This window comes from Entelurus aequoreus, linkage group LG02, assembly GCF_033978785.1.
Source record: "Entelurus aequoreus isolate RoL-2023_Sb linkage group LG02, RoL_Eaeq_v1.1, whole genome shotgun sequence".
Classification (NCBI taxonomy): domain Eukaryota; kingdom Metazoa; phylum Chordata; class Actinopteri; order Syngnathiformes; family Syngnathidae; genus Entelurus; species Entelurus aequoreus.
In genome coordinates this window covers 88954108-89242465 of record NC_084732.1, presented here as the reverse complement: position 1 = coordinate 89242465, position 288358 = coordinate 88954108, and the positions used below count along the sequence as shown (strand labels likewise).

The window sequence follows — 288358 nt, the reverse complement described above, 5'->3', positions numbered from 1 at the left end:
TACAAAACGGGCTTTGATCGAATCACACCTTAATTCCAATTTCTCTGCCACTGCAAAACTCAAGAAATATTTTGAAGATTATGTTGCCATTCTGAAAAATCCAATTTATATAGCATACACTGTATGTTTATTTATTAAGAATGAACGAGTGTGGGTGAAAAATTCAAGTGCATGAAGTGAACTGGGCCATAATATTTACAATATCCAGTCATGAATTATAAACACTTGTGCAAGCGGGAGGAGTGCATCCTCTGATTCTTGTCTGACTTACAACCAAAAAAGCTCTCAAAATGTCCACAGTAATGTAACTTGTACTATGAAAGGGCGCTTAAAATGAAAACCTGTCTCATACTCTGGAAAAATACAGTACAATGTAATATCTCTAAATAATTACCTAAATGATAATTAAATATATCATTAAATATATAATTAAATCATGAAATGTTTAAAGCAGTAATTAACGAAATTATGAAATAAATGACTCAATAGTTCATTAAATCATAAAATAGTTAAATATTATTTTACAATAAATACATTCAAAATACATCATGTATTTAATTCCAATTATGTTAGAAATTAATGACACATTTAAGTAATTATTTAAAATTAATTAATTGAATCATTAAATATATCATTAAACATAGAATAAATCATTAACTTATGAAATAATTAAATCAAAAACTGATTAACTCATGAAATAATTGAATACAATTTCACATTAAATAAATCAATGACACTCATGCTTTGTTTAGTTTGATATTTCTTTAGTTGGTGATTAGTTCTGGTTCAGCACCCTTGTTTGCTTTCTTTGTTGCCATCGGTGCTTATTTTTGTCACCTGCCTCTGATCAGTGGTCGGGATGCTCACCTGCTCCTGGTCACTAGTCAGAGAGCTACTGTATTTATCCATGCCTCGCGCCACACTCTGCCTGGCAGTCTTATTTGCAACACGCGACAGTTACGTTGGTGTTTAATCAGCGGGTCCTTCCACGACGCCGCCATCTTCGTCTTCAGTGGGTCCTTTCACGACACCGCCAGCCATATTCGTCTTCAGCGGGTCTTTCCACGACGCCGCCATCTTCGTCTTCAGCGGGTCCTCCCACGACGCGGCCATCATTGTCTCCAGCAGGTTCTTCCACGACGCCTCCATCATCAGCTCCAGCATCATCGTCGCTCCCGCGACCTCCAGCTTGCCTGCCGCACAAGCGGGCATCAGGCGCCCACACGCGGCCCCCTCGTTGGCCAAGAATGTGGCCAAGAATGTAGCCATTTCATGGACACTCTCCGCTCTATCAGCAACTAGGCCCAGGACCCAGGCATGAACGGTGGCTGCTGCTGGTGCGCTGTGGCCACTCGTGTCCGCCTCCTTGTAGGCCAGCGGTCTACTTGTCGCCGCAATCTGACTCTTCCCCCCTGGTTACGAGGACATAGTCAGGCGGCCCACCGCCTAGTCCTCCCTCCGCCCTCCCGTGACGTTGGACGTTTTTGTTTTTCTGGGACGTCTGGAATCCGTACCTTGAGGGAGGAGTACTGTCATGATCCATTACCCGGATCATGTTTTGTTTAGTTTGATATTTCTTTAGTTGGTGATTAGTTCTGTTTCAGCACCCTTGTTTGTTTTCTTTGTTGCCATGGGTGCTGATTTTGGTCACCTGCCTCTGATTAGTGGTCGGGACGCTCACCTGCTCCTGGTCACTAATCAGAGAGATTGTTATTCCTGCTTCGCGCCATACTCTGCCTGGCAGTCTTGTTTGCAACACGTGACAGTTACGTTGGTGTTTACTTTTGATCTGAGTTTAGAATGACTAGCTTCGTGCTCCATTTTTGGCTAGTCTTTTTGCTAAGCTTTGCCATAGCTTCTCGTGCCATATGCACGTGTTCCTTTGTTCGTATTCTTGTCCTGCTTATTTTGAATAAATCATCCTTCTTACCTTTACACTGCTTCCGGACGTTTTTCTGCATCTTGGGGAAACGACTACCACAAAATCATGCGACCCCAACGTGACAATTTAATACCACATGAATGTGTAATTAAATGCATCATTAATTTATTTAATGTAAAAAAATGTTTTCAAGAAATACAAAATATATCCAAACATATATTATTTATTTATTAAAGTTAAAAACTAATTCATTTATTTGATGATTAAATATATCATAAAATAGTTATATCAAGAATGAATTAAATCATGATGTAACTAAATGTAATTTTACATTAAATAAATTAATGTCACATTTAATAACACTCATGTATTTCATTGCATTTACAATTAATGACACATTTAAGTAATTATTTAAAATGTAATCATAAATAGATCATGAAATAATTAAATACATATTTGATTAAATCATGAAATAATTAAATACAATTTTACATGAATAGAACATGGATGGAAGAATGGATAAATGAACGACACATTAAATAACACATTCATCTGTTATTAAATGTATTATAAACTCATTTAGTTAATGATAGTTTGTGCATAATGTTAAATATATCCAAACATTTAATAAAGTTAAACACAAATTAACTATCTATCCACTTTTTACCGCTTGTCCTTCTCGGGGTCATTGGAGCCTATCCCGGCTGCATTTGGGCGGAAGGCGGGGTACACCCTGGACAAGTCGCAGGGCCAACACAGATAGACAGACAACATTCACACTCACATTCACACACGAGGGACAATTTAGTGTTGCCAATCAACCTATCCCCAGGTGCATGTCTTTGGAGGTGGGAGGAAGCCGGAGTACCGGGCCGGTGGGTATCCACGCAGTTTCTGGGAGAAAATGCAAACGCCACACAGAAAGATTCCAAGCCAGGGGATTGAACCCAGGACCTTCTTATTGTGAGGCACACGCACTAATCCCTGTACCATTCTGCCCCACAAAATGTATTTTTGGCGAAGTTGGTAGAGTGGCCGTGCCAGCAATCGGAGGGTTGCTGGTTACTGGGGTTCAATCCCCACCTTCTACCATCCTAGTCACGTCCGTTGTGTCCTTGGGCAAGACACTTCACCCTTGCTCCTGATGGGTGCTGGTTAGCGCCTTGCATGGCAGCTCCCGCCATCAGTGTGTGAATGTGTGTGTGAATGGGTGAATGTGGAAATACTGTCAAAGCGCTTTGAGTACCTTGAAGGTAGAAAAGCGCTATACAAGTATAACCCATTTATCATTTATTTATTTATTTATTAATTATTATTAATTTGACATCAAATAAGTTAATGACACATTTATTAACACATTCATGTATTTAATTGAAATTACAAATAATTAATGACACATTTAACTAATTATTTAAAATTAAATCATTAAAGGAATTATTAGATCATGAAATAGATACATCAATAATTGATGAAATCATGAAATATTTAAATACAATTTTACAGTAAATCAGGAAATAATTAAATACAATTTTACATGAAATAAATTAATGACACATTTAATAACCCATTCGTTTGTAATTAAATGTATCATTAGTTTATTTCATGTTAAGGTAGGTTTTCGGCAAATACTAAATATATCCAAACATTTAATAAAGTTAAAGGCCTACTGAAAGCCACTACTACCGACCACGCAGTCTGATAGTTTATATATCAATGATGAAATCTTAACATTATAACACATGCCAATACGGCTGGGTTAACTTATAAAGTGACATTTTAAATTTGCCGCTAAACTTCCGGTTCGAAACGCCTCTGAGGATGACGTATGCGCGTGACGTAGCCCGGCGAACACGGGTATGCCTTCCACATTGAAGCCGATACGAAAAAGCTCTGTTTTCATTTCATAATTCCACAGTATTCTGGACATCTGTGTTCGTGAATCTGTTTCAATCATGTTCATTGCATTATGGAGAAGGAAGCCAAGCAAGCAAAGAAGAAAGTTGTCGGTGCGAAATGGACGTATTTTTCGAACGTAGTCAGTCACAACAGTACACAGCCGGCGCTTCTTTGTTTACATTCCCGAAAGATGCAGTCAAGATGGAAGAACTCGGATAACAGAGACTCTAACCAGGAGGACTTTTGATTTGGATACACAGACGCCTGTAGGGAACTGGGACAACACAGACTCTTACCAGGATTACTTTGATTTGGATGACAAAGACGCAGACGTGCTACTGTGAGTATGCAGCTTTGGCTTTTTTTTGCGTATGTACGTAACTTTTTTAAAATATATAAGCTTTATGAACCTTGGGTTAGGTGAACGGTCTTTTGGGCTGAGTGATTGTGTGTGTTGATCATGTGTTTGAATTGTATTGGCGTGTTCTATGGAGCTAGGAGCTAGCAGAGGAGCTAGGAGCTAGCATAACACGTACCGTACCGTAAGTGCGCGTCACGTACGTAACTTTTTAAAAATATATAAGCTTTATGAACCTTGGGTTAGGTGAACGGTCTTTTGGGCTGAGTGATTGTGTGTGTTGATCAGGTGTTTGAATTGTATTGGCGTGTTCTATGGAGCTATGAGCTAGCAGAGGAGCTAGGAGCTAGCATAACAAACACGCAGGTGTTATTATGCAGGATTAATTTGTGGCATATTAAATATAAGCCTGGTTGTGTTGTGGCTAATAGAGTATATATATGTCTTGTGTTTATTTACTGTTGTAGTCATTCCCAGCTGAATATCAGGTACCGTGAGTATGCAGCGTTGGCTGCTAAACATTCGATAACTTGACCGTATGTGCGCGTCACGTACGTAACTTTTTAAAAATATATAAGCTTTATGAACCTTGGGTTAGGTAAACGGTCTTTTGGGCTGAGTGATTGTGTGTGTTGATCAGGTGTTTGAATTGTATTGGCGTGTTCTATGGAGCTAGGAGCTAGCAGAGGAGCTAGGAGCTAGCATAACAAACACGCAGGTGTTTTTATGCAGGATTAATTTGTGGCATATTAAATATAAGCCTGGTTGTGTTGTGGCTAATAGAGTATATATATGTCTTGTGTTTATTTACTGTTGTAGTCATTCCCAGCTGAATATCAGGTCACCCCCGGCTCTCACAGCATCTTCCCTATCTGAATAGCTTCAACTCCCCACTAGTCCTTCACTTGCACTTTACTCATCCACAAATCTTTCATCCTCGCTCAAATTAATGGGGAAATTGTCGCTTTCTCGGTCCGAATCTCTCTCACTTCATGCGGCCATCATTGTAAACAATAGGGAACTTTGCGTATATGTTCAACTGACTACGTCACGCTACTTCCGGTAGGTGCAAGCCTTTTTTTTATCAGATACCAAAAGTTGCAATCTTTATCGTCGTTGTTCTATACTAAATCCTTTCAGCAAAAATATGGCAATATCGCGAAATGATCAAGTATGACACATAGAATAGATCTGCTATCCCCGTTTAAATAAAAAAAATTCATTTCAGTAGGCCTTTAAATATAAATGTATCCATTTAATAATTAAATAAATCATGAAATAATTATATAAATAATTAATTAAAACATCATTAAATAATTAAATGTAATTTGATATTAGGTAAATAAATGACACATTTAAATTATTGATTAAATAAATCATTAAATCATGGGATAATAAAATAAATAATTGATTATTTCATTAAATAATTCAATGTAATCTTACAATAAATAAACCAATGCCACGTTTTTATCAGTCTACCCCGGGGCAGCTGTGGCTACAAACATAGCTTACCACCCCCAAAGTGTCAATGTGAGTGCTTTGAGCATCTAGTTGATAGAAAAGCGCTATATAAATCTAATTCATTATTATTATTATTATTATTAATGACACATTTTTAACGAATCCATCTATTTAATTGCACTTGCATTTAATTGATGACACGTTAAAGTGATTTTTATGTATTCATTATGGTGTATTTATTTATTTAATTGTGTCCCATTTGACCCTCCATAGTTCAGACATTATGGTGCACAGTAATGTTGTCATTGCCAGCATTTTACAACTTGCCTAGGCACTACATTTGAAAATAAGCTTTGGAGCTAAACCTGGCTCATGTACAGAAGTATTTATTATTGTGTACTGACCGTCCCTGTTTAAATAAGCAAATAAATGAATTATGTATTGTCAGTGTCTGTATACTGACGCTGTGCAAATGTCTTCTGGTTTACACCACAATGTGTCTCCACATTCTACAGGCGTGCTCTAGTATGTTCACACCCTTTTGTTGCATGTGTGAGATGAGTCATTGCAGCAACAGTACGTGCTTCATGTCTGTCCACAATTCATTATTTGCAATGGTTTTACATCAACAGAAAATAACTAATGAATGGACAGCTCGTTCCCCGTTGACATCAACAATTCCAAAGAAAACTGTGACTTTGAGACAAAAGCTCCATAGCTCCTATACTACACTCTGATTTGTCTGTCACCATAATGCTCACACAAATGCCTGAAAAGAAATGACATTAGGCCGCTCCACATACCTGAAATCTCTTGGTCATACTGATCACACTATAAAGCTCTGAAGAGAGTGGGGTAGAGAGAATATTGTATATCACTTTTGCTTATTTACATAGTCCAATTGTGTCATGATGGTCCTCCTTACAGATGATTTCTGATGATTCATTTCATTGTCGATGCACCAATATTATTCCGCCGGTAAAAATGTTTACACGGTTTTGTTCGCTGTTTAAATTTGGTCTGCCAAAATTCTGCACCTCTTGACTGCGATGTGAAGATAGTGAAGATGGGATGCTGCGATATTTCATATTTTAACGACCACTTTATTTTATCTTGTGAAGAAATAATTACATAGTGTAGTAGCTTGTAAGTAAAGACTAACTCTCCTCTGAAAACTATGTTATGCCATCGTTGGGTAAATAACAAAAGCTCACAGTGAACATGTCAAAATTGTCAATATTTAGTGTGAGTGTCATTGTTACCTAGCACTTCCTCAGTCTTTTGGGGCATGGAATAGAACCAGAGCTGCACTGGTTGTTACTAGAATCCTCTTCCATGTCTCAATGATGACATCACACAACAATTCAAAGTTGGGGGGTAAATTAGGGCCCTCCTCACTTACCACTGCGAAAAAAAATCACACTTTTTTATTCATGTAAAGAGATGTTTTTATACATACTGTACAGTACAGGCCAAAAGTTTGGACACACCTTCTCATTTCAATGCGTTTTCTTTAATTTCATGACTATTTACATTGTAGATTATCACTGAAGGCATCAAAACTATGACACCTGTGAAGTGAAAACCATTTCAAGTGACTACCTCTTGAAGCTCATCAAGAGAATGCCAAGAGTGTTCAAAACAGTATTCAGAGCAAAGTGTGGCTATTTTGAAGAATCTAGAATATAAAACATGTTTTCAGTTATTTCACCTTTTATTTGTTAAATACATAACTCCACATGTGTTTTGATGCCTTTTGATCCCTACAATGTAAATAGTCATGAAAATAAAGAAAACGCATTAAATGAGAAGGTGTGTCCAAACTTTTGGCCTGTAGTATATATATATATATATATATATATATATATATATATATATATATATATATATATATATATATATATATATATATATATATATATATATATATATATATATATATATATATATATATATAATTTACTTCTTTTTTTTCTTCTTTCTATCCTGCTCTGGTCCGGCTGCACCAAACACCAAATACATCCAAACATTTAATAAAGTTAGATACAAATAAGGTAACAAGCGAAGTATCCCACACTTCTCTTTTGTAAAGTAAATCTGTGCAGCATCTACATCGACAACAGCACACATTAGACACATGAGATGACACAAAGTTTAGTGGTTAACAAGTGGTAAACAAGTAGTTTATCCATGGCTCAGTATGATGCACTGGAGTTCTATACCAGTGCAAACTACAACCACAGCTGGAACTTGGCATAGACTGTAAACCATTGATTGCACCCAATTGTACACATTTGACCTCGTACATGTTTTTAAGATTCAAGAATAAACTAAGAAAATGTATACAGAATGTTACAAAATTAAATGTGTATTTATGGCCAATGGCTCACACTTTCACAGTTTAACATAGAGTAAAAAACATACAGAGCACTAGCAGAGGTGATAATAAGCATTCTGTTTTCTGATGGCATCAATCAATCAACATTCAATTATATTATCATGTGTGTAAAAGCAGCTCTTATGTTGCTCAACATGAGATTGTTCAGTTTAGTGCGTGATGTTGTGGTGTGAGCCTGACGGTTTAAAGAAACAAAACGACAAGATAACACTCATCAGTGGGTGCAGCTCCACATCTCTCACCAATTAAAAAAGATTGCAGATGTGAAGTCAGGCACATCTGTGTTTTCTGACAACTAAATACCAGAACAATTAGACATAATTATATCACACAGTCATAGAAAGGGGATTCATTGTGGGACTTCATTGTTGCTTCAGAACTCCAACCAGACAAGTCAAAGCAGCACAGAACTTCAGAATGTTTCATACCTGCTGATGCTGTGGGATGGTAGGCCCTGCAGATGCTATGGGATGATAGGCTAACAGCTGTTGTTTTCTTATTGCTGTACTTTTTAAAAGTGATTGTCAGAAACGGTATGCCTCACCTCTTACCTATTTTAATACGACCTGCCAAAACAAGCGTAAATGCACCATTGAATTACTTTTTCCCTCCAGCTATGATCTGCTCACCGTTTATCTGTCTGTTTTATTGTTGTCTTGCCTTTGTTGTGTCATCTGCCCTTAATGCAGCCATCAATAGTGTCATGATACCTCATGAGGCTGTTGGCGAACCCCAGGATGTAGAGACAGGAGGCAATGTGCTGGTAACAGTGTTTGGTTGTCTTCGAAGACGTGATTTCTGTTTTCTACTTGGTTCAAAGTCTTTTCAGTTTTTCATGTTTGCTAAACCAGAAATAAAGGTTAAAAGGTGCAGGAAGAGTTGGAATTTAGTTGAGACTATGTGGAAAGTGTATGACCATAAGGTCATGCACCGCCATAAGGTACAGTAAATGCTATTCCACATAAAAACAATGTACATTCCCTGACCACGTATTCAAACAGCCAACAGGCCAGTGTGTATTGTGTTTGAAAATTCGCAAAAATGTCTTAGGACTGGGCTTCAGAAGTATGATTACATTTAACTTTTTAGTGCTTTGTTTTTTGGGGGTTGCGATGACCTGCAGAGAGGTCCCAATAACTTTAATAAAGTAAATGAATAAACAAATCCTGAGGTTTACAATCTGTTAAGAGTTAAGAGGCGACGGAGAAGAGAGCTTACAAATGGCTTTGAGCACTTAACCTTCAAGGACGGGAATTCCACTTAGCCTCATCAATCTGGAGATGTTTACCTACAAAATGTGGTCGTATGATGCAGTGTGTATGTGTTAATGTCACTACATCTGTGTTCAAAAGACTTTTAGGTACTGCATTTGGTGTAGGACCCCCTTTATTTGTCGGGTCACGTGATATCTCGGGAATATCCGACAGTAGAAACACATGCTCAAGCATCTGATCTGCTCTGAGCCGCTGCCACCAGTAGTGTATTGCGTACAATCAAGCAAACACACAAACACATTTACCAGGCTTTGAAAATTACATCTTAGCATGCAAGCATTGAACAGATGGGTTTCCTAATGACTGTTGTGTACAGTGCAAGGGGAGTGTGCTGCTTTCCCGTTACACGTCCCCCTTGCAACTCGCTAAACCTCAAAGTGCAAGTCTGGCTTTCATTTGCTTTATGTCTGAACGGGCACCAGCATGCACGAAGCAGGTGGTCAGACGATGAAAAAAAGCTGTATAGTGGTGGTCCGCACTTGCTTTTCATGTCATCAGAATCAGAATCAGAATCAGAATAGTGTTATTGCCATTGTTTGAGAACGGGTTCACAAACTAGGAATTTTTCTTGGTGCAAACGTGCGACATAAAACACATATAACACATATTTGGTATAAAAAGAGCTGTGACTGAGCTATCAGATAGACTTAGAAGGGATTCAAGGAATTCAAGGAGCTGCTGTTAGGAGTTCTTGTTCATTTGCCTGATGGCCGAGGGGAAAAAACTGTTCAGGTGGCGGGAGGTGTGGGTCTGGATGGAGCGTAGTCTCCTGCCTGATGGAGAGGGGAGAATAGTGTGTGTCCAGGGTGAGAAGAGTCAGCTGTGATCCGACCCGCACGCCTCCTGGTCCTGGAGGAGAACAAGTCCTGGAGGGATGGGAGCTTGCAGCCAATCACCTTCTCCGCAGCACGTACGATGCGTTGCAGTCTATTCTTATCCTGGACTGTGGCGCCGGGGAACCACACTGTGATGGAGGAGGTCAGGATGGACTCTATGATGGCTGAGTAAAACTGCACCAGCATCTCGGTCGGCACCTTAAGTTTCCTCAGCTGCCGCAGGAAGTACATCCTCTGCTGGGCCTTCTTGATGAGGGAGCTGATGGTCAGCTCCCACTTGAGGTCCTGGGTGATGGTGGTGCCCAAGAAACGGAAGGAGTCCACAATGGGGACGGGGGTGGGAGAGTCAATCAGGGTGAGGGGGGGATGGTGGGGCTGTGACTTTCCTGAAGTCCATGATCATCTCCACTGTTTTCTGGGCGTTCAGCTCCAGGTTATTGAGGCTGCACCAGGACGTCAGCCGGTCTACCTCTCTCCTGTAGGCGGACTCATCGCCATTCGAGATGAGCCCGATAAGGGTGGTGTCATCCGCAAACTTGAGCAGTTTTACGGATTGGTGACTGGAGGTGCAGCAGTTTGTATACAGGGAGAAGAGCCAGGGGGAGAGTACACAGCCCTGAGGAGTACCAGTGTTTGTGGTTCGACTGTCCGAGACAATCTTCCCCAGCCTTACGTGCTGTCTTCGGTCTGTCAGGAAGTCATTAATCCAACTGCAGAGGGAGTCGGGCACGCTGAGCTGGTAGAGCTTGTCTCGTAGCAGTCCAGGGAGGATGGTGTTGAAGGCAGAGCTGAAGTCCACAAACAGGATCCTAGCGTGGGTCCCCGGGGAGTCCAGATGCTCCAGGATGAAGTGGAGGGCCAGGTTCACTGCATCATCCACAGACCTGTTGGCTCTGTAGGCGAACTGCAGTGGGTCCAGGAGGGGGGCGGTGATGTCCTTGAGGTGGGGCAGGACCAAGCGCTCAAAGGACTTCATGACCACAGACGTCAGCGCGACCGGCCTGTAGTCATTTAGTCCTGTGATCCGTGCTTTCTTGGGGACAGGGACAATGGTAGAGGTCTTAAAGCAGGACGGCACGCGGCGTAGCTCCAGAGAGGTGTTAAAAATGTCAGTGAAGACAGGAGCCAGCTGGTCCGCACAGTGTCTGAGAGTGGAGGGGGAGACACCATCCGGCCCAGGGGACTTCCGCGTATTCAGCTTCAAGAACTGCCGGCGTACATCCTCTTCTTTAATGGAGAGGGTCTTTACAGTCTTATGGGCTCATCACTTGTCAAGAGAGATCCAGGGATGGTTATTTCGTCAGTTAACTATCATTATCTGCTTGTTTCCCATGTTTGCATACCTGTTTGTTCTCTCCAGCAGAGCATAACATGATGAAAGTATTTTATTGTCAGTGTTGAACTAATAATAATCTCCTTAGAAGATCTTAGATGACATCAGTGAGATAGCGTGAGAGTTAGAGGTAGACTGCCGAGGATCTGTCATGACTGGTGTCAGGGGATGATTACTTTACAACGATCTCATAAAACATATTGCCTTAGTCTCCTGTCATTACATGGCACTAATATGCCTCCTCCTTTTGTAATAATCTTAACACAGCTAATTCACTGAGACAAGACTAAACTGAACATTACAAGAGAGCGGTAGCATCTTCCCATAGTTATGTTCCTGATTCAGAGGAAGACGTTTCATTCTTTATAAACCGCTTAACAGATCGAACTCAACGCCAAGCCACACTGAGGAGGAAACTCCTTCCTACTAGTTGTATCTACAACCTAGTCTTTTCAATCACTACTCAGAGCTTGTGACTATAAGAATGAGTGCGAATGGACCGGTAAATTGTAGGGATGTAACGGCATTGTAGATACCGCAGTGTTGTGGTTTCAAAATCTTCACAATAATGCTGTGACGCGTGATGGTATCAAAAGAAAACTTGATGAGTGTAGTTTTTTTTGGCACTTTTGCTTTGGCGCGTATATAAATAAACTACATCTCCTAAAATCCTCTGCGCAGGGCGGGACGAGTAACGTGTGTGTGGGTGGACGCCGTAAAGGCTAGAAAAAGGAAGCATTCGTAGTAGATAAGAGGATTTTTTTTTTTTTGATATTTAATGAAAATCGGTTCATAACTATTTTAACCAGTGACGTGCGGTCACTAGAGGCAGGTGAGGCCCCGCCTCACCTGCCATCATGGAAAGAAAAAAAATGTAAAAAGAAAAAAAATTAATTAAATTGTTATATGTATTCAGTGATTATACTATAAAGTTATTTTCCATTTAACTTCACCAGTTTTAGATTATTTTTATTCAAAATCGCTGAATTTTCACATTTGCCGTTCAAATACTGAGAAGAGACGGTGCGCCAGTTGAGGCACGTCACTGCATTGTGCCTCAACATGGATTGCGGACTCGACTAACTGCTCGCCTGCTGTGCAGTGAGACCGTATTGCTATATGAATTATATAATACATTTCCATAGTTTAGTTAGCTGAGGTATATAATGTACAGTGTATTTTGTCAACAACTGTATGTGTGTAAAGTATTTCTTGTGCTGAGCAATCATAAAACTGCTGCGAAGACGCACTGTGAGAGGCTCGCAGTAACCCCGCCTCCTTGTGCCGGTTAAAGCACTCCCGCCGTAGAATGCACCCTTGACGGGAGCGCCACACCAAACAAAGCCCACACCCAAACTCTCCACATACAAGATAGAATCCACCCAAAAAAAGTCACTTAACAAGAAGCCAAAAAGTGCAAAAACATCAGGAGCCGTGAACAGGGACACAACATTAGGTACACCTGCAGACTGCAGCATGGATTTCATATTTCATTCATTCACAACTCCTCCAACACGAACACCACTGTTCCCGCACTTATAAGTAAAGGTAAGACCATAATAACGTTTTTTTTTATTAAATGTGTTTTTTTGTGTGCTACAGTTTGTATGTGTAAAGTCAAAGTTAAGTTAAAGTACCAATGATTGTCACACACACACTAGGTGTGGTGAAATTTGTCCTCAGCATTTGACCCATCCCCTTGATCACCCCCTGGGAGGTGAGGGGAGCGGTGGGCAGCAGCGGCGCCGCACCCGGGAATAAGTTTTGGTGATTTAACCCCCAATTCCAACCCTTGATGCTGAGTGCCAAGCAGGGAAGAATGCTGGTATGAGCTTTTAAACATAACCCGTTAACTGCTGCCAATCAAATGGTGAATAAGATACTCTTTAGGGTTCATATGTTTGTAAATCTGACTGTGATGAAGTCAGTGCCTCACCAGTCATGAACTTCACCGCACGTCACTGATTTGAACTATGTTGCTAACAAACAGACCAATAAACCCTGGCGAAAACATAACCTCTTTGGCCGAGCCACGTTTGTCTCAAGCATTCCAAACCAAAACAGACTCGCTCACGGCGCACCGCAGCGAGGGAAAGCACCTGCACACTGCACACCAAAGCTACTTGAAGTACCATCACCCTGTCAATATATTTGAAGCCAACAAAGCTAAACATCAATTTGTGAGGTATTTACATGATTAAAAGTTAAAATGTGAGTTAACTTTTCTGAGAAACTGCATTTTCCAAACTGATATAAAAATGTCACACTGCTTCTCATAAAGTAAACGTGTACATCTCATCTCATCTCAGAACAAGCTAGTCAGGTTACTTCTAGACCTCCACCCCAGATCCCACCTCACTCCTACCCACTTCTCTAAAGTGGGCTGGCTCAAGGTGGAGGACAGAGTTAAACAACTTGCACTGAGCCTAGTCTATAAAATCCGCTACACCTCCCTGATACCGAAGTACATGTCAAACTACTTCCTTAACGTAAATGACCGCCATAACCACAACACCAGGGGGTGCTCCACTAACCACGTTAAACCCAGATTCCGAACTAACAAAGGTCTTAACTCATTCTCTTTCTATGCCACATCAATGTGGAATGCGCTCCCAACAGGTATAAAAGAAAGGGCATCTCTATCCTCCTTCAAAACCGCTATAAAAGTTCACCTCCAGGCAGCTACAACCCTAAACTAACACCCTCCCCGGATTGCTAATAATCAAATGTAAACAATCAAATGCAGATTATTTTTCTTATGCCTTCTGATCTCTCTCTCTCTCTCTCTCTCTCTCTCTCTCTCTCTCTCTCTCTCTATGTCCACTACTTGATGTCCATATCCCCACCCCACCCCCCCTCCACACTCCTGATTGTAAATAATGTAAATAATTCAATGTGATTATCTTGTGTGATGACTGTATTATGATGATAGTATATATGATAGTATATATCTGTATCATGAATCAATTTAAGTGGACCCCGACTTAAACAAGTTGAAAAACTTATTCGGGTGTTACCATTTAGTGGTCAATTGTACGGAATATGTACTTCACTGTGCAACCTACTAATAAAAGTCTCAATCAATCAATCAATCAACATTATTGTTTTACACTGGATGTTCACTTTGTCACTTTAAAGACACTCAACTGTATTTGTTTAGTATTGGCTAGAAACAGTGGATGTTCCCACACAATTATTTGCATTGCACTTAAAATATGTGTTTGTAGTAATAAATATGATTAGAACATTTTGGCATTATGTTTGTGCTCAATTACTGTTCATACAGTAAGTGTGTTTATCCTACACATTTTTGACACTTAATTTTACACACTACTATGGCATTTTTGGGGAGGCATACACTGCAGTAATATCATACTGTGGCCTTAATACTGTGATAATATTGTACAGTGACATTTTGATACCGTTATATCCTTAGTAAACCATTTTTCATCTTTTTCTCAACTCCGTCTTCACCATGTAAGTAAAGTAAAGCGACTGCATCGGTAAGGAAACTGCACCAATCCATCATTTACCCATTCATTAACAAAAATCAAAATGTTTTAAGTCCTCCACCTGAGGGAGGAGTTCACCCTACCTGAGATTTGATGTGCACATTCTCATCACGGCAGCTGCACTATCAGGATCTAAGATCCTTTGGCTACTACACTGGACACCACCTTATGAAAGGAACCTATGACAGAGGGCAAATTTAGCAGAGCCTAACTTTCACAGTAAACCTATTTCATTCTCTCCCAGCAATGTGAACCATCAAAAGGCAGATATTTTTTACACCGAATATTTAAACACTGAATTTTTTACACTGAATTTTTACACACTGAATTTTAAAACACAATTTTTTTTTCAATTAAATTGTCAGCCTAATTCGATGTAAAAAAAAATTAAGTCCACAAAATGTTTCAGTTACATAAATTCAGTGTCAAAAAAGCTTTTGTAATAGACACAAATTAACCTCCATAACAAACATAATAAAACACTTACTGTACAAGGTCTGCTGCCATTAGGATGCCGACTGATAGAATCTTGTTATATTTCAGTTTATATGAAGAATGATTTAATATCCTTGCAAAGAAAAGGGAGTTGCAACCAAGTCTCTTTTTGACTGTCAAAGTGTACCAACATGTCAGATTACATTCTACTTTCCAGGTGAGAGGCATGATTTATGATCTAGAATAAAGTTTGACGAGCAATAGAAACACCTTACCACTCGATGATGTGGCACACATGCTCGTGATAAATAGTTTGTTTGCGTTAGTGCTTATAATAACAATATCACAAATACTTGGTTAACATTCAAGTTGCAAAATGTAAATGAAGTATTGTTGGCGCTTTTTGGATGGTTTTAATTAGATTTTATGGCTGCTGTAAGCTGACTTTTATTTACGAGTTAGAATGCATTAAAAAAAAATACCCCCGTCGTCATGTCTTTCACAGTGATTGTGAACGATTGGGAACATTCCAAAAACTTACTCAGCGTGAGGGGGCGTGGTGAGAAGTGGTTCATTTGTACCTAACAACTCTGTCGCTCAAAATGAGCTGTTTTGAAAGGGAGAAAAAAAGTGATTTGAAAATTGGTCTGTAAAACAACATCTATTCTGATTTTTCACCAAAGAACCACCATTACATGTTATGTAGACCACAAGGAGAATTTTTTAAATGTAGTAAAAAAAAATCATCATATGACCTCTTTAAGCTGTAGGAACTTCTTAAAGATGATCTGTTGAAGCAGGATGTGCCTGAGCCTACTTTTGAGGTTCATGGCAAATGCTGTGAATACTTTGTACATGTGATTTCTTAGTTTTTTATTTTTAATACATTTGCCAAAATTTCTATAAAAAATATTTTTTACATTTTCATAATGGAGTATTGTGTGTAGAATTTTGAGGACAAAAATTAATGTATTCCATTTTGGAATAAGACTGTAACAACATGTTGAAAAAATGAATACTTTCTGGATGCATTGTATAGCCCATATGGCACAGTTCTGTGTGACTTTGAGAGGTGTATTCTTACTCTGTCATGTGTGTTGTCCATATGTAGTGAACATAGTTACGTTGAAATTTGTGCTATAAGTGCACTTTCACAACCATTTATCGTTCAATTTGAATGTATACTATGCAGAATGTTGCAGCCTATGCATCAGCGTTCAGATATATTCGTGGAGACATGTGGTTGTATTGTACTGCTGTGAAACAATTCTACTAATAAAATAGGCCTAGGAACAGAATGGCTTCAAAAACAATGACTTGGTCACAACGACGCCATCTGACTTGTTTCCAACTTTCAGTCTAACAAGCCCATTATTTAGAGCCGAACCATCACTACAAATTAAATAAACCTCTACCAAGTCAAACTCAGATTTACACATCTATTTTTAGTGCTGGCTTCTTTCGGGAGACATCAGTCAGCAGTTTTCTCAATTGTCTAAGTGTGCGAGACCATTCTTTTAGAAGGTTGGATGGGCGTGTATGAAGGAAACAAAGGCAGGAAGTATGTATACAGGACCTTCTATACCTTAATCCTGTGTTGCATGCAGACAAGCATGAGGGTAACTTCAGATGGATAGACGGCCTCTCTGAAGTACATCACATTGTTGAGAAGTCTTTGTTTCTGTGAAACTAAAGACGTCCATGTGAATGACACATGGGAAGCTGGCTGTAATTGAGATGTCTGCTTGGGAAGGCCTGTTGAACCTCTGTTAGTCTCAATTCTCACCCTCTCGCACGATATCTCTATGTTGACACCTCCCTACCCCTGCACTCCTCTTCAGCATCATCGCTTCGTTGAGTCTTCCTTTGTCAGATTCTTACAATGTGGCTTTAATCTGTGCCAGAGCTGAAAATGGAAATCAAACACAAGTGCACCACCCACTGTTCCTACTTTAGGCTAATTATTGATGTTTTTGCAAGTCATTGTGAGACATTCACACACATCAGTGGCTTCACCAGTGGGGCATCAGTCTGGTTTATCTTTGTAATTGTGTAATATTGTCAATTTGTTGTGACTTCACAATACTCTAAAGCCTTAAAAATACAAACCCCGTTTCCATATGAGTTGGGAAATTGTGTTAGATGTAAATATAAACGGAATACAACGATTTGCAAATCATTTTCAACCCATATTCAGTTGAATATGCTACAAAAACAACATATTTGATCAAACTGATAAACATATTTTTTTTGCAAATAATCATTAACTTTAGAATTTGATGCCAGCAACACGTGACAAAGAAGTTGGGAAAGGTGGCAATAAATACTGATAAAGTTGAGGAATGCTCATCAAACACTTATTTGGAACATCCTACAGGTGAACAGGCAAACTGGGAACGGGTGGGTGCCATGATTGGGTATAAAAGTAGATTTCATGAAATGCTTAGTCATTCACAAACAAGGATGGGGCGAGGGTCACCAATTTGTCAACAAATGCGTGAGCAAATTGTTGAACAGTTTAAGAAAAACCTTTCTCAACCACCTATTGCAAGGAATTTAGGGATTTCACCATCTACAGTCCGTAATATCATCAAAGGGTTCAAAGAATCTGGAGAAATCACTGCACGTAAGCAGCTAAGCCCGTGACCTTCGATCTCTCAGGCTGTACTGCATCAACAAGCGACATCACTGTGTAAAGGATATCACCACATGGGCTCAGGAACACTTCAGAAACCCACTGTCAGTAACTACAGTTGGTCGCTACATCTGTAAGTGCAAGTTAAAACTCTCCTATGCAAGGCGAAAACCGTTTAACAACACCCAGAAACGCCGTCGGCTTCGCTGGGCCTGAGCTCATCTAAGATGGACTGATACAAAGTGGAAAAGTGTTCTGTGGTCTGAGGAGTCCACATTTCAAATTGTTTTTGGAAACTGGATGTCGTGTCCTCCGGATCAAAGAGGAAAAGAACCATCTGGATTGTTATAGGCGCAAAGTTGAAAAGCCAGCATCTGTGATGGTATGGGGGTGTATCAGTGCCCAAGACATGGGTAACTTACACATCTGTGAAGGCGCCATTAATGCTGAAAGGTACATACAGGTTTTGGAGCAACATATGTTGCCATCCAAGCAACGTTACCATGGTCGCCCCTGCTTATTTCAGCAAGACAATGCCAAGCCACGTGTTACATCAACGTGGCTTCATAGTAAAAGAGTGCGGGTACTAGACTGGCCTGCCTGTAGTCCAGACCTGTCTCCCATTGAAAATGTGTGCCGTATTATGAAGCCTAAAATACCACAACGAAGACCCCCGGACTGTTGAACAACTTAAGCTGTACATCAAGCAAGAATGGGAAAGAATTCCACCTGAGAAGCTTAAAAAATGTGTCTCCTCAGTTCCAAAAGGTTTACTGAGTGTTGTTAAAAGGAAAGGCCGTGTAACATGCCCTTTCCCAACTACTTTGGCACGTGTTGCAGCCATGAAATTCTAAGTTAATTATTATTTGCAAAAAAAAAATAAAGTTTATGAGTTTGAACATCAAATATCTTGTCTTTGTAGTGCATTCAATTGAATATGGTTGAAAAGGATTTGCAAATCATTGTATTCCGTTTATATTTACATCTAACACAATTTCCCAACTCATATGGAAACGGGGTTTGTATTATGCGGCTTTAATGTGTAGTTTCTTCTTCCACAGTTAACTTTATTAGACATGTCTTGGATATATTTCTATAAATGCTGTCTGTCTGTGTTGGATGAACAAAATAAATACAGTTTCTCTCTACATCTACAAGTTCTTCATGGATGGTCTTGGTGTCAAAGTAAGGGGAAGTTTGAGTGTTACTGTACGGTGAAAATGTACCTATCTATTTCTATCTATCAAAATTGTCTCAGGGTTAAAAAGGTGACCGTGTCCTATGGTTGGTTGCATGGTTGTTAAAGTTCTGTAGTTTGATTATCGTTGACCATACATCACTGTAAATAGAAAATTAATATATAGAGCCCCTGACTCAAGGTCCTGTGAGGTCTTGGTTGTTTGCTTGCTTACGGTCACCAAACATGCACATGTACAGTATTTCTCTCAATTCTAGTGGAATTTTACTGTGTACAAATGGAATTGCTCCAACTGGACTAGCTAGACCAGGGGTGGGCAATTAATTTTTACCGGGGGCCGCATGAGCAACCCGAGCACTACTGGAGGGCCACATCGACAATATTTCACTTAAATTTTGCTCAATATTATTTTTGATATATACCGTAAGATAAATAATAATACTTTCATTTAACCTAACTTAACTTTATACCAAAAGCACTGCTTTGGAAATCATTTGTACCCCTTCCAGAGATCACATTTAGTTCCCCTTAAACATCCTCATGTTGCACAATGAAATGTAAGCATAAGATGAAGTGTGCATTCCTGTAACTTTCTCTAGTAACAGCATTGAATTGAATTGAATTGAATTATAAATTAACATTAATAATAAATGACAGTAAAATAAGCACACGTATGACTGATGAGTCATAGTGTAACTTTGTGTGGTGTTTGAGTTGTCCGACTTTTTGTGTGGCAATAAACGCACCAGTGGTTTAGTGGTATGCGTGTTGGTGACAGATGACAAGTTGGTTTTTGGCCTGGTTTGTACGGCAGAAAATTACTAGTTTTTCGAGATAGAAGTGTTTTACTCATGTTTTTGGTGTGGTTATGGCCGAATATAAACAGTTTTGCTCAATAAAGTGATCGATATAATTCCTGGCCTCGAAGCATCTCGATAGACGTTACAATAATTGAATGGTGTTCAATTGAACGGTGTTGACGAACACCGTTAGGGCCGCTTGTTGTCACTGTCACTCAAAGTTGCATTGCAAAATTACACAGAATAAATGTGTTTATTTTGTTTAGAATTCAGATGGGATTTGATTTGGTGCTCAGCATACATTTGCTGTGCGCAGAGGACGCTTGAGCAGTGCGCAATTGTGCAGGCGCGCACCTTAGAGGGAACGTTGCTTGGCAGTCCATGTCTTGTTGAAAACACACCATTCGTCATCAACTTTTCTCTTTTTAGCGTCTCGGGTGTTAACCGTGCATCACTTGTCGCTGTGCACCTTCACTCACAGGTTACACACGGACATACGCCCATAAATAACACTTTTCAAATTAAAAGCAGCACAGTTGTATTGCGCGCACGACATAGATATTTTTTCAACTTTATTTTGTAATTTGTGATTGCAGCTGTTCACATTCACTCACAAGCGCATACGTCCACACGGAAGTAATACAAATAACTGTGATGGTACCGGGTAGAAGGAGACGGCACTGAGGCTGGGAGAGCGTTTAGCCTGGGGCGTATTTATTCAAAAGGAAAATTCTATATAGATATATATATATTATTATATATATATAATTTACATAATATATTATATTGTATAATATATTATGATATTATATTACATATTATATATTATATTATATATATCAATATATGTATATATCACATGTGTATGTAACCAAACAGGAAATGGGTGTCAGACTATGTGTAGAATTTAACTGGGAGTTTTACCGTATGTGTTGGAGGTGCGTGTTGAGAGGAGCGGTGCTGTCAGACAAGGGCAAGGCAGGCAGGGTTTGTCCAGGGGCGGAAGCGTGGTCGGGAGGCAGGAGAGAGTCGTCGTAGTCCGGGGGCAAGCGAGGAGTCGAGAACCAGGAAGCACGAGGAAGACAGGGAAGATCCAGGAGCGCACGACACACAGCGTGACTCTGGGACGCACACAGGGAGCTGCGGGGTGAGGGAGGACACGACAATTAGCGCAGGGAAAAAAAACACAGATCAGGTTCAAAAAGGCAACTAGGAAGCTGGAGACGAGCTTACGGTACGATTTACAGATTGCTACGTTCTGGCAAAGGATCTCTGGTGGCGGTTGTTTAAGTAGTCGTCCCTCTCATCAGTGCCGGGTGTGTTGATTGAAGATGGAACGCAGCTGCCTGCAGCAGCTTGAGTGACGCGCGCGCTAGCGCGCTTGGAGGTGCGCTCAGCGCGGCTCCCAAATGATTGCGCACTAGTGTGCGTCTGGGCCGTGACAGTACTCCCCACCTTATGCGAGACTCCAGACGAGCTACGGGGTGCATCCGGGTTGGCATGGTAAAAATCTTCTAGAAGAGAGGGGTCCGCGAGGTAGGAGGCCGGCACCCAGGATCGGTCCTCCGGTCCATAGCCTTCCCAGTCGACCAGGTAGACCAACCCTCTACCCTGCCGACGAACCCTGAGGATCTCCTTAACTGTCCAAACCCGATCACCGCTATTGAGGACCCTGGGAGGAGGGGGGGGGGGGCAGAGGTGGGGGGTGGAAAACTTGGGTGGATCTTCATGGAAGATGGGAGAGAGAGACGAACGGCAGCAGGGTTGACAATGGCGTTGATGGGGAAAGGTCCCACGTAGCGGGGTCCCAATTTAGAGGACTGTACCTTGAGGTGGAAGTCCTTGGCCCGTAACATCACCTGCTGCCCGGGCTGATAGGAGGGTGCCGGGATGCGGTGCGGCGCATCCTGTCCGATGTCTTCACTAAGGCAGCCCGAGCAGTCCTCCAAATGGTCTGGCAGCGTTTAAGGTGGGCCCGGGTGGAAGGTACCGCTGCCTCGACCTCTTGCTGAAAAAACATGGGTGGTTGGTAGCCTAGAGAGCACTCGACAGGGGACATACCTGTGGCGGAACTGGTCATGGAGTTAAAGGCATACTCCACCCAGGGTATGTATTTGCTCCAGTGAGAGGGTTGGCGAGCGGCGACGCAGCGGAGCATTGTCTCTAACCCCTGGTTGGCTCTCTCTGCTTGTCCGTTACTCTGTGGGTGATATCCAGAGGTGAGGCTGACCGTTGCCCCAATTCCCTTGCAGAATGACTGCCACACACGGGAGGTGAACTGGGGGCCACGGTCAGAAAGGATGTCCTGGGGGATGCCGTGGAGTCTGACCACATGTCGGATGAGTAAATCGGCAGTCTCAGCTGCGGAGGGAAGCTTGGGGAGGGGGACAAAATGTGCAGCCTTGGAGAATCTATCAATTATTGTAAGGATAGTGGTATTACCTTGGGAGGCGGGGAATCCGGTCACAAAATCCAGAGCAATGTGAGACCAGGGTCGACCAGGAATAGGTAGGGGGTGTAAGAGTCCCGCCGGAGGGCTGTGGGAAGCCTTGTTGCGGGCACACGTGGAACAAGCGGCGATGAACTCTCTGGTGTCTGTCTCCATAGATGGCCACTAGAATGAGCGCCGGATAAATGATAGCGAGCGGTGGACCCCGGGTGGCAAGCGAAGATACTGGAGTGACCCCAGTCCAGTACCTTGGATCGAAGGTCAGGTGGAACAAACAGTCTTTTGGGGGGTCCACCACCCGGTCCCGGGTTCACGAGGAGTGCCGCTTTTACCAGTGCCTCGATCTCCCAGGTGACCATCCCCACCACCCGGGCAGGGGGAAGAATGGGTTCCGCTGAGTGTGTGTTGATGGTCTCCACCGAGAACTGTCTGGAGAGGGCATCAGCCTTTGTATTGCGGGAGCCTGGTCTGAATGAGAGCGTGTAGTCAAATCTACTAAAAAATTGTGTCCATCGTGCCTGACGGTCATTAAGTCTCTTGGCAGAGCGAATATGGATGAGGTTGCGATGATCGGTGAGTACCAGGAACGGATGTTTTGCCCCCTCCAGCCAGTGTCTCCACTCAGTTAGGGCGTCGTGTACTGCCAGCAGTTCCCGATTTCCTGCGTCGTAGTTGCGCTCCGATGGTGTGAGTCTTCTGGAAAAAAATGCACATGGATGCAAGACATTCTCTCGGGCACGCTGGGAGAGTACTGTCCCGATACCCGAATCTGATGCGTCCACCTCGACGATAAATGGACAATCAGGATCGGGGTGGACGAGCACAGGTGCGGAGGTGAAGCTCCTCTTCAGCCCCTGGAAGGAGACACTGGCTTCCTTGGTCCATTGAAATGGGATGAGGGTGGAAGTGAGATTATGGAGAGGAGCGGCCACCTTACTGAAGTCCTTTATGAAGCGGCGGTAGAATCCTGCGAAGCCCAGAAAGCGTCTCAACTCCATCCGTGTGGAGGGCTGTGGCCACTCCATTACTGCCTCGACCTTCTTGGGGTCCGCCTTGATGTGTCCCTTTTGTATAATGTGACCAAGAAAGTTAACTGAAGAATTGTGGAACTCACATTTCTTGGCCTTGACGAACAGGCGGTTCTCCAGTAGACGGTGCAGGACCAGTCGGACATGGTGTTCCTGTAGGGTTTTAGAAAATATAAGAATGTCATCAAGGTACACCACCACAAACTGGTCCAACATGTCCCGCAGTACGTCGTTGACCAGGGCCTGGAAAACCGCCGGGGCGTTTGTCAGGCCGAAGGGCATTACCCTGTACTCGAAGTGGCCGAGGTGCGTATTGAAGGCTGTCTTCTATTCGTCCCCCTTCCTGATGCGTACCAGGTGGTACGCGTTGCGGAGATCTAATTTACTGAAAACTGTGGAGAGCGAGGTCAATTAAGGCCCGGTAGGACGTTGGTCGGTCCCGAAGAAGTCCGTCCTTCACTGAGTCACTGAGCCCGCGTCGGTACGCGCTCTGGAGTGCCTTGTCCCCCCACCCGCTGTCAGCTGCGAGGGTGCGAAACTCCAGGGTGTAATCAGTAACGGAGCGGGATCCCTGCTGAATGGAGTGGAGGTGGGAGGCGGCATCCCCCCCGTCCACTGGGTGGTCAAAAACAGCCCGGAACTCGGCGCGGAAGGCTGAGTAGTCAGTACCAAGTCCGTTGCTCTGGTCGATTGCCGCTGTGGCCCATCGCAGCGCTCTGCCTGACAGGAGGGAAAACAGGAAGGCAATCTTGGCCCCATCAGACGAGTAGCGAGAGGGCTGGTACTGAAATATGAGCTCGCACTGGACCAAAAATCCCCGGCAGAGTTCAAAATCTCCCTCAAATGTCTTGGGTGTGACAATCTTGGGTTCCCTGGGGAGGGAGGTGTTCCATGTTGTGGCAGCCGCTGAGGCAGCCGCGGAGGCACCCGTATCCAGCGCAGGTGTAGGGGGGGTTCTTGGCTCAATGGTGTCCAGCCTTGACAGCAGGTTGGCAAAGGCAGCTATAAGCTGGGTCTCCAAGTGATCGAAGCGAGACTGTTGCTGCCGGACAATAGTGTACACGGTGGGAAGATCGGGGTTCGTGGGGGATCGGGGAGAGGAAGTGGAGCGAGCTCTTCCTGTGCCGTCTGGTTCCGACATGGCCAGAACGTACTGTGATGGTACCGGTTAGAAGGAGACGGCACTGAGGCTGGGAGAGCGTTTAGCCTGGGGCGTATTTATTCAAAAAGAAAATTCTATATTTCTATATAAATATATATATATTATTATATATATATAATTTACATAATAATATATTATATTGTATAATATATTATGATATTATATTACATATTATATATTATATTATATATATCAATATATGTATATATCACATGTGTATGTAACCAAACAGGAAATGAGTGTCAGACTATATGTAGAATTTAACTGGGGGTTTTACCGTATGTGTTGGAGGTGCGTGTTGAGAGGAGCGGTGCTGTCAGACAAGGGCAAGGCAGGCAGGGTTTGTCCAGGGGCGGAAGCGTGGTCGGGAGGCAGGAGAGAGTCGTCGTAGTCCGGGGGCAAGCGAGGAGTCGAGAACCAGGAAGCACGAGGAAGACAGGGAAGATCCAGGAGCGCACGACACACAGCGTGACTTGGGGACGCACACAGGGAGCTGCGGGGTGAGGGAGGACACGACAATTAGCGCAGGGAAAAAAACACAGAGATCAGGATCAAAAAGGCAACTAGGAAGCTGGAGACGAGCTTACGGTACGATGTACAGATTACTATGTTCTGGCAAAGGATCTCTGGTGGCGGTTGTTTAAGTAGTCGTCCCTCTCATCAGTGCCGGGTGTGTTGATTGAAGATGGAACGCAGCTGCCTGCAGCAGCTTGAGTGACGCGCGCGCTAGCGCGCTTGGAGGTGCGCTCAGCGCGGCTCCCAGATGATTGCGCACTAGTGTGCGTCTGGGCCGTGACAATAACGCTTTTCAAAACAAAAGCAGCACCGTTGTATTGCACACTCGACATAGATACTTTTTCAAATGTATTTTGTAATTTATGATTGGTCTCACGCGGGCCGGACATGGACGCACAAAGGCCTGCGGGCCGCAGAATGCCCAGGTCTGAGCTAGACTATCGCAGTGGTCCGGTACTGTCCTAGCCCTGTACAAACCTTGATGTCTTGGTTCAAGACATCTGGCTGTGCACCAAATTAAAAACGGAGCTACATTTGCTCAAATGGATTGACTTGAGCTCAGACTCAGCATATACGAAAAACCTTACTTGGTATGAATATGATCAGATAAATATATGTTACAGAATGACACTAGAAAACTAACTAACTTTGCTACAAGTTCATTCATTTTCTACCAGTTATCCTGTGATGAGGTGGCAACTTGTTCAGGGTCAGAGGGTGTGCAGGTCTCTGTATCCCAGGTGACTGTCGGTGATTTCATTTAAAAGTCATTTTATGATGTACATTAACATCATCAATGTTAATGTAACATTACCGGATTGATAAACTGATCCGGAAAGCCGGCCAAACTATTGGCACGCAGTTGGAGGCGTTTGTGTCAGTGAGGGATAGGAGGACACTGGACAAACTGCTCGCCATCATGGACAATCCTGCCCACCCACTCCACCTGACAATTAAGGGAATACTCTGACGACTCTGCTGTGGTCGGGTGTATCAGAGAGGGACGGGAATTGGAGTACAGGACACTGATCGCTGACTTTGTGGAGTGGTCTCAGGCGAACCATCTGGTCCTTAATGTGGACAAGACCAAGGAGCTGGTCATCGACTTCAGGAAGAGAGTGACCCCGGTGGAGCCCATCAAGATCCAGGGCCTGGAGGTTGCAGTAGTGGAGCAGTATAAGTACCTGGGAGTCCACTTGAACAGCAGACTGGACTGAAAGGACAACTGCAAAGCTGTTTACAAGAAGGGCATGAGCAGACTCTTTTTCCTGAGGAAGCTTAGGTCCTTTAATGTGTGCAGCAAGCTGTTGGAGATATTTTATCAGTCTGTTGTGGCCAGTGCCCTGTACTTTGCAGTGGTTTGTTGGGGGAGCAGCACCAGCAAAATGGACTCAAACCGGATTGATAAACTGATCCGGAAAGCCGGCCAAACTATTGGCACGCAGTTGGAGGAGTTTGTCAGTGAGGGATAGGAGGACACTGGACAAACTGCTCGCCATCATGGACAATCCTGCCCACCCACTCCACCTTACTATTAAGGGACAGCGGAGCTCATACTCCAACAGGCTCCTTCAACTTCCTTCCCGCACTGTGCGATTCAAGAACTCCTTCATTCTGCACTCCATCCAGCTGTATAATCACTCGCCATACAGCAATAGATGACATCTGCCTATTACTTGACACCTGACATGTTAGCTACTTCTCTTTGTTTTTAATGTCTATTTTCTATTTCCTGCTGGATCTACTCTCTATTTTATGCTGCTGCTGTCACATATACTGTATATACTGTAATATTGTACATGGTCATTGGTATGTATTGTATATATGTTATAAACATAATATAATATATCTGTATATATATTTTGTACACAAATTATGTATATATTCGTATATATGTTAGATTTATACCTGCATTGTCCTTTCCATCCTTACACTTTCCATCATTGTAACTGAGCTACTGTGTTGAACAATTTCCCTTGTGGATCATTAAAGTTTGTCTAAGTCTAATAAAGCTGTGGAAAAATCAATATTACGGTTGTTTAAATGTAATTAAGAATGTCTAAGACCGTATACCCACTATCAAAAATGCAAAACGGTTTGTTCTGGGTTTTTTTGTTTGTTTTTTTAACTTATCCTCCCCCAGCGTCTACCTTTTTCATATCTTTTACGGGGCGCCTTGTGGAAACCCATCAGCGTTCTTGTTCTGTAAACCTGTACACTGTTTGTTCGTCTAATCTTGAACGAGTTTGTGCTGAAAAGAACATTTTGTTGTATTTGTGCAATGACAATAAAGATCCATCTATGATAGCATGGAACACTTTACGTCATATAACGTCATCAAAGCTCACATTTAAGCATTCACACACAGCAACAACATTTGAGGTGATAAACGAAAGGTAAATATATAATAAATATACCTTATTTATTTTTTAAACTGGATCATATTAGTACATTCACTTCTTTGCTTAACCGAGGCTATAATTTATTTCCACAAACTGATAAACTGTAGGTTGTAAGTGTTTGTGTAAGCATACAAATGTTTTAAGTTTAGAAATAGAGGCATCACTAGGTTTTAAAGATAGAGGGAGATTTAAACCCCAGAGATGTAGTAAATTAATAATGACATAACCATAATAACAATTATGTATTATTATGATATTGTATTCTTATCAAGTTAGGATTGGGGGGCCCATTAGAAATCTTGCTGTGTGTGCGTGTGTGTGTGTGTGTGTGTGTGTGTGTGTGTGTGTGTGTGTGTGTGTGTGTGTGTGTGTGTGTGTGTGTGTGTGTGCGTGCGTGCGTGTGCGTGTGTGTGAGCGTGTGTGTGTGTGTGTGTGTGTGTGTGTGTGTGTGTGTGTGTGTGTGTGTGCATGCGTCTCCTTTTAATCTGGTGCAAAACACTTTGTGTTGCCTGTGTGTGAAAAATGCTTTATAAAGTAAAAAGTTTATATTTGATTTGACTGGTAACTAGTCAATTACAGGACACATATAGAAAAACAACCATTCACACTCACATTCACACTGATGAAAAATTTATAGTCACCAAATAACCTAACGTGGATGTTTTGGAGGAAACGGGTGCACAGCACAGGGAAAACATGTAACCTTTACCCAGATATACTGTACATATATTATATTTGATCCCTTTGTATGTGTTCCGTGAGGTTTGGAAACCTAAGGGCAGAAGATAGAAACTGCAGTAACTTTTACACTGTATGACAGTGCTATCCAACAGATTGCTCGGGGGCCAAGTCTGCCCCAGGAATGACACTATACTGGCCCCCGAGTATACCGGCCCCCGAGTTCAGTTCAAAACTTGGGAGACCAACATTTTTGCAGCAAATTCTTAAAAACACGAGAGTCCTCCTGTTGTATAAAGTAACTTGAACCACTGTAAACACATGAGCAGATCCTTGCATAGACATTTTATCCTTGTTAGCAAACATAAAACACTGGGGTCCAAACTTGTTTTTTACATAAGTGAGGCGTACCCCAAGGCACCCCTTTAAGTCTGCTCTTTTTTGGCAGTTACATAATTTTTTCGTAATGTGATTTATGTAAGAAAGGTGTTGCTGTGGCATGTTTACTTCAGTCATTTGTCTTTATCATTTGTTTAACTGTTTAGTTATACTATTTGTGTTCTTAAAGGCCTACTGAAACCCACTACTACTGACCACGCAGTCTGATAGTTTATATATCAATGATGAAATCTTAACATTGCAACACATGCCAATACGGCCGGGTTAACTTATGAAGTGCAATTTTAAATTTCCCGCTAAACTTCCGTTTGAAAACTTGTATGTATGATGACGTATGCGCGTGATGTCAAACGTTGAAACGGAAGTATGCGGACGCATTGAATCCTATACAAAAAGCTCTGTTTTCATCTCAAAATTCTACAGTATTCTGGACATCTGTGTTGGTGAATCTTTTTCAATTTGTGTAATGAACAATGAAGACTGCAAAGAAGAAAGTTGTAGGTGGGATCGGTGTATTAGCGGCGGACTACAGCAACACAACCAGAAGGACTTTGAGATGGATAGCAGACGCGCTAGCCGCCGAACTCACCTTAACTTCCTCCGTCTACGGGCCGCCGACCGCATCTGTGATCGGGTGAAGTCCTTCGTCGCACCGTCGATCGCTGGAACGCAGGTGAGCACGGGTGTTGATGAGCAGATGAGGGCTGGCTGGCATAGGTGGATAGCTAATGTTTTTAGCATAGCTCTGTGAGGTCCGGTTGCTAAGTTAGCTTCAATGGCGTCGTTAGCAACAGCATTGTTAAGCTTTGCCAGGCTGGAAAGCATTAACCGTGTATTTACAGGTCCATGGTTTAATAGTATTGTTGTTTTTCTGTCTATCTTTTCAGTCAGGAGTTTATTTAGTCTGTTTCTATATGCAGTTAAGCACGATGCTATCACGTAAGCTCCGTAGCTAAAGAGCTTCGCCGATGTATTGTAGTAGAGATAAAAGTCACTGTGAATGTCCATTTCGCGTTCTCGACTCTCATTTTCAAGAGGATATAGTATCCGAGGTGGTTTAAAATACAAATCCGTGATCCACAATAGAAAAAGGAGAGAGTGTGGAATCCAATGAGCCAGCTTGTACCTAAGTTACGGTCAGAGCGAAAAAAGATATGTCCTGCACTGCACTCTAGTCCTTCACTAACGTTCCTCATCCACAAATCTTTCATCCTGGCTCAAATTAATGGGGTAATCGTCGCTTTCTCGGTCCGAATCGCTCTCGCTGCATTGAAAACAATGGGGAAATGTGAGGAGCCCTTCAACCTTTGACGTCACGCTACTTCCGGTACAGGCAAGGCTTTTTTTATCAGCGACCAAAAGTTGCAACTTTATCATCGATGTTCTCTACTAAATCCTTTCAGCAAAAATATGGCAATATCGCGAAATGATCAAGTATGACACATAGAATGGATCTGCTATCCCCGTTTAAATAAAAACAAATAATTTCAGTAGGCCTTTAAAGGTTCCATTTCAGGTCCTGTCTTTTTCATTATTTGGGCTATTCAACTGGTGGCCTGCGAAGTCAGTTAAAAAAACCCTTTAGAGATTAACATTTAGAGCAGATTCTTAAAAAACAATAGACTGCTGTCATAGAGATGATTTTTGATTGGCTTTTTTGCAGAAGGTCCTTAAAAACAGCAGAGCGCTCCTGCAGATCTGACAAAATGAATAGACCAAAATCTAAGGTCTACTACAGACGATGCTGGTTCAATACAAAATACTGTAAGACTAGTAATGAAGGAGTCCGGCTCCCTGGTCCTGAGCTTTCTGGAAAATTGCCCCCAAAACAAATGAGTTAAAGATCCTGCTGTACGACTACATTGCTGGTCACTACATGTACAGTATCTGTAGGTCCATTAAGACACACAAGCACAATTCAGTATCAGATGCAACATACCTTGAGGACCTTATAGTGTCCAAAAACAGTATTCCCCATGATTTGACAGGTGTGTCCAATGGTTGAGTTATGGATTGAAGAGAAAGCATAGCCATAATTCTCCTTATCTCACAAAATGTGTTTCAAATATGAATCGACCACAATCCTAAGCATACGAGTACACATTATGCAGAGACATGATTTCATTAGAAAATTAGAAACATTGCCATTCATAATTTTTGTGTAAGACGTTTCTTTTCCTGCTTTGTGAGTGGGCATCACTGTGTGGTATTTAACATTTTTCTACATGAACTCGCTAATCTACCTCAGACAAACAGACTTCTCAAGATTACATTCACTCATAGCTGCGTAGGTGTGAGTTGTGTATCCCAGTGTGTTGTACAGGTGTTTCTGTGGCCCGTAAATCTGCACAAAGGGGTGGTCTCGTAGCCTGATGCTGCCTTGGCACGACTTGTGTGCCTGAATTGGAAGCAGATGTGTTTGATGTTCATTCCCCGAGTTACTACTGTTCAGTTGTGATTTACTAGAGTGTGTGAGATATGAAAAACTCTCACGCAACTCAAGATATGGGTTGAGTAAAAGCACATTGTGAAACAAGACCCTCGACCCATTTTGGTAAGGGCTAATCGAACTTGGGTACCTCCTCCATCATTTGACAAGACTGTTTATTTCATGTTTCGTCCCTTCAGTCTGCCATCAATTCACAAGAATGTCTGTGAGATAATCAGGCTATCTCTAAAATGACATGACTTGGGATATTGTAATAAATTCATACACTTGATCATTTATTTCTTTTGCAAAATAAGCACCGGACTACAGGCCCTATTTTATTATGATTATCAGACTACACTCCTAATGACCTGTTTATCTAATGATCCAAACACCACACGCTAAACAGCGTGTGCAATCCATGGCCCTGTTTACACTGCACACCAAATCAGATTTTTTTGCCCTCAGGGGACACAGATCAGAATTTTTTTTGCCTGTATAAACGCTCCAAAATGCTTCAAAACTGATCTTTTCGCATCAGATTCAGGCCGCATTATGAGGTAGTCCAAATCTAATTGGAATCTGTCTGATTTTTTCAAATGTGGCTCCAGTCTAAATGGCAATGCAAACTAAATGCATCAGCTTTGGGCAAGCTACGTCATTTGTGTGTGCTAGGCGGGGTAAGCAATCCATTTATGTCGAAATAGCTTGGCTCCAAGTTCCATATTTATAGCGTCAAAATCGCTTTCATCCCCTTCTCTCAGCTTCCGTCTGCTCCAACGTCTCACTCTTCCTTCGTGCTCGCTTCTATAAGCATCAGTATATTTAGCGTCAGAAGTAAAGGGTTGTAAATCCTAATTTGTCCGAAAATAGTCGTCTTTGTTGTCCGTTACAAAGTCTGCCATGATTAGAACCGCATTCGTGTTTGATTCCAGAAGTAGGAACAAATATGTTGCCAGAAGTCAGATGTACGCTGACATGGAAACAGAAATCAATGGGCGAAAAAAATCAGTCCAGGAAATTATTAAAATGACCAAAATACGGTAAATATTGTACATATTACATATTGTTATGAACGTGTCTGTTACTACATTATATATATACTTGCAGTGTGTACTGGTATATAAAACATTGCTGGAGGGTTTTGAAGGCACCAACAGTGACTCTCATTAGCCGCATCTTTCAAGTGTTTTTATCATATTTAAAATTGTAAAATAAAAGACCTGTGTTCTTGTCTCTCATAATGATTGTGAACGATAGGCACAATTAAAAAAAAAAGTGCAGTTCCCCTTAAACACATGCACGCGTCTAGCAAATCGGCTCTACATGTGCCATCAAGTTTGCACATGTTTTAGTACATGCAAATCTTTAGTAAATCAGGCCCTGAGAGAATTAATTGTTATGCTCTCCCCCTTTCCGCCTTCAGAAAATAATAAAATATTACATAAAGTGAAGGCCACAGCCAGATGAAAACCAGGAAATTGTGGTTCATGGCCACACATTAGACCCTCATGGTTTTCCTCCTTGGCAGTACATTTAAAAGACTTAAAGGTGCCATGTGCAATAATGTGGCCATAAATGGTACTGCAATCACAGTCAAAACTGTGTAGTCCCCTCCCACTCTCCATGACTGAGGTTGCCAGATACGCAGCCGAATCAGAATCCTACTCTTAGAAACTTCAAATGGCAATCGATGAGTCCTACGCTGTAGGTTCCTCTTGTTTATGCTTCTTGCAAGATGGTTTACTAAGTAATTATGCCACATTTTACTGATGTCGATTAGCCAAATGTATTTGTAAAGTTTTTCGTCGGGAGTCGGGAAAGATTGTTGGCATTGCCCTGCTAAAATGTCTAGTTTGACCACACGTACCACCATTGAAATAATTATATATAATATTATATATCGCCTAGGCCTATTTTGATGGCAAGCCAAGGCCAACAGTAAAATTACCGCCACATTTCGTTCAGCATAACTCCAAGTTGCATCCAACCTGATGCTCTGCATTCTCTTCCATGTACGCACATCACCATCTTTCAGTGCAGAGTGCAATTCTATGAGCCAACCCACGTTACGCAAAAACCACGTTACGCATAAATCATATAGCCTAGCTACCATGTCAATACACAAAGTAGAAAATCATTACATGTAATGCATTATATTGTGCCAAGCAAATACCACCCCATATGTGCCTGATGCACATACTGTACCAGGAACAACAATTAGCCGTGCTAATGTTGGAACGCTTTTCCTCAGCGTATCAGCATATTGAGAACGAAATAGGCACTGACACTACCCATATCCACGTAGGTTTTATTTGTCGAAAATATATTTTGCCCTGTCAGTTGGATGACACATCGACATATAGGCTAACGGGCATATATTTCCCCCGTTAGCCTATATGTCGGTGTGTCATTGACCGGGCTAGCATGCTAAACTACACTAGTGTGATGGTGCTTTGCTGCTAAGCATTCGTTGCACGAACATACTAGTTTTGTTAGACAAGGTCATAGACTGTCTTGGACAATATAGTTTACATACGAAATGTCCATTTCCATTTATTACAAGTAATAAGAAAATGTAAATGCCTTACTTATCTATCAAAGAGAAAATTAACAAGTTTGGCGTCAGATGAAAAAGTCTTCTCCGCCTTCAATCGTCTCCCTCTTTCAAAGGCATCCCGATACAAATCCTCCTTTAATTTCTGGCTTTGTCGTGAATAAATTGAGAATCATAATGACGCCTTTTAGATCTATTAAGGTCTGACATGTTTAGTAACTTTACCAGTGGCAGTAGCTCGACGAAGGTGGTGGTGCGTAACTGACAACCTGGATGTGACACACTCACAGACTTTCTAATTGGTCAAACGGTGGAGGGCGGGGCATCGAAATTAGAACAATAACAAGATTTCGGGGTTGTAAATTAAATAAAAAATGTTGAAATGAGCCTTTCCCGGCTGAACTACTGTTATCAGTTATACAGGTATTCAAAAAGAACATGATTTATTAATGCCTTTTGACAAATCAGGGCCATTTAATGATGACTTGACATGAAATTATTACAAAAGGCTCCTTTAAAGAATGTCTAAAAAACGATCATAATTATCTAAATTTGAAATGAAGCAGATAACATCACGCATGGTGAAAGGGCCTTTTGGTTTGTTTTTAATTTTCCCTTCTGTTAATATTGTCATTGTAACAATATAAATATTTATTAAAACAGTGAAAAGCAAATATATGAAGTATTAGTGGTCATGTCTACTAACATTTTTGCGGTCCAATTTTAAATTTTAATGTAATAACTGGAAATTAAAAATATTTATCATCATACGAATCTGTGTGGAGTTTGCATGTTCTCCCCGTGACTGCGTGGGTTCCCTCCGGGTACTCCGGCTTCCTCCCACCTCCAAATACATGCACCTGGGGATAGGTTGATTGGCAACACTAAAAAAAAAAATTGGCCCTAGTGTGTGAATGTTGTCTGTCTATCTGCGTTGAGGTGGCGACTTGTCCAGGGTGTACCCCGCCTTCCGCCCGAATGCAGCTGAGATAGGCTCCAGCACCCCCCGCTACCCCAAAAGGGACAAGAGGTAGAAAATTGGGTGGATGGATCATACGAAAGACAGAATATAATTGTTATGTGATGTAAATTAAGCTCTCACAGTTTATGTGATGTTCAAATTACTTCCACCACACAGGTCGTATTTCTCTTTTTCTTCTGTTTGGCTCTTTCTTTATGGTACACAAAAAGTATGAAAACTTTTTTGTTGTTGTTTTTTTTACATTGCTTGAGTTGTTATAAAACCACTCTAAAGTGCAAACTATTGTTTTCATTTGTGCCAAAATACAGAAAGGCAGTCAGGTAAATGTTAAAAATGTTATACATGACTATAATAGCCAGCCACAGATGTCACAGTTAAAGTCCTACTGAAATGAAATTTCAGCAGATCCATTCTATGTGTCATACTTGATCATTTCGCGATATTGCCATATTTTTGCTGAAAGGATTTATTAGAGAACATCGACGATAAAGTTCGCAACTTTTGGTCGCTGATAAAAAAAGCCTTGCCTGTACCGGAAGTAGCGTGACGTCACAGGTTGAAAGGCTCCTCACATTTCCCCATTGTTTACACCAGCAGCGAGAGCGATTCAGACCGAGAAAGCGACGATTACCCCATTAATTTGAGCCAGGATGAAAGATTCGTGGATGAGGAACGTGAGAGTGAAGGACTAGAGTGCAGTGCAGGACGCATCTTTTTTCGCTCTGACCGTAACTTAGGTACAAGCTGGCTCATTGGATTCCACACTCTCTCCTTTTTCTATTGTGGATCACGGATTTGTATTTTAAACCACGTCGGATACTATATCCTCTTGAAAATGAGAGTCGAGAACGCGAAATGGACCTTCACAGTGACTTTTATCTCCACGACAATACATCGGTGAAGGTCTTTAGCTACGTAGCTAACGTGATAGCATTGTGCTTAAATGCATATAGAAACAGACGAAATAAACCCCTGACTGGAAGGATAGACAGAAAATCACCAATACTATTAAACCATGGACATGTAACTACATGGTTAATGCTTTCCAGCTTGGCGAAGCTTAACAATGCTGTTGCTAACAACACCATTAAAGCTAACTTAGCAACGGGACCTCACTGAGCTATGATAAAAACATTAGCGCTCCACCTACGCCAGCCAGCCCTCATCTGCTCATCAACACCCGTGCTCACCTACGTTCCAGCGATCGACGGAAGGGCGAAGGACTTCACCCGATCATCCGTGCGGTTGGCGGCAAACGTCGGATAGCGCGTCTGCTATCCAAGTCAAAGTCCTCCTGGTTGTGTTGCTACAGCCAGCCGCTAATACACCGATCCCACCTACAACTTTCTTCTTTGCAGTCTTCATTGTTCATTAAACAAATTGCAAAAGATTCACCAACACAGATGTCCAGAATACTGTGGAATTTTGAGATGAAAACAGAGCTTTTTTGTATTGGATTCAATGGTGTCCGAATACTTCCGTTTAACTATTGACGTCACGCGCATACGTCATCATACATAGACGTTTTCAACCGGAAGTTTAGCGGGAAATGTAAAATTGCACTTTATAAGTTAACCCGGCCGTATTGGCATGTGTTGCAATGTTAAGATTTCATCATTGATATATAAACTATCAGACTGCGTGGTCAGTAGTAGTGGGTTTCAGTAGGCCTTTAAACAGAAACAGATGTCTCCTTCAGTCCTGGTGTCATTAACTGGCCTGAAGCTGTTTATTTTATTTTATTTATTTATTTTTACATCAGAGCAGGTAAAAATAAGATGATTAGTAATCAAAACAAAGGCACGTTGACTAAGACGATAAAACAAATAACTGGCATGTTCGTAAAAGTATAAATATGAGACAAGGAAGATGATAGAAACCAAATCCAATCATATTTATTTTCGTCTTGTCGATGGGTGGGACAAATTTAGAATATATCCAATCAAAGCTCTTAAATGGCGTCATTGAAAGAGGGGTCGGGGTTAGGTGTGAGCGAGAGCCAATCAGAGGCTTTTCCTTGATGTATAAGGAAGTCACCGACAAAATCAATATGTGTGGCTTTAACATGTAATATTTGTACACCAGGGAGATAGCGAACAGGACATTTTTCCTCCTATGATGTCATCATTAGGCGAGTCATCGATTCTGACATTGACACAACTTTAAGTCAAATCTATTTTTTGCTGCTCTCAGTGTTGCGCCAAAAACTGATTACCGCTTTCGGGCTTCTTCCGTCCACAAATTAGTAACTACATGTTGGACAAAAACCTAGAGTTGTGGTTATCGTAAGGACATGTGTTTGAAATTATTTAAGCCTTTATTGTGTCCGTAAAATGACAGAGTTGGCCATTTCTATGGTAATAATGAGATTGTAAAGGACTGTATTGATCTGATGTTAATGTGCTAAAACCTCTTTTTTGTTTAGAAGCTACATGCAATATTAACTGATCTTTGTTTATGCACATAGTAAATATTAACCTAGTGTTTATGTATTCATTCAAGAGAGTTAAATATATGATAATGAAGTAAATACTGTACTGTTTACGTGTTGAAATTTAAAAAGCTAAAATCAACCCCAAACGACATCTTCGTGATTCAAAATAATATTTTGATATTGACACACATCACTAAATTGGCCCTAGTGTGTGAATGTGAGTGTGAATGTTGTCTATCTATCTGTGATGGCCCTGCGATGACGAGATAGGCTCCAGCGCCCCCCGCGACCCCGAAGGGACAAGCGGTAGAAAATGGATGGATGGATCATCTGTACATTTCCTAAGAGTAGTCAAATAATATGTATATATGAACAGATGAGATGTGTCAATATCAAAATGTTACTTTGCATCACTTTTTGGCAACCAAGAAAACATTGATTTAGTGAATACATCCAAACACTTTATTAATATTTATTATGTGCATGAACAAATAACAGTTAACACTTTATGTAGATTGTAAACAAGAAAGAGGTTTTAGCACATTAACATTGGATCTACAACCGTCCTTTACAATTAATACCATACATATGGCCAACTCTTTATTTTTTGGACAGGATAAAGGCCTAAATAATTTTAAACACATATATAACACAAACAATCATTTGTGGACGGACAAAGGCCAGCACTAAAGTTTTAACAAGTGTGTGCGCTACCGAGGGGCCCCCCTCGAAAAAATGTGATGCCCCCCCTTAAACAGCCAGGTCTGGTCTCTTTTTGGTTCAACTATTTATTTTGTTCAAGCAGACAACTGCAGCTCACTCATCCATCCATCCATTTCTACCGCTTGGAGCCTACTCGGGATGGCTCCGGAGGAAGGCGGTGTACAAGTCGCCAACTCATCGCAGACAGCACACTCACTTCAATTTAATTTATTTAGGATAGCCCTTTGAGATGCAGCATCTTATTTTCAAGGTGTCCCTCGTATTGACTAAAAACTGTAAAGGAGCATTAGACACGGTGAAAGCTGAAAAAAAAAAGTTGTAACATTACAGACTAAGGTGTAAAGAAATAAGCTGTAATTTGAAATGGAAGTCGCAAGGTTGCAAATTATAATAAATTGTAATTTGAAATTAATAAAGTTGTATCAATTTAGCAGCAAATTAAATGACCTGTTTTTGATTAAAAGTCCAAAAATAGTTGTCATTTAACCACTGAAAAATATTTTAATGAAACGATTTCTGGTTAGTTAAATGAACAAACTCCCCAAAAGTCTTAGTAATACTTTCTCTGGAACATTATGATGTGCCAAAAGACGAGTCAAATTACAACCTGGATTGATTGCTAGTAAATTTCTGGGAATACATATAGCCAGACCTCCACTTACACAGCATCTTACTACAGTATTGCATCACCTATTGACCCGAATATTAGACAATTCTGAATTTAAAACAACAATTTTTTTTCTGTACCATTATAGACAAAAAATGATTCTGACAAAATCCAAGACAAAATAATTCCAAAATATCCATCCATCCATCCATCTTCTTCCGCTTATCCGAGGTCGGGTCGCAGTGGCCTAAGCAGGGAAGCCCAGACTATCCTCTCCCCAGCCACTTCGTCCAGCTCTTCCCGGGGGATCCCGCGGCGTTCCCAGGCCAGCCGGGAGACATAGTCTTCCCAACGTGTCCTGGGTCTTCCCCGTGGCCTCCTACCGGTTGGACGTGCCCTGGCGTTTGGGTGGCATCCTGACCAGATGCCCGAACCACCTCATCTGGCTCCTTTCGATGTGGAGGAGCAGCGGCTTTACTTTGAGCTCCCCCCGGATGGCAGAGCTTCTCACCTTATCTCTAAGGGAGAGCCCCGCCACCCGGCGGAGGAAACTCATTTCGGACGCTTGTACCCGTGATCTTGTCCTTTCAGTCATAACCCAAAGCTCATGACCATAGGTGAGGATGGGAACGTAGATCGACCGGTAAATTGAGAGCATTGCTTTCCGGCTCAGCTCCTTCTTCATCACAACGGATCGATACAGTGTCCGCATTACTGAAGACGCCGCACCGATCCGCCTGTCTATCTCCCGATCCACTCTTCTCTCACTCGTGAACAAGACTCCGAGGTACTTGAACTCCTCCACTTGGGGCAGGGTCTCCTCCCCAACCCGAATATGGCACTCCACCCTTTTCCGGGCGAGAACCATTCCAAAATAATCTTTTTTTAAATACCATTCTCAATATCAATGAAATATTAACTGTTAGATTGTAAGTACTATGTCTTATTAGCTGCTTAATAGTTGTTTGAAAACGTTGCTTCATTGATCACCGTTATATTTAAATCATAAATCCTCTGCTGTTTGTTAACTTGCTCATCCTTCGAAACACTTCCCTGTGTCGCAGTTGCATCATTCCAGGCAACTCTTCTTTGTGAGTGACAGGAAGAAAAACTCTGACTTGGAAAGAAGTTGTTTGCCGCCACTAGTTGGTTTGTCTTTAGACCACGAACATAAGACAACTTGTATTTTTTTAAACATTTTTCTAGGAAGAAAATAATTACTCTCTTATGTTTGGGTTAATACAGTTTTTTTGTATTTGAAATACATTATTTATTTTCAGAATCATCTATTAACAGTTATCCTTTCCACACAGGCCAACTGGTAAAATCATGGCATTAAAACTTAAAAATAAAGACAAATTCAGATTGTTTTCATTGTCTTACTTTGGCCAAAAATAGAACGAGCACAATCCGAAAATGTACACATGACACATAATCCTGTGGGCAAAACACATTAAGTTAGTTGAAAATTCTAAAGAAAAAATTGGTGCAGTTTCAAAAACACCATGAAGAACACATAAACTTAGACTTTGTCTCAGTGTATTTACAAAGTATTTTAACTTCAAGCACTTCTTGTTTAGCATTCTCATTTTGGCAGTTCACCATTAAAACATTTGGAAAAGCTATAGAGTTTTTCCTCAAGCTGCCACATTGGTGACCTCCACAACTGCCACAACACATTGATTTATCATCATTCAAATATGACAATTATAATATAAACAAAACCATTATCAAAATTACACCGTAGCCGAAATCCAGGTAGCAGAACTACAAACTTAACCAATGTGAACATGCTAGATTGAAGCATAAAATAAAATGGAACAAACAATGTAGAAACACACATTTTTACAATAGATTTCAGGGTGTGCATCGTGCATTCAACCAATTGCGAGCGCTGCATGGAATTCTAACTAAAAAGATGATGGTCATGCTGGCTTAAGTCTTTGCATCTAACTGTTTTGTTATTTTATCCCTTTAACTAACAATGAAAGAAGGTATTGTGCATCCATACAGCATCAGTCTGCCGCCATCTGCTGCCAGCCACAACAGGAGCAGCTGATTGTTTGCACCTGCGCTGATTGGAATAGTGGCAGCCAATCCAGGGGGCGGTCAAAGCCAGCTTACACGTCATCATTAAACGGTGTCATGTGTGACGTGGGTTACACTCAAATTGCTATTGCGACATCCAGTGGACGCATTTAGAACAGCGGTTTCTTTCATAAAAAAATGCAGCTCATTTTTATATTTAGCAAACTGATCTTGCGGGCCGTGGGCCGAATTAAACATGTTCACGTTTAACACCTTTGCTTTACACCCTTTAGGAGGGCTTGGAAATTAAACTAAAAAAATAATTATAACTGATATTTAGAGCTTCTAACCGACGTAAAGCTGCCTCCTGTAGTTATCTTTCGACTAATACACCATCCCCTTAAATCACTACTGGTTGTGTAGTTACACAGAAGCAGCCAGGTGTCGGAAAGCGTGAAGGCTGTCAGAAAACCAGCAGAAGATGAAGAAGTGGTGATGTGACACTGTCCTATATCCACTTTGCTACACAGAAGCATCATGGAGGAAAACTCACTGAGCCAACAGTACGAGAGCAGTTTGTGCCTTCAAAAAAAATTATGTCTCTGTTTTTGGACACACTTTGGCTACAATTAGGATCACGTTGACAAAAAGTACAGTGATACTTTTGAGTGGTATAATCATGCATTAACCAACATCGAGGAGGAAGGTTCATTTAAACTACAGTTTGTAGATTTAAATTTTTGCCATAATCGCATGCACTACTCTTTAATGTACTAAACTAAACCAGGTTACAAAAGTAACCTTCTCTGACCAATGGATCTGTGTACGCCCTAACTAACACATGTACACAATGGACAACAGCCTTTTTCTCCTACTTAACACCTGCTCTCCGCACGAACTCATCCATTTGTTTGTCTCCCTTCCACGTCTGGCTTCTTTGTTGGTGGAGGAGTTCCATAACAACGGCTGGGGAGAGATGAAAGTGGAGAGAGAAAAACATGGTTAAGATTACATGCAAGACAACTCATAGGGATGGTATAGAACGCAACAAGACCCATAAGCCAAACAAAAGAAAAAGCTGTTGATAAGTTCGTAACTGATGGGAGTTCATTGGAAGAATGTCAGTTCTTCCTCTTCGGCCCAGCTAGGCTACTCCCCACCATTAAAAAGCCATCCATCCTTAAAAGACTAAGAAGGAGGCATGACAGTGATTAATGTTATCTATACTCCACACACAGCAATGCCTTACTTCTAAAGATAAAACCAAATAAAAAACATCCCCTGGACACAAACATATGTTTATGCATTCATAAAGTTAAAAAGTTATGCTGGTGTGCCCGTGCATTTGCAGTTGAGTGAATCCAGGAACAGTGCTGGTTAATTAGCTTTTAGAATATGGTAGCTCAACTTATGAGCACATTGCATTCCATGACCGAGCTTGCAACTAAAAACCTCTAAAATCAGCCCCGCTCATTGACATGAATTAAAATACATTTTAACATTGACCATGCCTTTCAACATGAAAAAAAAAAGCTTTTAAATAAGAAATATTATTGAAAAAAACCTTACATAAGCATGTGCTACGAACAACTACAGTAGTTTTATGAAATAATGTACTAATATTGATTAGCATTGTTTTTGGGGAGCAAACTTTTTTAGGTGTCTCCTAAGGGGCTGATTCTGCGTCATGTAACAATAAGAACTAGAAAATCGTAGTTTATGTTGCACACTGACGTATTTGAGTGTCGGACCAGAAAGGCCAGAGTTTTTCGGACTATAGGGCGCACAGGTATATAAGCCGCACGGTTCAAGGCACAAAACTGATGGAAATACTGTGGACGTTCAACCCACAGCGCCTACAGTGAGTAAACTCGTCCAAAAGATGGCGCCATAGCACAAACATATTTTCAGTGTCTCTCTGTGTTTTATGAAAACTATTTGTTGAACACAAAACATTATGGTTGTTAGCGAAGAAAAATAAAGCATAGGAAAAAAGTTACGGCTTTTGGTCGGAAAAAAAACTTATGTCTGTGTACCAAAGGTAAGATCAGGACTAGACCGAACAAACTGAAACACATCAAACACTGCAGCTTCACAATATTTTTATGGATACACTTTAGTGTGTGAGGCTGGCTGCAGCTTGTGTGATGTGGACTGGCAATGTTGCATTGAGGCTGATTCGCAAGGTAGGCTGCTAACAGGTGGTTTTAATGATTTGTTTCTCTGATTTGATCTCTTGAACTTTCTCAATTGGAGGGCAGGATTGTGTCGATCTCTGGATATGTTCACACTGAGGGTCAATTCAGATTTGTTTACCCAAATATAAATGTGTCTGATTTTGTCATGTCATTCATTGTGTACTTAGACTTAGACTTAGACTTCCTTTTATTGTCATTCAAATTTGAACTTTACAGTACAATTAAGAACAACATTGTGTTGCATTAGCTTGTTGTAGTGCAGGATAAAAGAGAAATTGTCACATCGTGGTGAGGGATGTCCTGTTTTGGGGTTGTCTGGCAAACTTCCTGTTTTATTTTGAAAATTCTAATCCTCCTCTCGTTTCAGGCCACTTGCCCTTCCTCCTGTGTCACTGGTCTGATGTCTCTCCTGATTGCCTGATTGTGCCCACCTGTGTCACCCTCCCTCATGTGTATATAGTCCTTGTCTTCCCCTGTCTTGTTGCCAGAGTATATCGTCTCGCTACGTACCTCCAGCCTTGTCCACAGCCTTGTCCACAGCCATGATTGATAAGTATTGTCTCGCTTTATTTATTGATTCCTTTGTTCCCTCTGAGAGAGTGATTTTCTTTTGCTAAAGTTTTTTGGTCAAGTCTTTTTGTATCAATTTTCATAGTGCCTTGTCTTCCTTTTTTTCCTCCTTCTGGAGCGCTTTTAGTTTTCAGGCTTCTCAACACTTTATACATACTTTCTGTTTATAGCGTCTCGATTTCTTAGCATGAGTGAATTACCTTTTTGTAGATTATTATAGATTGTTGTTTTTTTTTGTATTCGACTCATATATAACTTTTTGGCTATTGCCTTTTCCTCCTTATGGAGTGATTTTCTGTTTGCCTTATGTCCTATGCTAATATCCTATAGTTGCTCGAATATATCATAGATTTTGTAGCCACTTTCTTTAATCACTCTGTCCTAGAGATAGCAAGGAATTATCTAAATAAAAGTCTGAGTCAATTGTCACTCTTCTGCATCTGAGTCCTCATTTACGCCTAGACATAACAGTATACTCTGGCCAGTATGGACTCAGCAGAGGCTAAACAACTGACGGAAATCCTGCACACCCAGGAATCACGGCTGGCCCGACAGGAGGAGTTTCAGACTGCGATGGCAGCAAACATGGGTCACCTTTCCTCCCAGCTACAAGGACTACTTGAGCAGCTTGCTCGACCGATTCCGGGGAACCAGCCCCCCACGCCACCCGCTGCTCCCACTGTGTCTTCACCTCCTCCCGGAGCCGGCTGCAAGCTGGCCCCTCCGGCGCCATATGCTGGCGCTCCTGGTTTGTGCAAAACGTTTTTGATAGACTGTGCTATTCATTTTGAACTGATGCCCCATGCATTCCCCACTGAACGTTCCAAGATTGCTTTCATGATTTCTCATCTTACGGATAGAGCTAAGGCGTGGGCTTCTGCCGAATGGGGGCGGAACTCGTCACTCTGCCACTATTTCACAGACTTTCAAGCTGCGCTAACCAGGACTTTTGACCCGGTGACCTTTAACAGAGAAAAGGCACAAGAACTAAGCAGTTTAAAGCAGGGCACCGGGTCCGTGTGACTACGCCATTCGCTTCCGCACGCTGGCAGCAGAAAGCGGGTGGGACGACACGGCTCTTTACGATGTCTTTTTGAAATGGCTCAGTGCTTACATACAGGACCTCCTCGTTCCTCTGGACCTACCCGACAATCTAGATGCCCTCATCGCGCTCGCCATCAGGACGGACAATCGACGGGCCCAGCTCAAACGACAGCGAGGTGGAGGATCGGAAGCTGCAGAAAGAACCACCCATCCTTTAGCACCTAACTGGTCGACGACTCGGCGCTCACCCCTGGAGCTACATCCTCACTTACGCACCAACCAGGAGGAGGAGCCCATGCAGCTGGGGAGAGCCCGACTGACGCCAGAGGAGCGACGCAAGCGGCTGATGGAGGGGAGATGTTTTTACTGTGGAGAGGGTGGCCATCTTGTTGTTTCATGTCCAACCAAGAGATCCCAGGCGGTGAGTCACATTCCGGCTGTTCCTCAGAGGCCACGCACTCATACCAAGATCACGTTAACTAATCACACAGTCACAATGCTAGAGGCGTTAATAGACTCTGGGGCAGATGAGAGTCTGATGGACTGGGGTTTAGCTAGGAGACTAGGACTCAAGTCAGAACCACTAGTTAAACCCATTAGGGCCAGGTATCTGAATGGTAAGGAGCTTTTCACCATCACACACATCTGTGAACCTGTCCAAATGAACATTGACGGCCATCAGGAACAAATTTGTCCATATTTGATTAATTCTCCTTCTCATCCGTTGATCTTGGGGTATCCATGGCTGTACCAGCATAACCCTCGTGTGGACTGGAAGACAGGGAAGATCAGGGAATGGGGAAGGGAATGTACCCAGAACTGTATTTTTTCTACTATCCAGAAAGAAAGTGTCAAAGAAATTAATCTTTTTTCTGCTAAACCTGTCACAGACTCAGAATTTCCGGACCTGAATTCTGTCCCCCCCTGTTATCACCATCTACGACAAGTCTTCAGCAAGACCAAGGCCCTGTCACTGCCACCCCACCGTTCCTACGATTGTGCCATTGATCTACTCCCCGGGGCCACAATTCCCAAGGAGCGTCTGTACTCCGTCTCTGGTCCAGAAAAAGCTGCTATGAACGATTACATCTCGGCATCACTGGAAACCGGCTTGATTCGCCCGTCATCATCGCCAGCAGGAGCAGGGTTCTTCTTTGTGAAGAAGAAAGACGGGTCGTTAAGGCCCTGCATCGATTACAGCCCCCTGAATGACATTACCATCAAGAACAGTTACCCTCTTCCCCTCTTGTCTTCTGTCTTCGACCAACTCCAACAGGCTAAAATATTCACCAAGCTGGACCTACGCAACGCTTACCATCTGGTCCGAATAAGAGAGGGAGACGAGTGGAAGACCGGATTCAACACACCCAATGGTCACTATGAATACAGGGTCATGCCTTTTGGTCTCACCAATGCCCCGGCCGTGTTCCAAGCCATGATCAACGAAGTACTAAGAGACTTTCTGGACCATTTTGTCTATGTTTATCTTGATGATATATTGATTTATTCACCTGACAGTGACACTCACCAAGACCATGTAAATCAGGTTTTAAAGAGACTCCTAGACAATGATCTATATGTTAAAGCTGAAAAGTGTTTTTCTTGCCGACTGTTTCCTTCCTGGGCTTCATTGTAGCCCCTGGAAGAGTGCAGATGGATCCGGCTAAAGTTAGCGCTTTGGCCGACACCTGACAGCCGCAAGAAAGTTCAGCAATTCTTGGGATTTGCTAACTTTTACAGGCGGTTTGTCAAACTTCAGCGCAATAGCTGCTCCTCTCCATGCTCTTACCTCCACCCAGGTGCGGTTCCACTGGTCTCCAGAGGCAGAGAGGGCATTCCAGACGCTCAAGCACCGCTTCACCTCAGCACCCATCCTCACCATTCCGGACCCACAGCGCCAGTTCGTCGTGGAGGTGGACGCTTCTAATGAAGGAGTTGGAGCAGTGCTGTCTCAACGCTCTCAGCAGGACGGGAAGATGCATCCCTGTGCCTTTCTGTCGCGGCGGCTGTCCAAAGCTGAAAGAAACTATGATGTCGGCAATCGGGAGTTGCTGGCGGTGAAGCTCGCCTTGGAGGAATGGAGGCATTGGCTCGAAGGGGCCGAACACCCATTCATCGTCTGGACAGATCACAAGAACCTGGAATACATAAAGAAGGCTAAGAGACTCAACTCTCGCCAGGCCAGGTAGGCGCTTTTTTTTAATCGCTTTTCTTTCTCGCTCTCCTACAGGCCGGGGTCCCGCAACGTCAAGCCAGACGCCTTGTCACGATTATTCGACCCCGAGCTTGAGGCCAAGCAACCTGAGACCATCCTTCCACTGAACTGTGTGGTAGGAGCGGTAACTTGGCCAATAGAAACTGAGGTAAAGCAAGCTAACGGTGTGGCCCCGCCACCTAGGGGATGTCCTGTTAATCGATTGTTTGTCCCCACTGAGTGGGGACAAACCACACCTCGCTGCTTTCGTGTCATCCGGGAGTTAAAAGAACCATGTTTGTGATCTCCCGGCGGTTCTGGTGGCCAGCCATGGAGACGGAGGTCCGGGAGTATTTAGAGGCCTGTTCAGTCTGTGCCAGGAACAAGACGTCTTCCAGGTCTCGCATGGGACTTCTCCAGCCGCTCCCCATCCCCTCCAGACCGTGGTCAGACGTCTCGATGGACTTCGTTACAGGCCTCCCGGTCTCACAAGGTAACACCACCGTCCTCACTGTGGTCGACAGATTCTCCAAAATGGTCAGATTCATCGCTATGCCTAAATTACCATCCGCCAAGGAGACGGCAGAGACTATGATGACTAATGTATTCCGAGTTCATGGATTTCCCAAAGACATTGTTGCATCACGGTTCTGGAGGGAGTTCTGCCGACTCATTGGAGCCAAGGCCAGCCTGACATCAGGATATCATCCGGAAGCCAACGGCCAGCCCGAACGACTTAACCAGCAGCTGGAAACCGGCCTCCGGTGCTTGGTCTGCCAGAACCCCTCCACATGGAGCAAACACCTGGTCTGGGTAGAGTATGCGCACAATTCGCTGCCTACATCAGCCACCGGCCTCTCTCCCTTTCACAGTGCCTTAGGGTACCAGCCCCCTCTTTCCAGAGAATGAGTCAGAAGTGTCGGTCCCCTCCGCCCATGCCATGGTCCGACGTTGTCACCGCATTTGGGCAGCCGCCCGTCAAGTATTGACCAGACAACAAGATCGGATGAAGAGAGCGGCAGATCGCAAGAGACGACCTGCGCCTGCGTACCAACCCGGTCAGAGAGTCTGGCTTTCAGCCAAGGACCTACATCTCAAGGTCACATCAAAGAAACTGGCACCACGCTTTGTAGGTCCATTCCCAATTACCAAGCTCGTCGGACCTGCAGCAGTTCGGCTTCGTCTGCCCCAATCCCTCTGCGTCTATCCCACCTTCCACGTCAGTCAGGTCAAACCAGTCAAAGAAAGCACCATGGTCCCAGCCACCACGTCCCCTCCACCACCCGAAGTAATTGAAGGTGGACCAGTATACAAAGTTAAACGTTTGTTGGCAGTGCGCAACCGGGGCCGGGGCAGACAATTCCTGGTGGATTGGGAAGGATACGGACCTGAAGAGAGACAGTGGGTTCCTTCCCGCCACATTGTCGACCCCACTCTCATCAGGGACTTCTACAGAGACCACCCTAAACAGTCTGGGGAGTCGGCCATAGAGGGGGTGGGGGGGGGGGGGGGGGGGGGTACTGTCACATCGTGGTGAGGGATGTCCTGTTTTGGGGTTGTCTGGCAAATTTCCTGTTTTATTTTGAAAATTCTAATCCTCCTCTCGTTCCAGGCCACTTGCCCTTCCTCCTGTGTCACTGGTCTGATGTCTCTCCTGATTGCCTGATTGTGCCCACCTGTGTCACCCTCCCTCATGTGTATATAGTCCTTGTCTTCCCCTGTCTTGTTGCCAGAGTATATCGTCTCGCTACGTACCTCCAGCCTTGTTTCTCAACACTTTATACATACTTTCTGTTTATAGCGCCTCGACTTCTTAGCATGAGTGAATTACCTTTTTGTAGATTATTATAGATTGTTGTTTTTTTTTTGTATTCGACTCATATAACTTTTTGGCTATTGCCTTTTCCTCCTTATGGAGTGATTTTCTGTTTGCCTTATGTCCTATGCTAATATCCTATAGTTGCTCGAATATATCATAGATAGATTTTGTAGCCACTTTCTTTAATCACTCTGTCCTAGAGATAGCAAGGAATTATCTAAAATAAAAGTCTGAGTCAATTGTCACTCTTCTGCATCTGAGTCCTCATTTACACCTAGACATAACAGAAATAAAGTGCAGATATAAATAGATTCCTGTACAGATGAATATATTGTACATTTGCATATGCATCCACGTTTATGGATATAAGTTATATAGTCTATATATTCCAGCGAGTTAATACGTTTTTGGGGGGTATTGAGGGGACTTCCAGTCTGAGGCACTGCAGGCTCAGGGAGATGGCACTGGAGGTGTTGTCACCCACTCTCAGACTGGGGTCTGTCTGTGAGGAAGTCAAGCAGTACACTACGAATACCATTTTTTCAAATCCAACCCCAGCCTCTTTCTTGTAAAGACATTATTCAGCAGACTGAAAATAGACAGTTGCAAAAAGAAATAGTGGATAAATGAGCAGAAAGCAGGCGAAAAGATGTTTTTGAACTCACGTCAATGTCCCATTACTCCTGGCTCTGACTGCTCGCCAACACATTGCCCTCTTCCCTCTTAACTTTCTAGCCAAATAATTCAGTAAAAAAATGTTGACTCCGGTTGAACAAAATCCCAATTTTGACGGCGGAATGCAATGATTGGTGTTCTTAGCTGTAAATCAGACATCTCAGCTTTGTGTAGCGATTGGGTACTCTCACTCTCAGCTGTTTTTCCCAACTGCTCTGAGGAGGGCGCAAACCCAGGTCGTGTTCTGACTAAAAGCACAGGCAATCTCCTACATCGTCAGCACTATTTTTTAAAAAGTTGACTGACTTCTGTTACACTCGCACAGACGTGCGCAAAGGAGAAGTATTCATGAACAAAATTATTTTTAAAATGGATATTTTTTTAATTGTTGCTGTTCTGTTGAGTAAAATCCTGATAATGTGGTTTAGGGGAGGGGTGGCCCTGGACCCATTCGCACATTCTGTTCACATGAATCATACAAAGAAGTCGCACATTTTTAACGTATTGAGAACAATTACACAAAAAGATCGGATTTAACAAAAAATCTGAAAATGGGCATAAATGCGCACGTCAATTGTCTAATCAAAACATGTTTTTATCTTCTGTAAACGAAGCAAGAATCACGTGGGACAATACACTTACCATTTATTGCTCCAACAGTTTTGTTTCTTGTGTAAATAATGCAGCAACACTAATGTGTGACAATATATTAACTCTTAATTGCTCAAACAGCTGTTAAAAATATTACTTAAACTGGGACAAAAAGGCGTTTAACTCAAATTATGCATTACAAAAAGGCAACTGTTTCAACTTCAATGGCTTTAATTGAAATTACAGAAGAAATTACCAATGCAATAGATAGTAAAAAATGTGCGGCAGCGGTTTTTATGGATCTAACTAAAGCATTTGACACAATTAATCACAATATTTTAATCAAAAAACTAGAACGATATGGCATCAGAGGGTTAGTCTTAAACTGGATAAGAAGTTTTCTAACGAACAGGAAACAATACGTGAAGCTAGGCGAACACACGTCTACAACGCTAAATATATCCTGTGGTGTACCTCAGGGATCAATACTAGGACCTAAATTATTCAATCTCTATATAAATGACATTTGTAAAGTTACAAAAGATTTAAAGTTAGTATTATTTGCGGATGATAGAACAGCGTTTTGTTCAGGAGAGAACACACAGGAGATAATACAAATAACAGAAGAAATTAACAAATTAAAAAGATGGTTTGACAAAAACAGACTATCGTTGAATCTTAGTAAAACTAAAATAATGCTATTTGGTAACAGTAGAAGAGAAAGACAAACACAAATACAAATAGACGGAATAGAAATTGAAAGAGTAAATGAAACCAAATTTCTAGGTATAATGATTGATGATAAATTGAACTGGAAATCTCACGTAAAAAATATACAACATAAAGTAGCAAGAAACACGTCAATCATGAATAAAGCAAAACATGTTCTAGACCAAAAATTCCTTCATATTCTCTACTGCTCACTAGTGTTACCATATCTGAGCTACAAAAGTACACTTCATTCATTAACGGTGTTACAAAAAAGATCAGTTAGAATAATACATAATGTTGGATATAGAGAACATACAAACCCTTTATTTATTGAATCAAAAATACTGAAATTCCACGACATAGTGAATTTGCAAACAGCTAAAATTATGCACAAAGCAAACTATAACCTGCTACCCAAGAATATACAACAATTCTTCTCAAAAAAAGAGGAGAAATATAATCTTAGAGAAAAACGTAATTTAAAACATTTGTTTGCACGTACAACACTAAAGACCTTCAGTATATCAGTATGTGGGATTAAATTATGGAATGGATTAAGCAAAGCAATCAAACAATGTACTAATATGATCCACTTCAAGAAACTCTTCAAACTTAAAGTGTTTACAAAGTACAAAGAAGAAGAACCATGACAAACATTCTCAATTTATTTCATCCATCCATTCATTCATTCTTAAAGTAATCTTACTTATCTCATCATATGAAATATGACTTACTTCAGCAATTATTATTATTAAATTCTTACTATTATTTATTTATTTATTTTTATTGTGATTACTTATGGAGTTTATTGTGAAAAAATTGTGAACAGGAAGTGAACAAAAAGTTTTGCAACTGTTATGTAAAGAAAAGGGGTAGGATTAAATAAGCTCTGCTTCTTCCTACTCCTTTTCGGACATGTTGAAAAGAGAAACTGGAAATTGTGATGTATCATGTTGTATGCTTGCATGTTCGAAATAAACTCAAACTCAAACTCTGCTACCTGTAAGTTTATTGTAGATCATAATTCATGCCTCTCACCTGAAAAATAGATGGCTGACAATATAATCCGATAAATTGGGAAACTTTGATAGTCGTTTTGGACCTAGAACTGGCGAGGACGACACGAAATGAATGTTTTATTGTGTCGTGTAATGTATGGGCAGTGAGCGATGCCCGTGCGCATGCGCGGGATGTGTTTGTCATAAAAAAATACAATCATGTGTGCTAACGGACTGTATCCCTGCAGACTGTATTGATCTATATTGATATATAATGTAGGAACCAGAAATATTAATAACAGAAAGAAACAACCCTTTTGTGCGAATGAGTGTGAATGAGTGTGAATGGGGGAGGGAGGTTTTTTGGGTTGGTGCACTAATTGTAAGTGTGTCTTGTGTATTTTATGTTGATTTAATAAAAAAATAAAAAAAATAAAAAATTATTACCATATTTTTTGGAGTATAAATTGCTCCGGAGTATAAGTCGCACCGGCCGAAAATGCATAATAAAGAAGGAAAAAACCATATACTGTATAAGTCGCACTGGAGTATAAGTCGCATTTTTGGGGGAAATTTATTTGATAAAACCCAACACCAAGAATAGACATTTGAAAGGCAATTTTAAATAAATAAAGAATAGTGAACAACAGGCTGAATAAGTGTATGTTATATGACGCATAAATAACCAACTGAGAACGTGCCTGGTATGTTAACGTAACATATTATGGTAAGAGTCATTCAAATAACTATAACATATAGAACATGCTATACGTTTACCAAGCAATCTGTCACTCCTAATCGCTAAATCCAATGAAATCTTATACGTCTAGTCTCTTACGTGAATGAGCTAAATAATATTATTTGATATTTTATGGTAATGTGTTAATAATTTCACACATAAGTCGCTCCTGAGTATAAGTCCCTAACTATGAAAAAAAACTGTGACTTATAGTCCAAAAAATACGGTATTATTAGTATTATATATATTTTTAAATTCTTGTGCGGCCCGGTACCAATCGATCCACGGACCGGTACCGCAGCCTGGTGGTTGGGGACCACTGTTCTAGGACATAGTGTACTTCGATTAGGCTACATAAAGTACAAGCGTACACAACATGCTGTCAGAATTCGCTGACCTCTTCTCCGGGATGTATACACATACTGAAAACAATTAAATGGAGATTTTCTTGAAGGTTTGAGCAAAGTTTTTGAAGAAACCGACAGTACAGGTCATGTGAAAGAGGTAACAAACAAGGATTCCTTGTTTTCGATAAATCCACCAGACTCAATCTTAAAAGTCCAGAATACCAAGTTAACTCGCTTGTCTATACCATGGGAGATATGGCAGACGATGGGCTGAACACGCTAGCTTTATCAGAGGAGGACAGAAAAACGTACTCTAAGGTAACAGAAGTTTTTGAAGGACATTTAAGCACAACATGATATATGAGCGAGCTAAGTTCAACAAACGCTGTCAGGAGGCAGGAGAAACAGTTGAATCGTTCATTACAGCGGTGCACAAGCTTGCCGAGCAATGTCAGTATGGAGTGCTGAAAAACGAGATGGTACGAGATTGCCCGGTAGTGGGCATTAGGGATCACGGTCTCTCCGAGAAGCTACAGCCAAACTCAGAGCTAACTCTCAGCAAAGAAATGACAGAAATTTGACAAAGCGAGGAAGTAAAAAAACAGCATTCCACCCTATGGCAAACGAGCACTGAAAACTGTGAAGCAAACATGGATGCACTAAATTTCAAAGGAAACACAAATATGTGCCAAACGAGCCTGCAAGAAAGGGGAATGCATCGTTTGGCAGTATGGAAAGCAATGGGTGTTGTAGGTGCGGAAAAACTCACGCGGACACTTCCGGGGCTTGTTCTGCGCGTAACTCTCAGTTTGTAAATCTAAGCTAAGGGTGGAGGAAATTCAACAAAACAAACTTGTTGACAGTGTAGAAACATTGTTCCTGGGCTCAGTAAATTCCTCAAATACAAGCCCATGTTGGCAAAAGTCAATTTCTGTCAATGGGCAACCAATCTAATTTAAGCTTGATACAGGAGCTGCCGTCACTGCTGTCCCAGTCAGCATGTACTCTCAAAAACTACACAGAGAGTTGTCACCTGCTTTCAAAATGCTGTGCGGGCCAAGTAATTTTCCACTAGTGGTAAATGGATTCTTCACAGCAGAGATGACTCACAAGGGGAGAAGTGTGAAACAGCAAGTGTATGTACAGCAGTGCCAGGTCTTGTAACTCCACTGCTGGGTTTACCTGCAATCCAGAACCTCAAGTTGCTTTCCCAAATTGAAGCCATCAACACAGCAGAGACAAACTACACAACACAGTACCCCAAAGCCTTCACAGGGTTGGGCAAGCTAGAGGGGGATTACAAAATTAAGCTAAAAGAACATGGCATGCCCTTCACTTTGGCTGTACCACGTAGGGTGCCAATGCCATTAATGGGTAAAGTGCGAGACAAGTTTAACAGGATGGAACAGATGGGGGTTATCTCATTCCATTCAAGAGGCAACTGAATCGTGCACAGGAATGGTCGTGATACCCAAGCCCAATGAAAAAATTTGGATATGTGTAGATCTGACTATTCTAAATGAAAATGTTTGTAGGGAAATACACATCCTTCCAGCTGACGATGAGACATTCGCAAAATTAACAGGAGCTACAATTTTTACAAAGCTAGATGCCACTGCATGTTTTTTGAAAAATCGCTGGGAAAGAAGATGAGTAAAAAAATACAATCTAGACTGGGCTCCTAAGGGGGCCTAGTCTGAAGTGGGAAAAAACCGCCATGCAATGCACACATAAACACGTTACATTTAATCACGACAACTCGCAACAGAGGGGCGGGGAGTTGGGGCCCTGGAGGGAGACTGCTGCTATGAAGCGCTGCCAGCCGACCATCACCCCGAGGGGAAAAAAGCGGTGGTGAAGGCGTGGGGTGGTCGAAGGGGGGTGTATGTGCCCATTGTCTTGGGTGTGATGATGTAATGTCCATAGACTGAGGCCGATCTGCATGCAAGCAAAAGTTTGACTCCAGGTGTCGTTGAGGAGGGAGGGAGTTCAAAAGCGTCTGTCATTGAGGTGTCCTTGGGGGTGTTTTCAGAACAGCCTGTTCCTGTTGTTCACAGCGCCAAGGCCATTCGAGGGAGTCAAATCGTAGATTAGGATGTTTATTTTCCGCGAGCAGACAATACAATGACTTGTCTGTTCTATTTGTCCATGCTGGCTGCTCTCATATTAAATTTTCCTTTTCAGCAAGCTTCTCTATGATGTGATCCATCTTGCGATTCAGTTCAGAAATCGCCACAGTCTGTGATCCCACAGCCCGGCCCAAACCTTCCATTGCGACGAACAGCCTTTGGGCTCCTTGAGTGGCTGCCATCGTCTTACGAATTTGACGATACACCAGAGCAATGCCCAGCCCAATCAGCAGGTGCACCGCAATCACGGTTCCAAATAGGTAGATGTCTTCCACGATCTCGATGGAAAGGACTGAGAGGCACATGATTCTCCATTCATCCCAGGAAACTCTCACGTACCCCGCAGGAATGGTTCCATCAGGGCAGCCAGGCTCCCCTGAACCTCTTATCCTCGTCGAAAGATTTTGTCAATTGCGTCGAGAGTACAGCTGATTATTTACATGTCTGATGTTTAGATTTGAGGACAGCACAAATAAAGAGGCTTCAAAAAAGTTCAGACAAGACAAAACAAAGAGAGCAAGCTGGGAGAAGAAGGGAGCGGAAAAAAATGAGACCGCCCTCACCAGAGGCAAGACAGAAAGATCAAGTTCCTTGGGCACATAGTCAGCGCAGATGGGATGCAAGTTGACCCTGACAAGATTAGGGCAATCAAAGATATGCCACCCCCCAGTGATGTCACAGGAGTGAAAATATTCATGGGAATGGTGAATGATGTGGGGAATTTCTCTGCAAGAATTGCAGAGCTCACAGGACCAATCCTTAAAGTTGACAATATGTGGACATGGGGTGTAGTACAGCAAAATGCCTTTAAGAGAGCAAGGATAAAACTCAGTTCGTCGACTGTACTAGCCCAGTACTGTCCAGAAAAAGTAACCAGAGTGTCAGCAGATGCGTCTTCTTATGGATTAGGAAGAGGCTTGTCACAACTTCAACCCTCTGGCGACTGGAAGCCAGTTGCCTTAATCTCCCGCAGCATGTCTGATACTGAGCGTAGATATGCTCAAATCGAGAAGGAAGCCTTGGCTGTCACATGGGCATGTGAACGACTTCAGACTTACAGTATCTTCTGGGCCTACACTGACCATAAACCACTGGTCAGCCTCCCGAGCTCAATGGCACTGGTTGATGTTCCACCTCGGGTGTTGCTATTCAGACTGAGGCTCCTACGTTTCTCATACACAATAGTGCACATGCTAGGGAAAAATCTGATTACAGCAGATGCCCTGTCTAGACCACCACTCCAAGAGACAACAACAAACCAGGACAGCACACTCCAGAATGAGGTCAGAGCTCAGGTCAATGAGGTGGTGCAGAACCTCATGTCTGTGCTCCATGTCTGGAGCACACGCTTGCAGTCAGTGCCAGCATCTTCCATGGGCACATCTTCAGCACGCTAAAAAAAATGGGTTCAATTTTAGATCACACTGCAGACTGCTTCTAAAATGCCCATAAAAAGTGGTACATGTCTGCTGCATGTTTCAAAACAGCAAAACGTCACAGGTATGGGGAGCAAGATGACATGAATGTGTAGTAAAAGAGTGTATTGATGGTGAAAGCCGCGTAGAATATGCAAAAACCCCATTTAAATGAGGCAGCCTACACCAGTTAACTGTACAATCAATCAATCAATCAATCAATGTTTATTTATATAGCCCTAAATCACAAGTGTCTCAAAGGGCTGTACAAGCCACAACGACATCCTCGGTACAGAGCCCACATACGGGCAAGGAAAACTCACCCCAGTGGGACGTCAATGTGAATGACTATGAGAAACCTTGGAGAGGACCGCATATGTGGGTATCCCCCCCCCCCCTCTCTAGGGGAGACCGAAAGTAATGGATGTCGAGTGGGTCTGACATAATATTGTGAAAGTCCAACACATCAGCGAAAGTCCAGTCCATAGTGGGGCCAGCAGGAACCATCCCGAGCGGAGACGGGTCAGCAGCGTAGAGATGTCCCCATCCGATGGACAGGCTAGCGGTCCACCCCGGGTTGGGAGCAGAGTAGAAAAGAAAAGAAAAGAAACGGCAGATCAACTGGTCTAAAAAGGGAGTCTATTTAAAGGCTAGAGTATACAAATGAGTTTTAAGATGAGACTTAAATGCTTCTACTGAGGTAGCATCTCTAACTTTTACCGGGAGGGCATTCCATAGTATTGGAGCCCGAATAGAAAACGCTCTATAGCCCGCAGACTTTTTTTGGGCTCTGGGAATCACTAATAAGCCGGAGTTCTTTGAACGCAGATTTCTTGCCGGGACATATGGTACAATACAATCGGCAACATAGGCAGGAGCTTGACCATGTAGTATTTTATACGTAAGTAGTAAAACCTTGAAGTCGCATCTTAGGTGCACAGGAAGCCAGTGCAAGTGAGCCAGTATAGGCGTAATATGATCAAACTTTCTTGTTTTTGTCAAAAGTCTAACAGCCGCATTTTGTACCATCTGTAATCTTTTAATGCTAGACATAGGGAGGCCCGAAAATAAAACGTTACAGTAATCGAGACGAGATGTAACGAACGCATGGATAATGATCTCAGCATCGCTTGTGGACAAAATGGAACAAATTTTAGCGATATTACGGAGATGAAAGAAGGCCGTTTTAGTAACACTCTTAATGTGTGACTCAAACGAGAGAGTTGGGTCGAAGGTAATACCCAGATTCTTTACCGAGTCGCCTTGTTTAATTGTTTGGTTGTCAAATGTTAAGGTGGTATTATTAAATAGATGTCGGTGTTGAGCAGGACCGATAATCAGCATTTCCGTTTTCTTAGCGTTGAGTTGCAAAAAGTTAGCGGACATCCATTGTTTAATTTCATTAAGACACGCCTCCAGCTGACTACAATCCGGCGTGTTGGTCAGCTTTAGGAGCATGTAGAGTTGAGTGTCATCAGCATAACAGTGAAAGCTAACACCGTATTTGCGTATGATGTCACCTAGCGGCAGCATGTAAATACTAAAGAGTGCAGGGCCAAGAACCGAACCCTGGGGAACTTCGCACGTTACCTTAACATAGTCCGAGGTCACATTGTTATGGGAGACACACTGCATCCTGTCAGTAAGATAAGAGTTAAACCAAGACTAGGCTAAGTCTGTCATCCCAATACGCGTTTTGATACGCTCTAATAAAATATTATGATCAACAGTATCGAAAGCGGCGCTAAGATCAAGAAGCAGCAACATAGATGAAGCATCAGAATCCATCGTTAGCAATAGATCATTAGTCATTTTTGCGAGGGCTGTCTCCGTAGAGTGATTTGCCCTGAAACCGGATTGAAAAGGTTCACAGAGATTGTTAGACGCTAAGTGTTCATTTAGCTGCTGTGCGACAATTTTTTCGAGGATTTTCGAGATAAACGGTAGTTTACCAAGAGATCAGGATCGAGGTTAGGTCTTTTGAGTAGAGGATGAATAACCACTTTTTTTGAATGGTAGGGGAACAGTGCCAGAGGAAAGTGATAAGTTTATAATATTTAACACTGATGGACCTAATAATACAAAAAGCTCCTTGATAAGTTTCCCAGGAATTGGGTCAAGTAAACATGTTGTTTGTTTTGTCCCATTTACACATTTTGACAATTCCTCCAATGTTATTTCATTAAAGAGAGAGAAACTATTTTGGAGGGCGGTATCCGTCGTATATACAGTCGTATTTGTGTTAATAGAACCCAGTTGTAGCTGAGATGCATTGTCTTTAATCTCTTTTCTAATGACTTAAATTTTCTTATTAAAGAAATTCATAAAGTCATCTGCTGAGGGGGTGGAGCTACTGGGAGGAGTCCCTTGTTGGGTTAGCGATGCTACTGTACTAAACAAAAATTTAGGATACTTTTTGTTGAGGTGGATGAGATTTGAGTAATATTTAGCTTTAGCTGAGGTAAGCATGCGTTTATCACACCATGCTTGATGGAAAACCTCAAGTTTAGTCGCACGCCATTTGCGTTCCAGCTTTCTACATGATAATTTCTGGGCTTCAGTTTCTTCTGTAAACCATGGTGTACGCCTTTTAGGGGCCCTTTTTAGCTTTAGCGGTGCTACACTATCAATGGTGTCGCGCAGGGCGTTGTTAAAGTTGTTAGTGAGGTTATCAATAGAGCCCACATAATTTGGGAATGGTGCCATTACCGAAGGCAGTAGGTCAGTAAGAGTCGTCGTCGTGGCAGCATTAATGTTGCGGCTGCTATAGTAGTTATTATTATTATTAGTAGTTTGTTGACAATGAGTCAGAACTTCGAATTTTATAAGGTAATGATCTTTACTTTAGTGTACGGGAGTATCGTAACTTTAGAGGTGGTGACACCCCTGACAAGCACTAGATCTATCGTATTACCGTTGCGATGCGTGGGTTCATTTATTATTTGTGTAAGACCACAGCTATCAATTATAGACTGGAGCGCCACGCATGGAGGGTCCGATGGGGTATTCATATGGATATTAAAGTCCCCCATTATGATTATATTGTCGGCGTGCGTCACTAGATCAGCAACAAACTCTGAGAATTCACTGATGAAGTCCGAATAGGGCCCAGGGGGGCGGTAGATAACAGCCAGGTGGAGAGGCAGCGGTGTGAAAAACCTCAAAGTGAGCACCTCAAACGAGTTATATTTATTATTTAGGTTAGGTGTAAAATTATAGTTTTCATTGTACATTAGTGCGACACCCCCTCCCCTTTTAAGAGGTCGGGCAACATGTGCCTTGGTATAGTTAGGAGGAGATACCTCATTTAGCGCAAAAAAATCGTCTGGTTTGAGCCAGGTCTCGGCGAGACCAACGACGTCAAGTTTGTTGACCTCATTAACTAATAACGTTTTGGAAGATAATGATCTTATGTTTAAAAAGCCCTTATTATAGGTAGTGGGCTGTTTTGAGGATTGTTTGTTGAAATTATCCGAAGTAGCAATATTAATAATGTTGCGTTTATTATGCGTAGTGCACTTTAAATAGTTTCGACCATATCTAGGAATTGATACGACGGGAATTGTCCGATTGTTTGCTAGATGTTGCGATAAACTGAACGCATCATAGTTAGCCACCTCAGTAGATTGCATGTCTGCCTCTGACACGGTCACAAAAGAAAAAACATTATGTGAGTTGTGTTTTATTCTAAGAGAATTGCTATGTGTGCAGGGATTATCCAGCCTGGCGCCGGCTAGTTCTAGTTTAAATGGCTTCTTACCCGGAGACTCCACGCTTCTTTGGTTAGCTTTTCCCTTTGTTGTTAGCCCCGCTCGGCATCCCCGCTTCTGCTTCCGCTCACACCGCTTACGTCGTCTCCATTGGCGGTCCCCGCTAGCACTTGACTCCGCTGCTACAAAGGCCACTCGATGTAGCCCGCGAAGTATTCCCATGCTAGCGAGGAGGTCCACCGTACATGCATCTTTCAGTCTATAACGACCCGATCCATCCACATCCAGAATTGTCTGTCGGTCGTATGTGATCACAGAGTGTTCACGCTTTGAGCCAGCCATGAAATTGACAGAAATGACGGGTGTTTTTTGCCAAATCGCTCTACACTCCCAAGAGCGTTTTCAAGCTGCTGCATAGCAATGCGCTGCCATCTTGTACACAGAGTCTTAGTAGATCACACGCAAGACGGCCCGTAATAGTACACATAATTTTATAGTTTGCACAAGTAGTTTAGCACACGGTATTTGGATCTTAGTAGATCAGGCCCTATATGGCCGCCTGTTTTGAAAATCAAGAGTGAGGGGGAGGCAGGCAGCGAGTTGTTTCCAATAAGCTGCATAAGCCAGCTGACTGAGCAGCACACAACATAGTATAGCTGGAAGATGTTCACAAAACAATAACAGAACTGACAGAGAAATACGGTCACTCAATTTGATATAAATACATTCATCTGGAAGCATTTTGTATCAAAGAGAAAAGTGGTGTAGTGGTACACTACATGAAATAGTCATGACAGAAATATCCACTGGCCTAATCTTGTGTATCAATTTCAGATATTCTCTAATTGAAGTCCTCTTTGAATACACAATTTACGTTAATAGAACAATAATGATTTCAAATGACAAAGTGCCCCGAATATAATTGTGCCTCGTCTATGTCTCGCCACAGACATTCAATTGTGGCGACTGGTCTAGGGTGTACGCTGCATTCCGCCCGAGTGCAGCTGGGATAAGCCCCCCCCCCCCATCACAATAATCATGTATTTACGCAGATTAATGACACAATTTTATTTTGACTGACAGCAGGGGTTAGTGCATGTGCCTCACAATTCCAAGGTCCTGGGTTCGATCACCGGGCTCGGGGTCTTTCTGTGTGAAGTTTGCATGTTATCCCCGTGACTGCGTGGGTTCCCTCCTGGCACTCCGGCTTCCCCCCACCTCCAAAGACATGCACCTGGTGATAGGTTGATTGGAAACACTAAAATGGCCCTAGTGTGTGAATATGAGTGTGAATGTTGTCTGTCTATCTGTGTTGGCCCTGCGATGAGGTGGCCACTTGTCCAGGGTGTACCCCGCCTTCCGCCCAAATGGAGCTGGGATGAGCTCCAGCACCCCCCGCCACCCCGAAAGGGACAAGTGGTAGAAAATGGATGGATGGATGCTCCTTTATCTTACCAGCGGATGGTTACCTAAAAGGTGGCGCCAATGCACCACGAAAGGATATGAGGTAAAACTGTCACCAAGTTTTGAGCAAATAAATGACTTAAATTCAAGTAAAACATTGAAAAAATATTCTTTTTTGAAAATTTGACAATACAATTGCATTTGTGTCTAAATGTTGGGGTCTTTTTTTAAGTTAATTGAATTAAGCAAGAAAGTAATAACCCTTGATTAATAATGATCATTTAAATTTCAAACATATGATTAATCTGATTTATGAAAATAATCATTTGACAGCACAGAGCATGACAAACATGGTGATGATCAGCTTCTAGTGTGACCGGTTGCCCACCAGCCAATTTGGCCCTAAAAAACGCAGAGTGTTTATGCCAGGAGCCGGCCCTAAACAGTTCATCAGCAATACAGCCACATGAGAATTTGTTTAAAAAATAAAACATTCTGGATCCTCTTTGTCTGCTGCTATTGTATATGTGCCCAGTTTGTGTGTGTTGAATGTGCATTGGGATTGGGGACGTCATCTCACAGAGCGTTGTACTAAAATCTGATACAACACTTTTGTATAATACTAGTAATAACTGTTAATACTAATATACTAAAAATGCAGAAATACATACAAAATATTATTTTAACAGAAAAAGTAAATTGTTAGTATATGATGTATTTGTCTTATTTTATAAAGTATAATTTAGATGTATTTATATATATATATATATATATATATATATATATATATATACATATATATACATATATATATATATATATATATATATATATATATATATATATATATATATATATATATATATATATATATATAGAGAGAGAGAGAGAGAGAGAGAGAGAGAGAGAGAGAGAGAGAGAGAGAGAGAGAGATGTATATATGTATTATTAAATTACTTACTAAGTAAATTGTTTATATATGATGTATTTCTCTTACTTTATAAAGTATATTTTAGATTTTAGAAATGATTCCTTAAGATAAGCACATGTATATACATACATATATTTGAATGAATGATGGGTTCTCACTTCTCTGTGAAGCGCTTTGAGTGTCTAGAAAAGCGCTATATAAATCTAATCCATTATTATTATTATATATGCAGTATATATATATATATATATATATATATATATATACAGTATATATATATACTGTATATATTAGGGATGTCAAAGTTAATATCGCGTTAACTTTAAATTTCAATAACGCCGCAAATTTTTTAAAGGGCCCTCGGGCCGTGCCGTAGCGGGGGGGGGAACTTGGCTGTAATTCACCTGTTACTGATGAGCCACACGCGAGCAGAAATGGACAAAGGAAAGGCTACCTCATGGAAATATCAGGTTCAAAGGTTGGAGGTTCTCTCGACAAGAAAAAGAAAATTTTTCGCCTTGAGAAGAGAAAACATTTCCACAGCAAATGGTTGCTGCGCGCATCGTTCTAGAGGTGGGTGGTGCTTTACTTCCGTGTTCAGATTACAGTTAAGGTGCAGTGATAACGTAACATTTATATTGTTACTGTGACTGATTTAGTAAGTAAGATGACATAAAAACCTGGTTAAACACAGGATTTTTCTCAGTGCTGAAGAGTGCAGCCAAGTTAGATTTACGGCACCTTTAGAGACTCAGCTGCAGGGGGAGAAATGGCGTTAACATTTGGTGATGATAACAGCGACATCATCATACTGCCTACTGTATAAGAACACGTTAGCTTTGCATTTTAACTTGCAGTAGCTTAACTTGCATAATCAGCTTGGTTCCTCATACTGTACTTTGTAATGTTAATGTAAAGTTTTTGCTTCACTTTAATTTGTAGTTTATTACTTAAACAACATTTTTTATTGCTTTTTATTTTAGTTTTTAACTTAATTGCCTCCATGGACCCCCAGCACATATTTTCAAGATAGAAAAAGAAGGGAGTACCTGGAGCCAGGTTTTATTTCGCGCAATACTAAGAAAATAACACTGCAATGTTGCAGTTAAGGGCTTTTATGTTGAAGAAATTTGCAAAACAATTGCAAACATGTTACTAACAAATAATTTGATATTGTTTTGATATATTTGATGATCAATCGATAAAGATAAATAAATATGTTTCATTATTACACAATTTTTTTTTTTTTACCACATTAACACACATAAAAGTATTGAACATTTGTACCATTGATTCCCAGTTACATAGAACCAGTACCGTATTGATTCAATTGTGAACGGTACCCATCCCTATTAATCAGAAATGTTTTGTAATATTATTCTGTTATATTTGGCACATTAAATCGTATTTGTCCATTTTGTGTTGAGGTGTTTAAAAACGCATAATGTTTAAAACACATTTCATTAAAACAAATTAATTGTATGTTCATGGTGTTAAAACCTGAAAATTATCTGTCTAGGGTACACTTATTAATGATGAAAAATTATATATTATCTGCGATTAATCTATTTTAATCGTTTGACAGTTTCATTTTGTTTGACTAATAAATATATATATATATATATATGTATATATATATATATATATATATATATATATATATATATATATATATATATATATATATATATATATATATTTATATATATATATATATATATATATATATATATATATATACATATATATATATATATATATATTTATTTATATATATATATATTCATATATATTATATGTACTAATTTATATATATATATATATATATATATATATGTATAAATTAGTACATATAATATATATATGTATATATATATATATATATAGAGAGAGAGAGAGAGAGAGAGAGAGAGAGAGAGAGAGAGAGAGAGAGAGAGAGAGAGAGAGAGAGAGAGAGCGAGTACAGGTGAAAAGTTTGGACACACCTTCTCATCCACAACACAACTGACGTTTTAAGTTGTTTCACCTTTTTTTGTTAAGTGCATAACTCCACATGTGTTCATTCATAGTTTTGATGCCTTCAGTGACAATTTATAATCTAGTCATGAAAATAAAGCAAACGCATTGAATAAGGAGAAGGTGTGTCCAAACTTTTGGCCATTGTACTGTATCTATATAAATATATTTATATTATCCATCCCATCCATTTTCTACCGCTTGTCCCTTTTGAGGTCGCGGGGGTTGCTGGAGCCTATCTCAGCTGCACATGGGCGGAAGGCGGGGTACACCCTGGACAAGTCGCCACCTCATCACAGGGCCAACACATGTGTGTATATATATATATATATATATATATATATATACAATTTATGTATATATACATACATATACATACACACACACATACATATATGTATACATTTTTTTTTTCGTCTTAGAATTCAGATATCTAGTCGTTCTTGATTTTACTTTTTACAGTGTATAAATACCTCACAGTAAGCCTGTGCAACACTTTATATTTAAACATACATGCCATACATCTCAAACAGTGTCAAAACAGGCCAGGTTCTACAAAGCAACACAATGTGAGCTATTAGGATGGATTAAAAGCCTCATTTGTTTGTGGTCAGAAAGAGAAATGAGAAAAATGACTTTTCTTTCTCAGTCCATTCTGACAACAATAATAAAACATGAACAACTATGTACTGTTTGACATGTCCTCATTGACCAACGGTTTGCTGGTTGTAACATCATGTTGGTTTACATATAAAATCAAATTGATTCAATGGCTACTATAAATATACAACAAGCATAAACAAGACTTGTAACATGTGTTCAAGGGAACAGATGGTACCTGTTCTCTTTGCACACTTGTTTTGAATTATAAATATGAAGTGGAGTTTTTCTCGTAATCTATCCACCGTTCTGACCCAGAAAGTCAACGTCCTTATTTTTAGAAGGACATGCTGCTTTATAGTTGTTACAAGAAAAGCTGTTCTTCTCCTGCTACATTAACTGATACAGTGAGCAGTTAAGACGGTGATCTTTAACAGCTGTTCCTGCATTAGACTGGATCAGCCTATTCCCCCGATATTGAAGCACAACACTGCTTTGCATTCTTTAACAAGTCCAATTACAAGCACCCTAATGCGCCGCAAACAGCCGACAGCCATTTGACATTCACCTTTGAGCAAATCAATACCTCTTCAAGCGTAGAAACGCACTATGTAGTACAAACCCCGTTTCCATATGAGTTGGGAAATTGTGTTAGATGTAAATATAAACGGAATACAATGATTTGCAAATCATTTTCAACCCATATTCAGTTGAATATGCCACAATTCTTCTCAACTAAAGAGGAGAAATATAACCTTAGAGGAAAAAATAATTTAAAACATTTATATGCACGTACAACACTTAAAACGTTTAGCATATCAGTATGTGGAATCAAATTATGGAATGGATTAAGTAAAGAAGTTAAAAATTGTACTGATATGATCCAGTTGAAGAGGTTGTTCAAAATAATAGTGCTTACAAAGTACAAAGAAGAAGAATTATGAGAAATACTTCTAACCTTATTAAAAATAAGATATTCTTCATCTCAGTATGTTAATAATGACTGAATTAATTAACTACATATTATAAAACTGTTGTGTATACTAATTCATAGATGTTATTTTATTATATAAAAAGGTCAGTGAATGATTCTATATCATTGTAAACGCTTTGAAGTGGGAAAGGGGTAGGATTAAATAAGCTTTGCTTCTTCCTACTCCTTTTCGGGCATGATGTAAAATGAAATGATGAAATTGTGTGACGTATTAAGATGTAAGTGTGTTCATGTTCGAAATAAACTAAAGAAAGAAAGAAAGACAACATATTTGATGTTCAAACTGATAAACATTTTTTTTGTTGCAAATAATCATTAACTTTAGAATTTGATGCCAGCAACACGTGACAAAGAAGTTGGGAAAGGTGGCAATAAATACTGATAAAGTTGAGGAATGCTCATCAAACACTTATTTGGAACATCCCACAGGTGAACAGGCAAATTGGGAACAGGTGGGTGCCATGATTGGGTATAAAAGTAGATTCCATGAAATGCTCAGTCATTCACAAACAAGGATGGGGCGAGGGTCACCACTTTGTCAACAAATGCGTGAGCAAATTGTTGAACAGTTTAAGAAAAACCTTTCTCAACCAGCTATTGCAAGGAATTTAGGGATTTCACCATCAACGGTCCATAATATCATCAAAGGGTTCAGAGAATCTTGAGAAATCACTGCACGTAAGCAGCTAAGCCCGTGACCTTCGATCTCTCAGGCTGTACTGCATCAACAAGCGACATCAGTGTGTAAAGGATATCACCACATGGGCTCAGGAACACTTCAAAAACCCACTGTCAGTAACTACAGTTGGTCGCTACATCTGTAAGTGCAAGTTAAAACTCTCCTATGCAAGGCGAAAACCGTTTATCAACAATACCCAGAAACGCCGTCAGCTTCAATGGGCCTGAACTCATCTAAGATGGACTGATACAAAGTGGAAAAGTGTTCTGTGGTCCGACGAGTCCACATTTCAAATTGTTTTTGGAAACTGTGGACGTCGTGTCCTCCGGACCAAAGAGGAAAAGAACCATCCAGATTGTTACAGGCGCAAAGTTGAAAAGCCAGCATCTGTGATGGTATGGGGGTGTATTAGTGCCCAAGACATGGGTAACTTACACATCTGTGAAGGCGGCATTAATGCTGAAAGGTACATACAGGTTTTGGAGCAACATATGTTGCCATCCAAGCAACGTTACCATGGACGCCCCTGCTTATTTCAGCAAGACAATGCCAAGCCACGTGTTACATCAACGTGGCTTTATAGTAAAAGAGTGTGGGTACTAGACTGGCCTGCCTGTAGTCCAGACCTGTCTCCCATTGAAAATTTGTGGCGCATTATGAAGCCTAAATACCACAATGGAGACCCCCGGACTGTTGAACAACTTAAGCTGTACATCAAGCAAGCAAGAATGGGAAATAATTCCACCTGAGAAGCTTAAAAAATGTGTCTCCTCAGTTCCCAAACGTTTACTGAGTGTTGTTAAAAGGAAAGGCCATGTAACACAGTGGTGAACATGCCCTTCCCCAACTACTTTGGCACGTGTTGCAGCCATGAAATTCTAAGTTAATTATTATTTGCAAAAAAAAAATAAAGTTTATGAGTTTGAACATCAAATATCTTGTCTTTGTAGTGCATTCAATTGAATATGGGTTGAGAAGGATTTGCAAATCATTGTATTCCGTTTATATTTACATCTAACACAATTTCCCAACTCATTTGGAGACGGGGTTTGCATGTACAGTAAATTGGCAACATTTCTGTTATCTCTGTCAGCAACTGTGAAATTAGCAGGGAGTTTCACGACCAATATATCATGTCTAACAGTGTCATTCGCTCATAAAAGAAGGTAAAAGGTAAAGTTCATGCCCCAAGACAAGACAGACTCTGCAGGGTCATGCTGAGGTGTAACCATGTGTTATTTTACAGCGCTCACACTCAGGGAGAGGTGCTATAAAGTGTGGTGCTGCACGTACATGTACTGTGTGAATAGCCTGCTGTTATACGCCAACCTGCATTACTACTTTCTACACTATTAAATGTGTTGAGCACGTCTTCTTTCTGTTCAGCACGACTAAATGATTATATTATCAGACAAATAAAACTGAGATTCTCAGCAATTTCGGTATCATTTTTAGGTGACATGTGTCATTTGATGACCATGAACCACACTGGAACCTCTAAATATGAATCACAATTTAATTAAATTTTTTTCAAGTTGCACAATTCTTTATTCAGGTAGCATTTTTAGAAACAAAAATGCCTTTGTATTGGCAAAAATCTCTTGAAACTTTTGGCTTTTTTAAGGTAGTTTTCTGACACAAAACAGAAGGATACTTGTCAAAACAAGGAACAACAAAAATTTACAAACGGAACAAAACAATACAACTGCCTAGTGTCTTGGCTGTTCAGTACAATATGACTAAGTCCACAATTCCATCCATCCATCCATCCATTTTCTACCACTTGTCCCTTTCGGGTCGCGGGAGGCGCTGGAGCCTATCTCAGCTGCATTTGGTCGGGAGGCAGGGTACACCCTGGACAAGTCGCCACCTCATCACAGGGCCAACACAGATAGACAGACAACATTCACACTCACATTCACACACTAGGGACCATTTAGTGTTGCCAATCAACCTATCTCCAGGTGGGAGGAAGCCGGAATACCCGGAGGGAACCCACGCACTCACAGGGAGAACATGCAAACTCCACACAGGAAGATCCCGAGCCCGGAATTTAACTCAGGACCTTCGTATTGTGAGGCACATGCACTAATCCCTGTTCCACCGTGCTGCCCGTCCACAATTCCGCAAATACAATATAAAAGTGTACACTGTAAAATAAGGTCTTGACTTAAATATAGATGTTATCTTTTTTTTTTCCCTTGAAAAATAATCCGTATTTTTCGGATTATAAATCGCTCCGGAGTATACGCCGCACCGGCCGAAAATGCATAATAAAGAAGGAAAAAAACATATATAAGTCGCACTAGAGTATAAGTCGCATTTTTTGGGGAAATTTATTTGATAAAACCCAACACCAAGAATAGACATTTCAAAGGCAATTTAAAATAAATAAAGAATAGTGAACAACAGGCTGAATAAGTGTAAGTTATATGACGCATAAATAACCAACTGAGAACGTGCCTGGTATGTTAACGTAACATATTATGGTAAGAGTCATTCAAATAACTATAACATATAGAACATGCTATACGTTTACCAAACAATCTGTCACTCCTTATCGCTAAATCCCATGAAATCTTCTTCCTCTGTGTCGCTTCTAAACAACTCTGCCAACTCCAAAGGTAGACAATGCTGCGCTTCCTCTTCTATCGGTACGTCGCTTACGTCAGAGTCATCGTCAGTTGCAGTTCCAATTATTCCAGCCTTTCTGAATCCGGACAGGATGGTTGCGGTTGTGACTGAAGCCCATGCTTTGTCGATCCATCCAATGACATCCAGAAAAGTTGCATGGCGCATTCTCCCGGTTGCCGTGAAGCAATATTATTATTGAAATAATATTATTTGATATTTTACGGTAATGTGTTAATAATTTCACACATAAATTGCTCCAGAGTATAAATCGCACCCCCGGCCAAACTATGAAAAAAACTGCGATTTATAATCCGAAAAATACAGTAATTATAATCGAGGTCGAGAGATGTATACATGCAAATCAGAAGAGGATGCCAAATGGCTTCTCCCTAAGCAAGTCAGCAATTTACTTCCTGTCACTGACACACGCGCACGCACGCACGCACGCACGAACGCACACACACACACACACACGTACAAACACACACACACGCACACACACAAGTTATTGTATTTGTTATCATTGTATTTTGACGTGGGGCTTGGCGTACAGTGCGGCATGCGAGTGCGGTGACCCTGAGCAGACCGCCGACCATTTTATCAACATCTGCCCCTTATATGGACCGCTCTCGGAAGCCAACCTCTTCCACCTAGGACCAGAGATGCGGGTATGGCTACGCGACACCGAGTTGGACATCTGACATTACACGAAAGAAGTAGTATTTGTTACTTTCTGGAGACCACCGAAAAATGCCTACCTCTTTAGAACAGGGGTGCTCACACTTTTTCTGCAGGCGAGCTACTTTTCAATTGATCAAGTCGCGGGGATCTACCTCATTCATATATATAATTTATATTTACTTATTTATGAAATATATGTTTTTGTTAACAAGTTAAAGGTGGTTAATGATAATGCAAGCATGTTTAACACATATAGTTAATATTGTTAATAAATTAAAGGTGTTTAATGATAATATAAGAATGTTTAATACATATAGTTAATATTGTTAACAAGTTAAAGGTGTTAAAAGATAATACAAGCTTGTTTAACACATATAGTTAATATTGTTAATAAATTAAAGGTGTTTAATGATAATACAAAAATGTTTAATACAAATAGTTAATATTGTTAACAAGTTAAAGGTGTTTAAAGATAATGCAAGCATGTTTAACACATATAGTTAATATTGTTAACAAGTTAAAGGTATTTAATGATAATACAAGCATGTTTAACACATACAGTTAATATTGTTAATAAGTTAAAGGTGTTTTAAGATAATACAAGCATGTTTAACACATATAGTTAATATTGTTAACAAGTTAAAGGTATTTAATGATAATACAAGCATGTTTAACACATATAGTTAATATTGTTAATAAGTTAAAGGTGTTTTAAGATAATACAAGCATGTTTAACACATATAGTTAATATTGTTAACAAGTTAAAGGTGTTTAAAGATAATACAAGCATGTTTAACGCATACAGTTAATATTGTTAACAAGTTAAAGGTGTTTAAAGATAATGCAAGCATGTTTAACACATATAGATTCCTTTCTTTCATGAAGACAAGAATATAAGTTGGTGTATTACCTGATTCTGATGACTTGCATTGATAGGAATCAGACAGTGGTGCTGATAACGTCCGCATTTTCAAATGGAGGAGAAAAAAAGTCCTCCTTTCTGTCCAATACCACATGAAAGTGGTTGGTTTTTGGCATCTTATTTGTCCAGCTTCCGTACTCCTTTGTATACATTTTACAAGAAATACATTGGCGGCAAAGTCCGTAGCTTGCTAGCTTGTGCACGCCAGCTTTCTGAGACTCTTATTTTATTAGTGCAGGCAGGATGAAGCAGCGCTTTTATTGTGCAACTGTGCAGTCGGTCTTTGGAGTTTTGACGACAGGTACGGCGCCAGAGTCTGTTGAAATAAAAAGTGTTTCTCGCCTTCCTGTCGGTAAGTTTTTCTTAATAATGAGCTGGCAGCAGCCAGCGTCATCTCAGAAGACCCTCGGGTGCCGTGAATGTCAATCAAGTGACGAAAGTGACGTCATAGTGAAGATTTATGATCGCTCATTTTTAGGAATATTTTTTTAATGCCTGGCTGGCGATCGACTGACACACCCTCCGGGATCGACCGGTAGCTCGCGATTGATGTAATGAGCACCCCTGCTTTAGAACCACCCTTTGTAGATGTATAAAGAGTTGTATCTACAACATTAATAATATATACATACTGTGCAAATATAAAAAAGGTAAGCTTTAAGTTTTTTGTTTGTTTTGAATTGTTTGTTTGCAATTGGTTTTTAATCTTCATTGTTTACTTTAAGTTATTTCAGTATGTCTCTCTATATATATTTATTAAATTTTTTGTATTCATTTTGGCCAAAGGGGGTGCATTTAAATTTCGGACACACACTTATTACATATGTTGGCCAGAGGGGGAGCGCTTCAAATTTTTACACACACTTGTTATCTAATATGTTGACCAGAGGGGGAGCACCTTTAAAACCGACACACAGTCAATTTCAAAAATCCCTCCTTTTGGGACCACCCTAATTTTGATAATTTCACCACCAGTGGTGCAAATGAGACATTCTCTATTAGGTGCAATGGTGTTCCGTATTGGGACCATGATTTATGTCCTAACTTGTTCACCGGTCCTCATATGGAAGGTACTTTTCCTTGTCCGTGTCTCAAGAAGGGTAGGAATACAAGAACACACACCCACACCCACACCCAAACACCCAAACACACAGACACACACACGCACACACACAAACACACACACACACACACACACACACACACACACACACACACACACACACACACACACACACGCACACACACACACAGAGAGAGAGAGATAGAGAGAGAGAGAGAGAGAGACCTGGAGACAATGTAACATCACAGTTAAAATAGAGGTATTGGCTTATAGTCAAGACAATACAGTAGTACTATTATACACAAGAACACTATTTGAATTTTGTATGACAGTTAAGAACATTACAATGTTACTTAATGGGGTCATATTATGATTTTTTTTCTACATTTTAAAACGCTTCCTTGTGGTCTACATAACATGTAATGGTGGTTCTTGGGTCAAAATTTTGCATAGATTATGTTTTCCAGACAATTTTTATCCATTTTCTACCGCTTATTCCCTTCGGGGTCGCGGGGGGCGCTGGAGCCTATTTTAAGCTGCTTTTGTACTTACGTGTCTCTGCTTCAACAGTGTCTTCTCGCCACCAGCCATGATGTTGTTTTTAGTGCTGGAGTCTACTGACAGATGTGAGTTTGAACTATACACTACTTTGTATTAGAAATGGCAACAGCAGAGGATGCATGTACGAGCTTGTTTGTCCCACAATAAAAGGTTAGAGAAAAAAAAGAAACTTATTGACGACAATGGCAGACTACAATGGCGGACTCGCACAAAGATATTCAGGTAAATTTCTACAATATAAGGAGATATCCATTGACATCACACTTGCAAAAAACGTCACAAATTGGGCAAAGTCCAAACCGTTTGTTTGGATTAAATTTATTTTTTTATATATATTTCCGCCATGCCTCCATGGTTTGATTTCAAATTTTTGGCACAATTGCAGATTCCAAATACACAAAAACAGGTAACAATAGGTAAGAAAAGTTGGTTTGCAAAACAGGTTTCCTTTAAAAAAATTATTATAAAGTTAATGAAGGTTTTATGCATGGACAGGCGTGATGTGGTTACTTTCAAGGCTGCAACGATCCATTGATTGAATCAATTAATCCGATAGAAAATAAGTAAGATTTGTATTTCGTTGCTTTAATCATTTTTTTCATGAGTAAAATTTGTGACAATTGTATCCACAACCTTGCTTCAATAGCGCGCACATGAGAGTGGTGCACCTATAGCTGATGCAGCTTGCGCGTATGTTAATACGTCCCTGGACACAGGAAGACTTTAAGTATGACTAATGTATGATCCTGTAACTACTTAGTATTGGATCGATATCCAAATTTGTAGTATCACCCAAAACTTGTGTAAAGTATCCAAACAGAAGAATAAGTGCTTCTTATTACATTTGAACAGAAGTGTAGGTAGAACATGTTAAAACAGAAAGTCACGAGATATTAACAGTAAATAAGTAGATCATCCATCCATTTTCTACCGATTGTTCCACATTTTTTTGACAAAATAATACAAAAGGGGAATGACACAATATGTTACTGCATATGTCAGCAGCCAAACTTGAAGCCTTTGTTTGCTTACTTACTATTGAAAGAGAAGTTGTCTAGTATGTTCACTATGTTATCAAATTGCCAAGTGTTCTTTGATCGCTATATGAAATGTTTAATGTACCATAAGATTTCTTGTTAAAGCCAATAATGGCATCGCTTTTTTAGTGTTTCCCGTTTTTTTTTTGTAAATTATCGATGTATTTTGTTTCCTGTACATATGGATGGGAGACGAAAACAGTTTTTTTCTCAGACCCGTTTCCACTGTATTAATACCTCGGAATCGCTTGCCATTTTTTCCAAACGATTTCCTTAACAATTCTTGCCGGCGGGAATGACGTCATTATGCAACGTGCATAGGTGACGTCAGAGAGCAACGTGGCGGCACCTGGTCAGAAGAAATGCTCCAAAGTTTGCCGGAATTTTACAAGAAAAAAATTCAACACCGCTAATTGTAATAATTGCAAGGTGCTATTTCATCAAAAGGAGGACATACAAGCAATATGCTGAAACATTTGAAAAGACAGCTGTAAAAGGTCTCTTTGCCGTGAGGGTTCTTCTGAGTCCGAAAGATCCTCTGTGAGCCCGGTAGACAGTTTGAATACAATCTTTTATTTAAACACAACAGTCTGGAATTGCTTTTCAGCAGTCTCTTTTAGGCGTGTCGCTCTCGCTCGCTCTCCAGCTCCCAACTCCAACCACGTGTCTCAATCCGGCTGCTGCTAATAAAGGCGACAGGTGATTAGATAATAAGGCCCATATGGGCCATCTACTCACCTGTCGCTGTCTTCGAGGCCGGTTCTGGCACACCCCGTTCCGCGGCAGGCATGCAATAATTATAAATGACACAGTACATGCTCCTTTGGTAGGTGAATGTTCAATTGTAGTTAAGTTGCATGTTTTCTTGCAACCACATTTTTTACAGTCATAATATTATACAGGTGGAACTTGTTATGGTTACTACTAAGGGGAGGTGACGGCAAACAGACACCAGAGGGCAGTAAGGTTCACTAATTTATTATATATATAATAAATATATATATATAATAATAAAAATAATAATAATTACAACAATACAACTAAACTATAGAATGAAGTGTGTGACCAAAATACAAGAGTGTGAAGTAATACTATGTGTGTAATTTAACTGAAGTGTGTGTTACCAAAGTGTTGAATGAGATACGAGGAAGTCCAGGGACAGGCAGGTGATCCGGGCGAGAGAGAAGCGTCAGAGAAGAAAGTCCAAGCGAGAGGTCGAGAATCCAAAAGGCAGTCCGGGGGGGGGGGGGGCAAGGGGAACAACAAGGGATCACAGGGGAACACGGGAAGCGCTGCGGGAAGACAACAAGAACATCAGAACAACGGAAACATGGAAGTCACAGGGAGGAGCGAGTTCGCGGGATGGAAACCAGATACAGGATGCTTACAAGGGTAAAGAAGACTATACTCCGGCGCCGCCTGGCAGGTTGTGAGAGCTTATCAAGGCAGGTCCTTCATTACGTGCAGGTGTGCTGAAAGCCGGTGATCGTTTGCAGCTGGCGTCTGCCGCGGGGCGGAGACGCGCATGGCGCGCTCCTGGATGTACGCGCTCCTGGATGTACGCGCTCCTGGATGTACGCGCTCGTGGGCGTGTCCCGAGGTGCGCTCACTGGAGCGCACAGACAGATGAGAGGCGTTGGCAGGAATCTGAGCCGTAACAGTACCCCCCTCCTTATGGACAGCTTCCAGATGTCCTACTGGCCGTACCACAAACAAAAACACAGGAACAAAAGTCAAGGGTGGGCGGAGGGGTGAACTGGTGGTGGGTCGCCGGCCCAAATGTCCCCGAATCCACCGGGGACGAGTCTGGTGGCGGCGGCGAGTAGAATGCCGCTGAGGCCGGCGAGGCGGGCGACCAAGGTACGGCCACCATCTTGGCCGTCGGAAAGGCGGACGGGAATGGCGCCATGGTGCGTCCCGCCGGAAACGAGGATGAGACGTCATCGGCGGCGTGGAAGCGGCAGACGTCTTCGGCGGCGTGGAAGCGGCAGACGTCTTCGGCGGCGTGGAAGCGTGGAAGCGGCAGGCGGCGTGGAAGCGGCAGACGTCTTCGGCGGCATGGAAGCGGCAGACGTCTTCGGCAGCGTGGAAGCGGCAGACGTCATCGGCGGCGTGGAAGCGGCAGACGTCATCGGCGGCGTAGAAGCGGCAGACGTCATCGGCGGCGTGGAAGCGGCAGACATCATCATAGCCGGAGACGAGGAGGGCAGCTGAGGAGCTGGCCGAGGTGCAGAGGTCGGCGCTGCAGGCCGAGGTGCAGAGGTCGGCGCTGCAGGCCGAGGTGCAGAGGTCGGCGCTGCCGGCCGAGGTGCAGAGGTCAGCGCTGCTAGCCGAAGTGCAGTCGTCGGGGCCAGCCTGGGAGCTGGAGGAGACGTGGGGGTCAGCCTGGGAGCTGGTGGAGATGCGGGGGCAATCCTGGGGACTGGTGCTAGCTCGGAGGCTAGTCGAGGGACTGGTGCTAGCTCGGAGGCTAGTCGAGGGGCTGGTGCTAGCTTGGGGGCTAGCCGAGGGGCTGGTGCTAGCTAGGGGGCTAGCTGAGGGACTGGTGCTAGCTCAGGGGCTAGCCGAGGGACTGGTGCTGTCTCAGGGGCTAGCCGAGGGACTGGTGCTGTCTCAGGGGCTAGCTGAGGGATTGGTGCTGGCTCAGGGGCTAGCCGAGGGACTGGTGCTAGCTCAGGGGCTAGCCGAGGGACTGGTGCTAGCTCAGGGGCTAGCCGAGGGACTGGTGCTGGCTCAGGGGATAGCCGAGGGACTGTTGCTAGCTCAGGGGCTAGCCATGGGTCTGGTGCTAGCTCAGGGGCTAGCCAGGAGGCTTGTGGCTGTGGCTGGGAAAAACAAAAAATAGGTGGAATTAGTCTGGCCGGGGGTAGCCCGTCTGGGTGCGGCTGCGCCACCCCATCAGCACAGCCACCAGTACTATCCCCCCCCCTCCGAAAGCGGATGCCAGACAGTTCTAGCTGGCTGAGGAACAGTCACTAAGGGTGGGAGAAGGGTGGGAGAAGGGTGTCCAGGCGGCGGGTAAATTCTTCCCTGCTGATATCGCTGCTAAACATGCCTTTCCATGACATTTCAGCAGGACACGACAACTCCTCAGGTGTGAAGTGAAAAAAAGAAAAAGCCATGGTGAATGGGGAAAAACGGAGGGGGAAAAAAATAAAAATGTCACTGGGTTAAAGTAACTGGGGGCTAAAGTAACTGGGGGCGGGGCTAATGAACTGTGCCGTCAGGTCCCTAATCAATTGGCCGGAGTATACTGTTATGGTTACTACTAAGGGGAGGTGACGGCAAACAGACACCAGAGGGCAGTAGGGTTCACTAATTTATTATATATATAATAAATATATATATAATAATAATAATAATCATAATAATAATAACAACAATACAACTAAACTATAGAATGAAGTGTGTGACCAAAATACAAGAGTGTGAAGTAATACTATGTGTGTAATTTAACTGAAGTGTGTGTTACCAAAGTGTTGAATGAGATACGAGGAAGTCCAGGGACAGGCAGGTGATCCGGGCGAGAGAGAAGCGTCAGAGAAGAAAGTCCAAGCGAGAGGTCGAGAATCCAAAAGGCAGTCCGGGGTGGGGGCCAGGGGAACAACAAGGGATCACAGGGGAACACGGGAAGCGCTGCGGGAAGACAACAAGAACATCAGAACAACGGAAACATGGAAGTCACAGGGAGGAGCGAGTTCGCGGGATGGAAACCAGATACAGGATGCTTACAAGGGTAAAGAAGACTATACTCCGGCGCCGCCTGGCAGGTTGTGAGAGCTTATCAAGGCAGGTCCTTCATTACGTGCAGGTGTGCTGAAAGCCGGTGATCGTTTGCAGCTGGCGTCTGCCGCGGGGCGGAGACGCGCACGGCGCGCTCCTGGATGTGCGCGCTCGTGGGCGTGTCCCGAGGTGCGCTCACTGGAGCGCACATACAGATGAGAGGCGTTGGCAGGAGTCTGAGCCGTAACAGAACTCATAAAATTAGAATATTGTGTAAAAGACCTTTCCTGTCAGCAATTCAACTTCAAATGTGAAACTGTGATATTAACTCATTACATGCAAAGTAACATATTTCAAGCCTTTATGTTGCGGGTGGGTCGCATGTTTGCGTTAGTCATTTCCCCAAAATGCAGAAGGATGTAGGAAGCAGCATGCAGGTAAGATGCTGATTTATTCTCAACAGGGAAAAGACAAAAATCAAACCAGCGTACTGCTGGGAACATACAAGATGATCGAGGTTCGCTCTAATTTAGCGTAGCAATGAAAAGAGTCTTTAGCAAAAATACAAAAACGCAAAAATACAAAAACTTGGGAGTAGCATAAAGCCAAACACAAATTGTCGCGTGTAGTGAACAAGATTGCCAGGCTGAGTATATCGTGAGGCAGGTATAAATAGCTCTATTTATTAGAGCTATTAGTGTAAGTGTCCTGACCAATAATCAGAGTCAGGTGCAGGAAATCAGCACCCATGGCAACTAAGACAACTCAAGTGGGTGCTGAAACAGAAATAGACAATAAACGAAGGATAATATTACAAAACTAAACATAAAAACATGACCCAGGCAAAGGGCAATGACAGTACCCCCCCTTAAGGGACGGATTCCAGACGTCCCCAAAAAAAAGAAAAAGGTTTAAAGTCACGGGAGGGTGGAGAGAGGAGTTGGTGGTGGGTCGCCAGGCCAAGTCAGGTGGCGGGGGCGGGTGAACCGCTGCTGCAGCTGGCAAGGCGGGTGTTTATGAATAGACCACACTTGTGGCCCACAAGGAGGCAAACGAGGGCTGAAATGGAGTTGCAGCAGCTGCAGAGCTCCATGCCCAGGTTCTGGGCGTTGCTGCTGATGGCGTTCATGAACTGGCCACATTTGTGGCCAATGAGGTGGCGTACATGATCGTGAATAAATCCATAACAAATAAATCCTCAGCATCCATTGTGGTCCACGCCCCAGTCCAGGACATGGCTTCTGATGGCGCGTAGGGCGTCCATGGACTGGCTGTATTCGTGGCTAACAAGGGGTGCGGGTGCCAGACGAGCGCTTCTGTTGTAGGCGAGCTGGCTGCCGAGCTGGAAGCAAAGCTGAAGCTGGCGGCAAGGCCGGAAGCAAGGCCCAGTTGAGACGAGGATGGTGGCATCGAAGCTGGAGTGAGCTGGGCTTGAGCAAATGTCTCAATAGGTAAAAGACAAAAATTAAACCAGCATACCGCTGGGAACATACAAGACGCTCGAGGCCAGCTTTAGCTTAAAATAGCAACGAAAAGTCTTTAGGAAAGTGAAAATACAAAAACTAGGTAGTAGCGTAAAGCCAACCACAAACTGTGTAGCGAACCAGACTGCCAGGCTGAGTGTAGCGTGAGGCATGTATAAATAGCTCTTTGATTAGTAATCAGGAGCACGTGAGCGTCCCGACCACTAATCAGAGGCAGTTGCAGGAAATCAGCACTCATGGCAACTAAGAGGTTGCTGAAACAGAAATAGACAATAAACAAAGGATAGTATAACAAAACTAAACAATAACAACATGACCCGGGCAACGGGCCATGACTTTATTTATTATATTTTTGATGTTCATATCTTACAGTTTTTGAAGACCCCACATTTTCTGAGCTTTTCAATTTATAGTTTTCATAAGCATCCACATTATATTAAAAGCAGGCTTGAATTATCTTGTGTTGCATGTCATATATGCATGATATTATTTTATTTGTTGTTTTTTCACCGATATATTTTCTAGGGAGAGGACAAATATTCTCAAAAGTTTTGAAAAATATATTTTGTTTTGTTAAATTCTACAGAAGAATACTAATTTCTTATATTTGTTTCTTGTTTTTGTATGCTATGCGCCACTTAAGACTAATGGCTTTGTAAGGTCATTTTACTTTTAAACCAGTGGTTCTCAACATTTTTTCACCAGAAAACACTTAGCTCTCAGAGTACCATAAGAATGACCAACATTAAAAATCACTAGCGTAGTAATTTTAGCCACTGTAACATTACACAGTTTCAGTTCAATTCAGTTCAGTTCAGTTTCAGTTTATTTAGAACATGCATACGATACAATGTAATGCATCACTTATTTCCAGTTGTTTCGTTGCAGCACGTCCGAAAAGAAGTGGGAAGAATCAGTGCTTTTTTAAACCTACCCCTATTCATATCATAGCAGTTGTATCCCATTTATTTGTCGTTTGTTTGTAACAGAACAGTGAATAAATACATAATAAATACATAAATAAATATACCACAAGTAAGTAAACAAATATTAAATATATAAATAATCATTGTCTCATTTAAAAAAAAAACAAGGTTCAAGATGTTCATCATAATTGTTCTTCTTTGTACTTTGTGAACACTTGAACAGCCTCTTAAACTGAATCATATTGGTGCTTTTTTTTTTATTTCTTTACTTAATCCATTCCAAAATGTAATTCCACATACTGATATGCTAAAGGTTGTAAGTGTTGTAAGTGCATACAAATGTTTTAAATTAGATTTTCCTCTAAGGTTATATGTCTATTCTTTTGTTAAGAAGAATTGTTGTAAATTCTTGGGTAGCATGTTATAGTTTTCTTTGTTCATCATTTTAGCTATTTGCAAATGCACCAAGTCTTTGAATTTCAATATTTCTGATTTAATAAATAAATATTGTCTTTATCCAACATTAAGTATTATTCTAATTGATCTTTTTTGTAACACTGTTGGTGAATGAAGCTCACATGTGTTGTTGTCTTCCCATATGTATACACAATAACTAACATATGGTAACACTAGTGAGCAGTAGAGTAGAGTTTGAACAGTAACACCGTGTTTGAATATTTAACTAAGTGATTATTTGGCGTACCACTAGATAGAGCCACAGTTTGAGAATCCCTGCTGTAAACTGAACAAAATTGATGCTATTCCACTTTTTTTTTAAATAAAAATCGATAAGAGAATCGATAAAGATCCAAATCGTTAAGCAGAATACTAAGTGGAATCAGAACCGGAAAACATCTTATCAATTCCCATCCCTCCCGGTATGGTATTGTGACAACACTAATGCAAACACATGTGAAGATATGCTAGCATCTACAGTTTGTATGTTAATGCTATCAAGTAGTTTGTCCAAAAATCAAACATCACTCCACCAATTAATATATTTTCAAATGTGTATGAGTTACATTGTTAAAAGTTTTTTTTTTTTTTTACACAGGTTTTTTTAACTTGTTTTTTTTAGTACAAGTAGTATATAGTGATGTTCCCATGGTAAAAGTGCAATTTCAATGTTATGTGCATTTATAAGAAGAAAAACTAAAGGTCATTAGCAAAACATTTATTTATTTCAACAATTTTTTTCTAAAAGACGCATTGAGACTAGAAAGTGTTTACTTGATTGATTCGACAGATTATTCCATTTTTAAAATAATCGATAGCTGCAGCTCTACTTTTATGTCACAAAAGTCCTTTGTTGGAAACTATTGTGCAAACTGTGTCGCTGTGTGAGAATGTGCGTGTGTCTATCAGTAACGGTTATTTTTAGTGGGAGCTAATGTTGTGAGGCTCCATCCCTAGAGATCCCTAATTATCGTGGAATTTAGAAAGCAAAATCTAAACCCAAACATTGTAAAACGGTGCTAAGAATAGATTGACCTAGACATAATTCACTCTCCCAGCATGCATGCAGCCATATCGCTGCAAGACGGAGTGACGAGCACACACACAGTCAAACAAAGCAAAACTTCTCTCTTCAGGAATGCTTTTAGGGTGTTGAGAGGCAACCCTGTTTGGAGGCAGATGTCCATGCAGTAATAGTGGAAACTCATAAATTGCGGAAGGGATTCTTGACGTGGAAGACAAGGGCGATAATTCATGATTCATGAATTATACCTGTCCCACATGGGAAACAATGAGTACAACCTGATCAACATCCAACCTTTAAACACTTCAGAGATTTCCTGACATTTACGGGATGAACTAAGACAAATGTTTAAAGAGCCAAGTTGTACCTGTAGTTCAAACCTTGTCCAGTATAATTTGAACTACCTTTTGAATGTGTATGTGGTGTAATGTGTTGGACAAGCCTCTGAGAATGCAATGGGAGGCCAGTCAGAATTTGGAGTTGGAACACAATAGAATTGAGCTTGCGTGATAGCGTGTTGCACTGAAATAATCTAAACCCTCACAGACAGTACTGGCTTCAGCAACAGCATTCAAAATAACACTCGGCAATGGAAACCTATAAAGAGAATTGCAAGATTTACAGCACTTATGTCCAACAACAGAGCACGCGACTCATAAAGAAAATGAAAGAAAGTAACAGAACGCACTGCAGAGGACTGGGGCACTGAAATCATATTGAGTAAAAAGGATCATCCATCGGGTTACACACTGATCTTCCTACTGTGAACTGTGTGGGTCTTTGATCCCTGCAGCAGGCTGACATGTGCCTGTGTGCATGTACAACCATGTGACAAGTGTTTATGTGTGTATGTATGTAGACACAAGAGTGGTAGAAACTTGTAAAACAGTGCATGCAAGAAGGAGTACTGGCTTGGGACCCCCATCTTAATCAGTTAATGTCAAGCCCAACCACTAATTGAGTGTCTTGTTCTTAGCTCGAAGGCACTGACTAGGCTAATTTCCAGATTTGTGCCTTCAGCGGAGCTTAAACCTAAAATTCTCTGGTCCAAATAGAGGTCCTGAGTAACTGTCACCTTAGATCAGAGACCAAAGGATCTCGCCATTTAAGTTTCCGGTTGGTCACATGCCACATTCTGCACCACATGGGGGAAAGGTACTTAACTTTCTAATCAAGATTAATAACATAAAGCAAGCTGCATTCTTTGATTATAATATTAACATTATGAAATTGATTTTCTGGATCTGGTGGTTGTTACCAAGACTTTGGCTGTGGTCCTCCTTCAGGAACAAAATATCTTTCTCCACTGATGGTAAGAGGTTCATGGTCATCCAGAACAGTTCAGGAAGTAATCTAAGGAACTGCAAGAATTTATTGATTTGATTGCTTCGACTCTTCTCAAGTCCTGGGTTCCTCCAAATGAAAACAACTCAGACATTTTCATTGCATTTGTACAGGGGTCGGCAACCTTTATCACTCAAAGAGCCATTTTGACGAGTTTCACCAATTAAAAGAAAACAATGGGAGCCGCAAAACTCTTTCGAAATTTAAAATGAAATAACACTGTATACAAAGCTTGTATTTGCTTTGTGCTATGTTTAAACCAGGGGTCTCAGACATGCGCCCCGGCCCACTCCTTAACATGACAATTTAATGTTAGTGCAGCCAGCAAGTTTAACATGAATGGTGCATGACAGCGTCATACTTGCCAACCCTCCCAATTTTTCCAGGAGACACCCGAAATTTAGGGCGTGATGGCACTGCCTCTAGCGCCCTCTACAGCCTGCTCAAACAGCGTGACTGCTCAGCCACACGTTGAATGCAGCTTCTGCTTGCCAACGTTAGAGACAGCAAGGCATACTTGTTCAACAGCCACACAGTTTACACTGACGGTGGACGTATAAAACAACTTTAACACTGTTACGATACAAATATGCGCCACACTGTGAACCCACACCAAAAAAGAATGACAAACACATTTCTGGAGAACATCCGCACCGTAACACAACATAAACACAACAGAACGAATACCCAGAATCCCATGCAGCACTAACTCTCCGGGTCTACACTATACACCCCCGCTCCGACGCACGGAGGGGAGTGGGGAGGGGGGTTGATGTGTGGGGGGGGGGTTTGGTGGTAGGGGGGGGGGGGGTGTATAGTGTAGACCGGGAGAGTTAGGGCTGCATGGGATTCTGGGTATTCGTTCTGTTGTGTTTATGTTGTGTTACGGTGCGGATGTTCTCCAGAAATGTGTTTGTCATTCTTTTTTGGTGTGGGTTCACAGTGTGGCGCATATTTGTAAAGTAACAGTGTTAAAGTTGTTTTATATGGCCACCGTCAGTGTAAGCTGTGTGGTTGTTGACCAAGTATGACTTGCTGTCTCCTACGTGAGTAAGTAAAAGCTCCATACAACATGTGGCCAGGCTGTCACGCTGTTTGAATAGGTTATAAGTGTCCTGGGAAAATCGGAAGGGTCGGCAAGTATGCAGCTTAGCCGCATCAGAGTGGTCAAAGAGCCGCATGCGGCTCCGGAGCCGCGGGTTGCCGACCCCTGCATTTGTAGAATGGTCAAAATGTGGCTTTAATTCTGATGAGATCAGAGGTGAACTTCTTCTTTTTGGTCTTAATTGCTAAGATGTTTTCAAAAAATATTTTCTCCCTAACTTAAGGACAAGACCACTAGGTCAAGCACAGTTAATATAGTGGTTCTGTTTCCTTTCTAATCAGGAGACTGAAATTCATCCATAATCTCAAATGTCATTTGAATCATTAGCAAGGTCTGCAGCAATTTTAATTTCCAAAAGCTAGAGGTTTGTTGTTTTCAAACTTGGTACAAAGGATTACAAATGGCAAACATTTTTGTGTAAATGTAAGTGTGTAAGAGTGTATATCATCTCGGGCGAGTATGTAATTTACTGCCTTTCAATAAATGTAAGATGGTAAATAAAATGTTGGTCAAAGGTTACATCAATACATGTTAGTTTTTTAGGCACTCTAATGGTCACAATGGTCTGTGAAACTTTCAGTAGTTATATATCGCTTCATGTTAAAGCATAATACCTGATTTTGTTTGCTTGAGGTAGGGAGATTCAGTCCATACACTTCAATATAGTGTTTCATCTTTCTTCTCGTTCCACTTTATATTTGATTTGTTAACAAGGAAGTGACCACTCGTTGTTGACCAGTTAATGGACAGCGATGTCCGACCTACCCAAGTGAACCGTAATTCTGTGACTGGAACCCAAACAAAAGAGTTCTAAATTGCGGGATAGTACAGGTCTATTATTGGGACTTCAATGAAGAGTATACACCATACTGAAACAAGGATTCACAGGTCTGATCCGACTACTTTAACTCTGTAGGTGAGAAAACCTGTCTGAAAACTTCAAGATGGACAGAACACAGCAACAGGAGGATGTCTATGAATGTTGTCATTCATCCAGGTCATTGTAATCTCAGGGTGTTCAATCAATCGCAACTGGACTGTTCGGTTTGTCTTTGAAGGTGTCTCGCCTCTCAGCCGAGTCGGCTTCATCAGTTCATGCTCATAGACTTAAATTGGTCAGATCTAGTCTTAGACTTAGATTGGTCAGATCTAGTCTAGCGGCTGGTGCCAATAGTCTAGTTTAGACTAGATCTGACCAATCTAATTCTAAGACTAGATCTGACCATCCTAGTCTATGAACATCTTCTAGGACAAACCAAACAGTCCAGTTGCAATTGATTGAATGCCTTGAGACAACAACAGGAGGTTATGTATTCATTGAGGTTTTGTCAGTCTGTCAGTCAGTTAGTTATGGGCAGATTTGGATTAAACTTTCAGGAAATGTCAGAAATGGTATAGGAAGCAAGTGATTACATTTTGGGGGTGATCTGGAAAATGTATTAGTTATGTTCAGTTATGTTTACGTTACAAGGCTCAATTGCTCTGTGTGTGTATGCTAGCAACCAAGCCTTTACCCACAGAGACAAAGAGAGTGGATGACAGACAAAAGCGCTTACTGGTTTATTTCATTCCGTGGGATATAGAGCCTGGCGGAGGTCTGCGCTCTCTGAGTACTTTTGTTATTGTTTATTGGATCATTTTAATGGACCTTATATTTAAAGATAATTAGCAATTCCTCCGGTTATTTATGCTTTGTAGAGTGTCCTCGAGTGCTAAGGTAAGGGTCTATAAATAAAGGGCGTTATTTCTTATTATAAAAATTCTACCACATGAGACCCGTTTTCAAAAGTTTTCATTCCAAAATCCTGTAGTCAATTATACAGTTTTCCCAATATTATATGTTCATGTGTGAATGGCGTCTTAGTCCATGCTTAAACTCTTGACCATCAAAGTGACACTCAATTAGGCCTGAGCAATATTGCATAAAAATTACATCTCAGTTTTTTTTCACCAAAACTTCAATTTACGTTTATTTACGATTTTTTCTCCCTACTTTTTAAAGAAACTAAAGAATACAAATGGCAAAGATAATTCAAAACAAGTTTTCCTTTTATTCGATCAAAAACTAGTAGTTTGAAATGACACTGCATATACTGCATCTTACTCCGAGCAAAATTCAGATATGTATAATGTTATTTTTTGGCCAAATATAACTTTTACTTTTTATGGAATATTTTTCAAAGAACTAAATTTAGAGCTTCCTCTGGGAGGCTTTACTTCTGTCTTGAACAAATCCCTTCTGTTAACAAAAATGCAAATAAATAATCATCTCCAACATTGAGATGAATAAAGTGCAAACTTTAAACTTCTTTTGTGGATGATACCGCAGGCTTTTTCATTGTACGTGCACCACATCTTGGCGATGCGTAAACCGACTGCTTTCGGGATTGTTCTGTAAATTGTGCTCCTTTTTTATCATACATTGTATCTTACTATTCCACCATAGTAAGATGCTTTAGCGGGTGGCATGTTTCTTCTTGCTGTCTTGTTTGCCTCAAAAACAGTTGCATTTCCTGCACTTGACTAGAGGCGTGTTTCAGATTTTGGAATACGTTTGTTGTTCTGCTGCCTTTTTTAAACAAACTTTGCAGCTTGCAGTCATTTGAACCACGCCTGTTTCCGCAAAACCAAACTACTGACACTTCTTTTCTTTGAAACAAATGTCTCGCTCTTGTTAGTGTTAGCGCCAAAAAAATAAGGAGGAGAGTGAAAGCTATGGAATGCTCCTAAGGGTAAAAAGTATGCCAGATCAAGAGGAAAAAACATTTTTTTATTATTTTTTTCAAACCGTGCGCAACAAAAAACTCAAATTTATCAATAAAATCTATATATCGCCCGGCCCTACGCTTAGTCTTACAAATGACCAGAAATTATAGGTAGGTCACATTAAGATCAAGAGACAGGCTGGGTTCAATACAAACAATGAAATGTTATTTCACAAAGATAAGCAATTTTAAAATACTCAGCAAAATAAATGTGGCACAGACAATTTTTGAATATGACTAAATAAATGTTAAGACCACTGCACTCATTTATTAATTCACTCTTTTAACAAAAAGTGCCAACATGTTCAAATCACAGAGGATGAACAGTCTTTGAACCATGTGGCCACTCCCATAAGAGCCTCGAGGAATCCAGCAAGGTGCTATCTTCCCAGGACCCTGCAGTGGTAAATGAAAAAGTTAATGAAAACTTCTCATTAACTAACATAAAAAATGCTGTTGGATACACATCACAGTCTATAAATTTGAACGTCCAAGTGTGCAGACCAGACCATGAAAAGTCCCTGAGGTGATTCTAGGGGCAAACAAACCAACCAGAGGGACACCCAATAGATCTTTACAACCATTAGTTAAGAGATGAGAAGGATACTTGCTGCAGCCAGAAGTCCAACTCTCTCAGGCCAGCAGCCCTGACCTCCCCAGGGGAGCGCGTCATTCAGGGCCCATATAAACTTTTGAAGTACGGAGTCCAAGGAATTGCCAGGTATGTAAGGCAATAAACTGTGACTTTAAATACAAACACGAAAAGTGAAGGCGTACACGACCCTTGACACTGAGATGACTACCTCTGAACAGTTATGTCTGTTTTCTCCACTTGGATGGATACCTGCCAGCCATAACGTATTGCTTTCCACTATTCCACTATCCCACACAATAAGAAAGAAAGCTGGTGCTCGTCTTTGAAGCGCTCTTATGTCAGACGGTAAATCCTTTACAGCGATTTGGTACAACAAAGAACAACGACTAATTGTGGTATCTAAAATTATAAGTAAGACATTCCCTAAGGTTTAATCATACTGAAAGTATTTGAACAATTACAGCATGTAAGGTAGTCCCTGTGGCATTTGTAACACACTGTAAAGCGTTTGAAGGGCGAGAGGTTTCGTGGAAAAAGGCAGACGTTGTTGTAGGTCTGCAACAGTGTGTGCAAACCAAAACACTTGAGTCCAAAAGTTGAGGACGCAGAGGCTGCTATTAAGAGTTTATAGCTCCCTCTCATGTTTTGAGTGTGAGAGACAGCGAGAACCAAACGGAGGGTGTTACTTCACTGCATCTCAGCCAGGGACAGCTGACTGGTTGGGATCTAATTGCTCTCAAGTGAGGTCGGCGGGAGGCATTTATGTAAGCGACAGTGGAGGATGCACAGAGTCTCTGTGCCAGAAGCAGGCAGACATCCTTGGGAACTGAAGCTCTCTTCTCTTTGGACTTATTTTAAGTGTTTTTATTCAAATTGCTGAAAAACGGGAATACATCTCTGGCAAGTACTGCCATCACATGTAAGTCATATTTTGTTTCTTGATTTGAAAGCACATATTTGTGATGACACATGTTGGATTCACAACTGTCGATACTGTAAAGCAGTGATGTAATTTATTACACATGTAAGCACATGCCTGTCAAATTACACCCAAATAGTGTGTATTTATAGCCAAGAATTACTCTAAATCTCACACATAAAGCTTTTCAGCTATTTAGCATGTTGTATACACAATCATTATTATTTTTGATCAGCTGCTTAGAACAGGCTGAAACAAGTGGTTGTGACAAGTTTGCATAACATTTCCTGACATGCTCCATTGTGCCCTTTGACAGACTGTGGTCTTGAGAAGATGGAGCAGACAGTGTGTAGCCTCACTGAAGACTAGGAAGAGCCATCAGACAAAAACACCGGCAAAAGATTGTTATCAAATCTCAACATCAACACGCTACAGAAGTTTTCCCTCCTCAACCAGCCTGACTCAACGTCCTGCAGGGGCTCCCTGCTGCAAGAGCAGTGACCCAGAGGTTAAACTTGAGTGACAGGGTCCAGTTGGATAACCGCATCAATCTCTTCGTCTATTTCAGTATGTTGTTCATTGATCCCAACTGCATTGTATTATAATGCGCAAATGGATACTGACATGGAACCTTCCAAAAGTTTTCTCGGGACTGTACCTACATGCCATCTTCCTGTTCAGCAGTGTGTGTGTGGTCTACAGTGACTGCACTCCGGTGCAACTTGCTGCCATCATGAACTGTTCAAGACATGAGCGTCACACCAGGAATTATGACTACATGGAGGGAGGAGATGTGCGCATCCGACAGCTGTTTAGCCGCACGCAGTGGTTCCTGACAATTGACGACGAAGGACACATCAATGGGACTCAAGACCCGACCAACTGTTACAGTAAGGAGGACTGTTTTGTTTACTAAAATGTATAGCAAAACATAGCACGCAACAGTTGATAAGCAATTAATGTTAGTGTCGTGGAAGGATATATTGCATGCGGTATCAAATAATCATAGTTGCATGTTACTAACACATGCAAAGTCTCTGGTGTATTACAAAGTATTCAGTAACAAATGTGTCCGCATCATTCAATTTACTACATCATGAGCTTAACTTTATGAATTATTGTGACCACTTGGGTGTTGCCAAAAAACAAATTAACACTGAGAACCATAATAAGTCTGTCATAAAAAACCTACCATTGTTCTCTGAGTCATTTTACTTTTTCAATCCTTTCTAACATTTCATACTACAAAAAGTATGTTTGATCCATGCTGATATTGTATTGGATTAAAATCGGCATCCGACATTACTCAAGGCTCCATATCCGTATACTATAGAAAGTGCAAAAGTTTAAACGGGACACTCCTAAAAACTATATGGTTGGTTCCACTGAAAATCATGCAACATATAGCCATGTTTGTCTAAAGTGTTACTTTTTCTCCCTTAGCCTTTTCTAAGCCTTACTGGTTCTGTCTTTGACTTGAGATCATTTAGAGAAAATAATTAATATTGATCACTTCACTTAATAAGAATTAGACTTAAACTTAGACAAACTTTATTGATCCACAAGGGAAATTTTTCCACACAGTAGGTCAGTTACAAATGATGGAAAGGATAATGCAGGTATAAAGTAGACTAAAAATGTACCATAGTAGCACTATAAAATATAACATATATGTAATATTTACATATTATATATACAGTATATAATATATACTGATATATTATATTATTATGTTTATGATATTATATTATATTGTTATATAATATATATACAATACATAACAAATCCCAATTACCATATGTGCAATATTACAGTATATGTAACAGCTGCAGCAAAAAAAAGGGCAGCATAGAATAGAGTAGAGCCAGCAGAAAATATACATTATAAACAAAGAGAGGTAGCTAACATAGAAGCGGTCAGGTAATAGACAGATATCATCTATTGCTGTATGGCGAGTGATTATACAGCTATGTCTATATATCTATACAATCTAATTTGACTGCATTAATGTCATTCCTACACTGCTCACAACCCCGAGTGGGAATATTTGCATGTTATCTTGAGATTGCTTGATATGCTGTGCTGTATTAACCAGCTTTGTAGCCCTCAAATCATTAAAATGTTTGGTCATTTTCCCCATAAAGCATCTCTCAGCATTTGCACTATCATTTCTGTGACAGTTCCAGTGAACCTGGGTCAAGATGAAGGCAAGAGGGAAGTTTAAATTCCTGCAGGCCTACTAGTTATACTGTATGTGCCATTCAAGATTAGTTGTAAAAGTTCTTCAGTCCGTCAAGGTGCTGGCAAAGTGTTGCTGAATAACAGCTTTATTGAGTCGTGTGTCCTTGTTAGTGCAGCCAGAGTGACAGCTTTAAAACAAAGCAGGTAGCTGCGGGGGCCCTTCAAAACCATAACAAGTCTGTAATGAAGTTAACTGAGGGGCTAGTGACAAGCACGTGTGACCTTACACATTTTTTCTGTCTTATTTACTCTCCCTCAAAACATATTGAGAATAAAACAAGGAATGGGCACCAAAACTCAACTATGACAACCTCCTGATTATTTTTACGTAGGGAAAGCGGTCTAAAGTGGAACCACGTCGGAAAAAAAGTCCACATTACAAAAATAATGGCCGTCAACACAAGTTAACTGTGGAATGTTCAACGGTGGTTGTAGAACAGAAACAGTGTCATCCAAAATGGGACTTTGCAAAAACAGTCGCTCACATTTATAAATGTTTGCTTTTAGGTGAAGTTTTATGAAAGTTCATTTTTTAAGACGCCACCGGGAATCTCACGCTAAGAATGTTCTAACTGGAATGTTTGGTATAGTATGACAGCAGAAGGCCTCAAAGCGGGTGGGAAAGATGTTTGTCGATGGTTGGCAACAAAAACAGAAACAATGATTCAGTCTTTTGTGGCTAACAATTGCACGCAAAGAGCACACAGACATTTAGCAAACAAGCCTTTAATTTGACCTACAGTGTGTACATTTCTATATCAGTTGTAAGTATAACAAAGGCATTGTTTTGTACGAAACAAAAAAGAACCACAATGTGAAACTGACACTAGAAATTTTTTTGGCTTCTACATTCCAAACTGGAAGCATGGCTACGGAGTGTATTCTGCTTTTTTGTCATTTCAGAGAGCATACACTGTTATCTCCGATAACAACTTGCTTTTCCGACTGTCCCTTTGAGATTCAAGGAAAATAACAAAACGGTGCTGTAGCGATCATTATAAAAAATAATCATTTAAAAAACATTACATGCACTATTACTGTCAGGTATTGCAACAGTTTCTGGGACAATTTGGTTTTTAGTGAGTAATCCAAAAAACAAACAAAGTGGCAGGACAAATGAGATCGCAGCTGGTTTTACTTTAAACTTATAAACAGTAATTGTCAGCACATGAACATTAAAGTTTAACTCCGTGGGCAGTGCTTAATGTGAGTTTGCAGCAAATAGAATCGTGATTGCAATAAAAAGGAGCAGACAAACTTCTGCCAGGTTAATTAAGAACAAAGTAAACCGCAAGAGGACAAATGAAAAACATGAACTTTGTGTTTTATAGTTTGAGGGGGAAAGAGAGGGATTTCTGCAAAATTAGCTTCACATCACGCACAACATAAAAACGTATTTTAGAAATGACTAATGCAGACCTGCAAATAGTAGTGTGTATTTTGAAGCTAAAATAACTCGACAATGGATAAAGGCTTAATAACTTACCATCATTTACAATTTTAACACACAGGACCGGATGTACCAAAGGTTTGGTTTGCATCTCTTCGGTCAGCAAAATAAGGAACATGTGTCTGTCTTCATGAATATGCAAAATATATGCTGATTATCAGAACACACGCTATTTTAGGAGGAAGAGATGTGAATACATTTATTCATCGTGTGCAATATGAATTATCAAGGCTGAAATTGTTCTGGTGGCTCTATTTTACATATTTATTCAGCACGTCTCAAACAAATGTGCAAAATGACACAGTTACACACACAGCTGTGAGAAAAGAGGGCGACCACGCTGCAGAAACAGCTGGACAGAAAATCCCTCTATATAGACTGCCAGAAATAAAGAAATAATCGATATATCGTCTATTCAGCAATATAATTTTATAGCTGCTGTATAACTTAAGGAGCTGATTAAAACAAATTCAATTGATGCGTTTAGGTATTTGCTGGTGTTTTTTTTTAAATATATCTCCTATTTGGAAAAAACGTCTTGCAAATATGCACTTCCTTGCTTTTGGATCATTCCAGTTGCATGAATGTGCTGCAGTGTTGTGATGGTCAACCGCCTCCATGCACAGCACACCGTCAGTGTGCTAAAAAATGGTGTCTGTTGTCTAAATTGCGATTTTGTTTTGCATAAAGGATTTCACATATTATAACTGTGTGCTGTTTGTTCGACGTCGAAAAACGTTGCAGAGGGAAATGAGTTTTTCCATGGGCACATAACGCTGGTAGTAAATGCAAAAACCTCATTTAATAGGATAGTCTGCACAAAAAATATCAATTGTATACTCAGTCTTAGTAGGTCACACGCAACACGCCCACTTATAGTACACATCATTCTTATTGCACACGGTGTTTAGCTCATTATTTTTGGAACTTATGGCTTAAGCCATATCGTTTCCATATCATTTGCTTAAATTGCACAGAATTAGAGATGTAACGTTCGCGAACGGGTCGAGTCTTTTGAACGGCTTTTTCAAGGAATCCATGAGAACTGATTCGCAGTTGTAATTAGTTTGTTTGAGAGCTGTTTTTCATGCAAATTGTCCATGCTGCTCCCTCAGAATCAGAATCAGAATCAAAAGCTTTATTGGCTTTATTTATTTAAGGAGTAATGTTTAATAATTACTGGTGCCTTTTAGTAACTGTCTTTGGAATTAGAATGAGATTTTAGCAACTGGAAAAGGAAACAAAATTTTAAAAAGTCAACGAAACGTTGCATTTGGATGCACATACGCGCAATCCGTGGGGGTGGCAAAGTGACGTCACTGTCAAAGAATGGGGATATGGCACCATCTTGTGCAATGATTACAATGGAAATATATATATATATATATATATATATATATATATATATATATATATATATATATATATATATATATATATATATATATATATATATATATATATATATATATATACACTACCGTTCGAAAGTTTGGGGTCACATTGAAATGTCCTTATTTTTGAAGGAAAATCACTGTACTTTTCAATGAAGATAACTTTAAACTAGTCTTAACTTTAAAGAAATACACTCTATACATTGCTAATGTGGTAAATGACTATTCTAGCTGCAAATGTCTGGTTTTTGGTGCAATATCTACATAGGTGTATAGAGGCCCATTTCCAGCAACTATCACTCCAGTGTTCTAATGGTACAATGTGTTTGCTCATTGGCTCAGAAGGCTAATTGATGATTAGAAAACCCTTGTGCAATCATGTTCACACATCTGAAAACAGTTTAGCTCGTTACAGAAGCTAAAAAACTGACCTTCCTTTGAGAAGATTGAGTTTCTGGAGCATCACATTTGTGGGGTCAATTAAACGCTCAAAATAGCCAGAAAAAGAGAACTTTCATCTGAAACTCGACAGTCTATTCTTGTTCTTAGAAATGAAGGCTATTCCACAAAATTGTTTGGGTGACCCCAAACTTTTGAACGGTAGTGTATATATATATATATATATATATATATATATATATATATATATATATATATATATATATATATATATATATATATATATATATATATATAAAATCCTTTAATTTTCTCAAAAATCGACAGTGCACCTTATAACCCGATGCGCCTAATGCACATATTAATTCTGGTCGTGCTTCACAACCTCGAAGCAATTCTATTTGGTACATGGTGTAATGATATGTGTGACCAGTAGATGGCAGTTACACATAAGAGATACGTGTGAACTGCAGGATGACACCTGTTTAATAAATGACGCTAGCAAGCAAGACCCAAACTTTGATGTTTCATTGAGAATATAAGACATTACGCACAGCTTTAAAAAATGTGTCAAAATGTTTTAGTACGACTTTGGTAAGCTATGAAGCCGCACCGCTTGATGGAAAGCGGATCATTACTGCTATGGTAGTCAGACGTACTGTGCTTCAATATACAGGTTTTATTATGGTGTGTGTATAAGGACCTAAAACTTGCACCTATTAAAAGGCATATTATCTGACGTTTTGTTTCACAATATTATGCAAAATCAACTTTTCTTACCTATTGGTAACCGCTGATGTGTATTTGGAAGTCCCAAAAATGTGTGCGTTTCCGCCATTGTAGTCAATAAGCTCTTTCTTTTTCTCTCTCCTCTTGTTGTGGGGCATTCATCCTCCGCTGTTGCCATTTCTAATACTAAGTAACGTACAGTTCTAACTTATATCTGTCAGTATATTCGCTGTGGAAGTGCTAAAATCTACAGGTACAAGGAAATATGACGGGGAGAAGACGCTGTTGAAGTGGAGCGACTTAAATAAGACCGCCCACAAATCGGCGCACCCTTCAGAAAGCAAATTGAAGATGGTCTGTAAAACATAATATATGCAACATTTTGATTAAAGAACCACCATTATATGTTCTTTAGACCACAAGAAAATGTTTTAAATGTTGAAATAAAATCATATTACAACCCTTTTAATGTACCTTACACCCGTGCGCCTTTTGTATGGCCCGAATAAACCCGCTCATCGGCAGTGCACCTTATTATCCGGTGCCTCCTATGGTCCAAAAAATACAGTAATTCAGAATGTGGTCCCAAAACAAAAATATACATGGAGGCAGCTACATGCATTATGGACATAATGTTTACAGTATTTGAGTGTAGTAATATGTTCCATCTTTGCACAGTAGCGACTCTGTCCCGATATAATATTATTGGAACTGCATCTTCTATCTATAAGAGCATGACGCTGTGCTTTCTAACACATACATATACTATATGTATCAAAGCTACCATTACTCAAAGCAATCCAACAGGAAAATTTGCACTAATTAATGAACAATATCAGTAAATTAAATGAGTAAAAATGTGCAAACGTGCTACAACTGCTTGTGCTTTGGGATTACCTGAACAATAACAAAGCAGGGATGACTAACTCTGAGCATGCTCTAAAGGGGCGGTTGTAGTCAGTCAAAGAGTGGTGCGCATAAACAACATTCCAAGATTGGGAGACTATCATCTGTTTGTGATCTAGCCAGTGAGATCAACACTGCATGCTCAATGTCAGTCTGAAAAAAATTAATAGAGGTCTTCCCTCTTTCTTCCAGCTGTTGGGTCCAAAAATGTCTGCACTTTATTTTCACCAATGAGTATTTGCTTGCTATAATGTGCACAATCTATCACTTTAATAAATGCCCTTTTTTTTAACAAGGGTTGACTAATCCATGGAGTTATAAGATATTTCATTTGAAATACAAAACCCAAAACCATTGAAGTTGGCACGTTGTGTAAATGGTAAATAAAAACAGAATACAATGATTTGCAAATCCTTTTCAACCTATATTCAATTGAATATACTGCAAAGACAAGATATTTAATGTTCGAACTGAGAAACATCATTTTATTTTGTAAATAATCATTAACATAGAATTTAATGGCAGCAACACATTGCAAAAAAGTTGGCACAGGGGCATTTTTACCACTGTGTTACATGGCCTTTCCTTTTAACAACACTCAGTAAACGTTTGAGAACTGAGGAGACACATTTTGAAGCTTTTCAGGTGGAATTATTTCCCATTCTTGCTTGATGTACAGCTTAAGTTGTTCAACAGTCCGGGGTCTCCGTTGTGGTATTTTACGCTTCATAATGTGCCACACATTTTCAATGGGAGACAGGTCTGGACTACAGGCAGGCCAGTCTAGTACCCGCACTCTTCTACTACAAAGCCACACTGTTGTAACACGTGCAGAATGTGACTTGGCATTGTCTTGCTGAAATAAGCAGGGGCGTCCATGAAAAAGACGTTGCTTGGATGGCAACATATGTTGCTCCAAAACCTTTATGTACCTTTCAGCATTAATGGTGCCTCCACAGATGTGTAAGTTACCCATGTCTTGGGCACTAATACACCCCCATGCCATAACAGATGCTAGCTTTTGAACTTTGCCCCTTTAACAATCCGGATGGTTCTTTTCCTCTTTAGTCCGGAGGACTCGACGTCCACAGTTTCCAAAAACATTTTGTAATGTGGACTCATCAGACCACAGAACACTTTTACACTTTGCATCAGTCCATCTTAGATGAGCTTGGGCCCAGCGAAGCCGGTGGCGTTTCTGGGTGTTGTTGATCGATTGCTTTGACTTTGCATAGTAGAGTTTTAACTTGCACTTACAGATGTAGCGACGAGCTGTAGTTACTGACAGTGGTTTTCTGAAGTGTTCCTGAGCCCATGTGGTGATATCCTTTACACACTGATGTCGCTTTTTGATGCAGTACCGCCTGAGGGATCGAAGGTCACGGACATTCTTTGGCTTTCGGACTTGCCTCATACGTGCAGTGATTTCTCCACATTCTCTGAACCTTTTGATGATATTACGGACCGTAGATGGTGACATCCCTAAATTCCTTGCAATAGCTCGTTGAGAAATGTTGTTCTTAAACTGTTTCGACAATTTGCTCACGCGTTTGTTGACAAAGTGGTGACCCTCGCCCCATCCTTGTTTGTGAATGACTGAGCATTTCATGGAAGCTGCTTTTATACCCAATCATGGCACCCACCTGTTCCCAATCAACCTGTTCACCTGTGGGATGTTCCAAATAAGTGTTTGATGAGCATTCCTCAACTTTCTCAGTCTTTTTTGCCACTTGTGCCAGCTTTTTTTAAACATGTTGCAGGCATCAAATTCCAAATGAGCTTATATTTGCAAAAAATAACAAAGTTTACCAGTTTGAACATTAAGTATCTTGTCTTTTCAGTCTATCCAAATGAATATGGGTTGAAAAGGATTTGCAAATTGTTGTATTCTGTTTTTATTTACGGTTTACACAACGTGCCAACTTCACTGGTTTTGTGTTTTGTACATGTTGCCTCTGCTGCCAACAATGTAACTGTGTGTACTGCATACAAATACACAAAAGTGAACTATTTGTTGCTTGTAATGCATAAATGCGTGTACTCTGACAGTTTTGAAGGGCGGGCCTTGAGTATGGCGTGCATATCTCGTATAACAAGGTTGTTTTCTCAATCCCAGGGGAATTGGCCCTAATCTGTTTCCCATATGTGCAATGGCATATAGCTTGTGGCTTGTGTAAAGGCCAGGCAGGTCAACTAACAAGCTTGAATGAAGCCAGAGAGGCCACTTTCAAATTAACCACAGGAACTCGTGTCTCGTTCTGTTAACGAAGACAAATGAGGGTGGAATCACTGGTTTCTGGAGTGAAGGCTGGATGTCAACTGCATTTTAACTAATCTGTTCTATGTCTCCATTTTCACACTGCTTGATAGGCATCCTAGAGATCAGGACAGTGTCTGAAGGGGGCATTCTGGCCATCAAAGGCGTAAAGAGTCAGCATTACATCGCCATGAACAAGGCTGGGCAGCTGCAGGCCAAGGTACTTCCTCAAAGTGAAAAAGATACAATGCTTATGGCAACATCACAAGCCTGAACTTTAAGTTGCCATTCTTGTGACATTTTACAGAGGATCTACAACGACAACTGCAACTTCAAGGAGGTTTTCCTAGAAAACTTCTTCAACGCTTATTCCTCCACAAAGTGGACTAAAAACGGCAAAGAAATGTTCATAGCGCTGTCTCAGAAGGGGCGGCCATTGCGAGGGAAGAAGACGAGGAGGGAGCACGTGGCATCGCACTTCATCCCTATGAAATGCAAGGAGGAGGAGAGAAGGGCAGACTAAGACAGAGGACTCATATTTGTACAACTTCAGTTACCAAATATTTTAATGGACCTTAAAACTTATCACCGGCCACACTACACACTTCTGAAGATGTACAGTATAAGTTATTATATACACAGTATACAGAAGACAATATTGGGAGTTGGGACACAACTCTTAATTGATCAATTAGGGGTTGGATTGGAAACTGAATCCTCATCCAGACATAATAGACATTTGAAGTGCATCTAGAAAGAATTCACTTTAATTTTTCCGCATTTTGTCATGTTCCAGCCTTATTCCAAAATGGAATGAATTCATATACCCCATAATGATAATGTGACAAGTTAGATTTTTTTTTAATTTTGCAAATTTATTAAAAAAATAAAAAATCACATTTACTTAAGTATTCACAGCCTTTGCTCAATACTTTGTTGATGCACCTTCGGCAGCAATTACAACCTCAAGTCTTTTTGAATATGATGCCACACACTTGGCACACCTATCTTTGGGCAGTTTCTCCACTTTCTCTTTGCAGCACCTCTCAAGCTCCATCAGATTGGATGGGAAGTGTTGGTTTTCATCCATGATGTCTTTGTACATTGGTGGTGACCAAGAACCCGATGGTCACTCTGTCAGAGCTACAGCAGAGGAGAACCTTCCAGAAGGACAACCATTTCTGCAGCAATACACCAACCAGGCCTGTATGATATAATGGCCAGACGGAAGCCGTTTTTGGTAAAAAGTTTGCCAAAATGCACCCGAAAGATTCTCAGACCATGAGAAACAAAACCCTCTGGTCTGATGAGACAAAGATTGAACTCTGGTGTGTGAATGCCAGGCGTCATGTTTGGAGGAAACCAGGCAGCGCTCATCACCCTGACAATAGCATCCCTCCAGTGAAGCATGGCGGTGGCAGCATCATGCTCGGGGAATGTTTTTCAGCGACAGGAACTGGAACTCTAGTCAAGATAGAGGGAAAGATGAGTGCAGCATTGTACAGAGACAACCTAGGTGAAAACCAACGCTTCACATCCAACCTGATGGAGCTTGAGAGTTTCTGCAAAGAGAAATAGGCAAATATGCCAAAAGGTAGGTGTGCCAAGCTTGTGGCATCGTATTTAAAATGACTTCAGGCTGTAATTGCTCCCAAAGGTGCATCAACAAAGTATTAAGCAAAGGCTGTGACTACTTACCGTATATTACCAAATAGTAGCCCGGGCGTTTATTTCACAAAATGGGGTCAGACCCCGGGCGGCTATTAGGACATGTGCGGTTATTTGCACAAGGCTTTTATTTATTTGTGCACCAGCCTGCACCAGGCCATTATTTGGTTACGGTAGAATTGTTACTGTCCAGTATTATTTTTCGTACAAAAAACTTTAAATGTAAAAGCTATTGTAAACATACAAACAAAAAAACAAGAGACCAACATGAGGTAGGCTATCAAAAGACAAGAGATCAACAAGGCCTCAACATGGCAGTAGTGCAACAATTGTCAAATAGAATACCAATACTAAAAATAAATAAACTTTTTAAATAAAGCAGCCTACCAGGAAAAATAAAATTATGGTACCAAGTACTCAAGTATAAAACCCACCATCAAAACAGAACAATAATACTGTCACTTAAATAAAATAAAGGCTACAGTACTCCAAGTTTTAAATAAAGCAGCATACGTGATTATCCACTGACACGAATTAGCATCAAGCTCGTCGCTCACTTTCTTCCTACCTCCACCAGATAAGCGAGCCCGTTTTCCATCGATTGCCGACTGAGATAGTAGTTCTCCCTTTTTTTGTTTCCATTCTCGTACATGTTTTGGGTCAATGTTAAACTGCCTGGCGGCTGCCAAACCAGAATTCTGCTCCGCATACTTCACAACCGCTAGCTTGAACTTTAAGTCAAACTTTCTGTTCTTCTTCCACCTTAAAGTATTCCCGTCCATCAGTTGTGGTGTACCGGTATCCTGTTCATTCAACTCACTGCTACTGTTGCTTGCCATGTTGAAACTTTTCCTCGTGGGTTTGTTGTTGTCGTTGAGTGTGTGTTATGCTATATGCGGTGACCCTTCGCAATATGTTGATTACCCAGAATCCCCACGTAACGTCTGCTGTTACCGTAATTACCAGAATTACTGCACCTTTGCTTTTCCTTTTAGCTTATAAATTGGGCTTAATGAAATCAATATGATTTTAATCTAAATTATGCAAATAACAGCCCATGGACGGCTATTTGGACATGGGCGGTTATTAGGAAGAGGCGGTTAATTCACAAAATGGGGTCAGAGCCCGGGCGGCTATTAGGACATGGGCGGTTATTTGCACAAGGGCGTTTATTTGGTAATATACGGTATGTACATCTGATTTATTTATTTATATTTTTATTTTGGTAAAATTAGCAAAAATAAAAATAACTTGTCACATTGTCATTATATGGTATTGTATGTAGAATTTTGAGGACAAAAATGAATATATTTCATTTTGGAGTAAAGCTGTAGTATAACAAAATGTGGAAAATATTGAAGCCCTATGAATACTTTCGGGATGCACCGTATGTGCTTCCAGCTGTTTGAGACAGGCCCTTTCAGTTCCATAAAGACATGGCTGGATGAGTTCGCTGTAGAAGATAAAGACCTCAAACTAATCAAACATCTTTGGGATTAACCAAAACAGAGACAACATTTCCCCTTGCACACTGTTGTAGAAAGTCTTCCCAGAAAAGTGGGAGCTGTCATAGCTGGAAATGCAAATTCCATATTGCACTTCATGTGGTTGTAATGTCCGGGCGTACCAACAAGTGTCCTTATAGTGTATGCATGAGGGAAAACAACATATTGAAATACTACAACATGTCCTCAGATGACACTTCAGGGCTACAAGTAAGGAAAGTATAGTTTGACTTGCTCCACAAGTTGTTTTTAACCAAAACACTATTCAATGTTATTGTTATTTTAATTAAATATACTATTTCCTTATATTGAATTTTTTTTTTCCTGTATGGGTTTTCTTATTTTATAAAAGCACCTGTATGACACTGCTTGTCGATGAGTAGGTCTGTCTTGGTAACACTGGATTTGTACGCCTCATTGAACACAAAGTAAAGCCAGAATTAATCAAATTAACTTGGCATTTCTACACAAATGTGGAGTATAAACTGTTTGGTCTATCCCAAAACATGTTTCAAATGTTGCAGTTGCTCACGGACCACCTTCTTCTGGGATTTGGAAATACATTTTCTGCTGCTGTTGAAAGTGAACAATACTTTTACCTGGTTTGTATAAAAATCTTACATTTATTCCAACAAGTATACAACAAAGCACTTCTAATCAGACAATTACAGCTAAAGTAGAAATACTCAATAGAAGAAGCAAAGTACATGTGCAAGTGGTTCCCCAGTGATGCATCATGCATGTGGCCTCACCTTCATACAGCATTATCAAGTGAAATATTACATTCTCTTGTATTTAATGGTTGCTACTTGTTATTGGAGATTAATATCTTCCTTACACTGTGCACAGCAACTGTTGAACTTAAAAGCAGTTCTGCAAAATGACCATTAGTTTTCAACCACTAGAGGGCAGAAAAATACTCAATTCTATATTTTACTAACTATCCATCCATCCATCCATCCATTTTCTACTACCGCTTATTCCCTTCGGGGTCGCAGTGGGCGCTGGAGCCTATCTCAGCTACAATCGGGCGGAAGGCGGGGTACACCCTGGACAAGTCGCCATCTCATCGCAGGGCCAACACAGATAGACGGACAACATTCACACACTAGGGCCAATAACTAGACATATATAAATATTTGGTCTAAAAAATTGTCACTCATTTTTGTTTAAATAAATCTGGTGTTCACACAAGTAAAATAATAACCGTTATTCATACTATTGTACTTGGTGGTATTAGTCCATTGTGTACATTTGTTCTTAATATTGTTTTATCTATGTTTATAACATAAACAATAAATGTAAACCAAGCATAACTTCATGAACTAAATTTTGATGTTTTACTATTTTAATGCATCATTTTTTGCAGTACATGGTAATAATAAAATGGATTCGTCATCGCTTGGAAAAAATATTTAAAATTGATCCAAAGCCTTTTTGTGATTAGATTACATTGTATTAAGACACAAGTACATCTAAAGTCCTCTGGAGATATTAAAGAATAAACTGCTCGGATTAAGTGACATACTGTACAAGATAATTAGATCTCTTGATGTCGCCTTTAATATAATACAATTTATTACACTAGCTAAAAAAAAGCATTTGGGAAAACTTTTTGGCCCTAGACTCATGCAGACAGATGACATGTTTCCTCACAGTCTGATAAGGCAGATTGAAATATTAGAGGATAAACAAATAATTGTAGGATGCAAATCTGTGAGATACTCTTCTGTTATTTTCATTCCTGCAGAGTTTAGATGACATTGCATATTGTCAGGGCAGCAAAATAACACAGACATGCTGGCAGAGTTCCCACACTATCCAACGTCATGCATAACATAGTTTTACTTCTATCGCCTGGGTTCACATCTGGCTCAGAGGACCCCTGTCAGATAAAGACAGTCAAATTGAGAGACCAAACCCCTGAAATACATTTGACCCAAACAACATCTGAGCAAGGTGAAGCCGTCTGCCAAGTCACGCAAAGTTAGTCTTAGTAGATAATTAGTAACATACTTAAAATGTAAACACATTTCACATTCAAGGCTGTGTATTCTCAGAGGGCCAAGGAGCGGCTTGAGCCAGCACCGGGGAAAGAGAACTGTCAGGAAAAACAATGCAATATGGCATCATTTACACCTAAACTACATACACAGTGTACCAACACCTGTAATTACCAGACCTGGGATCGCAATGCACTTTTTTAGCACAAATAATAGATCTTAATCATTGTACAATAAACAAATCTAAATCACATTTTCTTTACCAGAGCAATCTTAAGGCCATAGTACAACAGAAAATAGTAGGAAAGACATAACAACAATTGATACAAATCCTTGTTAAGGAATAGCACATGGGTGAGGATCTGGATAAACGTCTGAATACAGGATTTTATTTTCTGCACCATTTGAATCAGTGTGACATAACACAAACTGTCCGTCAATTTGTCAACAATATGGCCTCGACACAGGTCTGCAGGAATGCACGGCAAAAATGAACCAACACTCTTGTGAAAGAAATGAAGGCACCACATCATCAATATAAGCTTGTATTGTACATTAGATTCTTGAAAATAATAAGCAGCAATAAAACAGTAACGAGAGTATCAAAAGATGAACTTTTCCTTTGGCTTTTTGTGACAATATTGCGTCATTTAGTCAAAAAGTTCCAGCTTCAACCCAGGGTGTTGATGAAAAAAGAAAGTATATCAACAGAGGAAAAGAGGTGAAAGTCTCTCTCCATGCAGATGACCTACTTCCATATGTCTCGGACGAATCTGTCTCCGTCCCGACTGCCTTTGGTAATCTCCAAGCTTTTGGTCATGTGTCTGGTTACAAATTGAACTTGGGTGAAAGTTTAAAGATTAAGATTAAAGATTAAAGTACCAATGATTGTCACACACACACTAGATGTGGTGAAATTCGTCCTCTACATTTGACCCATCCCCTTGGGGAGCAGTGGGCAGCAGCGGCCGCGCCCGTAAAAGATTTCTTATCATTTCTGCTGCTAAGAAACATCTTCTACGCTATTTTCCCTTTAAAATTGCCTCGCAATGTTTCACATACTTGGTTGTCCAGGTAGCAAATATGCTTGCAGAAATTTATAAAGCCAACTTTGTTCCACTGTTGTCCAGAATCCAGGGAGATTTTGATCGATGGTCTTTACTTAATTTATCTACAGTGGCTCGTGTCAACTCTGTTAAAATCAATGTACCTTTTGTTCGAGTGTATACCACTTTTTTTTCCTCAGTCTTTTTTCAGTAAGTTAGATAGTCAGATTTTAGACTTCTTTTAGAGCGACCTAAATCGTCGGGAGAATTAGCTCTACCCAACTTTAGGTTTTACTACTGGGCCACCAACATTACAATTCTTAAATATTGGCTGTAGTATGAAGCATTTGATTCTCCTCTGTTATCAGAATCAGAATCAGAATCAGAATAGCTTTTATTGCCATTGTTTGAGAACGGGTTCACAAACTAGGAATTTTTCTTGGTGCAATCGTGCAACATAAAACACATATAACACAGATTTGATAATAAAAAGAGCTGTAACTGAGCTATCAGATCTTGTTATTGTTCATGTGCCTGATGGCCGAGGGGAAAAAACTGTTCAGATGGCGGGAGCTGTGGGTCTGGATGGACCGTAGTCTCCTGCCTGAGGGGAGAGGGGAGAATAGTTTGGGTCCAGGGTGAGAAGAGTCAGCTGTGATCCGACCCACATACCTCCTAGTCCTGGAGGAGAACAGGTCCTGGAGGGATGGGAGCTTGCAGCCAATCACATCCTCTGCAGCACGTACGATGCGCTGCAGTCGATGCTTATCCTGGACTGTGGTGCCAGGATGGAGGAGGTGAGGATGGACTCGATGATGGCTGAGTAAAACTACACTAGCATCTCGGTCGGCACCTTAAGTTTCCTCAGCTGCCGCAGGAAGTACATCCTCTGCTGGGGCTTCTTGATGAGGAAGCTGATGGTCGGCTCCCACTTGAGGTCCTGGGTGATGGTGGTGCCCAAGAAACGGAAGGAGACCACATTGGAGACGGGGGTGGGAGAGTCAATCAGGGTGAGGGGGGATGGTGGGGCTCGGACTTTCCTGAAGTCCATGATCATCTCCACTGTTTTCTGGGCGTTCAGCTCCAGGTTGTTGAGGCTGCACCAGGACGCCAGCCGGTCCACCTCTCTCCTGTAGGCGGTCTCATCGCCATCCGAGATGAGCCCGATGAGGGTCGAGTCATCCGCAAACTTGAGCAGCTTTACGGACTGGTGACTGGAGGTGCAGCAGTTTGTATACAGGGAGAAGAGCCAGGGGGAAGTGCACAGCCCTGAGGAGTACCAGTGTTCGTTTTTCGACTGTCCGAGACAATCTTCCCCAGCCGCACGTGCTGTCTTCGGTCTGTCAGGAAGTCATTGATCCAACTGCAGAGGGAGTCGGGCACGCTGAGCTGGTAGATGTTGTCTCGTAGTAGTCCAGGGAGGATGGTGTTGAAGGCAGAGCTGAAGTCCACAAACAGGATCCTAGCGTAGGTTCCTGGGGAGTCCAGATGCTCCAGGATGAAGTGAAGGGTCAGGTTCACTGCATCATGCACAGACCTGTTGGCTCTGTAGGCGAACTGCAGTGGGTCCAGGAGGGGGGCGGTGATGTCCTTGTGGTGGGGCAGGACCAAGCGCTCAAAGGACTTCATGACCACAGACGTCAGCGCAACCGGCCTGTAGTCATTAAGTCCTGTGATCCGTGCTTTCTTGGGGAAAGGGACAATGGTGGAGGTCTTAAAGCAGGACAGCACGCGGCATAGCTCCAGAGAGGTGTTAAGAATGTCAGTGAAGACAGGAGCCAGCTGATCCGCGCAGTGTCTGAGAGTGGAGGGGGAGACACCATCCGGCCACCATTCAGTTTCAAGAATTTCCGGCGTACATCCTCCTCCCGGATGGAGAGGGCCTTTAAAGTCCTGCGATGTTCTTGGAGTCCTTTGATGTCCATGGAGTCCTTTAAATCCTTTAATGAAGTGCTGCCATTGGTGGGGAGGGTGATGGTGGGGGGAGCAGAGCTTTGATGAGCTGAAGGCCGTTTTTGGTACTTCGCTTCTCTGTAGGTACTTCGGTCCCCGCTTCTCCACGCAGCCTCCTTCTTCTTCCGCAGCTGTCGGAGCTTGGGTGTGAACCAGGGCTTGTCGTTGTTATAACAAGCCCTGGTGCGCGTTGCAATGATGCGCGCCTCATTGAACTGAATGTATTAAGTCACAGTGTCCGTATACTCGTCCAGATTGTCCGTGGCCGCTCCAATTGCCTCCCAGTCTGTCGTCTCCAAACATGCGCGCAGCTCCTCCACAGCCTCAGCGGTGAAACACTTAAATGGTCCTCATAACAGGTTTAGCCAGTTTCAGTCTCTGTCTGTATGAAGGGATTAAGTGCACCATCACGTGATCTGATAGTCCGAGAGCAGCGCGCGGGACTGCATGGTATGCCTTGCTTATTGTAGTGTAACAGTGATCCAAAGTGTTCTCCTCTCTGGTCGGGCATTTAATAAACTGCCTATATTTGGGTAATTCCTGGCTCAAAATTCCTTTGTTAAAGTCACCAAGTACGATAACAAGAGAATCCGGAAAAGACCGTTCCACATGTAAGATCTGGCCTGCAAGCGTGCGCTGAGCGTCATGCACGTCCGCGCTTGGCGGTATGTAGACAGCCACCAGTATGAATGAAACAATCTCATGCGCTGAGTAAAAGGGCTTACAGTGAATGAAAGGATATTCCAGAGCAGGAGAGCAGTGTTGGGATATCACCTTCACGTCTGTACACCAGCTGTTGTTGATGAAGAAGCAGACTCCTCCGCCTCTTGTTTTTCCGGAGAGCCCCGCGTCTCGGTCCGCGCGGAGAAGATGAAAGCCCTCCAGTTGAACCGCGCCGTCCGGGACACTCGCGCTCAGCCACGTCTCCGTGAAGCACAAAACACAAGATGAGGAAAAGTCCTTGTTTCTTCTCATCAGCAACGCTAGCTCGTCCATCTTGTTGGCAAGTGAGCGGACGTTGGAGAGAAAGATGGCAGGTAAGGGCGTGCATAATCCCCGTCTGCGGAGACGGACAAGGGCGCCCGCTCGCTTTCCTCTTCGGTGCGGTTTCCCTCTTTTGATCAAAGAATGGACCAAATCCACAGCTGACGCTAAGATGACTGGTAATAAGTCCGTAGGGGTGATGGATCTGATGTTCAGTAGCTCTTTGCGGGTGTAAGAGCATGCGGACACACAATTTACGCTCAAAAACAAACAAAACAGAGCGCACGAGAGCACCGAGGCAGCCGTGATCGGCGCCATGATGATCAAAGATCTGTATGATCTCATGGCTGGTTATGAAGGTAAACTCAACCAAACCAGTTTCTCTTAGGGCTCTGGCTCACTCTCAAAATTTGCTTTTACAAAAGTCCTATTGAAAAAACCTCATTTAGGTTCAGTGGTCAGTTTAAGCGCTATTTTGGCTTGCAGACCATTGCTAGTCTTGCACCCATCACTGCTAACCAGGCTTTCCCTCCCTCTCTAGTCGATAGTGCCTTTTTAAGATGGTGAAGTCTAGGGATTAACAGCATTAAAGATGTATACATTGACAACACTTTCGCCTCTTTCCAGCAACCATGTGATACATTTTTACTCCCTAATCAACAATTTTTTTAGATGTCTGCAGATCTGGAGTTTTGTTCGTAATTGTTTCCCTAGATTTAGAGATTTGCCGAATGAAACAGTTTTAGATGTGTTTCTGACACCGCTTCCAACTTTAAAAGGATCAATTACACATATTTATAACCAAATGTTCTTTTACGCCCGGAGTCTCTAAATCCAATTTAGTCACTTTGGGAGGGTGACTTAGGAGTGACACTTCTCAGGAGAGCTGGTCAGAGATTTTAAGTAGAGTTCATAAGTCTTCTATCTGTGCAAGACACATCCTCATCCAATGCAAGCTAATACATCCTACTTATTATATCAAAGTTCGAATAGCTAAAATGTATGACGGAATGTCTGAATTGTGTGATCTGTGCCAAAAGTCACCAGCTAATTTAATACATATGTTTTGGCTTTGCCCATCCCTGTGCAGTTATTGGACTGAAATGTTTAATACTTTGTCTTTGGTAATTGGCAAAAGGATTGAACTGAATACTCTAAGTGGACTATTCTGGGTAGCCTGTCATCTTCGCTTAGCAAAATCAAAAATAATCTGGTGGCATTGACTACTTTGTTAGCTAGAAGACTTATTGTGCTTAAATGGACGGCTGCAATGTCTCCCTACCACACCCACTGGATCAGAAATATTCTTTATTCCCTTAAAACGGAGAAAATTAGGCTGATATTGAATGGTTGTTCTGTAAAATTTCAAGAAGTACGGGGTGCTTGCTTAAAATATGTAAAGGAGACCGATCTCCAGTTTGGCCCCAATTGAGATGTGGTTAAATTGTGGATGATTGATGAGCCGTTTGTTTGCTTTTGTGTATTGCTGCACCATGTTGGGGCCATTCAGAAGTGTAATTGTCTATGGTCTTATGTCAGTATTTGCCTGTACTTATTTGACTAATTTATATATATGTACATAATATATCATTATATATATATATTTATTTATTTATTTATTTTTTAGGTCAGGGAAAAAAAGAACATTTGATTTAACATTTATGATATAGACCAGAAATATTATTAATGTGTCATCACTAGTTATCAAAGCTGAGGTAGAGAGTTCTGTTGTTTTTACTTCAAACAGTGGTTAACTTTTTTTTACACTTGCGCCATCTAACAAGCTTACAAATGTCATGTGCAATACATGAAGTGCATTTGTGACGCAAATGACTGTTCTTTGCATTTCACCTATCACCATTTTTTAATTAAAAGTTAATACTGTTGTATTGTTATTCATTTGTTTTTGAAAAATGATAATTGATTGTACAGTATAGGTCTGTAACGATTAATCTATTAGAAAAAAGCTTTGGTTTATATTCCGTTGCCTCGATTAACTATTAAATGAGTGTAACTATAAAAATTGAGAAAATTCGGAATGCATGGAGCTTACATAGTTTTCGCACCACCGTTACAATAGAGTGCATATGAGAGCCGAGGTGTGTGGGTGTTCTGATGTGTGTGGCAGTGAACTGTTGAGATTTTTTTATTATTTTTTATTAATGAACAAATGTTAAAAGTGCAATTTCAATATTGATGAGTGATGTGTTCATTAGAAAAAAATAAACGTTATGCGAAGCAAAAAATCTTTGTTTATTTTAAATATTTTCCTTAAAATATGTATTGAGGGTTTGAAGCATTTTCTATCCGATTACTGATTAATTGAACAAAATAATCGATAGATTAAATAGCTCAATTTAAAAAGAAATACAAAAAATATATTTTTCACAGTACAACAAAGTAGAGGAAACATCTTAAGGGGGGGCTGGCTATGAATTTATACACAACATTTGATGAAATGATTAGTGGGTTTTTAATTATGAGTAAATGTGAAATAAATTAATATGTATTATACTGTCAAGTATCAGGTGATTATGTACTGCATTGATGATTAAGAATTGGATTATCTAAGTGATGTGGCAGGTCAATTTATGCTTTTGCTTCTTTTCGGCCATACATCATTTTTCTTCCTTTCTTTTTTACTTTTTTTTAATATTGTACTGTGTCTGTATTTTTGCAGATGAATATTATATTGTCTTGGAGATGCTTGATTGCTTGAATTATGTACAGCAGATCTGTCAAACATTCAGCCCGTGGGCAGTATTAGGCCTGCGGACGGGTTTAATCCGGCCCGCAAGATGAGTTTGAAGTTCCTTGGAGTAGTATTTGGATTCGGCTGCGTATTTGGCAACCTCAGTCATGGAGAGTGGGAGGGGACGACATAATTTTGACCGTGATTGCAGTACCATTTCTGGCCACATTATTAAGTCAACTTGACCATTATCTTTGTAGTTAGAGTTCCGAGCAGCACTCACAATTGGTTCACGGCACGATGTGCACACTGAACTCCATTGTGTTTCTACATTTGTTGTTTGTTCCATTTTATTTTATGCTTAAATCTACCATGTTCACATTGGTTAAGTTTTGTAGTTATGTTACCTTTAAATTGGCTATTATTGTGTCATTATTTGACAATTGTTTTGATTATATTCTAATTGTAATATTTTAATAATGATCCATGACTGTGTTGTGGCAGTTGTGGATTTCACCAATGTGGCGGTTTGAGGAAACACCCTATGGCTTTTCCAAACACGTCTTTAATGGTGAACTGCCAATATGACAATGCTGAACAGGAAGTGCTTAAAGTTTAGTGGCTTTGTAAAAACATTGAGCGAAAGTTTAGTTGAAGTTAGAAGTTTATTGTTTCATGGTGTTTTTGAAACCGCACCAATTCTTTCCTCAGAATGTTTAACTAATTTAAAGTGTTTTGCCAAGAGGATTATTTGTAATATGTACATTTTAAGAATGTGCTTGCTCTATTTTTGGCAAAAGTAAAACTTTTTTTTTTTTAAGTTGTCTTATTATGTCATGATTTAATCAGTCCGGCCCCTAAGCTAAAAGGAGTTAAACAGCCCTGTTGTAGAGGGATTGTTGTGTTCGAAATAAATTGGTGAATTGAATTTAATTACTTAAGTCGATTACTAAAATATTCGACAGCTGCCGCCCTACTGTACAGTTAAGGTTTTACGTTGCAACAAATAATATATATAATAAATACAAATTTATCAGAGGTTGACCAGGTTCTATTAGTTTAAACGTCCGTCAGTAACTCTGCGACCAAACTTGTGTGTTAATTGCAACAAATCAGCTTGAGAGTTTGTTTGTTGTTTAAAGTACAGTACCTTTGTGATAATAATGCTACCACGGTGACTCAATAAAGATTTCAAATGGTTCACAGTATGATATTTTGTGTGGCGGCATGAAGGCAGAGAGCCACATGTGGTACCTATTACCAACTTCCCCTGTGCAGACAAGGGCAGGTCTGACAGTGTGAGGGGCACCTTGGGAAGGGATTCAGGGGGTGCGGGGGGATACAAACATTGAGGCTGGGGGTTGTGGAAGTGCTGGCAAGTGCAAATCAATTTGCAGGGAGGCCACAAAGTCTTGTGCAATGTGAAAAGGTGTTTTTGGAGTAGCAGGGAAATAAACCGCTAAACCAAAGGCCTTCCTTAATAGGTCCTTAATTTCTAAAAATAATCTATTGTTATAAAACATGGGGAATTCTGTATTACATAAAGAGTTGGGAAAGAGGCAGCAACACAACCCCAAAAATCACACTTTGTCCAACAGTGAAAAAAATATATATTTTTTTTACTTTTTTTACAAGGCTATGAGCCTATTATTGGCAAACGCAAAAGTATACTTGAAATACCTGAACTGTGATCAAAACGCTGTAAAGGATAGCTGCTACATTTCATTACCCACTGAAACTGTTTACATGCAACAGCATTTTAGGGCTTGAGAAAATAAACAATTGAGTTTCAAATTTGTATTTTTTTTTAAACGAACACATATCTGGGCAGCATGTCATTTTCTGCCTGTGCTTGAGAATTTTTTTCCCGGGTACTCGGGCTTCCTACCACATCCCAAAAACCTTGAATACTAGGGCTGGAAAATCTCCTCTCTGAGCTGCCACCTTATTGTGGTAGAGGAGTTTGCGTGTCCCAATGATCCTAGGAGCTATGTTGTCCGGGGGCTTTTATGCCACCCTACCAGGGTCTCCCAAGACAAACAGGTCCTAGATGAGGGATCAGACAAAGAGCAGTTCGAAGACCTCGATGAAAAAGAACAACAAAGGACCCAGATTTAACTCGCCCGGACGTGGGTCACCGGGGCCCCCCTCTGGAGCCTGGCCCAGAGGTAGGGCACGATGGCGGGCGCCTGGTGGCCAATCCTGTCCCCATGGGGCCCGGACGGGCACAGCCCGAAGAGGCAATGTGGGTCCCCCCTCAAATGGGCTCACCACTCATGGAAGGGGCCATAAAGGTCGGGTGCATTGTGAGCTGGGCGGAAGCCGAAAGCAGGGCACTTGGCGGTCTGATCCTCGGCTACATAAGCTAGCTCTTTGGACGTGAAACGTCACCTCGCAGGGGGGAGAAGAAGCCTGAGCTAGTGCGCGATGTGGAGAAGTTACGGCTAGATATAGTCGGACTCACTTCGACGCACAGCAAGGGCTCTGGAACCAGTTTTCTCGAGAGGGGCTGGACTCTCTTCCACTCTGGTGTTGCACGCAGTGATAGGCGACGGGCTGGGATGGAAATTATTGTTTTTCCCCCCGGCTCAAAGCCTGCACGTTGGAGTTCAACCCAGTGGACGAGAGGGTAGCTTCCATCCGCCTTCGGGCGGGGGGCCGGGTCCTGACTGTTGTTTGTGCTTACGTACCAAACAGCAGCTCAGAGTACCCACCCTTTTTTAATTCACTCGAGGGAGTACTGGAGAGTGCTGGCCCAGGTAATTCCCTTGTTCTACTGGGTGACTTCAATGCTATATTGGCAACGACAGAGAAACCTGGAGAGGCGTGATTGGGAAGAACGTCCGCCCAGATCTAAAGCCCGAGTGGTGTTTTGTTATTGGACTTTTGTGCTCGTCACAGATTGTCCATAAAAAAAACAATGTTCAAACATAAGGGTGTCCATATGTGCACTTGGCACCAGGACACCCTATGCCGCAGTTCCATGATCGACTTTGTAGTTGTGTCATCGGATTTGCGGTCTCATGTTTTGGACACTCGGGTGAAGAGAGGGCTTTCTACCGATCACCACCTGGTGGTGAGTTGGCTGCGATGGTGGGGGAGGATGCCGGACAGACCTGGCAGGCCCGAAGACCTCCTCAATCCCACCAACATGTCTTCCTATGAGGAAGCAGTGCCTGGGGAATCTGTGGTGGGCTCTCCTATTTCCGGGGCTGAGGTTGCCGAGGTAGTTAAAAAGCTGTGTGGATGAGATGAGACTTCCTTAAGGCTCTGGATGCTGTGGGGCTGTCTTGGTTGACAAGACTCTGCAACATCACATGGACATCGGGGGCGGTACCTCTGGATTGGCAGACCAATCTGTGTTGGTTCGTCTCTTTAAGAAGGGGAACCGGAGGGTGTGTTCCAACTATCGAGGGATCACACTCCTTAGCCTTCCTGGTAAGGTCTATTCAGTTGTACTGGAGAGGAGGCTACGCCGGATAGTCGAACCTCGGATTCAGGAGGAACAGTGTGGTTTTCGTTCTGGTCGTGGAACTGTGGACCAGCTCTATACTCTCGGCAGGGTCCTTGAGGGTGCATGGGAGTTTGCCCAACCAGTCTACATGTGCTTTGTGGACTTGGAGAAGGCATTTGACCGTGCCCCCCGGGAAGTCCTGTGGGGAGTGCTCAGAGGGTATGGGGTATCGGACTGTCTAATTGTGGCGGTCCGCTCCCTGTATGATTAGTGTCAGAGCTTGGTCCGCATTGCCGGCAGTAAGTCGGACCTGTTTCCAGTGAGGGTTGGACTCCGCCAAGGCTGCCCTTCGTCACTGATGCAGTTATGGACAGAATTTCTAGGCGCAGTCAGGGCGTTGACGGGATCTGGTTTGGTGGCTACAGGATTAGGTCTCTGCCTTTTGCAGATGATGTGGTCCTGATGACTTCATCTGGCCAGGATCTTCAGCTCTCACTGGATCGGTTCTCAGCCGAGTGTGAAGCGACTGGGATGGGAATCAGCATCTCCAAGTCCGAGTCCATGGTTCTCACCCGGAAAAGGGTGGAGTGCCATCTCCGGGTCGGGGAGGAGATCTTGCCCCAAGTGGAGGAGTTCAAGTACCTCGGAGTCTTGTTCACGAGTGAGGGAAGAATGTATCGTGAGATCGACAGGCGGATTGGTGCGGCATCTTCAGTAATGCGGACTCTGTATCGATCCGTTGTGGTGAAGTTGAGTCAGAGCAAAGCTGTCAATTTACCGGTCGATCTACAATCCCATCCTCACCTATGGTCATGAGCTTTGGGTTATGACCGAAAGGACAAGATCATGGGTACAAGCGTCCGAAATTAGTTTCCTCCGTCGGATGGCGGGGCTCTCCCTTAGAGATTGGTTGAGAAGCTCTGTCATCCGGGAGGACCTCAAAGTAAAGCCGTTGATCCTCTACATCGAGAGGAGCCAGATGAGGTGGTTCGGGTATCTGGTCAGGATGCCACCCGGATGCCTCCCTAGGGAGGTGTTTAGGGCACGTCCGACCGGTAGGAGGACACAAGAAGACCCAGGGCACGTTGGGAAGACTATGTCTTCTGGCTGGCCTGGCAACGCCTTGGGATCCTCCGGGAAGAGCTGGACGAAGTGGCTGGGGAGAGGGAAGTCTGGGCTTCCCTGCTTAGGCTGCTGCCCCCGCGACCCGACCTTGGATAAGCGAAAGAAGATGGATGGATGGATGGATGGATGGGTTGGAAAATGTATCAAATTTTGATTTCGATTATGGCCTCTCATGATCGTGAAAATATAATATTTGAAGAAAAAAAAAACGATTAAAGGGCCGGGCAACGTGTATGCAAATTCTGAAACTTGTGACGGTGAAACAGATGAGGAGCGAATAGTGAAAACTTAGCACATCCATTAGAGGTTTGGGATCTCACCATAATTGCTACTTTTTATTTGACACAGCGCTAACATGCCTAATCAATAATCACCAAACTCAACAAAATTGATTGATTTCCGCATTACGTAACCGCGGATGGAGTCACATAGTTGGCCAATAAAACGAAATCCGCTGTTGAATGCAGAATATCAGGGAAATTGACATACCGGTAAATCTAAGCGAAATGTTGTCATTGTTTATTGGAAAAATAATGTGTCTGGGACCGCTCATTTATCCCCGACACACTCAACCACTCCATCCTGAACGAGACAATGTGGAGACCGCCCTTTCAAAAAGGGACTAAACTACAACGCTAAAGCTAGCAAGAACACCCTCAACTCATTTCATCTGCTTGTGTTGTTGTGAACGACATCATCAATGGAAGATCAATGTACAAACTTGTGATGTGCGGATCAATACTGAAATATTGATACTACCGATACCAGATATTTATGCTGTAGTATCGATTCTCACATCGAAATATCGATATTTTTGATACTTCAGTTATTTGAGATAATGTATATCATGAACAGGAACACAGTGTAAAAAGTAACTAAACTTGTGAATGAGGCAATGTGTCAATTTTGGATGCTTTTGTTCAGTGTTATTTACATGTTAAGTGTTTTCACGTTAACATGTTCATGTAACTGAATTGTGAATATTTATTTTATGCAAGTTCTTAACAATAGATGTATTTGAATGTTTTTATTATTTTAAACATTTCCCTTTTTTATGGTTTGAAACACCATTTTTGTGAACTACAAAGCTCCTGGTTTTTCAGCAATTGAACATGCAAAAATTTGTCAAAAAAAGCACCATTTAAAGATGTTTTAGTGTTTAAAGAATTGAAAAATGATCAACAGAATTCACATAATTACATACCCCATTCATCCAAATGAATCACTATGTCTGTTTCAGTCACTGTCATTTAGTCACTATAGTAATTACAACTAGTGTTCACATCCACAGAACCACATGGGTTAGCCTACTCTATACATTATTTACAACCTTACTAGTGTTCCCTTCACAGCCACAGATGGTTCATCTAGTTATTTACATTATTTACACATTACTTTGGTTCATTCACATATTACTTTGGTATTTTTGCTTTGATGGCTCTGACATGAGCCTTCCTGGCAAATTTCTGAGCAGCTTGCATTTTCCTTTTTGTTTCTGCTTTAGTAGATTCTGCCTTGGATTTTATAGCCAATTTCTGTCTCTTCGGCTCCCTCTCCACTTTTAACTGCTCCAAATGCAAAAATCATAAAGAGTACAAACAACGTTTATTCTATTAGCTAACTTCCTTTATCTGAATAGCTATTTGTGATTTATAGCATTAAATAACAAATAGCTTGCAGTCATGTTGTTTATGTTTCAAAATGATTCAACTATTCAATGTCAAAATATAAACAGTAGAAATAATGAACAAAATGTCAGCTAATGTCTTGTTCTAAAACACCAATGAAAATGAAATGTAGCATTTAGACAGGCTGTACTGTAGCAAAAGTCCTCCCATGTCTGCAACAAGCATGTGTGTTCTTAAATGTGTATTCCACGTCAATTTTGGGCTTACATGGTAAACAACTAAAATTAATGTGTTGGGCGTTGTTTTATCCAGACGCATACATTTGTCCAAATGTGGCCCAGTAGACGCATTGTGGGTTTCCTGGACGTCGTCTACATCGCTAAAAGAAAAATCCAAGGAAGAGAATAGCCTGTAAAATGTTATGCCCAAGTTTTTATTAATTAATAATGTAATTGATATTTTCTAAACTAACCTTCACAATTAGTCTGTTGTAGGGTTTGAGCAGAATTGTGATTGAATAATCGAATACTGTATTAAAAAAAAAGCATCTTTTTGAGGCAGGAATTGAATCCAAACTAGTTTGTAGCATACACTTGCACAAATAATATATGGACTGATAAGCAGAGATGGGTAGTAACACGCTACATTTATTCTATTACATTTACTTGAATAACTTTTTGGATAAATTGTACTTGTCAACATACTTTTTACTTTTACTCGTGTACTTAAGTGAAGAAACACTACTTTTACTCAGTTACATTAATTTCATTCAGATTGCTACATTTTGTTTTTAATCTATTGAGTATTGCTTGCAAACACATATATTATTTTGGCTTGTCGGAGAGACTTCTTTAAGCGGATGCTGTCAAATAATTTCAATGTGAATACCAATTCAACCTAAGCATTAGTTATGTATGACTCAATTTCACCAATCAAACGGAGCTTGGCATGACATGTCCACAATCAGAACTGTCGGCGGGCACACTGTAAAAAGTGACGTATTTTCATATATATATATATTAATAATCTTGCAGTAATGAAGAAAAACAGCGATTAAAGGCAGACAGCACACCTTTTCAATCAATGTTTGCCATACAAATAGGGGTATAACAATTAATCGATACATCAATGTATCGATTTATATTCCTTAGATTCAACTACATCAATCTGTGCTAGGCAAGTTTGCTTTCCGGAAGATATAGGTATCCATACAACACCATTTTAAAAGGCAATCGATCAAATATATCGATACTAGTAAAAGGAAAACTATGGATTTAATAACAGCAGACTTTATATGAAGTTTAGCACTTTTTTAATGATAAGATAGATGTGAACATTATTGAAGTATGTCTGCCCATCTGTGGCGTCATCGCTTCAGTGGCCTAGAAAGGTCACAACAAATACCAATACAACAACGCATTAAGAGAGGGGTTCTGATTTTTCCCAAAAGTGCATGCTGAAATCCATTTTGAAGGGCGAGTGTCATTGTTAATGATAGCGCTAAACGTAATTTTTCCGAACTATTCAGTGGAAATAACATTGCACCGGCTGTGATACGAGTGACAAAACACTGTGAGTCATTAGATAAGAAGTCCCTTCGTTGTTATAAGTAGGAAACAGCCGTAATTGGATGCAAGATCCATACAAGATCGTCAAGTCTGAGTGGAGCAGAGGACCACGACATCTTCCCTGATGTCTCATACCCTACTTTGTGAACTACTTACTTGTTCAACCTAGCTCATTTTACACTTTGAAAGACTTTCAAAATTATAACGGTCTAGAAAGCTATGACGCCTTTGTTTGTGGATAGGTTCGTGACATTTGGGTTTATTTGTATAAACCCAGTGGACATTGTGTCGCCAAGCCAGTCTGGAATAATGGACTCTTAGACATGATCCAACAAAAGTTTGACACCCTGGATAATCCCGGACAACCAATACAATGTCATGTCAGCACACTATGACTGAGGTAGGAATGGGAGAATTATGTTGTCATGTCGCTTCACTTTTGTTTTATGTGGAGGTTACAGTCCGGATAAGAGATGTGAGTATTATTTTGTAAATACAACTACTATTAAGCAAGCACTTAAAGTTAATGCAAAGAGGGGCTGTATTTTAGATTCTTTTTTACTTACAAAATGTTTTACTTGAAATGATCCAAACAAACACGACATCGTCAGCACGTCACATCTCAGTTGATCGTAGCAATCCATGCTCGCCTTCGCCATTAACTCTTATTTTCAGCTGCTTCGGTTTGTCCAGAAATACACTAAGAAATGCAATACAAGCTAGGAATATCCCTCCCACCTCGAATGTGGCAGTTGACAATGGCACACGTCGTCAGCATTATGAATATTACTGGATAAATGATCGATGACAACTAGCATTTCACTAACTTCTGCCCTTCAATATGGATATCGGCATTGCATTGTGGGAAATGTGGAAAAAAAACTGAACCCCTCTATATAAAGCTGCCATGCACTTTTTTTTTTAATTTTGCCTTTTGTTCACAATTATTAAGAGAGACAAGAACAGACATGTCTTTTTTTTGGAGGGGGAGGGATTTTAAAGATGATTAAAAAACGCTGGGAAGGTGAGGCTAATGGGAGTCACTGTTGTAGCCTTCAAAACCCTATAAAACAACTTCAAAACCCTTCAACGTTTTTTATACACACTGCAAGTCTATGTATATAATGTAGTAAAAGACATTCATAACAATATATAATATGTACAATATTTACCATATTTTGGTAATTTTAAACATTGCCGGAAATAATTTCCTCAGCGCATTTATTTCCGTTACGATAGCAGCGCACTTCCTACTTCCGGAAACAAACGCAAGTGTGTTCTAATCATGGCAGACTTGGTAACAGACAAAGAAGACGACTATTTTTGGACAAATGAGGATTCACAACCTTATCTTTGTGAAGCTGCCATGAATTGATTAACGTGGACACCGACTTAAACAACGTGAAACACTTATTCGGGTGTTACCATTTAGTGGTCAATTGTACGGAATACGTACTGTACTGTGCAATCTACTAATAAAAGTAGCAATCAATCAATCAATTAAGCTGAAAATGCAGACAATGAATTGCTGCTTATAGAAGCGAGCACGAAGTAAGGCTGAAACGTTGGAGCTGACAAAAGCCGAGAGAGTGAGGTCGGCGTGACATTGACGCTGTAAATGTGGAGCTTGGAGCAAAGCTATGCTGATATAAATGGAGTGCATTCCCAAAATAAACTGGAAACATCCCCGGCCAGCTGAAACCAAATGCACAACTGTCCATAGAGTGAGTCACTGTATATTGATACTTCAGTACATTGCTGTCAAGCTAGCTGTGTACAAACAAAAAACTAAATGTGGGCTAATACTTTACAGATACTCTAATATGATTGTTCATGTTTTTCAGTCAGTACAGATTGGTGTCCTATCACATTGTGTTGTGCATTACAAACTCAAACACGATTCGGGTGCTGACGTAGAAGCTAGCTTATCTCTCGCCGTCGCTAGCTCACGGTTAATAGCAAAACACGCCGATGTGTTAGTACGCTAGAAAAATAGTTCCTCAGTATTCACTCTTACAATAACAGTGTCGCTACAGTTTGGTTACTATACAGGTTAATCAAGTATTGTTGGCAGGTTTTTAATGCATTTGTCAAGTGATTTAGAGGTATAATGGATTGCTCCCATTAGCTGCATTATTAACCACCTAGAACAAGCCGATATTTAAGTTAAGTTAAGTTAAGTTAAGTTAAAGTAAAGTTAAAGTACCAATGGTTATCACACACACACTAGGTGTGGTGAAATTTGTCCTCTGCATTTGATCACCCCCCTGGGAGGTGAAGGGAGCAGTGGGCAGCAGCGGTGCCGCGCCCGGGAATCATTTTTGGTGATTTAGCCCCCAATTCCAACCCTTGATGTTGAGTGCCAAGCAGGGAGGTAATGGCTCCCATTTTTATAGTCGTTGGTATGACTTGGCCGGGGTTTGAACTCACAACTTGCCGATCTCAGGGCGGACACTCTAACCCAGGGGTGGGCAATTCATTTTTACCAGGGGCCACATGAGCAACCCGAGCACTGCTAGAGGGCCACATCGACAATATTTCAATTAAATTTTGCTCAATATTATTTTTGATGTATGCCGTAAGATAAATAATAATAATAATAATAATAATTAATAATAATAATAATACTTTCATTTAACCTAACTTAACTTTATACCAAAAGCACTGCTTTGGAAATCATTTGAACCCCTTTCAGAGATCACATTTAGTTCCCCTTAAACATCCTCATGTTGCACAATGAAATGTAAGCATAGGATGAAGTGTGCATTCCTGTAACTTTCTCTAGTAACAGCATTCCATGATGAATATAAATAAATTAACATTAATAATAAATGACAGTAAAATAAGCACACGCATGACTGAGGAGTCATAGTGTAACTTTGTGTGGTGTTTGAGTTGTCCGACTTTTTGTGTGGCCATAAACACACCAGTGGTTTAGTGGTATGCGTGTTGGTGACAGATGACAAGTTGGTTTTAGCCTGGTTTGTACGGCAGAAAATGACTAGTTTTTCGAGATAGAAGTGTTTTACTCATGTTTTTGGTGTGGTTATGGCCGAATATAAACAGTTTTGCTCAATAAAGTGATCGATATAATTCCTGGCCTCGAAGCATCTCGATAGACATTACAATAATTGAACGGTGTTCAATTGAACGATGTTGACGAACACCGTTAGAGCCGCTTGTTGTCACTGTCACTCAAAGTTGCATTGCAAAATTACACAGAATAAATGTGTTTATTTTGTTTAGAATTCAGATGGGATTTGATTCGCGGCATACATTTGCTGTGCGCAGAGAACACTTGAGCAGTGCGCAATTGCGCAGGCGCGCACCTTAGAGGGAACGTTGCTTGGCAGTCCATGTCTTGTTGAAAACACGTCATTCGTCATCAACTTTTCTCTTTTTAGCGTCTCATCACTTGTCGCTGTGCACCTTCACTCACACGTTACACACGGACATACGCCCATAAATAACACTTTTCAAAATAAAAGCAGCACAGTTGTATTGCGCGCACGACATAGATGTTTTTTCAACTTTATTTTGTAATTTGTGATTGCAGCTGTTCACATTCACTCACAATCACGCACGCGCATACGTCCACACGGAAGTAATACAAATAACGCTTTTCAAAACAAAAGCAGCACCGTTGTATTGCACACTCGACATAGATACTTTTTTAAATGTATTTTGTAATTTATGATTGGCCTCACGCAGGCCGGACAGGGACGCACAAAGGGCCGGATGTGGCCCGCGGGCCGCAGAATGCCCAGGTCTGCTCTAACCACTCGGCCACTGAGTAGGTGCAAAAATGCAAAAAATGAGAATGTAATTAGAATCATCATCATCATCATCAGCCATTGTCAGTCCACTGCTGGACGAAAGCCTCAGCATGTTTCTGCCATAGTGAACGATCTCTAGCTGTTCCCTGCCACTGCACTGTTCCCCAATATTTGTCTATCTCATCTCGCCATCTCACTCTTGGTCTCCCTCTATTTCTGCTCCCATCCATGGGTCTCCATGATGTCATTAGGGAAGTCCATCTATTATCTGTTCTACTGATATGTCCAGCCCACTTCCACTTACTGAATTTGATAGTTCTCATAATGTCTTGGATTTGTAATTAGAATGCAAAATTAAAATGAAAAAAATAAGAAATAAATTAAAATTTAATTTAAAATTAGAATGCAAAAAAAAACTAAAAACTTTTGTCTTATGCAATTTTTTATTCTTATAGCCAGACCTGTGTATTTATTTCCGTACCTGACGGTTTCGGCTACAACTGTTGCCTTCCTCAGAGGTTGTCACGTGATCAACCTCCGTCAGGTTTGGAAATTAACACACAGGTCTGGCTAAAAGAATAACAAATTGCATAATTATTTGAAGACCTATTGAGTCTATTTGGATTAACCTTTTGTTTTTCATAAGGATTGTGAACATTTTTTGCTAAATTCCAAGAACAGTGCAGTTCCCATTTAAGCCACAAAGGATGCGGCGGACACAACGGAAGTGACAGTGAAGCAAGTTTCGCCGACGGACCAACTTCCTTCATTGTTGAAAACAGGTTAATGAACATAGTATATTACAATTAAATTAAAAAGTAATTAATGACTGAAAAAGTGGTCACAATTAACTTAATTTTCCAACTTCGTTCATTACACGGTTTTCAACTTTCCGTCCCAGGAACTTGGGGAATCGCTGAAAATTGTCCCACTGTCACTTTCGTTCCGTCATTATATTGTCATGTTTTGGCTTAAAGTTGTTGTGTTGTGGTTTTATGTTGTTGTGTTGTGGTGTGTGTTTGTTGTGACTTCCTCTGCTATCGTAGAGAGTAGTAGCAGGTCTTTTAACCTTGACAAAATTTGGTGGCACTTAATTTTTAATGTTCATTTATTTTGTATTTGTATTATTTGTTTGTCAAAAAACAACAGTCAAAAGCATTTTTGGTATTAATACTGTATTATTTTTTGTTAAAAACACCAGCAAAAGTAGCAGGTAAATCTACTGGTAAAATGTTGGTTAATTTACTTTCATTGCCAACTATTGGAATGTTGAAAATGACAGCAGAAAAGGTTTCCTCTTGTCAATTAAACCTAAAGTGTTGGTTCTACTTTATTCAAACAAGATGGGAATTAATTGGCCATTAATTGTGGTTCACATGCTTGTTTGTATCCATAATTCATCTATGCGTAAATCCCTTCCAAAAAAAACAGGAATACACACAAATTTCACCTGCAGTGTCCAGTATCCAGAATTTATTTCACAGTCACACTGGGTGATAAATAGTTTTTTGCTAAAAAGTTACTGAATAGTTTCAAATCACTAAATCGTTTAGGATCGTATTGTTCTAAAAAACGATATTCCTGAATCATACCACCAACCACAAATCTGCATTTTATCAATATTAAAACAAATTGTTACACCCTCACTTACAAACTACAAAAGTAGAAATATTCACATTTCAGCCAACAATAATTCCACTACCAACTAGAGAAAAAACTTTACGGTAAGTAGTAAATCGAGTTTATGTTTTAGCGAGGCATATCCTAACATTACCTCTGTTATAACGTCATGAGTGACTAAAATGTGCATATTTTGTGGTATTTACTGTAGTAATGTCTCTCTCCCACACACACACACACACATACACACCAACTACAGTTGGAGATGGTCTAAAAATAGCTACGAAATAAATCAGAAAAGTTACTCTTCAGTTATACTGTCATCAAATACTGACTACTGTTTCACTTACTTACTCAAGTAATGTTTGGATGATTAATTTCAGTGGCGGGCCGTGCGTTTCCCACCCAGGCCTTCAGTGATGTCTGACTTCAATGATTACCTCTCAAAATACCATCATTGATGTCACCACATGACCATTGCTGGATAAATACTCCTGGGCATTGAATCACCACCAATAGTCTACATAACGGGTTATTTTCTGGCGCATTTAAATATCAATAAACCCCCATCAGCAATTAAAACATATCTTATGTGGTACTGTCAAAATTAAAATAGCAAAAAACATATTAAAAGTGAAAAAATAATTAAATGAAATATCTGAACTCACAATCTGTAGAACCCATTTGAACTTCCGGGGTTGGCTGACATCGTTTCACAAGATGTAGTTTCTGTTATGATCTGTTTGCATTTTCGATTCACTTGTGTTTTCAGCACCTTTGAGTTTGTGTGTTTCAGTTGCCATGACGGCAGATTACTCTCACCTGCCTCTGGTTAGTGTTCGGGACGCTCACCTGTTTCCTGGGTACTAATCAGAGAGCTATTTAGTCTATGCCCTGGCCTCACTCGGTCTGGTGGTGGTGGCCAGGCCGGAGGTTGCTGCCTGCACTGCAAAAACGGAAATCTGAGTAAGATTAAATATCTCAAATAAGGGTGATATTTGCTTATTTTGGAAATTCTTCTCACTAAGCAGATTTTATGTTAGATTGTTTTACTTGTTTTAAGGGTTTTGGTCCTAAATTATCTCAGTAAAATATTACAGCTTGTTGCTGAGATTTTATGACCTATATTGAGACTAGAATATCAACTGTTGCAAAGCTGTGTCATCAACACTCACAAGTATAAAACTACTTTTTTAAAGTAATAATTTCTTATTTCAAGCATGAAAAAAAAATCATGACTTTGACACAATTGTGTCTCATATTAAAACAGATGACAGCCAAATGGACTTTGCTGTTTTATTTTCAATGAAACAATAGAAAATATGTACTCATAGTAGTACAGTTGTTATTAGTGAGAATATACTTATTTTAAGGTCTTTTGGGGTTCATTGAGGTTAGCTAATTTTACTTGTTTTGGAAAGTCTTGACAAGCCAAATTGTCTTGTTATATTGGCAGATAATTTTGCTTAGTTCAAATAAAATACCCCTAAATTTTGTATTTTGTTTTCTTGTTTTTGAACACTAACTTTTTGCAGTGTGGCTGGGCACAGCTGGTTTATAAAATTAAAAAAATAAAGAAATAAAAAATAAAGAAATAAAATAAAGTAGTAGGCCTATGTATCAATCGAAACATGCATTTATTACTGAATACAGACCACAGCAAAACATGAAACATAAACATTATTCATTGTGTGAATGTGGTGTCAATACAAACTATTTACCGTGGGCTTTATTTGCCTAAGGCAGTGTTTTTCAACCTTTTTCGAGCCAAGGCACATTTTCTGCGTTGGAAAAATCTGGAGGCACACCACCGGCAGAAATCACTAAAAACAAAACTCAGTTGACAGTAAAAAGTCGTTGTCGCAATTGTTGGATATGACTTTAAACCATAACCAAGCATGCATCACTATAGCTCTTGTCTCAAAGTAGGTGTACTGTCACGACCTGTCTCATCACGCCGTGACTTATTTGGAGTTTTTTGCTGTTTTCCTGTGTGTAGTGTTTTAGTTCTTGTCTATTTTGGTGGCTTTTCCTATTTTGTTGGTATTTTCCTGTAGCAGTTACATGTCTTCCTTTGAGCGATATTTCCCGCATCTACTTTGTTTTAGCAATCAAGAATATTTCAGTTGTTTTTATCCTTCTTTGTGGGGACATTGTTGATTGTCATGTCATGTTCGGATGTACATTGTGGACGCCGTCTTTGCTCCGCAGTAAGTCTTTGCTGTCGTCCAGCATTCTGTTTTTGTTTACTTTGTAGCCAGTTCAGTTTTAGTTTCGTTCTGCATAGCCATCCCTAAGCTTCAATTCCTTTTCTTAGGGGCACTCACTTTTTGTTTATTTTTGGTTTAAGCATTAGACTCCTTTTTACCTGCACGCTGCCCCCCTCCGCTGTTTCTGACATCTACAAAGCAATTAGCTACCGGCTGCCACCTACTGATATGGAAGAGTATTACACGGTTACTCTGCCGAGCTCTAGACAGCACCGGCACTCAACAACAACACATCATTTGCAGACTATAATTACTGGTTTGCAAAAATATATTTGTACCCCAAATAGGTCAATTTAGATAATCTCTCACGGCACAGTGGCTGGAAAAACACTGACCTAAGCAATCATATTTTATCTGGCTTTTACAGCTTTTATAAAAACGTACGCGTATATTTATGTTTTAGCACTTCTCGGGCACCGTAGTTTACCCTGCAGAGGCGCTACTTGCAACCCGAAAGTGCAATGATTTATTTGAAGAAGCCGGACTGTGGAATTCGCCGTTAAACCTTCTTCAGTCTCTTCTTGGTGACGTCTCGTCGCTTCGTGATTTGTTGCGGTACATGTAAGTGGAACACACTTGTGACTCGCGTCAGTGACTGCGTGGTTGTCAACACCAACGCTTCTTGTCCATGCTATCAGCTAACATGCTATCCCATGTGACGTGTGGCTACTTCTGTGATAGGTGAACGTGGAGTAGCGATCGAGGTGTTGCTGAACGTTTATTCTTCAACATAATACAAACATACTCTGCTTATTCACGACTAGCCAGTGCATTTTGTGTTTGCATAAAATCAATCATTCTAATTAGTTAAGCATCCATCCATTTCCTGCCACTTGTCCCTTTCGGGGTCGCTGAAGCCTAGAGCTGCATTCCAAGCATGTTCTTCCTAATTGTTACATTGACGTATGTTTAATATTGGATTGACTATGGGTCATTTGCTATGAAGTATGCATTGGTCATATGGGCGCAGCCACCGCTGCTGCCCACATCTCCCCTCACCTGCCAGGGGGTGATCAAGGGGATGGGTCAAATGCAGAGGACAAAATGTCACTACTACTAGTGTGTGTGACAATTATTGGTACTTTAACTTTAACTTAAGGTTTGAAGGTGCGTTTTATCAGTTTTGCTAAATACCTGCTCCAGTGTATGATAAATCATTAGTCAAGCACCTAAGAAAAGGGTTTTAACTAGGGATGATTGGTATCGGTTTCAAAAAGTAAAATTCATGACTTTTTAAAACGCTGCCGTGTTCACGGACGTAGGGAGAAGTACAGAGTGCCAATAAACCTTGAAGGCACTGCCTTTGCATGCCGGCCCAGTCGCATAATATCTACGGCTTTTGACACACTCACAAGTGAATGCAAGGCATACTTGGTCAACAGCCATACAGGTCACACTGAGGGTAGCCGTATAAACAACTTTAACACTGTTACAAATATGTGCCACACTGTGAACCCACACCAAACATGAATGACAAACACATTTCGGGAGAACATCCGCACCGTAACACAACATAAACACAACAGAACAAATGCCCAGAACACCTTGCAGCACTAACTCTTCCGGGACGCTACAATATACACACCACCACCTCAACCCCGCCCACCTCAACCTCCTAATGCTTTCTCAGGGAGAACATGTCCCAAATTCCAAGCTGCTGTTTTGACGCATGTTAAAAAAAATAATGCACTTTGTGAGTAAATAATAAATATGGTAGTGCCATGTTGGCACTTTTTTCCATAACTTGAGTTGAAGTTCTCTTATTTTGGAAAACCTTGTTACATTGTTTAATGCATCCAGCGGGACATCACAACAAAATTAGGCATAATAATGTGTTAATTCCACAACTGTATATATCGGTATCGGTAATTAAGAGATGGACAATATCTGATATCGGCAAAAAAGTCATTATCGGACATATCTAGTTTACATATTTATTGGTATTGTATACAGGTATGTCTCCCAACTGAAAGCTAAATGTGTCCCTCTTGCACAGCTATACATATTTGGTCCACATTAAAAGAGCAAGCATGAGCAGCCATCCTGCAGACACTCATGAGCTCTCCAAGCAGCCTCTTCAAGGACTGAAATTGGCATCGCATGCAGTGCTGGAGAAAGTGCAGCAGAGGGGCAGGTCAAAGTGTGCTAAATGTGGAGGATCAAGGATGTTCTTCTGCTACACATGCTGCTTATTAGTGGACGTCAATCTGCAAGAAATCCCCACCGTCAAGGTCGGTATAAAAAGTTTTCGTTGTTTGTTCTTTGCAGCCTTTAGCAAAAGTCCTCTTGATGGTTTTAATGTAGTGGAAATGTTATGACTTTTTGCGTGAGTTTTATTAAACGCTGCACTCAGTGAGTTTGAATGACATGAGTTGTCTTTTAGCTTCCAGTGAAGATAGACATCATCAAGCACCCTAACGAGACAGATGGCAAGAGCACTGCTGTTCATGCCAAGATTCTTGCACCGAGCGATGTCACCATATACACCTACCCCTGCATTCCGGAGTTTGATCAAGACAAGGTTGGTTTACACTTGTATAGTAGTACCTCAATTAGTGAGCTTAATTGGTTGTGTGAAAAAGCTATTATTTCAAACCAACGCTGCCTTTACGCCCACTTTTTTCCTTTCCATGATTAAAAATCAAAGTTATGTCGAACTTTACCTATAAGCTAATGACAGCGAGTAAAACCAACTGTTTTGGGCAGATCTTGGGGTTAACTGTGGCATTTGCTACGCCAACTAATGGCATAGATGCTTGTAACTGGAAGTTCTGCTTGCAACTTAAATCATAACAATTTTCAGAGAGACAGCTCTTATCTCGAAACACTTTTAGTTGAGGTACCACCGTATTAGAATTAAGCTGATACCCATTTTTTTGGTACACTGGTCTGTGGTGGATGTTGCAAGCACACCCCTGTTTGTTTTTTTGTTTGAAACCAAAAAAAACATTCTTGTTGACTTGAGGAGGGAGAAGTCTAAATCGATTCAAATGAAATTATTCAAGGAAATTATTTTAGGTGCTGCAAAATACTACAAAATGTTTTTTTAAACAACCATGTTTTCATACGGTATGACATTTCAAGAATATTATACAACATATAAAAATGATATATTTGTCTTTATAGAAGAAAAAAGCGTACTTTTTTTTATGCAGAATATAAGGACGCCAAATATGTCCAGAATTTAAAAAAAAAACTTGCTTGGTTAATTTTTTACAAATTACATTTGTCCTTATTAAATTCTGAACACATTTCTGGATGTTATGGTAGTGTTGAGTCGTGGTAGCTTTAGGCTTTGCTGCGATCCTACTTCTTTATCCAGCAAATAAGTTGAGACTAACTCAACTGTGCCCTTAACTGGTTTCTGCCGGGTAGTCTACCCCATTTCTGCTTTAACCGACTGCCGACTGTACAGTACTCCAGATTACCTGAATTGGCAGACAAAATAACACACATATACCGATTAATCAATTCTATAACCATTCATAATTCCTGTCTTTATGTTATCATAAACCGGGTTTCCGTGGGTCATTAAAAAACATAAAAAGTCATTTAAATAGATTTTGCCAAAATTAAGATCATAAATAGCATTACAAGTAGGGATGATACTCGAAACCGGTTTTCCCGGTTGTTTGATAAGAAAAGAACCGAGTCCTCGGACTCGAATCCCTTTTTAAGAACCGGTACCCGTTATCGAGACCACTATAGTAAAGGAAATGAGTTGACTCTTTATTCGAATCCCGTCCCGACCAGAAATGCTCCGTGGGACATCACAATAAATGACGTCACGTAGCTCAGTCATTAGGCGCAGATAGCGAAAGCAGGAAAACAATGGACGGGAAAAAGCGCTCCAAGGTGTAATAAAGTTCAAAACAAAAACTATAATCCATCGAATAACTTTACTGAGAGATTTTAGCAGGGTAAAACACATGACGAACACTTTTACGACCAACCGGAAACATAGCAACGCACCTCCTTTACGGCAGCTGTCGCAACGTTCTTAAAACAACCGCAGCACATACATATATATACAACATATTAACTTTTGTTTTTCTTTCCTTGTAAACAAAACAAAATCACACTGTAGATGTGTTGTCTGTCTAATTATAAATAATGCAGACGAGGCGTGTTGGCTGAGTTCTTGATGTTTACTTTCACAGCGTGGCAACATGCAACTCTTTTCGGGGCTACCGCGCATACTCGTAACTCCCGTTGCATGCTGGGTATTGTAGTTGTTATATTCTCTAGCTCATAACATTTTTCCCCCATAAAGAAATAATGTTAACTCAAAGTGTATTTCTTTTTTTAGCTTTAACTTTTCATTTATTAGCATTGTAACCACATTTGCAAATAACTTTTCTCTTCATAGAATGTTCTTTCAATAAAGAAATAAAGTGCAAAAATGTCAAAGCATCATAACAAACAGTTATGTCAAATAGCAGCAGAAGTGCACTTTTTGGAGAGCTGTATTATTTTCAGTTTTGTGCCCAAGGGACTGATTTTATTTAACACTATATTATTATTTATACACCTATAGTGATCACAGAGACAGGTTGTTTTTGTGTTACTGTATATATTTGTTTCTCTGAAAAATCCCACTTAATATACTTTGGGTAACAACAGTCAATATTTATTTATTCTATTTTATTTTTTTAGGTGGGTAACAGTCAATATTTATTTATTTATTAGATTTTATTTTTTTATTATATAATAAAAGTGAGCTTTTGTTAAACCAAATATTGTGTGTTTTTTTCCATATACAACAACCTATCTGGACTCGATAAGAGAATCGATAAGGAATCGGTTCGATAAGAGGATTCGATAATAGACTCGAACTCGATAATTCTTTATCAAACATCATCCCTAATTACAAGCATTAAATACGATATCCAGAGGCATTAAAAAATTAATGCAATTGGCAACAAAAAAAGACAAGAAAACAAACCAGCCGACTCAGTTTTTCCAATATGGGAAGAAAAAACTTTTTTTCTAACAAATATTGATTCCATTTTATTTAGATGTTTGTTTTACCTATTTAGGATAATTAAGTTAATGTTAACTTTTCAACTATTTCACATTTTTATTGTTAAATGCTTATAATTTTGTCCAAGCAGACAATTGCATGCTTTTGACTATATAAAATAACAATGTGCAGTAGGATATGGGCATTACATTTGTTTCAAGTTGCATTAAAAAACATTAAATGCCTGCAGAAATCCTGATGAAGTATTTAGTTAATGTGGTTTCTGCACAATTCTGCACTAAGTGGTAATTGAGCCAGAGTCTGTGAGCCACCACACATTTCAACGACAATGGATATCAGCAGAAAACGTTTTTAATTTTAATACATTCTGGGCCTGATTTACTAATGTCCAAATACCACATGCTAAACAGCGTGTGCAATGGTAATGTGGTGCAGACCGCCTTATTTAAATGAGGACTGTGTGTGCATACAGGGCTTTTACCACAAAGATGATCATTTTCTGTATGTTCGTGTTATCATGCTCCTATTTGTGTGCGATGTGTAAAACCAGCAGCACACGTCAATAATCTTGTCGCAATCTAGACAAAAAAAAAACATGCACACTGACACTTAATTCTGTGCGTGAGGCTGTGGAGCGCATCACAGCGCATTCATGCATCTGGAATGACTCACGCAAGAAAAGGCACAATAAAAAACGTCTTCATGTTGGAGATATATTAGATTTCCTAAATTAAATAAAAAAAAGTCAGCAGACACCAAAACACACCAATTTAATTAATTATAATCAGCCCCATTAGTCATCCAGCAGCTATAAAATTATAAAAAGAAATTGCTGACTAGACATGTCTAATATTTTTTTTATTTCTGACAGTCCAAAATGTTGCCATACACACGTGGGATGGAGGATTCTCGTTTGTACAATGTCTGTCTTTGCAGCGCGAGCACAGATTCCGCAGCCGTGTGCATAACTGTCACTTTGAACATCCTGCTGACATGTGCTAAATAAAACGCGAAATAGTGCTCGCAAAACGGTGATGAGTGTCGCTAAATCACATTGCGCGTGATAAATATTTATATTTGCATTTTCTCCTCCCAGTATTGTGTGCGTTTTGATCATCAGCATATATTTTGCATATTAATGAAGACAGAGACGCAAAATGAATTGCACGCCTTATTCTGCTCACTTAACAGATGCAATCCACTTTGTACACATTTAGTAGATTAGCTTTGTGTGTGCTATTAGGTTTGCACATGTTCTAGTACACGCGAACCTTTAGTAAATAAGGCCCTCTGTATTCTGCATTCTCTCTTTAGGTTGTGTTGGTGTTCCCTGGTCCAGGCGCTGTCACAGTACAGGACATGATGCAATGTTTGCACGAGAGGACATTTGACCCCTCTGGTGAACCTTGGTTAAAGAGGCGGAAAATAGACAACGCAGCAGCTGCCACACACACTGCAGAGGACCCAGAGTCAGGGACCACAGATGAAACAAAAGGCTCGGAATCAAGGGCACTTCCCCTTCAAAGGGTGGTCTTCATCGACAGCACATGGAACCAGACCAACAAAATCAGCACAGATGAGAGGCTACAAGGTACTTAAAGATTACTTTTGTGTGACAGGTAAGTTCATGCGACAGTCTGACGTCAGAGTACTGTTTTTACCTTTCAGACCTGCTACAAGTGGAGCTGAAAACGAGGAAAACATGTTTCTGGCGCTCTCAAAAGGGCAAACCAGACACTTACCTGGCGACCATTGAAGCGATCTACTATTTCCTCAAAGACTTCCATGAGCAATGCCTTGTTCAAGACTACAATGGAGAGTACGACAACCTTCTCTTTTTCTACTCCTACCTGCACTCTGTGGTCAACAAGTCTATGGCTGGAAAGAGGGAAGCTGACAAAAGAAAAGAAAAACTGTAAGAGACTAAGCTTGGACATCCTTTTTTCAAATTTAATGTTTTGTCTGGGACAGTATTTTGAGTTAAATGGACAGTGACACATTTTGATAGTGTTCAATTAAAATGGTTTACAATGACACATAAGCCTGGTTGCTATGTGAAAACAATTATTGACTGTGGAACAAACTTGGATCTAAAACTAGCATGTGCTATTTTGTTATTCTTATTGATGCATTTCCATAAACCAAAGAAGATCCTGGCTATTAAACTGCAAGCTACAGGAGTTTTCGAAGAAAAGCAAGGCTTGAATTAATTTTAAAAAACAAATACACTTTTTCAAGACTATTTTTTTTACAATATTGCAAATTTAAACTATACCTAAAAGAAACAAAATCACTTCAAGATTATACATATGTCAAATATTTGTTGTACTGTACTGACCTTCTTGTTTTACATTTGTATGTACAGTAGACATTTATAGATACAAACCAACAGTTGCACCAAAGGACTTCTCTTCAAGCAAGTCCAAAAAAAAAAAAAGTGTTACACACACACACCAGAAACCCACTGGGGTGGGGGGAACATCCCAAATGTTTGGCAATTTAGCAAATCCAGGAAGAATAACTATTTTAAGATTATTATCAATCAAGTATTAAAGTCAAACGACTGTCGAGCAGCCAAGTATCTTTTTTTTATTGCCGTCTACTAGTTTTTTTTAAAGTAATTTATAATGTCGTAAAAAATGAAAACAAGGGGCTGTACCGGCATGTTGAGGTCAATACCATAATCTGAATTTAATAAGCACAACAGGAGTCATACATTTAAATATATTTTATTTACAAACCAGTACACATGACATAATGCTCTACATCCATTCTTTCTTTTGTTAAAGAGGCTGTTTGCAACTTGCTCAAAGTTCCATTTTTCAAACCTAAAAACATAACACTACCAGCTAGCTTATGTTGTCATGATGGTTTAAAGGGGAACTTCACTTTTTGGGGAATTTTGCCTATCATTCACAATCCTTATGTCAGACAAGCACACAAGTTTTTCTTTTTTTCCAATGCATTTTAAGTCGTTAATAAATGCAAACAAAAGTCTGCTTACAATGGTGCCCATGGAAGTCGCTCTATTCTGCCTATAAAGCCCTTAGAATACATCCTAACACCTCCATTAAGGTTTTATATACATGATGTAAGTATATGTGGAATGTAGTAACAGGCACATTCACAATTACGTAATATTTTACGTATTTTGCTTAATTTAAGCATACGGCGGCGCAATTACTTTAAAAATACAACGTCAGTTTTTTTTCTTCGACATCTCTTGATTTTTACTCACTGCAGACTTCATGAGAGCCAACAAACATAATAAAACATCACTTACTGTACAAGGTCTGCTCTCACTGGGATGCCGCTTGCTAGGATGTTCATATATTCCCGTTAAGATGAAGAATGACTCAGGGGTGGAACCAAGCATCTTTTCTTGTTTTTCTCACCATTTCCGAGTCTAAATTGGATGCCAAAGTTGACCAACTTTTCAGATTACCGTATTTCCTTGAATTGGCGCCGGGAATATAGTATTCGCCTGCCTAGAATTACAGCCGGGTCAAACTCGTTTCGCAAAATAATTAGCGCATGCTTGGCACTTCCGCCGGGTCAAATATGAGTCATTAAATGACTCCCGCCTCCAGGTGGTAGAGGGCGCTAGTGATCCTTCTTGCGACTACCAGTACTGCAGGAGACAGGTACTGCAGAAGAAGACAACAAGCAGCAAGCATGCAGCAATTGTTTGCTTGCACTTTTAACATGGAGGATTACATATCTAAAATAAAACCGTTTTCTAAACTGGACTTTCAATCGAAGCAGGAGGTAATAATTAAAGGAATATCTCCAGAGACTTTTAAAATTGAAGAAAGATGAGAAAGACTGCCTTTGATCAGAAGCAGCTGCACATGGACCCATCTACAAGTAAAGGTAAGATCATAATAACGTTTTTTTTATTAAATGTGTTTTTAATGATAAGGTATGCGCCGGAGTGAGAAGAGGTTTTAAAATAATTAGAGCATGCTTGCTCATTCCGCATGGTTTTGGTAACCGCAGGAGTGAGAAGAGGTTTTAAATTAATTAGCGCCCCTGCGGCTATTCAAGGAAATACGGTATGTCCTCTTCCTTCGATCTCTGTGAGAGACATTATATTATCTCTGGTTTAAAATAAACTTTCACGAGTTCTGAGGTGACAAAAGCAGCTCACTATCCGATGTCAATACAGCAGCACAAGCTAGTTACCTCTCTGTGATCCCGTCGCAGCTATAAAGAGTTTGTCTGCATTAGCGCTTCTAATAACAAAATCACTAATACTTGGTTAATATTCAGGTCACAAAAATGTAAATGGAGTATTGCTGGGTAGTTATTTAGAGGGCTTTATGGGCGAACTAGAGGACCTCCCATTGATTCCGTTGTAAGTAGACTATTATTTACGAGTTAAAATAAAAAAATACGTCTGTATTCTTGTCTCTCATAATGATTGTGAACAATTGGCAAAAAAAAAAAATGCAGTTCCCCTTTAACAGTAAATATCGATTTAAAAAAAAAAAGTGTCCATACATTTTACAATTACTAATTATACTGAAGGAAATTTCTCATCTGTCTGAATGTGGTTGCACATGTACATGCAGGCAGCATATACACAAAATTAGTACCAGAGAAGCAACTAACAATTTGTACTCATGTTGTTACAGTAGACTATACATTTAATGATAGCTAAAATTGGCTATCCAAATTGCTATCCTTAGACAACAACACACAAAGCTAATCTGCGTGGACGTGTTACGCACATGTCATTACATGCTAAAAGCTGTAAGAGGGCAAGTATAATGCTTAAAACATTGGAAAGTTAGCGCCCTCTATGTATCTGTAAATATTGGAAACAGCCCCTTTAACTGGAATCTACTTTTGTAGAGCTTAACATTATCCATTGCAATTCATAGACTGATACTTAGGTGCCAAAACTGGGGTTGGAAACAACCATTTAAACTAAGGAGCAACATGTAGTCAGCTGGTGAGGGCACCTAGTAGTAGACCTCTCTAATCTTTGCTTGGAGGCTGTCACATGTCTTCTTAGCATCACCCAGCAACATTGAAGTGTTAGGCTTGTAGAAAATGGGGTTATCTACTGCAGCGTACCCCACACCCAAGGTCCGCTTCATCACAACCACCTGGTGTAACAGGGTGAAAAAAGTGTTGGTTAGGATGTCAAACACAATGCGAAAGTCAAATCATCACATACAATATTTTGTTTGAAACTGGACCAACCTGTTTGGACTTCCACACCTCCAGGACGGGCATACCAGCAATGATCGAGTTTGGATCCTCTTGAGCAGCAGAGTTAACAGTGTCGTTGGCACCGATGACCATTGTCAGGTCCGTCTCTGTGGGCCACATGCATTTACCGTAATTTCCGGACTATAAGCTGCTACTTTTTCCCCTCGTTCTGGTCCCTGCGGCTTATACAAGGGTGCGGCTTATTTACGGCCTGTTCTTCTCCGACACCGACGAAGAGGATTTCGGTGGTTTTAGTACGCAGGAGGAAGACGATGACACAATGATTAAAGACTGACTTTTCATATACCGGTAGGCTGGATATTTTGATAACGTACAGGCGAGCACTTTGTATTACTTTGCACCGTTGTATTATTTGTACTCTGCACGAATGCTGTTCGCCATGTCAAAGATGTGAAAGTTTGATTGAATGATTGAAAGATTTATTGTTAATAAATGGGACGCTTTGCGTTCCCAAACAGTCATCTCTGTCCCGACAATCCCCTCCGTGGTAGCAGGAACCCCTATATACTACGGTAATTACACATCAAAACCCTGCGGCTTATAGTCGGGTGCGGCTTATATATGGAGCAATCTGTATTTTCCCCTAAATTTAGCTGGTGTGGCTTATAGTCAGGTGCGGCTTATAGTCCGGAAATTACGGTACATGACATCACACAAACCCCCACACTCTTAGGAAATTCCCGAGAGCCACTTAGCTCTCTAATAAATACAACCGTGTGTGTCAGAGTGTGCCTGCATGGAAATCCTGATTACTGTCACAACACAACAAGAGGCTGATCCAAGTAAAAATGGAAAAAATGTGGTGGACCTCTACAAAGTGGATGTAATTTTAGTCAACACCTTGCAGCTGAAGAGCATGCTCCTTGTGGAATACTGTACAGTACTGTGGAAAAAAGCTTACCTCGAAAGTCTTCATTGATCTCATCCATCTCTAAAACCACATCATACGGAACACCTGCCTCAGCCAAGAGGACGTTCAGCTGGCCTGGCATACGGCCCGCCACTGGATGGATACCAAACCTAAGTAAAACAGATGCACACAATCATCATTGCAAATGTATTCGTTTATTGCAAACCAATGAAGGAACTCGTCAGAATATATTTTGTCACCTGACAGTCTTGCCTTGTTCCCTTAACATCTTCACCATGTCTGCAATCGGGTACTGAGCTTTTGCTGCACACAACCCCCAACCTAAATACAGAAAAACAATCAAACCTAAAACAGTGCCACAAATTATCGTGAGTATTTGTAACCTTGAAACAAGTGTAGAGTTTGAGCAGGAAATACTATATTGCTGTTCCGTTCTTGGGTGTTCCAGCCATTCAAATAGAGAGATAAGAACGTGTTTTCATAGAGTCCCAAAAGAAGGGGTTCATGAGGTTAAAGATGGGGTGAAAACAAAATTGCGTCAAAGAAAATGGCTCTTAAAAATATTACTTTCATCATCTTGTGGAATACATTAGGGCCATGCTTGTTCCTGCACCGATCCCTTTGTAAAATGTTTGTTTGAACATTTGATTTGTTTGAGAAACTTTTGGTGATGCAATCAAGTTTATTCTCTACTATATTGGTAGTGTTTGAGAGCAGAATTAAACGTAAGAAAAGGACAAGAGATCGCATTAGTTCGTTTTTTTGTGGTTGCTATGCCTAAATACAACACTTGCTCGTACAAATAAACTGTCATGTTAAGTCCTAGAAATAAATATTGTGATTGTTTGGCCCTCGTGTGTGTATGTGAGTGTGAATGTTGTCTGTCTATATGTGTTGGCCCTGTGATGAGGTGGCGACTTGTCCAGGGTGTAGCCCGCCTTCCGCCCGTGTGCAACTGTGATAGGCTCCAGCAACGCCGTAAGGGACAAGCGGTAGAAAATGGATGGATGTATAGTCCAATATACCGTATTGGACTATCGGGTCGCGCAGGCAGCAGCCTAAGCAAAGAAGCCCAGACTTCCCTCTTCCTGTGGTCGGACGTGCCCTAAACACCTCCCCAGGGAGGCGTCTGGGTGGCATCTTGACCAGATGCTTGAACCATCTCACCTGGCCCCTCTCAATGTGGAGGAGCAGCAGCTTTACTGAGCTCCTCCCGAATGACGAAAGCTTCTTCTCCTATCTCTAAGTGAGAGCCACGCCACCCGGCAGAGGAAACTTATTTCGGCCGCTAGTAACCGTGATCTTGTCCTTTCGGTCATAACTCAAAGCTCATGACCATAGGTGAGGATAGGGACGTAGATCCACCTGTAAAATGAAAGCTTTGCCTTCCAGCTCAGCTCCTTCTTCACCACAATGGATTGATACACTGTCCGCATTACTGCAGATGCCGCACCAATCCGCCTGTTGATCTCACGATACACTCTTCCCTCTCTCATGAACAAGACTCCGAGGTACTTGAAATCCTCCACTTGGGGCAAGATCTCCTCCCTAACCCAGTAATGGCACTCCATTCTTTTCAGGGTAAGAACCATAGACTCTGACTTGGAGGTGCTGATTCTCAGCCCAGTCGCTTCACACTCAGCTGCGAACTGATCCAGTGAGAGCTGAAGATACTGGCCAGATGAAGCCATCAGGACCACATCTGTAAAAAGCAGAGACCTAATCCTGCAGCTACCAAAGTGGATGTACTCAATGCCCTGACTGCGCCTAGAAATTCTGTTCATGAAAGTTATTAACAGAATTGTTGACAGGGGGCAGCCCTGGCCGAGTCCAACCCTCACTGAAAACGTGTCCGACTTACTGCCGGCAATGTGGACCAAGCTCTGGCACTGATCATACAGGGAGCGTACCGCCTCAATCAGTCAGTCCGAAACCCAATACTTTGTGAGCACTCCCCACAGGACTTCCCGAGGGACACAAAGGGTACAGAGTTGGTCCACAATTCCACAACCAGGATGAAAACCACACTGCTCCCCCTGAATCCGAGGTTCGACTATCCGACGTAGCCTCCTTTCCAGTACACCTGAATAGACCTTACTGGGAAGGCTGAGGAGTGTGATCCCAAGATTGTTGGAACACACCCTCCGGTTCCCTTTTTTAAAGAGAGGAACCACCACCTCGATCTGCCAATCCAATATTAGTAAATACTAAAAACAAAACTATGGATGAAAGTACCCAGATAAGACATGTAACAGGTAAAACACATCTGTTAAAGATAAAACACAAATTGTAGGAATTTGTGACAAATTCAGTCATTTCACTTGCAATAGTTAACACTAATTGGGCGGTTTGAACGCCGCTAACATTTGGCATCAATCCAAGCAGCTGTGCGCGCGTCTACGTATCTACATGTGCACAACAGGGGATCTGGTTAACGTACGAGAGCAGCGTATAGTATGTCTGTTTGCGAGAATGTCAACGTGTTGACTGAGTGGGCGAGTAAAGAGAGAGAGAGGTAGCGCTTGCACTGCGCAGTAGAGTGATGAACGGGTCTGGTTGTGTCCTGCAAAACTAATATTAATGCAATTGTCACGACTCGGGGGATTCGTCAGTCTGACCAGAACGTAAAGAAGTGTGTTACTCATCGCCACATTTGGCGAGGCATGTTTGAAAGCAGAACTTGCAGCGCGGCGCCTCCCTGTTTAACGCGTCACCTTTACCGTTAGTTTTGAAGCCCAAATATCTCCATATTACGCTTCACGCACTCCCTTTATGAACCAGTAGAATCGCAGTTTTTTTTGCCATTTTGCCATGCTATTGCTTGTTTGCACTTTGTGTGTGCATTTTGACACACTCAAAGTCACGCGCCTCGGCACAGCAGCATAAATGGTACCAGTATTTTTTAAAGGTGGTGTAGTACTGTTTTCAATTGATTAGTACCGGTATACCGTACAACCCTATGACAGACTGATTATAGCAGGTAATCAACTGCAAACAAATGTATAATTTTTCTCATTAGTGTCACGATCACAGCAGCACGGCACTCGTTATGTGACTCAAATGCCTTACTTAGCAATGCACGAATAAATCCAACAAGATTAATGCTTAATTTGTGGACCCCTCAGATGTAAAGACATGCTGTGCCTCCAATCTTTACTTCCCTAACTACCGTAAGTGTCAAATGAAGTGAGGTTTAGCGAGCTGTAACGTCTTGGTGATGATAAATGGTTTAAATCATTAAAACAAATTATTTTCTTAAGAGTGTATAAATCCACTCCATCCCATTTAAAATATTTTTCATGATCGCTTATATATTTGCCTCTAAACCTTTCAAAATACACCCAAATGTGCATTGATTCAGGTAAATAAACAGTAGCCTAATGGGGCTCTAGATCATCGCCTGAAACCCACAAGTGCCTGGATGTGCCTCTCGGTCAAGTGATTTCAATCCAGCTATTGACTTGGTCTTATTATTGGAATCTAATATTGTTGTTGGCTGAACAGCAGCCGGTGGGATGCTTTGTGCTCTTCTACAACTATGCATCTCTAGGTCTTATCAGACAAGATTGCCAAATCTTAAGCTTTCTGGTTCCTCACTGCATTCTCTGCCAATACAGACTTTGCACAAGTTTGACATTTCACTGTTTTTTTCCCCCTTAAATCTATCCCTTATGTTGGACGCCACATCTGTACATGTTATGGTTTAAAAACCACAAGAGAACAGTTGTATGTAGCCAAGTTATTCTTTGCGGTTGACTAAGTTTGTGTGCTGGAGGCAAGAAAAATAGACATCTGAGTGACATTGACAAAACCAAATTGCAGGGTTAGTAGACTTGACGGTGGTATCTCCTTGGCTGAGCAGAGGCAATTGAAGGCAATTGGTCAAAATTGTCCACAGGAGAACACACAATAATGTAACAGTCTTGCTGTATTGACAAATACATGTTTTGCCTCAAGTATTTGTCCTGTGTTTTATCCTGATTATAATTATGATCACCAAATTAAAGGAATGGCTAAATCAGGCTAGAATTATGGTTTTAGAATGTCCTTCCTAAAATCCTGACTTAAATGTGTGGACAATGCTGAAGAAACAAGTCCATGTCAGAAAACCAACACATTTAGCTGAATTGCACCAATTTTGTCAAGAGGAATGGTCAAAAATTTAACCAGAAGCTTGCCAGAAGATTGTGGATGGCTACCAAAAGTGCCTTACTGCAGCGAAACTTGCCATGGGACATGTAACCAAATATTAACATTGCTGTATGTATACTTTTGACCCAGCAGATTTGGTCACATTTTCAGTAGACCCATAATAAATTCATAAAAGAACCAAACTTCATGATTGTTCTTTGTGACCCAACATGTATGTGCTCCAATCACTCTATCACAAAAAAATAAGAGTTGTAGAAATGATTGGAAACTCAAGACAGCCATGACATTATGTTCTTTACAAGTGTATGTAAACTTTTGATCACGACTGTTTATAGATACCGAAAATATTAGGAAAAATAAATGCATCATCCATGCCCCTCCCCCTTGCTGTGTGACCAACACACCTGCGACATTCACATATCTTAAGTCTTGAATACGCTTGTATTGTATGCTTTGCTGCTCTTTAAGTTTGCATTTTTTAATTTTTGACTTGAGTCTGTGAAAACTGGATAATACCCCTCTGTCGAGGTATCGTTGTACGCTACACAGGCTCGCCATGCACACTTGCTGCGTGATGTGCACCTCCAGCAAACTTTTCGAGCTGACGGCGACAAGGATCGTTTATGCTGACAGTAGTGTTAGGGGAATATTTTCCACCTTAAAGGGGAACCGCACTTTTTGGGGAATTGTTTTTATCATTCACAATCCTTAATTTACGACAAGCACACATATGTTTTTCTTTTTCTAAATATTAAATAATTGCGATCAAAAGTTCGCTTACAATGGAGTCTTTGAGAGTTGCTCTCTTCTGCCTATAAAAACCCTTAAAAAACATCAAAACACATCTCTTAAGGTTTTATATACATGTTGTAAATTTATGTAAGGGCACATTAATAATTAAGTTTTTTTTTAATCATTTTAAGCATACCCACTGCAGACTTTATGAAAGCCAACAAAAATAAAACTTCACTTACTGTACAATGTCTTCTGTCACTAGGATGCCGAGTGATAGAATCTTATATTCCCATTTTAGATTAAAAATTACTTATAATCCTCACGAAGAAAAAAGGGGTGCAACCAAGCGTTTTTTCGTGTTGTTCTCACCTTTCCCGGGTTTAAATTGGCTGTCAAAGTGTACCAACCTGTCAGATCACATCCTCATGTCTCTATCAGACAGGTGAGAGGCATAATTTATGACAGAATAAATAGAAGTTTGATGAGCAAAGCAAGCGAGGAAACAGGTTACCACTCGAAACATAGGGACACACGGTAATGATCACGGCACCGCTGTAAATAGTTTGTCTGCATTAGCACGTATAATAAAAATATCACTATTACTTGGTAATATTCAAATCACAAAATGTAAATAAGATTATTGGTGGCGCTTTTTGGATGTTTTTTATTGGGTTTTATGGCAGAATATAGGATCTCCCATTGGCTCTGCTGTAAGCGGACTTTTATTTACGTTTACTTAAGAGTTAAAATACATCCGTCGTCATGTCTTTCATAATGATTGCGAACAATAAGCAACATTTAAAAAAAAAAAGGGCCGTTCCCCCTTAAAGCAGAGTGAAATGCAAAGGGAGTCTCACTCTCTATTCACTTAGCTCTGTTCAAGGACAAAACACAATAGGTACACCCTATGTTTTTGTCTTTGCAAATACACACATAATACTTATTTGTATAGCTTATATGGTTTTGATGGTGTAAAGAGGTGAATTTGTGTTAATATTGTCTGTGTTGACCCTGTGATGAGGTGGCGACTTGTCCAGGTTGTACACTGCCTACCGCCCGAAAGCAGCCGAGATAGGCTCCAGCGACACTGAACGGGACAAGTGGTAGAAAATGGATGCATGGTGTGAAGAGGTGCCAGAAACATGACGATGCGAGAGTGAATGTGTGTGTGTGTGTGTGTGTGTGTGTGTGTGTGTGTGTGTGTGTGTGTGTGTGTGTGTGTGTGTGTGTGTGTGTGTAAATCAGATACCGTATTTTTCGGAGTATAAGTCGCACCGGCCAAAAACGCATAATAAAGAAGGAAAAAAACATATAAGTCGCACTGGAGTATAAGTCGCATTTTTTGGGGAAATGTATTTGATAAAACCCAACACCAAGAATAGACATTTGAAAGGCAATTTAAAATAAATAAAGAATAGTGAACAACAGGCTGAATAAGTATACGTTATATGACGCATAAATAAACAACTGAGAACGTGCCTGGTATGTTAACGTAACATATTATGGTAAGAGTCATTCAAATAACTATAACATATAGAACATGCTATACGTTTACCAAACAATCTGTCACTCCTAATCGCTAAATCCCATGAAATCTTATACGTCTAGTCTCTTACGTGAATGAGCTAAATAATAATATTTGATATTTTACGGTAATGTGTTAATAATTTCACACATAAGTCGCTCCTGTGTATAAGTCGCACCCCTGGCCAAACTATGAAAAAAACTGCGACTTATAGTCCGAAAGATACGGTACTTAAGTTAACTTTTGGTTCCATTGGACAACGTCCAAGTAACTCCGCCAGGGAGGGGCAGCAAGGTGGACAAAAACATGTGAGCAGAGGGACTATCAAGAGAGAACGCCCCAGACTTTGCAGAGCTTGGTCTTCTTCCCAGCGCTGGTAGTGCTACTGTTTGTACTGACTATTTGTAGAATAAATTGCTAATCTTCAATTCTAGTCACCTCGCCTTGTGCTGTCTTGTAGTTGATGCGTTTTTCTTTGTTTCTTGCATTGAACAAAGAGCACAGTCTACTGAGCCAAATTGTGTGTTAAACATACTTGGCCAATAAATCTGCTTCTGATTCCTATTCAGACAAACCATTAGAACAAAAGAACCTGAGAGGACGATAGCAACAATACAATAGCAACACATTGATCAGTTCCCGCTGCAATAACACTCCTTTTTAATTACCATCTTTCACCTGTGACGGGAAGCAAACAAGCTGAATAGTTTGAGTTGTGATTGCTCACAGCCTAGGGTGTCCAAAGTGTGGCACAAGGGCCATTTGCGTTTTCTGTTTTTATAGCCTATATTGTAGGAATAAAAAAAACTAAATAGAAAAATAAAGCAGAAGGCATATAGGGAGAAAGCTAAAATGTTGATATAAATCGCTAATAGCACAAAGCTTTCTCTTTACATTAGTGCTGTAAAATTATTAAAACATTTTGGATTAATCACATGTTATTACTTACTTGGATAAATGAAATTAACTTAAATGAACACAATATTTGGACATAAATGCAATTTTATTGTCAGAATGTCATTGACGATCATTTATGTTTTACTTGAATGCATGTCATTTACATGCACATCACTTATCTAAGTCCAGTCTGGGTGTATTTTGTAGTGAAATTGCTAGTGTGCACACCAGTCAGTCTCCTCATCTTTACTCTGACATAAGCATTGACCTGGTCACTCCACATATAACAACTATATATAACAACATTTTAGGGCATGTACTGTACGGTCATAAACAATGTTGTGATAAATTTACGTATATACATGATTGATGCAATCCATCTATCCATTTTCTACCGCTTGTCCCTTTTGGGGTCACGGGGGGTGCTGGAGCCTATCTCAGCTGCATTCGGGCGGTAGGCGGGGTACACCCTGGACAAGTCGCCACCTCATCCCAGGACCAACACAGATAGACAGACAACATTCACCATCACATTCACACACTAGGGCCAATTTAGTGTTGCCATGCAATATTCTTTGTAATTAATCACATGAGTTAACTTATTTTTGACAGCCCAAATTTAAATACCCGGTAGGTATTATTTTTTTAAACCTTTCTTCCAAGTTCATAATAACATACAAAAATGGGATGTTTGGGGGGTCTACAATAGATATCAAACCTGTGTCTGCCTGGCTACAGTAGAATATAAAATTCCAATGAAACATCCATCCATCCACCCATTTTCTATCGCTTGTCCCTTACGGGGTCGCGGGCGGTGCTGGAGCCTATCCCAGCTGCACACGGTCGGAAGGCGGAGTACACCCTGGACAAGTCGCCACCTCATCACAGGGCCAACACAGATAGACAGACAACATTCACACTCACATTCACACACTAGGGCCAAATTAGTGTTGCCAATCAGCCTATACCCAGGTGCATGTCTTTGGAGGTGGGAGGAAGCCGGAGTACCTGGATGGAACTCACGCAGTCAAGGGGAGAACATGCAAACTCCACACAGAAAGATTCCGAGGACCTTCGTATTGTGAGGCACACTTACTAACCCCTGTCCCACCGTGATGCCCTCCAATGAGGCAATAAATAATACAAATGCATGTAGACAACCACAATGTAGCCCAGCAAGAATCTTCTAATTCCTAATGACACATGTACCATCAAAGTTATTTCACTCAACAATAAGGGCAGCTGTCACCTGGCGTGATGATGATGTTATTGGCTTCCTTGATTATGTCAATGGTCTGGTCTACATTGACCTCTGTGTGAGTGCCAACAATCTCCATGGGTTTGCCACCTGCTGTGGAGGTGGTGCCAAAACCACCCAGGATCACATTGGGCAGTGAGCGGTTCATTGCCTTGGAAGAGAGGAGGAACGTTGTAATTATGATCTATAGAGAAGCGTGATGGTGGTACTGAGTAAACTAGTGCCATGGGCGTGTACTCACCACACACATGATGTAGGAGAGGATAGCACCAGAGGAACCGATCAAAGCCCCAACGATGGTCATTAGGTTGTTTTCCAACAGGAAACCTTCAGCGCATAGTGCCCAGCCAGAGTAGCTGTTTAAAACAGTGATGACCACTGGCATGTCTGCACCTCCAATGGCTGCTGTCAGGGTTACACCCTACATGGACATGGAATCATATTCAAGCTTCTTATTCTATCTTTGCATGCTTACAAATAGAAATTGTGGTGTTAATAGTCACAGTTTTTAATAAAATGTATAGGTGATAAATGAAAATATTGTGCAAACCTTTTCAACCTAACTTCCGGTTCCGGTAGCTGAACTGGCGCTCGCGAATTTTACTCCAAACATTTAAGTTTAATAATGTAAAGAGGAAGATTGCAATTAATCCAACAAGTGAATGTCTGGAGTAACTAGCCGGTGCGCTGTTACAAAGACAAGATGACGCCCAAGGCTGATTATAGCGAACTTAAAAAGTCAATCGACACTCTGATCGAAGAAGTTGTTACGATCAAGGAGCAGCAGAAAACCACCAAGAATTCGGCGGGGGAGGGTCATTGCAGAAGTGCATTGTGGGTCATGGGATGCTAACTGCTATATGCTACTGCCGTAGGTATTAAAATGGATCACATCAACATTGGCGGTAACTTATAAAAACTGAGAAGGGCTGAACTAAAATAGCACCAAAAAGGAAATCATATACTGCAGATTACAAGCTGGACGTAGTGAAATATACAGCAGAGAACGGCGATCGAGCAGCAGAAAGAAAGGACATACCAGAGGCGACACCGGGGAGGAAGATTTCATCGGATTTAGCGATCGGGAGTGACAGATTGTTTGGTAAACGTATAGCATGTTCTATATGTTATAGTTATTTGAATGACTCTTACCATAATAATATGTTACGTTAACATACCAGGCACGTTCTCAGTTGTTTATTTGTGCGTCATATAACGTACACTTATTCAGCCTGTTGTTCACTATCCTTTATTTATTTTAAATTGCCTTTCAAATGTCTATTCTTGGTGTTGGATTTTATCAAATATATTTCCCCAAAAAATGCAACTTATGCAGTGCGACGTATATATGTTTTTTTCCTTCTTTATTGTGCATTTTCGGCCGGTGCGACTTATAGTCCGAAAAATAAGGTTTGTATTTGACCAAAAAAATCCCTCCATATTCTCTACTGCTTGCTCGTGTTACCATATCTGAGATATTGTGTGGAAATATGGGGAAATAACTATAAAAGTACTCTTCAGTCACTAACCGTGTTACAAAAGCGGTCAGTTAGAATAATACTTAATGTTGGATATAGAGAACGTTCAAAGCCTTTATTTATTAAATTAAACATATTTAAATTGAACTTTTTAGTGAATTTGCAAACAGCCAAAATTATGCACAAAGCAAATTTTTCTCAACCTCAGAGGAAAATGTAACCAAAAACATTTGTATGCACGTACAACACTTAAAATCTTTAGAATATCAGTACCGTATTTTTCGGAGTATAAGTCGCACCGGAGTATAAGTCGCACCGACCAAAAATGCATAATATAGAAGGAAAGAATCATATATAAGTCGCACTGGAGTATAAGTCGCATTTTTTGGGGAAATTTATTTGATAAAACCCAACACAAAGAATAGACATTTGAAAGGCAATTTAAAATAAATAAAGAATAGTGAACAACAGGCTGAATAAGTGTACGTTATATGACACATAAATAACCAACTGAGAACGTTCCTGGTATGTTAACGTAACATATTATGGTAAGAGTCATTCAAATAACTTTAACATATAGAACATGCTATACGTTTACCAAACAATCGCTAAATCCGATGAAATCTTATACGTCTAGTCTCTTAAGTGAATGAGCTAAATAATATTATTTGATATTTTACGGTAATGTGTTAATTTCACACTTAAGTCGCTCCTGAGTATAAGTCGCACCCCCGGCCAAACTATGAAAAAAACTGTGATTTATAGTCCGAAAAATACGGTATGTGGAATTCAGTGGCGTGCAGTCACTAGAGGCAGGGGAGGCGGGGCATGGAGGATTACATATGTAAAATAAAACAGTTTTCTAAACTGGACTTTCAATCGAAGCAGGAGGTAATAATAAAAGGTAGACCAACGCCGGAGCTAAAATGTTTGCTTTTGACTTCGGGACAGAAGACCCGTTCTTTTCAAACGGCGTGGTACACATGCAGAGGCTGGCTGTGTGGATGTCCAGCAAGAAAGGTAAGACCATAATAATGTTTTTTTAATTAAATGTGCTTTTTTGTGTGCTACAGTTGTGTAAAGAATGCTGGAATGAGCTTTTAAACATAACCCGTTAACTGCTGCCAATCACATGGTGAATAAGATACTATTTATGGTTCATATGTTTGTAAATCTGACTGTGATGATGCAGTGCCTCACCAGACATTAACCTCACCGCACGCCACTGGTGGAATTAATATATGAAATGGACTAAGTAAAGAAATCAAACCGTGTACTAATATGATCTAGCTTGAGAAACTGTTCAAACTCAAAGTGTTTACATAGTACAAATAAGAAGAATCATTATAAACATTTTGAATTTATTGATAATCTTATTAATCTCACTAATGATTCCCGGGCGCGGCGCCGCTGCTGCCCACTGCTCCCCAAGGGGATGGGACAAATGCAGAGGACAAATTTCACCACATCTAGTGTGTGTGTGACAATCATTGGTACTTTAATATTTAATTAATCTTAATATATGAAATATAACTTATTTAACTATTTATTTTTTTCAGACATGTATTATTTATTAAGTAAATTGAGAACAGAACGTTAAAGTGTTAGCAATTGTTAGGATATGGAAAAGGAGTAGGATTAAAAAAGCTCTGCTTCTTCCTACTGCTTTTCCAACATGTTGAAAAGAGAAACTGGAAAATGTGATGTATCATGTAATTGTATGAGTGTTCAAAAAAAACTTAAACCTTAAACCATAAGCTTGTATCTCAGAATACTCATATCTCAAAGCAGTTAATATACTGTAAAGCATTTACCTTGGGAAGCGGACTAATACACATGTCCCTCACTGATTCTCCGTCCAGCGTTGCCAACTTTGCGTATTACCCCCTTATTATAAGCTACTTGTTTTCATAGAGCTACTGCGTGTTTTTCTCATCGCATCTGGCAACACTGTCTCTCACGTCTTCCAGAGACGGGCCGAAGAAGTCAATTCTTGGATGAAAACACAAGCGATTAGTTTATCTGTGTACCAAGGCAGTTCGACCACCCAGTTTGTTGAGTCAAGATTTGACACAACAAATTGAAACACAGCTTCTGGAGCTTCTCAATATTTTAATGGATAAATGTTGATGACGCACACTGAATATGCAGTGGGGCTTGATTTGCCGGGTAGACTGCTAACATGTTGGACATATTTTTAATGGTTTCTCTCGGATTTGGTCGTTCGCGTCTCCTCCTTCACACTAACCTTAGTTCTGGTGGTTGGAGAGCATATAATAAGAGACATACTCTCTGATGTTTTGTTTTGCCCTATTATGCAAAACCAACTACCGGTATTAGTCCCTGTTGTTGTGTAGTTTGGATCTGCATTGTAGTCCGCAACGCAGTCAATAAGCTCCTTCTAATTCTCTATCCTTTTTTTGTGGGGCATTCATACTGTGCTGTTGCCATTTCTAATATAAAAGTATCTTATAGTCTGAACTTAATCTGTCAGTATAACTCGCTATGGAAATGCTAAAACTACAACAAAAGATGACGGTGTCGAAGTGGAGCCATGCGAATAAGACCGCCCACAAAAATGGCGCATTCTGAGACAATCAGAAAGCGGCTTGAAAACAGTCTGTAAAACATATTCTATGCAACATTTTGAAGAAAAAACACGAATAACTGTTAGACCATAAGGAAGTGTTTTAAATGTAGAAAAAAATCATAATATGACCCCTTTGATGCGCTTTATAATCCGGTACGCTCTATGTTTGAAACTAGACCCGTTCATCGACAAGGCGCCTTATGGTCCACAATACGATACATGCTTTTTTTTCTCCCATTTTTTTTATACAAATGTTTTCTTGCAGTGTTGCATGTTAGTGGATACTCACCATGACAGTTGACAGGCCAGACACTCCCAATAGACATCCCAGTCCAGTGTTGTAGCTCGAGCTGAGCATGAAGGGCACCATGCCGCCAATCGAAGCCGCCATCAGACCGGCATTCAACATGTGACGTCCCGGCAATAGTAAAGGAGCAGAGTTCAGGAGCCCTACAGCACAAAGGTGTATGTATAATTTTTATCAAGAAGGCTACGAACTGATGTTTTTTTTTTCTTTTCTACTGCATATCTAAAAGGAAGAATTGATTGATTGATTGAAACTTTTATTAGTAGATTGCACAGTACAGTACATATTCCATACAATTGACTACTAAATGGTAACACCCGAATAAGTTTTTCAACTTGTTTAAGTCGGGGTCCACGTAAATCAATTCATGGTAGAACATGTTAAGATGCATAATATCTCACTCTTTATTCAGCGTCTCTAAACACGGAGATGTTCCAATCAACTATGCCCACAAATCAGACACAACCTTGCCATGTGTTCCTTTTAAAATCAGTTACACAATAACAAAAAGCTGTGACAGTACAGAGCAGACTCGCAATCCAGCCTGGATTTCCTCAAACATTTTTGGGGGCTTTGGAATGATCAAAGCAGCAATCAAGACCAGACAACGCTGCGACGAGGATTCTGATTGTGTGTCAAAAATCAAAAAGAGTCATCTGACATGTAAAGTAAGCAAAGTTCCTAAAACATGTGATTATATTATCCAAATACCACACACACACACACAAAGAGTTGCATACCTTGTAGCTTGCCGTAGGCCACCAGCGATCCGCTGAAGGTGACGCCCCCGATGTAAGTGCCCAAATACGCCACAGTCTTAAGCACACCAGCAGCCGGGTGAGCGTCGAGGTGGGGGAACTCAATCATGTACTCAGCGACGCAGGTGAGAACCGCCGCCAGCCCCACAAGGCTGTGAAACGCTGCCACCAGCTGTGGCAAGTCTGCGATTTCAATGCGCTTGGCGATGGTTAGACCTGCATGCCGGCACAGTTGAGACTTTTCAGTAAAACTCCAGGAGGTTAACACTCACCTTTGCATTGGCTAATTTGGGGAACATTGAGAAAGTAACATTTAGAAAATATAAAAAATGAAAACAAGGAAAAAGGCCAGTCACCTGTTTAATGTCCCTTTATGTTTAGTAAATAGGGACTGATCTTCTAAAGGCAATGTAAAAGAAAGCATTTTACAGACCAAAAAAAAGTGCGCCTGCCTGTTGTGTTAAACATGGTTTATCATCCACATGTGTTTAATTACCGGTACTCACACGCTCATCTCATTGTGCAGGAACTTGACTGATGTTCTCCTTGGATTTAAATTGTTCTCTTATAGACTGGACCAGAAAAATACAGGACCACACAAAACTTAAACTATAAATACAAAAAAAGATAAAAGAAAATAAAAATCCTGACCGTGATGCATAAACAAGCCTGCTTATTAGGGATGGACAATAAAGTAAATGAACATTTGACTAAAATTTATCAGGAAGGGGGAAATATTTTTTGTTTTTAATGAATGCAAGTATGTTCTGAACGTCTGCTTCAATGCCAGTGGAATAATTTTGACTTTATTGTGTTAACATTAGTCAATAATCAATAGGTTACAACCTAACTAGGGATGATCTGATCAGGGTTTTATGCTGCCAATTTTGATCATCCATGAGTGAAATCGGCCGATACCAATACAGTGTATTAACTGTATATTTTTCAATTTATTTATGGTGAGCGCTATTGACAGTTTAACACATAGACACAATAGTTAACTAGTTTTTTATTCTATTTTTCATTACAGTAGAAGCATTTAAGTCCCATCTTAAAACTAATTTGTATACTCTAGCCTTTAAATATACTCATTTTTAGACCAGTTGATCTGATGTCTCTCTTTTCTGCTCTGCCCCCCTCTCCTGTGTGGAGGGGTTATCAGGTGATCACGGATCAGCTTCCACGGAGGGAACTGCACTTTTTGGAATTTTACTGAACGGTAACAATCATGAGGGACAAGAACACACGTCTTATTTGGGGGGGAACTCAAAGATGATAAAAAATTCTTGCAAGATGCGGTTAATGGGAATCACCATTGTAGTGCATTTATTTCCGTTTCCATAGCAGCACACTTCTGACTTCTGGCAACAACTGTGTGTCCTACGTCCGGAAACAAAGGCATGCGTGTCTTCTACTCATGGCAGACTCTGTAACAAACAACAAAGACGACTATTTTTGGACAAATGAGGATTCACAACCTTATCTTTTTGAAGTTCAATATACTGAGAATGAACTACTGCTTCTAGAAGCCAGCATGAAGGAAGAGTGAGACGCTGGAGCAGACAGAAACCAAGAAAGTGAGGTGAAAGGGACTCTGAGCTGCAAAATGTGGAATTTGAAGCAATGCTATTTCGACATCAATGGAGTGCTTACCCAAATAAACCGCAAAAACGTCCCTGGCCAGCTGGACCAAACAGACATTTGTTCATCGAGTGAGTCACACTTTATATTGATCATGATACATGCAGCACATCACCGTACAACTACAGTGCATACGCTGTCTGGCCATCTGTGTATAAACAAATTGAAATGTGGGAATTACTTTACAGATACTGTAGTATGTTTGTTCATGTTTTTCAGTCAGTACAGATTGGTGTCCTATCGCAGTGTTGTGCATTGCAAACTGTTTCATGCTGATGTGGAAGCTAGCTTATCTCTTTCCGTAGCTAGCTTTTAGGGCTAATACCGTAGCACGCCGATGTGTTACTACTCTAGAAAAAAAGTTCCTCAGTGTTCGCTCTTACAATAACAATGTCGCTACAGCTTGGTTATTATCCAGGTTACGGAACATAAATTAATTATTGTTGACGGTTTTTGAATGCATTTTTAAAGTCATAGAATGGATTGCTCCCATTAGCTGCATTGCTAGCCACCAAGAACGAGACGATTTTTACATGTTAGAATGCAAAAAAAATTGTCTTCTTGTCACTCATAATGATTGTGAACGATAGGCAAAATTCCAAAATAAGTGCAGTTCCCCTTTAAGATGTGGATAATGGGTTTCACTATGTCAATTGCTTTGAGTCTCTCAAGAAAAGCGCTAAATAAATATAATTCACAATTTACTTTACTAATGACTGAATTATAAATAATAATTACAGCTGTCGTTTTGCACCACAATCGAACAAAACCATTCTCAGAGTCGTGTATAGAGAGAGTGTGGCCAACTGCACAACAGGCGCCATGACTGCTACCAAGGACGTGTGCGGCTGTGCCCAGATGTATGCAATTGTTGTCATTTTAACATTAGTTTTTCGGACGAAATAAAACATAATAATATGTCTATATATAATTCTAAACATACTCCAGCTCATAAACTTACAATAAAACATGCTTTTATTTTGTCAGAATATAATTTTGCTTATGATTTTCTAACTGATCGATTTGTGTATAGAATCGATTTGTGTAAGTGTACTTTTGTAGTTATTTACCAATATTTCTGCACAATAACTCAGATATTGTAACACTGGCGAGCAGTGGAGAATATGGAGTGATTTTTGGTCTAGTACATCCATCCACTACCGCTTATTTTTCTTTATTCATTATTGATGTGTTTCTTGCCACTTTATGTTGTATATTTTCATATGAGATTTCCAGTTCATTTTCTAATTGGTTATTATACCCACAATGTGGTTTCTATGACTCATTCAATGTCCGTCTATGTGTATTTGTGTTTAACTTCCTCTTCTGCTGCTACCGAATTGCATTATTTTAGTTTTACTGAGATTCAAAGATAGTCTGTTTTTGTCTAACCATCGCTTTAATTTATAAATTTCTTCTGTTATTATTTGTATTAGCTTCTGTATGTTCGCTCCTGAACAAAACACGTACATTGTGTTTATCTCGCACAAGACGCTGTAATGGGTGGCTCTCCACTGTTGTTCGCAAACCTTCACTTCCCATACTTGTCTTCTTTCCGGGTTGTGGGAAAAGCAATGTAAAAGCTTTCCACAATTCTCACAGGTGGAGCAACCCCCTGCTGCACAACAGGGCATTTACTATATAGACCTCGAACAAAGAAGAAGCGCCACAAACGCATAGCATCAGGTCAAAGTTAGTAGCAGTCATGGCGCCCTGTAGTCACATGAGTGTCATTGAGGAAATCGCCTGAAAACAGAGTTGGCCATACTCTCTTTATACACAACTCTCACCATTCTTGTCAGGGCATTTCTCTCTGTTGAGGATTAATCCTTTGGATCCTACACCAGGTGCTCAGACCAAGATGCTGTCTTCTTATCATCTACCATGTCAGATGGATGTGCAAATATGTTCAATTTATCTAACTCTGCATTTAAAAGTATTTTTTAACAAGCCTGACTGTTACTTACTGCAACAAAAGTTACTTTCCTTGGGTAGACGCGCTGCTCAAACCACACATTTATTCATGACACTATAACACAAAATATTTGTGTTTGGCTGCACTCTTCTTTTTTTGCAAAAAGAGCGAACAACAATTGGGATGGAAACTGGGTAAACAAAAATACTTCTAATTTGTTTTTCAAAGGAGTGGGCATTAGATTGATGCATGTGTGAATTATTACACAATCGACGGAATCGTGCATAAGCTCAGCTTTATAAGGGTTTGTGCATATTTGTCTTTTTAGTAGACATTACTTTAGGCTTAAAACATCTGGTGCCTTTTATATTAAATAAACAACTGGCCATGCTTTTATGAATAATATTATAAAGGGTCATCTGGTGACTGTTTTAAAGAGTTCTTCAGTTAGATAATAAGAAGTAAGAAGTCACTTACCCAGAGTTCCTCCAGTGGCCATGGCTAATGACATCTGTGACAACAGTTCCGGCGAAGGCTTGAGGGCACCTAAGGTGGCGGCGATGCCCCCTGCTACTCCCATCATGCCCAATGAGTTACCCAGGCGACTAGTGCCCTGAGCCGAAAGGCCTGCCAGCGCACCGACACAGCACAGGCCTGAGCCCAAGTACATCATCTGAGGATGACAAATACAAGTTACACTTCTTAAGTCCAAACAAATGAAAGGATTTTAGTTTGCTTTCTACTTAAAAATTATTCATTTCATCACAATAGAATCAATCACTTGTTCGACCTTAGAAAGAAATTATGAAGTGGGTGAATGTTCGGTTGATAAAGCCTCAGAAACCCTACAAAAGGATTTCAGGCAATTCAATTAAACACAAACAAAAAGTGTCACCTGTTCAATGTTGTATCCAGCTGCTAGAGAAGCACCATATCCCCCAACAAACGCAGCCCCGGGCAGCAAGTACAGGTAGTTGTACTCAGGGGGGTCAGTGGGACGCTTGAACATGTCCAACATCCGCTGGGTGATCAGAAAACCACCTGAGAATGTACAAATATAGTACGGTATATCAAATGTGGAGATTTGGTTGTATGGGTTAAAAAAACAGATGATTAGTTTCAGTTAAAAATATATTTCAAAATGTCAGACCGGCAATGTTGATGGAGGAAATAAAGGCAGCAGCCAAGGCGAGACTCTCAGGCAAGCTGGAAGGTGTAAGACCTCCTCCCATCAGAACCAGACCTCCTACTGCTGTCAGACCTGTTATGAAGCACAAGAGTAAGACCTAAAGTACACATATGAACACCATTTATTAATATTAGGTGATAAAGCTTAAAGGGAAACTACACGTTTTTGGAATTTTCCCTATCATCCACAATACTTATGTGAGACAGGGACACGTCTTTCTCTTTTCTGTGCCGTCTAAATATTTAAAAACTGTGAACACACAAGGCGGCTAACAATGCAGGTCGTGGAATTCATCAATTCAGTCTATAGAGCCATCTGAAAAAACATCTAAAACCACCAACGGTCCAATTACATGCCGTGACTTGCAAGTAACCAAGCTATAGCGACATTGTTATTGTAAGCGCTAAGAGCAGAGCAGCTTTATTTGTCCATTCTTAACATGTACAAGACACATAAGAACTGAAATTACATTTTGGGCACAATCCCGCTAAGAGCAGACATACGTTACAGGGAGACAAGACGGGACCGCCAACGGATCAGCCACTTAGGGCGCTCCTTAAAAAGGTGGGAAAAAGCACAACACAAAACACAAACACAAAGGAACTACTTTTCTGGCGTCATCATGACACATCGCCTTGCTCACACTGCTCCTTTTGACTACCGGTACAAGTGAGTCGGGTACTACTTACTAGCTAGCGTTAGCTGCTAATAAAGTTGGTTGTGACCCACCGTAATATAAAGAAGAAGAAGGATATTGAGCTGCTTCTGCTGTATTGCCTTTGAGTTTAGAAACGTTAATGCTAGGTATAAACTATCATCTCACCTGTATAGTAGAAGGTTGTGGCAACAAGCTGAAAAGTTGGTCAACTTCACAAATCCACACACTACCAACTTGATACTATATGGCTCTCAGCAAATGGAATGCCGCAAAAGACTATTGCAACATCGCTGGGGAGCATTTTTTATGTGAGGAGTGAGGATTATTTTGAATTTAGCATCTCGTCAGTCCGCATCCCAGTGAGAGTGGACATTGTAAGCCAATGTTTCATGTTCTTATTTGAAAGGTTTAACGAATCCTACCGCTCAGACATTTCACAGAGCTGTCTGTGAAATCAATGTGCCCAGGAAATAAGTTTCGGTAATGCTTACAATGAGCAAAATATTGTAAATATTACTCCATGTTTAATGAATGTGCAAGTTACTACATTATATACATACTCACAACATGTATATAAAAAGGTGTTGGATGTTTTTAGAGGCAGAATAGATTGTATTCCCATTACCAGCATTGTTAGGCACCTCTTGCTAGCAGTTTTTTCTTATTTATAACACACAGAAAAGAAAAAGACATCGGTGTTCTTGTCTCACATAAGGATTGTGGATGATGGAGGAAATTCAAAAAAACATGTGCAGTTTATTTTAAAGCTTAAATGGTGACCTGAGATGGCGTTGGTGACGGACATCAAAGGCGAGTGCAAGGCGGGGGTCACGCCCCACACAGTGTGATATCCCACAATCCCAGCCAGGCCAAAGGTTGTCACCATTTGTGTAAAGGCTGCGTTGGGGGAAATGAGCCCAAGAGCCAGACATGTGGATAGACCTGCAAGGGGTAGGAAAGCAGCGTTGAAGCAAAGTTCTTTTTAATCTCTCACACACACACACACTCATTCACACACCCGCGCACACACACAGTAACAAGCAAGTAGCAAGCCGTATCATAACATCAAGTAGAAGTGTAACTTAGGGATGGGCACAATACATTTAATAAGTATGTTTAAAATAAGTCAACTGTGTCTTAAAGGCCTACTGAAACCCACTACTACCAACCACGCAGTCTGATAGTTTATATATCAATGATGAAATCTTAACATTGCAACACATGCCAATACGGCAGGGTTAACTTATAAAGTGCAATTTTAAAATTCCCGCCACACTTCCGGTTGAAAAACTCATTTGGATATGATTTAGGCGCGTGACGTCACAAAAGCAACGGAAGTGGTTGGACCCCGTCGGACCCGATAGAAAAGCCTCTTGTTTTCTTCGACAAAATTCCACAGTATTCTGGACATCTGTGTTGGTGAATCTTTTGCAATTTGTTTAATGGACAATGGAGACTGCAAATAAGAAAGTTGTAGGTGCGATCGGTGGAGCGGCGGACTACAGCAACACCAACACCAGGAGGTTGTGTTGTGTTTTGAGCAGGATAACAGACGCACTACGGTGAGTCTAGCTTTGGCTTCCAAACATTTGATCGCTTGCCCGTACGTGCGTGTCGATATGTGCATGTGACGTACGTAACTTTGGGGGAATATATGTTTCTTGCCGACTCTGATGGCGGCCGGGGTGTCGTCAAAAGCGTACAACGCCCGCCGCCGCATCTAAGTTAGCTTTTGTTTTTTTAGCTCCGCCAAGCGGAATATTATTAATCGTGTATTTACATGTTCATGGTTTAATAGTATTATTGATCTTCTGTCTATCCATCCAGTCAGGGTTTTTTTTAATTTAGTTTCTATCTGCATTTGAGACTGACGCTATCACGTTGGCTACGCAGCTACGTTAGCTTCTGTTTTTTTAGCTTCGCCAAGCGGAATATTATTAATCGTGTATTTACATGTTCATGGTTTAATAGTATTATTGATCTTCTGTCTATCCATCCAGTCAGGGTTTTTTTTAAATTTAGTTTCTATCTGCATTTGAGACTGACGCTATCACGTTGGCTACGCAGCTAGGTTAGCTTCTGTATTTTTAGCTTCGCCAAGCGGAATATTATTAATCGTGTATTTACATGTTCATGGTTTAATAGTATTATTGATCTTCTGTCTATCCATCCAGTCAGGGTTTTTTTTAATTTAGTTTCTATCTGCATTTGAGACTGATGCTATCACGTTGGCTACGTAGCTAGGTTAGCTTCTGTTTTTTTAGCTTCGCCAAGCGGAATATTATTAATCGTGTATTTACATGTTCATGGTTTAATAGTATTATTGATCTTCTGTCTATCCATCCAGTCAGGTTTTTTTTTTTAATTTAGTTTCTATCTGCATTTGAGACTGATGCTATCACGTTGGCTACGTAGCTAGGTTAGCTTCTATTTTTTTTAGCTTCGCAAAGCTGAATTATTAATCGTGTATTTACATGTTCAGTCACTGTGAATGTCCATTTCGCGTTCTCGACTCTCATTTTCAAGAGGATATAGTATCTGAGATGGTTTAAAATACAAATCTGTGATACACAATAGAAAAAGGAGAGAGTGTGGAATCCAATGAGCCAGCTTGTACCTAAGTTACGGTCAGAGCGAAAAAAGATACGTCCATCACTGCCTCTCAAGTCTTTCACTGTAACGTTCCTCATCTACGAATCTTTCATCCTCGCTCAAATTAATGGGGTAATCGTCACTTTCTCGGTCCGAATCTCTCTCGCTCCATTGTAAACAACGGGGAATTGTGAGCAGCACTACCGCTTGTGACGTCACGCTACTTCCGGTACAGGCAAGGCTTTTTTTAATCAGCGAGCAAAAGTTGCGAACTTTATCGTCGATTTTCTCTACTAAATCCTTTCAGCAAAAATATGGCAATATCACGAAATGATCAAGTATGACACATAGAATGGATCTGCTATTCCCGTTTAAATAAAACAATTTCATTTCAGTAGGCCTTTAAAGCACCCAGTGAAGGGGCTGTTCGCTCAATTTCAACTGCCTTGCATTCTTTAAAAAATTGACAAAAAGACTAAATGACGAATGAAAATTACGAATTAGCAATGACAAATCGAGCAATAATATTCACTGTAACCTCTGCCATGGCACATTTCCTCCAAGCAGCATGCTCAACACTGGCATAGAAATGGGAATTTAAAACTTTCAGATCGAGATTATCCTAGTTAATCAAAAGTAAGAAATAAAATAACTCAAATGCCCACCCCAGGTTTAATCATAATAATTCCCAGTAAATGCAAATATCAATATATAACTTAAACCAGAGGTCTTCAACAGCATCTGTGACCCCCACGGGATCCGCAAAGGTACTGCAGGGGGGCCAAAAAAATGTTGGCAGACTTTTTTTTTTTTTTTAATATTAACCCCCGCAATTGTTCCACAAATGTAAATGTCTTTAAATACACATGAACATTAAGCCAACACACTGTCATGCCGTTAAATGTGAATAAATAATAACATGAATAAATAATCATATTATTAAATTCATGTCAGCATTTCAGTAGGCCAGCGATTAGTGAACTAGTTGTCAGCTAAGGATTGGCACGTTAGTTGCCAGGCAGCAATTAGCGCACACGTTGTCCTAGCAATTAACGCACTAGTGAGTGATTATTAGGGCGTTAGTTGCCAGCTGGCAATTAGCACACTAGTTGTCACTCGTAATCAACGTGGCAGCAGCTTCCTAGTAATTAATTAGGGCGTTAGTTGTCAGCTAGTGATTAGCACACTAGTTGCCAGCTAGCAATTAGCAAGCTAATTACCAGCTAGCAATTAGCATACCAATTGGCGATTACAGGGTTAGGTGCCAACTACCTATTAGCGGCACAATACTGTTATTTGAATATCTTTACATTGCACAGTAACAAGGTACCTTTAGGACCAATTTAATGTAAATACAATCATAATTTCATATAAGCTACATAAGTAGCGGGTCCTCGCTCCTTGTCTCCATCAGTTTGGGGGTCCTTGGTCTGAAAAACGTTGAAGACCCCTGACTTAAAGGCCTACTGAAACCCACAACTACCGACCACGCAGTCTGATAGTTTATATATCAATGATGAAACCTTAACATTGCAACACATGCCAATACGGCCGGGTTAACTTAGAAAGTGCAATTTTAAATTTCCTGCTAAACTTCCGGTTGAAAACGTCTTTGGATGATGCCGTATGCGCGTGACGTAACCAGTGAAACAGAAGTATCGGTACCCCATTGAATCCAATACAAAATAGCTCTGTTTTCATCTCATAATTCCACAGTATTCTGGACATCTGTGTTGGTGAATATTTTGCAATTTGTTTAATGAACAATGAAGACTGCAAAGAAGAAAGTTGTAGTTGGGATCGGTGTATTAGCGGCTGACTACAGCAACACTACCAGAAAGACTTTGACTCAGATAGCAGACGCGCTAGCTGACGCTAGCCACCGACCGCACGGATGATCGTGGTGAAGTCCTTCGTCCTTCCGTCGATTGCTGGAACGCAGGTGAGCACGGGTGTTGATGAGCAGATGAGGGCTGGCTGGCGTAGGTGGAGCGCTAATGTTTTTATCATAGCTCTGTGAGGTCCCGCTACTAAGTTAGCTTCAATGGCGTCGTTAGCAACAGCATTTTTAAGCTTCGCCAAGCTGGAAAGCATTAACCGTGTATTTACATGTTCATGGTTTAATAGTATTGTTGATTTTCTGTCTATCCTTCCAGTCAGGGGTTTATGTATTTTGTTTCTATCTGCATTTGAGCCTGATGCTATCACGTTAGCTCCGTAGCTAAGTTAGCTCCAATGGCGTCGTTAGCAACAGCATTGTTAACCTTCGCCAGGCTGGAAAGCATTAACTGTGTATTTACATGTCCATGGTTTATTAGTATTGTTGATCTTCGGTCTATCCTTCCAGTCAGGGATTTATTTATTTTGTTTCTATATGCAGATAAGCACGATGCTATCACGTTAGCTCCGTAGCTAAAGTGTTTCGTCGATGTATTGTTGTGGTGATAAAAGTCACTGTGAATGTCCATTTCACGTTCTCGACCTTCATTTTCAAGAGGATATAGTATCCGAGGTGGTTTAAAATACAAATCCGTGATCCACAATAGAAAAAGGAGAGAGTGTGGAATCCAATGAGCCAGCTTGTACCTAAGTTACGGTCAGAGCGAAAAAAGATGTCTTGCACTGCATTGTAGTCCATCACTCTAACGTTCCTCATCCACAAATCTTTCATCCTCTCTCAAATTAATGGGGTAATCGTCGCTTTCTCGGTCCGAATCGCTCTAGCTGCATTGAAAACAATAGGAAAATATGAGGAGGTGATCAACTGACTACGTTACGCTACTTCCGGTAAGGGCAAGGCTTTTTTTTATCAGAGATCAAAAGTTGCAAACTTTATCGTCGTTGTTCTATACTAAATCCTTTCAGCAAAAATATGGCAATATCGCGAAATGATCAAGTATGACACATAGAATGGATCTGCTATCCCCGTTTAAATAAAAAAAATCATTTCAGTAGGCCTTTAAATTATCACATGTATAACTTTATTTTGAAATCAGTCAGACTTCAATGCTCATTAAGTGAAATTCACAACCATCATACGGTATCAGGCAGCCTGCATTTTTAAAATCCATCCATTTTTCTACCGCTCGTCCTTCTTGGGGTCGCGGAGGTGCTGGAGCCTATCCCAGCTGCATTTGGGCGGAAGGCGGGGTACACCCTGGACAAGTCACCACCTCATCACAGGGCCAACACAGACAGACAGACAACATTCACACTCATGGGAATATTTAGTGTTGCCAATCAACCTGTCCCCAGGTGCATGTTTTTGGAGGTGGGAAAAAGCCAGAGTAGAGGAGTGAATCCATGCAGTCACAGGGAGAACATATATATATATACATATATATACACACACACACACACACACACACACACACACACACACATACACACAATATATATACATACATACATACAATATATATACATATATATATACATACATACATACAATATATATACATACATACAATATATATATACATATACATACATACATACAATATATACATACATACATACAATATATATATATATATATATATATATATATATATATATATATATATATATATATATATATATATATATATATATATATATATATATATATATATATATATATATATATATATATGGGCAGCACGGTGGCAGAGGGGTTAGTGCGTCTGCCTCACAATACGAAGGTCCTGAGTAGTCGTGAGTTCAATCCCGGTCTCGGGATCTTTCTGTGTGGAGTTTGCATGTTCTCCCCGTGACTGCGTGGGTTCCCTCCGGGTACTCCGGCTTCCTCCCACTTCCAAAGACATGCACCTGGGGATAGGTTGATTGGCAACACTAAATTGGCCCTAGTGTGTGGATGTGAGTGTGAATGTTGTCTGTCTATCTGCGTTGGCCCTGCGATGAGGTGGCGACTTGTCCAGGGTGTACCCCGCCTTCCGCCCGATTGTAGCTGAGATAGGCTCCAGCGCCCCCCGCGACCCCGAAGGGAATAAGCGGTAGAAAATGGATAGATAGATAGATAGATAGATATTTATTATAAATATATATATATACCAGCATGAAGAGTACGCCAAGAGAGATCGTTCACTATGGCAGAAACATGCTGAGGCTTTCGTCCAGCAGTGGACTGACAACGGCTGCTGATGATATATATACCGTATTTTTCAGATTATAAGTCGCAGTTTTTTTCAAAGTTTGGCCGTGGGTGCGACATATACTCCGGAGCGACTTATGTGTGAAATTATTAACGCATTACCGTAAAATATCAAATAATATTATTTATCTCATTCGCGTAAGAGACGAAGCAAATGGCAGCAATCGTCACACACACGTCAGCAATTGTCACTCACACGTCAACCAATAAGAATTTGGCGGAGGAGGGTCATGGCAGAAGTGCATTGTGGGTCATGGGATGCTAACTGCTATATGCTACTGCCGTAGCTATTAAAATGGATCACATCAACATTGGCGGTAACTTATAAAAATTGAGAAGGGCTGAACTAAAATGGCACCGAAAAGGAAATCATATACTGCAGATTACAAGCTGGACGTAGTGAAATATGCAGCAGAGAACGGCAATCGAGCAGCAGAAAGAAAGGACATACCAGAGGCGACACTGGGGAGGAAGATTTCATCGGATTTAGCGATCGGGAGTGAAAGATTGTTTGGTAAACGTATAGCATGTTCTATATGTTTTAGTTATTTGAATGACTCTTGCCATGATGTGTTGCGTTAACATACCAGGCATATTCTCAGTTGGTTATTTATGCGTCATATGGCGTACACTTTAAATTGCCTTTCAAATGTCTATTCTTGGTGTTGGATTTTATCAAATACATTTCCCCCAAAAATGTGATTTATACTCCAGTGTGTTCAAAAGTTTGGGGTCACCCAAACAATTTTGTGGAATAGCCTTCATTTCTAAGAACAAGAATAGACTGTCAAGTTTCAGATGAAAGTTCTCTTTTTCTGGCCATTTTGAGCGTTTAATTGACCCCACAAATGTGATGCTCCAGAAACTCAATCTGCTCAAAGGAAGGTCAGTTTTGTAGCTTCTGTAACGACCTAAACTGTTTTCAGATGTGTGAACATGATTGCACAAGGGTTTTCTAATCATCAATTAGCCTTCTGAGCCAATGAGCAAACACATTGTACCATTAGAACACTGGAGTGATAGTTGTTGGAAATGGGCCTCTATACACCTATGTAGCTATTGCACCAAAAACCAGACATTTGCAGCTAGAATAGTCATTTACCACATTAGCAATGTATAGAGTGTATTTCTTTAAAGTTAAAACTAGTTTAAAGTTATCTTCATTGAAAAGTACAGTGCTTTTCCTTCAAAAATAAGGACATTTCAATGTGACCCCAAACTTTTGAACGGTAGTGTATGTTTTTTTCCTTCTTTATTGTGCATTTTTGGCCGGTGCGACGTAAACTCCGGGCTGGGCGATATGGCCTTTTTTTAATATTGCAATATTTTAAGGCAATATCGCGATACACGATATATATCTCGATATTTTGCCTTAGCCTTGAATGAACACTTGATGCATATAATCACAGCAGTATGATGAATCTATGTGTCTACATTAAAACATTTTTCTTCATACTGCATTAATATATGCTACTTTAAAACTTTCATGCAGAGAAGGAAATCACAACTAAAAAACATCACTATTTTTTTCATACGGTGTTGATTTGGAAATGTTTGCCTCGGCATTTTGATGGTGTGGCACCGAACGGAGATGTTGACATGCAGAGTAAGCACTCTTCATTCTCTAGCAGGAGACTTTTCAAATGATGCTACATATTAGCAGTAAAGCTACTTTTTATAGCAACGCTTTCGCCCCACACTTAACAAATTACGGTTGTCTGTTCGACATATTCCCACTTGAAGCCAAACCCCCGCCAGACTATGGACCCCCTGCTGTTTTTTGGGGGAATTAATTATTCCTTCATTTGTTACCAGATTCGCACCTTCTTTCTCTCGTATTACCGCTAGCTTCACAGCTAACGTTAGCCATGCAGCTACCTCTTCGCTCCGCGAGGGCGTATACGTATGTCGTGACAGTATGTGACGTGTGTAGAAGCTGCGCTTGCTGTCTGTGAGAAGGAGAGACAGGAAAAAGCGAGGAGAGCCTGTAGTGTAATGCCAGCAGCTAAAAGCAACTGGGTGAGAACGCATACTCAAATATCACGGCAGGTGAGGCAGGGCCTCACCTGCCTCCCCTGACTGCACGTCACTGATACATACATATTAGGGCTGTGAATCTTTGGGTGTCCCACGATTCGATTCAATATCGATTCTTGGGGTCACGATTCGATTCAAAATCGATTTTTTTTCAATTCCAACATGATTCTCGATTCAAAAACGATTCTCTATTCATTCAATACATAGAATTTCAGCAGAATCTACCCTAGTCTGCTGACATGCAAGCAGAGTAGTAGATTTTTGTAAAAAGCTTTTATAATTGTAAAGGACAATGTTTTATCAACTGATTGCAATAATGTAAATTTGTTTTAACTATTAAATTAACCAAAAATATGACTTATTTTATCTTTGTGAAAATATTGGACAGTGTGTTGTCAAGCTTATGAGATGCGATGCAAGTGTAAGCCACTGTGACACTATTGTTCTTTTTTTTATAAATGTCTAATGATAATGTCAATGAGGGATTTTTAATCACTGCTATGTTGAAATTGTAACTAATATTGATACTGTTGTTGATAATATTCATTTTTGTTTCACTACTTTTGGTTTGTTCTGTGTCGTGTTTGTGTCTCCTTTCAATTGCTCTGTTTATTGCAGTTATGAGTGTTGCTGGGTCGGGTTTGGTTTTGGAATTGGATTGCATTGTTATGGTATTGCTGTGTATTGTTTTGTTGGATTGATTAATTTTAGTTTTTGAGGAGCCCTGATCTAGTGTATGCCACAGCTTAATGTTGCTTTGAGAGCTCCTGCTAGAACTTTTACTTTTCTACCTGGTACCTAATTAAACAACCTTCTGCCTACACGTCACTTGCTTTCTCTGGGTCCCAAAGGCTGCTGTGAGGATTGGTAAATTGATGAAGCCCTGACAAAATCAAATGAATAAATAAATATTTTGAAAATTACTTAAATGTATTAAATCATAAAGTAATGGAATCGATAATTAATTTATTTATTTAATTAATGCATGTAATTTTACATTAAATACATTAATTACACATTTAATAACACATGTATGTATTTAATAACAATTATACATAATTAATGACACATTTAATTAATTACTTAAAAATGTATCTATTTATTACATTTTGTCCCATTTGGCCATTCATTAACTGCATGAACATTGTTATTTGGCAAAAGGTTGAATTTGTGAAAAATTTCTTTGGACCACTAATACTGTGGCCAATTGATGAGTGAACTTAAGGTTGGAGATTGATATTTAGTAAAGAAAACTAGTGATTTACTCAAATATATTCACAGTATCAAAATGACTGCTTAGAAATGCACGTCCTGTCCTAACCTGTAGTGTAAATGCCAGCAGAAGTCAAGGTGCGTTGGAAAGGAGAAATTGCAGCCCCTTTCTCAGCTTTCAATTGGGCAACCGATTTCTGTTTCAGTGGTGGTGGAACAGTCTTGGGGAGGGGAGCCGGGAACATATTCTGGCCATCCTGTGTGTGCACCAGAAAAATGTAATAGTGTGAGAATGGATGACAAAATTAGCACAGCAGTTTTTCGTGAGAGAGAAACATCAATATCAATTTGCATTGTGTACAGTGCTGTAGGTAGATACTGCCTGGAGGGTGAGGATACTTTAAATACTAACATAACAAACAAATGGCAATCAAGAAACACTTAGCAGTGGTTTTGAAAGACAACGTTGAGGTTGCATGCTTTGACTGCCATAAACAATGTGTCAAAGGCATTGTACTTGGAAAAAGTCAGTTATACAGCATACATAACATTCTTGCTGGTGAAATAATGGCAGTGGGATATTGGCAGAGTATATTAGCATGAGAGCATCTCATGCCAGGAGCCGAGAACGAGCGCCAGCAGAAATGAAGACGATTACAAACTAAACCCACCTTCATCACGAGCGTCCCGCGGATGACGTGATCCATTGTTCCATAGTCAAAATCTTCTTTGGGCTCGTAGTGGAAGTATTCTTTGTCAGGGCTAATGGCTTTCAGCAGCTTCAGTACATTGTTGGAGTAGAGGGTGCTGGCTTGGGTGGCCATGCGGCTGGGCAGGTCCGTGTAGCCGATATGGGTGACGTTCTTATCCAGAAAGGCAATACCAATGCATTGTTAAATACTGATCAAATTAACTCGTCAAGGAGAGAACCTATCACCTTGTGAACGTAAAGCTCTCCAGGATGTGTGGTCTCAATGTTTCCCCCAGCCTCTGCAGCCAGATCCACTACCACAGAACCGTCCTTCATGGACTCCACAAATTCCTTCTTAATCAGAATGGGAGCCCTCTTTCCTAAACACAGGACATAAGAAACTTGGTCAAACAGGAAGTCAGGAAAGGCCTGAACAGATGTTGGTGTCAGTCCTGTCCAGGCTGGTGCCTGTTTTTATTCCCCCTGGCATAAACACATTTGTTTAATGACTACAGGGGGCCACATGATTATGGTGACCGGTCACTTGTCATGTCATGTCATGCTCTGCAGGTGTTTGCTTGTTCTACTTTGATGGACTGAATTGCCTCACAGATAAAATTAAAATTTGTTTGTGCTAAAATTCTATTCACCTTCATCATAGTTGTAGTTTGGTTTAACAGCATCACATTCTCGTCCATTCATAAAAGCCTGTTAGGGTAATGGCTAACATAGCATCGCTTCCAACGCCGTCATCATGACCAATTTAAGGTCATATTTCTAAAATGACCATACTATTTAAGTTTATATCATAGCCAAACCTTTTCCCCAAAGATACAATGTCTAAAAAACATTTTTCATCGTTTTTGCCCAATATTGTCTTTTGTCAATTAATGTCAAAGCGGCACAACAGTTTTGAATTGGCTTCACTGTAGTAGGAGGTATCGAACACTTTTCTTCCCCCTTGGACATAACTTGTTTTTTTATCCATTATCCATTTTTATATAAACTTTGGACATTAGCTGGAATTTAAACACTTGACTATTGATCATATTGGATTGAACTGAATTGTAAATATAAATGTAGTCTTTTTGTTTATAGTTTATACGTGATTATTTTAAAGTAGATACAAATGTTTACAAAACTTGTAAAATATTAATAATACATTATTTATTCTAATTATAAACATACTTGAACTGTATTTGTGTTTGTTGTGTCTTTTATGCATACACTCAGGCTCCCATAGCCAAATCTACTTCTGGTCGTAAAGAGTAATACAGTAAACCCTGGTTAATTTTTCTATTTTCCTCAAAGTAGGAATTATTAATTAACATTTTAACATTAACAAAGCCCTCTAGACATTATTAATACCCACATAGTTAGCTTTACAAGCCACAAACTTCGAAGTGGGATGTGGGAAAAAAAAGGGATGACTGTATATTACAACACTCACTGGGCTGCAGTCAGCGCTATAGTTCCTAGCTTGTTGTATGAGTAATATTAAAGACCAAAATGGGGCCACAAACAAAATCTTGTTTAGGGCCACAAAAATACTAGGACGAACCCTGGCTGTAGAACACTTCTTACCCCGAGTCAGCTGGAATGAATCTAAAACAAAATACTGCCGAAATCCGAAAGACTAACCTGGAATTAGGGCAGTGCTGATGAGAATGTCGACGTCTTTGCACTGCTTGGCGAATAGCGCCATCTCCGCCTCAATAAACTCTTTGGACATTTCTTTGGCGTAGCCTCCGACTCCCTCGCCAGACTCTTCGATTTGCACTTCTAAAGGCTCTGCCCCGAAGGACTTGAATTGTTCCAGAGCTGCTGGTCTGAAAGTCATGAAACAGTCAGTTATTTATTTACAAGTACAAACGGTGAGCCAGGCTTAAAAGCTTCTACCGAGTGTCAAATCCTCGCACTATTGCTCCCATGGATTTGGCTGCTCCTGCTGCTGCTAAACCAGCCACACCTCCTCCAATGACAAGGACCTGAAGACAGCAAAAATCCATGTGGACCACATACTTTTAAAATGTTTCACAGTTGAAATGAGACAACAATTGAAAGTCTTGTTTACCTTAGCTGGTGGTACTTTTCCTGCAGCAGTGATCTGACCAGTAAAGAACCGACCAAAGTGGTTGGCAGCCAGAACCACAGCTTTGTACCTACAAACCAAAAGCTCAAATAATCAACAGAACTGATGAACAAACGCGTCTGAATTAAGGTCACAACATTATGGACACCTACATAATCTAATGAAAGCTGTATAAATAAAATCCTTATTTTGCAATGACTACGAAGGTACAAGTGAAAACCATATCCTGTAAGCAGCAGTGGATTGTTGTTCACAATAATAGATTTAGAATAGTCTGGTCTTTTCAAATGCGCAAAACCCTTCCATTGATCTCATCAGAGTGTGTACCTAATGAAGTGCCAACAAAGTATCTTTTCTCTTCCCCTCACCCAGCGATGTTGGCCATGGAGCTGAGAGCGTCGTAGCCTTGAGCGATGGTGACTCTGGGCACTTGATCCATGGCTAACACTGTGCTTTTCCTCTCCGACAGCTTCTTCAGCAGCTCTGGATTCTGAGCCGGATAGACGAAGCTCACCAGAGTGGACATTGTCTTTAGGAGGTCGACCTCTGTCAAACTGGGGGCCCGGACCTAGAGGAAAAGAGATCTCAGTACTTTAATGTGTACACATACAGAGAGGTGTCCAAACTTATTTATTTTTTGTCTGTATTTCTATTACAACAAACATGAAAACAAAGAGAAAGAAAAGAAAAAAAAGAAAGAAAGGAACCTTCGACACGAAGGAACTTTTGTGGGGCATATTTGTGCCAAATAAAGCTGATCAGTGAAACTATCTTGCAATGTTTTTACTCAGCCGTAGTTAATAAACTATATTTTTTTATTATGTTTTTAGAACTTCGTTTTGATACACAAAGCTACAAGAAGTGGACATCCATCCATCCATCCATCTTCCTCCGCTTATCCGAGGTCGGGTCGCGGGGGCAGCAGCCTAAGCAGGGAAGCCCAGACTTTCCTCTCCCCAGCCACTCCGTCCAGCTCTTCCCGGGGGGTCCCGAGGCGTTACCATGCCAGCCGGGAGACATAGTCTTCCCAACGTGTCCTGGGTCTTCCCCATGGCCTCCTACCGGTCGGACGTACCCTAAACACCTCCCTAGGGAGGCGTTTGGGTGGCATCCTGACCAGATGCTCGAACCACCTCATCTGGCTCCTCTCGATGTGGAGGAGCAGCGGCGTTACTTTGAGCTCCCCCCGGTTGGCAGAGCTTCTCACCCTATCTCTAAGGGAGAGCCCTGCCACCCGGCGGAGGAAACTCATTTCGGCCGCTTGTACCCATGATCCTGTCCTTTCGGTCATAACCCAAAGCTCATGACCATAGGTGAGGATGGGAACATAGATCAACCGGTAAATTGAGAGCTTTGCCTTCCGGCTCAGCTCCTTCTTCACCACAACGGATCGATACAGCGTCCGCATTACTGAAGACGCCGCACTGATCCGCCTGTCGATCTCACGATCCACTCTTCCCTCACTCGTGAACAAGACTCCCGAGGTACTTGAACTCCTCCACTTGGGGCAGGGTCTCCTCCGCAACCCGGAGATGGCACTCCACCCTTTTCTGGGCGAGAACCATGGACTCGGACTTGGAGGTGCTGATTCTCATTCCAGTCGCTTCACACTCAGCTGCGAACCGATTCAGTGAGAGCTGAAGATCCTGGCCAGATGAAGCCATCAGGACCACATCATCTGCAAAAAGCAGAGACCTAATCCTGCAGCCACCAAACCGGATCCCCTGTCCATAAAAGTTATGAACAGAATCGGTGACAAAGGGCAGCCTTGGCGGAGTCCAACCCTCACTGGAAACGTTTCCGACTTACTGCTGGCAATGCGGACCAAGCTCTGACACTGATCATACAGGTAGCAGACCGCCACAATCAGACAGTCCGATACCCCATACTCTCTAAGCACTCCCCACAGGACTTCCCGAGGGACACGGTCGAATGCCTTCTCCAAGTCCACAAAGCACATGTAGACTGGTTGGGCAAACTCCCATGCACCCTTAAGGACCCTGCCGAGAGTATAGAGCTGGTCCACAGTTCCACGACCAGGACGAAAACCACACTGTTCCTCCTGAATCCGAGGTTCGACTATCCGGCGTAGCCTCCTCTCCAGTACACCTGAATAGACCTTACCGGGAAGGCTGAGAAGTGTGATCCCACGATAGTTAGAACACACCCTCCGGTTCCCCTTCTTAAAAGAGAGGAACCACCACTCCGGTCTGCCAATCCAGAGGTACCGCCCCCGATGTCCATGCGATGCTGCAGAGTCTTGTCAACCAAGACAGCCCCACAGCATCCAGAGCCTTAAGGAACTCCGGGCGGATCTCATCTACCCCTGGGGCCTTGCCACCGAGGAGCTTTTTAACTACCTCAGCAACCTTAGCCCCAGAAATAGGAGAGCCCACCACAGACTCCCCAGGCACTGCTTCCTCATAGAAAGACGTGTTGGTGGGATTGAGGAGGTCTTCGAAGTATTCCCTCCACCGATCCACAACATACGCAGTCGAGGTCAGCAGAACACCATCCTCACCATACACGGTGTTGATAGTCCACTGCTTCCCCTTCCTGAGGCGGCGGATGGTGGTCCAGAATCGCTTCAAAGCCGTCCGGAAGTCGTTTTCCATGGCTTCCCCGAACTCCTCCCATGTCCGAGTTTTTGCCTCCGCGACCGCTGAAGCCGCACACCGCTTGGCCTGTTGGTACCTGTCCGCTGCCTCACGAGTCCTATGAGCCAAAAGAACCCGATTGGACTCCTTCTTCAGCTTGACGGCCTCCCTCACCGCCGGTGTCCACCAACGGGTTCTAGGATTACCGCCACGACAGGCACCAACTACCTTGCGGCCACAGCTCCAATCAGCCGCCTCGACAATAGAGGCGCGGAACATGGTCCACTCGGACTCAATGTCCAGCACCTCCCTCGTGACATGTTCAAAGTTCTTCCGGAGGTGGGAATTGAAACTCTCTCTGACAGGAGACTCTGCCAGACGTTCCCAGCAAACTCTCACAATACGTTTGGGCCTGCCAGGTCTGTCCGGCATCCTCCCCCACCATCGCAGCCAACTCACCACCAGGTGGTGATCGGTAGAAAGCTCCGCCCCTCTCTTCACCCGAGTGTCCAAAACATGAGGCCGCAAATCCGATGACACAACTAAAAAGTCGATCATGGAACTGCGGCCTAGGGTGTCCTGGTGCCAAGTGCACATATGGACACCCTTATGTTTGAACATGGTGTCCATTATGGACAATCCGTGATGGGCACAAAAGTCCAATAACAAAACACCACTCAGGGTTCAGATCCGGGCGGCCATTCTTCCCAATCACGCCTCTCCAGGTTTCACGGTCGTTGCCAATATGAGCGTTGAAGTCCCCCAGTAGAACGAGAGAATCACCCGGGGGAGCACTCTCAAGTACTTCCTCGAGTGTATCCAAAAAGGGTGGGTACTCTGAGCTGCCGTTTGGCACGCAAGCGCAAACCACAGTCAGGACCCGTCCCCCCCCACCCGAAGGCGGAGGGAAAGTACCCTCTCGTCCACTTAGTTGAACTCCAACGTGCAGGCTCTGAGCCGGGGGGGCAACAAGAATTGCCACCCCAGCCCGTCGCCTCTCACTGCTGGCAACGCCAGAGTGGAAGAGAGTCCAGCCCCTCTCGAGAGAAATGGTTCCGGAGCCCTTGCTGTGCGTCCGACTATATCTAGCCGGAACTTCTCCACCTCGCGCACTAGCTCAGGCTCCTTCCCCCCCAGCGAGGTGACGTTCCACGTCCCAAGAGCTAGCTTCTGTAGCCGAGGATCGGACCGCCAAGTGCCCTGCCTTCAGCTTCCGCCCAGCTCACATTGCACCCGACCTCTATGGCCCCTGCTATGGGTGGTGAGCCCATTGGAGGGGGTACCCACGTTGCCTCTTTGGGCTGTGCCCGGCCGGGCCCCATGAAGACCGTCCCGGCCACCAGGCGCTCGCCATCGTGCCCCACCTCCGGGCCTGGCTCCATAGGGGGGCCCCGGTGACCCGCGTCCGGGCGAGGGAAATCTGGGTCCTTTGTTTTTATTCTTCATGGAGGTCTTCGAGCTGCTCTTTGTCTGATCCCTCACCTAGGACCGGTTTGTCTTGGGAGACCCTACCAGGGGGCATAAAGCCCCCGGACAACATAGCTCCTAGGATCATTGGGACACGCAAACTCCTCTACCACGGTAAGGTGGCAGCTCAGAGACAGACAGATTCTTTTAAACGTTCTTTTTTTTTTTTTTTACTTTGTTGGACAAATGTGAAATACAGGCGGCAGTACACTAGTGTAATGAATGTAAATGACATCAAACATTAACTATTTACTTTATTACATGTTGTAAAAGTAGTCAGTGACACTCCATTTTAAGGCTGCAGCTAACGGTTATTTTTCTATCGATTAATCTATAGATTATTTTTTTTCGATTAATCGGTTAATCTATAGATTTTTTTCGATTAATCTATAGATTATTTTTCCTTTTACCGATTATTTTTTATTCAAAATGAAGATGAAAAAATAAATGTAGGCCCGTTTTTTCAAAAGGCATGGCTTTTATTTACAAAACAAAAGAAGTATGGCCACTCAGTCAACATTGACAACAACATGACTAAATATTCTGTAACAATGTAAACATTTAAAACTTTTAACATTTAACAAAATTAAAAGTAGCTTATTTGCTTTTTAATGTGCAAATATAAAAGTCAACATCCAGTGCAAAACTTAATATTCTGCAATAGTATAAGCATTTCAAAAGTAAAAGTATTGCTTATTTTGCTTTAAAATGTGCAAAAATAAAGATAAACATCCAATACAAAAAAGTGCAAAACGAAATATTCTGTAACAACAGTGTAAACATTTCAACAAAAGTGAAAGTATTGCTTATTTGCTAAAATGTGCAAAAATAAAGATAAACATCCAATACAAAAAAGTGCCAATCTAAATATTCTGGAGCACTGTTAACATTAACTATTGCTTTTAAAATGTGCAAAATAAACATCCAGTCCAACACAGTACACAATAACCAATTCTACTCATTCCAGTGAGTGACTAACAGTTGTAATGAAGAAAGGTTAGCATGTCTACATGCTCTGCTTCTTTTCTTGTTTACAATATTCCCAGCAGCTGAAAATAGGTGCTCAGAAGGGGTCGATGTGGCTGGAACTGAGAGGTAATTAGCCTTCACCTCAAACCAGGACTGCGAGTGAGCTGAGCTGCAGTTTAAGTTTCTAGAAGGTCAACGGACTCATAGTGATGTTACTAGTAGTTGACTGGGAGGTGTTTATTATCATTTGGGGAGAGTCCGCTGCCTGATGCTCACCTGCTAAACATCTATCTGTAGGGATGTGCGTATCGATCCTGTGGTATCGATATATCGATACTCACACGCTACTCATTTGGCATCACTTTTCTGAAAAAAGTATCGATATATAAACCAAAAAACGGCGTGTGGGGGGTGCAAGCATCACTTTCAGATTTTTTTGATGACTTACTTAACTTACTATGTGCTGGGACACCCCTGTACCTGGCAGAGTATAGAGCTGGCCCAGTCACGTGACAGGAGACAGCGAATGAGCGTCACACACAGCCAGCCGACAGCGATGCAGCCAGGCATATCCAGTGTTGTCCAATTGTTGACTTAAAACAGGCATTGTTTTTTTTTTTTTAGTAATGTTTACTGAATATTTTTGTTTAAATGATTATCCTAAATTCAAATAATTTCCACACAGGGGAATTTACTGTCAGTTGAAAATTGCTTGAGTATTTAAAACAAGATAAGAAAGAGATACAATTTGGAGATTGTTCATCTTTGCATTACAGTTTTATTTTTTTCCAAGAAAATCTTGAATATATGATTGAATGTGATTTTGGTTTTAATCTGTAACATGATTTCTTACATTTCGAAAACATTAGCCTATTTAATATTTCATTAATTGCTAATTATATCACAAACTTTAAAAAAATAACTGCAGCTTCTTGCAATTCGGATTTGACTGTTAATTGGAAAGCCCTAATATTTAATTATTATTATATATAATATATAGTTATTATTATATATAATATTTAATTTATTTTTCATATTTATGTTATTTATTTTAATTTTACTTTTATTATATATTGACCATAATAAATGTGGTATAAATGGTCTGTATTTGTCTTGTGATTTGTCTTAAATAATAACAATAGTAATAATATTTTTGACTGACAAAAAATTGCCAATAAGAAATTATTGGTATCGGTATCGATGAAAATGCAAGAAAAAGTATCGGTATCGTATCGAATCCTAAAAGTGTGGTATCGCCCATCCCTACATATCTGCTCCACGCTGAAGCGCTGACTACATGCGCTCTGAATACACACTGCTGATTGGCTGATAATGCTTCGTGTGTACCAATCAGATGGTTGTGTGGGTGGGACAATGCTGCGTGCTGAGACAGAGGCAGAGGAGCGAAGCAGCTTGTTAAGACTTTAGCAGCTAAAGTTAGCTTTAGCTTAGAAACTCGTTCGGTACACCCCCGTGCCGAACCGAAAGCCCCGTACCGAAACGGTTCAATACAAAACACGTACCGTTACACCCCTAGCAAGATACAAATGACACATTCATGTTTTTGTGTAATGATGACAACGTATGCTCGCGCGGACGATTGACTAGTTGATGGTTTTCTTTTCAAATGTTCGTTCATAGCCGTTGTGCTGCTATGATAGGCCATTTCCGCTCGACACAGTGTGCATACAACAACATTATTAGGCCGTTTATTGAAATACTACCACACTTTTGACCACTTTTGGCATGCTTTTCCCCCCTCGCTCGCACCGCTCGCATCGTCTGCTTTGATCGTCTGCTTTGCGGTCCGCCATGACGGTAGTGTGACGTAAATATGCGACGCGTCGACGCACAAAAACGGCGTCGACGTATTTACGTAACCGATGACGTCGACTATGTCGACGCGTCATTTCAGCCTTACTCCATTTGTGTAGTTATAAGTCTCAACCCGAGTGAACAGAATGCTAATGCTAACAAGCTAACGCTAAACTGACGAGTTTGTGTTGTCTGCGTGGGATAAACACTGACATTTATTATTTATATATTGTTATTTACAGCTGAAATGGACCAAAAGGAACCGCCTGACCCTCATTATTTCATAATTTACCGAGAGGACGACTTTCTGACAGTTGGACATTGCGGACAAAAGCCAGACTTTTTATGAACAATTCGGTACACTTTATTTTTTAAAGCATATTATTTCGTATATTGTTGCTTTATATTTAATTTACTTACTTTTAAGTAAAATTACTGATCTAATATTGTCTGTTTATTTACATGGTATGAGTGTAGATGTATATTAAACCACTCCTCCATACGACATCAGCCTGATTTGTATTAATTACCTTGAACTGTGAAATGCGGTGGAAACACAAGCCACACACTTCTACAAACCTATAGTTCCGGGAACTAAAAGTTCATGAACTTTTGGTGAAAAGGGGCCTTTTGTTTACTTCCCGAGACAACCTTTTATACCACAAAGTTCATTGAGCAGGTTCTGTTTGTGACCGTGTGTGTTGACTTTCTGTGTTGGTTGCAGTATATTTGCTCTGTGAGTGGGAAAGGTTGTTTGGATTGGGTCATATAAAATAATGCTATGTTTTCACCATTTCAAACTTAATTTCATGGGCATTGACCTGATATACCAACATTTTCCACAGGAAGGTGGTTAAAATGCAGCAATTAAACTGTGAAATATTTTAAACTAAACTGGACACACCCCGCGGGCTGCATTCTTTTTTTAAACTTGTGATGTCTCGTGCGGCCCGCCGGCGTCTTCAGTCTAGCCCGCGGCCCGTAGTATGGACACCACTGATATAGAGCTATATTTTGTTAGAATGAAAACTACATGGTGCAGGTCTACGAACCTTGAGGACCAAGTCTGATCCAAGGGCTCCTTTGACATCAGTGATGCTGGCGCCTGCTTCTTTGTACTGCTGGTCAGAGAACTTTGATTCCTCGCCAGCTCCACTCTCAACTTGTACTCTGAAGCCTTGTTTGACCAGCGCTTGGACGCCAGCAGGCGATAACGCTACACGGCGCTCATTCTGAAACGTCTCCTTGGGTACGCCAACCACTAATTCCTTGTAGAGCACACCTTGAACACAGATTTAGAACATTATTAAAGCTTTCTGCGAGACCACCACAACGTATACCACACGGCATCCTTTAGAGGTGCTGTTGGCAACTTCCTCACAGTAACATTTTTCAAAGCAAATATTACAAACAAAAACACCACTGGCTTTAATGGTTTAACAGAAAACATTTGTTTGACAAATGACTATATTTTTCACAATTAGGAAGTTTATGTACCGGTAATAAAAATTTGTATCGGCCCAAATAAAATGATTGGTGTCTAGAGCTGACACTCACCCTGTTTCGTCAACACGTACACCGCAGGGACCGAGTGCAGACATACAAAAGCAGTAACGAACAATTTGCATTCATGTTGATATCATGATAGAATACACATTCAGTGACCGCAAACGCTAGCTATCCAAATTGCTATTATTAGGTAAAAACACCCAAAGCTAATGCGCATGCTTGTGTTACGTATGTACATAATTACGTCATTACACACGAGAAGCCGTAAGACGGCGGGATATACTGTGTAAAATACATTTGAAAGTTGGCGCCCTTTAGTGTGTAAATTAAGCAATTAGCCCCTTTAATAGTTTACCATGCTGTGTATGTAAATGTTCCATGTTTACCAAAACAAGAACTTCCCTAGTACTCTTATGTAAAATACAAACCCAAAAACTGTGTTCATTATGCAAAAAATATCAACCACAGGTTATGAATCCAATGGATGCCACAGATAGCATATAGTGCAGAGTGGGTTACGTTAAGTCCAAGGAGAAAAACACTTTTTTGGAATTTTGCCTATCATTTACAATCCTTATGTAAGACAAGAACACAAGTGATTCTTTTTTTAATGCATTCTAAATATTAAATAAATGCGATCAAAGGTCTGCTTACAATGGAGCCAATAGGAGTCGCATTAGTCTGCCTATAAACCTCCTAAAAAATATCCAAACACCTACATTAAGGTTTCATAAATGCTGTAAGTATATACAGTATGTAATGCAGTAACTGGCACATATATAATAACATTTAATATTTACGTATTTTACTAATTTTAAGCCGGTCGTCAACTTGGTCCTTTTGAGGAGCATCATTTGGAAGGTGGACGGAATGAAACAAACATCTCTCGACAATCTTAAAGGAGCCATATGTAATAACTTCATGTCAAGTCATCATTAAATGGCCCTGATATGTCAAAAGCCATTAATAAATCATGTTCTTTTTGAATACCTCTATAACTGATAACAGTAGTTCAGCCGGGATATGCTCATTTCAAAATTAGAATTACAGCCCAGAAATCTTGTTATTGTTTTCATTTCGATGTCCCGCTCTCCACTGTTTGACCAAGTAGAAAGTCCATGAGTGTGTCACATCCTGGTTGCCAGTTACGCACCGCCACCTTCGTCTGGCTACTGCCACTGTTAAAGTTACTAAACATGTCGGACCTTAGTAAATCTAAAACGCGTCGTTACGATTCTAAACTTATTCATCACAAAGCCAGGAACAAAACGAGGATTTGTTGATGCCTTTGAAAGATGGAGATGATTGAAGGCGGAGAATATTTTTTCATCTGACGCCAAACTTGCTAATTTCCTTCTTGATAGGCAATTCAGGCATTTACGTTTTCCTATTACTTGTAATAAATGGAAATGGACATTTCGTATGTAAACTATATTGTCCAATACAGTCTATGATCTTGTCTAACAAAGCTAGTATATTCGTGCAACGAATGCTTAGTGTGATGGTGCTTAGCTCTTAGTGTAATGCTTAGCATGCTAGCCCGGTCAATGACACATCGACATATAGGCTAACGGGGGAAATATATGCCTGTTAGCCTGTATGTCGATGTGTATTCAAACTGACAGGGCAAATATATAATTTCGACAAATAAAACCTATGTGGATATGGGTAGTGTCAGTGCCTATTTCGTTCTCAATATGCTGATATTCTGAGGAAATGGGTTCCAACATTAGCACTGCTGTCATCATGGCAAAGTGAAAATGGAGACAGCAACTCACATGATAAAATAATTCCTCATTCGTGTAGCCTATAGGCATACATTGGTAAAATGTCTCCTCTTTAGTTTTGAGCGTACATTAGGCTGCTAAGTATGCTCTACTTATTTTCACCAGGATGACCATTGCTAGCGTTGGTTGTAGTTTGTTTTAGTCTTTGTTTTCTGATAGTACTGACAATAACCATATGATTGCCATTTGTTGTGATATTGTACGCAGGCATGACGTACTTTTTCCTGAAAATAGCCTAATTTCTGTGTAAAATGTTTTGGTTAGAGACTTGTTATTGACAAAACGCTTGTCTATTCAGCTATTATGGTCCCAGCACCTCAACCCCTAGTAAGAGGCTGTGGAAGTTTGAAGTTCCTTGGAGCCGCCCAGTCGATTGAGCTGGATTCGGCTGAGTATCTGGCAACCTCAGTCAGGGAGAGGGGAGTGGACTACAGAATTATGACTGTGATTGCAGTACCATTTTTGGCCACGTTATTACATATGGCTCCTTTAAATCCATTGTCAGAAGAGAGATAGCGGCTTTTATGGAACCATTCGAAAGCATTCTGTCGTCCCATAGCTAGGCCATTGCTAGCCTGGAGCTCGCTGCTAATGCTTGCGCTAACAAGCTAACAGACCTCCGTGCTAACGTCAACAAACTGCCACCGTGTCTCCTCTCTAAAAAAAATTTATGGAATAATAACTGAGTGGTGGGCCTCCCTGAGAGCTCTGAGGGCCCCCGTCTGACTGAGTTTACTGCTCAGTTCTTGCAGGATGTGCTGAAGCTCGACAACAAGCCCATGTTGGGTTGTGCTCACCGGACCCTGCCCGCTAGGCCTAAAATGGCGAACCTTCATCAGCCGCTCTTTGTATGAGTCAATATTTTTCAAGTCCAGAACCAGATTCTACGACGGGCAGGTGAGGCTTCTCCGTTATCCTATACGGGCAAGAGGATTTCAATTTTTCCCGACTTCACTCCGGCCATAGTTTGGAAATGAGCCGCCTTTTTTTCGGTGAAGAAAAAGCTACATTCATGTCCCAATGTGAAGTTTGGACTTCCTGGCGACGTTGCAGATCCAACGCCCAGACTCACAGATTCAAGGACCCAGTAAAATTTTTTGGCAAAAAATATCAAAATGGGAGTTGTACCGGACTCCGTCTAAGAGGCACACTAACATGCTTGCTGATTGCTGCTATCAAGACCTTAAAGACTGCAAATCCCAAGAGCATAATATACCTTATCTGGATACTTGTTGGACTTGTTGTTCCTCACTCAGATAGTGTTCTTACTGGGTTTGCGCTGGACTTGTTTTTGTTAACATGACTACTATTTGACTTTGTGAAAGTCTTGCCTTGCTTATTGATTTTGTTGTGCTTAACTCAGACAGTGTTGTTTCTATGGTTACTCTTTGTTCGTTTTGTCAAAATGACAACGATTCAAGTGAGTACTGTATATAACAGCTCTTTGTTGATAGTAAGCTGTAACTATATGGCATTTTTTCTTTCTTTTTTTAGTTTGAACATTTACAGTGCACTTCACTTGTTACAACATGTCACATTTCCAACGCCCACGGTGCAGTTTGTTTTTTCACCGCTGCTTAGTGTAATGGAGGCGTAATGGAGAGAGGCTACGGGCACCCTGTTCGGAGGGATACTTCGGCATGTGGTTTGGGGTTGGGGTGGGAGTTGTTTGTGTGTTTTCCTTTTGTTTACATCAGTCAAATTTACCTTTTTATTTTCTTATGTTATTATTATTTTATTTTATTTTGCACAGGGTTTACTGCTGGTGCCTCACAATAAGAAGGTATTGGGTTCACTTCCAAGCTTGGAGTCTTTCTGTGTGGCGTTTGCATGTTCTCCCCGTGACTACATAGGATCCCTTCAGGTACTCCGGCTTCCTCCCACCTCCAAAGACGTGCACCTGGGGATAGGCTGATTGGCAACACTAAATTGACCCTAGTGTGTGAATATGAGTGTGAATGTTGTCTGTCTATCTGTGTTGTCTCTGCGACGAGGTGGCGACTTGTTCAGGGTGTACCCCGCCTTATGCGTTAGAAAATAGATGGATGGATGCTATTATTTTCGAGTTCTACCACAGATTTGCAATCTTGTGTTCTGTGTATTTGATGCTGGCATTTCGCTGTGACATTACCTAACCTAACAACGACATACTGTTGATGTGGCATTAGGTTCACTAGTTTTAACTGTAAGGAATATAATAACCCTATAAAGCCAGGTAAGGTGCAACACCATCTTCGCCATATGGGTGCTAATGTCATCTTTCTGCAGGAAACTTATCTTAAACCTGCTGACCACTTGAAGTTGAGACAGGGTAGGACAGATCTTTCATTCTTCATTTTTGGGTAAATCGAAGGGTGCTACTATTCTGCTGCATAAATATGTTCTTTTTGTACTATCAAACAATATTTCTGACCCCAATGTTGTCATCATTCGTCAAATTTCAAACATTGCAGTAGCCCTCGTAAATGTTTATGCGACAATTATGATGATAACTTTTTCAAACGCCTTTCTCTGAAGCTCCCTGATTTGTCAATATACTATTTAATATTAGGAGGAGACTTTAACTGTTGGCTTGATCCCCAGCTTGATCACTCGTCACCCAAAACTTGTCGACCACCAAGATCGGCTAAGGTAATCCAGTCTTTTCTGTCTCAGATGTCTGGCGCTTTATAAATCCTATTAAAAAGCAATATTCATTATTTTCTCACATCCATCAGACCTTCACCCATGCTGATTACTTTTTAATTGATAAAGTACTTTCATCTATACCGACATGCAATTATGATTCAATTGTTATCTCAGATCAGGCTCCAATTTTAATGGATATACGCTTTAAAAACCTAACAATGCCGTGAAAATTTTACACGATTACTCTTATATGAGGACTTTATGCATTTTGTTTCGCGTCAAATAAATTTCTTTATACTCTTGAACAAGACCCCCGGAGTGTCGGCCTCTGTGTTTTGGAAGATGCTGAAGGCGTACATTAAGGGGGTGATAATTTTTTATACGAATGAGAAAAGACTCTGGAAGAATAAATTGACTAAGCTGACTCAACGAATATCCTCGCTAGACAACTCTTACGCTGTCTCTCAAAACCCAGATGTTTACGAGGAAAGGCTCTTTCTAAGGGCAGAACTGATTGTTCTTACATCAGATCGCGCCACAGAACAAATATTCTGCTTAAGACCCCAGTTCTTTGAACATGATGATGAATCATAAGGCCAGCAAATTATGTGTGCATCAATTATGCCAGATATCGGCACCCCATCATATTACGCTGATTCAAACTGATTCAAACTGATTCAGGCGTAACCACTGACCTTGAGATAAATAACATATTTAAGGATTTTTTTACATCCCTATACTCGTCTGCTCAATGTTTTACCCCTGAGCTGGATTATTTTTTTATTAATATGGACATCCCCTCAGTTCATCTGTCCACTGTGATGGAATTGGAGGGACCAGTCACTGTTGCAGAACTGAATGTTTCAGCATTATCACTACAAAACGGTAAATCTTCAGGACCAAGTTTGCTCCTTTATTATTGGATATGTACAATGAATCATTTAAATATGGCCACCTCCCACAATTGTTTAACCAAGGGTCAATTTCTCTCCTTATGAAAAAAGACAAAGATCCATCTTTTTGCACTTCATATCGTCCTATTAACCTGTTGAATGTGGATTTTAAATTATTGTTTTAACTGCTAGCTTTACATCTTGACACTATTCTTCCTTCTATTATTAATACAGATCAAACTTGGTTCATTTGAAATAGGCACTCTTTTTCTGATCTTTGACGTATTCTCAATATATTGTACAATGTGCCTGCTTCCAACACACAAGAGGCAGTGATATTACTGGATGCGGAAAAGGCTTTTGACAGGGAGGAGTGGAATTATCTATTTTATGTCCTTGGGTGATTTGGCTTTGGTAATAGTTTTATTTCTGGATTAAGCTTCTCTATTCATGCCCAGTGGTCTCGGTCAGCACATATATTATTCAATCCCAATACTTTCGCCTCTATTGTTCACGTGGCAGGGCTGTCCTATATGCCAATTGTTTTTTGCTCTTGCCATTGAGCCTCAATAGTGTCAATTTTCAAATGTCAATAGCGCTTCGCGCCAATCCGCTTACTTACAGGTGTATGTAGCCACATCTCTACGCAGATGACTTTTTCTTATATGTCGCCAACCTCTTTGTATCAGTCTCGGCTGCCCTAAGTACTCTTCAAGCATTTGGTCATGTGTCTGGTTACAAATTAAACTTGGGTGAAAGTGAAATATTTCCTATAAACTCTGCTGCTAAGAAATATCCTATGCACAATTGTTCCTTTAAAATTGCCTCGCAAAGTTTCAAATACTTGGGTGTCCAGGTTACGTGAACGCTTGCAGAGTTTTATAAAGCTAACATTGCTCCAATGTTGTCCAAAATCCAGGGAGACTTTGAACTCTGGTCTTTACCTAATTTATCTACAGTGGCCCGTGTCAACTCTGTTAAGATGAATGTACGATTTTCCTTTCTGTTCCAATGCATACCACCTGTTTTCCCACTGCCCTTCTTCCTAAATTAGATAGCTAAATTCTAGCTAAATTCTAGTTTTCATTTGGAATAAGAATAATTACAGGTTACGTAAATAGAATTTGCAAAGATCTGGCTCACCCTGCCATTCACTCAAATACTTTTTCTTTCCCAAAAAATATAATCGTAAAAGCCTCATTAAGGATCTGGTTTCAGTTTAAGCGCTATTTTGGTTTACCGACTACTTCAATCAATCAATCAATCAATGTTTATTTATATAGCCCTAAATCACAAGTGTCTCAAAGGGCTGTACAAGCCACAACGACATCCTCGGTACAGAGCCCACATACGGGCAAGGAAAAACTCACCCCAGTGGGACGTCGGTGAATGACTATGAGAAACCTTGGAGAGGACCGCATATGTGGGTAACCCCCCCCCCCTCTAGGGGAGACAGAAAGCAATGGATGTCGAGTGGATCTGACATAACATTGTGAAAGTCCAGTCCACAGTGGATCCAACACATCAGCGGGAGTCCAGTCCACAGCGGGGCCAACAGGAAACCATCCCGAGCGGAGACGGGTCAGCAGCGCAGAGATGTCCCCAACCGATGCACAGGCTAGTGGTCCACCCGGGGTCCCGACTCTGGACAGCCAGCACTTCATCCATGGCCACCGGACCTATGCAACTCCCCCTCGCAAGGGACAGGGGAGAAGAGGAGAGAAGAAAAGAAACGGCAGATCAACTGGTCTAAAAAAGGGGGGTCTATTTAAAGGCTAGAGTATACAAATGAGTTTTAAGATGGGACTTAAATGCTTCTACTGAGGTAGCATCTCTAACTGTTACCGGGAGGGCATTCCAGAGTACTGGAGCCCGAATAGAAAATGCTCTATAGCCCGCAGACTTTTTTTTGGCTCTGGGAATCACTAATAAGCCGGAGTTCTTTGAACGCAGATTTCTTGTCGGGACATATAGTACAATACAATTGGCGAGATAGGCTGGAGCTAAACCGTGTAGTATTTTATACGTAAGTAGTAAAACCTTAAAGTCGCATCTTAAGTGCACAGGAAGCCAGTGCAGGTGAGCCAGTATAGGCGTAATATGATCAAACTTTCTTGTTTTTGTCAAAAGCCTTGCAGCCGCATTTTGTACCAACTGTAATCTTTTAATGCTAGACATAGGGAGACCCGAAAATAATACGTTACAGTAATCGAGACGAGACGTAACGAACGCATGAATAATGATCTCAGCGTCGCTAGTGGACAAGATGGAACGAATTTTAGCGATATTACGGAGATGAAAGAAGGCCGTTTTAGTAACACTCTTAATGTGTGACTCAAACGAGAGAGTTGGGTCGAAGATAATACCCAGATTCTTTACTGAGTCGCCTTGTGTAATTGGTTGTCAAATGTTAAGGTGGTATTATTAAATAGATGTTGGTGTCTAGCAGGACCGATAATCAGCATTTCCGTTTTCTTAGCGTTGAGTTGCAAAAAGTTAGCGGACATCCATTGTTTAATTTCATTAAGACACGCCTCCAGCTGACTACAATCCGGCGTGTTGGTCAGCTTTAGGGGCATGTAGAGTTGAGTGTCATCAGCATAACAGTGAAAGCTAACACCGTACTTGCGTATGATGTCACCCAGCGGCAGCATGTAAATACTAAAGAGTGCAGGGCCAATAACCTAACCCTGGGGAACTCCGCACGTTACCTTGACATAGTCCGAGGTCACATTGTTATGGGAGACGCACTGCATCCTGTCAGTAAGATAAGAGTTAAACCAAGACAAGGCTAAGTCTGACATACCAATACGTGTTTTGATACGCTCTAATAAAATATTATGATCGACGGTATCGAAAGCGGCGCTAAGATCAAGAAGCAGCAACATAGATGACGCATCAGAATCCATCGTTAGCAATAGATCATTAGTCATTTTTGCGAGGGCTGTCTCCGTAGAGTGATTTGCCCTGAAACCGGATTGAAAAGGTTCACAGAGATTGTTAGTCACTAAGTGTTCATTTAGCTGCTGTGCAACAATTTTTTCGAGAATTTTGGAAATAAACGGAAGGTGGGAGACCGGTCGGTAGTTTACCATGAGGTCAGGATCGAGGTTAGGTCTTTTGAGCAGAGGATGAATAACCGCTTTTTTGAATGCTAGGGGAACAGTGCCGGAGGAAAGTGATAAGTTTATAATATTTAACACTGATGGACCTAATAATACAAACAGTTCCTTGATAAGTTTCCCACGAAGTGGGTCAAGTAAACATGTTGTTTGTTTTATCCCACTTACACGCTGTAATAATTCCTCTAATGTTATTTCATCAAAAATAGAGAGACTATTTTGGAGGGCAGTGTCCGTCGTATATACAGTCGTATTTGTGTTAATAGAACCCAGTTGTAGCTGGGATGCGTTGTCTTTAATCTCCTTTCTAATGAGTTCAATTTTCTTATTAAAGAAATTCATAAAATCATCTGCCGAGTGGGTGGAGCTACTGGGAGGAGTCCCTTGTTGGGTTAGCGATGCTACTGTACTAAACAGAAATTTAGGATCGTTTTTGTTGAGGCGGATGAGATTTGAGTAGTATTTAGCTTTAGCTAAGGTAAGCATGCGTTTATAAGTTATTAAACTATCACTCCATGCTTGATGGAAAACCTCAAGTTTAGTCGCGCGCCATTTGCGTCCCAGTTTTCTACATGATAATTTATGAGCTCTAATTTCTTCTGTAAACCATGGGGTGCGCCTTTTAGGGGCCCTTTTTTGCTTTAGCGGTGCTATACTATCAATAATTTCGCGCAAGGCATCGTCAAAGGTGTTAGTGAGGTTATCAATAGAGCCGACATAATTTGGGAATGGTGCCATTACCGAAGGCAGTAGGTCAGCAAGAGTCATCGTTGTGACAGCATTAATGTTGCGGCCGCTATAGCAGTTATTATTATTATTAGCTTGTTGACAATGAGTCAAAACTTCAAATTTTATAAGGTAATGATCGGACATTACTTTAGTATATGGAAGTATCATAACTTTGGAGGTGGTGATACCCCTGACAAGCACTAGATCTATTGTATTACCGTTGCGATGCGTGGGTTCATGTATTATTTGTGTAAGACCACAGCTATCAATTATGGTTTGGAGCGCCACGCACTGAGGGTCCGATGGGGTATTCATATGGATATTAAAGTCCCCCATTATGATTATATTGTCGGCCTGCGTCACTAGATCAGCAACGAACTCTGAGAATTCACTGATAAAGTCCGAATAGGGCCCAGGGGGGCGATAGACTACTTCTAGTCTTGCAACCATCAATGCTAATAATGCTTTCCCTCCCTCTCTTATAGATAGTGCCTTTTTAAGGTGGTCAAGTCTGGGAATGTATACATTGACAACACTTTTGCCTCTTTTCATCAATTTTGTTATACATTTTCAGTCCCTAAGCAACATTTCTATAGGTAGTTACAGATCCACAGTTTAGTTCGCAGTACTTTCCCGAGGTTCCCGGATTTACCGACTGACAGTGTTAGATTAGTTTTTGACACCACTTCCGACTTTAAAAGGCTCAATTACACGTATCTATAACCAATTTTTTATTTTACGGCCTGAGTCTTTGACTTCAATTAAGTCACTCTGGGAGAGGGGATTTAGGTATAAATAATCCTCTAAGTGAGGGGTGTCCAAACTATGGGGCGTCTTTAATTTTCCCCGCAAGACGTCATGAGTTCAATAAGGAAACTGACCCGCTGGGTAATTTTCAGATTTAGTTCAAATATTTAGTGAACTCATTGCTGCAACTTTGCCACCATGAATTGGACAACATGAGTAATTCAAGTCAATGAGCAGGAATTGTGCTCTGAGGAGTGCAGGGCACAGGGCCCAATCCAAACAACCTTCCCTTGTCATGGCACAGGAAAAATCCACACACCTGGTCACTGAACTTGGTAGGTAGGTAAGTAGGTAGATAGATAGATACTTTAGATTCAGTCGGCTTTCGGCCCTCGACCAATTTTTTTTAGCCCAATGTGGCTCCGAAGTCAAAAATTTTGGACACCCCTGCTCTAAGTGGACTATTTGGGGTAGCACCTCAGCCATCTAACCTCAACAAATCCCCCCCAATATCTTGTAACATTCACCACTTTGTTGACTAAAACACTCATTGTGTTCATTTAGAAGGCAACAGCACCTCCTTGCCACACCTTCTGGAATAAAGATGCTCTTTATTTTCTCAAACTGGAAAAGATTAGGCCGACAAAGTTTCAAGTTCTGAGATATGTAGGAGAAATTGATCTCCAAATTAACCCTGTTTGAATCACAATTAAAATGTCGGTCGTGGATGAGCCTTTTGTGTGCTTTTGGGTTGCTATATCTCTCTAAGACCATTCAGGACTGCAGCTGTATGTGGTTTTATGTTGACATCTGTCTGTGGTTTCTTACTTTATTCATTATTACCATTATTATTATTATTGTTTTCACTTGTTGGGGGAATAACAGCATTTGATGTATGTTAGACAACTAATGTCAATTATATGTCTGAAAATCAATGAACAAGAATGCATTAAGAAAATACAGCTGTCGTCTCGTCATGTCTTTCATAATGATTGTTAACAATAGGCAAAATTCCAAAAAAAAGTGCTATTTCCCTTTAAGCCCAGCCTATTTGCAGCCTGCAGCTTTCATTTTGTATTGGCCAACACCACAGTCTACATATACTGACAAGAAAACTTTAAGAAAAGAAGTAAAATGGCATAAAAAAAAACGAGAAAAACAACACTAAATAGAAAAGCACTTGGAGACTGCAGACCTATGCCAGGCCTTACCTACTAATAGGAAATAAAACACCTGAATCAAGACAGGGATCCAGATCACCCCAAAAATCAAATCACTTGTTTCTGATCCTATTTCAGACATTTCCAGAGAATGTACCCATAAGTTTTTGAGCTCTGTTTCTGAAATAAACAGAGTGAACTCATCCACTCTGTTTATATATGTGGGGAGACACAGGCACAATCGCCTACACATATTTTTGACAGTTAAACTGTTATGTTGAGTAATTAAGTACTGCCATTTCCTATGTGTTGTTAATCTCATTACAGGTTCTGTGTTACCTTTTGATTGCTCAAAGAGCTTTGTACTCAAGCAGAGTTGAAGTACCTCCAACCAATTTTACCACAAGATAGAATGTGGATGTGGCCTGTTTACAAAATTCTAAATATCAAAATGGCCCGCAAAAACATTTTGATACTCCTGCTGTAATGTATACATACTGTATAGGGCTGCAAAAATGTATCAATTAAATTGATTACAAAAGAGCTTAAATTTATTTTCTGTTGTTTCGATTAATCGTTTAATGAGTGTAATTAATAAAATTGGGAAAATACGAATCAAGTGGAGTGTCTGGAACTTTAAATATGCACATGAGAGCGGCGGTGTGTGTGTGCCATGATCTGTGTGGTGGTTAGATTTTATTCATTTATTGATTAGGGTTAATGCCCATATGTTAAAAGTGCAATTTCAATGTTGATGATGTGCATTTATTAGTAAAAAGAATAAAGTTCATGGCAAGCAGAAAAAGTGTTGTTTATTTCAATTATTTTGCCTAAAATACATATTGAGTCTTTAAAGTGTGTTTCATCCGATTACTTGAACAAAATAATTGGTAGATTACTTGATTCCTAAAAAATCAATAGCTGTAGCCCTGATAATGTGTGTGTCCTGTGATTGACTGGCAACCAGTCCAGGGTGTAGTCTGTCTTCGCATAAATAGAAAGCAGTAGAAGATCAATGATGGATGGATTGATGACTATTATAGTGATTATGGTCATCAGGGGTCCCCAGTATTGTACATTGACTGCAGCCCTGCAAATTGGCCAATTTCTGATTATAACGTATATCAATGTTTTTATATGTTTTGGCCATCAGGTTTGGACAATTATATTAATCGGTCTATCACCCCCTCCCCCCACGTAGACATTTAGGTTGTGCATTAATCAACCATACATGTTGATGACATACACAGCACAACCTATAAACAATACACTGTAGTTCTTTGTGTTTCCTTAAGAGCACAGCAATGTCTTTAGTGGCTGAGACCAGTGTCAGGTTAACATTTCTCTCCATAAATGTCACAGTGACCCCCCTGCCATGGCGACACTATTAGCAGGTGGCTGGCTGGGAGCCAGCGTGGCTCAGGCCTACAACATTTTGACACAGACAGCTGAACAACTTTTCAAAAAGTTACTTCGGAAAAACTTGTGTAACTCCCCTGGAAATGTTCTGTGTAGTCTACAGATCACACAAAAAACTAAATCGGGATGAAAATAGAACAGATTGCAAAGTTTTGACAGGTCACCTTTAACTGACCTCTCATGTTAGCAGAGCACGAACAGTCTCTTTCACAATAACAACTCTTGTTTCAAAAACACTCATTATACATGCGGTTTTCCACGCTTTTGGCTTCGGTGTGTGACTTTGTACTTGGGTGAACTATCACTTCTTAAGTCTGATGCAGGAAAAAATCCAAACCTACAAGCAGGCCTCTGTTATGCCATATGTTTGCAGTCCCTACCTTTAGAGATGTTTTGGTCCCATAGCACAGGGAAAGTCCGGAAATTCCTCCTTGCTGGTAACGTCTGACGGACACCTTGTTGGAGCAAAGTGAGAGAAGAGCAAGAGATGCAGTGCAGGAGGGTCGACATGGCCACGCAGCGTCCGCCCTGAGACTCCTTTGATAGATACAAGTAGTGTTAGTACTGATTTGGCCTGTAAATTAACACATTTGAATTAAAATTCTTCATAGCCCGAACACACTATGGCTGTGCGTGTGTGTCCCCCAAGGTCCACAGACAGCAGAGTAACACTTCAGCTGTGCCGGACACCACACACACACTGTGGGCAGGAAGTTAGACAGGCAAATCAAATGGCCTGGCAATCAACACACACACACACACACACACACACACACACACACACACACACACACACACACACACACACACAATTCCCAACAAAGACAAACGTTGCAATCTATGCCGATAATGTATTTCACACTAACAGAACATGAGAAAGAATACATATTAAGTTCAAATATGAGTTGTCTGGGCATAATGTGTCATCACATGTCATACTAAGTTTGCATTGAGTTGTTGTACTTCACCCACACTATTCTACATGGAATATTGATTATTATTAGACTTGCCTTTTAGGGTTTCCACGAAGGAGGACCAGGGTTAAAAGTTCAACTTTCTCTCACTTTCTCTCAAGAGCAGGGTCAGCCGTGCAACTTGCTGCCACACCATTCAGGCACCTGCTTGCACGTACAGCACACGCACACGCACACGTAACGACCTTCCGCTGTCTGAGTCTATGTATAAATAGCAAACCACGTGACATGTGCCATGACCACCCTCCGACGCACACACACACACACCCACACACACACACACACCCTGCTTAATACTGCCAGACTACAATCCCTGTTAAAGGTTTACCGTCAGTCTGAATCAGATGAATTAACCGTCCTAATTTAGGTTTCACTGGACATATATGTAAGGATAGTGTTTGACCACATGGTGGTAGTAATAGTCTACAAATGACTAGGAACCAATTATAGTATGTGTCGAGTAGGACTCTTTAGAGGTAAACACACTTTGTACGCACGAGTGTTGAAGAAGCGCTTGTAATTTGTTATCGTTATTAAAAGACAGTTTTTACAAGGCATCCAACGATGTGTTATTTAAAACAATAACATAACAATATAGAGACTTGACATGCTACTCCAGTTGTATACAATGGTGTTTTAAATGTTTGTAATTCAATTCATGGTGACTCGTTGCGGTTCCACTTAAAGCACGCTTGGAGCCGCCAAAGTGACAGCCGTGAAGGAAAAGCGTTGGCCAACCACAACCCAACCATAGATTGAAGTTGAACTCATCCATCAATCCATTTTCTAGTGATTTTTTTTAACAAAACATAGAACTAAAATGTTATTAACTTTACACATAAAATCGGCGAAATATTTTTGAATAAGAATTTTTACAAATCTAGAAATTGGAAATAAGAAAACTAACGGTGTAAAAGCGTATATATTTTTTTTATAATCAGACATAATCAATATTTTTATAAAAAATAATTTTATTTCAATATGTGTTTAATTAAATGTGTAGTCCTGTGTCATCATTGGGTGTTAAATATGCGAACCGGAAGCAAAAGGACCAATTACTCGAACTCAGGAAATGTTTTGGTCGGCCACCGAGTTGTAGCGCCACATGGACGTTGTAAACATGAGCTGGCGGGTTGCTAACATACTACCTTGTAGTATAAATACATCGTCTATCTTGCATTAAAATAATGCATTATTCATTCGTATGAAGCAAAACAGTAGCTTTTAATATAGACAGTCTGTTGACTGTAACTCACTGACGGCATTTCAGTCGTAGCTATAGACATTTCCTTGTAGCATAGTGAAGCCTATAGTTGACCACCTCAGTAACTGTTTACATCCCTGGATGGTAGCGACGTTTACATGCTTCTCTCGAACGTTAGAAGCGAAATATGTTTCTGAAATTGTTGGCAGTAGATGCATCGGATCGAGGCTCGCAGAGATGCAGACTCGGTCCAGGCTTGTTATCAGCCCTGGGCTTGAGTCTGGGCTCCCCGCTGCTGGTGTCTTTTCCTGGGGGAAACTGTCTGTGTGCCGCCTGGCCTCGGCCTGACCTTGCCGAGGGCTTCCTGCAGGTGGACATGAAGTGCTGTTCTCCAGGTCTGATCCGTCATCCACCTTCACGGCTAACCCTGGACCCCCAGCAGCAGCTCACACATGTACCCTGTCCCAAACTGAAAGGCATGAAATTAAGCGTGGTCGTGCAGTCTGTTGAGTTTAGAAGAAATGCACCTCCCCGACTTGTTCATGAGCTTGTAAAAGACATGCTGAAGGGAGCCTTGGTGCATAGGAATCACGTTGTAAACCTTGAGGATTTTGACACAGACATTAAATATGTTGTCATTGAAAGCATCTATCCGGATACTAACACAGCTGGACTTGTTACCTCCAAAACTGGTATGGAAATCGCTGACATCCAGACTGTCCGGCACTTCACAACGCGTCTTCAGGACCAGGACACAGTGTCTCTGGGGGGACTGGAGGAGGTTTGTGTCTACACACTGGAAGTATATGCTTATTGAATGCACTGATTCTAAAGCTAATGTATGCCTGATATATTACCATCTTGATGAACAGATGCATGATAAAGTCACATGTGTTATGTACAGTACAAGCAAAGTTACAGTGAGGGATTAATTTTAATGACAAGCTACACAGACAGTCCCATTGCAATGTGTTTATGAGTGCGGGAAAACACACCGAATCTTAAAAACGGGGAAAAAAAACATCCCACTTAATTTGCTGAACACAGGTGTACTTAAGATCTCAACAGGGACCAATCAATACATGTTTTTTTGTAAACTAGAAAATGTATGTTGTGTTATAATGGAAAACAAAAATCCAGACGTGATTTGGCGGGATACATTGTGGTCATCTACAACAATGCCTCTCTAATTACCTGATGTTTTCCACCGTATTGCACATACAGTGAGTTTTTAATTTTGCTTAGGTGAGTGCGTTGCTGATGGAGATGCTGCAGCTGCCATTGCTCTATCCAGGCACTCTTGGTTCTATGGGTGTGTCTTGTCCAAGAGGCTTGCTGCTGGTTGGGCCTCCAGGTGTTGGGAAGACCCAGCTGGTGCGCAAAGTGGTGGGAGAAGTGGGAGCAAGCCTGGTCGTGGTAAGAGGGCCAGAGGTGAGGTAAAACAATATTAATGACTGTCAATAATTTAATTGCTTTTCTTTTTGTATGAACTTTCAAAAATTATGATTGTCTGCTCCAGGTGGTGGGGTCCCGACCAGGTGAGAGCGAGGAGAGGTTGCGAGCCATGTTTGTGCAGGCTCGCGCCGCAGCAGAGGAGGGTCCATGCGTGCTGTTCTTAGACGAGTTGGACTCTCTGTGTCCGAGAAGGACTGGGTCGTCAGCACCAGAGAACCGCCTGGTGGCTCAGCTCCTCACACTAATGGACGGGGTGGACCAGTCAGATCGATTCCTGGTTGTCGGTGCCACCAACCGACCGGACAGCTTAGACCCAGCACTGCGCAGGCCTGGAAGATTTGACAGAGAGGTATACAAATGCCAAAACAGTGATTAACGTTGTGCATTTTTGAAATTGTGCCTTTTCTGTAGGTTGTCATCGGGGTTCCCACCTTGCAGCAGAGAGCTGCTATCTTGTCTGTTCTTTGTGAAAAGATGCCAGTTTGTCCCAGTGTGGAGATAGCAGAACTGGCAAAGAGGACCACAGGTTATGTCGGTTCGGACCTCAGCGCCCTCTGCAGAGAGGCCGCCATGCACGCTATACTGGAAAATGCAAAGGTATACCAACGCAGTAATGAAACAAGATGATGCATCATAAGGGGAACATTGTTTTATATCTGTATTCAATGTCATCAACCTGAAGTTGGTTTATTGTAAGTAGGGTTCGGGAGAGCAGGTAGTGGGTATGAAGCATTTCCTGGAGGCTCTGAAGTTGGTGCAGCCCTCCTGCCTGCGTAGCAGCCTGGGGAGGACAGACATCTCTCCAGTAACTTGGGACCAAATCGGAGGCCTTGAGGAGATCAAACTGAAACTAAGACAGGTAAATTATGTAAAAAAATATTTGACAAAAGTAAGATGGTGTGACCTGTGATGAGATGGCGACTTGTCCAGGGTGTATCCCGCCTTCCGCCCGAATGCAGCTGAGATAGGCTCCAGCAACCCCGAAAGGGACAAGCAGTAGAAAATGGATGAATTGAGGATGGTGTGACTGTGATGTAGTGACTATTGCTGTCAAACTATTATTTTTTAAATCAGACTATTTCAGGTAATCACTGTAATTGCTTGATTGCATAATTTAAATTAACTTAAAAACAAAAGACTCCAATATTTTGACACCAAGCAATTTTATTGTCAAAAATTCATACAGGAACATTTTTTAAATGTTTTACTTGAGTGCACGTAATTTTTTTTTTCTCAAAACTTGGTAACAGTTTTATCTAAAGTCCTGTCAGGGTCTATTTTGAAATGAAATTTGTCACAGAGCACACCAGTCAGTCTGCTCACTCATCTTTAAATTGACCTGATCACTGACAGTTAAAAAAAAACTCCCCTTTAAAGGGTAACTGCACTTTTTTGGAATTTAGGCTGTCATTCACAATCCATATGTAAGACAAGAACACATATCTTTCTTTTTTATGCATTCTAATTTGTAAAATATGCCAAATATGAGGTGGCTAACAATGGAGCTAATGGGAGTCCTCTATTTAACTTCCAAAAACCACCAACAATACTCCATTTACATGTTGGGACCTGCCAAGTATTATAGATATTGTTATTATAAGCGCTAACAGGAGAAATATAATCTTAGAGAAAAATGTAATTTAAAACATTTGTACGCACGTACAACACTTAAGACCTTCAGTATATCAATATGTGGAATTAAATTATGGAATGGATTAAGCAAAGCAATCAAACAATGTACTAATATGATCCACTTCAAGAAACTCTTCAAACTTAAAGTGTTTACAAAGTACAAAGAAGAAGAACCATGACAAACATTTTCAATTTATTTCATCCATCCATTCATTCATTCTTAAAGTAATCTTACTTATCTCATCATATGAAATATGACTTTCTTCACCAATTATTATTATTAAATTCTTACTATTATTTATTTATTTATTTTTATTGTGATTACCTATGGAGTTTATTGTGAATAAATTGAGAACAGGAAGTGAATAAAAAAGTTTCAGCAACTGTTATGTAAAGAAAAGGGGTAGGATTAAATAAGCTCTGCTTCTTCCTACTCCTTTTCGAACATGTTGAAAAGAGAAACTGGAAATTGTGATGTATCATGTTGTATGCTTGCATGTTCGAAATAAACTCAAACTCTAACTCTTAACACAGAGGAACTACTTTTAGCAGTGCCGTGATCACAGAGAGGTAACTAGCTTTTGCACCTATTGACATACTGAGCTGGTGGGCTGCTGCATTGCTTCTGAGTTGGTAAAAGTTAATTCTAGATTTTGAATCATGCCTCTAATATAGTAGAAGGTTGTGGTCATAAATCAAGAAGTTGGTCAACTTTGGCATTTAGACCCGAAGATCGCAAGAAAGACTTGGAAAGACGCTTGTTTGTGCCCTCTTTTCTTTTTTTTGTTTCACCAGCATGAGCATTATGACTAATTCCTAATCTAGAAGGAAAGCTTTAAACAACCCATCAGTCGGCATCCCAATGAGAGCAGATATTGTAAGTGATTGTTTTATTATGTCCATAATTTATATTTCTTGTTTAGCATTAAGCAATAGTGCTATTTGACCCCGAAAGGGACAAGCGGTAGAAAAATGGATGGAGGAAATAGTGCTACTTGCTGGATCTGCTCATCACTCAGCTTCTAAAACTTTGTAGCTCGTCCTCCTTATATTCAAACTCAAAAATATAAGGTTCTTGATCATATTTTGTCCAAAAGTAGTTGTTGTCTCTCATGAAATCTGCCATGATTAGTAGTAGTAGTTGTTGTTGGTGAAGGAAATAAAGAATGTTGTGATGCGTTCTGTAAAATCAATGTGCCGCCATGATGCTTAAAATGACCCAAATATGTAAATGTTGTGCCTGTTGCTATATTACATATATACTTACAGCGTTTATGTAAATTGTTGATGAAGGTTTTGGGTGATTTTTAAGCGCTTTGTAGGTGGAATAGATTAAATCCCAATACCTCCATTGTTAGCCGACTCTTGCTTGCGATTATTTTTTTGAGTTAAACTTACAATGCATTAAAAGAGAAACACATATGTGTTCTTGTCTCACATAAGGATTGTAAATGATAGACAAAATTCCCAAAAAGTGAATTTCTCCTTTTAGGTAACCATGCATGGTAAAAGTAAAGTAACATGTGCGCTCAAAATACATTTTGTGAATAATCTTTGCTTATATACACGATAAATGTGATAATTGTTTGTTATGAATTGCATGAGTTAATGCATTAATTTTGACAGCCCTATAACAATATCAGTAACAATATTTATTATTGTGTTTGTAGTGGTGTAGAATTGCCATTGTCATATTAAGAGCCGTTTCTAGTAGTTTGGTTAATTACTCTTGTAATGGATGTCAGTCCGCCCGATTGTAGCTGAGATAGGCTCCAGCGCCCCCCGCGACCCCGAAAGGAATAAGCAGTAGAAAATGGATGGATGGATGGATGTCAGGTGTAGTTGCGGGTGTTGCTTATATTTTTGCCAGTGAGTTTATGTAGCCCAGGGCAGGGCTGTTCAACTAAATCTAAGGACTGGTGTAGGGCTACAGCTATCCATTCTTTTAGTAATCAAGTAATCTATCAATTAATTAGGTAATCAAATGAAACCAACTTTATATCCTCAATGCCTATTTTGGGAAAATAGTTGAAATAAATTTTAAAAAATTCTGCTTGCCATAAGCTTTATTCTTTTTTTCGAAGAAAGGCACAACATCAACATTGAACTTGCACTTCTAATACAAGTGCATTATTAAAAAAAACAAAAAAACTCTCCAATGACAACGACACACCATCGCTCTCATGTGCGCTCTATTGCAGCAGCACTTCTCCCGACTTAAGTCAACAGGAGGCTACTAGATACATCTGGACATCTAATAGCTCAGTGGTCCCCAACCTTTCTTAACCCAAGGACAGTCTCGTGGTCCTGCAGACCTTTGGCAGCTCGAGGTATGGGGGTTAAGTCTTAACAGTTTATGCGTGTCACAACAATTACTACAGTTGTATTATCACACCAAAATAAATTCACCTTAATGCAGAATCAGTAGGACCGTTCACTAATTGTCCTGTTAATGCTGTTTGATGTCCTCTCTAATGTGCTCCTCCTCTGTGTGTGGTCATTGCAGAGTATTGAGTGGCCGATGATGTACCCCGAGGCTTTTACCCGTCTAGGTCTGTGTAGCCCTCGTGGTGTTCTTCTATATGGCCCTCCAGGATGTTCTAAGACGTCGCTGGTCCGAGCAACAGCCTCCGGCTCCCACTGCACCTTCTTGTCTGTCAGTGGTGCTGACCTCTACTCTCCCTATGTGGGAGACTCAGAGAAGGCTTTGTCACAGGTGCTCGACTGATATTGGTTGCTCTATTTCTGTGTTGTCTGCAAACTTACGTGTACATATGTGCAACATGTGCAGTTGTTTCGCCAGGCACGGGCCTGCGCTCCTTGCATCTTGTTCCTCGACGAGATTGACTCTCTGATTGGCTCGCGGTCCTGCAGTCAGGCACCTAATGGCGTTCAGACTCGACTCTTATCTGTGCTTCTCAATGAGATGGACGGTGTCGGTCTGAAGACGCTGGAAAGGAGAGGAGAGCAGAAGATCCTCCAAGTAGACGGAGAAATGGGAAACCACACTAAGAAGCAGGTTGGTCATTCTGCAAATGTGTGTTTTTATGGATGTCTGATCATTTGACACAATTAAATATGTCTGCTCTTTGACAGTTGGTCTGCCAGGAGGTGTGTAACAAAGATGTGATGGTTGTAGCAGCCACAAACAGACCAGACTGTTTGGACAGTGCTCTACTGAGGCCTGGCAGACTGGACCAAATTATCTACGTACCACCACCAGACCAGCAGGTTAGCTATTTGGCTTCATTAAAAATGTAGCTTGACAAAATCAGTACAATAAAGTGTGTAGGGTAAATAGAAGGAGATAAGATTTTACATAAATCTGCAAAATTTTCTTTTTCTGCCCATATTTATCACTTCTCACGGTATTTAGCACACTTATTGGAAAGGAAATAACTTTATTGTCTTTGCACAAGTACAATGAAATTTCATTTTCAGCCCAAACCCGTTCAAGAGAATACATTCATTGTACAGCGAGACAGAACATGGACGCTGATGGGTCGCCACTTACGGCGCCCCGTAATAGGTGGGGAAAAGGAGAATGCTGGGCGTGGGGTGATGAGTAAAAAAAAAATGCTTCTAGACTGGGCTTCTATGCGAGTTCAGGCTGGGCGCGGGGGAAAAAAACTTGAGAGCCACGATAAGCACACATACATATGTTATGACACAGGAACCATGAGACTTGTGACAGTAAGAGCAGGGGAGGTACTTCCGGAGGCAGAGCTGCTGCCCTTTTGGCGCTGCTCCAGGCGTCCATCGCACCTTAAGGAGTTAAGCTGTGGCAAAGGCGTGGGGTGTGTGTGGGGGTATGTGTGCATATGCTTCCATTATCCATATGTGTGTTATGTCTGTAGGCCTGAAATTCCTCTGCAGGAACAGAGTTCATCTCTCCGGGTGTTGTTGACAGGGAAGAAGGTTGTTGCGTCTATGCTGCACTCACCTCAAGGAGAATCTTGAAAGAACGAACTTGCTACATCTCAGCCAGGGAAAACGATCAAGATTAGAATGCTTGTGTGTGAGCGAACAAAACAAATTTAAACTTTTTACTCTAATTGTCTATTTCTGTGTCCTCAAATTCATCCTGCAGGGCAAACTGCGTCTCCAATGTTATCCATTTTGCGATTTATCCAAAATCACAAAAGTTTTGAGTGTCCAGCGTTCTGCTTGCATCCTCCAATCATTTGTGACAGCTTTGACCTTGAACGGCTGCCAGCATCTTCCAATTTGTCGATACACCAGAGCAACGTTTACCCTAATCAACAGATGTCTGTCAAATGATTCTGAATAGGTAGATATCGTCAACATCCTCAACTGAAAGGTTCGCCAGGCATGCGACCCCCTCCTTTTCTGTCAAGAGTCTGTTGTGTGTCCAGCAACAACTGTTCCGACAAGACAGGCAGGTTCCCCCGAACCGCAGATTTTGTCAATTCTGTTGAGAGGAAAGTTGATCAATTCCATTGGGTAGATTTTGGAGAGCTGTGCAAAAAGAGGCAACAAGAAAGTCAAACAAGACAGGACGAGACAAAGAGGCAAGCAGAGCAGACACGGAAAGGGCAGAGAGTGCGACGGCTTTTGCCTAGAGCCAAGAGAAAAAGGGCCACTACCAGTGATAGCTCACCACCCCTTTCTAAATATCTAGCCACAAAGTTCGGGGATTTTAGATGCAAGCCGATATCATCCAATACCTGTTTTTTTGCTGATATCGGAACCATGTCAATATCAGATTGGGACATCTAATATAAGATACCAACGTTTACTTAAAATGGCTGTATAAAAAAATCTACTCGTTCACGAACGTCACATCTTAAAGCCACGAATGAATGTGTTGCCACAATGGCAAGTGAGTGTGATCTATCTTGTTACCTGGCATTTTCAACATCTAAGTACAGACCGTACCTCATCGTCCTTGATGTAAAGACAGGACAATTAATTGGAAGTTTAATTTTATATTATTATGTTACAATCCCTGCGATGAGGTGGCGACTTGTCCAGGGTGTACCCCGCCTTCCGCCCGATTGTAGCTGAGATAGGCACCAGCGTCCCCCGCGACCCCGAAGGGAATAAGCGGTAGAAAATGGATGGATGGGCAATCCCTACACACATCAAAACCTGTCTGTGTGTTTGTCTGCATGAGGGTGGACTGGGGATTCTCCCTTTAATACTTTGTATATCTGTTAATCATGTTTGTTAAACTTTCCCTTTAAATTTTGTTTGAAATTCATAAGCAGACTGTAATCATAGTGTGTGCAAGTGGGCAACAACAGTGAAGCTCAAATTCAACCCGTTCAAACCAAAGGATCACAACCTTTGACTGGAATAACGTTTATATAGAATTATTACCTATTTATTTATCAATACTCATGTGAAATTTGATTAACATCAGTCAGTGCGAAATAAATAATGTTTACCCAGAATTATTGGGACATGTTCTGCCATGTGCTATAACCCATGATGCATATGAGTGCACTATATTTCAAGTCCAATAATATAAAATAAAAAAAAAGTTGTAACGCTTTCCTTATGCTAAAATCTACAAGTGTTGAAAATGTCATTGATTTGGAATAAATACAAGAAAAATGCAGAGTTTTGCAGCTTTGGTCTTAAGAGTTCAAAGGCCTCCATGTGTAACACGGTCAGGAGGGATAAGTTATACATTTTTTTGCTATTTAAAAAAAAAAAAGATCTTCTTTTCTTCAAGCGTCTGATAAGATTTGCTCTCTGTCTTTATTTTGCTAAAGTGCATGATAACTGGGGATTGCTATAATATACAATCCTTCATCCATTTTATTTTGGTGTGTTTTGATGCTAATATCTTCCTGCAATACACATGTTTATACATTGGTCTGTTGTTGTGTGATTAGGCCCGTCTCGCCATCCTGAAAGTGTGCACAAAGTCCATGCCTGTGGGTCCTGACGTATGTTTGGAGGAGCTGGCTGCTAAGACTGATCTTTACTCTGGAGCTGACCTGGAAAGTCTTTGTAAAGAGGTAACATAAAGCACATCTTCAACAACGCTTCTGTCACCAAGTTTTACTGTACATATTAACTACATGTTTTAACATCCACTGTCATCCTGCATCTTACTGTGGGTACAGTAGGTGAATACTTTACAATTACAAAATACTGTAATAGGCAAGGCAAGGCAACTTTATTTGTATAGCGCTTTTCATACACAAGGCAGACTCAAAGTGCTTCACAGACAACAAAGTGAAATGAAAGAAAATAAAAGCAAAATTAAAATGCAGACAATAAAAATAAAAACAGTGCAGACGTTAAAAGTTAAAAGATTATAAGATTTAGCTGAAAGCTAAGGTGAACATAAAAGTCTTCAGTCTAGTTTTAAAAGTAGTCAGAGTTGGGGAAAGTCTGACATCTTCAGGAAGTTTATTCCAGCTATTTGTTGCATAGTGACTGAATGATGCTCTCCCTTGATTTGAGATTACTCTGGGAACCGCTAACAGATTGGTCTCAGAAGATCTTAGTGATCTAGAGGGCTTATATAGTGGGAGCATATCAGTGATATACTTGGGCCCTAGACCATGTAGTGATTTATATGTGAGCAGGAGGATTTTGAAATTAATTCTCTGATGTACAGGGAGCCAATGTAAGGATTTAAGAATTGGTGTAATGTGCTCACATTTTTTGGTCTTTGTTAGAACTCTAGCAGCAGCGTTCTGAACAAGCTGTAGCTGCCTGACAGTTTTTTTGGGAAGACCTGCAAGGAGACCATTACAATAGTCTAGCCTACTGGTAATAAAGGCATGTACAAGTTTTTCAAAGTCTTGAGCTGACATGAGCCCTCTAAGTCTTTTTACATTTAATATCTAATAGTATGACTTAGTAAATTTAAAAGATTCAAATGGCAGGATATGAAGGATTACAAAAATACAATTGTTCACAAAATTTTGTAGATGGGAGGACGAATACATGAAATATTTGCACTCCACGTTGTCAAGACAGCAGTGAGTACCAGCCTGAACACCAGACAAATTCTTCGGGCAGACAATATAATTCGTAAATGTGGAAAAATATAGACACTTTAAAAAATATTTACGGTATATTCCGTTAAATCCCTAATAGTAACAAAAGATAGCCGGTGGTGTTCATGTTATATTTTGTGGTTTAAAAAATGTACCACGATTATGTATTCATTTGTATTTGAATGAGGGAAATAAGTATTTGATCCCCAAACAAACAAAATAAACACTTGTGACAAGCAGAGGTCAGACATTTCTTACAGTTTCACACATTCCAGCAAAGAAAGAAGTCTAAAGTAGAACGAAGAGAGAAAGTTTATTTTCCTCCATTGTTAAATAAGTTTGCTCAGGCATTCTTTTCCAGAAAAGACAGTTTTCATCACAATTAAAACTTGATGTCGTTACTTACTGTGCTTGGGTCATGCCTGTGAGCGCCATTGTACTCCTCTCAAATAGTCTTTGTTTTTAACTCCACAGCGATTCGCTTCTTCTTTCTACGCTGGTCTGTTGAGTTTTTTAAACCCTTATTGAGTTAGCAAAATGCACGAAACTTGTCAAAAGGCAAAACAACAAATAAAAGGCAAACATGCCGAAGTGTTGAGACGTGACTCTTCCTGTGCAGCAAATGAAGTGGAAGGCCCCTCCTTCCCAACAATGTTTCGCCCTGCATTTGTACACAGAGACATAGTTCGCACACAGGGGCGCTTATTTGGTGCAATTTTAAGGTTCGTAAACCGAAAAAAAATCTCTTTAAATCAAGAATCGTGTTGAATAGACAATTGTTTCTGAACTGAATCGTCACCCCTAATATTTTATAGCCTTTATATGTGTGTGTGTGTGTATGAGCGTGTGCGTGCTTGTATATATGTGTGTGTGTGTAATATATATATATATATCTATATATATATATATAGATATATATATATATGTGTGTAACTGTGTATATATGTATATGTAGGTGTGTATATTAATGTGTATACATTTGTGTGTATATATGTACTGTATGTATACTGTGTATATGTATATGTGTGTACATATTTATATGTGTATATAAGTATGCTTGTCTATATATTTATATTTGTGTGTGTATATATGTATATTTATGTGTATAAATGTATATATGGATATGTTTATAAATGTATATATGGATGTATATGCGTATACATTTATGTTTGTGTGTATGTATATATATATATATATATATATATATATATATGTGTGTGTGTGTGTGTGTGTGTGTGTGTGTGTGTGTGTGTGTGTATATGTATGTATATTTGGGCCGGCGTGGCGTAGTGGGTAGAGCAACCGTGCCAGAAACCTGAGGTTTGCAGGTTCGCTCCCCGCCTCTTACCATCCAAAAAAAAAAAAAATCGCTGCCGTTGTGTCCTTGGGCAGGACACTTCACCCTTTGCCCCCGGTGCCGCTCACACCGGTGAAATGAATGATTAATGAATGGTAGGTGGTGGTCGGAGGGGCCGTAGGCGCAAACTGGCAGCCTCGCTTCCGTCAGTCTACCCCAGGGCAGCTGTGGCTACAAATGTAGCTTACCACCACCAGGTGTGAATGAATGATGGGTTCCCACTTCTCTGTGAGCGCTTTGAGTATCTAACAATAGAAAAGCGCGATATAAATCTAATCCATTATTATTATTATTATTATATATATACATACACTACTGTTCAAAAGTTTGGGGTCATATTGAAATGTCCTTATTTTTGAAGGAAAGGCACTGTACTTTTCAATGAAGATAACTTTAAACTAGTCTTAACTTTAAAGAAATACACTCTATACATTGCTAATGTGGTAAATGACTATTCTAGCTGCAAATGTCTGGTTTTTGGTGCAATATCTACATAGGTGTATAGAGGCCCATTTCCAGAAACTATCACTCCAGTGTTCTAATGGTACAATGTGTTTGCTCATTGGCTCAGAAGGCTAATTGATGATTAGAAAACCCTTGTGCAATCTTGTTCACACATCTGAAAACAGTTTAGCTCGTTACAGAAGCTACAAAACTGACCTTCCTTTGAGCAGATTGAGTTTCTGGAGCATCACATTTGTGGGGTCAATTAAACGCTCACAATGGCCAGAAAAAGAGAACTTTCATCTGAAACTCGACAGTCTATTCTTGTTCTTAGAAATGAAGGCTATTCCACAAAATTGTTTGGGTGACCCCAAACTTTTGAACGGTAGTGTATATATATTGTTTTTTTTCCCAGTTACAGTAAGATACCACAAAAAGTCTATTTTTTTAGTTAGGGGGTCATCTTACAAAATATCAAATCAAATAGTAATTGTTTCCACTGTGTATGTGGATATCATAAAAATGCTAAATTAACCAATATAATGGTGGCCGTTGCCTAAGTTACGTAACCCATTTAGAACTTTCAATGGCTGACCTGTTTATGAGTGTCATTTAGCATTGTTAAAATTACTATTGTCTTTTTTCAACAACAAACCCATGCATATACAAATGCCATCAGGTGTAGGTCTCAAGGGTTAATTACTTTTTTGCTTGTCGGACGTTGGAAATTTGCGACTTCCCCGTTTCATTGAACACAATATAATAGATTTATAAAAAACATTGTGTTTTCCAGTCTGCACTGCTGGCGTTGTTCGAAGAAAACATGGAAGCTTCGTCCATCAAGCACACACACTTCCTGCAGTCCCTCAAGAAAATGACACCTTCTCTCACGGCCCAGCAAATCCAAACATACCAAACAGCTGCCAGATAACATTATTAAAAAATGTACACTTACACCAACATTTATTTTTATTAAAAAATATACAACCTGCACTTTAGTGGCTTGTATTTTCTCTTTCACTTCCATCTATGGGCTGCAGGGGGGTGCTGTGCACCCATGAAGCTATTCAGCAGCAGCATTACTCGATCAGTTTGACAAATCCTCTAGTGGTGAATATCCGTACAGGAAGCGTAGTGTGTGTACGTGCCTTTCACCTCGTTCTCGCTCTCCTCCAACCTACATGAGCCCAGAGCAGGCGGAAGAGATGCTCCACTAACAGACCAGACAAGACCTACTCTGTGACAAAAGGTGAGCGCTGCCACACACAGGTGACATTTTCTTTACTCCACATAATGTGCAATTATAGCATGTTTCTCTTCAGGTACCTAAGGAGTTTAAAGATATGAGGGGATTTTTTCAAATGTTAAGAAAGAAAAAAGAGGTGTGTCTGATTTTTATGATGATTTTGTGTTCAACTTAATCTAAAATTCTATTCTATTTGATGCACTTGAATTCAGCTGATCCCACTGATCGGTTTCATGACTTTAGCTGCAACAGGAGCCACTACGGCTTCTATCTATTTTCTTCTCACCAAATCTGACGTCATGTAAGTGCCACTTGTTATTTTGTTGAACCATATCTTTGACTTTGAATGTTTTCAGTGATGCAGCATTTTTATTGTTTTCAGTTTAAATAAGACCTCCAATCCAGAACCATGGGAGAGAGTGGATCCAACCACGCCCCAAAAGGTGAAACCATCACAATGTTGTTCAAATAATGCTGAGACAAGGGCAGAATTTTCCAGACAGCTGCTGAGTCACTGTAGAAGAAACATACCAAATGGATATTGATGTGTGTGGCGCTGCACACCAATGAGCTGCTACTTCTGTGCTTCTTAGTACACATAAGTGCCTAAATGTATTTTTATTTTTGAACCCTTTGCAGCTTTTCACCATCAATCAGCAGTGGAAGCCAGTGGAGGAACTGGAGTTGGTGAAGCGTCTCACCAAATAAAAAGGTGCCTGCCAACTTTCCACTCATCAGTCCAACAGAATCCTTTCTGCACAAACTAGGATGCTTTGACACTTAGTGTGCGGAAACGCTTCTGCTGCACTGTTGGGTTTTTTGTCTGCTTAGTAGTTGGTAGTTGCACACCACGAGAGCATCAATCCACCTGCAGAAATGTCTGCACACAGTAAATATGAATGTTCGATAATATCCAAATAATATCCATATAATGTATTAATGAATTATTTATCATCAATGAAATGTTGACTGTCTTTGTTCTTCCTCATCAAAATCCAGTGATCAAACACATTGCACTGACCACAAGGATATGCATACAGGACTGTAATCCAAAAAAATTTATATGGCAGGGGTCCCCAAACTTTTTGACGATGTCACGTTATCGATGGGAAAATGCATTTTTAGACAATATGATTTGCCTGAGCGGCTCTGAGACACCGAGAGTAACAAGCGGTAGAAAATGGATTAGAAAGGACAGATTTAAAAAAATAGTGATTAAAAAGTTTTTGTTTTGTTTTGTTGTTTTTTTAACTTGGGACTTCCCGCGTGCCGGATTTTGGACGCTGGCGGGCCGGATCCGGCACGCGGGCCGTAGTTTGGGGACCGCTGATATAGGTAAAAAAATATAGTTATTTAAAAAATGCAACTTAAAAAACTCTAATAGAGGTTAGAAAAATTGTGTTTGGATTTAACATGTACTATTACTGAGGTAATTCGTTTGCTAATATTTTTTTCTAATAGAACAAAAATTGTTATTTAGATTCTGGTTTCTTTGTATCCTGATTTTCTATGTGACTAATGTGCTCCACCTGTGTAAAAACGCATCATTGTGCTGATGCCTTGTTAGCAGTGAGTAGGGATTGTTACCAAATTCAGTACTTTTATAGGTACTAACCGAATTCCGCTGGTACTATCAAGTACGGATTCACGTAAAATCAAACGGTACCATATTTCGATACCTTTGTTGCCCAGGCACCGGCTCAAGCATTTGGCAGGGAAACAAACAATTAAATACTGAGAGCGGACACAGCTGGACTGTCTTTCAGTAATTTTCCATCCAACAAAGCTATGCTCGAAATTAAATTAAGACTCTACTTTTTAAATATGCACTAACTTGATGCTAATTTACATTGGATATGCCATATACATGCTATCGATTAGCATTAGCGATTTCAATACCTTCAAATTTGGTAATCGCAACTACAACTAAGACACATTACAATCAAAAAGCTGCTGTGTAATAGTTGCAATACTTACAGTATAAACACTTTGTAGGACTCGACAAAAAAACAGACTGGCACATTCAATCTAATAGCACAGACTACTTCCTGACTAAGGCAGCCCAAAGTAGCCTATACACTACCGCCATCTAATGTCTTGGAATTGTAACTGCGTGCAAAGTTTACTAAATAATATTTGCAAATGAAACTCTGCAATGTAAGAAAGCAAGATATAACATCACAGTTATCATAATAAACTCTCTGTTAAATGTAAATTTTAAAAATTGAGATTTTTTTTTTTTTTATGTAAATGTATGAACACACACAAAAGTACTGAAAATTGGTACCGTACAGTATGAATTCAAATATTAAAAGGTACCATCCCTAGCAGTGAGTTATCATTAGTTTGTGTGGCTTCATCGCCACTAAAATACACTTATTGTTTCATTCTAAGAGCACTGTTCTGTAAGTTGTAGCTCATAACTTCTGTGAAATAATCAGAAAAAAATGTGTTAAAGTTTTGTAATAGCATCAAAAGTCATGCAATGCGCAATCGCTCAAAATGTTTCTTTGGCCTGCCATTTGGCTTCTTATGTCCGATAACCTTCAGGACCTTTTAAGAAACTGTGTCTTACTGCGTTCGACCATTGCAGCAATGACGTGTTGCAAGAGGCCTCGGTTGTGCAGTTGGACGGTTGGATTACAATCATCCATCAGGAGATCGCGACAGCGTGAACGCCTGGCAAACAAAGACAGATTTTAGCAAATATTTAGACCAGTGATTCTCAAACTGCGGTACTGGTACGCCAAAGAAGTCTGTAAATAGGTACTGTAGATGGAGTGTCATTGTAGATGTTTGTGCATTGTGGGTAAAGTTACAGTGTCCAAAATATTAAATAAGTTGTTAAATAAAACCTCTGCCTTGTTTTTAATACATTCTTAGGCCTACTACGCTACTGTATTATAATGTTGGTCATTATGGTGGTACTTGGCTAGCCAGGTTTTTACTGAGGTGGTACTTGGTGAAAAAAGTTTTAGGGCTTTGGTCTTAAATGTCTGATGAACAATCTGAATTCGAATTCACTTTTCTATCAAATGTTCTATTTTTTTAATCTTATTTATGTATTTATGTAGTTTTCCCATTACGTTAAGTCAATTTAGATGTGTACTGATTATGTTTTTATAGCTAGTGACATTTTGAGGTTTGGAGGGTTCAATTTGATTAGCAACTCAGAAAATGAAACCCTTATGTGTCACAAAAGCCTGCTGGCAATCCACCAGTGCAAAATTCATTTGAAGGTTTTTTTCAGGAGTGCGCCACTTTATTAAGTGTCAGGATGTGTAGCAGGAACCCAGGTTGAAAGACAGGAAATATTTGTGTTCAAAGAACAATGTCTTTATCAGGTCAAGGCACAGCAGGGAAAATATAATAGTCCAACCAACCCTCAATGCTTAATTGGAAAAAGAAAAAAAAACATGAACTGAAGGCAAAGCAAGATGCTGGAAAATAAGGAGCAAAACAAAAAGCCAGTTAAAATGTTCACATCAATGAAAACCAAAAACTCAGGTTACTCTTGTATTTATATCACAGGTGTTTGTTCTATAGCGGAATTAAATAAACTGAGTGAATCTATTTGTCAGTCTTCCACTCTCTTTGTCTCTGTGGGTGAAAGGGAGTGCGGGGGGCTACTATACACACACAAAGAAGTTGTGCCCTGTAAACAAGGTAACGCCGTAGAAATTATCCATATTACACCCAGAATTGAATCACTTGTTTCTTATCCCATTGTTGACATTTCCTGGAAGTTTCATCTAAATAAGCCCATAACTTTTACAGACAGACAAACAAATTCTTCCCTCAAAATAACCCAAAAAATTAAAATGTTTAATTTTTTTACGTGAACCACTTAAAAGGCAATAACATAGCATTTAGATAAAAAGGATGAATAATTATAGAATTCATTGATCACCTGTGTGATCCATTATACTACAAAGGCAACATCAGTATGAATTCAATGAGTCAACTACATGAACCACTACAATACCCACGGTTAGAAATAGTAGTTTTTATGTTTTAGTTTTGTGAACCACTACTATACCAAACGTTAGATAATATATTTAGTCTTTATGCGTTAGCTTTGTGAACCATTACAATACCAATGTTTAGATAATATACAGTATATTGTCAAAAGTATTTGGCCACCTGCCTTGACTCACATATGAAGGGGCCCGCTCCAAACTGTTCCCACAAGGTTTGGACCATGGAATTGTCCAGAATGTTTTGGTATCCTGGATCATTCAAAGTTCCTTTCACTGGAACTAAGGGGCAAAAGCCCAACTGCTGAAAAACAACCCCACACCATAATTCCTCCTCCACCAAATTTCACACTCGGCACAATGCTGTCCAAAATGTAGCGTTCTCCTGGCAACCTCCAAACCCAGACTCGTCCATCAGACTGCCAGATGGAAAAGCGTGATTCATCAGTCCAGAGAACGCGTCTCCACTGCTCTAGAGTCCAGTGGTAACATGCTTTACACCACTGCATCCGACGCTTTGCATTGGACTTGGTGATGTATGGCTTAGATGCAGCTACTCGGCCATGGAAACCCATTCCATGAAGCTCTCTGCGTACTGTACGTGGGCTACCGGTAATTGGAAGGTCACATGAAATTTGGAGCTCTGTAGCAACTGACTGTGCAGAAAGTCGGCGGCCTCTTTGCACTATGCGCTTCAGCATCCACTGGCCCTCTTTCTGTCAGTTTACGTGGCCTACCACTCCGTGGCTGAGTTGCTGTTGTTCCCAAACTCTTCCAATTTCTTATAATAAAGCCAACAGTTGACTTCGGAATATTTAGGAGCGAGGAAATTTCACGACTGGATTTGTTGCACAGGTGGCATCCTATGACAGTTCCACGCTGGAAATCACTGAGCTCCTGAGAGCGGCCCATTGTTTCACAAATGTTTGTAGAAACAGTCTCCATGCCTAAGTGCTTGATTTTATACACCTGTGGCCGGGCCAAGTGATTAGGACACCTGATTCTGATCATTTGGATGGGTGGCCAAATACTTTTGGCAATATAGTGTATATGCAGTGTTCTGAAAATTACTTTTAAGAAGTAATTCATTATAGTTGCTCGTTACTTTACCAAAAAAGTAACTGAATTACTCTTTAATTAATTACTAGGGAAAGTAATTTATACGTTACCTTAAAAAAACTTCAAATATCTGGCATTTGCATTTGAGAGACTTCTGAGTACACCAAACAACACCACAACCACAATGACAACCGCAGCCATCATCCACACAACAACTCCATCCAGCCATTCCACTCACCGCCCCGGCTGCACCTACCTGAGGGTCCCCCACTCCCTTCCCAACAGAGATAGAACCCACCCCACTGCCCCAGCTGTGATCTCAACCAGGCGCAAGACTCCACCCACAGACAGAGCACACCTCACCTTCACACCCTCAGCGAGGTCCCTGCACGGGAATGGCAGGCCACCAGACCCAGACCGGTCGAGGAGGCAATGAGACCCTATCCCCCCCCCCCCCCCCCCCCCCCCCCGTGCATCTGTGATGTGGGAGTGTATTCAGCTCCCAGAGTGTCTACTGTGCAGTTGAAATTAGGAGGTCAGCCATCACAGCCGACCTCCAGTCCCTATTGATGTGTGTGTTGTAGTGTGAGGGAGATATGTATGCAGGTAGGGATTAATGATGCCATTAAAATTGGGGGACAAGTTTTATTATTTTTATTTTCCAACGTTCCTCAGATGAGCCATCTGCCTCAGGGGTTATCGGCCATGCTTGTGGGGGCGCTTTTGTGTCAGAATCCTGGTGGCCATGGTCTGATGACCTCCTGGTGCAGATGGCTCCGGTGATAGTGTTTACTCAAATGTCTCCTCTGTATTCAGCCATGCAATCATTTGTCCATATAGATGCGTGTGTGTGTCTGTGTGTACGTATGTGATAATGGGGGTTAGGGGTCACCGGGGTATTGTTTTTAACTTTGTAAAGCACTTTGTGTTGCATTTCTTTTATGTATGAAAAGCGCTTTATAAATAAAGTTTGATTTGATTGATCAGGGTCCTGGTGGGTTCATGTCACCTATTTCTATTTGTATGTGTCTCTCATCATTTTGCTGCGCTCTTACTTCATGATTGTGTCACATATGAACATTACATTGCTGTAAACAACGCAATCACTGTCATATAAGTTTGCTGCAGCAGCCAGCTGACTGCACTGCTGTGAGGAGCAGGAAGATGGAAAATAAGCATATTCAAAGGTGCATATTGGCATGCACCTGATCCGAACTTCTGACCAAATGACTTCACACTCACTACGATCATGTTTCTATCATTTAGCTCACAATTAAGACATATTCTTTAGAACCGATCCAAAGCGATTCTGTCAGCGAACTTATATGACAGTGATCACGTTGTTTACAGCAAAGTAATGTTCATATGTGACACAATCATAAAGTAAGAGCACAGCGAAATGATGAAAGACTCACATGAAAAGAAATAGGTGTATTCATGCACACTGCATGCCTCGGCATAACAATGAATTCCAATCATTGTCAAACACAGAAGTGCAGCATCGACGTGTTTAAGAGTGTCTATTTGTTTTGATGCAACGCAACATGTACACTCACACCTTTGGAGCTAACATTTAAAAATAATATGCAACTTTATTGGCACTGTTGGCATTTATCATACAGTACGTCATGTTTCCTTCTTCTGCAGTAATAAAGGTGTAGGAGTGTCTGCACTGAGAGGCAGAGATGTGGGCGCGGCTTTGCGGCTGAGAAGCGTCGGATTGGTGGAATACTGACATTGTATAAATATTTATCTTTACACTTGGCGAGAGATTTAGGGTTTACATTTAGATTTAGGATTGAGATTTCAATTTAAAATTTAGGTTTAGATTTAACATTTAGAGCTCACATTTAGATTTGAGATTTATATTTAACATTTAGGTTTAGATTTAACATTTAGCACTTACATATAGATTTATATTTAACATTTAGCGCTCCCATTTAGATTTAAGATTTAGGTTTAGATTTAAGATTTAGAATTAGATTCAACATCAATCCATTTTCTACTGCTTGTCCCTGTCGGGGTCGCGGCGTGTGCTGTAGCCTATCTCAGCTGCATTTGGGGGGAAGGCGGGGTACACCCTGGACAAGTCGCCAACACAGATAGACAGACAACATTCATATGGATTCATATTCAAGATTTAGGTTTAGATTTAACATTTACATTTAGATTTAGATTTAACATTTAGCGCTCACATTTACATTTAGCGCTCCCGTTTAAAATTTAACTCTCACATTTAGATTTAAGATTTAGGTTTAGATTTAACATTTAAGTTAAGATTGAACATTTAGGTTTTGATTTAACATGGGTTTGGATTTAGATTTAACATATGGATTTATATTTAAAGATTTAGGTTTAGATTTCTCATTTAGATGTAATATTTAGAGTCAACATTTCATTGAAACTTAAATGTGATGAAAATTTTAGGAAATTGAGTAAAATCTGAGAAAAATATCTACTGGAAAAGTGTGACTGAACTTTTACATTCGGCACTCCATAAAAACCTGCAACCTTTGCAAAAAGTGGGATAATGCCGATATTGATCATTTTAATGTTTTAAATATAATTTCCTGCAAAGTTATTTCTACCATCCAAACTAGGACTCTCCAGTGCATGCATGTTGTCAGGTGCACAAGTAGCTCGGCTCTCTAACTGGTGTCTCATAAATGAGTCCCCAAGTATTTTTATTCTTGCACAACCATCAAGCTATATGCTGGTATTTAAAACAACAATGGAGGAAGGATACGGTGTGTTGATCTTTGTGTACGTGACTAAGTCAAGAGTGTCAACACCCACAGACGCATGAGCGGTTAAGACGTGTCAGGCTGTCTGTGTAAACACACACATTATGGTTTTATGATCGCAAGATTGTTGCCTGGAAACCGAGACAATCCCTGTTCAAACCCTGTCAGGTACAAAGAGTGTTCATTAACACAAAACCGGTTATGTGTACTGAGACAAAATGTATTTATCATTTAAAATGTTATGTTGAAGAGGTTCATTTAGCCTACTAATGTGTATTTATAAATGGTTGATTTATAAACTAGCCTATATAAATCAACCATTTATAAATACATTTAAAATGTTGTTTACATAAATACAATCCAAATGTTCATCATGTCTGCTCCATCCACGTACTGTAATTGTATGACATTGGAGGGGATGATCAGAGAAGTGAAGGCCAAACTCTAATTATCAAATGCATTCTATCTAATCATAGTGATCCTGAAGCTACATGAAAGTGCACCATCTAGTGGTGAGAAGGAACACTACCACGACACAACACCCAGTAATATTGGAAGCCTGATGTACAAATCTAAACACACCTTTTAGCTCATATATCTTGATTTAGCTCACCTTCACACATGTAGATAACTTTTCTCATCTTTACCACATTTGTGTCAAATTTGAGATAGAAATTAAATGGTAATCGAAACATTAAATCTAAGTTTAAATTTAAATGTTGAATCTAAATGCAAAATTTAAAATCTGATATCTAATGTCTCGCCACGTGTAAAGTTAATTTAGAAAATATATGATATGAATTAAACATATGGATTTAACTTTTAGATTGAGCATTTAGATGTATATTTATCATTTAGTTCAAACATTTAAATGCAGCATTTAGATTAAACATGTATATTTATATTTAGCAATTAAACATTTAAATGTGACATTTAGAATAAATGTGTAGATTTAGATTAAGCATTTAGATGTATTACATTAAACAATTAGATTTTAATTTGGATTTATATTTGAGGCGGCGGCATGGCGTAGTGGGTAGAGCAACCGTGCCGGAAACCTGAGGGTTGCAGGTTCGCTCCCCGCCTCTTACCATCCAAAAGTCGTTGCCGTTGTGTCTTTGGGCGGGACACTTCACCCTTTGCCCCCGGTGCCACTCACACCGGTGAATTGAATGATAGTTGGTGGTCGGAGGGGCCGTTGGCGCAAATTGCAGCCACGCTTCCGTCAGTCTACCCCAGGGCAGCTGTGGCTATGAAAGTAGCTTACCACCACCAGGTGTGAATGAATGATGGGTTCTACATGTAAAGCGACTTTGGGTACTTAGAAAAGCGCTATATAAATCCCAGGTATTATTATTATTATTATTATATTTGGCATCTAGATTTACCATTTAAATGTGGTATTTAGATTCAACATTTAGATTTATATTCAGCATTTAGTTTTAATTTGATAACATTAGATTAAATGTTTAAAAGTATATTTAGCATCTAGATTTAACATATAAATGTGGCATTTATATTGATATTCACTATTTAGGTTTAACGATTAAATGGGGCGGAAGCACGGTGAAACAGGGGTTAGTATGTGTGCCTCACAATACGAAAGTCCTGGGTTCGATGCTGGGCTCGGTTCTCCCCATGACTGCATGGGTTCCCTCCGGGTACTCCGGCTTCCTCCCACCTCCAAAGACATGCACCTGGGGATAGGTTGATTGGCAACACTAAATGGTCTCTAGTGTGTGAATGTTGTCTCTCTATCTGTGTTGGCCCTGTGATGAGATGGCGACTTGTCCAGGGTGTACCCCGCCTTCCGCCCAAATGCAGCTAGGATAGGCTCCAGCAATCTGGAGAAATCACTGCACGTAAGCAGCTAATAAGCCAGTGACCTTGGATCCCTCAGGCTGTACTGCATCAACAAGCGACATCAGTGTGTAAAGGATATCACCACATGGGCTCAGGAACACTTCAGAAACCCACTGTCAGTAACTACAGTTGGTCGCTACATCTGTAAGTGCAAGTTAAAACTCTCCTATGCAAGGCGAAAACCGTTTATCAACAACACCCAGAAACGCCGTCGGCTTCGCTGGGCCTGAGCTCATCTAAGATGGACTGATACAAAGTGGAAAAGTGTTCTGTGGTCTGACGAGTCCACATTTCAAATTGTTTTTGGAAACTGTGGATGTCGTGTCCTCCGGACCAAAGAGGAAAAGAACCATCCGGATTGTTATAGGCGCAAAGTTGAAAAGCCAGCATCTGTGATGGTATGGGGGTGTATTAGTGCCCAAGACATGCGTAACTTACACATCTGTGAAGGCGCCATTTATGCTGAAAGGTACATACAGGTTTTGGAGCAACATATGTTGCCATCCAAGCAACGTTACCATGGACGCCCCTGCTTATTTCAGCAAGACAATGCCAAGCCACGTGTTGCATCAACGTGGCTTCATAGTAAAAGAGTGCGGGTACTAGACTGGCCTGCCTGTAGTCCAGACCTGTCTCCCATTGAAATTGTGTGGCGCATTATGAAGCCTAAAATACCACAACGAAGACCCCCGGACTGTTGAACAACTTAAGCTGTACATCAAGCAAGAATGGGAAAGAATTCCACCTGAGAAGCTTAAGTTCCCGAACGTTTACTGAGTGTTGTTAAAAGGAAAGGCCATGTAACACAGTGGTGAACATTCCCTTTCCCAACTACTTTGGCACGTGTTGCAGCCATGGAATTCTAAGTTAATTACTTGCCAAAAAAAAATTAAAGTTTATGAGTTTGAACATCAAGTATCTTGTCTTTGTAGTGCATTCAATTGAATATGGGTTGAAAAGGATTTGCAAATCATTGTATTCCGTTTATATTTACATCTAACACAATTTCCCAACTTATATGGAAACGGGGAGTGTGAAGTGAATTATATTTATATAGCGCTTTATTTTCTCTCGAGACTCAAAGCACTTTACAAAGTGACAACCAATTATCTACATTTCAACCAGTGTGGGTGGCACTGGGAGCAGGTGGGCAAAGTGTCTTGCCCAAGGACACAACGGCAGTGACTAGGATGGCGGAAGCAGGAATCGAACATGGAATCCTCAAGTTTTTGGCACGGCCCCTCTACCCCAATCAAAGTGTGCCAATCAAAACCGAGCTCTTGCATTTAATCAGATTGTATTGTGCATGTGTGCCTAATGAAGTGACTAGTGAGTGCATGTCCTGTGCAGGGTCACACAGGGTGATCATAATAGCAATACATCATTAACACACCTACAGCACTGGACATGAAACAACAAATTAAATACTTTATTACAAAAAAATTCAGTAATTTAGATTTATATAATCAATACAACTCTCATCAAAAGTGTCATACCAGCATAATTTGCAAATATGGAAATACTGTAGGAGAGTCCAGCCAGGACTACAATACTGTCAGTCATCACTGAGGTGCAGCAGCCATGTATCCTGTCATCACTCTGGCATTGCTGTGGGAGGCGTTTTGATACGCTCTTAAAGGCCTACTGAAATGAATTTTTTTTATTTAAACGGGGATAGCAGATCTATTCTATGTGTCATACTTGATCATTTCGCGATATTGCCATATTTTTGCTGAAAGGATTTAGTATAGAACAACGACGATAAAGATTGCAACTTTTGGTATCTGATAAAAAAAAGGCTTGCACCTACCGGAAGTAGCGTGACGTAGTCAGTTGAACATATACGCAAAGTTCCCTATTGTTTACAATGATGGCCGCATGAAGTGAGAGAGATTCGGACCGAGAAAGCGACAATTTCCCCATTAATTTGAGCGAGGATGAAAGATTTGTGGATGAGTAAAGTGCAAGTGAAGGACTAGTGGGGAGTTGAAGCTATTCAGATAGGGAAGATGCTGTGAGAGCCGGGGGTGACCTGATATTCAGCTGGGAATGACTACAACAGTAAATAAACACAAGACATATATATACTCTATTAGCCACAACACAACCAGGCTTATATTTAATATGCCACAAATTAATCCTGCATAAAAACACCTGCGTGTTTGTTATGCTAGCTCCTAGCTCCTCTGCTAGCTCCTAGCTCCATAGAACACGCCAATACAATTCAAACACCTGATCAACACACACAATCACTCAGCCCAAAAGACCGTTTACCTAACCCAAGGTTCATAAAGCTTATATATTTTTAAAAAGTTACGTACGTGACGCGCACATACGGTCAAGTTATCGAATGTTTAGCAGCCAAGGCTGCATACTCACGGTACCTGATATTCAGCTGGGAATGACTACAACAGTAAATAAACACAAGACATATATATACTCTATTAGCCACAACACAACCAGGCTTATATTTAATATGCCACAAATTAATCCTGCATAATAACACCTGCGTGTTTGTTATGCTAGCTCCTAGCTCCTCTGCTAGCTCCTAGCTCCATAGAACACGCCAATACAATTCAAACACCCGATCAACACACACAATCACTCAGCCCAAAAGACCGTTCACCTAACCCAAGGTTCATAAAGCTTATATATTTTTAAAAAGTTACGTACGTGACGCGCACTTACGGTACGGTACGTGTTATGCTAGCTCCTAGCTCCTCTGCTAGCTCCTAGCTCCATAGAACACGCCAATACAATTCAAACACATGATCAACACACACAATCACTCAGCCCAAAAGACCGTTCACCTAACCCAAGGTTCATAAAGCTTATATATTTTAAAAAAGTTACGTACATACGCAAAAAAAAGCCAAAGCTGCATACTCACAGTAGCACGTCTGCGTCTTTGTCATCCAAATCAAAGTAATCCTGGTAAGAGTCTGTGTTGTCCCAGTTCTCTACAGGCGTCTGTGTATCCAAATCAAAAGTCCTCCTGGTTAGAGTCTCTGTTATCCGAGTTCTTCCATCTTGACTGCATCTTTCGGGAATGTAAACAAAGAAGCGCCGGCTGTGTACTGTTGTGGCTGACTACGTTCGAAAAATACGTCCATTTCGCACCGACAACTTTCTTCTTTGCTTGCTTGGCTTCCTTCTCCATAATGCAATGAACATGATTGAAACAGATTCACGAACACAGATGTCCAGAATACTGTGGAATTATGAAATGAAAACAGAGCTTTTTCGTACCGGCTTCAATGTGGAAGGCATACCCGTGTTCGTCGGGCTACGTCACGCGCATACGTCATCCTCAGAGGCGTTTCGAACCGGAAGTTTAGCGGCAAATTTAAAATGTCACTTTATAAGTTAACCCGGCCGTATTGGCATGTGTTATAATGTTAAGATTTCATCATTGATATATAAACTATCAGACTGCGTGGTCGGTAGTAGTGGGTTTCAGTAGGCCTTTAAACATCTGTCCATATGTAGATGATCGAGATGCACCAACAAAAACATGACTATTTTCTTATTTAAAACCTGAACTGATAATGTGAGGCTGCTGAAAAACAAAAGGTCACTTGGGTGCCATGCAGAATGGTACCAGTCTCAACTCTTGAGTCAGTATCAAACGTTTTAAGCATAAATTATTTAAAATTATCGTGTGGGTTAGTCTCATCAAATCTACTTTTACAGATTGACTGATAGAAAAGTGACTTTGGTTAGAGGCTAAAAACAGAAGTACATTAGAGTGATTCAGTGAGTGTTACATTCCTGGTAAAAACTACTAAAAGCAACAAACACAAAAAATAAAAGTTGCATATAATGAGGCCGAGCCGATCATCATAAAAAAAGTGTAAAATACAAATAGAATAGGCCTTAATGGTGAATTAAGAGAATGTTTTCACATTCCTTAGAAGATTGCAGTGTAGCCGTGAATTTAGTCTGCAAAGGTTACAGTAATCCTTAGATTAAGTTACTGCTATTAATTGGCTCTTGAGGTTACTTTTAGCACCCTGCCAGTGAACTGAGAGAGGTGCAACAGCCCCCTTTTGACTCCCAAACGCCATGTAGCTCTATGGCAATGTATAAAGAGGAAGTGAATGTACAGAAGGAGAGTGTCTTTAAGCGCTAGACTGCTGACATTGTGAGCAGGTGCGCACTGGGGTCTGTCTGTGTGTCTGGACCTGCACTGTGCATCTGGTCACGCCGTACGTGTGAAGCAGTAGGTGGCGTGCCTTTGCTTGGACGTCTTCCCAGTTGCTGGCACTTGAGGGCACTAAGAAAAAGAAAAAAATGTCACGTGACATTGGGGCAATGAAGGATCCCCTTACTTTTCCATATGGGTCTAGTTTGTAAACATTCACATTTGAAAATAAGCGAGAAATATTATCCATCATGGGGGTGGACACACCCGACTGCTTTTTGTTGGGGGGTCTACCAGAAAGAAGGGTAAAATACGTCATGTATTAAAATCCATTGGAATTGTTTTTAAATTTGATTTAATTATTACAAGCATTTAGTTGCAGAGTCCAAAGGTCAAAGTCCAAAACCAGCTTCAGTGTGATAAAAATCTCAGTTTACCATTCTGACATGACATTGACACTTTGTGTGGTTATGCTAAAAGAGAAAGAACATGTTTGGTGCAGATAAAAAAAGAACAACCGTTCAAACTCAAAGTGTTTAGAAAGTACAAAGAAGAAGAATCTTGAAAAACATTTATTGATAATCTTATTTATCAACTTACTTCCCTAATTATCTTTTTTTTTGTTTTATGTTATTACTTATGGAGTATATTGTGAATAAATTGAGAACAGGATTAAATAAACTGTGCTTCTTCCTATTCCTTTTGAAACATGTTGAAAAGAGAAACCGAAAATTGTGATGTATCATGTAATGTTTCCATGTTCGAAATAAACTCAAACTCAACTCAACCAACATCAGTGTCACATTTCACTCACTAACCATGTTGCACAGTATCACATTTTAATTAAAGGGTGTCTAGATCAGATATTTATATCGGATATCGGTCCAAAAAAACAAGTACCAGATGATACCGACTTGCAAGTGTCCCTAATTAAACATGTCCATGAATGTTCTCATTCATCCAGGTCATTGTAATCTCAGGGCATTCAATCGATCACAACGGGACTGTTCGGTTTGTCTTAGAAGACGTTCTGCCTCTCTTGCGAGCAGGCTTCATCAGTTCATGCTCATAGACTTAGATTGGTCAGATCTAGTCCAGCCTACTGAGGTATTGGCATCAGCCGTGTTAAGTGTTATACTGTTGTACGCCCTTACCCATTGTGTCCATTAGAGGGCAGTGTTTACCTCTGTGTTACCTGACACCTATACTTCCTGTTCCGGGTTCATATGTCATGAGTCATTCTGGTTGTTAGAGCGGCAGCAAGTTACGTTACTGCCGCTGCAATAAATATACCTACAAGGCCAAAGGTAAACTGTGTCTAATGAGAGTTTGATTACATCTCCACCGCAACCGCACGAAGCTCATCAGGTTATGGCATACTTGCCAACCTTGAGACCTCCGATTCCGGGAGGTGGGGGATAGGGGGTGGGGTGGGGCGTGGTTAAGAGGGGAGGAGTATATTTACAGCTAGAATTCACCAACTCGAGTATTTCATATATTATATATATATATATATATATATATATATATATATATATATATATATATATATATATATATATATATATATATATATATATATATGAAATACTTGACTTTCAGTGAATTCTAGCTATATATATATATATATATATATATATATGAAATAAATACTTGAATTTCAGTGTACCGGAGGCTATCCAGTAGATGGCAGTATTAGCCTGTTTAAGAGTGTCACAACATTGCTGTTTACGGCAGACGAACTGCTTTACGGTAGACGAAAACGTGACTGCTGTTGTTGTGTGTTGTTACCGCGCTAGGAGGACGTTAATGAAACTGCCTAACAATAAACCTACATAAGAAACCAAGAACTCGCCCTCGATCCTTCTACAGTTATAACGTGATTGGGCAGGCACGCTGTTTATATCGTGGGAAAGCGGACGTGAAAACAGACTGTCGCCGCTGTCCCCACTCAGGTCTGCATTGAGCTGGAGGGGGCGTGGCCTCCAGCTCCGGCTGAATTCCGGGAGTTTATCGGGAGAAAATTTCTTCCGGGAGGTTATCGGGAGAGGCGCGGAATTCCATGAGTCTCCCGGTAAAACCGGGAGGGTTGGCAAGTATGGGTTATGGGCACAGTCACGCAAGTCTAGAGCAACAACAAGGTAACAGAAGTAAGAAGAACTTTTAGCCAAGAGAAGCTACTGGACGAGCTAGAATAAAGAAGGCGCAGAGAGAACCCCACAAAAATTGAGGACTCTACAAGCCACAGCCTGAGCAACGTCTTGGAGATTGCAAACTATAAAAAACAATAAAAGCGAAAATGGCCGGAGCAGGAACCTACAACAGCAGATTGTCTTCGATGGAACAGAAGATAAGTTTGATCTATGGGAAATGCGATTCCTTAGCTGTTTACACATTCTGAAGCTAAAAGACACAATTTTGAGAGAGTCTGTTGGCGAGGCTGCCATAGCTGCAGATCCATTGAAGAATGCAGATTGTTATGCTCAACTAGTAAATGCACTAGATGATAAAAGCCTATCATTGATAAGACATGACACCGCCGATGATGGAAGGAAAGCCTTAAAATTATTAAGAGAACATTATTCTGGAAAGAGCAAGCCCAGGATTCTAAACCTGTACACTTCATTGACCACCATAAAAATGGAAGGGAATGAGACTGTGACTGATTATATGATAAGGGCTGAGAATATAGTTTCAGCTCTTCGTGATGCAGGAGAGAACATGAGTGACGAGCTGCTTGTGGCCACCATTTTGAATGGACTGCCAGACTCATTCAGATCACTGGCTGTCCACGTTACACAAAATGAGGACAACGTGACATTTAAGGACTTCAAGAGAAGACTGAGGGTTTATGAAGAATCTGAGAAGATGAGGACAACCGGACCTGCAGACAGTGTGATGAAGACCATGATGAAGACTAGCACAAAGCAAAGCAAACAAGGCACCAAGACACACTGGAAGGAAGGGGAAGCCACTCCGACATGTTACAAATGTGGAGAAAAAGGACGTATCAGAACCAGGTTTACCAAGAAGGTGTGGTGCAGTCACTGCAAGAGTAACACACACACACAGAGTCTCTATGCAGGAAAAAGGGAAAAGACGGAGCCAGAAAAGTTGCAGAAGAAGAGGAGGACATCGACGACGAGGATCAATGTTTCATGGCCAAGCATGCAACAGACGAAAGGCCATCTGTCAACATGAAGAAGAAAGGGATAATGATGGACGCCGGAGCGACATCTCATATTGTGAACGACATCGCCAAGTTCAAGAGCTTTGACAACACATTCTAGCCCGACACCCATTCTATCTAGCTGGCGGATGGGACCAAGTGCAGTGGGACGGCGCAACGCAGAAGGACGGTGCTGATCTATCTGCTAGACAACGAGGGACAACAACAAAGAGCACAGCTACAGGAGGCGTTGTATATACCAACCTATCCACATGACATCTTCTCAGTGGCAAGGGCAACAAACGGTGGAGCGACAGTGACATTCAAGAAGAGAGACGGCCACATGATCACCAAGAAAGGGGACAGGTTTGACTTCCATGAGAGTGGTAATCTGTTTTACTTACCAACTGTTCAGAAAAATGTTGATAAATGCAATATGTGCCACGACATGCAAACCTGGCATGAAATATTGGGTCACTGCAATTATGAGGATGTACAAAAATTAATGGGTGTGGTAAAGGTATGAAAATCAGAGGCAGTGCAACCAGACCAGTACAGCTGTGTGAAATATGTGCAAGGGGTAAATTCACACAGACAAGAAATAGGGAGCCAGACAGAAAGGCTACAGAGCCCTTACAACTGGTCCATACTGATTTAGCCGGTCCTATGAGAACCCCAAGCTTAGAAGGTCACAAATATGCAGTCCTTTACGGACGACTATTCAGGTGCTATGACTGTATATTTTCTCAAATACAAAAGTGATGCTGTACACGCCACAGAGAGGTTCTTAGCAGACTCCGCCCCTTTTGGGGAAGTTAAATGTCTAAGCTCTGATAATTCTACTGAATTTACGAGCAAGGAATTCAAAGCACTGTTAAACCAAAAATAAGATTAAGCACGAGACATCTGCACCCTATTCGCCTCACCAAAATGGCACGGCAGAGAGAAGTTGGAGAACCCTCTATGAGATGGGCAGGTGTATGATTTTTGACAGTAAAATACCAGACAAAATGTGGAATTATGCTGTACAGACAGCTGCCTATGTGCGAAACAGATGTTACAGTAAACGCACAAGGAAAACACCTCATGAGATGCTCACAGGCAAGAAGCCAGACATGTCCAAACTTCAGAAATTCGGATCTGTGTGCTTTGCATACATACAAGAGAAAGGGAAGTTAGATCCTAGATGTGAGCACGGTCGTTTTATCGGGTACGACAAGAACAGCCCAGCTTATCTTGTGTTTTATCAAGACACAGAAATGGTCCAAAAACACAGGCTGGTGAAATTCACAAGCAAGACAGTCAACAAAAAAGAAACACAAACACATGGACCACACACTGAGTATCAGGACAGAGAGGTACACCCTAGGGTCCTTGACAATGAGGAAAATTATGATGAAAAAATGGGAAATGCATCAGGTCAAAGTGTTAAAGATGATGTTTCTGTTTCTGAGATTGAAGGTGAACAGTCTAGCGCTGGGGGTCAGGGAAGAAAAAACCCACCTAGAGTTAGGAGAAGGCCTGTGCGCCTACAGGAATATGACATGGAAGACACAGCAGACAGGCTGGTAACTAGTGTAGACTCATGTTATAGAGCAGTTTGCGACATACCACAAAATTACCAGGGTGCCATACGATCAACCAGGTCACGGCAGTGGATAAGTGCAATGAATGACGAAATGCAGTCACTAAAAGAGAATGATACATTCAAAATCACCCAGTTACCACCAGGCAAAAAGGCAGTGTGGGGTAGGTGGGTGTATACACTCAAGAGTAATACAGATGGGTCAGATAAGTGTAAAGCAAGATTTGTTGCAAAAGGTTATAGCCAAAAACAAGGCATCGATTATGAGGAAACATTCTCACCTACTGCTGACATGACAACTGTCAGAGTAAATCATGCAAAAAGCAGTGCAGGAAGATCTGGTTTTACATCAAATGGATGTGAAAACCGCATACCTACACGCACCAATTGACTGTGAGATCTATCTCAAACAACCTGAAGGTTATGAGAAAAAGTCAAAAACAGGAGAGAAGCTAGTATGCAAATTAGAGAAGTCCTTATATGGTCTCAAGCAGTCAGGTCGAAACTGGAATTCTCTGTTGCATGTATATCTCACTGAAAACGGTTTTGATCAAAATCTTGCTGATAACTGCCAATACACAAGGGAAAAAGAAAATGAAAAAGTGATTTTGATTGTGTGGGTTGATGATCTGATAATTGCTGCTAACAATGAGAAGGTTGTGAAAAATTTCAAAGTGATGCTCACTGAGAGATTTAAAATGAAAGACCTGGGGAAATTAAACAGTTTTCTAGGGATAGATTTTAAACAGTCAGAGGACCAAGTCACAATGTCACAAAACAGGTACGTGAACAAAATCCTCTCCAGATTTGGGATGCAGGATTGTAAGGCCAGAGAGACCCCATGCGAGTCAAAACTCGAATACACAGAAAATTCTGTAAAAATGGAAGAACCAAGGATCTATCGAGAAGCAGTGGGAAGTTTAATCTATTTGGCTACTTGCACTAGACCAGATTTAAGTTATGTGGTCAGTAAACTTTCCCAGCATTTTGCTGAGCCAAATGAGGAGCATTGGAACACTGTAAAGCACGTTTTCAGGTATCTTAAAAGGTACAACAGACCGTGGGTTATGTTTTAAAAAGGATGACACAGGTGAACTTGGTCTAATAGTCTACAGTGATGCTGACTGGGCATCTGAGGTCACAGACAGACGTAGCACTACAGGGTACTGTGCCAGTTTAAGTGAGAGAAGTACACTCATTTCATGGAAGAGTCGAAAGCAACCAACAGTTGCACTGTCTACCTGCGAGGCAGAATACATGGCCTTAGCGTCAGCCATACAGGAGTGTATGTATTTGTGTATTTGCAACAGTTACTCAAAGGTATTGATAAGTGTCAGTATGCACAAACCAAGGTTTACGATGACAACAAGGGAGCTATTGCACTAGCTAGAAATCCAGTAAACCGACGAAGGTGCAAACATATTGATACTAAATATCATTTCATACGTGAAACTGTGAATAGTGGGAGAATATGTTTGGATTATTGTCCTACTGACAAGATGATTGCTGACTTGATGACAAAACCAGCCACTAAGCTACAACTGAAGAAGTTTGCTCAGTATTTGTTTGGCACTTAGAGTGCAAGAAAAGCATTACGTGTGCCAAAATGTGTTTTTGTTGTTTTATTTTCTATGAAAATGATGTACCACAATAAGCTAAGAGCGAGTGGGGGTGTTAAAGGCCTACTGAAACCCACTACTACCGACCACGCAGTCTGATAGTTTATATATCAATGATGAAATCTTAACATTGCAACACATGCCAATACAGCCGGGTTAACTTATAAAGTGCAATTTTAAATTTCCCGCTAAACTTCCGGTTGGAAACGTTTATGTATGATGACGTATGCGCGTGACGTCACGACGGCAACGGAAGTATTCGTACCCAATGTGTCACCAATACAAACTGCTCTGTTTTCATCGAACAATTCCACAGTATTTGGACATCTGTGTTGGTGAATCTTTTGCAATTTGTTTAATGGACAACAACACAATCAGGAGGTTGTGTTGTAATTGAGCTGGATAGCAGACGCACTACCGTGAGTACAGCTTTGGCTTCCAAACATTTGATCGCTTGCCCGTACGTGCGTGTCGCTATGTGCATGTCACGTACGTAACTTTGGGGAAATATATGTTTCTTGCCGACTCTGATGGCGGCCGGGGTGTCGTCGACAGCTACAACGCCCGCCGCCGCCGCCGCTCCGTAGTTAGCTTCAATTGTTAAGCTTCGCCAAGCTGGTAATTATTAACCGTGTATTTACATGTTCATGGTTTAATAGTATTGTTGATCTTCTGTTTATCCTTCCAGTCAGGGTTTTTTAAAATTTTGTTTCTATCTGCATTTGAGCCCGATGCTGTCACGTTAGCTCCGTAGCTAAAGTGCGTCAACGACGTATTGCCGTGGAGATAAAAGTCACTGTGAATGTCCATTTCGCGTTCTCGACTCTCATTTTCAAGAGGATATAGTATCCGAGGTGGTTTAAAATACAAATCCGTGATCCACAATAGAAAAAGGAGAGTGTGTGGAATCCAATGAGACCTTGTACCTAAGTTACGGTCAGAGCGAAAAAAGATACACCCTGCACTGCCTCTGTAGTCCTTCACTCTAACGTTCCTCATCCACGAATCTTTCATCCTCGCTCAAATTAATGGGGTAACCGTCGCTTTCTCGGTCCGAATCTCTCTCGGTCCGAATCTCTCTCGCTCCATTGTAAACAACGGGGAATTGTGAGGAATCCTTCCTCCTGTGACGTCACGTTACTTCCGGTATAGGCAAGGCTTTTTTTTATCAGCGACCAAAAGTTGCGAACTTTATCGTCGTTGTTCTATACTAAATCCTTTCAGCAAAAATATGGCAATATCGCGAAATGATCAAGTATGACACATAGAATGGATCTGCTATCCCCGTTTAAATTTAAAAAATTCATTTCAGTAGGCCTTTAAGTGTTATACTGTTGTACGCCCTTACCCATTGTGTCCATTAGAGGGCAGTGTTTACCTCTGTGTTACCTGACACCTATACTTCCTGTTCCGGGTTCATATGTCATGAGTCGTTCTGATTGTTAGAGCGGCAGCAAGTTACGTTACTGCCGCTACAATAAATATACCTACAAGGCCAAAGGTAAAATGTGTCTAATGAGAGTTTGATTACATCTCCACCGCAACGCACGAAGCTCATCAAGCCGCTAGACTAGATCTGACCAATTTAAGTCTATGAGCATGAACTGATAACGCCTACTCGGATAGAGGCGAAATGTCTTCTCAGACAAACCAAACAGTCTAGTTGTGATCAATTGAATACCCTGAGATCCTTAATTTAACAAAATTGCAGTTTAAAGGCTGCAATATACTTTCGCGTCGCGTAGCTTGCGTCTCCCGGCGGCGTCTTGTTTGATTTATAGTTCTTCTGTGGGGGTTAGTGCCAGACTTGTAATTCTCTTCCAAAACACTAAGGGGCAGTGTCTCCAGAAGGAACAACTGCAGCTGGTGTTGATTAGATACTGTATTTTCTTCCTATGAAGTGATGACATCAACATCTGTGTCTACACTGGAATTAATCATTTACAATCATCAGATTTCTTTTAATGGACGTTTTACCTATACACCACAGGGAAAATACATTCGTAAAGATGGACCGTGCAACTTCTGAACAAGTCGCGGCAGAGACATTGAACGCTATTCGCCTTTCGGGACATGGGACTCGAGAGCTATCGTGTAAATACAACTGTTAAAAACTATTTTTAGTAAACGATATGCTGGTGTTAATCTGTATGGTCATGTTCAGAGTTCACAAATGTTTGTAAATATACCGAGCCTGAAAGATTATTGACGGAGAATGAGAAGTGTGTGTAAGAGAAAAAGATGTGTGGTCATGAGAGATAATATGTGTTGGAATTGAACCTGTTGTTAGCACAAGATTGACTACATCACAGCTCTCTCTTTTCCCTTCTCCCTAACGGCGAATAGCGTTGCGAATAATGATAGCGTCCTCTGCCGCGAATTGTTCAGAAATTGCACGGTCTATATTTACAAATGTATTTTCCTCTGGTTTATAGATAAAACGTCCATTTAAAGTAAACTGATGATTGTGAACGATTAGTTCCAGTGTACACGATGTTGTCACTTTACAGGAAAGAAAATACAGTATCTCGTTAACAACAGCTGCAGTTATTTCTGGAGACACTACCTTTTAGTGTTTTGGAAGAGAATTACAAGTCTGGCGCCACCCCGCACAGAAGAATTATAAATCAAACAAGACTCTGTCAGGGGGATGCTAGCTATGCAACACGAGAGATTTGTCAATATAAAGAATGATGAAATAATTATAGTTGCAGACCACTAACAAATGCAAAGTCTCCAGGGCAGGAACTTATTAGAAAGTATCCAGTAGAAAATATGCCTGGCTAATTTATTTTTTTATTTAATTAATTATTGTGACCACTAAGTGTCACCAAAACAAACAAATGACTACGGTAGTCCACTTCAAACCCCTACATCTGCCATAAGGTGTGTGTGTTTTTCATACCTAACATTATTCTTTGAGTAATTTCACTTGACAAAGCCTTTTCTAACATTCTGCACTACAAAATAAGTATGTACTATGACTTGTGCGGATATCGCATCACACTCAAGGCTCCAATATCAGTATTCATTGGAAGTGTATTGTGACACCCCTATTAGGCCAAATCCAAATAAACCCTTGGTTTTGCGCGTTCACGTCAATCAATCGGTGTATAAATTTCTCCGTCAGGTAAGGAGGGAAGGCCATATGTTAGGGCCGCACAGCCCTCAAAACAAAATGAGCTTGAATACCTCTATAGATATCAAGTGCAATACAGCAAACAAATGAATCACTAGAGTGCAAAATAGTGGATTTCATAAAACTGAGCCAAAATTGACGTATAATGATTTCCCTCAATGAAACATTTTACATACCATAAGCTGATGCATCAGCATTTGCCTATAAAGATTGTCTTTTCAACTGTCTTCTTAGTTTAGTTTAGTTTAGTCTTTATTTGAAGGGACAATGTACAGAAACATTAAGCTCAAAGACAGATATGTTCTGTACCAGATTATAGCTAAATAGCTATTTCCATCTGCAGTCCCTGGCCACCTAAATTAAAGGGATACAAAAATCATGCAATAAAATTATGACAATAAAATCATACACAAGTATTAAGAAAAAAGTCATAAAATGCCCTTTCATGGACACATACTTAATATACAATACAACCACACCTCATTTACATCATCACACAAAGACAATACATGCTTTTGTTCACATCTGTCATCATTTGTAAAAACAACCATGATTTTAACAGACACACCTCACAATTTACAATAAAAATGCTCTCTTGGATATAATACACATTAGGTTGATGTGTCAAACATATATTTTGATTGCTCCAAAGCCACTTTTTAACTTCAATTGTGAATGAAGAGTAATCTGTTAGACTTTTCAAGTTTGTTGTGAGGACGTTCCATTCCTTTATGGCTTTATATGAAAAGGCTGATTGTGCAAAAGAGGTTTTACATCTGGGTACGCTACACTGCCCCCTGGTGGAGGCTCGTGTGTTTCTAGTTGTCACAGCAGATGTAAACTGGACAAAGTGCTTAAGTGGCGCTGGTGCAGTGTTATTTAAGATTCGATGGGCCATTCGTATTGATGCTAATCTTTGAATGTTAGCTAAATTTAACAAACTATATTTTTGGAGAACTAAACAATGATGGTGGTGTTGTGGTTTTCGGTCAAGGATTTTGAGGGATTGTTTGTGCAAATTTTCCAATGGCCCCAGTGTCATTTTGCTTGCCTGCGACCAACATGTTATACAATAATAAAAACGAGACATAATCATTGCATTAAAATAAGTTTGAGCTGCCTCCAGTGTTAATGAATTCCTGATACTTTTGAACGTTTTCATGTTGTATTTAAGACTCTGGCACATCTGTTTGATATGTTTTTTAAAGCCAAGTGTTGGCTCTAAAATGACACCCAGGTAACGATATTCACTAACATTTTGTATTATTTCCTTATTAACCGTTATATTTGGAAAGGATGACATTTTATATTTGTTTACAAAATACATTGTTGCAGTTTTCTTAATGTTTAATGTAAGACAAGAGTCATGTAGCCATCTTGCCACCTTCTCCATGGCTGCTGTAAGTTTTCTGGCAACCGTTTCAGCGTCCTTTCCCCAAGTATAAATAACCGTGTCATCTGCATACATCTGGATATTTACATCCTCACATACAGATGGCAGGTCGTTTATATACATGGAGAAAAGAAGAGGGCCGATATTAGAGCCTTGTGGCAGGCCAATATCAGTAGCAGTGAGACTGGATGTTGTGTTATCAATACGGACACATTGGGTCCGACCAGATAGATATGACATAATCCAGGCCAAAGTATCTGTCGACAGTTTAAAATATGTTAATTTTGTAAGTAACGTGGGGTGACTGACTGTATCGAATGCCTTGCGGAGGTCTAAGAATATTGCTCCAACTACACCTCCATTATCAAGGTTTTGTTTGATTGTTTCTAGTAGAAGGCAACATGCAGTTTCGGTCGAGTGATTTGCCCGAAACCCAAACTGCATGGGATGTAGGAGGTCTTCATAGTCCAAATGTTCTGTGAGTTGCTCAACGATCACTTTTTCTATTGCTTTGGATATAACGGGGAGAAGGCTAATTGGTCTGTAATTGTTGATGTCTTGTTTATTTCCTGCTTTATGGATTGGGATGATATTGGCAGTTTTCAACGTGGTAGGGAAAGTGTTTTCTGTTATTTATTTATTTATCAATGTTGTTATAGGAGCAGTAAGACTATCTTTAAGTTTTTAGAAAGAAAGTGTCCAGACCGTATATATCTCTAGATCGTAAGTTTGATAATGCAGAGAGGATTTTGTTTACCTTTGTTTCATTTGTTAATTCTAAACTTAGTCCATCCTGAATAAATGGCAATTCTTTGCACTGATTTTGAGGGAATTTTTTATTCAGGGTTTGTACAGACTGGATGAAATGTTCATTAAAATGATTGCTTATGTCCAGACTGTCTGTGATAGTAGTGCCATTGATATTTAATGTTATAGTGTTGTTTCTTGTTTGCTCTCTTCCAGTGAGTTTGTCAATGGTTTTCCATAACTGTCTAATGTTCCCTTTTGCAGCTTTGATTAATTCTAAGTGAAAGTCAGCCCTAGACTTCCGCATAAGCATTGTAACTTTGTTCCTCAAACTTTTAAAAATCATACGATCCGTATTTAGACCTGTTTTAATTGCTCTTTTGAGAGCTGAGTCCCGATTTTTCATAAGAATCCAAATTGTTTCATTAATCCAAGGTATTTTTATTTTAGCACTTTTCTTTCTGGGTTTTGTTTTAGTGTATTTACTGTATTTTCTTCTTGATGTAGACAGGCGAAATACATTAAAAAGAGCCCCATGATGCAAAGCTGAACATTGCATCCGACGGCATCTTGAAAGTAAACAAACATTTGTCCCATCTGCGTTACGTCACTGCCAGCAGACAGTGAGGGTTAATGACATAGCGAGACTTGAGCAACATCCGAATTCTTAGGGCCGTATTTTCAACAGTTCGCCATGGCACTAGATTCTTAGGGCCAAGGGGGAGGTTTAAAACGAAAGGGGAAAGAGGGAGAATTCGGATTGAGCCTTAATGTAGATGTTCAGAGAACCTTAATAAACACACAGTAAAGTATGTTATGTAGAAGACTTAACTGCTGCACATGTAACAAGATATATAATCAGATCGTGATATTACAATATAAATACATGCATATAGTGTTTAAGCGACTCACATAGTTGAAGATGAACAAGTGCTGAAGTATTATCAGTAGTCAGCGCCCAAACATTCAACTCATCCACAGACTGGACGTCCTCCAGCTTCAGAAGATCCTCTTTAATCTGCACAGTATCTAGATGTCTGGGGACGCCTACATCCCAACAGAAGTGAAAAAAAATATGTCAATCCTTTTGCAAGAACACAGGGTCGTTCATTTTGCTTGGAAAAAAGGGTACTTGCCCTCCAGCACTATGATTGTTGTGTCGCGTAAGATGCGCACTGTGGTGAGGAGAACCAGCACAGAGAAGATATATGTACAGATGGGGTCTGCCAGCTTGTACTCAGGCTGTGAAGAAAGTACACTTCATAGTGAGCACAACTATAGATAACTGAGCTTTGGTTTGAGCAGTAAATCTACTTTGGAAATGAAACTTTAGAGAAGTCCATGTACAGTTTGAGTAGCAATATTGGTTTACTATCCACTGAAAATATTTCCACCCACAGCCATTATTGTTGAAACAGCTGTCAACACAATGGGTAGCAAGATAATTGTGTCTTGTACATTCAAGCATTGCAATAATATCAATAACAGCCATTAGTGCTGCAAACCCTGGGTGTGCTTCGGTTCAGTGAGAGAAACCTGAATTTCAACACGAATGTGACTGTGTGTGTGACATGTACTCACACGTGTGCCCATCTATTTACACAATACACAATGTTGACTTATTTTTCAGAAGTACAGTCAATATTTACTGCTGTACAAGTTGCAGTATAACCCCATGAGAAGATGTAATGTAGTAGCTGAATTGTGATCACTTATGTGTGATACTGTACATGAGACAGAAGTGTGCGAGACATAAGCTGTAGTTCCTAGACAAAGCACCTTGAAGCGGACAACATAGGCCGCTATGAGAACACCAACACTCTGGAAGAGGTCGCCCAAAGCGTGGATGAAGGCGGCTCGGACAGCCAGGCTACCGTGTGGCCTTTGGTTCTGTCCGGACCCTGCGGACCGCGACACAACTGCTTGGCCATGGGAGTGACCGTGGCCGTGAGCGTGAAGGTGACCACCTTGGTTTAATAAGAAGCCCATTCTAAATAGAAAAGACATGTTAAAACATCTCACAGCTGCAGTAAGAAATGAACACGCAAAGAGAATCAATTTAGTTGATTTCATGGTGAACCCACACAGCACTTTGGACATTTAAACTCACATGAGGTTGACAGCCACACCCACAGCCGCCGTGATGAGCATAACGTCGCCGTCAATATTGAAGTCTTGGTGTACCGTTCTCTCGACCGCCTCAAAGAGCAATACGGCCGTCAGGATGTAGATGAGTGCCACACTGAGGACTGCTGATACCACCTCTGCACAACAAAAAGACAGTAAGCACTTATTTAGAAGCACTCGGACTGCCTAAATCACAGATGTAATTGAAGAAAACCTCTAGTTGGAACCAAAATGCAAGCGCTTCTAATTTGGATCGCCATTAAATTGTAAATTTTCATAGATAGATACACACGTGATGCTGTTTGCCATTATGAGTTGAATAATATCCTACTGATTCGAAAATAACACGATCCATCTTTTTCAAAGCATGTTTTTGGGAAGTACTTTCATGACTAAATTAAAGACAAGAAATTGAGCTTTTTTTATCATGTTAAAAGCAGTGAAATACATGGTAGATTTTCATAGCTACTTGAAAATTGTTTGATGACTGCTTCACTTATCACAATTAACTTGAAATTAGCGTCGTAACTAGAGCTTTGAGGGGAACTGCACTTTTTGGGGAATTTTGCCTATCGTTCACAATCATTATGAAAGACATGACGATGGATGGAGTTGTTTTTTAATGGATTCTAAATATTAAATAAAAGTAAATACAAGTCTGTTTACAGCGGAACCAATGGGAGTTCCTCTATTTTGCCCGTAAAATCCAATAAATAACCATTCAAAAACCACCAACAATACATGAATCAATTTAAGTGGACCCCGACTTAAACAAGTTGAAAAACTTATTCGGGTGTTACCATTTAGTGGTCAATTGTACGGAATATGTACTTCACTGTGCAACCTACTAATAAAAGTCTCAATCAATCAATCACTCCATTTACATTTTGTGACTTGAATATTAACCAAGTATTAGTGATATTGTTATTATAAGCACTAACGCAGACAAACAATTTATAGCGGTACCGTGATCACTACCGTCTGTCCCTATTTTAACATTGAGTTGTTTGCTGCTTTCTCACTACCTTGCTCCCTGTAAGTTTATTCTTGATCATGAATCATGCATCTCACAGGACAAAAGTCTGAGTTGGTAATCCGACTAGTTGGAACACTTTGACAGCCAATTTAGGACCCGGAAGTGGCTGTTATGAGGCATTATTCAACTAAATGAGAATATATGAACATCCCAGCAGTCCGCATCCTAATGACAGCAGACCTTGCACAGTAAGTGAGGTTTTATTATGCTTGATGACTCTCATGAAGTCTGCAGTGAGTAATCAATGATGAAGAAAAAAAAAGCCAACGTTGTGATGCATTTTTTTAAATTAATGTGCCACGTATGCTTAAAATGATCAAAATATGTAAATATTATCTGTTACTATAAATGTGCCCCTTGTTTTTTTAAGGGCTGTATAGGCGGAATTGCGCGGCTCCCATACGTGCCATTGTAAGCAAATTTTGATCGCATTTATTTAATATTTAGAATGCAAAAAAATAAAATCCATTGTCATGTCGCTCATAATGATTATGAACGATAGGCAAAAAACATAAATAAAGTGTAGTTCCCCTTTAAATTGATTATTCGCTTAGAAAACAAATCATATTCTGTTGCTTTGATTAATCATTAAATAAGTGTAACTAATAATTTATATATCAGGACTACATGGAGCATCAAGAACATTTAATATGCGGACATAGTTTCCGCATCGGCACTGCAATAGAGCGCACATTAGAGCAGTAGTATGTGGGAGCTGTGAACTGTTTGGCAGCAAATAATGAAGGTTTGCATTTTTATGATTAAAAAAAATTATGAATGCACACATGTTAAAAGTGCAATCAATTAAATTTTTAAAGATGTGCATTTATTAGAAAGAAAAAAATTATGGTTATGGCAAGCAGAATTTTTTTAATTTATTTTCATTATTTTTGCTAGCTCTGACTTGCTTGAGAAGTCCTTTGATGGGGACAGCGTGGCGCAGTTGGGAGAGTGGCCGTGCCAGCAACCTGAGAGTTCCTGGTTCACCTTATACCAGGGGTCGGCAACCCGCGGCTCTTTGATCACTCTGATGCGGCTCAGCTGTTGAAAATAATTAATGAGTATTTAATTAAAATATTTGATTTTAGTTAATTCATTTTCAAAATGTAATTCTATTAAGATTATTATGGCGATCTTATAAAATGTGTTAACATATTTTTAAATCACCGTCAGTTTCGTTCGTTACTGGACGAGCTGGAAAGCACATATTCTGATCTCCTGTTGCACAACAAAGTCCGGTGGCAGTCCATAGGCGAGGTGCTGAAACGCTTTGCCGTGTGTCTGGAAGAGGTGAAAACCTTTCTGGGCAGCTAAGGGCTCACATATCCTGTGTTGGAACAGCCAGAGTGGCTGGAAAAGCTACACTCCATGGTAGACATGACAGCGCACCTGAACACGCTAAACACAGCTCCTCAGGGGAAAGGACACACAGCCCTGCACGTTGGAGGAGATTTTGGCATTCGAGCGCAAGTTGACAGTGCTTGCCAGAGATTTACAGAAAGGTACACTGTCACACTTCCCCAGTTTGAGTGAGTTCAAAAAAGCTCACTGATAATTCAATGACGACAACCTTCTTCTTTGTATACGTATACTTTACTGAGTTTAAATTCAGGGAACACAATAACAAACCGGCCACTGCCGTTCACATAACCGACTAGCAACCGGAGCCCGCGCATAGAGCAATGTATGCTCGGAGTTACCGTAAATACACTAAAAGAGTGTACCATAATAATGCGCAATGCAAAAACAGAACATTTACAATCTCCCACTTTTTCTTTTTGTTTTTTTTTAACACAAAAAATCACAGTCTATTATTAATGTCCATAAGTATGAAAATGTAAGAACATGGTGACCAACAAAAAAACTGTCCACAAAAGAATAGTCTCTATTCCAGTTTCCACTCTCCAACACTGAGTGCCTTTAGGAGCTGAAGTGCGGATGCACCTTGTTTTGTCAAACAGTCAGCTAGCTGGATTCTTTTTCTGAAGAAGTTCTTTGATGCCACTTATTTCAAGGTGGAGCCTTTTCTCTGTCACTGACTTAGTAGACTTAATGGCGTCTGCAAGGGAGTGGTTATCAGTGACACACACTATTGGTAAGACATGTTGTGATACATTCCCTGTGGTAAGTTCTGCATGAAGGTCAGATAAAGAAATGGCACTGTCAACAGCATCTGCAAGGGCAAGAGTTTCTCCAGCAAGAGTGCTACGTATGACTCTCCTGATCTTTTTTGACTGCCAATACACAGGTGAGAATCTTCCTTCCTCACCCATCAGCAGAATGAGATGTCCCCCTTGAGTGCCTCCATCTGTAAGGTTTCCCAGCGAGGCGTCGCAGAACACTACTAGCTTTAGAGTTTTTATTGAATTGATTGAAACTTTTATTAGTAGGTTGCACAGTGAAGTACATATTCCGTACAATTGACCACTAAATGGTAACACCCGAATAAGTTTGAGAACTGTCTTTTCCCAGGTTCTGAAACTTCAGTGTCACTTGTTCTGATTTCAATTTTCTCACCACCTTGTTTGTGTCATGTAAAGTCTGCACAGTAGCATGTTTTATGTTAGCTGCAAGGACACATGTATCAAACATAATATCTGGTCTACTTTGTCTGGCAACCCACAGAAGTTGACCTATTTTTGATCTCAGGTCATCAATTTCACTTTCAGTCAAAAGAGCATTCTGTCTCATGGCTCTGGAGATGTCTATGTGAATTGGCTGGAGATTATGTATGTAATTGTCTTGATGCATACATGTTACTCCATTTGCAGTGACGTACTCCATGCCTACATAGCGAAAGATGTCATGTTCTTCTCTGCCCACTTGAAAGGCAGATTGCAGGTGAGGGATTACGGTTGTTGTGAAAATCTGTGAACCACCCCAGATGAAATCATCAACATGACAAGCAAGCACCCCAGACACATTACAATCTTTATCCAACCAATAAAATATAGCAGGGTCAATTTGTGACATCTTTCCTCCAGTTTGCAACATTGTTTCTTTAACCCTATTGTACCAGTACAGTGATACATAATTTAGTCCATAAACAGATTTGTTTAGCTTCCATAGAGTTCCCTCACTCTTAGCTTCAGGTGGTGGACGAACATAGATGTCTTGGGATAACTCATTTCCTTTAAGGAATGCTGACTTAATGTCCATAGAGTGGGGTGTCCATCGGCTTTGACATATCTCAGACATGAGTAGTCTAAGAGACTCTGAGGCACATGTTGGCGAGTCTTTTGGGAGATCTTTTGTGTTTAGCTCTTCAAATCCTCTCGCCACTAGCCTTGCTTTTGGAACTATGCCGTCTGGTGTGTCTTTGAGTGTACACACCCATCTTGTGGAAATGCATTTTTGTGTGTCTCCCAGTTACTGATTTCAGTAAGTTTAGCTGATTCAAATGACACATCCTTTGTAACAAGTACATCCTCGTGATCAGATGGCTGTTCCACCCTGTCCGATGACTGAATCTGCAGTGTGTCAACCTGTGAAAGGTCAGCTGACCTTGTTGTGCCAGTGAGGTTAACTGGCTCAGTGTACTCCAGATTGTACCAGTCTGTGTTTTCCAGTTGCCTTTCCCGCTCGACCTAGCACTTTTGCTGTGTGTGAAATTCCAGTGTCTCTTTCCACATACTTAATGAATTGTCCTGCCTTTAGATTCATACTACGGTCTGTTTTTATGATAGGAGGTTGTCTGTCGGATGGATCATTATCATGCTCATTGCTGTCTCTGTCATTATTGGAGCTCCCTGGCGCATTCTCTGTGTCAGGCACACTGTCTACATCACTAGATACAGTAACGGGTAGATCTTCAACATGTTCAATGCCACATTCTGCTGCATTAAGTTCTGTCTGGCTTTCTTGGCTGTCACGAGACGTGTCAGTGTAGTGATCTGTGGCCTTGCGCAGTCTACAGCGATGCACCCGGACATAGGAGCCTCCATGTCTAACAAATATTACCACCCCGTCTCATCCAATTACCACCCCAGGGCCTTTCCATTCATTGCAGTCCATTCTTTTGTAGTACACTTTATCTCCAGTTTCGTAGTATTAATCTGTGCTGCGAAGCTGTGTGCGCAGAGCTCTCCTGATTCTCTCAGAGCACTCTGCCTCAGTAAACGCTGTCCTTGCTTCATGTAATGCTGAAATGTGCTGTCCTACCCATTTACTCATGGTAGTGCCCTCCAGGGCAGGCGGTTTATCAACCAGCACAGAAGGTAGGTTCGGGTTTTGTCCAAACACCAGCTGGTATGGACTAAATCCATGCACATTGTGCATTGTATTCTTTGCCATCAAGGCCCAATCTAGGGCTGTTTTCCAGTCACAAACACTGCTTTTCTTCACTTTTAACAGGATCTCTGTAAGGGTCTGGTTATGTCTTTCCATCAATCCATTACTCCATCAGCAGCAGTAGTTTTCACTTCAATATTAAAGTTCTCAGCCACGTCTCTCATTTCCTCATTATTGAATTCACCTCCATTGTCACAAAAAATCTTAGATGGGGCTCCATGAACACTCACCCAGGAATGAATAAAGTGCCTCACAATTTCACTGGATTTTTTGTGGTAACAATGCTACCAGCACTGAACCTGGTGAAGTGATCAATCATGTGGAAGTACCACACATTTGGTTCTAGCTCGTGTAGATCTAATGCCACAGTTTCATTGTACGTTGAAGCCATTGGTAGACCAACTGATGGCTTTGGTTTGGGCTTGTTGTACTTGAGACATGTTTCACAGCTGCTTACGATGTCCTTCAGAATAGTAACACTCTCATCATCATTACTTCCAGCACTAATTAGTAATTTTTTGAGTTTATCAACTGAGGCATGTCCAAACTGCTCGTGAAGTTTCACCAATACTTTGTGTTTTTCATCTTTACTCATGCCATCTCTTATGGCCAGAACCTCATCAGTTTGGGGTTCATTCTCACAGGTGGCTGTGCAATCTCTGTCCACTATGTTTACACAGTAGTGTCCTGAGGATGTAATCTCAAGAGGCACTGGTTTCTGAAACATTGTGGCTTTATCATTCTCAATGTCAAGCACTGCTTTTGCCCTCTTAAGTGACTTTTTACTTAGTAATAAAGGAATGTTCACTGAGACCACCTCAGTCTCTATGTGGCACCTGGTTTGTCCTATTTTAGTTGGGACTTTTACTTTTTTTACGGAATGAACAACTTGTCCATCACCAAACTTAAAAGCTCTTCTACTCTGTGTATTTTCCATTTTAAGCTTGTCACTTTCCTTCAGTGTATGAATGTAATTCTCCAGCCATTTTTCACCACAGACTGTTCTGGTGCATGCAGTGTCAATTACAGCTGAACCTAAGGCTTCTACCATGAATATTTCAGCATCAGAAACTGACTCTTTAGAAAGCAATGTTACATTGCACTCTTCAATTGCTTCTGTCTCTGCATTTTCCTCTGTCATTTTTACATGTTCAGCCTTATTTGGGCAGTCCTTAGCCCAGTGAAATGTACTCTGGCAAATAGCACACTTAGACCTCCTGCCGAACCTATCTAGTGGGTTTGAGTCTTGTCAACGGCGCCCTCTTTTGGTCGGATTGGGAACGAAATTTCCTTCCGTCTCTTTTTCTTTGATCCAAATAAAAGGCAACATCTTCACGCACGTGAATTCCCCCGCTGCCTGTGGGAGGCTGCATATTGTCTCCAAAAATCCTTTTTAAAGCTGACTTCATGCTTGCAAATGTAAGTGTTGAACAAGCTGTAAGCGCAAGCAGTTTATTTTTAACATCGAGACTGGCTGTATCTAACAACTTGAATGCCAAAACAGCGTCAGGAAGAACCATGTCAAATTTGCGCATTTTGTCGTACCTCTGCTCGAACTGAACGATGTAATCCGCCATGGAAACCTCGTTTTCTCTTCGAATCTTGTATGCATCATAAGCTCTGTCCTTTTCTTCTTTTAAGAATACTTTATCTAATGCAGGGTCACCAACCTTTTTGAAACCAAGGGCTACTTCTTGGGTACTGATTAATGCGAAGGGCTACCAGTTAGATACACACTTAAATAAATTGCCAGAAGTAGCCAATTTGCTCAATTTACCTTTAACTCTGTTATTATTAATAATTAATGATATTTATCTTTGTGGAAACACTGATCATCTTAATGATTTCTCACAATAAATATATATAGAAACAGATAAATATCAATATGCAACACTTTATTTTTATATTTTCTCTAAGTGCACATTTTTCAAATTGAACATTTTCAAATGATCACTTCTAAGACAGTCTTGTGAAATCACAATATCCCATTTTAACTAGCTAGCCACTAACATTTTTTAACAAATCATGAATTACTTTGCACCATGTTTGTACAAATAATAACTCATGTAAAATACATAAGTAAACTCTCAAATTTTTAAATCATGTCACACTTTGAACTTGACACCAAATCTGTTATCTGTTTCTTTGTCAGTTAGTGGGAAGCCTGGCATTGCATGCTGTTAACTAGTGTGTTGTACTCTGGTGTGTAACTTGACACTGCAACTCTGAGTGAGTCTTGCAGATGTGTATCAGTGAGGCGTGTTCTGTGTTTGTTCTTGATGAAGTTCATGTCAGAAAAGGCTGATTCACAAAGATAAGATTTTTCCTCATTGTTTGCGGAACCTTCTTAATCTTTTGGACATATTTTCACAGCAATCTGGCCTTAAGCTTAATTATGATAAATGTAAAATGTTAAGGATCGGAAATCTAAAGGGAACGTCCTTTCGAATGGAATGCAAAGTGCCTGTTTTGTGGACAGATGGACCAGTTAACATACTTGGTGTTGTTGTCCCAGAAAATCTGGAAGATCTAGGCTCAGTAAATTATGATAATCGACTAAGAAAGCTGGACAAAATCATGCAATTATGGAAAGGGAAATCCCTAACCTTGTATGGTAAAATGTCTATTGCCAACTCGTTTATTATTCCTCAATTTATTTATTTGTTTTTGTCATTACCAGCTCCATCACAAAACTTTTTTAAGATTTATGAGCGGAGGGTCTTCGATTTTGTCTGGAACGGCAAACCAGAAAAGATTAAAAGAAAGGTTTTGTACAAAGAGTATGAATATGGGGGCCTGAAACTTCTCAACCTTGAAGCTATGTGTCTGTCTTAAAAGCATCAATTGTTCCAAAGATGTATTTAAACATTGAGTGGTACACAAATGTCCTGTTGGACAAAAAACATGTACTGTATCAAAAGAAATTGTATCCTTTTTTTATAAGTGATCCCCTCCCAGAGAGTCTGCTGGGAAACATGGCGGGGTTCATAAAGGAAACAATCCACTCATAGTGGTGTTTTCAATTTTATGTGCCAGAAAAAAGAGACGATATTTTGCAGCAGTTAATATGGATGAACTCTAATATTGTAGTAGATGGAAAGCCTTTCTTTTGGAAAAATATGTTTGAAAGAGGAATCATTTTTGTCAATGATATTATCAATGAGAATGGTAACATTATGAAGTATGATGAATTTAGAGCTATGTATGGTGATGCTTGCTCAAGCTTTTCATTTTATCAACTAACTGGAGTAATTGGGAAAAGATGGAAACAAATAATTAATTATGGAACTACTAAATTATTAGTTTGTAAACCTCTAATAAGAAATTCTAGTTGGCAAAAAAGAACTAAAATAAATAGAAAAATATATAATTTTTATTTAATAAAGAAATCTTTGAAGGCTGCCTCATACAACACAAATGGAAAATGGGAGGACTTTTTTGACTGCCCGTTGCCATGGGATGCCATATTCAAACTAATCTATAAAACCACTATCGATGTGCAAAATCGTTATTTTCAAATTAAAATTATGTATAACTTCTTACCCACAGGGAAAATGTTAAAATTATGGAATATGACAGAGTCAGATGATTGCCGATTTTGTTGTCAGGAGCCTGAATCCCCCCTGCATTTGTTTTGGTATTGTCATATTGTGTCTTTGTTTTGGGTGGAAGTTGAAAAAATGTGTTTAAGGATTGGTTTGTTTATGAAGCTTAATGTGGTTTCTGTTATTTTAGGAGAGTTCATTGACAATCATGATTTAGTCAATTTAATTATAGTACTCGGTAAAATGTTTATTTTTAAGGCCAAAAACAGATATTCACTTAGTATTACTTTCTTTAAAACATTTATTCAGTATTTTCTAACTTTAGAAAGTTACATGGTTGAAAACGATAATGATGCCAAAAAACATTAAAAAAAAGATGAGAAGTCCTCAAAGGCTTATTTTGAAAGTATAATTATGTTTATAGATTATATGATATCTGTTGTTGTGTTCCCTAATTTGAGTGACCTGGACATAATCTGGACTGTACATAAATGCTTATTTTGAAAATGTAATTTTGTTTATAAATTGTATGCAATCTGTTGTGTTCCCTAATTTTTTTCTGTGTACATGAATGAAGGTGTGTGTTGCTGAGTCCGACTTGGACATTATCTGGACTGGGCCTGGTTTAAAAAACCCTTTAAACAAATCTAATTTCATTGACAACCTGGTAAGGCCCTTTTTAAAAAAATAAAATAAAATAAGATAAATAAATAAAAACATTTTCTTGGATAAAAAAGAAAGTAAAACAATATAAAAATAATTACATAAAAAATAGTAATTAAGGAAAATGTTAGTGGACCAGCAGCCTATACAATCATGTGTGCTTCAGGGACTGTGTCCCTTGCAGATGGGTTGTCTATGTTGTGGGAACCAGAATATTGGTAGCAGAAAGAAATAACCCCTTTTGTGTGAGTGGGTGTGGATGAGTGTGCATGGGGGAGGTTGTTTGGGTTGATGCACTGATTGAAAGTGTATCTTGTGTTTTTTCTGTGTAGATTTTTTTTTTTTTTTTAAATTAAAAAAAAAAAAATTAAATTTTTTTTAAATTTTTTTTTTAGAACAGGCCCGCAGGCATAGGTGGATTAATGACCGGGCCTACCGGGCCCAGGCCCAGGGGGCCAGAGGCCCCAAGGGGCCAGGCCAACTTGGCCCCGCGGCCGCGACCCAAGCAAAACTACTTTTGCAAAAATAATAATCTTAAGCCCCAAGGGGCCAGGCCAACTTGGCCCCGCGGCCATGATCCATAGAGGGTAAGAGGCCCCAAGGGGCCAGGTCAACTTGGCCCCGCGGCCGCGACCCACAGAGGGCCAGAGGCCCCAAGGGGCCAGGCCAACATGGCCCCGCGGCCATGATCCATAGACGGTCAGAGGCCCCAAGGGGCCAGGCCAACTTGGCCCCGCGGCCACGATCCATAGAGGGTCAGAGGCCCCAGGGGGCCAGGTCAACTTGGCCCCGCGGCCACGATCCATAGACGGTCAGAGGCCCCAAGGGGCCAGGCCAACTTGGCCCCGCGGCCACGACCCACAGAAGGCCAGAGGCCCCAAAGGGCCAGGCCAACTTGGCCCCGCGGCCGCGAGCCACAGAAGGCCAGAGGCCCCAAGGGGCCAGGTCAACTTGGCCCCGCGGCCACGATCCATAGAGGGTAAGAGGCCCCAAGGGGCCAGGTCAACTTGGCCCCGCGGCCGCGACCCACAGAGGGCCTGAGGTCCTAAGGGGTCAGGCCAACTTGGCCCCGCGGCCATGATCCATAGAGGGCCAGAGGCCCCGAGGGGTCAGGCCAACTTGGCCCCGATCCATAGAGGGTCAGAGGCCCCAAGGGGCCAGGCCAACTTGGCCCCGCGGCCACGACCCACAGAGGCCCCAAGGGGCCAGGCAAAATTGGCCCCGCGGCCATGATCCACAGAGGGCCAGAGGCTCTCAATCATTATTATCAAAGCTAATTCTCAAATTGGATGGATCACACAACCTCACTCACATATTCTTTATCAATTATTAAAGGTTGTTTCTGAATTTTGATCACAGAACTTAATGCAAATATTCTTGATTGATTGACAAAGCTCATTCTCAAATTTTGATTACACAACCTTACTCTGACAAATTATCATTATCAAAAAGCTCTATCTCGAATTTGGATCACAGAATCTCACTCAAGTATTCTTAGCTGTGCCCCTCCCCCATCAAGTCTTTCATAAACCGGTCTGTTCTTTTAGAATCTCCTCATTTGGTATTTTGAACTCGTGAGAGACTGCTCAAAATTTGGTTTCCTTTCCCTCAGTTCAGACTCAGAGATAATTTGAAATCATTCAACAAGAAGTTTAACGCGCGCACACACACACACACACACACTTGAGTTGAGCATTACTTGGAAATTCTTATATTTTCCATTTTGCTGTTATTATCAGCATCTTCCCATTTTGTCCTTTTCTTTCGAGAAAGTTTACAGTCTGACATTTGTCACTGCTGTCAGTTAATAACTTTTTGGTCTTTGACCCATTTTGTCATTTTCTCGATTCGATCGTCACTGACCACTCTCTCCTGTCTGGCAGACATCGTTGCTGCCATCATAGCTAGCAAGCTGCCTGCAGCGGGTCATCCCTATGTTCCCCGTCCCTATGTTACCCGGGTCCTATGTTCCCCTCTACCGGGGAACTAAGGACCCTTTTTAAAAAAAAGGGTTCTATGTTCCCCGCTGCGGGGAACGTACAACACTTTTTCCAGAAAAGGGTTCTATGTTCCCCGCTGCTTCCAATGCGCGACTAAGTAAGACGCACGCAGACACGCATGACAGAGACGCGTTTAAGTTGTCGAAGGAAGGAAGTTCGCGTTTGAGTTGCTCTATCTGCTGCCGCACGCCCTGTGACAGGTTAGGTTTAGGGATGGTTTTGGTCAGGGCACAATTTCGCCAAAAAAGTGCTCCACAACGCCCTGTGACAGGTTAGGTTTAGGGATAGTTTTGGTCAGGGCACAATTTCGCCAAAAAAAAGTGCTCCACAACGCCCTGTGACAGGTTAGGTTTAGGGATGGTTTTGGTCAGGGCACAATTTCGCAATTTCGCCAGATACAATGCAGGGAACATAGGACCCTTTTTTAGAAAAAGGGTCCTAAGTTCCCCGGTCGCATACAAAGACCCAGGAACAACCGGGGAACATAGGACCCGGGGAACATAGGACCCGGGGAACATAGGCACGCTCCCGCCTGCAGATAGCAACATTTTGGTGTCCTTTGGGAAAATATTTAGAAAGAAGACAAAAGTACACACAGTTGTACAACTATTATCTTTATGATCTTTTTTTTGTTAGTTTCTCTGTTACTGTGTGTGGCCAATTAAGCGACTTTTGGCCATACCTGGCTGGTGACATTTAGCGACTTTCTGGTTGATGTTAAGATTAATAATAGCAACAGTTCTCTTCATCTTAATGCAATTTATTGTGTCTGTCTCTCCACATTTTGCCATTAGGTACTTTGAGCTCTTGTTGGTCAGTCACTCTAAGGTACATTGTTGCTGCCATCATAGCTAGCAAGCTGCCTGCAGATAGCGACATTTTGGTGTCCTTTGAGAAATATTAAGAAAGAAGACAAAAGTACAAGACATTGTACGATTACTATCTTTTTAAAATTATTTGTTTCACTGTGTGATTGACCGACTTTGCCGCTAGATTTCGCGTCTTTTGGCCATACCTGGCTAGCGACTAAAAACATCATTTAGCGACTTTTTGGTTGTGAAGATAAGTGGTAAAAGCAGATCTTCCTGTTGGTCTTCCCACATTTTGCCATTTGGTACTTTGCACTCTTCTTGGTCACTCCAAGGCATTTGTCCCTGCCTTCAGCTAGTCACTTGGCTCTTTTGGAATATATTTCACTGTAATTGGCTCTCTCTCTCTCTTTCTCCTCAGTACAAATCAGCCTGTTCCCTTGCCATTCATCACTGACCACTCTGCTCTCCTGTCTGTCAGACATTATTGCTGCTTGCAGATAGCTTGGGGTCCTTAGAGAAAATATCAGAAGAGAAAAGTACACAATTATCTTAATTATCTTTTTTATTCAGTCAGTCCTTCAGTGAGTCCCAGTGTGTTGGCGATTAAGCAACGTTGGCATTCAATTAGCGACTTTTGGCCATACATGGCTGGCGACTCAAAAAACTAGAAAAAAAGTACAAAAAGTTGTACAATTAATATCTTTATTATCCTTAATTCCCCTGAATCCTAGAGTGTGTTGCAATTAAGCAACTTTGCTGCTAGGTTTAGCGACTCTTGTTTTGGGCATACCTGGCTAGCGACTACAAACATTATTCAGCAACTTTTTGGCTGTTAAGATTAACGTTAATAAATTAAATCCTAATACAATTTATTGTGTTGGTCTCGCCATCTTGCTATTAGGTACTTTGAATTCTTGTTGGTCTCTGCTAAGGTATCTGGCTGTTGTCTTTGCCTTCAGTTAGTCACTTGGCTCTGGAATATATTTAACTGTACTTGGCTCTCTCTTTCTCCTCAGTACAAATCAGTCTGTTCCCTTGCCATTTAGACATTTTCTTGATTGGATCATCACTGACCACTCTGCTCTCCTGCTGTCTATCAGACATTGTTGCTCCCATCATAGCTAGCAAGCTGCCTTGGTGTCCTTTGTGAAAATATTTAGATAGAAGACTAAAGTGCACAAAGGTGTACAATTATTATCTTTTCAAAATATTTGTTTCACTGTCAGTGTGATTGACCGACTTTGCCGCTAGATTTCGCGTCTTTTGGCCATACCTGGCTAGCGACTGAAAACATCATTTAGCAACTTTTTGGTTGTGAAGATAAGAGGTAAAAGCAGATCTGCCTGTTGGTCTTTCCACATTTTGCCATTTGGTACTTTGCACTCTTGTTGGTCACTCCAAGGCATTTGTCCCTGCCTTCAGCTAGTCACTTGGCTCTTTTGGAATATATTTCACTGTAATTGGCTCTCTCTCTCTTTCTCCTCAGTACAAATCAGTCTGTTCCCTTGCCATTTAGACATTTTCTTGATTCGATCATCACTGACCACTCTGCTCTCCTGCTGTCTATCAGACGAATCAGTTGATTCTCTGCTCTCAATTGTCTATGCTAGTAAGCTGTTATTCTCTGCTTTGGAGTGTTGATGCTGGGTTGCTAGTTTTCTAAATCACCTCACACACTTGAAGGAAGCAGCACCGATCATAAACACACAAACAAACTCACACACACACACACACACACACACACACACACATAGTTGGTTTATCTGTTGTGATAGGCAAAGAGCCAATGTGCAAAGAAAGAAGGGAAATATGGATCATAAACGTTTAAGTGGAGGAGCTAGAAAAAAAATTCAGCAAGAAAAGAAAAAAAAGGAATCAGTTTTACTTGAGAGTGTTCCAAATATCTCCAGCTTCTTCAGTACAAAGACATCTGCTGAAAGCAATTCTATAAATGCTACTGCAAATTCAGCTAAGGTTAGCAATGCACCTGAGCTAGCATGTAGCTCCCAAGATCCTGAGACCACTACAAGTGTAGACACTGAACCAAATGCTTCTGATGCTTATGATTCAACCAATTCAGCAGTAGCCAGTTGCTCGGATGAATGTGAGGTCACTGCACCTCTGGACAGCATAGAAAATGAGCTGAATCTTTCTTCAACACCATCTACAGTGACAACTCTACCTAGTGATCCCGCTAAATGGGCTGAGACCCTCACTGAGTCAATGAAGGAAGTTCTTATTCAAAGAGGTGCAAAATCATTTCACAACCGTCACAGCCATTATCCAGCTTCTGTGAGGAACAGTGGGCTAGGAGGCAAAACCCGATGCCTAAACAATGAACATTTTACTTCACACTTGCCCAATGGACAACGAGTACAAAGAGAGTGGCTGATGTACTCTCCCTCTACTGGTAATGTTTACTGCTTTGCATGCAAACTGTTTTCCCCAAAAACGCATTCTTTTGTGACAGGCTATTGTGATTGGAAACACTCAGAAAGATTTGGTGAACATGAGCGAAGTGCTGAGCACATAACCTGCATGCAAGCAGTCTTGAACCGCGCCAAAGGTGCCACAGTTGATGCAGACCTGTTCAAACAGTTTCAGGCAGAGAGCAGCTATTGGAGGCAGGTGTTACAAAGAGTTGTTGCAGTCATTAAATTCCTTGCAGAAAGGGGCCTTGCATTTAGGGGTAAAAATGAATCGTTAGGGTCTCCTCTCAATGGGAACTACCTTGGTATTCTGGAGGTCCTGGCTGAATTTGATCCCTTTCTAAAGGATCACATCAGAAAGTTTGGGCAGATGGGTCGAGGTAATACCTCATATCTGTCCTCCACCATTTGTGAGGAATTCATTGAATTGATGGGTGCAAAAACCAAACAGGCTATAGCAGATGAACTGCAAGCAAGCAAATACTACTCTATCATTGTGGATTCAACCCCAGATTTATCTCATGTGGACCAATTGACATTCATATTCCGTTTTGTTAGCAAAGAGGGCAGTGTTGTTGAACGCTTTGTGGGTTTTGAGCCCATTACTAGCCATACAGGTGAAAGTTTGGCTAACTGTGTCATGTCTGTGTTGGAAAATCTAGGGTTAGAGCTGTCAAATTGCAGGGGGCAGGCTTATGATAATGCCAGCAACATGTCAGGGAGGTATAATGGGTTGCAGGCTCACTTAAAGAAAAGCAACCCATTAATACACTATATTCCATGTGCAGCTCACTCTTTGAATTTGGTGGGAGTCAACAGCATTGACAGATGTGGAAATGAAGTCTCTAAGTATTTTGACTTGATTCAGTCTATTTACAACTTCACAACTGCATCCACACACCGATGGGACAGGGTATTTGGCAATTCCAACATAGATCTCACACTTAAAGCTTTATCCAACACGCGTTGGAGTTGCCGTGCAGAATCTACCAAAGCACTGTGGCAGAACTACAGTAAAATAAAAGCAGCACTACAGGTTATTTCCACTGATGACACAGAGAAACGAGACACACGAACTGAAGCTGACAGTCTAGTGCGGAAGCTGGATTCACTTGAGATGGCCTTCATGGCAGGCTTTTGGGACACTGTTCTGTCCAGATTTCAGGCCACAAGTCTGCAACTTCAAAAAGCAGACATGGACCTTGGTACAGCAGTTAGATTGCTGGAATCTCTGCGCACCTTTGTTCTCTCCCAAAGAGATCTATTTGATCATTTTGAGCAGAAAGCCTTAAACATGTTGGGTGGCACCCCATCTTACAGGGCTGAACGGACGAGGAAACGTAAAAAGTTTGCTGATGAATCAGCATCCCCAGATGTTGTGCTTGAGGGAAGGCAACTGTTTCAAATAGAGACATTTATTGCCTCTATTGATCAACTGAGTTCAAGCCTTAATCACCGTCTGGAGGCCTACAAACATCTGAACAATTTGTTCAGTGTCCTTTTCTCTTTGGATACAGAGTCCAATGCTTCAGTCCTTCACAAGGCCAAGATTCTCACTGAATCATACCCATCTGACCTCAATGAAAGTCTTGGACAGGAGCTTATACAGTTCAAATCTTTTATACAGCTCAACAACACTGATGAGGAGAGGACCCCTTCAGGACTGCTCAAAACAATAATACATTTTGGACTACAGCCTACGTTTCCTAATACATACATTGCGCTACAGATTTTTCTCACTCTACCGGTCAGTAACTGTGAGGGAGAACGCTCATTCTCTCTTTTGTCAAGAGTAAAAAATGAGCTGCGCACAAGAATGACTCAGAAAAGATTAAATGCGTTATCTCTAATGGCAATTGAGAGTGAGCTGACAAGAGAGTTGGACTTCAATGATGTGGTGGATGATTTTGCAAAATTGAAAGCACGAAAGAAACCCCTTGCTTAAAGGTGCACTGTGTAAGATTTTTAGGTTATTTCCAGAATTCACCCATTCACTAATGTTAGGCTACCTGTTTTCATGAATACTTACCACCACCATAAAATTCTAAGTATCCGTTATGACTTGGAGAATTGCACTTTTGCCATTTCTGGGAAGTGTCACCTGGATTGTGAAGATAGGATTGACTTTAGGCAGAAGCTTGGTGCTTTCTCTGGCAAACTGAACCTCAAGCTTCATTCTCTGCAGCTTTGCATTCTTGTGCAGACTTTCATCCACAAGGAACTTTTCAACTTCCCCACTATCGTGAAGGGGCCATCAAAAGATTTCAGTGTGTCCAGCATGTCTAGTCTCTTACTCTCCTTTCTTTGAGCCATCTCTTGTTTCTCATCTGCCCTACTCTCGAATTTTGCCTTCATGAATTTACTCCAGTTGAGTTCAACCTCCCTTTTTGCTTGTGCTGCTGCCTTGAAACCTCTGAAGCTCCTGGCTCTTCTGTAAAATTATTGACCTATTGACTGCGTTCAGTGTGCCCAACTTCTTCAGTTTGTAGTCCACCTTGCCACATTGTCTCTCCATCCCAATGTTGTGCACAGGGGTGCCATCAATGTTACTAGCCTGTTCACTGACAGGGTCCATTGGGAAGGTCTCCTCATCCATCCTCTGCCTGGCCAGGACAGTCTTCAGATGGGGCAGCATGAGATCTGTCAGCTGCTTCACTTCATCCAAGTATTCGGCAGCCACGTCTGACACTGAGTTCAGGACATGTCCAGTGCCTGTCCAGCCACTATAGCATTCTTGGAAATGGGCTATCTTGACCTGCATGCAGCCCTTGTACCATGAACTGGCCTACACCTTTCTTTGTGGTGCTCTCCGATGCATGTTATGATTTTACCTTTCTCCTTCTCCTCAAGCTTAACCACAAATAGATACAGACTTTGAGCCTCAATTTGCTGCACAGCTGCCGTTATGCCAATGTGTTTTCCTAAGATATTATTTTATTTTTAATGATAGAAGGGAGGAAAAGGGGGCAAAAATCATGTCCGATTTAGTTTTTTGGGTGGGTTGGGGGGTTTATTTCATGATAGCTACCAACTTCCAATACATAATATCTCTCAAATGACCCAATGCACCATCACTGAAGTGGGCGTAATCATTTTCAAAAATGTTTATTTTTAGGCCATTTATCCCCTCCCCCTGTGTCTGTGTGAAACCTGTGCTTGTCAGTGTCTGTGTGGTATACCTAATAGTGTGTGTGCAGTATGTGCACTCTTCTGTACAGTACAGTGTGCATGTCTGTTCACAGTATACAGTATTTCTTGCATAGTGCGTGCGTGTGTGTGCGCCCACACGCGCGGGGGGTTGAGGGGCCAAGACCATGTCAGGCCCAGGGGGCCAAAATTTCTTAATCCGCCCCTGCCCGCAGGCGACTCATCTGGTCCTTACGGGCGACCTGGTGCCCGCGGGCACCGCGTTGGTGACCCCTGATCTAATGCCTTTACAAGGGTCTTCATCCCATCATCTTTGTTCAAATCATCCGCAAGTATTTCCAAAGCTGTATCTCTAGCTCTCCCCCTCAGTGATAGAGCAAAAGCTAATGCTTGTTTCTCCTTATCCAGATCGGTAACACGTATCCACATTTCAACCTCATTTTTCCAGCTCTCATATGACTTCTTTTCTTCAAACGCAGGAGGGACTCTGTAGTTAGCGTTGTTAGACATCCTCTGCTACCATTGATAATTCAGTGACGACAACCTTCTTCTTTGTATACGTATACTTTACTGAGTTTAAGTTCAGGGAACACAATAACAAACCGGCCACTGCCGTTCACATAACCGACTAGCAACCGGAGCCCGCGCATAGAGCAATGCATGCTGGGAGTTACCATAAATACACAAAGAGTGTACCATAATAATGCGCAATGCAAAAACAGAACATTTACACTCACATTGTGAATTTAGAGTATTTACATTCTGCAGTCATTGCAATGCCAACATCGTTTGGGAAACGATTCAGTGAGTTCAGAGAGGAAAAAAACACATTATCCTTCCCCGTCACTCCCCTCAGCCTCAATCCATCCCTGTTGAATATGACAGCATTTCCAGGTGTGAGTCCACCTGATCTTGAGATGGAACTGGCTGACATAGCCGACAAAGACATGTGGGTGTCCAAGTTAAAGCGCATGACAGCGGACCTTGAAGATGTTTCACGCCAGAAGGCCGTTCTTGCTCAGAATCCCAAATGGGGTGATATTGAAAACCTCCCCAAAACTTGACAAACTTGTGTTCGAAACATGGAACGCTATCCCCGACTTTTATGTGAACATGAAAAGGTATGCACTTGGAGTCCTGTCGATCTTTGGATCCGCATATGTATGTGAGCAGGTGTTCTCCAACATGAACTTTATTAAAAACAAACATAGCACATGCCTCACAGATGAGCGTTTACAATCATGTGTGAAGATAAAGGTGACGTCATACAGCCCTGATGTGGAGACGCTGTGCGTTGCGGATCAGGAGCAGAAATCACATTGACCAAGTATGATAAATATTTTAATTTCCTATAATTTTGCATATATTCACATTTTTCAATTGTTCAGTGAAATATACATTTTATTATTCAGGTTGGCAGCTGACTGCACGGCGCCAGTAAAAGGATGACGGCACAGAGAGAGGGGACGGCATTTTTGGTTCTCTGCCAGTGGATAATTTAAGTTCGGCGTTTTGTTTTTTCATTACTAGAAGGAGGACTTAAATAGACATTAAAGGCCTACTGAAATGAATTTTTTTTATTTAAACGGGGATAGCAGATCTATTCTATGTGTCATACTTGATCATTTCGCGATATTGCCATATTTTTGCTGAAAGGATTTAGTATAGAACAACGACGATAAAGATTGCAACTTTTGGTATCTGATAAAAAAAAAGGCTTGCCCCTACCGGAAGTAGCGTGACGTAGTCAGTTGAACATATACGCAAAGTTCCCTATTGTTTACAATGATGGTCGCATGAAGTGAGAGAGATTCGGACCGATAAAGCGACAATTTCCCCATTAATTTGAGCGAGGATGAAAGATTTGTGGATGAGTAAAGTGCAAGTGAAGGACTAGTGGGGAGTTGAAGCTATTCAGATAGGGAAGATGCTGTGAGAGCCGGGGGTGACCTGATATTCAGCTGGGAATGACTACAACAGTAAATAAACACTAGACATATATTTACTCTATTAGCCACAACACAACCAGGCTTATGTTTAATATGCCACAAATTAATCCTGCATAAAAACACCTGCGTGTTTGTTACGCTAGCTCCTAGCTCCTATGCTAGCTCCTAGCTCCATAGAACACGCCAATACAATTCAAACACCTGATCAACACACACAATCACTCAGCCCAAAAGACCGTTCACCTAACCCAAGGTTCATAAAGCTTATATATTTTAAAAAAGTTACGTACATACGCAAAAAAAAGTTGCGCACATACGGTCAAGCGATCAAATGTTTAGAAGCCAAAGCTGCATACTCACAGTAGCACGTCTGCGTCTTTGTCATCCAAATCAATGTAATCCTGGTAAGAGTCTGTGTTGTCCCAGTTCTCTACAGGCGTCTGTGTATCGAAGTCAAAAGTCCTCCTGGTTAGAGTCTCTGTTATCCGAGTTCTTCCATCTTGACTGCATCTTTCGGGAATGTAAACAAAGAAGCGCCGGCTGTGTACTGTTGTTGCTGACTACGTTCGAAAAATACGTCCATTTCGCACCGACAACTTTCTTCTTTGCTTGCTCAGCTTCCTTCTCCATAATGCAATGAACATGATTGCAACAGATTCACGAACACAGATGTCCAGAATACTGTGGAATTATGAAATGAAAACAGAGCTTTTTCGTATTGGCTTCAATGTGGAAGGCATACCCGTGTTCCCCGGTCTACGTCACGCGCATACGTCATCCGCAGAGGCGTTTCGAACCGGAAGTTTAGCGGCAAATTTAAAATGTCACTTTATAAGTTAACCTGGCCGTATTGGCATGTGTTATAATGTTAAGATTTCATCATTGATATATAAACTATCAGACTGCGTGGTCGGTAGTAGTGGGTTTCAGTAGGCCTTTAAGTATTTTACTTAACCTTCAACCCGACGTCTTTTTCGGAGTTAAAAACGTTTTGTTGCATGCAGAAATTGTATTTCATTTTCTCTGCAGTCGTTCATTGATTTCATAAATGTAACCTATAATAGTTTGTTTATACATAGCACAAAGCAAAAAAAACTTTATATGCAGTGTTATTTCATTTTAAATTTCAAAAGAGTTTTGTGGCTCCCATTGTTTTCTTTAATTTGTGAAACGGGTCAAAATGGCTCTTTGAGTGGTAAAGGTTGCCAACCCCTGCCTTATACCAACCGAGTCACGTCTGTTGTGTCCTTGAGCAAGACACATCACCCTGATGGGTCGTGGTTAGCGCCTTGCATGGCAGCCCCCGCCATCAGTGTGTGAATGTGTGTGTGTGAATGGGTGAATGTGGAAATAGTGTCAAAACGCTTTGAGTACCTTGAAGGTAGAAAAGCGCTATACAAGTATAACCCATTTACTATTTGGCGCCTCCTGCTGGTTTGCATGTTTAATAAACCTCAAAACTCAGAATATAAGACAACCCCATTTTTTTTCTATGGAAAAAAATACTTATATTTGGCTCGATACGATATTCTCTGATAAACTAAAGAAATGTCAAATGTCAGAAATTACCTTTTTTCTTTAAACAAAAGCCAGTACCTGAACGGATTTTATAGAAATGTTGGCAAATCTACCAATGTGAAGAAGAAATATATTTTTTGATTCCTTAATATGAATTTCTACATGTAATCCTTATGAAGAAGGAGCAAGGTGAAAACAGAACATCCTAGGTGGAGGAAATACATCACACACTATAATTTATTTCCCATAACAATCATTTCAGTTCCCCTTTCTCCGAGTTGTACTGTAAAATGAATGGAAATATGTGTTGAGTTAAATCATCCTTGCAGATACAAAACATGTCCTATGTGTATGCTCCTTTCATGGAAACATACCGTATTTTTCGGAGTATAAGTCGCACCGGAGTATAAGTCGCACCTGCCGAAAATGCATAATAAAGAAGGAAAAAAACATATTTAAGTCGCACTGGAGTATAAGTCGCATTTTTGGGGGAAATGTATTTGATAAAACCCAACACCAAGAATAGACATTTGAAAGGCAATTTAAAATAAATAAAGAATAGTGAACAACAGGCTGAATAAGTGTACGTTATATGACGCATAAATAACCAACTGAGAACGTGCCTGGTATGTTAACGTAACATAATATGGTAAGAGTCATTCAAATAACTTTAACATATAGAACATGCTATACGTCTACCAAACAATCTGTCACTCCTAATCGCTAAATCCGATGAAATCGTATACGTCTAATCTCTTACGTGAATGAGCTAAATAATATAATTGATATTTTACGGTAATGTGTTAATAATTTCACACATAAGTCGCTCCTGAGTATAAGTTGCACCCCCGGCCAAACTATGAAAAAAACTGCAACTTATAGTCCGAAAAATACGGTACTTCTCTTGGTTGATAACTGTTGCAGTGATGGTGCCACTTTACTTACCAGTACAGGTCTTGTGCAAATGTTATGCATTTTTGTGATGGCCTGCTGACTATGTAATATGGTAATAATGATAACCGCGACAAAACTAGTATTACCCTTTTAAATGAACATGATCAGAGATTGATATTTGCACTTTGATAAACTCACAGACCGAGTGGCACCAGCTTGCGATCTTAAATGCGAACATGAAAAAAGGAGACATTAAAGTCTTTCCCAATTAAGAAATAACATACCCCAATCTGTGTTTAAATAAACCCATAGCTGTCTGAACAACTAAGATATTAAATTATGTACATTGAACGTACAAGCTGTGCTTGCTTAGAACAGAGTGATTATTCTATACATCAACACCCGTCAGAATGAATAAATGTTAGGTTCTATTTGTTAGAAACTTTTAAGTTAAATAAATGTTGAAGTTCTACAGTAAAAAACAATATTTAAAACAATAAAAGCTTAGCCATTAAAACAGATAAAATACTGACACTAGAACACTATTAGTGAAGCACAAGAAACACAAAACATGCAAAATAGTGAGTTGTTTTTTTACAGTGTGTTTATTTTATTATTACTTTTTAAATAACATTGTCAAAAGATTTCAGTGTGTTTGTTAATACGTTTTGAGCACATTTAACAATACCGGGATAATAATGATAATCATGATATTTTTGGTCACAATACCCGTGGTAGGAAATTTTCATATTGCAACATCCCTATAATGTAGTCCTAAAGGTGAGTTTCAGCAATCACTCTGCTAATAAATAAGCATACATTCATATCTACACCAGACATCAGACTTTTTCTTAAAATGATTGTCTAAGACTTTTCCAGGATATTTTGAGCCACTAGATCAGGGGTGGGCAATTAATTTTCACCGGGGGCCGCATAAGCAACCCGAGCACTGCTGGAGGGCCACACGACAATATTTCAATTAGATTTTGCTCAATATTATTTTTGATACACCGTAAGATAAATAATAATGATGATAATAATAATAATAATTTAATTTAACCTAACTTAACTTTATACAAAAGCAGATTGCTTTTGATGGTCACTTTATCCTGCATTATCCAACATTTTTCCCTATCAGATTTGGACAACCATCTGTTGTTAAAAATAGTTTTTAATCATATTTATTTTATATTGTTTTTTATATTGGTTTTATATGTAATTGTTTTTTCTTTTTATTCAGTCATTGGTGGAGCTAAGGATAATATTTGAATATTGTTTTTAATATTGTTGTGCAGCACTTTGGAAACATTTTGTTGTTTAAATGTGCTATATAAATAAAGTGGATTGGATTGTCCCACCTGCCAGCTTGTCCCAACACGCATTTACCTCTGTGAGCAAGTCATTACCTGTGGTTGTCTCTTTAATTGACTGCATCAGAGCTCTTATCCAAAGTTAGCGAAAAACAGTCCATGTCTCCGGGCATTATCAGCGCAACAAAGTCCAATAAGCACTCCTTAATAAACTCTCCGTCAGAAAACGCCTTACTTTTTCTGGCGCTTTTGTGAGAAATGACGAAACTTGTCCTGACGGCTGCATCTCTGGGGGTGTGAAATATGGCACAAAGTCCTTGTTGGGTTTGCAGTTTTACCATCAACGCATCAGCCTCCCTTGCGCGCGCTTCATCAGACACATTCCGGTATTTTCCCTCGTGTTTCTTCGTGTAGTGGCGATTAAAATGATATTTAAACACAGCAACCTGTGTACCACACATATAAGCACACGGCTTTACCATTAATTTATGTAAAGAAATACTTGGCAGTCCATGTCTTGTTGGAAACACGCCATTCCTCATCAACTTTTCTTTTTTTTAGCGTCTCATCACTTGTCTCTATGCACCTTCACTCACAGGTTCCCCCCGGACATACGGCATAAATAACACATTTCAAAATAAAAGCAGCACAGTTGTATTGCGCGCACGACATAGATGTTTTTTAAACTTTATTTTGTAATTTGTAATTGCGCCGTTCAATTCACTCACAATCGCACACGCGCATACGTCCACACGGAAGTTATACAAATAACGCTTTTCAAAACAAAAGCAGCACCGTTGTATTGCACACTCGACATAGATACTTTTTGAAATTTATTTTGTAATTTATGATTGCCCTCACGCGGGCCGGACAGGGATGCGCAAAGGGCCGGATGCGGCCCGCGGGCCGTACAATGCCCAGGTCTGCACTAGATACTAGTTAACACATCATACACTAATACATTCTCCTGTCCCCCTCATTCTTAGGAAGTGTTCTTTTCTACAGTTTACCAAGATTGTGTCAATCATTATTACTCTGTGACATTATATGGAGTCTTTGGCAATAATTTATCTATGAAAAACAATTATGACATCTGTCTGTATAATACAATATTGCAAACCCTACCGCAGGATAGCACTTCATTACCAGTCCAATCTAGAGTTGCAACGCACAACTGGGCAATTCGAGATCAACTTTGTCTTTTTCCAGAATGACTTTAGACAAAATACATTCAACTTTTTTTTTTCCATTTTCCATCCTTTTCAGTGCACGTGAACCCTGATGTGGTAAATGATGAATCGATTTTACTTCAATAGCGCTTTTCTACCTTCTAAGGTACTTAAAACGCTTTGACACTACGACCACATTTACCTACTGATGACGCAGCATCAGGAGCAACTAACTGGGGGTTCAGTATCTTGCTCAAGGATACTTTGACATGGTTACAGGAGGACTGAGGATCAAACCCACAACCTTCAGGTTGGGAGACAACCACTCGACCACATGAGCCATGCTGTCCCATATTCACTTTCATATTCAAATAATTAATCAAATTAATGGTAGTATACATGTATGTGTTATGAGTCCACATTGATTCTGAATCTTTTCTTTATACTAAATCAGTTTGCTTTGTGCAAAGGGTTCTAAAATGACAGCCTTACCAAGGCGATGCAGTCCAAAGGTGAATCGCTTGGTGGGCGGTTTGGTTGAGAGCCACAAAGCCAGCAGAGAGAACAGGATGCCCACCACATCTGCTAGCATGTGCACAGCATCAGTCATAATGGCTAAGCTGTTTGACACATAGCCACCTGTAAATGAAAGCATACACACTTATTGATTACACATGCCAGTCATCTCATGTGATCCAATACAAAAATATATATCAAAAGAATGAGCCAGTTTAAACCGCTTTAACATGTTCTGTCAAGTGGACTTGGAAGATATTGCACAACCCTGCAAACAGACAAGAAATAGCTGCAGCTTAAGGAGTTAACCTGCATGAGAAGGGCAATTATATTGAGGCTTTTTCCCCCCAAATAAAATGCTGTGCTTGCAAAGGAGGGGGAGTCCTATTGCTGATTGTACACTGGCCACAAAATACAAAAGTTGCCTTTGTTACACAGAGTTTTAACAATAAGTTTATCAATGATTTATTTTATGTGGTGGTGGAAACCTAACTAAGAGGCCTAACATTTTGGGTACCTTAATTAGCAACATGAATGGAACAAAATACCTTTAAAAAGTCATGAAATCAAATTTTATCTGAAGCCACGCAAAATGTTTAGCTCAAACTAAAATAATGCATGACTTCACACAAGCCTACATTCTACGAATAGACTCTGGTCATGCTCTTCGCTTTTTCTTTTTTCTTGTCATTCATTGTTATTAAAGGTGATGGTAAGTGTCTGATTGTTTTTACCTCTTACAGTGGTTAAATTGTAGTCTTAATATAAGCAGCAAATAACTGACTTTTACACACATACGTAAGACAGTTTAAAATGTTACTGAAAACATTGTCGAGTCAGCTAATATGATGACAAGTTTGACACTGGTATAAATTATTTACATTTTCGTTATTTGCAAAGGAAAGTATTGGTTCCGAATTTGAACAAATCCAATTGACCCACAAACCAGAAACTGTCTGAATTTATTAGAATAACTTCTCAATAATGCAGGGACTTTTGTACACTGCTACAAAAGTAGCAACATATTAATAAACACTCCCCTCCTGAGAGTGAGACAATTATCTTTGTAAAAATGTAGCAAGAATTCTTGTATTGTGCAGTGTTTATATAATGTTGTGGCCAGTTTAGGCTCGTCTGAGGACGACCTAGAGAGAGTGAGTACAAACAGTGTCACTCTTATCTTGTCATTACCTCGAGTTGGGAGGTTATGCTTTAACAAGCAGTTGTTGCATAAGACTAGGGCTGCAACTAACAACTAATTTGATAATCGATTAATCTGTCAATTATTACTTCGAATAATAATCGGATAAAAGAGACAAACTACATTTCTATTCTTTCCAGTATTTTATTGAGAAAAAAACCCAGCATACTGGCACCACACTTAGTTTGATTATCGTTTCTCAACTGTTTGTAAATGTTGCAGTTTATAAATAAAGGTTTATAAAAAATATAAAATAAAAAAACTAAAAAAAAAGTAGCCTCTGCGCATAGCATAGATCCAACGAATCGATGACTAAATTAATCGCCAACTATTTTTATAAACGATTTTAATCGATTAGTTGTTGCATCCCTACATAAGACTGTCAAACAACTACCAAGATGACTACAAAACAGGGCAGCAGGGTGCAGGAAGACCTTCTTTTGACATTACGATCATTATTAACATTTATCCATCCATTTTCTATACCGCATGCCCTCATTAGGGTGAGCTGGACCTCTTCCAGTTGAACTTGGGCAACAGGCAGGGTAGACTTATAAAATAATATTCACACTCACATTGGACACATGTACAAATGTATACTTGGCTTTATGTATGCAGGGTCGGCCCTAACCATTATCACTGTATGCGGTTGTTTAAGGCCACAATCACTAGAGAGATCACATGATTATTGTGACCATTCACTTGAGTACCGTATTTTCCGGACCATAGGGCGCACCGGATTATAAGGCGCACTGCCGATGAGCAGGTCTATTTTCATAAAAAGGCGCACCAGATTATAGGGTGCATTAAAGGGGTCATATTATTTATTTTTTTCTAAACTGAAAAAACTTCCTTGTGGTCTACATAACAAGTAATTGTGGTTCTTTGGTCAAAATGTTGCATAGATTATGTTTTACAGATCATCTTCAGGCCGCGTCATGACACTCGCTTCAGGATGCGCCGTTTTGTGGGCGGTCTTATTTACGTGGCTCACCTTCGGCAGCGTCTTTTCTCCGTCATCTTTGTTGTAGCGGTGTAGCGTGCAAGGATGGGAGTGGAAGAAGAGTCAAAAGATGGCACTAACGGTTTTAATGACATTCAGACTTTACTTAAATCAATAACGGAGCAGCATCTCCTCATCCGTGGCTCACTAGTGCAATAACAACGCCGGAAATGTGTCCCGTGAAAAAACATCCGACCGGAACTCTCTACTAACTAAAGTTCCTTGGGTGAATAATGTAAACTCACTACACCGGTATGTTTTAGCGGTTTCATGGCGAGTTTACTGACCGATATAAGTAAGAACTTTACACTACTTTAAATTAGAAATTACAACAGCGGAGGATGAATGTCCCATAACAAGAAGATATAGAAAAAGAAGAAGCTTATCGACTACGGCGTCATCACGGGCTACAAAGGCGGACGCGCGCAAATTTTCAGGACTTATGCAGATCCCAAATACAGATCAGCAGGTACCAGAAAGTAAGAAAAGTTGCTTTTGCATAATATTGGGAAACAAAACGCCAGATAATATGTCTTATCTTATACACACACACACCATGATAATACTCGTATGTTGAAGAACAGTACAATCCTTCAAGCGGTGCGGCTTCATAGCTTACCAAAGTCATTTTGATAGATTTTTGAGCGCTGTGTGTAATGTTCTATATTTTCAATGGATCATATACAATTTTGGTGTTGTTTACTTGAGTCATATTGCAGTCTACACTATGTCTTATGTGTGACTGCCATCCTATTGCAGTCTACATGTATCTCTCATGTGTCACTGCCATCTACTGGTCACACTTATCATTTCACCATTTACCAAATAAAATAGCTTCAAGGTCGGTAAGCACAACCAAAATTATTCCGTACATTAGGCTCACCGGGTTATAAGGCGCACTGTCGAGTTTTGAGAAAATGAAAGGATTTTAAGTGCGCTTTATAGTCCAAAAAATACGGTAGCTGATCACAGTGGTTGTCGTGCCCAGCGGATTTGTTTGTTGTAATTTGATGGAATAAATTGCTTCATAGATACAATTATACTTTGTTTCTGCTAAACTTCTATTTAGCTGTGAGTCAACCTGTCCTTTGTAATAGTTTATGCAGCATCGAGGCCGCCTCTATTCAAAAGCCCATGGAGATAATCGCTAAATTAGCATCGCTTTGACTGTCGTCATCATGAGGTCGTATTTCTAAAACAACCGTACTATCGAAGTTTGTACTGTAGCCAAACATTTACCCTTAAAATACAGTGTCTAAAAAAAATGTTTTCATATTTTTTGGGCCATTTATTGTGTTTTGTTCAGTTTTTCAAATAATGCCCAAGCGGCAATAGCAGTTTTGAATTGGCTTCACTGCAGTAGGACATATCCAACACTTTTCTTTTGCATTGGACATAACAACTTATATTTTTATCCCTTGTTTATATAAACTTTAGAGATTATCTGGAATTTATACATGACTATGGAACATATGTAATTAAACTGAATTGTAGTTGTCAATGTAATTTTTTTACATTATTATTTAAAGTAAACACAAATCTTATAATTTGTAAAATATCAACAGCACATTATTTCCGATAATCTAATTATAAACATACTTGAACTGCAATTTTGTTGGTTGTGTTTTTTATGCGCACACCATTGAAATCTACTTCTGGTCACCAAGAGTTATACAGTAAACTCTTTTTCTATCACTGTTTTTTTGGTTCTGGAATCAACCAAAGTATAATTGGCCATGGTAGGAATTAGGAATTATAAATTGAATATTTTCATAGCTCGAGCATAAAAAAAAACCTGTTTTCGACTTTTAAAATAACATTAAGAAAGCCTACTAGACATTAGGACTGCAACAACTAATCAATTAAATTGATTAAAATGCATTATTGAAATAGTTGCCGATTAATTTAGTCATCGATTCGTTGGATCTATGCTATGCGCAGAGGTTTTTTTAATTTTTTTTATATATATTTTTTTTTTTTAAATAAACCTTTATTAATAAACGGCAACATTTACAAACAGCTGAGGAACAATAATCAAAATAAGTATGGTGCCAGTATGCTGTCTTTTTTCAATAAAATACTGGATAGGATAAAAATGTAGTTTGTCTCTTTTATCCGATTATTAATCGATTAATCGAAGTAATAATCGACAGATTAATTTATTATCAAATTAATCGTTAGTTACAGCCCTACTAGACATGTGTGATGTGGCGAGAGATGACTATATTACAATACTGACTATGATACAGTATGATCTACTCCATAGCGTTTTACACAAGTAATATTAAAGACTGAAATGGGGCCACAAAACACCCTCCATCCATCCATTTTCTAACGCTCGTCCCGTACAGGGTCGCGGGGGTGCTGGAGCCTATCTCAGCTGCACACGGGCGGAAAGCGGGGTACACCCTTGACAAGTCGCCACCTCATCGCAGGGCCAACACAGATAGACAGACAACATTCACACACTAGGGCCAATTTAGTGTTGCCAATCAACCTATCCCCAGGTGTATGTCTTTGGAGGTTAGAGGAAGCCGGAGTACCCGGAGGGAACCCACACAGTCACAGGGAGAACATGCAAACTCCACACAGAAAGATCCCGAGCCCGGGATTGAACCAAAAAACACCTAGGGCAGTAGTTCTCAAAGTGTGGTACACGGCCTCCATCTAGTGGTACGTCAAAGCCATCTGTAAATATGTACTGTATTACGGAGTGTCATAGTTGATGACGTTTGTGCATTGTGGGTAATGTTACAGTGGCCAACAATAATAATTGTACCTTTTAAAATAAACCTCTGACTTGTTTAAATGAATACTTGGGCCTACTGTGCTACTGTATTTTAATCTTGGTCATTATGGTGGTACTTGGAGAGCCAAATGTTTTGGTGAAAAAAGTTTGAAAATCACTGGCCTAAAGTGTGTGTGTATGTAATCTCTGGTTACCTATTATTTCAGCCACCATGAAGAGAAAATAGAGCACAGCCGCAATGGCCAGCCTCTTCATCACTCTTCTCTGTTTGATATTCTCCCTCTTCTTAGTGCAGCTGTCACATGAGTCCATGTTCAAACCGGGGCTGCCCAAGCTGGAGGAAGAGTCCAACAGGGAGTCGTCATCATCGTCATGCCGATGTCCGGCCGCCACCACCACGGTGCTCACCGCCACCCCGCCGGACGCGGGCCCTGCAGCGTAATCAGACATCTCACCGGAGACCACCACCTTCAGCTTATTGAATTTGGGCGTTTCATCCTCCACTAACTCGTCGGAGAAGTCGAAGGGAGCAGTGTCACTCATGTCGCCTCGCTCTCTCCTGAAGGCAGAGCGCACCTTGCTCAGCAGTTTCCCTCCTGACATCTTTAAAAGAAATCCAGGTGTGTCCAGGTGAGAGCTGCACTGTCCTCTGGGCTAATCATTCACATTTCCTTGGCGTGCATTTTTACTCCGTTGGCAGCTGAAAGTGACGACAAAAACACAGAATAGTTCAATCACTATGTATTTGTATTACTATAAGAGTATATTACGAATTAGAAGTGTTTTTTTTTTAAAGATACATAACAATTTAAAAGAAGCCATAGCTAAACAGTATCAGGCTAGCTCGTAAAGATGAGCAACTACCCTAAGTCTTGTCAGCAGCTGCCAGAAATGTTAATCAGGAAGCGTATTATGTCGACAAAATTCAATCTCACCTCTCGATATTGTTGTTTTGGAACATTTTATGCCAATATCGTCGTTTCGCCTGGGACACTGTCTGGCGCAGTCCCACCAGCATGATCTCCGGGAGGAGGAAGTCAACTAGCAAGTTTAGTGTAGCCATCCGCGATCACGTGACCAACGAGTCACGTGATGTTTGTCCTCCTCAGCAGTCACAATAATGTCAACCCCGCCGGTATTCCGTTTGCTTCTGCCCAACTAAACCCCGATTTACGTACGACTGGAGTCATTATTGAGGAGACATTTAATCAGGTAATGCTTTGAACTGAAATACTAGCTTGTTGGACGTGTGGTCGGCAACAAGGCGTGTTGGCCACACGACGAAGAAGCTAACTTGTTAGCTGGCTAGCTGGCGACACACTTTGCCTCTAAACGCTCTACTTTGCGGCAACATGTGACCCACGTGACGCGTCACGCGGTTGTGTCAAAGTCTGTCAACTGATGTCAAAAAAAGTGATTTTACTGCGTCTTTTACAGATTGTTGAGGCTGGCTGAGTATGGAAGGAATGGAGGATGAAAGACCGTCGTCTCATGAGGAACTTCCACACATAGACGGTGGGTGTTATACTTTAATAACAAATATACATCAACACCAGAAAATGAGACTGTCCATAGGTATTTATCACCAGAAGCCATTTTAAGAAGTAGCGGTATGACCACCATTATTTGGCGAAAGAGTCATACACTCACATGACAAATGTTTAAAAAAAAAATCACATCTATTTACATGATTAAAAAATATATACACATAAAATCCATCCATCCAGTTTCTACCGCTTATCCCTTTTGGGGTGGCGGGGGGGGGGGGTGGGGGGTGCTGGAGCCTATCTCAGCTGCATTCGGGTGGAAGGCTGAGTACACCTCATCGCAGGGCCAACACAGATAGACAGACAACATTCACACTCACATTCACACACTAGGGCCAATTTAGTGTTGCCAATCAACCTATCCCCAGGTGCATGTCTTTGGAGGTGGGAGGAAGCCGGAGTACCCGGAGGGAACCCACGCAGTCCCGGGGAGAACATGCAAACTCCACACAGAAAGATCCAGAGCGCAGGATCGAACCCAAGACTACTCAAGACCTTCATGTCAGAATCAGAATAGTTTTATTGCCATTGTTTGAGAACGGGTTCACAAACTAGGAATTTTTCTTGGTGCAAACGAGCGACATAAAACACATATAACACATATTTGGTAATAAAAAGAGCTGTGACTGAGCTATCAGATAGACTTAGAAGGGATTCAAGGAATTCAAGGAGCTGCTGTTAGGAGTTATTGTTCATTTGCCTGATGGCCGAGGGGAAAAAACTGTTCAGGTGGCGGGAGGTGTGGGTCTGGATGGAGCGTAGTCTCCTGCCTGAGGGGAGAGGGGAGAATAGTGTGTCCAGGGTGAGAAGAGTCAGCTGTGATTCGACCCACACGCCTCCTGGTCCTGGAGGAGAACAAGTCCTGGAGGGATGGGAGCTTGGAGCCAATCACCTTCTCAGCAGCACGTACGATGCGCTGCAGTCTATTCTTATCCTGGACTGTGGCGCCGGGGAACCACACTGTGATGGAGGAGGTCACGATGGACTCTTATGATGACTGAGTAAAACTGCACCAGCATCTCGGTCGGCACCTTAAGTTTCCTCAGCTGCCGCAGGAAGTACATCCTCTGCTGGGCCTTCTTGATGAGTGAGGCACATGCACTAACCCCTGTGTCACCGTGCTGCCCACACATAAAATATGTGAAATAAAAAAATAACCTTTCTTTTGATATGGCCGATTGGCTACTTGCTGCAAATTACTCTGTTTGCTAGCAGCATCCCTGCTTAAGTTATCACACAAGACACTATTATAGGCAGTGGGTCATAGTTAATTGCCATTTGGAAGGATTTCCCCTTAAAGTGAATTATACTTAAACTTAAATTAACTTAAAAATAAGGGATTTTTCGTGAAAACAAATTACAGTAATATAACTCAGTGTAGCCTCCAAACAAAGTCATATGCTATTTTTAACTTTTGTTGCCAATAGTATGTTAACCACCGGCCCAATTCCAACAGTATTTCTTTCCGTGCACACAAGTAGGCCTGGGCCGCTAACAAATTTTGCTGGATGATATATTGACCTACAAATTATTGTCGATTATTGCCATAATTTTTTGGGGAACAAGTTAACCACTGATAATGATAATGCATGTATTTATCCTTTTGAAATGCAATAAACTTGTATTTCTTGTATATTTTAACATTGTAATTGGAATGTAAACTTTTAAATCTCTGTAAAAAAACAAACAAATAACAATAAATTATACTTCGTCTGATTGCAAAATTTTGCACTTGAATAAAAATCACAACCAAATGCCATAAAATAGGTTAGACAATGGTTAGGGGCCCTCAAAAATACACATCCCAAACAGTAAATAAAATGGCTAAATAAAGTATTGACAAACAAAGTTCCACTTCAATATTGGCAGAGGTAGATTTGTACATTACTTACATACTTAAAATCAAGTTACAATATTTTTAAACAAAAGGAAATAGTAAAAATATACACACTACAATATAAGGAGATGTATTAACAGGTCATATGCAAATAAAACCTAAGTCTGGCAGATTCTGAGTGCAGAAACACCTACATGACATAAGATGACAAATGTCTGTCAAACCTATGCAGCGTTTTTAGAAAAGCGAGTTTTTCAACAGTTTTAAAAGGCAGCATGTATTTGGTGATGTAGTGATTTGACCCACACTATTTTGCACTGTTTAATTTCCACTGAACTGGTTCACCAAACGCAAAGTGAGTGTGGACTGTTGGTTGGTTGTTTTTGAAGTGGGCGTGTAGGTTTGTCGTAGTCACACACATTCTGCAAACTGTCTCCTTGGTGTTGATAGGCTCATCTTGTTCCAAAGATTTTATCTGAAATATACGCACACTGGTGCGGTGGAATTTGGTTTGATCTTGTGATCATTTTGTCCATGTTCGCTACTACATGTGTTGGTCACGGGCTAAATTGTTGCACTGTGTGATGTGAGCGGGCCAGCGAACTCGCCTCACTGCACAACAAGTCAAAGACTCCTAATGGACGACAGAAGGATTAATCTCCTTCTTTTCATTTCCCTATGGCACAAACGTGCACGGCTGCTGAAACCGATGAAAAGCGTGAAGGCTCTTGAAACCCATAAATACGCTGGAAAACTTACCGACCTAATTTAAATTTATCGTTTGGTTAATTGAGTTATTAAATATCGGTCCAGGTCTACACACACATCGGTCTCCCTGCTTCCACAGACACATAACAACACTTCCTTATTCTCTGCCATGTGTATCAGTGCTTCCCCAAACACACAACACTTCCTCATTCTCTGCCAAACCCCTCTCAGGCACGGACGGTGAGTTTGCGATCATGGGAACAATGAACATAAAACCAAAACCACAAAAACATTAAACCTTACGACCAGCAGGTTTTACAGTATGAATGAATATATATAGCCTATTATTTGTGCACTATTGACTAGTGATGCACTGAAAATTTGGCCCCCGAAAAAAGACTGAGCACCTGAAGAGCGCTGCCGAAAGAGGATGTTGTGATGATGTAAGCAATACGCACGGAATTTCATGCAGTGGATGTCTGCGATGTGGACATATTTCATTATATCCGCAGAGAGCAATTTACAAAACCAGTGAAGTTGGCATGTGTAAATCGTAAATAAAAACAGAATACAATGATTTGCAAATCCTTTTCAACTTACACTACCGTTCAAACATTTGGGGTCACATTGAAAGGTCCTTATTTTTGAAGGAAAAGCACTGTACTTTTCAATGAAGATAACTTTAAACTAGTCTTAACTTTAAAGAAGTACACTCTATACATTGCTAATGTGGTAAATGACTATTCTAGCTGCAAATGTCTGGTTTTTGGTGCAATATCTACAAAGGTGTATAGAGGCCCGTTTCCAGCAACTATCACTCCAGTGTTCTAATGGTACAATGTGTTTGCTCATTGGCTCAGAAGGCTAATTGATGATTAGAAAACCCTTGTGCAATCATGTTCACACATCTGAAAACAGTTTAGCTCGTTACAGAAGCTACAAAACGGACCTTCCTTTGAGCAGATTGAGTTTCTGGACCATCACATTTGTGGGGTCAATTAAACGCTCAAAATGGCCAGAAAAAGAGAACTTTCATCTGAAACTCGACAGTCTATTCTTGTTCTTAGAAATAAAGGCTATTCCACAAAATTGTTTGGGCGCCCCCAAACTTTTGAACGGTAGTGTATATTCAATTGAATAGACTGACTCCAAAGACAAGATACTTAATGTTCGAACTGGAAAACTTAATTTTTTGCAAATATTAGCTCATTTAAAATTTGATGCCTGCAACATGTTTAAAAAAAGTTGGCACAAGTAGCAAAAAAGACTGAGAAAGTTGAAGAATGCTCATCAAACACTTATTTGGAACATCCCACAGGTGGACAGGCTAATTGTGAACAGGTGGGTGCCATGATTGGGTCTGAATGCAGCTTTCATGAAATGGTCAGTCATTCACAAACAAGGATTGGGCGAGAGTCACCACTTTGTGAACAAATGCGTGAGCAAATTGTCGAACAGTTTAAGAACAACATTTCTCAACCAGCTATTGCAAGGAATTTAGGGATTTCACCATCTACGGTCCGAATATCATCAAACGGTTCAGAGAATCTGGAGAAATCACTGCACGTAAGCAATGATATTACGGACCTTCATTCCCTCAGGCAGTACTGCATCAAAAAGCGACATCAGCGTGTAAAGGAGATCACCACATGGGCTCAGGAACACTTCAAAAAACCACTGCCAGTAACTACAGTTGGTTGCTACATCTGTAAATGTAAGTTTATACAAAGCGAATGCCATTTATCAACAACACCCAGAAACGCCGCCAGCTTTGCACTGATCACTTCACGTAAGCGGCATAGCCGGAAACCAACAGTGAATGACCGTGACCTTCCATCCCTCAGACAGCACTGTATCAAAAACCGACATCAATCTCTAAAGGATATCACCACATAGGCTCAGGAACAGTTCAGAAAACCACTGTCACTAAATACAGTTGGTCGCTACATCTGTAAGTGCAAGTTAAAGCTCTACTATGCAAAGCGAAAGCCATTTATCAACAACATCCAGAAATGCCGCCGGCTTCTCTGGGCCCGAGATCATCTAAGATGGACTCATGCAAAGTAGAAAAGTGTTCTGTGGTCTGACGAGTCCACATTTCAAATTGTTTTTGGAAACTATGGACGTCGTGTCCTCTGGACCAAAGAGGAAAAGAACCACCCGGATTGTTATAGGCGCAAACTTCAAAAGCCAGCATCTGTGATGGTATGGGGGTGTATTAGTGCCCAACGCATGGGTAACTTACACATCTGTGAAGGCACCATTACTGCTGAAAGGTACATACAGGTTTTAGAGCAACATATGTTGCTATCCAAACAAAGTTATCATGGACGCCCCTGCTTATTTCAGCAAGACAATGCCAAGCCACGTGTTACAACAGCAAGGCGCTGCTACTCACTGCTCATGGGGATGGGTCAAATCAGAGGACAAATTTCACCACACCGTTGGGACTTTAAAAAGTGGCGAAGCTACTGCCATCTACTGGGACATGTAGTTAAGCTGCGTAGCTGGTGGTGGCACTGCGGGTGGCACAATCAGGCTCCATATTTGCTTGTGAGTTGTTGTTGTGGTTCAGTGCAGTGGGGGGGAGACGACAAGCACCGCTTGGAAGGGGAAAGGGGAGGTGTTTAATAGCCCACAGAGTATTGCGGGGGAGAACAAGGAACACAACAAATAAGTGGCATTTGGTCATTTTAACGTAAAAAAAACTACAAACCCCGGTTCCATATGATTTGGGAAATTGTGTTAGATGTAAATATAAACGGAATACAATGATTTGCAAATCATTTTCAACCCATTTTCAGTTGAATATGCTACAAAGACAACATATTTGATGTTCAAACTGATAAACATTTTTTTTTTGCAAATAATTAATTAACTTTAGAATTTGATGCCATCAACACGTGACAAAGAAGTTGGGAAAGGTGGCAATAAATACTGATAAAGTTGAGGAATGCTCATCAAACACTTATTTGGAACATCCCACAGGTGTGCAGGCTAATTGGGAACAGGTGGGTGCCATGATTGGGTATAAAAACAGCTTCCCAAAAAATGCTCAGTCTTTCACAAGAAAGGATGGGGCTAGGTACACCCCTTTGTCCACAACTGCGTGAGCAAATAGTCAAACAGTTTAAGAACAATGTTTCTCAAAGTGCAATTGCAAGAAATTTAGAGATTTCAACATCTACGGTCCATAATATCATCAAAAGGTTCAGAGAATCTGGAGAAATCACTTCACGTAAGCGGCATAGCCGGAAACCAACAGTGAATGACCGTGACCTTCGATCCCTCAGACAGCACTGTATCAAAAACCGACATCAATCTCTAAAGGATATCACCACATAGGCTCAGGAACAGTTCAGAAAACCACTGTCACTAAATACAGTTGGTCGCTACATCTGTAAGTGCAAGTTAAAGCTCTACTATGCAAAGCGAAAGCCATTTATCAACAACATCCAGAAACGCCGCCGGCTTCTCTGGGCCCGAGATCATCTAAGATGGACTCATGAAAAGTAGAAAAGTGTTCTGTGGTCTGACGAGTCCACATTTCAAATTGTTTTTGGAAATATTCGACATAGTGTCATCTGGACCAAAGGGGGAGCGAACCATCCAGACTGTTATTGACGCAAAGTTCAAAAGCCAGCATCTGTGATGGTATGGGGGTGCATTAGTGCCCAAGACATGGGTAACTTACACATCTGTGAAGGCACCATTAATGCTGAAAGGTACATACAGGTTTTGGAACAACATATGCTGCCATCTAAGCGCCGTCTTTTTCATGGACGCCCCTGCTTATTTCAGCAAGACAATGCCAAGCCACATTCAGCACGTTACAACAGCGTGGCTTCGTAAAAAAAGAGTGCGGGTACTTTCCTGGCCCGTCTGCAGTCCAGACATGTCTCCCAACGAAAATGTGTGGCGCATTATGAAGCGTAAAATACGACAGCGGAGACCCCGGACTGTTGGACAACTGAAGCTCTACATAAAACAAAAATGGGAAAAAATTCCACTTTCAAAGCTTCAACAATTAGTTTCCTCAGTTCCCAATTGTTTATTGAGTGTTGTTAAAAGAAAAGGTGATGTAACGCAGTGGTGAACATGCCCTTTCCCAACTACTTTGGCACGTGTTGCAGCCCTGAAATTCTAAGTTAATTATTATTTGCAAAAAAAAATAAAGTTTATGAGTTTGAACATCAAATATCTTGTCTTTGTAGTGCATTCAACTGAATATGGGTTGAAAAGGATTTGCAAATCATTGTATTCCGTTTATATTTACATCTAACACAATTTCCCAACTAATATGGAAACGGGGTTTGTATATTGATATTACGATATTTTCTTAATTCATATCGTGTTTAAAAATATATCGATATACAGTATCTTACAAACTCGATATATCGCCCAGCCCTAGTATGTATATATTTATATATGTATGTATATGTATACATAAATAGAATTGTGTGTGTGTATATATATAAAATAATATTAATTAAATTTAGAATATAAAATAACATATGATATATTAACAATATACAATATAATGATATACAATATTATAATTATAGTTGTATCAATAATCGATTTATAATTGAATTGTAGCCTCTGAATTGTGGTTGCAATCGAATTGTGAGGTGCCCAAAGATTCCCACCTCTAAGTTCCAACTTCCGAGTTGTATCAATTTAGATTTTACTTTTTGCTCTGTGATTGAGTTAGTATCAATAAAAACTGAGCATTTTTGTTTGCGTGAATGCTGATTTTAAAAGGTAAAGCACACGTCAACTTGAAGAGAGGACTATTTCTGGCCAGCTTTTTTTTATTTATTTATTTTATTTCTCAATTGAATGCCTTATTTGCTTCCTCATGTTGTGCACTGTCTAAAGTATCTTCTGCATTTTGTTCAGATTAAACAAAGATGAATGTGTCTTTTAAGAGAGATAAATGTGTTGGACTAGAAATGTAAATTAAAAAAAACATTTTACTTCACCCCTCAGATGAGCAGCTGTCAGTGCAGGAGCAAGCATGTATGAAGAGCTGCGCCCCTCTAGGAGATGTGTGTATAGATAAGAATGCTGTGTACAAACTCACAGACGGCTTACTCTCCCACTACCTGCCTAGTCTGCAGAACTCTAAACGTACGCTCCAAGAACTCACGTGAGTACTTCATGTTATGCATGCTTTAAACACCACTATTGTCATGTGATCAGAGCTATTTACTGGTGATGTTACAGTCCACTTGAAGATCTTATTTGATTTTGGTTTAAGTGTTTAGTTCAGTAACACCATTTGCTGTGGTTATGGTGTCTAAATACAAAGTTACACTGCCATTGTATACACTGCTGAATATGATTTTGGAAGATTATGAGAGGGACAAGCGGTAAAAATGGATGGATGGATTTTGATTACATGCACTGTCTTTACTTAGTATTGTTTGAACAGTTTTAAAATGTTCAGCAAATCAGTCTGTATTTAAATACCAAAATCTTAATGGAGAACTGCACCTTTTTGGGAATTTTGCCTATCGTTCACAATCATTATGATGGCGACGAATGTATTTTTCTTTTTAATGAAATATTTTTACCAATGCAATAGATAGTAAACGGTGTGCAGCGGCAATATTTATGGGTCTAAGTAAAGCATTTGCACAATTAATCATATTATCTTAATCAACAAATTAGAACAGTTTGGAATCAGAGGGTTGGTGTTGAACTGGATTAGAAGCTACTTAACCAACAGAAAGCAATACGTTAAGCTTGGCGAAAATACGTCATCAGAGTTAGAAATATCTTGCAGCGTACCCCAGGGAACTAGGACCAAAATTGTTTAACCTCTATACAAACATTTGTAATTTTACAAAAAACGTACAATTAGTACTATTTGCGGATGACACGACTGCGTTTTGTTCAGGAGAGAACACACAAAAGCAAATTCAAATAATAACAGAATAAATGAACAAATTAAAGAGCTGGTTTGACAGAAACAGACTTTCCTTGAATCTCAGTAAAACTAAAATAATGGTATTCGGTAACAGTAGAAGAGAAAGTCAAACACAAATACACATAGGCGTAGTGGATATTGACAGAATAAAATAAATCAAATTTGTAGGTGTTTGGTGAGAAAATTAACTTAATATAAGATGGCAATAAATATTTCTACAATGAATAAAGCAAAATATGTACTTGACCAAAAATCACTTCATAATCTCTACTGCTCTGAGTTATTGTGTAGAAATATGGTAAAATAACTACAAAAGTACAATTCATTCACTAATCATTTAGAATTATACATAATGTTGGATATTGCTGGGTTATATCCGTTTTTCTTCTTTCTTCGCGGCTTAATTCACATGATGGTCAAGCAGCTAGAGCGTATAGCAAGTGAGAGTGATTATACAGTTTGAGCAGAAAATGCTATATTGCTGTTCTGTTCTATGGTGTTCCAGTCGTTCAAATAGATAGGAAAGAGCTTTCATATAGTCCCAAAATAAGTGGTTCATAAAGGTAATACATTCAGGGAAAAAACTAAAGTTGTAAACATGTTGTAAAGAAAAATGTAAATATGTCAACTGTATAATGTATCACTTGTAATTGCATACATGTTGGAAATAAATTTAAACCAAACCAATTCGTAATTAAATACAAGTCCGCTTACAATGGAGCCAATAGGAGGTCCTCTATTCCTCCATTAGACCCAATAAATAAACATCCAGAAAGCGACAACAATTGCTTGTATTTCGACAAGTGATTTCTTCCCGGAAGTGAAAACCAGTGGTAGTCAACCAAGCTAAGATGGCTGTTGTACAGCACGCACACTATCTGAGTACACAAGGGGCATATAAATTCCTGCAAGAAGCAGATATGAGCAAAAAATCCAACTATGCAATGGAATAGGTCCCTATATTTTATCAAAAAAATAAGAATTTGTCGAGTGATAAAGGATTATTCTTCAGTGGCGTTCCCAGACATATCGAACTATCGTGTGCTCCAGATGCAATTCTGCCCGACAAAACAGATGAAAACTTGGAAAAGCATGGAGGTCTACAACTTCTTTGTGTGTGACTGGGTCAAGGACATTGGGATCAAGACTCTCCCAGATAAATATGCATCGTTTTTGCTCGGGTAAGGTTGCATTTCATGATTTAACTTTGTGTCTACTGCCATGTTTTTTGCCTGCCTTTGCCATTGCACGCGCCGTTTACTAGTGTGCGTGTTTTTCCCTGTGTTTATCAAAATATAACTATAGATGTCAACATTGTGTATGTGCTGAACGCTTCATTTAGGATTGTTGCCTTTGGTAAAAGCTTAACTCTTATAGGTTTTGCTCACATTTGATTTCTTTGATTTAGACTCGCCAAGTTGGTGCTTTACGGCACTGGTCGCCAACCACTGGGCCGCAGCCCAGTACCGGTTCGTGGATCGGTTGGTACCGGGCCGCACAAGAATTTTAAAAAAATAGCAACTTTTAAATTTTTTTTTATTAAATCAACATAAAAAACACAAGATACACTTACAATTAGTGCACCAACCAAAAAAACCTCCCTCCCCCATTCACACTCATTCGCACAAAAGGGTTGTTTCTTTCTGTTATTAATATTTCTGGTTCCTACATTATATATCAAGATAGATCAATACAGTCTGCAGGGATACAGTCGTCGTCGTCGTGTCCCCCCTCGTAGCAAAAATGTGTCTTAAGAAATACAAATAGTATCAAGATAATATTATAGCATAATTTATAGCAGCCCCGTGATCCCTAACGTGTGTGGCTATGTTTAGACCATCGAGTGGTAACCTGCTTCCTCACCTCCTCATGAAAGTTTATTCTAAATCATAAATCATGCCTCTCACCCTGATAGGACTATAATTTAAGTTGGTGATGCATTTTTTTAAATTAATGTGCCAAGTATGTTTTGAAATGAGCAAAATATGTAAATATGACATGTCATTATAAATGTGCCCGTTACTACATTATATATATACGTATATTTACATCATGTATATAAAACCTTAACAGAGGGGTTTGGATGTTTTTTTAAGGGCTTTATAGGCAACATATAAAGACTTCCATAGGCTCTATTGTAAGCAGACATTTGATGTCATTTATTGATCAGGGCGGTATAGCTCGGTTGGTAGAGCGGCCGTGCCAGCAACCTGAGGGTTTCAGGTTCGATCCCCGCTTCCGCCATCCTAGTCACTGCCGTTGTGTCCTTGGGCAAGACACTTTACCCACCTGCTCTCAGTGCCACCCACACTGGCTTAAATGTAACTTAGACATTGGGTTTCACTATGTAAAGCGCTTTGAGTCACTAGAGAAAAGCGCTATATAAAATATAATTGATTGATTGATTGACTGATTGATTTAATATTTAGAATGCATAAAAAAAGAAAAATGTGTGCTTGTCTTACATAATGATTGTGAATAATAGGAACAATTCCCAAAAAAAGTGCAGTTCCTCTAATTTGCAGAGGATATCAAAAGTCACAGATGTTTTCTCACTACGCATTGTGGTGGTAAATCTCTGGTTGCTTGTATTTCTTCAAACTGTTCAATCTGCAAGCTTTAAATAGTCTAAAGTAGCAGTCTGCAACCTGCGGCGTTTCAGCCATTTTGTTGTGACCCTCTTTGCTTATTTTCAAAACTGGTGTGCTGGAAATGTGCATCTTTTCATAATATTTGATGGCTGCAAGGATGTGAAAGCTCAGTTTTGATGACGTAGGGATTGGATGAGCACAAGGAAGGGAAGCAAAAGTGAGGGGAAGTAGGTGTCTTGCGGTGACTGAGACATGAGAGATAGTTGGCTTCTTGGACCCTCGCAGTTATTGAACTATGAATGAATGAAATCCCCAAAATAAAACATCTCAGTAGAAAATAGATTTGAATTATGCATTGACAGATTGTTTTGCCTTCACTGCCAATGACAAAAAACATAACGTAAAATAAATTTTCAAAACAAGTACTTAGCATTTTCTTAAAAGTAATTATTTATTTTAAAGTAGTGCCTATATTATGCATTTACTTCCGCAATTTTTAAAAACGGGAATTAATTGATTATCTTTAAAAAAAAAAAAAAGATTAGCATTTTAGGTTTATTGACACAAGGATAACTTTTTTCCTTTTCTTTTGTGTTTATTTTTTGGTTATATTTTGTACAAATAATTTGTACATTTTTGTCAGAGCTTGAACTTTTCTGTACACAATTTCAGGGCTGCAACGATTAAGTGATTAAATCAATTGATTGATTTGAAGTTTTGATTTATATTCTGTGGCTTCGATTAATCGTTTAATGACTGTAGCTATTAAAATTGATCAAACACCAACTGCTTAAAATGCCTGGCAGACATAGTTTAAGCACATCCGCTGCAATAGAGAGTGGTGATGTGTGGGTGCCAAATGTTGTGGCGGTGAAAACTGTTTCTTTGTTTTGTTTTATGCACACATGTTAAAAATGCAATTTTAATGTTAATGATCGATGTATTTATTATATAAATATAGGGTTATGGCAGGCAGAAAAATCTTAGTTTTTTTCAACTATTTTCCCTAATATGCTATTTGTATTTGTATTTTTTTTAATCTAATTACTTAACTAATTGAACAAAATCAGAAGGTACATAATTACTAAACAAATTGATAGCTGCAGCCCTAAACAATGATTATGTTATGGCTATTGTCTAATCATTACATTAGCATAATCAGTGCATGAAATTAATGTGGAACTGTTGTTTTATTTTGAATGTGGTATTCTTGTCATGTATGTGTGTATTCCCTTTTGCTTTAAAGGCCTACTGAAACCCACTACTACCGACCACGCAGTCTGATAGTTTATATATCAATGATGAAATCTTAACATTATAACACATGCCAATACGGCCGGGTTAACTTATAAAGTGACATTTTAAATTTGCCGCTAAACTTCCGGTTCGAAACGCCTCTGAGGATGACGTATGCGCGTGACGTAGCCCGGCGAACACGGGTATGCCTTCCACATTGAAGCCAATACGAAAAAGCTCTGTTTTCATTTCATAATTCCACAGTATTCTGGACATCTGTGTTCGTGAATCTGTTGCAATCATGTTCATTGCATTATGGAGAAGGAAGCTGAGCAAGCAAAGAAGAAAGTTGTCGGTGCGAAATGGACGTATTTTTCGAACGTAGTCAGCAACAACAGTACACAGCCGGCGCTTCTTTGTTTACATTCCCGGAAGATGCAGTCAAGATGGAAGAACTCGGATAACAGAGACTCTAACCAGGAGGACTTTTGACTTCGATACACCGACGCCTGTAGAGAACTGGGACAACACAGACTCTTACCAGGATTACTTTGATTTGGATGACAAAGACGCAGACGTGCTACTGTGAGTATGCAGCTTTGGCTTCTAAACATTTGATCGCTTGACCGTATGTGCGCAACTTTTTTTTGCGTATGTACGTAACTTTTTTAAAATATATAAGCTTTATGAACCTTGGGTTAGGTGAACGGTCTTTTGGGCTGAGTGATTGTGTGTGTTGATCAGGTGTTTGAATTGTATTGGCGTGTTCTATGGAGCTAGGAGCTAGCATAGGAGCTAGGAGTTAGCATAACAAACACGTATGTGTTTTTATGCAGGATTAATTTGTGGCATATTAAATATAAGCCTGGTTGTGTTGTGGCTAATAGAGTATATATATGTCTTGTGTTTATTTACTGTTGTAGTCATTCCCAGCTGAATATCAGGTACCGTGAGTATGCAGCCTTGGCTGCTAAACATTTAAAAGCTTGACCGTATGTGCGCGTCACGTACGTAACTTTTTAAAAATATATAAGCTTTATGAACCTTGGGTTAGGTGAACGGTCTTTTGGGCTGAGTGATTGTGTGTGTTGATCAGGTGTTTGAATTGTATTGGCATGTTCTATGGAGCTAGGAGCTAGCATAGGAGCTAGGAGCTAGCGTAACAAACACGCAGGTGTTTTTATGCAGGATTAATTTGTGGCATATTAAATATAAGCCTGGTTGTGTTGTGGCTAATAGAGTATATATATGTCTTGTGTTTATTTACTGTTGTAGTCATTCCCAGCTGAATATCAGGTCACCCCCGGCTCTCACAGCATCTTCCCTATCTGAATAGCTTCAACTCCCCACTAGTCCTTCACTTGCACTTTACTCGTCCACAAATCTTTCATCCTCGCTCAAATTAATGGGGAAATTGTCGCTTTCTCGGTCCGAATCTCTCTCACTTCATGCGGCCATCATTGTAAACAATAGGGAACTTTGCGTATATGTTCAACTGACTACGTCACGCTACTTCCGGTAGGGGCAAGCCTTTTTTTTATCAGATACCAAAAGTTGCAATCTTTATCGTCGTTGTTCTATACTAAATCCTTTCAGCAAAAATATGGCAATATCGCGAAATGATCAAGTATGACACATAGAATAGATCTGCTATCCCCGTTTAAATAAAAAAAATTCATTTCAGTAGGCCTTTAATGTTGTACATGTATACAAGCATTTTTTTGACATTTTAGACCCTAGGCAGAGAAGCTACTGCTATTTCAGCAGCCGATAGCCATCTTAATAAACAAACAATCATGTGTCACAGTAGTCACCTAGCGCAGTCCAGCCTTTCACATGCCAGCCTCGAACCAGCAAGCACATATTCCTACTAATCGAGAATGAAGCAGCGCTAGACATTGAGCTGAAAGAAATGGCTGGCCCCGCTGTGTAGAGCTCTTCTTGACAGCCACACTAGGCATGTGTTACACATTTTGCACACTGAACTTCTGTTTGTTGTAACGGGTAAAACTTTTAAAAAGATTAAAGCTCATAAAAAGTTTATGAGCTGTGTTATGCAGCTACAGACCATTTGTCTCCATTATAAGATGAGGTAAAATGTTTTGACCATAAAGGTTTTCGACCCCTGACATTCCCCCAAGCTTGGTTGTTATTGTTTACTTTGGCATTGTTAAACTATCAACACTCTGCCAAGTTTTGTCCAATGTTGACACACATATTAACATTTCTTTTGTGCTCCTTGCTGCAGACAAAATCAGCTCATATTGTTAGACACACTGGACCAAGAAGTCACAAAGTTCCGAGAATGCAATGCCTTACTTGACCTAAATTCATTGGTATGTTTGAGCACTTGCACTAGATCCTCATCTTCCTACATCATCCACTTTGTCCACTTCAGTTTACAGAGGCCAAAATTTACCACAACAAACTGGTCAACATCAGGAAAGAGATGATTTTACTCCATGAAAGGACAACAAAACTAAAGGTAACTTGTCTGTTTTTCGCTGGACTATGGCAAAAACTAATTGAACTTAGCTTTTTATCTATCATCTCATTTTGCTTCTTTAAGACCTGTTTTTTCTCTTGACTGCATGGATGTGAAATGACATCTTATTGCGCATATCCGTTTTGATGCTTCCCCTTTGGGGTTTTACATTGGCTTATCTCTCTGACTATGTTCTATTGCATTTCAGAAAAGAGCTTTGAAGCTGCAGCAACAGAAGCAGAAGGAGGCACTAGAGAAGGAGCACCAACGTGAGAAAGAGCTAGAGAGAGAGCGACAACTCACTGCCAAACCTGCCAAAAGAACCTGAGATCCTGCTGCTTTGTGCTCTTGAGTATGTCAGGCTGTTTTCTATAATCAAGAATCATTTGCATTCCTGTCAGTATTTATAAGCGTTTTGAAACATAAAGAGTCATTAAAGAAAATGACACATTACCACGAGGAATAATCGTATTACTCAGTACTGACACCATTTTTAATTCAAGGGTTTTAGATATACAAGTGCACCAGGAACATTTCCTTTTTTAAATCCGTGTCCCGCCAATGGTTTTCATCTGAGAAATAATGGGTTAATGTCCACTTGTCAAGATAGCACTTAAAAATTGCAATGAAGGAGTGGAGAATATTTGTTATTAACTTGGTATTAAAACTGCACTACTTGGAGCTAAAACAAATCCTGATTGGAACGGCACAAGTACTTTTATGGTCTAATGCAGTGGTTCTCAAACTTTTTTCACCAAGTACCACCTCAGAAAACATTTGGCTCTCCATGTATCACCATAATGACCAACATTAAAATACAGTAGCGTAGTAGACCCACGTATTCATTATAAACAAAGCAGAGGTTTTTTTTAACAAGTATATTTATTATTTTTGGCTAATGTAACATTAAACACAGTTTGAACAGTAACAATGTGTTTGAATATAGGAAAATAAAACACTGTAATTTAAAGTGATTATTTGGCGCACCACTAGATGGAACCTGCATACCACTAGTGATACATGTACCACAGTTTGAGAATCACTGGTCTAATAGGATCCAATTCAAAAGCTGTATTAAACATTCTGCTTTTACTGCTTTTTGTTTTGTTTGACACTGTTATAGCGTTATTCATTTAATATGTTTGGTATTTTTATTCTTTGGTATGCAGCAATTGTATTGTTTTTGCCATCCTGGAGTGTTTTCCCAAAACAACACTGCACCTGTGAATAACTAAAGTGGTACAATACTGTACGTGTGTTTCAGTCACTATGTATTCACTAGTTAAAGCCAAAGATGATACTTTTAACAAATGATGGTACTTCCAACTGTCATTCTCTGAACACCTCATTCCTTCGGGTACAACTAACCTGTTTGTTATTGTTCAAATCAAGTGTTAACATAATTTACTACTGGGCGTTGATACCCTCAAGTGTTTGAAATGTTATAAAATTTGCTTTAAAAATGATTAATGTGTGTCATTATTTTAACCATGTGGGTTGGTCAAGTTTGAAAAGGAGTTGGAAGAAGCAAAGCTATAGGCCTGTTTATCAAATTACCTTAAACATTTTATAAATGCCCTATATGTAAAAATAAAAGACCAAAAAACATTGCAGTGCACAGTATCCTTTTAATGTCGATATGTCTGCAAAAATGACCCATGGCAGGTGGTGGAAAACGAAAGTGTGAAAAAAAGAAGAATGCAAAAGTGACCTTGTACACAACTTGAGATTTAGAGAGCATTTTATTTAAATAAATTTACTATAGTTCCCAAATTACAATTCTGCTTGGGAATGGAGCCCCGATTCAGCCAGTAGTAGCCCTGGGTGTAGCTGTTGTGTGTTGCAGTGACTATGTCCCACAGCCTTGTCTTTTAAATAGTGAATCAGCTGTGCTCAGCAGCTGCTTTACGCGAGAGCATAAATGATTGTACTGAGTAGAAGACTTTAGAAATGAAGATACAATTACTTTAGAAATGAAGATACAATTATGGTTTCACGCAACTTCTCTCTTTTTTGGTCAACAAGCACAACACTAGTGCGGTTTATGGCAGTTTATGACTGTCATTTTACTCTCAACTGAGTTACCCTGTGCACAACTTGAGATTTATGGAGTATTATTAAGATAAACTTACTATGGTTCCCAAAATGAAATTCTGCTTGGGACCCCAATTTAGCCAGGAGCAGCTCTGGGTGTCGCTGTTGTGTTTGCAGTCATTATGTCCTACCACCAGATGGCAGCATTGTTTTAAAAAAAATATCAGCTGCCTTGCAGGCGCTTTCTCCTAATACATGGACTGAGACTACTTCTTAAGAAAACAAGATACAATTGTGGCTACACACAACTTTACTCTCTTTTATATCCATCAGCAGGGTCTTATGGAGATCTTGTGCGTAGGGCCCTGCGACAAGTTGGTGAGGAAATGCATGTAAAATGTCAGTTGATAAATGGCAGGGGGCTTCATGTAAAATGTTAATATTCTTAGCCACTTCCTGCTGTGTCACTGATAAGAATATAATAGCAAATTTCCAAACATAGTCCCATTGGCTCCCGTGGTGCACAGTGTTAGTGCTTGATGTTATTTTGCACTTATTGATAAAAAGCTTATTGAAAAATGTATTTCCCATGAATTTGTTTTAGCAGGACTACTAAACATGCATCAATTGTAATCAAAATTTGAAATAAAAAAAATACATAGATTGTTTCACATACATTTAAAAAAAAAAAAAAAACATTTTTGTAATGGGGTGGGGGGTGTCCTCCAAATAAAATTCTGCCAATAGGCCACAATGTAGCTAGGGGCAGCCATGTCCATCACACAGAAATATAATTTGCTTCCGAGCAAAACAGACTTGAAAAAATTATGATGCAAAATATAGTTTAAATCATGTAAACAAGTTAAAACAAAATATTTATTCACATAAAAATACTTTTTAAAAAAACAAAATTTTAACAACTATCCATCGACTCTTTCACTTTTCTGTATGCAGGCGTAGGTGAAAAAAGTCTTAGTTTGTTAAATTTTAAAGCATCCTGATAAAATACCAACCTTTTTATTTGTTTAACATTTTAAATAAAGAAACATTTTTTTATAGCTTTTACAACCTTTATACTATCTCTCACATCATAATGTATATATATATATATATATATATATATATATATATATATATATATATATATATATATATATATATATATATATATATATATATATGTGTGTGTGTGTGTTGCTGCCATTAAATTCAAAGTTAATGATTATTTGCAAAAAAAAATTACGTTTCTCAGTTCGAACATTAAAATATCTTGTCTTTGCAGTCTATTCAATTGAATATAAGTTGACAAGGATTTGCAAATCAGTGTATTCTGTTTTTATTTACGAATTACACAACGTGCCATTTTCACTGGTTTTGGGTTTTGTAGCAGTTGTTGAGTCACAGGAACATAACAACTAATGTTCTCCATGCGTACAAAGTTATATAGGCCGTGGCAGAGGGGAATGAAGGAAAGTAACCTCATCCATTGTCCGTCTGGTCAAGAACACCACTAAGTATGTTTTCCAGAGCAATAATGGGTAAAACTCCAACACATGACAAACAACACCGTGCACAAACACGCCACACCAACCAAACGGTAAAAACCCGGTGGAAATAATGACACCATGCAGCCGTCATCAGTGTGGGTCTGAGTACCATATCCTGTTATGGTGAGTCTATAGGGAGAGGCTTGGTGCTGCCGGTCTGCAGCAGACCACACTGTTTACTTAGACAAGAAGAAGGTCTACAACATCATCATCTCCTCCTGCTCCGTGTCTCTTGACTGCATTGCGGCTTTGGAAAAAGGGGAAACTTTTTTTTTTTTTTTAACTTTCTAAAAGCAGAGACGAGTTAAACCCAAATGCTTGGAGGAGCAGAACCCAGCCTGTCTACTCACTTATCGACTAATTAATTCCAGTGGTGTTTTTATAGGAACACTTGTATAGTGCACATACCAGTCCAACCTCGACTCTGTCTGTTTGCAACCACAGTACACACTCTAAATCAGGGGTCACCAACGCGGTGCCCGCGGGCACCAGGTCGCCCGTAAGGACCAGATGAGTCGCCCACGGGCCTGTTCTAAAAAAAAAAAAAAATTAAAATGAAAAAAAATTAATATTAAAATTTTTTTTTAAAATTTTTTTAAATAAATCTACGTAGAAAAAACACAAGATACACTTTCAATCAGTGCATCAACCCAAACAACCTCCCCCATGCACACTCATCCACACCCACTCACACAAAAGGGGTTATTTCTTTCTGCTACCAATATTCTGGTTCCCACAACATAGACAACACATCTGCAAGGGACACAGTCCCTGAAGCACACATGATTGTATAGGCTGCTGGTCCACTAACATTTTCATTAATTACTATTTTTTATGTAATTATTTTTATATTGTTTTACTTTCTTTTTTATCCAAGAAAATGTTTTTTATTTATTTATCTTATTTTATTTTATTTTTTAAAAAAGGGCCTTATCTTCAACAGACCAGGTTGTCAATGAAATTAGATTTGTTTAAAGGGTTTTTTAAACCAGGCCCAGTCCAGATAATGTCCAAGTCGGACTCAGCAACACACACCTTCATTCATGTACACAGAAAAAAATTAGGGAACACAACAGATTGCATATAATTTATAAACAAAATTACATTTTCAAATTAAGCATTTATGTACAATCCAGATTATGTCCAGGTCACTCAAATTAGGGAACACAACAACAGATATCATATAATCTATAAACATAATTATACTTTCAAAATAAGCCTTTGATGACTTCTCATCTTTTTTTAAATGTTTTTTGGCATCATTATCGTTTTTAACCATGTAACTTTCTAAAGTTAGAAAATACTGAATAAATGTTTTAAAGAGAGTAATACTAAGTGAATATCTGTTTTTGGCCTTAAAAATAAACATTTTACCGAGTACTATAATTAAATTGACTAAATCATGATTGTCAATGAACTCTCCTAAAATAACAGAAACCACATTAAGCTTCATAAACAAACCAATCCTTAAACACATTTTTTCAACTTCCACCCAAAACAAAGACACAATATGACAATACCAAAACAAATGCAGGGTGGATTCAGGCTCCTGACAACAAAATCGGCAATCATCTGACTCTGTCATATTCCATAATTTTAACATTTTCCCTGTGGGTAAGAAGTTATAAATAATTTTAATTTGAAAATAACGATTTTGCACATCGATAGTGGTTTTATAGATTAGTTTGAATATGGCATCCCATGGCAACGGGCAGTCAAAAAAGTCCTCCCATTTTCCATTTGTGTTGTATGAGGCAGCCTCCAAAGATTTCTTTATTACATAAAAATTACATATTTTTCTATTTATTTTAGTTCCTTTTTGCCAACTAGAATTTCTTATTAGAGGTTTACAAACTAATAATTTAGTAGTTCCATAATTAATTATTTGTTTCCATCTTTTCCCAATTACTCCAGTTAGTTGATCAAATGAAAAGCTTGAGCAAGCATCACCATACATAGCTCTAAATTCATCATACTTCATAATTTTACCATTCTCATTGATAATATCATTGACAAAAATGATTTCTCTTTCAAACATATTTTTCCAAAAGAAAGGCTTTCCATCTATTACAATATTAGAGTTCATCCATATTAACTGCTGCAAAATATCATCTCTTTTTTCTGGCACATAAAATTGAAAACACCACTATGAGTGGATTGTTTCCTTTATGAGCCCCGCCATGTTTCCCAGCAGACTCTCTGGGAGGGGATCACTTGTAAAAAAGGATACAATTTCTTTTGATACAGTACATGTTTTTTGTCCAACAGGACATTTGTGTACCACTCAATGTTTAAATACATCTTTGGAACAATTGATGCTTTTAAAGACAGACACATAGCTTCAAGGTTGAGAAGTTTCAGGCCCCCATATTCATACTCTTTGTACAAAACCTTTCTTTTAATCTTTTCTGGTTTGCCGTTCCAGACAAAATCGAAGACCCTCCGCTCATAAATCTTAAAAAAGTTTTGTGATGGAGCTGGTAATGACAAAAACAAATAAATAAATTGAGGAATAATTAACGAGTTGGCAATAGACATTTTACCATACAAGGTTAGGGATTTCCCTTTCCATAATTGCATAATTTTGTCCAGCTTTCTTGGTCGATTATCATAATTTACTGAGCCTAGATCTTCCAGATTTTCTGGGACAACAACACCAAGTATGTTAACTGGTCCATCTGTCCACAAAACAGGCACTTTGCATTCCATTCGAAAGGACGTTCCCTTTAGATTTCCGATCCTTAACATTTGACATTTATCATAATTAAGCTTAAGGCCAGATTGCTGTGAAAATATGTCCAAAAGATTAAGAAGGTTCCGCAAACAATGAGGAAAAATCTTATCTTTGTGAATCAGCCTTTTCTGACATGAACTTCATCAAGAACAAACACAGAACACGCCTCACTGATGCACATCTGCAAGACTCACTCAGAGTTGCAGTGTCAAGTTACACACCAGAGTACAACACACTAGTTAACAGCATGCAATGCCAGGCTTCCCACTAACTGACAAAGAAACAGATAACAGATTTGGTGTCCAGTTCAAAGTGTGACATGATTTAAAAATTTGAGAGTTTACTTTTGTATTTTACATGAGTTATTATTTGTACAAACATGGTGCAAAGTAATTCATGATTTGTTAAAAAAATGTTTGTGGCTAGCTAGTTAAAATGGGATATTGTGATTTCACAAGACTGTCTTAGAAGTGATCATTTGAAAATGTTCAATTTGAAAAATGTGCACTTAGAGAAAATATAAAAATAAAGTGTTGCATATTGATATTTATCTGTTTCTATATATATTTATTGTGAGAAATCATTAAGATGATCAGTGTTTCCACAAAGATAAATATCATTAATTATTAATAATAACGGAGTTAAAGGTAAATTGAGCAAATTGGCTACTTCTGGCAATTTATTTAAGTGTGTATCTAACTGGTAGCCCTTCGCAGTAATCAGTACCCAAGAAGTAGCCCTTGGTTTCAAAAAGGTTGGTGACCCCTGCTCTAAATTGTCTATATGATTGACAGGTGATCAGTCCACAGTCATCCGGCATAGGCTCCAGCTCATCTGTGATCCTGAACCTTGATTGGTAGAAAGTGAACGTGTTTCCTGGTCATGGTGTCACATTTGTGCAGCAACATGTTGCTTGGCAGGATTTGTGTGCCCAGAAACACTCACACTTAAAAAAAACATCAAGTGTCTGCAGAGGCAGAACATCTATTCCAAAAAGAGCACTATTGGGAGAAGTATTGTTATTTAAAAGCACAATGTTAAGTGAAAATGCTGACATGATGATACTAATAACTAATAATAACTAGGGATGTGCCGATCGCTCGGCTACTGCTTAGTCTTGGACGAATTTCGTGAAAAAGTTTAATTAATGTGTTTTAATGCCAATAACAAACGCTGATCCCCTCTGGCTAACACTGTATTTATTTTTAGTCCCCAGTCTAAGAAGTGGCTAGCAGCTAATAACGTGTCGCCATTTACAGTGTGGAGCTGCTCTCCTAAGTTAATAATAACTACCTCCATTACGGCAAATAAACTACAATTCTTAATATCTTACAATCAGTATAAAGCAGTGGTTCTTAACCTGGTTGGAGGTACCGAACCCCACCAGTTTCATATGTGCATCCACCGAACCCTTCTTTAGTGAAAAATATATATATGCTCAAAACAATTAAAGGAACACTTTGAAAACACATCAGATTTCAATGGTGAAAAAAAAAATGGCGGATATCTATACTGATATGGACAGTTTAATGTCTCAGGAACAAAAGGATGCCACATCTTTTGATGGAAATAAAAGTTTTCAGCCTACAGTGGGCTCAGTATATAGACACCCCAAAAATCAAAGTAAAAAAATTACGTGGCAGGCTCGTCCATTTTGCCTAAATTCAATTTCTGCAACTCAAAATTCTTTTCGATATCTTGTGTGGCCCCCACGTGCATGCTTGACAACGTCGCGGCATGCTCCTAATGAGACGACGGATGGTGTCTTGTTGGATGTCCTCCCAGATCTGTCTAAGGACATCAGTGAGCTCCTGTAAAGTCTGAGGAGCAACCTGGCGGCGTCTGATGGACGAAACATTATGTCCCAGAGGTGTTCTATCGGGTTTAGATCAGGTGATTGGGAGGGCCATTCAATTGTGTCAATTCCTTCATCCTCCAGATACTGTCTGCATACTCTTGCCACATGAGGCCGGGCATTGTCGTGGACCAGGAGGAACCCAGGACCTACTGCACCAGCGTACAGTCTGACCATGGGTGCAAGGATTTCATCCCGATACCTAATGGCAGTCAGACTGCCGTTCTCTAGCCTGTAGAGGTCTGTTCGTCCCTCCATGGAAATGCCTCCCCAGACCATCACTGACCCACCACCAAACGAGTCATGCTGAATGATGTTGCAGGCAGCATAGCGGTCTCCTTGGCTTCTCCAGACCCTTTCACGTCTATCACAGGTGCTCAGGGTAAACCTGCTCTCATCTGTGAAAAGCACAGGGCGCCAGTGGCAGACTTGCCAATTCTGGTGTTCTATGGCAAATGCCAATCGAGCTCCACGATTCTGAGCAGTGAGCACAGGGCACACTACAGGACGTCGTGCCCTGAGGCCACCCTCGTGAAGTCTGTTTCTGACTGTTTGGGCAGAGACATTCACACCAGTAGCCTGCTGGAGGTCATTTTGTAGGGCTCGGGCAGTGCTCAACCTGTTCCTCCTTGCACAAAGCAGCAGACATCGGTCCTGCTGATGGGATGAGGACCGTCTATGGCCCTGTCCAGCTCTCCTAGAGTAACTGCCTGTCTCCTGGAATCTCCTCCATGCTCTGGAGATTGTACTGGGAGACACATCAAATCTTCTTGCAACAGCACGCATGGATGTGCCATCCTGGAGGAGTAGGACAATCTGCACAACTTCAGGAGGGTTAAGAAATCGCCTCATGCTCCCAGTCGTGATAATGACTCTAGCTAAAGCCAACACTTGTGGAAAAACAGTTAAAAAAGATCAAGAGGGAGGAACTTGAAATGGCCTCCACCTGCAAAACCAGTCCTGTTTTGGGGGCCATCTCATTGTTGCCCCTCTAGTGCACCTGTTGTTAATTCCATCAACACCAATGCAGCTGAAACTGATTAACAACCCCCTCTGCCACGTAGCTGACCAAAACTTATCAGAAAAGTGCAATTAAATTCATGCCATACCCTGATAAAAAACTGTTCCTTTAAGTTTTTTGAGCGGTGTATATATATATTTTTTCAACTTCAAAACAAAGTTACATGTTTTTTTAGTGGTGCACAAAATGAACCGTGCATGAACATCACCTTGTTCAAAGAACAAAACCAACACAGTGCAGGAACTCACAACAAATTACACACCTGCAAATCAGATGAGAAATTAGAGAGAACATTCTTTGGGGGTATCCATAATACGGCGATAGAGAGAAGTTTTTATTTACACGATGAGTCGGGTGTGTCTTGACATCCGCGGGGTCCGACTCACCGAACCCCTAGGGTTCGATCGAACCCAGGTTAAGAACCACTGGGTTACAGTAATCAAGACAAGAGGTAAGGAACGCATGAATAATGATCTCAGCGTCGGTGGTGGACAAAATGGGACGAATTTTAGCCATATTACGGAGATGAAAGAAGGCTGTTTTAGTAACACTCTTAATGTGTGACTCAAACGAGAGAGTAGGGTTTGAAAATAATACAGAGATTCTTCACCAACTCACTTGGTACGATTGTTTTATTATCGGATTTAAATGTGGTAGCCTTGAACAAGTGCTTGAGTCTAGCAGGACCGATAATAACATTTCTGTTGTTTTAGCGTTAAGTTGCAAAAAGTTGCTGGACATCCATCGTTTAATTTCATTTAGACACGCCTCCAGCTGACTACAATCTGGCATGTTGGTCAGCTTCAGGGGCATGTAGAGTTGGGTGTCATGAGCATAACAGTGAAAGCTAACACCGTATTTACGTATGATGTCACCTAGGGGCAGCATGTAGATGCTGAAGAGTGCAGGGCCAACAATCAAACCCTGTGGAACTCCACACGTTACCTCAACATACTCCGAGGTCACATTGTTATGGGAGACACACTGCAGCCTTTCAATAAGATAGGAGTTGAACCAAGAAAAAGCTAAGTCTGATACATATTCTAAACAAATGATATGATCAACGGCATCGAAAGCAGCACTAAGATCAAGTAGCAACAAGAAAGATGGCACAGTAGGAGCCATAGTTAGTAACAAATCAGTCACTTTTTGCGAGGGCCGTCTCAGTAAAGTGATTGCACGGAACCCCAACTGGAAGGGTTCACAAAGATTGTTAGACACTAAGTATTTATTTAGCTGTTGTGCAACAATTTTTATACGGATTTTTGAGATAAAGGGGAGGTGCGACACCAGCCGGTAGTTTAGCAAGAGAACAGAATTTAATCTTTTAAGCAGAGGATGAATAACCACTGTTTTGAATGCTAAGCTATCAGTACCGCAGGAGAGTGATGTATGTAATAAAAGAGAGTAAGGACCAATTAAACATAGTGTGTTGATATTGTTACAATGACAATAACACTAACCATAAATAAATTGAAAAGTGTACAGGTAATACATTTGATCGGAATCGTTATTGGTATCAGCTAATCTAACTCACTCATGGATGATCAGTATCAGAATCGGCAACATAAAAATCTGATGGGAACATCTCTATTGATAACACAAAGCTTTGTCTTTCTAGTTTACAGTATAATGACAAAATTTTACTCACAATGTTTCATCTTTCGTAACTGTATCGTTATCCCAGTAGACGCAGACCTCCACCAAGGACAAAATTGTTAATAAAAGTGAATAAAAACAGCTTTTAAAGTTTGTTTTCAGACTACTTCCTAAAACCATTGTACTGTTGCAATGATGGAAGGTTCTGTATCTTATCCACATCTTTACTACATCTTA

The 288358-nt window shown here is 40.4% G+C and overlaps 7 protein-coding genes across 13 annotated transcripts; 5 read left to right on the top strand and 2 right to left on the bottom strand.

Annotated features, from left to right (window-relative positions):
* The first annotated feature begins 87309 nt into the window (after positions 1-87309).
* On the top strand, positions 87310-97613 carry LOC133640569 (fibroblast growth factor 7-like). Its single transcript, XM_062034059.1, has 4 exons — positions 87310-87414; positions 87731-88304; positions 96904-97010; positions 97098-97613. Exons 2-4 carry the CDS (start codon positions 88019-88021, stop codon positions 97311-97313), a joined length of 609 nt encoding a protein of 202 aa, XP_061890043.1. The 5' UTR covers positions 87310-87414; positions 87731-88018; the 3' UTR covers positions 97314-97613.
* A 23342-nt stretch (positions 97614-120955) lies between these two features.
* On the top strand, positions 120956-131175 carry LOC133640550 (tRNA-uridine aminocarboxypropyltransferase 1-like). Of its 3 annotated transcripts, none has more exons than XM_062034047.1 (5): positions 120956-120974; positions 126079-126313; positions 126466-126603; positions 130381-130657; positions 130735-131175. In XM_062034047.1, the coding sequence occupies exons 2-5, from the start codon at positions 126113-126115 to the stop codon at positions 130983-130985; spliced, it is 867 nt and encodes a 288-aa protein (XP_061890031.1). In that variant the 5' UTR covers positions 120956-120974; positions 126079-126112; the 3' UTR covers positions 130986-131175. The 3 variants fall into 3 exon arrangements, with proteins under 3 accessions (XP_061890031.1, XP_061890023.1, XP_061890016.1); XM_062034039.1 differs by lacking the exon at positions 120956-120974 and adding an exon at positions 122717-122778; XM_062034032.1 differs by lacking the exon at positions 120956-120974 and adding an exon at positions 124483-124643.
* Positions 131176-131785: 610 nt separating this feature from the next.
* On the bottom strand, positions 131786-189064 carry LOC133640541 (NAD(P) transhydrogenase, mitochondrial-like). Its single transcript, XM_062034021.1, has 22 exons — positions 188911-189064; positions 188281-188437; positions 174959-175188; positions 167427-167626; positions 167041-167128; positions 166866-166954; positions 166608-166795; positions 165213-165346; positions 164947-165138; positions 164385-164532; positions 155062-155223; positions 153585-153695; positions 153330-153475; positions 152912-153107; positions 148861-149094; positions 148103-148263; positions 143987-144166; positions 143737-143896; positions 135418-135499; positions 135209-135327; positions 134278-134393; positions 131786-134180 (listed from the first exon to the last, which is right to left on the bottom strand). The coding sequence occupies exons 2-22, from the start codon at positions 188408-188410 to the stop codon at positions 134034-134036; spliced, it is 3213 nt and encodes a 1070-aa protein (XP_061890005.1). The 5' UTR covers positions 188411-188437; positions 188911-189064; the 3' UTR covers positions 131786-134033.
* An 847-nt stretch (positions 189065-189911) lies between these two features.
* LOC133640495 (ATPase family gene 2 protein homolog B-like) lies at positions 189912-202978 on the top strand. Its single transcript, XM_062033948.1, has 10 exons — positions 189912-190859; positions 191324-191509; positions 191598-191882; positions 191945-192130; positions 192234-192392; positions 195672-195881; positions 195957-196184; positions 196262-196396; positions 199030-199155; positions 202743-202978. The coding sequence occupies exons 1-10, from the start codon at positions 190266-190268 to the stop codon at positions 202878-202880; spliced, it is 2247 nt and encodes a 748-aa protein (XP_061889932.1). The 5' UTR covers positions 189912-190265; the 3' UTR covers positions 202881-202978.
* LOC133640502 (probable proton-coupled zinc antiporter SLC30A4) lies at positions 196600-262089 on the bottom strand. 3 transcript variants are annotated; one of them, XM_062033966.1, is made up of 8 exons: positions 261928-262089; positions 261187-261692; positions 256016-256162; positions 230745-230898; positions 230414-230624; positions 229771-229876; positions 229547-229681; positions 196600-197644 (listed from the first exon to the last, which is right to left on the bottom strand). In XM_062033966.1, the coding sequence occupies exons 2-8, from the start codon at positions 261593-261595 to the stop codon at positions 197592-197594; spliced, it is 1215 nt and encodes a 404-aa protein (XP_061889950.1). In that variant the 5' UTR covers positions 261596-261692; positions 261928-262089; the 3' UTR covers positions 196600-197591. The 3 variants fall into 3 exon arrangements, with proteins under 3 accessions (XP_061889950.1, XP_061889959.1, XP_061889943.1); XM_062033959.1 differs by lacking the exon at positions 196600-197644 and adding an exon at positions 215836-217114; XM_062033975.1 differs by lacking the exons at positions 196600-197644; positions 261928-262089 and adding an exon at positions 215835-217114 and having other exon boundaries at positions 261187-261634.
* LOC133640530 (normal mucosa of esophagus-specific gene 1 protein-like) lies at positions 203114-206913 on the top strand. 2 transcript variants are annotated; one of them, XM_062034008.1, is made up of 6 exons: positions 203114-203198; positions 203272-203331; positions 203408-203496; positions 203578-203638; positions 203835-203907; positions 205789-206913. In XM_062034008.1, exons 2-5 carry the CDS (start codon positions 203293-203295, stop codon positions 203901-203903), a joined length of 258 nt encoding a protein of 85 aa, XP_061889992.1. In that variant the 5' UTR covers positions 203114-203198; positions 203272-203292; the 3' UTR covers positions 203904-203907; positions 205789-206913. The 2 variants fall into 2 exon arrangements, with proteins under 2 accessions (XP_061889992.1, XP_061889983.1); XM_062033999.1 differs by lacking the exon at positions 205789-206913 and having other exon boundaries at positions 203118-203198; positions 203835-205765.
* LOC133640515 (biogenesis of lysosome-related organelles complex 1 subunit 6-like) lies at positions 262046-278893 on the top strand. 2 transcript variants are annotated; one of them, XM_062033984.1, is made up of 6 exons: positions 262046-262204; positions 262430-262507; positions 270077-270236; positions 277095-277182; positions 277245-277331; positions 277540-278880. In XM_062033984.1, exons 2-6 carry the CDS (start codon positions 262450-262452, stop codon positions 277657-277659), a joined length of 513 nt encoding a protein of 170 aa, XP_061889968.1. In that variant the 5' UTR covers positions 262046-262204; positions 262430-262449; the 3' UTR covers positions 277660-278880. The 2 variants fall into 2 exon arrangements, with proteins under 2 accessions (XP_061889968.1, XP_061889976.1); XM_062033992.1 differs by lacking the exons at positions 262046-262204; positions 262430-262507 and adding an exon at positions 272070-272200 and having other exon boundaries at positions 270089-270236; positions 277540-278893.
* Positions 278894-288358: the final 9465 nt, after the last annotated feature.

Coding starts and splice junctions, on each gene's coding strand:
- LOC133640569 (XM_062034059.1), top strand. CDS start 88,019: ATGCGCAAATGGATACTGACATGGAACCTTCCAAAAGTTTTCTCGGGA. Junction 88,305..96,903: donor AGACCCGACCAACTGTTACA/GTAAGGAGGACT, acceptor ACTGCTTGATAG/GCATCCTAGAGATCAGGACA. Junction 97,011..97,097: donor CTGGGCAGCTGCAGGCCAAG/GTACTTCCTCAA, acceptor GACATTTTACAG/AGGATCTACAACGACAACTG.
- LOC133640550 (XM_062034047.1), top strand. CDS start 126,113: ATGAGCAGCCATCCTGCAGACACTCATGAGCTCTCCAAGCAGCCTCTT. Junction 126,604..130,380: donor CGGAGTTTGATCAAGACAAG/GTTGGTTTACAC, acceptor TTCTCTCTTTAG/GTTGTGTTGGTGTTCCCTGG. Junction 130,658..130,734: donor CACAGATGAGAGGCTACAAG/GTACTTAAAGAT, acceptor TTTACCTTTCAG/ACCTGCTACAAGTGGAGCTG.
- LOC133640541 (XM_062034021.1), bottom strand. CDS start 188,410: ATGTCGACCCTCCTGCACTGCATCTCTTGCTCTTCTCTCACTTTGCTC. Junction 153,696..155,061: donor CGTCACCAACGCCATCTCAG/GTCACCATTTAA, acceptor GCTTCATAACAG/GTCTGACAGCAGTAGGAGGT. Junction 149,095..152,911: donor GGCCACTGGAGGAACTCTGG/GTAAGTGACTTC, acceptor GCCGGCATGCAG/GTCTAACCATCGCCAAGCGC.
- LOC133640495 (XM_062033948.1), top strand. CDS start 190,266: ATGTTTCTGAAATTGTTGGCAGTAGATGCATCGGATCGAGGCTCGCAG. Junction 191,883..191,944: donor CTGGAAGATTTGACAGAGAG/GTATACAAATGC, acceptor CCTTTTCTGTAG/GTTGTCATCGGGGTTCCCAC. Junction 192,393..195,671: donor TCAAACTGAAACTAAGACAG/GTAAATTATGTA, acceptor TGGTCATTGCAG/AGTATTGAGTGGCCGATGAT.
- LOC133640530 (XM_062034008.1), top strand. CDS start 203,293: ATGAGGGGATTTTTTCAAATGTTAAGAAAGAAAAAAGAG. Junction 203,497..203,577: donor CTCACCAAATCTGACGTCAT/GTAAGTGCCACT, acceptor TATTGTTTTCAG/TTTAAATAAGACCTCCAATC. Junction 203,639..203,834: donor ATCCAACCACGCCCCAAAAG/GTGAAACCATCA, acceptor AACCCTTTGCAG/CTTTTCACCATCAATCAGCA.
- LOC133640502 (XM_062033959.1), bottom strand. CDS start 261,595: ATGTCAGGAGGGAAACTGCTGAGCAAGGTGCGCTCTGCCTTCAGGAGA. Junction 229,682..229,770: donor AACAATCATAGTGCTGGAGG/GCAAGTACCCTT, acceptor GTTGGGATGTAG/GCGTCCCCAGACATCTAGAT. Junction 217,115..229,546: donor ACTTGTTCATCTTCAACTAT/GTGAGTCGCTTA, acceptor TCTTTTTCTTAG/TGCCCTCAAGTGCCAGCAAC.
- LOC133640515 (XM_062033984.1), top strand. CDS start 262,450: ATGGAAGGAATGGAGGATGAAAGACCGTCGTCTCATGAGGAACTTCCA. Junction 262,508..270,076: donor GGAACTTCCACACATAGACG/GTGGGTGTTATA, acceptor TTCACCCCTCAG/ATGAGCAGCTGTCAGTGCAG. Junction 277,183..277,244: donor TACTTGACCTAAATTCATTG/GTATGTTTGAGC, acceptor TGTCCACTTCAG/TTTACAGAGGCCAAAATTTA.